The sequence below is a fragment of the Copadichromis virginalis genome, linkage group LG3, assembly GCF_057382275.1.
Source record: "Copadichromis virginalis isolate Kocher_CV1m ecotype Utaka linkage group LG3, C_Virginalis_male_GT1.1, whole genome shotgun sequence".
Classification (NCBI taxonomy): domain Eukaryota; kingdom Metazoa; phylum Chordata; class Actinopteri; order Cichliformes; family Cichlidae; genus Copadichromis; species Copadichromis virginalis.
The window spans coordinates 21340799-21603149 of record NC_140620.1 but is presented as its reverse complement, the minus strand read 5'-3'; the positions used below and the strand labels follow the sequence as shown (position 1 = coordinate 21603149).

At 40.2% G+C, this 262351-nt stretch overlaps 15 protein-coding genes, 2 long non-coding RNA genes, 3 other non-coding genes and 3 pseudogenes across 31 annotated transcripts; 15 read left to right on the top strand and 8 right to left on the bottom strand.

The window, feature by feature from the left end:
* Window positions 1–4323: 4323 nt before the first annotated feature.
* On the top strand, window positions 4324–9533 carry LOC146713412 (zinc finger protein basonuclin-2-like). The gene is made up of 7 exons (XM_085438012.1): window positions 4324–4344; window positions 4448–4550; window positions 5265–5434; window positions 5507–5572; window positions 6374–6766; window positions 6873–7464; window positions 8551–9533. Exons 1-7 carry the CDS (start codon window positions 4324–4326, stop codon window positions 9345–9347), a joined length of 2142 nt encoding a protein of 713 aa, XP_085294138.1. The 3' UTR covers window positions 9348–9533.
* Window positions 9534–9946: 413 nt separating this feature from the next.
* LOC146713411 (Fc receptor-like protein 5) lies at window positions 9947–11166 on the bottom strand (annotated as a pseudogene). The gene is made up of 4 exons (XR_014916263.1): window positions 11160–11166; window positions 10472–10724; window positions 10147–10392; window positions 9947–10071 (listed from the first exon to the last, which is right to left on the bottom strand). The product of XR_014916263.1 is annotated as an Fc receptor-like protein 5 (transcript).
* Window positions 11167–15186: 4020 nt separating this feature from the next.
* On the top strand, window positions 15187–18306 carry LOC146713410 (low affinity immunoglobulin gamma Fc region receptor III-like; annotated as a pseudogene). The gene is made up of 5 exons (XR_014917868.1): window positions 15187–15243; window positions 15328–15363; window positions 16345–16608; window positions 16688–17167; window positions 17279–18306. The product of XR_014917868.1 is annotated as a low affinity immunoglobulin gamma Fc region receptor III-like (transcript).
* Window positions 18307–20420: 2114 nt separating this feature from the next.
* On the top strand, window positions 20421–30570 carry psip1b (PC4 and SFRS1 interacting protein 1b). 2 transcript variants are annotated; one of them, XM_085447605.1, is made up of 12 exons: window positions 20421–20566; window positions 22738–22862; window positions 22944–23008; window positions 23089–23224; window positions 23944–24420; window positions 25588–25764; window positions 25960–27402; window positions 27478–27584; window positions 27658–28591; window positions 28830–28931; window positions 29257–29536; window positions 29872–30570. In XM_085447605.1, exons 2-12 carry the CDS (start codon window positions 22779–22781, stop codon window positions 29889–29891), a joined length of 3825 nt encoding a protein of 1274 aa, XP_085303731.1. In that variant the 5' UTR covers window positions 20421–20566; window positions 22738–22778; the 3' UTR covers window positions 29892–30570. The 2 variants fall into 2 exon arrangements, with proteins under 2 accessions (XP_085303731.1, XP_085303736.1); XM_085447610.1 differs by having other exon boundaries at window positions 20422–20566; window positions 25999–27402; window positions 29872–30569.
* A 601-nt stretch (window positions 30571–31171) lies between these two features.
* Window positions 31172–55717, top strand: ttc39b (tetratricopeptide repeat domain 39B). Its single transcript, XM_085447732.1, has 19 exons — window positions 31172–31535; window positions 42880–42914; window positions 43035–43139; window positions 43247–43378; window positions 44862–44932; window positions 45034–45101; window positions 45671–45735; window positions 45826–45931; window positions 46626–46691; window positions 46781–46889; window positions 47083–47150; window positions 47227–47286; window positions 47528–47689; window positions 47788–47879; window positions 48006–48126; window positions 48245–48356; window positions 50048–50165; window positions 50281–50397; window positions 51416–55717. Exons 1-19 carry the CDS (start codon window positions 31497–31499, stop codon window positions 51510–51512), a joined length of 1743 nt encoding a protein of 580 aa, XP_085303858.1. The 5' UTR covers window positions 31172–31496; the 3' UTR covers window positions 51513–55717.
* Window positions 55718–65460: 9743 nt separating this feature from the next.
* Window positions 65461–82288, top strand: cfi (complement factor I). The gene is made up of 17 exons (XM_085447700.1): window positions 65461–65727; window positions 70016–70212; window positions 71177–71330; window positions 73745–73808; window positions 73902–74058; window positions 74204–74400; window positions 75241–75342; window positions 75428–75550; window positions 76228–76263; window positions 76354–76374; window positions 76953–77101; window positions 77786–77889; window positions 78152–78256; window positions 78721–78896; window positions 79707–79808; window positions 79880–80028; window positions 82027–82288. Exons 1-17 carry the CDS (start codon window positions 65668–65670, stop codon window positions 82093–82095), a joined length of 1965 nt encoding a protein of 654 aa, XP_085303826.1. The 5' UTR covers window positions 65461–65667; the 3' UTR covers window positions 82096–82288.
* On the bottom strand, window positions 78194–104891 carry LOC146713405 (uncharacterized). The gene is made up of 2 exons (XR_014917881.1): window positions 104777–104891; window positions 78194–79214 (listed from the first exon to the last, which is right to left on the bottom strand). It is a non-coding gene; the product is annotated as an uncharacterized LOC146713405 (long non-coding RNA).
* LOC146713406 (uncharacterized) lies at window positions 101777–102899 on the bottom strand. The gene is made up of 2 exons (XR_014917878.1): window positions 102622–102899; window positions 101777–102025 (listed from the first exon to the last, which is right to left on the bottom strand). It is a non-coding gene; the product is annotated as an uncharacterized LOC146713406 (long non-coding RNA).
* Window positions 104892–112047: 7156 nt separating the features above from the next.
* On the top strand, window positions 112048–116367 carry LOC146713404 (dickkopf-related protein 2-like). The gene is made up of 4 exons (XM_085447840.1): window positions 112048–112209; window positions 112379–112548; window positions 114116–114272; window positions 114380–116367. Exons 2-4 carry the CDS (start codon window positions 112381–112383, stop codon window positions 114916–114918), a joined length of 864 nt encoding a protein of 287 aa, XP_085303966.1. The 5' UTR covers window positions 112048–112209; window positions 112379–112380; the 3' UTR covers window positions 114919–116367.
* A 4778-nt stretch (window positions 116368–121145) lies between these two features.
* Window positions 121146–122779, top strand: LOC146713403 (GTPase IMAP family member GIMD1-like). The gene is made up of 3 exons (XM_085447877.1): window positions 121146–121311; window positions 122018–122274; window positions 122398–122779. The coding sequence occupies exons 1-3, from the start codon at window positions 121146–121148 to the stop codon at window positions 122668–122670; spliced, it is 696 nt and encodes a 231-aa protein (XP_085304003.1). The 3' UTR covers window positions 122671–122779.
* Window positions 122780–122853: 74 nt separating this feature from the next.
* On the bottom strand, window positions 122854–134880 carry aimp1b (aminoacyl tRNA synthetase complex interacting multifunctional protein 1b). Its single transcript, XM_085447805.1, has 7 exons — window positions 134760–134880; window positions 128646–128740; window positions 128345–128458; window positions 125755–125934; window positions 125470–125669; window positions 124952–125123; window positions 122854–123127 (listed from the first exon to the last, which is right to left on the bottom strand). Exons 1-7 carry the CDS (start codon window positions 134789–134791, stop codon window positions 122961–122963), a joined length of 960 nt encoding a protein of 319 aa, XP_085303931.1. The 5' UTR covers window positions 134792–134880; the 3' UTR covers window positions 122854–122960.
* On the top strand, window positions 126623–126694 carry trnat-agu (transfer RNA threonine (anticodon AGU)). The gene has a single exon. It is a non-coding gene; the product is annotated as a tRNA-Thr (tRNA).
* On the top strand, window positions 127662–127733 carry trnat-cgu (transfer RNA threonine (anticodon CGU)). The gene has a single exon. It is a non-coding gene; the product is annotated as a tRNA-Thr (tRNA).
* On the top strand, window positions 129960–130031 carry trnat-cgu (transfer RNA threonine (anticodon CGU)). Its single transcript has one exon. It is a non-coding gene; the product is annotated as a tRNA-Thr (tRNA).
* Window positions 134881–139585: 4705 nt separating the features above from the next.
* On the top strand, window positions 139586–148473 carry sgms2b (sphingomyelin synthase 2b). 3 transcript variants are annotated; one of them, XM_085447771.1, is made up of 7 exons: window positions 139586–139684; window positions 143703–144437; window positions 145053–145170; window positions 145254–145311; window positions 146117–146212; window positions 146377–146543; window positions 147087–148473. In XM_085447771.1, exons 2-7 carry the CDS (start codon window positions 143920–143922, stop codon window positions 147258–147260), a joined length of 1131 nt encoding a protein of 376 aa, XP_085303897.1. In that variant the 5' UTR covers window positions 139586–139684; window positions 143703–143919; the 3' UTR covers window positions 147261–148473. The 3 variants fall into 3 exon arrangements, with proteins under 3 accessions (XP_085303897.1, XP_085303890.1, XP_085303904.1); XM_085447764.1 differs by having other exon boundaries at window positions 139586–139694; XM_085447778.1 differs by lacking the exon at window positions 139586–139684 and adding an exon at window positions 139848–143456.
* A 757-nt stretch (window positions 148474–149230) lies between these two features.
* LOC146713397 (lymphoid enhancer-binding factor 1-like) lies at window positions 149231–151918 on the bottom strand. 2 transcript variants are annotated; one of them, XM_085447888.1, is made up of 7 exons: window positions 151599–151918; window positions 151395–151504; window positions 150690–150841; window positions 150469–150592; window positions 150187–150294; window positions 150057–150106; window positions 149231–149321 (listed from the first exon to the last, which is right to left on the bottom strand). In XM_085447888.1, the coding sequence occupies exons 1-7, from the start codon at window positions 151636–151638 to the stop codon at window positions 149300–149302; spliced, it is 606 nt and encodes a 201-aa protein (XP_085304014.1). In that variant the 5' UTR covers window positions 151639–151918; the 3' UTR covers window positions 149231–149299. The 2 variants fall into 2 exon arrangements, with proteins under 2 accessions (XP_085304014.1, XP_085304024.1); XM_085447898.1 differs by having other exon boundaries at window positions 150469–150589; window positions 151599–151761.
* A 1855-nt stretch (window positions 151919–153773) lies between these two features.
* On the bottom strand, window positions 153774–176165 carry LOC146713396 (uncharacterized). 3 transcript variants are annotated; one of them, XM_085447640.1, is made up of 12 exons: window positions 175856–176165; window positions 175437–175505; window positions 174718–174857; window positions 173290–173458; window positions 172775–172956; window positions 166046–166154; window positions 165588–165823; window positions 162622–162689; window positions 159688–159773; window positions 158078–158313; window positions 157635–157741; window positions 153774–155825 (listed from the first exon to the last, which is right to left on the bottom strand). In XM_085447640.1, exons 1-12 carry the CDS (start codon window positions 176100–176102, stop codon window positions 154535–154537), a joined length of 2940 nt encoding a protein of 979 aa, XP_085303766.1. In that variant the 5' UTR covers window positions 176103–176165; the 3' UTR covers window positions 153774–154534. The 3 variants fall into 3 exon arrangements, with proteins under 3 accessions (XP_085303766.1, XP_085303756.1, XP_085303747.1); XM_085447621.1 differs by lacking the exons at window positions 172775–172956; window positions 173290–173458 and having other exon boundaries at window positions 153778–155825; XM_085447630.1 differs by lacking the exons at window positions 172775–172956; window positions 173290–173458; window positions 175437–175505 and having other exon boundaries at window positions 153776–155825.
* Window positions 176166–177524: 1359 nt separating this feature from the next.
* On the bottom strand, window positions 177525–182932 carry LOC146713395 (uncharacterized). 2 transcript variants are annotated; one of them, XM_085447683.1, is made up of 7 exons: window positions 182630–182932; window positions 181654–181722; window positions 181360–181492; window positions 181068–181150; window positions 180624–180865; window positions 179993–180099; window positions 177525–178831 (listed from the first exon to the last, which is right to left on the bottom strand). In XM_085447683.1, the coding sequence occupies exons 1-7, from the start codon at window positions 182871–182873 to the stop codon at window positions 177706–177708; spliced, it is 2004 nt and encodes a 667-aa protein (XP_085303809.1). In that variant the 5' UTR covers window positions 182874–182932; the 3' UTR covers window positions 177525–177705. The 2 variants fall into 2 exon arrangements, with proteins under 2 accessions (XP_085303809.1, XP_085303815.1); XM_085447689.1 differs by lacking the exon at window positions 177525–178831 and having other exon boundaries at window positions 179996–180099; window positions 180554–180865.
* A 3302-nt stretch (window positions 182933–186234) lies between these two features.
* LOC146713392 (uncharacterized) lies at window positions 186235–222925 on the bottom strand. The gene is made up of 25 exons (XM_085447551.1): window positions 222535–222925; window positions 220403–220483; window positions 220032–220146; window positions 219806–219939; window positions 219447–219673; window positions 219229–219343; window positions 217194–217493; window positions 216347–216573; window positions 216143–216231; window positions 215956–216056; window positions 202727–202841; window positions 202501–202634; window positions 202142–202368; window positions 201924–202038; window positions 199887–200186; window positions 199040–199266; window positions 198834–198922; window positions 198647–198747; window positions 197806–198041; window positions 197587–197675; window positions 193376–193587; window positions 189700–190691; window positions 189498–189567; window positions 187073–187247; window positions 186235–186955 (listed from the first exon to the last, which is right to left on the bottom strand). Exons 1-25 carry the CDS (start codon window positions 222782–222784, stop codon window positions 186751–186753), a joined length of 4926 nt encoding a protein of 1641 aa, XP_085303677.1. The 5' UTR covers window positions 222785–222925; the 3' UTR covers window positions 186235–186750.
* LOC146713394 (E3 SUMO-protein ligase ZBED1-like) lies at window positions 203514–206044 on the top strand. The gene is made up of 2 exons (XM_085447925.1): window positions 203514–204797; window positions 204962–206044. The coding sequence occupies exons 1-2, from the start codon at window positions 203731–203733 to the stop codon at window positions 205635–205637; spliced, it is 1743 nt and encodes a 580-aa protein (XP_085304051.1). The 5' UTR covers window positions 203514–203730; the 3' UTR covers window positions 205638–206044.
* LOC146713393 (18S ribosomal RNA) lies at window positions 207799–208488 on the top strand (annotated as a pseudogene; the record flags this gene model as incomplete).
* A 399-nt stretch (window positions 222926–223324) lies between the features above and the next one.
* LOC146713391 (uncharacterized) lies at window positions 223325–239495 on the top strand. 2 transcript variants are annotated; one of them, XM_085447523.1, is made up of 20 exons: window positions 223325–223633; window positions 225310–225390; window positions 226184–226334; window positions 226433–226560; window positions 226863–227098; window positions 227627–227700; window positions 227830–227930; window positions 228041–228267; window positions 229002–229105; window positions 229197–229298; window positions 230091–230206; window positions 230924–231159; window positions 231284–231327; window positions 231422–231537; window positions 232193–232428; window positions 232659–232768; window positions 234037–234152; window positions 234516–234751; window positions 236696–236802; window positions 237027–239495. In XM_085447523.1, exons 1-20 carry the CDS (start codon window positions 223417–223419, stop codon window positions 238120–238122), a joined length of 3834 nt encoding a protein of 1277 aa, XP_085303649.1. In that variant the 5' UTR covers window positions 223325–223416; the 3' UTR covers window positions 238123–239495. The 2 variants fall into 2 exon arrangements, with proteins under 2 accessions (XP_085303649.1, XP_085303642.1); XM_085447516.1 differs by lacking the exon at window positions 229197–229298.
* Window positions 239496–246212: 6717 nt separating this feature from the next.
* Window positions 246213–251755, top strand: LOC146713390 (uncharacterized). Of its 2 annotated transcripts, none has more exons than XM_085447540.1 (7): window positions 246213–246547; window positions 247367–247447; window positions 248200–248335; window positions 248477–248592; window positions 248854–249080; window positions 249299–249405; window positions 250098–251755. In XM_085447540.1, exons 1-7 carry the CDS (start codon window positions 246295–246297, stop codon window positions 251362–251364), a joined length of 2187 nt encoding a protein of 728 aa, XP_085303666.1. In that variant the 5' UTR covers window positions 246213–246294; the 3' UTR covers window positions 251365–251755. The 2 variants fall into 2 exon arrangements, with proteins under 2 accessions (XP_085303666.1, XP_085303661.1); XM_085447535.1 differs by having other exon boundaries at window positions 250095–251755.
* Window positions 251756–262351: the final 10596 nt, after the last annotated feature.

Genomic DNA, 262351 nt, shown 5'->3' with positions numbered 1-262351 from the left:
ACAAAAATATATGCAGATCACTTTAAAAAAAATAAAAATAAAATCTTGAGCAGTAACTATCCAAAACAAGTCTCAGATTATTCAACTTCTGGATGTGACCCAAAGTATTTAGATATGGAAAGTTACAGCGCTCAACAGAGGAAAGTATTTAAAAATTGTAGTTATTTTAAAGATCTATACAGAGATAAGATTATTGAGAAACGCACAGAGAAAGGTAATAACTAAACTTAGTCCTTAACAAGAGAAAATTACATATTTGTGCAGCAGAAACATTTATTATTATCTCCCAATGCCTCAGATTTAGCTGACGATCAGATCAGATTCTTTAAAAAGAAAAACACTTTAACTTCCTTTAGTTGGAACAGTGTGACATTTCTTTCTTTCTTTTTATTCACAAGAGAACTTGACTGCTTCATTAAAGCTCTGAGAGAACAAAACTCTCAGGACGATATAATCAATTTAACCTTGTTGCTGTTTCTAACTGCAGGGCAGAAGTCCCACTGTCACCCTGATTCAATCTGACCCTCGGGTGGGGAACCTTCCTCCCTGGGGGAAGCTGTTTCTCAGGGGACACAGATGCTGATGGACACACCAAGGGCAGCCTTATTTATTTAGTAGTCTTAGAGCGGTGTCTCTCACATTAGATGACCTGTGAAAGAAACAAAGTAATAATCAGTTTTTAAATCTGCAACCAGGACTATGGCTAAAAGAAGGTGGAAACAATTTTTGTTTTAACAGATAAAACATTTTAATTGATTTTTAGATTTCTGGGCAAGCACTACATGGCTTGCTTATCCTTTCTAAATGCACATACTGTTGTGTACTTTATTCTCTTTTTGACTAGCTTCTGAGTTTCTTTGCAATTAATTTTTTTTTGTTTGTTTTGCACATGCAGAAATATACAGGGTGGGCCATTTATATAGATACACCGTAATAACACGGGAATGGTTGGTGATATTAAAGTCCTGTTTGTGGCACATTAGTATATGTGAGGGGGCAAACTCCTCAAGATGGGTGGTGGCCATGGTGGCCATTTAGAAGTCGGCCATCTTGGGTACAACTTTTGTTTTTTCAATAGGAAGAGGGCCATGTGACACATCAAACTTATTGGTAATGTCACAAGAAAAACAATGGTGTGCTTGGTTTCAACGTAACTTTATTCTTTCATGAGTTATTTACAAGTTTCTCTTTGTTCACAGCCATTGACATGTCGAAGAGGTTGACACGTGAGGAGCGGATCAAAATTGTGTCGATATCTGGTGAACGCAGTAACCGGGTCATTGCAGCAGATTTCAATGCAAGACACCCTACGAGACCACCCATCTCCCATGCTACAGTCAGCAAACTGCTTGCTAAGTTTCGTGAAACTGGTTGAGTGTTGGATTTGCCAAAATGTGGACGCAAGAAAACTGTCACTAATGAAGAAATATCAGTGGCTGTCCTAGCTTCATTCAGCAAGAGCCCACAGCGTAGCACTCGCCACATGTCACTGGAGAGTGGCATTAGTCGAACATCCCTTCGGCAGATATTAGCTACTCACAAATGGCAGCCTTACAAACTCCAGCTACTGCAGCATCTCAACGAGATCGGCACAGAATCTGCAGAATGGGCAAAACAAAAATTGGAACAGGACGCTCAGTTCACGCAGAAGATTTTGTTCAGTGATGAGGCAAACTTTTATGTGAATGGTGAAGTTAACAAACAAAACCACCGCTATTGGTCTGACACTAACCCACATGGATGGATCCCTCCAAGACTGTTGGAACAACAAAAGTGATGGTTTGGTGTGGTATATGGGGTACAACGATAGTGGGTCCATTCTTTATCAATGGAAACCTCAAGGCCACTGGATATTTGAAATTGCTACATGATGATGTGTTTCCCTCTTTATGCACTGAAGCTGGCACGTTCCCTGAGTTTTTCCAGCAAGATGGTGCACCACCACATTATGGGTGCCAGGTCCGAGCATTCCTAGATGAAAAGTTTCCTGGAAAGTGGATTGGTCGTCGTGGGCCAGTTGAATGGCCCCCAAGGTCTCCCGATCTGACCCCCTTAGACTTTTATCTTTGGGGTCATCTGAAGGCAATTGTCTATGGTGTGAAGATACGAGATGTGCAGCACCTGAAACTACAGATACTGGATGCCTGTGCTGGCATTTCTCCTGCGGTGTTGCTATCAGTGTGTGAAGAGTGGGAGAAGAGGGTTGCATTGACAATCCAACACAATGGGCAGCACATTGAACACATTTTATAAGTGGTCAGAAACTTGTAAATAACTCATGAAAGAATAAAGTTACGTTGAAACCAAGCACACCATTGTTTTTCTTGTGACATTACCAATAAGTTTGATGTGTCACATGGCCCTCTTCTACGGTGGCCCTGAGAAGCCAAACGGACTGCAACTTCAGAAAACACTTGCAAAAAGAAAAATGCTGCAAAAAGAAAAACACTTGCAAAAATCATTTTCTGATGTGACCGAGGTATTTTAACATGTGCTAGATGATGCTCAGGATGTTTGATGAGGCTGTGGTGGTGCAGCAGATAACAACAGACTAATTAAACTGATCCCCAACGCCAGTAATGCACCAGGTTTCAGAAAGGAGGAAGCTGTCCAAGCGTCAGTCAGTAGATACTGTTTCATATTCTCTTAAAATCATGCTGGACAGCCACAGAAGCGCATTCAGTAAAAGACTCAATCAACATCATGTGATGCATCACAAAATATCACAGGAAATTATTCCCACCTGTGAGTATCAAAGTTTAACTCCTCCTTGTGACATCTGGATTGTTTTCACTTGTAACATTTTGTAAATACTGTTGGGGTTTTTTTTTAACTTTGAAATATTTCATTTCCATTTGGCCCTATTTTTTTTTATATATGACTTACATTATTTTACAAAAATGTCAGATGATTCAATAAACACAATAATTTCAATAAATTTGGCAACTATATCATGATTTGGGCTTTAAAGGGCTGAGTGTCTGTAATAATACAATTTCTCCTTGGATTAATTAATTATTATGATTCTGATTATCCATACCAAATTTGTTTAATTTTTGTATTTGAAACTTCTAACCTCTGTTTTTGTGGTGGGGATGCTGGGTGTGTGGCTTACAGGTTTTCAACAAAAAAACAACAACACATGATTGTTATTATTATTTGCTTATTTCAGATAGTTTTCCAACTTCTGTTTTGAAAAGCATCAGAAACATGAAACTACCATCAGCATCATTGCCATTATTATAATCATGATATTCTGTCAGGGTGGGAGACAAAGAACAAAAGGGCCCAATCACATCCAGTGAGTGTAGCTAGAGGGTGGAGTCAAAGGATGGAGCGCCCTAAAAAGGAAAATAAATACATGAGGGAGAGAGAAAAGTGGAGTTTTGTACTGGAGAGATAGAAAGAAATGAGAAGACAGAGTGAGTAGGAGGAGGAGGGAAAGACGGAAAAAAGAAATGAAGAAATAAAAAGACAAGAAGAACCACAAGGAAAGGAAAATAAAAACCAAGAATCCTAATAAAAAAGGAAAAGGTTCAAAATAGAAAGAAGAGCTTTTTTTGTTCATCAGTGGAGAATTTAACATCGGCAAAAAAGGTCAGTATGTCTTTTTTTTTATATAATATAAACATTCTAATAACTTTAAACCATGAAGAAAGAACATCTAAATATTAATTTCATTACATTTTCAAGAAAATATACAGTGTCTATATCAGGGAAAAAATTATATCTCAAATATATAAAAACGATTTCACTCAACAATAATAAAAAAAAATCTGATTTGTTAAACAAGAAAGTTGGAAACACACTAAATTAAATGAATTTAAATGAGCATAAAATAGAAATATTTTTTAAAACAGATTGTTTAACATCATTTAAAATTATATTAAGTATATAACAAAATAAAATATATAATAAGTCTGACCATTTCTGAGAAAGAAGGAAAAGAAATTGTACATTAATGATTAATAAGAATATAATAATAATAAAGATATTAATATATAATGCTATATAATATTATATATTATGTTAAAACAGTACTTCATATGAATCTTAATAAGTTGTGATCAAAACCCAGTTATCAAAAAGGAATTTCACTAACTGATTATCATTAATCACACTCACAATTACTCCCAATTGCATTGGTACTTAAAACAGTGGTAAATCATGTCGGCAAAAAAGAAGTCATCAGCACATTTATGATAAATATTCATAAAGTTTTAAATAATCACAGTGACCAGTCAGATAGAGGTTACGTTGTATTTGACCAATCAGAGGCCTGAGTTGATGTTTCTGTTCTGACTGCAGGACCGAGACGTGAGGATGACTCCAGACCCAGAGGAGGTACCGACTCTGTTAATGAGGCAAACACGTTTGTGTTTTATTACAAATATGTCAAAGTGGAAAATGCAAATGTTTAAGTCTCAAATGTGTCGTGCTTCGGCAGTCCATCAGGTGCACTTTATCCTGCTGCAGCTGCGTGTGTTTCAGACCAGGAAGTGTACAGCTCAGGTCATGTGATTGCTGTGGACACGGCTGGGTGGCACATGGTAATACCATGGATACACATTTTATATTACACTGTTACATACACTGTTTGTATTTGAGAGGACAGTAACATTAGCCTTAATGATTATTGATAATAAAAAACTGTCTCCATAATATAGGTGACAGGTTAATGTCCCCGTGATGCAGGTATTCGAACAGATGTGTGTATTGCAAAGTCCTGGAGACTGAAAAAAAATGTTTATATAGGTTTAATAAAATTTGAGTCCCCAAATGGCAATATTTAATTAAACTGTGTTAAATAAATTTCAATAAATAAAACTGTGCTTTTTGATATGTAAAACAGAGGTCATGTGTCTGACGAAGCTAAGTATTGAGTCAGAGTCGGCTTCTTTTTGTAACGTGAAGTCGTGGAAAACAAACTTCTTGACAAAATGTCAGTAGTCATGTTAGCTCTCAGAGTGCAGATGTGTGCTGTCACTATGGTGACATGGAGTCAGGTGTCGCTGTCATCACATCAGTGTGAGCATCTGGAGTAAGCATCTGTACACTCGCACACACAAATGTTGCAGTGTGTAGATGGTAAACACACATCTGTTGCTTTGACAAACAGGTGAGTCGTACCTGTGGCTGGCCTTCAGAGGCATCTTATCACTGTTGACCTTTTTGTATATTTTTTAATCACCAGATTATCACGGATGTAACTCATTTTTCATTTGTATAAATACAAAACTTGGAAACTGTATTTGCCCCTTCAGCACTGGAGAAGCTCCAGGCCCAGCCTCCCTCCAGCTGTGGTCCAGTGGAGGTGGCTCTTCCTGGGGTGGTGTTCGACCTGAGCTCCCTGGTCTTGTACGGAGCTCAGGCCATTCCTGTTTGTCTCAAGATATTGCTGGACCGCCTCTACAGCATCCTGACCCCAGAGCAGGTAAACAAGTGCACCTCTGTGATTGGTAGTAATGCAGAGAAGCCGTTTGAATTTGCTTTTTCTCTTTTCCAGGTCGGACACATACTTCACACTTTGGGCTGGAATTTGGGGGATTATGTTAGAGGCTACATGCTGCAGGTAAACTACTCACAGTAGTGACTGAGTGAATATGAACATCTAATGTCTGACATTAAAATAACCTGTACTTTGTGATACCATATGAAGAAGTAACAGCTAAAACGAATATATGATTAACATTAAATAATTACAAATTAATTGTAAACCAGCAAGCATGAGTATATTCTTTACCTTTTGGTTTTTAAGTTAAGGATTCTCAAAATTGAGTTTGTAGTTTGGGGGCATTCAAAAAGCACCAATTAGATGTAAGCATTTACTAAACCCAGGTAAGAAGAAGTACACACCTTTCACCAGATCCCAGAGGAAAAATCAAACAAGAATTGCTTTTATAACTGTGGCTCGGATTAAAAGGTGGATGATATTTAGAAACTAATGAGAAAACTAAAACTTGAATTTCTGTTTTTAAAACTGCTCCTGCTTCTGTTTTAGCAGATTTGGACTAGTTCTTCACTATTCACACGTAATGTACACTCATTCTGCTGAAGTTATAAAACAACTGTTGCATGTCGATTTTAAATTGTCCTCAGATGAAGAAGTGCTGAAATGTGTAAAAAGTATGAATGTCAGTGTAAATATGACTTGAGCCTAAAATACTTTGAGTAGTCAGTAAGACTAGAAAACAACTGTTTAAAAATAAGTCCATCCAGCTAAGCAAGCTTTTTGACTTTTCGTGCCAGTAGGAACCTCTCCTCACGTGCTCTCAAAGCATCACTTTAGATTTACAGTAATTAACTGATTAAAAGCAGTGCATGATGGACGTTTTCCAACAACCAAACTTAAAAGAGCTTTCGTTCTCTGCAGTTTCCCAGTGGAAAAGTTTTGGACCGCTGGTTTATGGTGACTCCAGAAGAAGAAGTGCTCATCTTCAAACAGTTCCTTCGCTTTGGAGAGACGCGACCCATAGTCGAGTTGATGCTTCAGACTGCAGACGGTGCTGAAATCCTCTCTGATCCTGAGCTGAAACCCACACACAGCAGCTGCCAGTCAAGCACGAAAGAAGGAACGATGATGATGTTAAGGAGTTCAAGAGGAGATTCACGACTGGTGACCAGTGTCTGTCATTTAGAAAAAAGCAGTCCTGCTGACCACAACAATAATGTCCGCCATTTTGAAAAGTTTGCTGGTGGACTTTCTTTTCTGCTGCCATTCCATTTTCCAAGCTCGGCCTTCCACTGTTTGGTTTCTCCCACTAAGGTAATCAAATGATATTAAGTTTTTTAAATACTCGAAACCTCTTACATTAAAGTTCCTCCAGATTTAGGCTTCTTACATTTACAATTACCATCTTTTTTTCTATCAGGAGCTTATTCCTCCCAGTAAGCTGACACAGTTTCTACGAAAGTCCCATTGCAGCAAATTGGTTGAGAAGCACAAGCCAGAAGGAGGAAGAACAGACCAAGAGACTGATCCAATCTTACCTCAGTGTATAGGAGAACTGGCCGTAAAAGTCAAAGCAGACCCCGATAAGCCAAGCCCGCCTCGCTCGCTGTGGTATCCCTCCTTCCACAGTGAGCAGGACTATGACCTTCAGAGGGGAACAGCCAAACACGAGAGTGACTTTTCCCTTTCTCCTACCTTAAACCCATCGACAATCATTTCTTCCTCTTCAGTCTTTTCACCCATCTCCCCCTCTCCGTCCTCACCTTTGAAGATTTCCCAAAACGTGCCAGGCTCCCATTCTTCTTCTCTACATCCTCTCCCTTCCTTCTCCTCATCTTTCCTTTGTCCTCTTCCCACTGCCTCACTTTCTTCCTCCCTGCATCCTCCCCCCTCCTCATCTACCACCCTCCATCCACTCCCCTCCACCCTCTGCTCTGTCCCTTCATCTGCTGCAGGAGGTCGGAAAGGGAGGGTCTGCTGTGGCGTTTGCGGGAAAAGCTTCTATGACAAAGGTATGGATCCTCAGGCCTTTGTGAGTGTGTGTGTGCAATAATAGAGTCTGAAAGAAAAAAAAATGTCTTGTGCAAAATGAGAGACCAGAATGTGTAATGTATACCTCAGTATCACTATACTGATAACAAAATTTACTTGGACAAAGTTAAAAACATCAGATGGATATTGTGTAACTAAGTTACAGCTAGCTGGCTAACTGCCTAATCTATGCTGTTACTATAGAAAGTAAATGTTAGTTATGCATCCTTAAATGGTTTACTGACAGCTTAAACAAGACTAACATTAAACATGATAGTATTACGTATAACATCCATCCCACCATTTTCTTCTGCTTATCCAATTCAGAGTCGCGGGTTGGGCTGGAGCCTATCCCAGCTCTCTTAGGGCGAGAGGCAGGGCACACCCTTGGCAGGTCACCAGTCTGTCACAGGACAAACCCAGAGAGACAGGCAACCATTCCCCTAACCCTAACCCTCTTTGGACAATTCAGAATCGCTAATTAACCTAACCCCGCTAACTGCAGCATGGTGGTGTGGTGGTTGGCACTGTTATCTCCAAGCAAGAAGGTCCTTGGTTTGAATCCACCATCTGGTTGGGGCCTCATTTTGTAAAGTTTGCATGTTCTACTCATGTCTGTGAGGGTTATGTACAAGTACTGCTACAGACATGCAGTTAGTTATAAATTTGGATAACAAAGTATTTTTTGGAGTACCACAGGGTTCTGTTTTGGGTCCTATATAGTTTATCTTGTTTTCTTGTGGTTCCCCTTACTCCAATTGAATATTCTCTATTTCCTTACTCTATCTTTAGACTCTATCCCTTACTTCATGGTATACTTAGAGAGTCTTTTTTCTGCCAGTAAAGCAGCCTATAAAAATGACCTGTGTCTGTCCGATGGAGATCCAGAAGATTTAATTCAAGGTCTACTACTCTTGTCTATTAATGATCTCATTTTTGAATCATACACCAGCATTAATGAAAAGAAACTTTGAATTTAATTTAATACCATTTAATTTTCAGCCCTGAAAAGTTTTTATTTGTAGCTCGGTAGCAACCTAATAAAAATCCCATTTTAATTTGTGCAGGAACACTGAAGATCCACTACAACGCTGTCCATCTGAAGATCAAACATCGCTGTACAGTGGCAGGCTGCACCATGGTCTTCAGCTCGCTGCGTAGTCGAAACCGACACAGCGCCAACCCAAACCCAAGACTTCACACGAGCAGCAGCAGAGACACCTACAGCAGCTTACACTCTGACCACACAAGCGTTCACACTGATACACAGATACATGGCTCTAAACAGGCTCGCAAAAGCACACAAGACAGTCACATGTATGTGTATAGGAAAAAGGGAAATGCCAACACATTTTGGAAACATACTAAGGATTCACAGGCACATGTGCACATTGTGGGGAGTGGCTTAAATGGTCACAAAAACCTCCAACATTGCTTTCTCCAGAGCATGCCACATCACTCTGACTCAACTCCTGTTTCTTCCCCTCTTCAGCACCAGAACCAACACACCAATCCCACCTTTGCCCTAAATAACCCCCAGGTCTTGCCTCCGCTTCCACCCCACCTCCATTCAGTTCATACTGCTTCTTCGCTAGGTTCCCCTCCCTCTCTGATCCCTGTAGTCAGTTCTGCAACAGACAAAATCAAACACCCCCTTCTGACTAACCATTCTTCCAGCACCACCCCAATTTCCCAAGAAAGTTGTGACACTCCGAGAGCATCCCATTACTACGAAGGAAATCAGTGGCAGCCGGAGTCAATTGACCCCGTGCCAAAGAAGAAGCCCAGGAAGTCAAGCATGCCAGTGAAAATAGAAAGAGAGATGGTGGAGCGGAGGAGACACGAGAATGAAGAGGAGTACTGAAGAGCCACAGAGTTGCTGTTCAAAGTTTATATTCAGAAGTAAACTTTTTGTGAAAGAACAAATACAGAAAAAACAATTGCAGCGTGATAACAATGGAATTTCTTATCTCTGAGTTATTGTACAGGCCTCAGAGAGACTTACAGAATAGATTCTTCTGCAGAGTTTGAACAAGTATGAAGAAGAATCAGAGAGGCTAATAAAGAATAATTTCTCAGTAACATGACTAAAAATTTTAATAATTTTATAATATGATTAAAAATATTGAAAACAGAATGCTCGTGTTTCACTATAATTTTATGGTATATATCTCAATTTAACCCAATATGTGATTTCAGTATAGTGTAGTACAGAGTAAATACCAATATAGTTCAATTGACCACATAAGTACATTTAGAGTACTTTAGAGTCCATGTATCCGAATTATCTCCAGAATAAAGATGACAGATGAAGGCAAGTGAGAACCACAGAGACACAATAGAATCATTAATAAGAAATATGAAATCTGACAGAACATGAGGTCTGCTTCAGAAGTGATGCTCTGTGGTGAGTGAAACCTGATGAACATGTGGTGCCTGTGGGTCACCTGTGGGTACGTGTCATTATAAAGACACTGTGAGGACAGCGAAAATTAAGTATGGACAGAGCACCACCAGGTAGAAGACCACTCTGAACACAAGGCTGAAGGGAGAAGAAATGAAAGATGAAGCTGTAGTTGTAGGTTTACCTGCAGAGAGAATCCCACCTGTTCAGGTGAATATGTGGATGAAATAAGAGGTGAAATCAGAGTGAAGCTCCTCACCTGTGACAGTGATCCAGCTGGATGGAGACTCTCCATGACCGCTGATGTCACACTTGTAGAGGCCTTCATCAGACCTGGAAACATGCTGGATGGTCATGTGACCTGTAGGCTGCTTCCTGATGAGGGAGCCATCTTTATAGAAAGCAGCTGGGAGGTTGGAGGGAGTGGTCTTTGTTTTACAGAGCAGAGTGACGTCATCTCCCTCCATCACAGGGAGGACAGGACTCTGCAGGATCACTGATCCACCTCAACACAGAGACAAACTACAGCATTTCATCCATTTACACACAGCTTCATCAACACTAACTCCACACACTCAGCTTACCAGTGACTGTCAGGTTAACCATGTTACTGATGGGACCCTCTCTGGACTCACACCAGTAAACTCCACTGTCCAATGGGTCGATGTAGCTAATGTTACAGGACGAACCAGCTGGTTTTCCCCACCCATCTCTCTGTCGTTTGCTTGTGTTTCTCCTCAGAGTCCATCCAGCAGAGCTGTCGTCCTCCTCACAGCTCAGAGACACAAAGTCTCCTTTTAAAGAACTGAGAGCTGCTGGGACTCACAGTCAGACGAGCTGTGAGGGTTAAAATGATACAACAGTGATCTTTTATATTTGTGCCCACATTAAAAGCCACCAGAGTATAACAGGGAGGAGACCTGCAAACACAAAATCAAACCAAGCCTGAGGCTACGTCCAAACATACATGGGTATTTTTGAAAGCGCAGTTTTTCCTACCTTTCATCCACACTTAAACAGCGTTTTTGATCACTAAAAACTGCTTTTTAAAAACTCAGTTTTTGCGTTTACATGTGGACAAGGAAAATGGGGATTTAGTCATGCAACATCAAAGGTGTGCGCCTTTTTTTACTATCCCAGTCTAAGACACGTCATTGTTTACATGAGATGAATTTCTACAAAGGCACTTCAAAAGTAACACAAAATTAGCTGCCTTTCCAGAAAAATACAAAAACTATTCCGGAGTACTTAAGAACCCTGTTTACTCTTTACCTCCCATGCTTCTAGACTTCTAATTGGCCAACATTTCTACACGGCTAAATGACAGCATTTGACTGGGTTTTTAGCGTTTACATGTGGACGGAGACATCTTTGCACATGTGTATGGGATTTTTTTTTTCATAAATACCTCTATACATGTGGATGTAGCCTGAGTTTAGCAGACACAATCAGGGAGTTTCAGACTGAGTAAAGGAGGTTACTGACCTTAGTTTTTGTTGCAGCTCAGCAGTGAGATCAGAATTAAAGAGAAACAAGACTCAGGTTAGTTTAGGGTTTGTGGTGTTTAATGAAGTGATCAGAGAGCAGAGCAGACGCAACATGTCTGTTTGCTGATTATAAGAATCGGAGCAGAAAGGAGGAAGATTGTTCAGCTGAAACATGTACAGAAGATTCATCTTACAGACAAACATCACTAAAAACAAACTACAGACTGTTTTTTTGAGGGTTTTTTGTTAGATTTCCTCAGCTGAATCTTCACACAGACTGAACTTACAGAGCAGCAAAAGCAGAGATGTTTCCTCCATGTGAACGTAAAGTTGATGCTTCATCAGAAAGATGGAGGAGTTTCTTTGAAGGTGTCAAATCTTAAATATAAAGACTGTTACTGTTACTGACAGCAGGTCAGCTGAGAGGAAGAGAGCTGGAGGTGGTGGAGGTGCTGGGGTGTCTGAGCTTCTGTTACATGATGTGGCTAAATGATGTCATTTAGCCACAAAGTTTATTTCTAACATGTTGTTAGAAATAAACTTTGTGGTTAAATGACATCAAACTACACCCACTGAGATGATGTGATGGCTTCACTGTACCTAAATCATTAACAACACAGCTGTGGGTTTGGTTCTTTCTGAGTTTTTTGCAGGTCAGCAAACAACTGGACACAACACCAGACTGAAAGTTTAATGCACCAAGATTAATTTTACCGTAAATGAGCCAATAACTGAAAATGATATGCAATGCACTTCAAACCCTCTGCTGCAACAGGATGGAGAGCTGCAAACAAAAGATAAACTGATATCAGAACAGCCCATGAGCCAGAACGTTCTGTAGCCAATCATCTCATCAAGAAGGCGAGGGAAACAGGAAACTCTAAAATAAAACAGGATGTAACACTCATCGTCATGAAGGTGATGGCACTCATAAATGTCAGACAGAGCATCAACAACAATAGTGCTGTAGTTTCTGTGGGTCTGTGAGAACTTTCTGGAGAAATAACAGGGTGGTCGATACCTGCCGCTACTGGAAGCAACCTCCATCTTGGTGTTACCCATGCCAAAACCATGACAGAGTGTTGATGGGAGCTATCTTCAGCAAAAAAAAGGCATATGTCAGAGGTTTCCTGTGTAACCCTCAAGGAACGCCACCTCTTTCACATGGCAAGCTGAACCTACCCTGCCAGTGAAATCCTTCACAAAAGAAAGAGGAAGGTAATCAGACGTAGTGACTTTTGTCTTTGCTGAATCAAAGTGTTGAGTCAGCTTTTGTTAATTAAATAAAATAAAATAAACTGCTCTGAAGGCGCTGCTGGTGTGGGGCTACTCCCTCTCCGACGCAGAGCGGCCGAGAAACTCGTCTCTCTCTCGGACCTGGGTGATAGTACTGCTCTGTACTAGGAAAGGCTGCTCTTCATAGAGGACTCACGCTCGGGGAGATGTTTTCTGGTTGATTCCGGCTCCCAGAAGAGCCTCGGGAACTCGTCTTTGCATAATTCCACAATAGTATATTGTTTAATCTTAAAGAAATTGGAGATTAACTGCGTACCACCAGAGAGAGCCCAAGTACCACTAGTAGTACGTGTACCACAGTTGGAGAATCACTGATCTAACAGACTCTGATTTGTTCGTGTAAATGGAGAGTCCTCTTCACATACTACAGTTAATTAGTTCCACTCATAGTTCCACAGGGTTCAGTGCCAGGACCAGTTCTGTTTACATTATACATGCTTCCCTATTCACACACCAATTAGTTAAGCTGCAGGAATTTCTTAAAGACACAAAGACCTGGATGGCCGCTAACTTTCTGCTCCTTAATTCAGATAAAACTGAGGTTATTGTACTCGTAGGAGTTCTTTCTTCCATTTGCGCAACATCTCTAAAATTAGAAATATCCCGTCCCAGAGTGATGCAGAAAAACTAGTTCATGCATTTATTATGCTGTCCAAGATAAAGACAATGTTGGATAACACCTCCCACCCACTCCATGACATGCTGGTCAGTCACAGGAGCTCGTTCAGTGAGAGACTGAGATTACCGAAAAGCACCACTGAACGACACAGGAAATCATTCCTGCCTGTGGCCATCTCCCTGTACAACTCCTCCATCTAACACACTGTTTACTGCAACAGCTACACCCTTTTTGCACATGTTCTTCCTCTTTCAGCTATTTATTAATAAGTGACCTTTACGTGTATATATATGCCTGTATATAGTGTGCTATTCTTAGTTTGTGTATTGTCTGTCTTTGTTAATGTTTTTTTATAATGGAGCACTGTAACGAAAAAGAATTTCCCCTACACAGCAAAATCTCCAGTGTTAATTTAACACTGGAGATTTTGCTGTGTAGGGATCAATAAAGTATTCTGATTCTCATTATTACTTCCAGGCTGGACTACTGTAATTCATTATTATCAGGATGTCCTAAAAACTCACTGAAAAGCCTTCAGCTAATCCAAAATGCTGCAACAAGATTACTGCAGGCCTACTTGTTGTTCCTAGAGTATTTAAAAGTAGAATGGGAGGGAGAGCCTTCAGTTTTCAGGCCCCTCTTCTGTGGAACCAGCTTCCAGTTTGGATTCGGGAGACAGACACTATCTCTACTTTCAAGATTAGGCTTAAAACTTTCCTCTTTGCTAAAGCATATAGTTGGGGCTGGACCAGGTGACCCTGAATCCTCCCTTAGTTATGCTGCAATAGACATAGGCTGCCGGGGGATTCCCATGATGCATTGAGTATTTCCTTTCCAGTCACCACTCACTATGTATTAACAGACCTCTCTGCATTGAGTGATGCTTGTTATTAATCTCTTCCACAGCATGTCTTTATCCTGTCTCTCTTCTCTCACCCCAGCCGGTCACAGCAGAGGTCGCCCCTCCCTGAGCCTGGTTCTGCCGGAGGTTTCTTCCTAATGCGTTTTTTCTTCCTACTGTTGCCAAAGTGCTTGTTCATAGGGGATCATATGATTGTTGGGTTTTTCTCTGTATGTGTTATTGTAGGGTCTACCTTACAAAGCGCCTTAAGGCGACTGTCGTTGTGATTTGGCGCTGTATAAATAAAAGTGAATTCAATTCAATTGAATACTAATCAGAATGTCCGTAGTTTGATTCCCGATTACTTGAGTCTGCATGTTGGAGTATCCATGGGGAAGGTGGCTGAACCTTGAGAGTGAGTGTGTGTGAATGCTAGACAAAGCGCTTAGGTAGAGAATAAAGTACAGTATGAACGTGTGTGTGTGTGTGTGATTGGTGAATGTTTGGAGAGCGCAATTTGACATGAAAAGTGTTTGAAAGGTGCCAGTCCAGTGACCAACCCGAAAGATGAGATATACACGTGAATCTCATCGACCCCAGAAACCTGGTGACTAGAGAATATTTACCTGTACAGGTGAACAAAAGCTACCGCTAACATCCTTTACAGAAGGGTCTGTCAGTGAGGTTTATTAGTCTTGATGGAAATTTTAGGATTAGGAATAGGATTTTAATATAGGAGTCTAAGGAAACGAAAGCACGTTCAAAACCACTACCTTAGTGATTGTCAGTGAAAGCATCCCACAGCTACAGATGCTGGGTCAGCTGTAATTTATTATCCATTGTGCCTTATTTTCTGGTTCAGTTTTCTTACCTACGACTTTTTTTTAATACTTTAAAACTCTTTTTCTACAAACAAACAAAGAAACCTTTTCATGATGATCACTACAAAGGAAACCACAATACTGACATCCTATCAAAGAGGAAGAGGAAGAGGAAGAGGAAGAGGAGGAGAGGGAGGCGGGTTTTACTTTATATGACTGTGAGCTGATCTCAGTGTTGGTCTGATGTCATTGAGCAGCAGGATGGAGGAAACGTCTCTGCTGTGTCTGCTCTGTAAGCTCACTCTGTGTTTTTCATGCCTCTGCTGTCTTGTTGAATGTGAAACTCTGAACTAACCTGAGTTTAATTTCTCTTTAGTTCTGATCTCACTGCTGAGCTGCACCACAAACCAAGGTCAGTAACCTTCTTCTGTCACTCTGTAAATCTGGCAGACTTAGCAAAATGTGAAATAGTTTTTAAAAAATAACCTTTTTGTCTGTTTTCATGGATATGAATTCTCCATTTTCTTTTCATTAGCAAGTCTGCATAAACGTTTTGGCTGTTTAAAGATGAAAGTATTTTTTGACTCACTTGAAGAGATTATTAAAGTTGTCACCATACACAGGCAACTACAATGGGATGCAAAAGTTTGGGCAACCTTGCTTATAGTCATTATTTTCCTGTATAAATCATTGGTTGTTAGAATAAAAAATGCAAGAGTGATTTGGCAAGGATGGAAGGGACATGTCCCCACCAATATCCAGCGATTATTGAATTGTCCCCACCAATAATTTGATCTCTTTGAGTAAAGAAAAACAAAATTGATAGAAAGAAAAAAACTATCTGTCAACGCCTCATTCGCCTGAGCTTGAAGGGTAGACCCCCCGCAGGGGCGAGAGGGGAATTTATATGTTTAAAAAAACCTAACCTAAATGACAGCAACATCAAGTTTTCTTTCTTTCTTTCTTTTTAAAGAACGGTTGTACTAGAACATGGGCCGGCCTCTCAGAGCGATTCGATATATGACTACATGCTCATCCAACTGAGCTAAACCTACACCCGTCTTTCTTTCTTTCTTTCTTTCTTTCTTTCTTTAGGAAGAATGTTTCATGTGTAGCACATATGTTGTTTAGATACCCCACCCTTGAATCAAAGAAAACAAAGCTCTGAAAAGTAGAAACATTTAAAACCCAACTATCTTTTCTAAACTGAACAGAGTTTCATCTTTCACTGTTTCAAAATGGGCAAATTTGAAACACTTGGGGAGATTCTTAAAGCTGTGAATACAGACAACCAGTTACTTTCAGGACCATATGTCACAGCAGAGGAGACAACTGGCAACTGTCTCATGATCAAAAAACATAGACAATAAATATCCTGCTCTCTCTATCACAGCTCGTCTGACTGTGAGTCCCAGCAGCTCTCAGTTCTTTAAAGGAGACTTTGTGTCTCTGAGCTGTGAGGAGGACGACAGCTCTGCTGGATGGACTCTGAGGAGAAACACAAGCAAACAACAGAGGACTCAGTGTGGAGATGGGTGGGGAGAAGGTGCTGGTTCTTCATGTAACATCAGATACATCTTCCCATGGGACAATGGGGTTTACTGGTGTGAGTCTAATCAGAGTACCATCGGTAACATGGTTAACCTGACAGTCACTGGTAAGCTGAGTGTGTGGAGTTAGTGTTGATGAAGCTGTGTGTAAATGGATGAAATGCTGTAGTTTGTCTCTGTGTTGAGGTGGATCAGTGATCCTGCAGAGTCCTGTCCTCCCTGTGATGGAGGGAGATGACGTCACTCTGCTCTGTAAAACAAAGACCACTCCCTCCAAGCTCCCAGCTGCTTTCTATAAAGATGGCTCCCTCATCAGGAAGCAGCCTACAGGTCACATGACCATCCAGCATGTTTCCAGGTCTGATGAAGGCCTCTACAAGTGTGACATCAGCGGTCATGGAGAGTCTCCATCCAGCTGGATCACTGTCACAGGTGAGGAGCTTCACTCTGATTTCAGCTCTTATTTCATCCACATATTCACCTGAACAGGTGGGATTCTCTCTGCAGAAAAACCTACTACCACACCTCCACCTACCACCTCAGCACTACCCCCTGACTACAGCTCCCTCCAGCTTGCGTTCAGAGTGCTCCTCCACCTGATGGTGTTCTTTCCATACTTCATGTCCACTCTTCTCATGATATCTTTATATCAACTCAGAGCCAAAGGTAACACTCTGAATCACTCACTGAACAATCAATATGGTGATGATTAACTCATCTCTCTGTCTGAACTCCTCATAAGTTAACAGCAGATACATTTTAAAACTTATCTTTCAGGAAATGAACCTCATGCATCAGTGGAAAAGATGCAACCCAGTCAGGCTGAGCAGGGATTAGATGCCCACTATGATGATGTCACTACAGAGCATCACTTCTGACCTGAAATTAAGCAGAGACCTGCAGTCTCATATTGCATTCAGGTCCTGTTGCTGTTCCTGTAAATTTCCACACTGGAAACAAATTAACCCTTGTAATAATACCTCAAACAAAGCAGCAACATATGTGATGTGCATGACCAGCTATGCACTCTCACTGTGTCATAATATCCTTGAGTATTTGACATCCACAGGAGAAACTCAGACAGAGCCTAGGCTGAGTTACTACACGTTACACCATCAAAGAGACGAGAGTTTCTTTAGATCCAACGATCAAAGATCAACAACTATATTAATTAAAAATGAAATCATGGATGAAAATACATTTAAAACACAAGAAATGAAAAAATAATAATTATTACAATATTACAGTACTCTCTGGTCGTTTGCACTCTCAACACTTTCTCGATCCTTTCACATTAAAGGCCTTTTGTTTAAGAATACAAACAAAAAATCTTTGTTAAATTCTGTCTGTTGTTAAATGTTTCTAACAGTTAGTAGCAGCAGGTTTGCCTGCCTGCACTTTATAGAAAGAACCTGCAGGATGCATAGAAGCTCTTTACTGACATCTGGTGGCTCAAAACAACAACTGTTTGAATTCTAAATTATATTTAATTTATTTTTTTAATATAACTATATTTGTGTACAAAGCTCTGTAGCCAGTTGTGTGATGGAAAGTTTCTGCTCTTCTCTGTGTCAGGCTAACCTGGCTGAATGAAAGGCTCCACAGTGTCACGCTCTGCCTCCATATAATCTTTCAGTACTAAATATTCCCACATGTACAGCTCTGCTTTTCTCACCATGATAAATAACTTGTGTCTATAAATGATTTGGTGCTTGTTGTTCTTGTTGGTCAGATGTGATGCAGACTGCAGTACTCTGTACTGTCGTTTGTCTCTTTGCAAAACAGATTAAACCTCACAAAGACGACCTGTTCTTGTGTGATTCAATTTATTTCATATTTCCATAACAGTTAGTGGTAGTTCAGACACACAATTGTTTATGCTTTTTGTTTCACAGAATGTTTGATGGTAAAGAGGTTCTTATTTTAAAAAAAAATACAATTCTAGATGGTTTCTGTTATATACGAACCATTCTAAAACATGGACATCAAAAGCTGATTAAAGAGGGGTTTTATTGTATTTATTAGATTTGTTATGATTAGTGATTTATAATTTTTTTTTTTATTATTATTGTTATTATTATTTAACACAATTTAAATATAAAATAAATAAAAAAATAACTTTAAAAAAACAGTTAAGCACTGTTGCCTCACAAGAAGAAGCTCCTGGGTTTGACACCACCATCTGTGGATGTGGTGTGCTCCAACTTCGAAAGTCCAAACACATGCACTTAGTGTGTTCAATTAATTAGTGATTCCTAATTGTTCATAGTTGTGAATGGATGTAAAACTTTAGGTAAAACCTAATATTAGAGTGAACACTGTAATTTGACAGTCGTTCTCCAGTATAATGAAAATTATTAAAAAGTTTGCCAGAACTTGAGACGGTCAGAACCTGACTGCAGGTTGGATGTTTTCTGTTATCCTCAACGCTAAGGTGACTGAAGATCAGCAGCAGGGCTTTTAATCTGCTGTTCACTTGCAACTGGTATTAAGATTTTTTTTTTTCTTTTAGAGCTTTTAGATCACAGTGATACCAATGAGGTAACTCTCAGCTGACTGTGACCAGGGACATTCTTGCCCATATCACCTTCACTCGAGTCCCACTGACATATACTTCAGCTCACCCATAAAGTGGTGGGCCACGTAAAATCACAGAGCGGGTCGGCAGATGCTGAAGCACATAGTGTGCAGAGGCCAGCAGCTTTCTGCAGAGTAAGTCACTATGGACCTCCAAACTTCACGTGGCATTCAGATTAGCTTAGAGAGTGTCATGGAATGGATTTCCACAGAAACAGCAGCATCCAAGCATTATATCAGCAAACACAATGCAACATGTCATACGCAGTTGTGTACAGCATGCCACCACTGGACTCTAGAGCACTGACATAAGACATTTTGGATAATTTAATGTTCCTAACTTTGCGGCAACAGTTTGGGGATGGCCCCTTCCTGTTCCGACATGACTGACAGGTCCATAAAGGCCTGCACAGAGTCCTGATCGAAACCTGACAAAACACCTTCAGGATGAATTAGAGCAGAGACTGCTCTAATTATTTTTAGATTTTGTGTTCATTTTTAATCTGTGTAAGCATCGAATAAGTCTGTTAATAAAGCTTGATTGATTTATTAGTTCTAAACCTTGTGGAAAGCCTTCCACAAGGTTTAGAACGATATAGTAGTGCATTTAATTTCTGGCACACTTTGCATTTGCAAAGCAACTGTTGAAACTAGCTCTCTTTTTTTATTATTACTTTAACCATGAAATTTTAATTTATACAAAAAAAACGAGGATCTACATTTTTTTTTTTCATATAGTGTCACTGCTATGAGAAGATGGAGTAGATCACTGCCAATTACAGTGTCTTATTTTGACTTTTAAAAGTTGTTGGAGTTACTGTTACTAACAGTGACCCCAACAAAGATACTAACTATTTACTATGTTACTAACAATGCAAGACGTAACCATATAAAAAAATCATTAGAAAAATTCACCTTGGTGTGGTACCTGTCTGCACTCTAAACATACACCGAGTAGTTCTCATTTATAATTATCAGTGAACTTTACGTTCGTTACATTTATTTTTCCCCAAAAACACATTAGTGCACGCGTGAATATGTGAATGAAGTTATGAACTTATTACGAAGTTCAGTACTTTATATTGAGGGCAGACCAATCCACGCGCTGAGGTATCGTAGCAACGGGCAGACGCTCAATGCCGAAAGTCGGAAATGACGACAGAATTATTGGTTCAAAGTAGTGCTTTATTTCTTAAGGTGTGCATTGATGACATCATTATGGTGATTATAAAGAAAGGAATCTAAATTCAGATTTAAAAAAACAAACAAACAAACAAACAAAACCTTTGTACCCTAAGGTGGTACAGTCCAAAAGCTCCCGTGTGGTTGGAACGGTCCTCTAGCGGCGGGAAAAACCATTGTGGATCACGTGACACGAACACAGAGGTCAATATGGCGACGTGCATTAGAGGATAGCTTAGTAACAAGAAGCCTTGTTGTTTCGTGTTTTTTGTCCGCGGTGCCAGGCGGCAGTCGTTCCGTGTGCAGGTGAGTCCACGTCACATCCACGGTGCATGCCACGAACACGGAGTAAGGGTGCGCGAGTCGGCATGTTAGCGCGAGCTTTCAGTGGTTAGCCTGTATTTGTAAACAAAGCGTAAACACGCAGACGAGAGCGAAACTGATGAGCTAGTGTGAAAGATTATACTTTGCACACGCAAAGGTCAGCTGGTGGGACGATTCAGGTCCAGGAAGTGAAATGTTTTACTTACAGACTTCAAGTCTGGCCCTGCTTATGCATCCTCTCAGGTTTAGCACATGTTGGGTGTATTGATTGAAGTATTGCTGCCACGTTATCGTTAATCTCCAAGTTTACGTTAAATGTATTAATTCTTTGTGTGGTGGTGTGTTTGAGTTTGAAATTGAGTTGAGGAAATATTCAAATCCCCAACTAGTGGAAAAGCCCTCTAACTCAGGCCTGACATTCATATTTAAAAAGAAGAGAAAGGAAACAGTTGGGGTTTCCGCTTTAATTGTTTCCTACAGACGATTTTATGCACTTGGTAAGATCAGGGCTGGACACGCACAGTGAACAAAACACGGAGCAAAGTAATACTTAAAAAAAATGTCACAGTCCATGTATTCTGTGGTCAGAAGTTCACACCCACCCATGAATGTCATGATAATTTTAGGCGTTTGATGATTTCTTTGAACTGTGGAATCTTTGCACAGCTAAAAAACGAGAATTGGGTGCACAATTTGGATTAACAAGCTTCCTCATAATTCAGGATGGATATCTTCTTGGCAGAATTGGTCGTTTCTTTAAACTCGAGAAAGGCTTTAAGAAGACCAGAAGCTCAGTGTTCACCTGCTTTATCTCATAAAAAGCAGCTCTTGTCCTGTTGGAACACCTGACTGTCTATGTTTCAACCACCTAGATGTTTATTTAAGGTGAAGATTTTTGAGGTAGTTCTCTTCTTCTTTATTCCTTAATGTGTAATGTTACTAGTACCACTCACAGCTAAACAGCCCCAGGGTGTGATGCTACCACCGTGCTGTACAGTTGCTCTGTGTTCTTAGGTTTGAGTGGTTTTCTTTTTTGCTGAGAGAAGTTCAGGAGTTCACACTATTTTATTATCAGGCAGTTAAAGGTTTGGGTTGCACAGCTGTGGACTCTCAGTCTGCTTACAGAGAAGAATTTATTAGACACATGCAAACAAACATATTTGTGGTTGGTTATTGATGGGGAGATGCTGTGGTTTAGACTTAGTGCTTGCTGATTTGTTCTCCTCGTCGTCCTTCCACTTGGCCACAGCGGAATTAACCTCAAGTCAGGGATCTTGTCCTGTATAAGAAAACCCATCCCCACCTTATAAATGTTACCAGAGATATTTTATCTTCATGCTGACGTCAGCTGACACAATGAAGTCTTTATTTCTGTTTGACACACAAGGCCAAGCAGCCGTCTCGTCTGAAACTGTGTTCTGCTACAGAGCACAGTTTCAGACGAGACGGCTGCTTGGCTTGAAGGAGTTTGATTTGGAGGCTTATTTGGAGGCTTATTTCTTCTTTCTCACCCTCTCAGTCCATGGTGATATAAAACTGGTTTCACTGGTGTTCTGTTTCCAGCTCTTGGTGGTTCCCAAACATCCTAACTGAGAACATCATCTGAGGGTCACATCATGGGGCTTCTAGACCAAAAGTGGTGACAGATCTGAATAACTTGTACTTGAATACAGTTGTTTGAACTGATGATCTTTGAATCTGCATTTGTTTAGAAATGAGATCTTTCCACCCTTTCCCTCAGGATGAATAAAGTATTATCAATCAATCAATGAATCAATAAAAGATTAAGTGATTGTGTGTATGTTTGACCCTGTGAGGAGAGAGTCCAAAATGAATTCAAACTTGTGCATCCAGTTCTTGTTTTATTTAAGTTATTAAAGATTGATGTACGGTCATTTCACCCTGGAGAAAGAGTGGATTCAATAAGTCATTAAAAACCCCCAAACGACCATCACATTCATGCTAATGAGTGTTTGTAATCCTCTGACTACAACGTATGTCACAGCTGTGTGGGGTTACTACAGGCTGAAGAACAGCTCGAATCAACATCTGTTCATTCACTCGCACTCTTACCCACATTTACCTCCTTAAATGAAACACGGTAAAGTGTGTGAAGCAGCTGCTGTGGTCTAAATGGTCTGCTTGTCTTTCAGTGTTTGATTCCTGCTGTGCGACCGAGCTCTGAAGCAACAGGATGCCGGGAAAAAACGGCGACCAGTTCAAACCCGGAGACCTGGTGTTCGCCAAGATGAAGGGCTTCCCTCACTGGCCGGCGAGGGTGCGCTCACACCTCAGCTGTAAATACCTGCATGCAGCTGTTTGTGTGTACGCGCTTTAACTCTTCTTCTGTGTTTTACAGATCTGTAAGTCGGACGAGGGGTACAAGAAGCGAGTCCCCGTCTTCTTTTTCGGCACCCATCAGATGTACGTACGTGCAGCTGCAGATCGATCGTATCATTTTCTGAGCAGCATTGATCGAACTGTGATTAATCTCCCCTCCCCAGAGGCTTCCTGCCGCCGGAGAACATCGTCCCTTATGTGGGAAACAAGATGAAGTATGGCAGCGGCGTTCGCATCAAAGGCTTCACCGAGGGCATGTGGGAGATCCAGAACACGCCTGGAGTCGGGAGTAAACTCAAAGTCAGTCTCTCTTTAAAGATCACTCATCAGTTGCAATGAAAATGCTACGTAATCGCTTCAGTTCATTTTTATGTAATTGAATGGTTATGAATGAACTGCTAAAAGCATTTTCTAATGATGTGTTTGTAATATTTCTGACGCACTGCTTAAAAAAAGCTTATATAGCTTTAAAATTATATTTGTGATGATGTATCTGGTATATAAAAATACTGAACAGTGTTTTATTGATGCTTTCATTGATGCTGCCGCTTTTATTAATGTCAGTGAATTCAGGGCATTTTCCACCTTCTCCAGTTAGCTGCTGTGATTGATCAGACACTCTTACATCACCTAAACAATTATATTGGGTGATTTGATGTGGCACAGCTCTACTTCAGTAGTATCAGTCTGTCCAGTTGGGTCAGATCATCACCTGAAGTGACAGGTCCAACAGTGAGGGCTGGTTCTCTTCACAGATGTGAGCAGGTTCAGGATGACCTCATGTGACAGACATGAAAGAGTAAATGTTTCACGTGCAGCATCATCTCAACTAGTTACATTTGTTTTGGAAGCTGACCAATCAGAACAGACTAGGGTCAAAGGCATGGATAGGGGGCTGAAAAGGCTATTTCCAACATGTTTCTCACACTGCTGGCACCTCTGCTTCATAAATGTTTATAGCCCATGAGTGAGGCATGTTTCGGTTCTAATAAAGGTTCTTCGTTCTATCTTCTGTTCAGGTACCGGGGAAGACAAACACAGAAAGTACACCAGCAAAACCGGCTTCCGCAACCAAAGCTACTCCAGCTAAACCAACCCCAGCACCTAAAACTACACCTGCCAAATCACCCAAGGCTACACCTGCCAAGTCCGCACCAGCGACCAAATCTACACCCTCTAAACCGACGTCTGCTGCTAAAAGTCCAACTCCAAGCGCTGTCACTAAATCTTCCCCCAGCAGATCCGAGTCGGCCAGTAAAGCTGCCGCCGACAGGCGGCGCACAGGAGGCGAAAAGGAAGCTGCTGTTAAAACTCCCACACGAGTTTCATCAAGATTGGCTGCAGAGCAAAGTGAGGAGTCCAAGCAGGCTTCCACCCCTGCTGCAGACACTGCAGAGACCGTTGCGACTGCTCGAACCAGAAGGTCGGCAAGCGGTGGTCCGTCTGCAGGAGGGAGTGCAGGTGAACGCACCGCCTTGGCCAAGACAGACAAAGAGGTGAGAGGTTAAATGTTTTAAAGCTGTGGGGCTGTTCCATTTGGAGACAGGGCCTCTGGACTGGCAGTGGTTCAGCAGTGGTTCTGGGGTCTCTCAGCCTCCCTGCAACAACTATACCAGGGGGCTGGAGATGGTGCCTGTCAGTCAGACAGTGAGGGTTACCATCCTGGTTGTGGAGCACTGGACCCACTCTGTATGTGCTCTGTGAACTTGGAAAAATCACATCCTCAGAGTGTGCTGCAGGGAGGGATTTAGAAGGATTAAGCTCCTTGTTGGGTGCTGGTGTTTCACTGTCTGTTGTGAGATTGAACTTGAAAGCTGCAAAGTGAGGGGAAAAAAAAAAAAAAAAATATATATATATATATATATATATATATATATATATAAAGAATATAAATATATTCTTTTATATTTTAAAAAAATATATATTTTTTTTCTTTCTTTTTTTTTTGGGTGGGGGGGGGTAATTCAGAAGCACGGAGGAGTTGTCTGCAGAGGAGGGGGATGTGGGAAACTCGAGACATAAACACAAGTAGAATAGTTTCATCTTCTTAATGTTTATCCCATCCATGTGTCCATCAGTGTCTGTCTCAACGGGTGATGCTGTGGAGTAGTTGGATGTCACAGATTAAACATTTTCATGGAGATTTGAGCACATTTCTGCATCTGTAGATCACAGATAATGACGTGGACCTACAGTGGAGAGAGAATAAAGGTTTTGCTTGATATTGTTTTTTTGGCTTTGTACCTGCGGATATTTCTGTGGATATTTTCCTGTTTTCTGGATATATAGATTAGTAAAGCAGGGCGACGGAGATCCGTCTCTGTGTGCTCGAAATTGGAGGATTGAATTGAAGCTTGAAGCTCCCGTGCAGAAGCTTCCAAAGCACCAACAAATCTGTGTGGACGACGGTCTCGGGCTCACGTCACCGCCTTTGAAGGCTTTTTCCAGTTTTTCCTGCAACAGGAAAAAAGTGTCAGGTTCATTCTGCTCTAACACACCTTCATGAGAACACCAGCAATCCATGGCTCGCCTCATCCTCTAGTTTATGGAAGAAACTGGAGCTTCTTCTTTTATTAGAGCTCAGTGGGGAAGAGCATGGTGAACTGTTGACATTAAATGCTTACAAATAAACTTTTGTTTCTTCTTTTTCTTCTTTTTCTCAGACAGGAGCGGTCAAAGCTTCAATGGGTGAAACCACAGCGAGTAAAGAAAAGGCTAAAAGCACAACTGAAGCAGAACCCAGACAGGCTGAAGCCTCCAAAGAAGCTGCAAGTGAAGTGACGACCAGGAGCCGAGCAGAAGAGCCGAAGCTGAACACACATGGAGTGATGCTGCCCATTGTAAGTTTAAATGAGCCATTAATAACTTGTGTTATTCAGCAGCTCAATACTGTTCAAAGAAAAGCCTTCAGTTCTTTCTTTGATTAAAATGTAAGATTTAATCTAAAAGCTCAATTCAGACCCTCTGCTAATCTGATGCGTTGCTAAGCAACAGAGACACATGTTAAACTTCTTTTTCTCATTTTGTCTTTTCAGCTTTTGAATAAAGTTTCATGTTTTCCTCGTCTCCGTCAGATCAATGTGAAGCTGCAGAAGATGGAACCTGCTCTGATGACGACCGGTGGAAGGAGGGAGGAGGAGGAGGAGGAGGAGGAAAAGAAAGAGAGCAGAGACTTCAAGCGCCGAAATGAAGAGAAGGTGGAGAAGAAGGAGGAGGAAAAGGAAGACAGCAGAAGAGTAAGGACAAGGAGAGATGAGAGGGAGGAGCAGAAGAAAGAGGGCCGAGGAGTGAAGAGGAGGAAGGACGAGGAGGACGAGAAGAAGGTGGATGAGGGGAAGGAGAAGGAAGATGACAAAGGAGTCAAGAAGAGAAGAGAGAAGAAAAACGATGAGGATGTGGTCCAGAGGAAAACGAATGAGAAAGAGGAAGGAGAAAAAGAAGAGGCCCGAGGAGTCAAGAGGAAGAGCGAAGGGGAGGTGCAGAAGAAAAGTCAGGACAGCAGTGAGGAAAAGGCAACGATGGAGAGACGATCATCAAAAAGACACAAGGAACAGGAAAAGGGAACAGAGGAGGAAGGAGTAAAGACGAGTCCAGCTGAGAAGGAGGAGGAGGAGGAGAAGCAGAAGAGAGACAGGAGCACAGAGGGCAAAGAAACAAGGAGGATGAAAGAAAAAGAGGCGGAGAAGAAAGCGAGGAAGGATATTTCAGAGGAAAAGAAAGATGTGAAGAGTAAGGAGGTGGAGGAAGAGGGGGAGAAGAGGAGAGACAGGAGGCTGGAGGCCAGAGAAATGAGAAGGACGAAAGAAAAGGAGGAGCAGCAGAAAACGAGAAATGACACATCAGAAGAAAAAAATTTAAGAACAGAGGAGGAGGAGAAGGTGGTTGAAAAGGAGAAAATAAGTAGGGACACCAGTGAGGCCCGAGAAACGAGGAGGACAAGAGAAAAGGAGGCGCTTCGGAAGATGAGGACGGATGCTTCACAGAAAAGGAAAGATTTAGGAAGAGAAAAGGCGGCGAAGAAGTTGGAAGAGGAGAAGACAAGGAGAGAAAGGAGCACAGAGGCCCGAGAAACGAGGAAAACAAGAGAAAAGGAGGTGCAGCAGAAAACGAGAAACGATCATTCAGAAGAAAAAGATTTAGGAAGAGAGAAGGAGGAGCAGAAGGTGGAAGAGGAGACGACAAGGAAAGACACCAGCCCGGAGCCCAAAGAAATGAGGAGGACGAGAGAAAAGGAGGCACTTCAGAAGATGAGGAAGGATGATTCAGATGAAAGGAAACAGTCAAGAAGAGAGAAGGAGGTGAAGAAGGTGCAGCAGAAGGCGAGGAAGGATGTTATAGAAGCAAAGAAAGATTTAAGAAGAGAAGAGGAGCAGAAGAAAAAGGTGGAAGAGGAGAAGAGGGAGAGGAGATCTGAGGGAGAGAAGCAGAAGGAGAAAACTGAGAGGGAGAAAAGAGGAGGTGCTGCTCCAGACGATGAGGTAGAGTCTGTCTTCATTAAGGAAATGTTTTAAATTGAAGAGAAGGATGAAAACGTCTCAACATTTCTCCTGCAGCGACAGCGCCACCTGGCCGCCAAGAGGGAGAGCGTGTTAAAGTCTCTGAGGGGTCTGCTGAAGGCCGGGAGAGGAGGGAGGAGGAGGGAGGCAACGAGGAGCGCTCTGTAAGAGGAAGGGGAAAAAAATGATACGGTAAAATCAGTCAGGAGTTTAAACCTCTGTCTGTTTTCTCATCAGGAGAGGCGGCGACGGAGCGAAGAGGAGGAGGACAGGAAGCCCGACAAGGTCAGAGTGGAGGAGTGCGAAGGAGTCGGCCTCAGCCAAGAAAACATCAGAGAAGAAGAAGGAAGGAGCCAAGAAGGGGAACGGCAGGACATCGCAGAAGATGCAGGTAGAAGAAAAGTTGGAGAAAAGTCGAGATGTGGAGCTGAAGACAAAGGAAAAGGAGGAGGAGAAGAAGACTGATGAAGAAAAGAAGGAGGAGAGAAAAATAATTGGAAAGATCGTCAAGGCAACAGCTGGGCAGGGTCCGAAGGTCCAGGTGAAGACGATGATGGGAGGAATGACCGTGAGGGAAGAGGAGAAGGTGGGAGGAACATCTGCAAAGGAGGGGGAGAAGAAGAAAGAGGAGAAGGTGGAAAAGAAAAGAAGTTTGGAGAAAGAGAAGAAGAAGGGCGCTGAAGAAAAAGAGAAGTCGGATGATGGGAGCTCGAAGAAAAGCATCGAGGTCCAGATGAAATCTGAAAGAACTCAAGCGGAGGAGAAAAAAGCCAAGAGCGTGACGGAGGCTGCGAAGAAAAACGAGGAGCGCAAGGAGGAGGGGGAAGCAGCAGCAGCAAGAAGAAAAGAACAGGAGGGTGAAGAAAAGAAGAAGGACGAGGCGGAGAAACCAAAAAAGGCGGAAAATGCAGAAAAACACGAAACGCAAAAAACAACGGGCGAGAAGAAATGTGAAGGCGCGGAGCCGGGCGGGCAGAGGAAGACCGGCGAGGAGAAGGAAAGTGATGGAGCGAGCCGACCCGAGACGTCAGCAGCAGTGGAGAAGAGCGCTGGAGGAGAAGGTAACCCGGTAAAGGAGCAGCAGAAGAAGCGCTCGACGGTGACGCTGACGGACTCGACGCTACACCGGATCCACGGAGACATCCGGATCTCTCTGAAGAACGACAATCCCGTAAGAGCCGAAACTTAAACTGGCTGCAGATTAACGACGGCACAAAATGTAAAACCGTTCACAGTGATTTTATAAAAAGTGAGCCGACATTAGATCATTTTTATGATTCTCACTGCTTTAGCTATCAGGAGCTACATCGCCCCCTTGTGGCCAGAAAATCTAAATGCAGCTTTAATATTTCAAAAACGCTGCATGTTTACTGAAACTGAACGACGCGACTAATGTGCTTCATCCTCAGGACATCAGCAAGTGTCTGGCGGCGCTGAATCAGCTCAGTATGGTTTATGTGACGTCTCAACACGTCCAGAGGCACAGCGAGCTCGTCGCCACGCTCAGGAAGGTAAACGCACATACTGATATCCTCGTGGTGGTTCTTGGATAAGCAATGCATCTGACCTGTCACACTACTATGATGTCATCGCTTTGTGTCCACTCAGGACAAGAAATCACAAAAATGGGGTGGGGGTTAGGGTGTCACTGTGATTACGTTTGGGATTAGGTGTGATGGTGTTTCCACGTAGCAAAGCTATGACATCACTCCAAGGTGATTGGTCACTTGCAACCTTAAACCTGGACTGAATTCAAAATAAATCAAATGAATAAACAAATAATAACTATACAAATCGTGTCAGTTGTTATTATGTATTTGTTTTCCTCGTGAGCAGATGCGTTACTACCGGGCAAACCAGGACATCATGGACAAGGCGTCGATGCTCTATAACCGCTTCAAGAACGCCTTCCTGGTGGGGGAGGGGGAGGAGGTGGTGAGCGCCGCCTTCCTGCGCTCGCTGCTGGAGGAGAAGGAGGAGGAGGAGGCGCAGAGGGTGGAGCGCTGTATGGAGAAGGTGAGGAAGGAGGGGCTGCTGCACGAGGCGAAGAGAAGTATGGGGCAGGTGAACAAGAAGAGGAATAATGGAGGAGAAGATGGAGAGGAGAAAGCTGAAGGTAAAAATAAATAAAAACTAAATCAACTGATTTGTGACAAGAAATTACACAAACTTACAGGAAGTAAAAATATTAAAGACAAGCGTTTATAGCTTATATTAGAAAATATTTTAAAAGTAAAATTGAGAAAACATAATTTCATAAATAACACTGAAATATTTACACCACATCTTTTTGTTTTTGTATCATTCAATAATTAAAATTATATACAGAAAAAAAAAAAAAATATATATATATATATATATATATATATATATATATATATATCTCTTTTTTTTTTTTTTTTTTTTTTTTGTTTTGGATTTATGTAATAATTTTGCCCCCCTCTCCAAAAGCTCCAGTGGACTCCTCCTGACGGCTCATCATCACTGGAAGCAGCCTGGACCGGACCAACTGCTACTGGGGGGAGCAACACAGACACACAATAGGATTTTCCAAAACCACTTACCTCATTGGGCAGTAGCGTGCTTACCTGTTTAACTTCTCGCAGTGTGGACTGTCACACCTTAGCAGGTGTGCTGTTCTTACCCCACAGCTTGTTGTGCTAAGGCCACCTTATTAAGTTATTAAGCGCTTTGGAGCAGCTGATTTTATTTTAAATGGATGTTTATCTATTTTCCACTTTAATGTAATGAGCGTTAAACTGACGGCGAGAGCATTACACACCTAAGCATTAATGTGTACCTGCTGTTTAAGCTGACGTCCTGTTGCTGTGACATTTAGAGGCGAGATTTTCCTGCACCTGACACAGTTCTGACTCTGTCATCTCTTATGAAGTTTTTTGTCATCGCCGTCACTGGGGCTGATATTTTTTCTTTCTTTTTTTAAACTGAAGCATTAAACCTTGAGATGCACGAGGCCTACAGACGGTTCTGGCCGTTTTAATTTTTTTGGTTTTTTTGTGATTCAATGATGTGTTTTTATTCCTTTTAGCAGTTTTATTCCTGTTATCTTGGTCTTCATGTAAATATGTATTTTTTTTATTTCACAAATAAGAATTTTACAAACTTAACAAAGAGTCTCAAGTCTGATTATTATTATTTTACCCACATACACTCAACGACCACTTTATTAGGTACACCTTGGTAGTTCCATGGTGTGAATCTCCTGTTCCTCCACATCCCTAAGCTGCTCTGCTGCAGTGAGATCTGGTGATTGTGGAGGCCATTTGAGGACAGTGAACTCATCGTCATGTAGGCAGTGTGTCATGTTGCCATCATAAAGGCCTGGACAATAATTGGGCAGGTTGTTTAAACAAGGCTCAGTTGGCACTCTCACACCAGCCACAGCTTGAACCCCAGTCTGAACTCAACCATGTAGAGCATGTCGACGCTACAATACAGTTGGCTGATTATATACTTGCATTAACATGCAGAGGAGCCTGTGCCTAATAAAGTGGCCATTTTAAATTTATAGTTAAAATATAATTTATATATGACACATAGAAGAAAAGGGATTTGCTTTGAATCAAAACAGTAGGTTGAACTTCTGCCTGCTGTCTGGTTTTAGTGTTTTTTTTGTCCCATTAATAAACACGAGCCCCCCCCCCTACACACTTAATGTGCCCCCGCCCCGTGCTCACATGTAATCTGCGCCTCTGCCTGATCAGCTTACACAAACACTGGCCTCCTCCGTTTCCTCCCTCTCTCCTCTCCTCCTTCATTTCCTCCCTCTCCTCTATTTTCTATGGGCGGAGAAACGGAAATGTGGGAGGTGTGTTTTCTCTCCGTGTTTCTTTCACGGAAGAGACCAGAGGCAAAGAAGCGCGCCTGACTCAAGGACGAAGCGGACCTACGGCGATAAGAATCAAAATAAACGGAGCACAGAGGAGCAGAAGGAGATCCGTGCGCAGCCGCAGAGGAGCGGAGGTTCGGCTGCAGCTGTCATGGGACTCTGCCCGTCCTCGTAGCGGAACCAGGCGACCCGCGGACCAGAGGGAGAACAGGCACCGGGAGCGGACATGGCCCACGTAGGCAACGGAGCGGCCGCAGAGGAGGAGGTGGGAGCCGGAGATCGCATTTAACGCACGCATTTCCACTGACATGTCCACAGTGCGTGATGTAACCAGTTATTTGTGATGATGTTCCCACTTTGATCTCATATACCTACATCACGTGGGCTACATCCACCAGGCTGTTGAGGGTGTTTTAGTCTCTCTGTCACATCAGAGTTCTGGAAAGGACAGATTTTACACCTAAACTGTGAATATGATATCAGAAACTGGTTAGGCGTTAAAAACACACACCTTTGTTTGGCTGGAAAGCATAGACTGTATTAAAAGATGGCCACAGCTATGGCTTTGGCTTCAAAATTGGTGTTTTGGCCGCGACCATGCTGGATTTTTGCAGGGACCTAAAAGGGACGTGTTGGTAATAAAATGCTTTGAAAGGCACAAGCAGCACAAGGTTCAGCATCTCCAATTAGCTCGAGTGAAACCTAGCAAGCAGCTGTCATTAAAAACAGTGGCCACGCCCCCTAGCATTAATATAGTTTGAATAGGTGAGTTATATGAACATTTATAACCCTTTACAGTTGTTATGAAGGTCAAATTTAGCTGCACAGCTTTTTCTTTCAATTTCCACTGTATGTTTTAACATTAGAGTCTCACTTTTCTGAGCCAGCCTCTAGCTGACGTTAGAGGAACTGCAGTTTTTAGCACTACCTTTCTTTAGCTCTGAATGTTGATGTGCGTTAAAACACAAAAAAATAACCTACTGCTACTGTGCTGCTAGAGGAGAAAGCCTTATGTGGTATATGTGTTGGTAGCTAGATATGTGTACATATAGTGTGTTTTATCACTGTATAGTGGTACCATTTCTAAATAATGCAACATAAACGCGTAGTCCTTATCGGTTTCTGTCAGGTTTTCTCATCTTTTCACCACGCCTGTCTATATTTCTGTTGAAATCGACCTTACAAAGCCTCCTGTAGTATTTCAGTGAGACTTTCATTTTTTCCTATGTTTGTGCTTCTATAGTCACCACAGACTGTATCCATGGATGCAAAATGAACTCCCAACTGACCGTAAATAGATCCTAATCTATACAATTCTCCAAACATACAGTGCTGCACGCATGTAGGGCAGCTGAGTTACAGCAAAACCCATCATCACACCTATTCCAGATCCGTTTTATTTACAATGATTACTCACAGGGGAAAAAACAGTTTACTTTGAACTGAACTAAATGTGCCGCAGGCTGTGGGGAGTGAATTTGGACTTTGATTAAGTGGTAAAAGTAGAGGACGGGTGTGCACCAAAGGGCAATTCATTAATAAATATACAATGCAGCACAGTAACTTTTCATTTTATCTTGATCGCCATCCTTGAGCAATGTATGGGACCATAGATCTGTCATAATATGGGATTCTCACTGAGCTCTGGATGTATTTCCTCAGTTATGTGTAGAGCTGTGGAGGCAGCCTGCTCATTATTGGATTTATGTCTCAGCGCTAAGTGAGCTGATAGTATTGGTTCACGTGTCTGCATGTGTGCACAGCTTCATGTAAATGACAGCTCTGATTTCAGCCACAGGCTGCCTCCTGCACTGTAAACACAGGAAATATCAGGTTTTTTTCTGCACTTTCACACCACCACATTCATTCAAATTCACATTCACATTCAAACTAGTGACAAGATAACATCAGTGAGCTGAGGAAGTCAAAATGTTCACAGTATGCTAACTTTGTCAGTGGTAACATGATGGGAACCGAGTTCCCAGGTTTAATTTTTAACCTTTGTTTTCACTAAAGCCAGTCCTCCACCCTGACCCTCCCTGGTTCACACTGTTCAAATGGGGAGTGTCGCAGTACAGCTGTAATGTAGAAGAGAGTTCATCAACTGGTTTGTCATGGTGTTAAAGGATATTTTGAGGTTTTCTAGTTTAGATGACAGGGTTCAGCAGGTCTGTATACTGGATATATGGCTGGGCTGTAGAGACCATCAGGTGTTCTTTGGAAGCAGCCATTCAAAATCATCTCCACAAGACACTAGACACAAAACCCAGCAATAGGCACAAAAGACCCCCAAAACAGAAACGGAACCAAAAGAAGTCTCCATAAACTCTTAAAATATCCTGAGAAAGTGGACCACCAAGAGAGCTGTCACTACTCGATCTGTACCGGAAACCCAATCCGTACCATGCATTTTCGACAGGCGTGTACTTCGAAGCATTTTACGATAGTTACAGGTCAGAGTATCTGTTAAGGCAGGGGTAGGGAACTCCAGGCCTCGAGAGCCGATGTCCTGCAGGTTTTAGATGTGTCCTTGATCCAACACAGCTGATTTAAATGGCTAAATTACCTCCTCAACATGTCTTGAAGTTCTCCAGAGGCCTGGTAATGGACTAATCATTTGATTCAGGTGTGGTGACCCAGGGTGAGATCTAAAACCTGCAGGACACCGGCTCTTAAGGACTAACGTCCCCTACCCCTGTATTAAGGTGTTAACAATAATAGGTATCTCTTAAAATGTGTGCGATAATGAAACCTTTCTATATAATGTAGACAAAAACAAAGACAGTTATAAATCGGGTCTACAGGATCCGTACCACGCATGTGCAGATGTTTTCTTATTCTTCTGTTTCATTTAATGGCAGTTTGTACAAGGATACCGCCACTTGCTGACCGAGCGAATGAACCCTATTGTAAACCGGAGTAGCGTCATTATTAGGGATGGGTATTGATAAGATTTTCACGATTCCGATTCCATTTTCGATTCTGTTTAACGATTCGATTCTTTATCGATTCTTTTTTTTTTAAAAAGGAGAACACTAAGGTCGATTAGCTTAGAACTTTGTTTTATATCTTCTCTTTGAACAAGATAGAAATTGAGGAGTAACATGGCCTTACAAACCCAACAGTGAGATCTTAAGAGATCCACAGCCTACGGCTCTTCAATGGGGTGTCACAGGGTCCCCAGGAAAAAAAATGTAAATGTAAAATAATAAAATAAATATTCGTCTGCAGCAATAACAAAGTATAACATAAATTGTTCTGTGACAATTACACAAGAATATCCAGTAATGTCTCTGCCTACAATTAAACACATTCACTTACCTAAAATCGGGAACATCTGCTGTGGCAGCCTTTGACCACAAACTTAGTCACTGCTCGGTGACATTTTTCTATCCTGGCCTGAAAGGAGACGCTACGGGTAGACTGCAGCGAGAGCTGCCAGCATCTGAGCCAGACTCTGTCTCTCTCATCATGGTCACCTAAATGCACGGTAATGGCAGGTTTTGTAATAAGGCAGATCGCGCTAACATAATATGCACTGTTAGTTGATTATTTACCTGCCGCATTAACGGGAGAGGACGTGCAAACGTTACCGCTGCTGCTGGGTTGAGATTCACGAGTCCGGAGCAGAATTAAAAACACGACATTCATTTAAGGTCATCGTGTATTTTGTGAGCAAATGCTTTTGCATATTTGTAGTGTTTCCTCCCTTAAATGAAATATCTACTTTGCAAGTATTGCAAGTTGCCCTGTTGTCATCCGTTCTCGTAAAGTATAACCAAGCTTTTGAGCATTTGAGCCGCTTAGGCGCCGTGTTTCCTGCCAGGTAAATGACGCTCCGCAACGTGGTGACGCCATTCGGGGCGACTGGAATCGATAAGGGAATCGTTTGTTAAAATGGCAAACAATTCCAAGGAATTGAAACAGTGGGAACCGGTTCTCAACAAGAACCGGTTTTCGATACCCATCCCTAGTCATTATAAACGTGTGTTAAACTTGATTTAGTGATAGAGTGTGTTCATGCTTGTCTGTGAGGAGAGGATTGTTGGAATAGTGATGATGATGTTCGCTATCACTGTCAATTGTCAGTAAACACTTAATCTGGCTGATGAATCTTCACGTGACACATTACTAAGTCAGTATTGTTAAGTCTGTAATTAGGCGCCATTCTTCTTATTTTACGGCGCTGTTGTTCAATCGGGGAACGCTCTCTGTTGAGTAGAAAAGCACGACTTTGTTTGTATACGGATTATCCATTGTTTAAATGTCTCGGGCAGTCGAAAAGGAGGCAGAGCTGTTGAGAAATGCTAGGAGCTAACTGGGCGCTAACCGTGCCATTCAAATACATTAACCGTCACAATGTTGGCAAAGAGAGGAAGTGACGTAAGATTCACGCATCATGGTACACATCGGGTTTCCGGTACAGATCGGGTAGTGACAAGCGCTAAAGCATGCCAAGGGGGCTGAAGGGCCATCGGGATATTTTTTGAAACTCTGTACTAACTTCTATTTAGAGATGTTTCAGGGTTTCGTCAAGTTGCTATGTGAAGAGAATTGGAGACGTCTAGGAGTTCAGTTCAGCGCACACACTAAAGAAAGATTTTTATGAGGACTTTCACTTATTTGCAAGTTTGGGTATCTGCAAGGACTTCAGCAAAACTAAAAATCCAGGGGGATTTTAGTAGGATATTTATAGGTCCATGGCTCTTAAGCTCCCTTAAAACTACTTGTTTTACTACCAGATGAACTTAGCAAGCAGGACACCCAATTAGCCTCCATAAAGCCTTTTTACCTGTTTGTCTCTGAAGAGGTGTCAAGGATTCAGATGGAAATGACCATTTTCCCCGATAGACCCGCTGCAGACATTAAGGTTGATGACATGGGTTGGTTTTTTCTGTTAAGGCCCTCTTGCGTCACACCTCAGCCAGTCATTTCCTCATTTCAGCTGACAAATGCTCCTGTGTTCGACTCCTTCAGCCTTGACTCATCCTAATACAGAGGAATTCAGCTGACTTTCGCTCAGCTCTAAATAATGTGAGGCGAGCTGTTTTTATTTAAAAAACACTCAGTGCAAGGGTATTGCCTCTGCTCAGACTGAAACTACTAATCATGTCAGTTTTGGCATGTTTGCTGTGACATTTGACTGTCTGTGAATCCAGGATCTTAAGTTCATCCTACCATGCAGTGCACACACCCAAAGGCGCGACAGGAATGTGAGCAACGCCAAGAAAACACAGATCAGCTCAGTCTTATAGAATATAATGCACACCTTTCTCACAGCCAGTTAGGAAGCCTGACTGCTGAAGCCCTCCTCAGACAACACAGAGGCTTTTTTTTTTTTTACAGATACTCACAAAGTGGATAATTTAATTTATGCTTATTTAATTGAAGCAGTAGGTTGTCCAGAGAGCAGATTTTAGGAATCCCAGAGGTGAGTTTGGCAATAATGCAGGACCAGGAGGAAACACAAATCCCTTTGGAGTTGTGTGTTCCTCTGGTGGTACTATGAGAAAAAGGGAGGGTTCAAACATGGGTAAAAAAAAAATGGGAGTAAAAGTGGGAGAATTCAAAAAGAATAATTACAAAATACCAAAAAATGACGAAATATAATTCAGATTCACTAGTTTATATGAAATGTATTAATTTGTTATTAATGGCATCTGGTAAGCCTAAGTACACCTCAGATCCCGTAGTGGTTTGCAACCAGTTCAGTTTGCAGGATGTGGTTAAGAAAACACACTCTCTGTCTGCTTTCTGTTCCCCATGTGAGGTCAGAGGTCAGGGAAGATCATTGTTAATGCCAGGTGTCACAGATTTGGTTCTGGAGGATGTAAGGGAGGTCCGAGGCTCCGATGGGGCTGTGAGGACGCTCCATAGGCGCTCCTCGAGTGCAGCCAGGTTATTTGTGCGTTGGGTAATCGGACACAAGTTGCAGGCTTTGACTAATTGATGAGGAAGCTGCTGCAGTCACAGGAGACGCGTCTCTGACTTTGACCTCTCCTGCTCTGTAACATCAAACAGAAGTGACGCAGATTTTTCCGAAAAATCTGGTTTTTGTTTGATTGTAAATATCAGAAAATCCCAACATGATTAAAGTCACCATTACATCTTAATAAAGTCAAACAGTGAATAGAAAGATAAAAATATTCAATGACTTTTATATCTCGATTGTTTCAAACGTGTTCAGAAATCCTGCGTCGCCTATCGTTGAAGTTTAGTCTGTTTGTGTCTCTCTGTGTTAGTGTTGTGTTACTTTGTAGTTACGTTTTGGTTGTGTTTTTTGTTCCTGTTTTTTTACCTTTTATAGTCGTTTTCTGCCCATTTCTGTTTTTTTGTGTGTGTTTTTCTCCCCCATATTTGTGTAGTCATTTAGTTTCTAGTTGTGGTTATTTTCAGTGTTTAAGGCTTTCTGTCTTTTTTTTGTCTCTTTGTGTTTGCTTTGTGTGTTTGCAATACGCTGGTATCTGGTCTGCTGGTATTAGTTTGACTTCTTTAACTACCAAAGTATAACAGGAATAAAAAGCTATAAAATAAAATGATGCAACTTCTAAATGAGCTTTTAAACTCAGTTTTTTATGGGTTGTTTAGATGTACTGGATCATATTTCTTCCAAATTGATCCCAGCCTATAACAATAACAATATTTTTTCTCTTTATGGTCGAAAAATTAATATTTAATGGTTAATCTAAATATAGTTGTTAAAAAAGCCACTGCTGCCTGTCTGGATGCCTGGGCGTAGCCACCTTTCTCAGGTATGATATGGTGGGTTAGGTTTAATGACTTTCACGATTATTAGGCTGTAAAACTGGCGATGACTCAAACCTCTTTAATACACTAAATGGTTGTATGTTCCTCATCTGTAGTCTCTGTTTTCTACAAAGCTATCTGGCCCAAGAGAGTTGCAGCTATAACGGCTTCAACTTTTCTAGGAAGTCTTTCCACAAGCCTTTATCAGCTGTAGTTACAACAGTGGTTCCCAAACTTTTTTTGCTAGGCCCCCCTTTGTTTTACAAGAAAAATATTTCAAAAAAGGCCTCTCTGTGCAAAATGGGTTTAAAAACATAAACAGCTGTGGGATACTGTTTGTCCGTGATTTGAACCAAGGGAACAAATCGTGGCAGGATCAGCCTGATGTTATTTGTATCCAGCTGTGACTTTACTGTATAAAGAGCTAACATCTCCAAAATGTCAGGAGTAGTTAATCATTACAACAAGTGTTTGTGAACTAAAAATCAAGAATGTGGGATACTGTTTGTCTGTGATTTGGAGAGCCCAGTCCGTGCTCGTGACGCAGGGGAAACCAATCCTGCAGGGGAGACCTACCTCGGCACTTGTGCAGGTGAAACCAAAGAGAAGATTTGCTTCACCATATTTTCTAGTCTTTGGCTTGGAAGATAGTTTGTTTGGAAACATATTCAGCGATGCTTCACCTCCTGCCTTGCGTTTCTGTGGGCGCCCCGTGCTAGCAGTGTCCAAGCGTTGTTGTTTCTTTTTTTGCTTTTTTTCCCCCCATTTCATCCCCCCCCCCAGCCCCACACTTTGGCAAGGTCTGAGTTACAACATAACCAGGTCTTATTCACTGTGATCGCTAGCTGTTCCTTAGCCATGAATGTCGCAAACAGACCAAAACATTGACAGAGCGAGAGGGGAATGCCACACGGAGCATCTGCTGGAATGAAAAGAGTTAGGAAGCAACGTCTGTTTGGATTCACACATTTTTACTTTTGGACTTTTCCAGTTTTGTGAAAATATTCTGTTGACTGCAGCCGGCCTCCTCCTCCTCCATCATCTGCTACATTTTCTCCACCTCACTTTCAAACAGAGAAAAACTTGCACATAAAATAACACACGGTCCATAATTCAGCCAATAAAAACTTTCTACATACTCTGATCATTTTGTCAGTTTTTTACCTCATTTTGATTTCATCTTTCTACATTATACATACATACTTTTTTACCTTATTTTGATTGGGGTTTTCCTCTTTTTGGGGGTTATTTTACATTGTTTGCTGACATTTTGCTTCTTGCTGCTTTGCTGCTTGCTTACATTTGCTTTAATTCTTTTTGTGGGAATTTTGTTTCTTTTTGATGGCATTTTACGTGTTTCTGTTAGTTTTTTGGATATTTTTCTTTGCATCTATGTTTGTGGGAATTATGCTCTTTCTGATAGCATCGTTTCTGTTTTTTGTGGGCCTTTTATGTCTTTTTGATTGTGTTTGATCTTTTTTTTAATGTACTTTTAATCATTTTTAGTTTCTCCATTATTTCATTTCTTTTTCTGGTTGGTTTTTGGCCTCTGTCATGTTTGTATTTGTTGTGTGTGGTTAGTTTTGTCTCTTGGGCATTGGAGGTAATTGATTCTCTTTGTGGGGTTTTGTTTTTAACTTAAAAAGAAACTTTTTACAAATGTTACTTCTGAAGGGATTATGTCTCGTATTTTAGTAATTTTCTGCCTCCTATTATTCTTCTGTGTTCTGTCCTGTGTCTCGTTTTCCATTGTTTTCATTTAAAGGCCTCTCTCTCAGGGTAAAAGACACACACAGGGCTGTAGTGAGTTATGTAAACATGTCAGAAAAATCAGACTTGAAGCTGTTGCCTGCAGGAAGAGTCACTCCGTAGAGTTTGTAATTCTTGTAAAACCATTTTTAACCTTCAGGGATGCTGACACTCAGCCCTTTATTTGCTCCTGTGCACATGTCTGATTGACACGTCTGATATACTTGCATTACTTTGTTGTTTCATTAAAAATTCTACCGTTAAATTTAAATGAGTCAAAGCGTGAAATGTGGTGGTTCATGGTTATTTTCTTTTTTACTCGTGTATATATTTTAATTTTTTTTCTACTTTTTGTGCTAATCCCGTCTTACTTATTCCAGTCTTTCTTTTTCTTTTATTATCGATGTTTGCTTGTCCATGATTTTGACTTTTTCTCTTTTTTTGATTTTGTTTTTTTCTTTTATTCTATATTTTTAGTTTTTTCTGGTTGTCAGTTCTGATTATGTATTTTTTGAGGCCTTCATTATTTTCAGTAATGTGTTTTTGTGCTGTTTTTTTTTTTTTTTTTTTTTGCGGTTTGCTTGTAATAAGAACTTTTTCTGCCTCTTTGTTGATGTTTTATTTTTTGTTCTTGTGAATTTATTTAAATTTATTTTTCTTTCTTGTCAATTTGTTTCTTTGAAGCCATTTGAACTCTCAGTAAATATGCCCTCAAAACAACATAAAATAACCCCCAAAAAGAGGAAAACCACAATCAAAATGAGGTAAAACACTGGCAAAATGAACAGATCCACTTTTAAAGTCTTTTTGTACTCATTTTTATTTTTTCACCTTTGTAGTAATTTTTGTTTCTGCTGAATGTTTTTGTGATTATTTTGATACTTTGTATTTATATTGCTTTTAAGTCTTTCTAGCTGTTTTGCTTTTTTGTGGTTGTTTCTGTGAGTGTGTCTTTAAACTCATTTGTTGCTTAACTTCTTGTGTCTTTTCTTAGTACTTGCACGTTAGGCAGGCCTCTTCTCTTTCTGAGTTTAAAACGCTTCTTAAAACATATTAAGAGGTTAACTCAATTTGTTTTAACATATTTTATCTTATTTTTTTATTTTACTTTTACTTTGCTTGTGCTATTTGAACAGCACTTTGTGAACCCTGGTTTTATGTGAAAGTGCTTTATAAATAAAGGTGGTATGGTACTTTATTGAAGTTTAGCACTTTTATTTATTTGTTTATTTATAGGTATTTTCTTCATGTCTCTAATTCCTGCTTTTTTCTTTTACATACCTTGTCTGTTTACTAGTCTTGCTTCTTTTTGGGGTGTTTTTGTGTCTCTGTATATTTGTTTTCACTTCTTTATGTTGTCACTTTTTGTTCTTTTCTCTTTCCAAGGCTTTTTTCCACATTTCTATGATATTTTTGTGTTCTTATTAACTCACAATGATTCACTTTTTGGTTCTTTTCTTTTATATCTTTTTGATTTAAATATATGTTTTGTGGTTAGATGGGTCACAGTGCTCCAATGTGGAGCAGTGAGAAGCTGCTGCCAGCAGGCAGAGTTACTTTACAGCGCTGACTGCAGCTGCACCCTATTATGTAAGGAGCCACTGTGTAGCTATTATTAGCCTGCTGCTGACATGCTGTGTAAATGTTACTTATGTAGTGTGGACACAAATCTGTTTACACCATTACGCACATATATGAATCCTTATATTTCATAGTTGAGACCTCTGAAGTGTTGCAGTCGTGCTTACACGTGTAGATGTGTGTAAAAGTGTTTTTGGATTTATGCTAGAAATATTGTCTTTCAAACATCTGGAGTTTCGAACCTAATTCTAGGGTTCAGGTCTTAGCATTAAGCAATGGGCAGCAGTTCCTCTAACAGCAATCTTCCCTGAATCGCTGACTGCATTGAAATGAATGGAAAACCTTGAATTAGCCTAATGAATTAATGCTCTGCAGCATGATTGTTATTACTCATGTTAAGCCATGTATGACCCTTGTGACCCTTATTAGCACTGCAGGTATTTACTAAAATATAAAACACAAATTCCAGACTTCAGAGAAACCATCTTACACTGAAACGCTCTCAACTATTCATATTTTAATTTCTATGGCTGCTTTCTCGGGGCTGTAACACTTTACAGCATAGTAACTGAAAAGTATAGGAATATAGGGCATTCTTGGAACACGCCCCGCAAACGCTGAAAAGTCTCAGTAACACAAACAAACGAAAAACCTGAAATTTAGGAATAATCCAGGCACTCTCGAATAGCCCTGGGAGGTCCATAAAACTGACACACTATTCCCCCAAAACTGGAATAACTCTGAAATTTGTGCAAAATCGTGAAAAGGCAGAAAAATTGCAAAAAGTTTGAAAAGCTCTTACAATTGTCAGAATATTTATCATAAGTCCTGTATTCCCTTGATTACTCAGGAATAAATCTCAAAGGCTTTTTAAGAGGAAGCCCTGAATTGTGACAACTCGAGAAGTCACTGATAACAATTTGGAAAATCCAGACACCTTAAGCTTCGAAAACTCTTGAATAACTCTCAAAAAGTAGTGTCTGAAAGGTTAAAAATAAAAAAAACTGGAATAAATTTACAAGACCCAAAAAATAAATAAATAAAAATTAAATAGAACATTGCCTGGATAGTCGGAAATAACTTCATTCTACACTAAAAATTTAAAGCAGTTCGATTAAACGCAAACTACAATTACTTAACAGTCAAAAGACTCTGGTATTATTTTATAGGATATAATTCAGACTGAAACCTGATGGATTCTTTACATCACTTTGAAGAATGAGATAAAAATGGTTTTCTTTTTGTTCCCAGCGTGTGTGGCGGTGAATGAATAGTTCGTGGTTCAGTTCTGAAATGACCCCGATGGTTTCACAGAGCCCTCGAGTAGGTCAGAGTCATGGCGGTGTGGTTCACGATTCGGGTCATGTAGCCTTCCAGTAATTCCCGAGCAGTGCAAACTTGTTGCTGATTACACACATTGTACAAATGAAATGTGGTGCTTTAGAATCGCGTCCAATCAGACGTCTCACAGGCCTTTCTGTCACCTGGAGGAGGATGCTGAGAACTAAACTCTGTGTTTGTGTGTGTTTCAGGACAGCTTCGAAGATGCCTTTGATCGGATACCTGCGTGAGTACACACACACACACCTGCAGCGCACAGACTGAGTGTGTGTGTGAGCATCGTTTCCTGTGTATCTTTCACTTTTAGTCACGCTCTGTGCTGACTGCTGGTTCTGCCTTTGTGTAGGGCGGGTAGCATGGATCTGCAGACTGCCATCCAGGAGACTCAGTGTGCTCTCAACCTGGTCCTCAACAACAAGTTTTCTCAAGCCCTGGATCTCCTCAAACCATGGTAACCACAGCAGTCGTTACCTCGCGCTGCTTCGTTACACCTCTCTCTTTCTCTAGTGTCTGCTGGAGTCGTAGCTCCCTGTTATTAATGACTGCTGCTGTGCGCAGGTGGAGGGACAGCATGTACCACGCTCTGGGATACAGCAGCATCCTGGTGATGCAGGCGACCATGACCTTTGAGCACAGAGACATCCAGACTGCCATGGCAACCATCAAGGAGGCGTTGCACACCTGTCAGAGGTGAGAGGCAGGAAAACATGGTCTTCTTCCTGTTTATAGCCTTAATGTTTCTGGGCGAGGAAGCTTTTCAGTCCATTCACAACATGTAATAACGTAATGAAACAAACTGCGGTACGACCACTGTGGCTGCAAAAAGATTTCTGAGGCTGAAAAGTCTGGAAAAAGTGACTCATCCTTGAGCCCTGAATTGTCCAGAATAATAAAGAAAATCAGCAGCAGATAATTTCATTTTCTTCTCCAATTCTGGCGCTGAATCAGAGATTGTGTGTGCGCAGTGGCACTGCAGTGAGTAACTGTATGAATGGTGACCGGGCTGTGTGGCTGCATCATAATGGGCACGTTCAAGTCTGAAAAGTGAAGCCAGTGCTGAAGTGCCTTAAATACACATTCCTGTTCGCGGCCTGCAGGAAGCAATAGCTGTGGTTTCAGAATAACATGCAGCTTAAAGAACTCTGACAGAGCAGTACGCTTGCTGTGTGGCTTCTGAAAACACTTTCCCAATGAACTTATGGGCTTCAGTTATTAGTTTCAGGTCATATTAAATAAAAAATGTATCCATTTTGTAATTTTTTGTTCATTCTAAGTTTCATGAAGGAGAATTATCGAAGATCTACTCACTGGCTGTTGATTTGACAAGTTGTTATCTAGATTGTCAGGCAGCCAGTCCCGAACACCAAGAAGTTCAAGGTGAAAACGCTAATCTAATCTCCAGGCTTCACAAACTAATGGGTGACGCCACAGTGGCTATCTCCGTCTTTTAAGCCATTTATGATATTAGACAGCGGTCCCCAACCCCCGGGCCACAGACCGGTACCAGTCCGTGAGTCATCTGGCACTGGGCCGCGAGAGTTGAGGCTCGGGTGTGAAATTTATGGTTTTTATTGGTTTTATTGGTTTTTCTCGTTGTTTTTTTAGCGTTATTATTGTTAACTCTGTTTCCCTGGGTCTTTTCCCATGTGTTATGAATAAATCTTCCTTTTTTGTACCGGTACTGGTTTTATTTTGTTGTATTTATCCGCAACACCTAAAAGGCCGGTCCGTGAAAATATTGTCGGACATAAAAGGGTCCGTGGCGCGAAAAAGGTTGGAGACCGCTGATATTAGATATTCTAGAATATTATATATACTGTAGCTTTGTGTTCCAAAAATGAGGGAGAAAAAATATGATTTCAAAAAGCTATATCACAATCACAATCTATATCAAGCAATCCTGTCTCTTTAGGGGAAAGGGAAAATGATCCTCATAGTGTTACAAGAAAACACTCAACAAAGGTTCAGTAAATGGGAATACCCACAGGAGGTTTTTCTACTAATTGTTTTATTGCAATTTTATACTTTATATACTTTTAGTTCTTCATCTCAAAGTCTCTTTCAAATGAGAACAATTAGGCCCCCATGCACAACAACGTTTAATGTCATCTCAAACTGCAACAGTAGAGACTGGTTAAATATGAGATTTAACGTCTCCTCATTGTTTCTCTAGGTTCAGGAAGAAGAACTCGATGGTCGGATCTCTGTCCGGGCTGATCAGCAAGCAGTCTAACCTGCAGGAAGGTTTGTAAACACATGCCCACACATCACTCCACTGACGTCTACAGAAAGTGAAGAAAATTTAGAGAGCTGGAAGTCAGTGTGCTGCATTGGTGTGTTTGCAGGAGAGATGCACGCAGAGCTTTGCTACGCTGAATGTCTGCTGCAGAAAGCAACGCTGACGTTTGTACAGGTCAGAAATGCTGTCTGCCTTTAACTTCACCTGTGTGCCTGCTCACGTATTTGCTTTCGTTTCATATATATTTCATACGTAACCTTAGTTGAAAGCCCCTTTAAAGCGCAGTTCCCGCAGTGGCTGCTAAATGTTCCTCGTGTGAATGTGTAACAACATTAAAAGGCAGAGAACCTGAAGTACAGACGCTTTGAGTGTTAAATTAAAGATTAAAAATTGCTTCCTCATCAATCATAGCTTGACGCCAGCATTAATGAAGGGTGATTCAGGACACATGATGGGTCGTCCACTGTTTTTCAGGTTGGGTTCAGTTAAACCTTCTGGTTTGAGTTGTTGCCACTGTGATGCCTTTTGTAACCTCGAGCTGAGTGTTTTCACCATCGAAAATGGATGTGATGATGAGTGAGCACTGGCTTCACTTTACACACTCGGAAACTGCATCTTTTATAGTGTGTGTGGTTAGAAGCCATTTAGGATTTGAGCCAGAATCATGACTCATGAGTAGCTTCTGGTAAGACTAATAATAAGGCTGTTTAATTATATATTATATCTATATTTCCTTTTTCTAGGATGAGAACATGATCAGTTTCATCAAAGGAGGGATCAAGATTCGGACCAGCTACCAAATCTACAAGTGAGTGAATGATCTATGGAGGAAATGAAACATTTTAAATGTATTTTAGTAGAAATATCATTGTTAACATGATTGTTATGTATTCAATAGGGACTGTCAGAATGTGCTCAATGCCACTCAAGATGTGGCCGGCCAATCAGATTCATTTAGACAGTTCGAGGGTGGAGTCAAGCTGGGCATTGGCTCTTTCAACCTGGTGAGTTGTTGTTTTTTTAATCCACAGGAGTCAGTTAATGTAGGTAAGTTTAATGCTGGTTTAATCTGCCGTAATTAGGACGATGCCGTCTCGCTCAGAATAAAGCACATCCAGTGTCCATCTTTTTTTCTCCACTGGATCATCAGGCCAGAGGGTCAAACTTTTACGGATCCAAAAAAAAAGGCCAATGTAAATGCTTTCTGTATTGTATATTTATCTATATTATTACTTTAATATAATCTACAAGAAATCTACAAATTTTCTTTATTAGTTGGATGGAAGCAGCTAAAACGTCCACACAGTGCAGCTGATGAAGCACGTTGGTTGGCATTTTAATGTGAAAGTACAGATAAAAGAAAAATATTAGTGAGAGTCCTATAAACCTATGAACGGCTTCATATACTTCATGTGTCCTTACACTAATTTTTTCATTAATCGAGTCAGAATCGTCACTTTTCAGTTAAACACCTCCTTTTAAGCTCTTAAGATTAACGAGAGTCCATTTCAGCCAGTTTGTTTCACAGCTGAACTGGTCGTTGGACGCACCATCACTGGCCCCACATCCTTTCTTTTTTTCTTTTTTTTACATCAATCCACAGGTTATATTGAATCTGGCACATAATGGTTCATTGAAAGCACAATTTTGTTGATTTTATTGAATGATTGATTTTAGGGAAATCTTTTTGTCTTCCAGATGTTGTCTCTCCTCCCTCAGAGAATTTTGAGGTTGTTGGAGTTTATCGGGTTCTCAGGAAACAGGGTGAGTACAAGCTCTGTTTAAAATAACATTTTAAAAACCCACTATAGGCTACACAGACAAAATCATACTGTTTCTCTATCTGTCTGCAGGGCTTTGGTTTGTCCCAGTTGAGAGAGGGAGCTTCCAGCCACAGTTTGCGGTCAATCCTCTGTGTTCTGACTCTGCTCTTCTACCACACATACGTCTCACTCATACTGGGTAGGAAACACTTTAATGTTGTTTTTTTTTTTTGGGGGGGGGGGGGTGGGGTTCAGTCTTGGTAGAGAAAGCTCAGCTTCACCATCTTAATCTGGCTTCAAATGTCCGACCACAAAGGCCTAAATAAAGCCAGAAGCATCTTCTGCTGCTTAGCAGATTAGGCAGTGAATGTTGTTGTGTTCTCTTTGATCAGGAACTGCAGAGGGGAACCTGGTGGAAGCTGAAGCTCTGCTGGAGCCATACCAACAGAAATACCCCAAAGTAAGTAAACCGCAAACAGTCGTCTAAGTAAACTCGGCCGTAACTAAATAAACATCATGTTTGTTTTTTCTTTTAGGGCTCCATAATCCTCTTCTACTCTGCTCGCATTGCCGCGCTGCGAGGAAACTTTGAGAAGGTTTGTCCCTGTGTTTTCAGACCCTCAGTGCCAAAGTCCAAATGAAAACTAGACGTTTCAGCGCAAGGATTTCAGCACATTTATCAGCTAAACAAAGAAGTAAAATTGTTCTCTGTTCTACTTTATGTGGAATTAAAATGAAGTTAATAGAAGTCTTTCCCTTTTCACTGGTTTTTCCCATCCCTCTGCACTTCCTTTACAAACCTGAACAGCAGGTCTAAGTGTTCTGTGTTTCTTTTAGGCTCGGGCCAAGTACGAGGAGTGTGTGAGCAGCCAGCAGGAGTGGAAGCAGATTCACCACTTGTGTTACTGGGAGCTCATGTGGACTCACTCGTACCAGCAGGAGTGGGAACAGGCGTACCAATATGCTGACTTGCTGTGCAAGGAGAGTCGCTGGTCCAAGGTAAGCTCAGAATAAAAACAGATGTGTTTCATATATCAGGCACAGAAATGGAACCATAAAAGTCAGCGATAGTTCAATATAAAACCTGCTCTCTGCAGGCTATCTATGTTTACCAGAAGGCAGCCATTTTAAGCATGATGTCAGAGGAGGAGCTGAAGAAGACGGGGGAGAATGTTGTGGAGCTCTTCAGGTCAGCCGGTTTTTTACATGTATTTTTTAAACACCCTGAGCTGAATCGACCTATGTGAAGTAGGTAGAGCCGAGCTATGTTTAAGGCCAGGATTAGCAGTAAGACAGTGTGTGTGTGTGTGTGTAGGCAGGTGGAGGGGCTGAAACAGCGCCTGGCTGGGAAGTCCATTCCAACGGAGAAATTTGCAGTGAGGAAGTCCAGGCGTTACAAAGCTGCTAACCCCATCCCCCTGGTCATCCCTTTGCTGGTACACAAACATTCACATGCACATAATAAACTCACTACTTTGAGAGTGGTTAGTTGAGTGTGATGAACTCTGAATGAGCTGGTAGTGAAGTATAACGCACAATTGTTGTCTCTTTTAGGAGATGATGTACGTGTGGAATGGTTTCACCATCGTCGGAAAGCGAGCCGACTGTGCCGAGTCCCTGCTGGTAACCATAGAGAAGGCAGAGGAGCAGCTTCACAATGACCCCAGTGAGCTCAACACTGCACCTCTGCTATTAGCACTACTGCTAACACTGTGTGCTGCCAATAGTATCTCATGAGAGTAAAACAGGCGTTCCACAGGGTTCTGTCCTGGGCCTGCTTCTATTTTGCTCATGTTAGTGATTTCAAGTCTGCATGTAAGCAGCTGATATTAGTATTCATGCATCTACACTGATTAAAACTCCTGAGACATCACAAAACTGTGCACATGGAGTCGGCTATAAGATGTTACCACAGCTGTTTTGTTAAGAATCTAATTACATTTAAGTCTTCGATAAAGCTTGGGTATTTTACACTCATTTGACACATTTTGTTGGAGCCTTTTTTGCTTTGAGAACTTCCCTAATTCTTTGTGTTAATGATTGAACAAGGGGTTCGAAAGAGTCTTCAGAAAATTCGGACCATGTTGACATGATAGCTTCACACAGTTTGACAGATTTGTTAGCTTCACATCCATGATTTGAAACTGCTGTTGGACTACATCTCAAAGGTGCTCTATTGAAGAGATCTGTGAGAGAGCTGGTTACTGTGGAGGCCATTTGAATACAGTGAGCTCATTATTACAGTTAGGCCATTTATACTTGGATTTTTTTACCTGTTTACTGAAACATGTTCTAAATACATTTATATACAAACAATGTGTAAACTCTGCTGTCCACATTCAAATTGGATGAAGGGTTTATGAGGTGTGGGCAGTTCCTTCACTATGTCATTATCCATTGAGCAGATAAAAGGCCTGGAGTTGATTTGAGGTGTGGTGCTTGCATTTGGTTAAAGGAGCCCTCCATGTAGGTGAAACAAGCCGCCCTGAATCTGCAAAAACAGAAACAACCCATCTGAGAAATTTTTACAATATTAGGAGTGGCAAAAGTCTGGTACATCCTGAGAAAGAAAGGTGAACTCAGCAATGCAAAAAGACCTGGACATCCACGGAAGACAACAGTGGTGGATGATCACAGAATCGTTTCCTTGCTAAAGAGAAACCCCTTCACAACAGCCAAACACGTCAACATTCTCCAGGAGTTGATATCCAAATCTACCATGAAGAGAAGACTGCGTGAAAGTAAATACAGAGGGTTCACTGCAAGGTGCAAGCCACTTATAAGCCTCAAGAATAGGATGGCTAGATTGAATTTTGCTAAAACATTTCTAAAAAAAACCCAGCACAGTTCTGGAAAAACATTTATTGGACAGATGAAACCAAAACCAACCTCTACCAGAATGATGGTGAGAAAAATACTACGGAGGAGGAGTGGAACAGGTCATGATCCAAAGCACACCACATCATCTGTAGAACACGGCGGACACAGTGTGATGTCTTGGGCGTGCGTGGCTACAGGTGGCACTGGGACACCAGTGTTTAATGATGATGTGACACAGGACAGAAGCAGCTGAAGGAATATGAGATGTTAAGAAACATACTGTCTGCACATATTCAGCGAAATGTAGTCACATTGATTGGGCGGCGTTTCATAATGCAGATGGACAATGACTTAAAACATACAGCCAAAAAACAGCTGGTGTATTCCAGGAGCTAAATATGTTTAAGTCTCCATTCTGAATCCTTTTATCTCAGAAGGCGTTAGGTCATGTAAGGTTATTACTGCTGAATAATTACTGGCTAATGAAAGGTTAGGAGCTTATGTAAATCTATGTCTAACAGTCCATCTCTCATTCAGATCCGTCAGAGTTTCACACAGATGACAGCTGTCTGGTCCAGATGTTGAAGGGACTCTGCCTGAAGCACCTGGGCAGGTTACTGCAGGCTGAGCTGTGCTTCACACAGGTGCTCTCCAGGTAACACAAGCACAGATAAGAACACAAAAGCATGCCGACGACCTTGTTTAGGCAGTTAATGCTGTGGTTTACCTTCTGAAAATAAAGATAATGCTTTAATGGGCTTTACTTTCAGTGAGGGTCGGATCAGATATGATCACTACTTGATTCCTTTCACCCTTTATGAGTTGGGTCTGCTGTATAAACAACAGGGAGACTTCCTCAAGGCCACCACATACATCGAGAACGCCAAGTAAGTTCTGCTTAAACACTCTTTATAAGCCATTCCTAAACAGACTGCTCTAACTCTGTAATGTGAAAATCTGCAGCGCCCCCAAACTTTCAGTCTTATCTGTGCTGATCACACAAACAGAAAATGAAGCATTTCCTGTTTATTTTCATTACTTCTGCCACCTGACAGCCATGCCTCCATTTATATATAATTTATAATTTATTTAATTCATTGGATTAATTGGATTTGTCTAAAATGTACATATTTAATGGAAATTCTACTGTAACCCCAATTAGAGCATGTGTTGGGATGCTGGTAAAAAGTTTCATAAAAACTAAATGTAATCATTGGAAATCTTATAAACACATGTTTTATTCTGTTTTATTCACAATAGAATATAGAAACATATCAAATGTGTAAACTGAGAAAATGACAAAAAAATAAATAAATTTGAAGGCATCAAAATATCTCAAAAAAGTTGGAATAGAAATGGAAATATGAAATAATTATATTGTATTGTCCTTAACATTTTAGATGGCATTACAAATGAATTACAAGAAATAACTATTTCACTTCTTTTATTCTTTTTTTTTTTTATTTTAAATGACTTCCCAAGTCTCACCTAAAGTACCTTAATACCCCACCAGGGAGCTACAGCGTACAGTTTGGGAGTCGCTGCTCTTTAGATACCTTTAAATGAACACACACACACACTTATATTCTATTCATTTTCATTCGGAGAAAACGAAAATGCTACGTCCAGATGAACAGAATCAACTTTTAGAGATTTACTTACCTGGATGATTGAGCATGCATCAAGACACTTCATAGTGTATATAAAGGATGCTACAGTGGAAATTTGCAACCATAACTCGAGCTGCGCAGACAGGAAAAACAGCATTGTTTAGGTGGCACTAAATGCACGAGTGAGGTATTTACAGTGATTTAGAAAAAAATACTAACCAAACAAAACATTCCTGCGCAGGCAGGATTGCGAAACGCGTGTTTATTTGAGATTCTGATTGTGTGTCATCATCAGGACGAACTACAAGGACTACTCCATGGAGTCCAGACTGCACTTCAGGATCCACGCAGCCCTTAACAGCCTCAAAGGATCACCTGCCGGCACCCCATAATACACAAAAACATGAGTCAGACTGCAGCTGTTTGTTTAGCTGGAGTGAAGAAAGAAGTGGAGGTGTGTTTGGGTTTTAAGAGGACACCTCCACCTGGGTTTTTTTTTCCTCTGAATTATGTTTTACATTTTTTATTTATTTTCCTGCAGTTTGGAAAGATTGGATTATAATTACTTGCACATGCACTTCTTCTACCAGTTAAAATAGAGACTTCACTGGTAGAGCAATGGTTCAATCAGTGCAGGTTTATCTGTAACTTAAAAACTGATACAGGCTCTTTTTGAGTCCATACGGCTCTTTCACTCAGAGACACTTTGCATAGGAGAACAACTATGAAGTCTTTCATAGCTAATATCTGATTGGACTGCTGCACTTTTTCATGTAAAAGCACAAGATAAAAAAACTAGCAATTATATGTCAGCCCACAGGAGAGACCCAGTCACTGACAAATCGTCTTGGAAATCCAGTCAACAAGTTCTCTTTTGCAGCTCTGTGTTAGCTTCCTTGCATTTCTCTGTCTGAATGGGCCCAAAATATAAATCTGTTGTTTATGATTTCAGTTATTTATCGTGGAAGACATGATTTTCTTTTTTTTTGTTTATGAATCATAAACAGGAAGTGATGTGCAAACCACTAAAGATGAATACTAGAACACACTGTTCATCTTTAGCAGTTTGCACGTTCTTTGCCTTTTTCTTTTCCTACATGCCACACATGCACGCGACGCACAAGTGTGTCCGTGCATAAGCAATCACAGCCTTCTCACCGACTGTGGCTTAAACAGGAAACACTGATACGGTGTAGTACACTCCTTCCAAGCTCGCACAGACTGGGCAATATGCAGATTTAAAAGAACAACGCAGTAATGGCTGTAAACGCACACATTTAACAGCAATACAAACAAATTTGTGCTGTTAGTAAGTTCTGAGTTATTCTGTCGGTACGTCAGAGTCCACGTTCTATGTCTCAAACGCAGGGCTGCTTTGGTGGCGCTGATCGTCTCTTAGAAGCCTGAAATAAAAAGCTCAAAAACAAAACAAGCTAACAGGTAAAAACATCTACAACATAACAGATGCATTAAGTTTCTTCTTTGTTGTTCCTTGAGTTAAAAAAATCCTTGAATGGTGCTTTTATACAGCCCTTCAGTTCATCCTGTATCTGAAACACGTAATATTAGATTTTTATGTCTTTTCTTCTAGACTTCTCGGATCGGAGTTACCTGTCATAATAGTCGTTTTGGACGTTACAAACAAAAAACTAAATTAACCAGTGTAGGTGTATCAATTCAGAGAAATGAATCACTTCCCACTTAGCTCCATCTTCTGATGCCATGTGGAACTGTTACTTTCTAGTTAAGGCACGCTAGTCTGGTGTTGAAAGATCATCCAAAGACAGTCCCCTGGAAATACCTAAGAATAATTGAATTAAAGAAAACAGCAAGGTATGAACCAAACCATGGACTGATTACTTGCTACACCCCTTTTAAGTGTTTTGGCCTCAAACATTAATCACAGTACCACTAATACATATCCTAAAACCAGATTTCTCTTGAGATCAACATTAAGCAACCTCAGATACAAAACTCCCAATCTTACTAGTATAGCTAATATTTAAATGGACATAGAATATAATGTGGAATTACTGCTTACTTTGAAATCTGCATTTATACTTACCTTTTTTTTTGCCACTAAACTCGAACCTCAGTCTTTCGTAAACACTGGATTGAAAATACATTATTTATGGTAAAGCAGTAAAACGTAACCGGTCAAACAAAGTTAAGCATAAATAGTTTATAAAACAAAAACTAACGACCCTTAACATTTTTTTTTAATTCAAAGTGAGCTAGCTAATAAATTAACTAATATTTTGAATAAATAAGTTAATATATAACTGATTACTTTGAAGTATATATTGTCACTTGTGATTGTTTTACCTTTTGATGATCTTCAAATTGAGTCAGTGCTGGTGGTCAAAGGCTAACTGCAATATTTCAGCATCAATTGCAATATTGTCCAAAATTACTGTGTTTGAAATATGTGCAATACATTTTTAAAGCCATAATTCTCGTTGCCTTAGACTGAGATTAAGTTGCCCTGAAAATCATGCTAGCCCTGGCACAAGCGGCAACCTGATTTGGTATAAAGTGTGAGTTAATGATTACTCGGCTAAAGAAATGTAGTTCTTTACCTGCTCAAAGAGATGATTTCTTCATACTGAAGCAGCTCTGCCTTTGGGAAATATTTGCATAACCAAGCCGTCCCTCACTCCATGATTGCTCAACGGTCTGTTGGGAGAAAACACCAAGACTAAAGGCTTTACGTTAATTCTAGTCGACGTTCTTGATGATTACAGCTTTGGTTATGATCACACATGTTCTGGAAGATGTCTGTTTGTTTCTTTGTTTATGTTGTGTTGCTTTCTGTTAAATAACATAAATTATGTAGATCTACAGTGTACATGAAGAGCAACTTTAGTGTCTAATCATGTACAGATGAATCAGGATAAGCACAATCTATACCTAAACAAGATTTTATTATTATTATTATTATTATTATTATTATTATTATTATGTGCTGTGTGTTAACACATCAGATAATTACTCAGTTCTCAGAGGACAGTAAAGGACAGTTTATCCCTAAAATGTTGTAAGCTTAACTTAAAATGTCTGAAAAACTGTACACTAATGCTCGTCAAAGTAAGCACATCTTTGCTTCCATTTTAAACATAAGTGTGATGGACCCGCTTGAGTTGTACTTGAATAAATGACAATTAGCCTTCTCCATTTCATGAATGTATCAACCTAAAGACCAAATTCTCCACATGTGTCTTGCTGGATGTGTGTTTTGATTTGATTTTATTTGACGTGTTTTCTGTGCCTGTATGTTTTTGGATGTGATTTTTCTTCATGTCTTTGTGTGATCTGAAACTTTGCTTCCAAACTACGTAATTTGCCAACATTCACTGATATTATTATTAATAACAGTCCAGTAAAAGACCACAGTCATCTGTCGAAAAAAGTTGTAGCAATGAAAATGCTTAAGTCCCAGTTTTGTCCTGTGAGTATACTGCAATGTTATTCCTACCTAAAATTTCAGCTAGAAAGACTTAAGACATCTGACTCTGTGAGGATTATTAAAAATGATCAGGTAGTTTTAAAAAGATATTCTGTGTCTCTTTGTGCAATAAAATGTTGCTTTAACAATGCTAGATGCAATTTTAGCATTGCACTCATCAGTAGTTCCTTCTTGCTAGTTTTCCCAAAATTGCAGCTCCATTTCTTGGTTAGCCAAAGCTGCCATGCAGAACTGACTCAGCACAGGAAGTAAGGAAGTAAAATAATGCAACTAATAATAGTGATAAAATAATCCTGGAAGCAGAATTACAAAGTTGTGTTATTCCTTTATTTAAGATTTACTAAAGCAAGGTTTCTCTGTTCTGCATAAAAAAAGGTAAAATGTTATTAAATGTATGCACAATGGCAGGGCCTCGCTTTTATGTGAGATTTAAAACCTGCTAACAAGCAGATGGTTAATTTTAATTAAATGTTGTATCTTTAGGTACTTTGTTATTACCAATCTGTTCCAAAATCAGATCACAGGTTTCTATTTTTTTAATTTGAATCTCAAAACAACAACAAAAAATACCAAAGATGACAGTCTCACCGCCGTTAATTTGTATCAACGAGCTATGAGCCAAAAATGTATCTTACCATGGTGTGCACTGGGTCCTTAAAAAATATGTGGACAAATGAACAACAAAAGAAATGGTAGGCCTAAAAACCAACTACAGCAGTATCTGAAAGTCAACATAAATCAGTGATCAACAAGATAAATAATAATAGAATAATAGGTAGATAACATACGGCAGTGGAGGCATTTTTTAAGCCAGTTAGAAGGTGATTTACATCAATCACCAAAACAAAGTCACTGCTTTGTGTTTATAAAATGTTCACCTTTTATTGCCACAACCTTTCTTCATAGAAGGCTTTGGGCCATATTTTCATTTAGTAGCTTAATTCAGTGCCTCTGTGTTTAATCTGTATATGTTTTTCTGTTCTTTATAAGTTCAAACTGCTTTTGCTTTTTTGTTTTTCCCATATACAACGTGTTGCTGCATGTGTTTTATGGCTGGAGGAGAGATTAGAGGCTTTCTGATTAGATGTGGTGATACACGTGGCACAATAAAATGAAAACAGAAGAATATTACTCCTTTTAAATTATATTGTGTTTTTATTTATTACTAGTATGTATGTTGGTATGTGGATGAGTGTGCCGGTGAGTCACTGTTTTATGTTTGTGTTATGAAGAGAACATGTCCTTTCTAGCAAACAGACACATAAACTAAAGAGGAAAAAAGTAACTGAATATGAATATGAGCTGAATATAGTGTTTTTTGTATCTCTGGCTTCATAATTTGATAGAAAAATTAAACCCTGATTAAAAAACATAGAGACCCACTTTTTTATCTTCATAACTAAGATGTTAATTAAATGGTGTTTGAAATGATTTATTTGGATAATACTAAGGATTTGAAGTCACATGACAATTATTTTGCTATTTTGAACAGGTCATAGGGTTAAGTGAGTAGGACCTTAGTCACACAGGACTGGAGCTCTGGTAACCACCTGTCACCAGGGAAAAATACAACTGGTTGGTTAAAGCCTTACAATTCCTTGGTTAGTTAATGGATTGCTGCAGTCACTCCAATTTGATGGAAAACACCAACTTGTCTGCAAACACCATTTGTTCTCAGCTGCTGCACTGAGGCGTTTCTTTTATTTTGAAGGCTAATATTCTCCGTTTCTGGTTTGCGTTGCACTTTTAAAGTTTTACTACTCCTCAGTGGTCAGCTGGCACGTTCCTGCAGAAGTCAGCTTCTTCCATCCAAACTATGGACAACTGTGGCAATCTGCTAGCAGTCAAAGCAAGGAGAGGTTTTTGGTGTAACGCCCTCTTCATGAATGCAAACTTCAGGTGGTTCTGATCACGTTCAGTATGGTGGATAACTCTGTGCACATGTGACATCACAGCAGAAACCTCATTAAGACAAATATTATTGAGGCTCTTAAAAAAGAATAGAAATACATTTGTATTTAGTGCTTTTTATTGTTCGGTTTAACCCAGCAGCTTTTGAAATGTCTCACTGAAAATGTGCTGATGGTTTGCTAGAAGACAAATGTTTGCTGTTATGTGTACTGTGTAGTAAATGTTTATTGCATGTGTTTATAGTGTAAATATACTGTCGATGTTACTATGTTGGAAATGTGTTCAACACATTTTAAAAGCCATAATTTTTTTGCTAGTTGCCTTAAATTCACAAATAAAAAGCTTCTTCCTTCCTGTCATCGCCAATGATGCAGTAAAGACTGAAAATACACATCAACCAAAACATTTACATCTTTTTTGGGAACAGTAATAAATTTGTATTTTTAGTTGTACATTTTTATTCTACTACCATAATTTGGTAACTATCTTCTGAAAAACTTCTCTGAGTTCTCTCATGAATATGAATGGTTCTGGAGATCCTTACTGTCCTCGGTTTGACTTGATTGCAAAATGTAGAGTCATTGTACATTAAAGTAAAACCAAAGACCAACAGACAGCTGGTGAATGTAACATCCACCTGACAAAAAGGATTCTAAGGTGAACATTAAAGTGAGTGAATATTAAACTCACAGCAGAAGTTACCGTGACACAAAAACAGTTTGAGCCTCTCTCTGTGGTTTTCTCCATAATAATAAACATGATCCTCCATTTGGATCATATCATGGTTTTATATCAGAGACTCCATAATGGTTAATGTGATGCTGACCCATGAACCTTTCACGGAGTCAGAGTTTCTGTTTCACTCATGTTGAACTTGTGTTGGTGTGGACTGTGACTATGGGCCCTTTAAAGAAACAGTTCACATTTCAACAGTAACACAACATTACTAACAGAAGTTGGAGTCACATTACAAATCCTGTTTAGATGACATAAAGACAAAACTTCTCTTCATGGCGACATGTTTCATTATGTAAAGGCACTTCTTCAGTTTGAGGTATGTCACGACAGCAAATTCAAAAGTGTTAAATGTTTTGGTGTTAATAGTCTTCTTGCAAAAGTAGAGTTAATTTTACTCTAAGCACAGTCACATTCTTTTAATGTAACTCTGAGGTGTAAAATGATAGTAGTTAAAATCGAGTGTTAAAAATGAGTGTTTCTCTGTCAAATCTGGAGGTGTTACAATGGAAACATTAACTCTTGACCTCTTAACTCTGAACTCCTAGAGGGGCTATGACACCAATAGAGTAAATTCACAGACTCCGCCCCCAGCACGGCTCCAATCGAAGCTGAAGTGAAGCCGTTTCAGAACATTTTGCTCTACGTATTTGAGTTGTTTGCCATGCTTGGTAAGTCATTTTTTCAAAGATTGTTTCAATTATTATTATGAGCTTTTACTTCTGTGGCTCTTTGGAGTTGAGACAAAGCTGTGTGAAAGGCATTAGCCATGTTGCTCGGTGATAGCATAATATTCTGTTTTAGCTAGCTGAAAGGTATTGTTTGCGGGCAAATACCACAGCCTTGAAAAAAGCTTGCATGTGAATTTTCAGTCAAACTTTTGGTCAAATACACCTAAAACAATGTCTAGAATGTGAAATGTTGGTATAATGGTGCTACTTGAAGCCTGAAAACGATCGCCCATAAAAAAAACAAAACAAACCGAGCAAACAGCAGTAGCAGACATCCTGACTGGGTTCAGCGTTAGCATAGATCCCTCCAGAGTTTTGTGCACATGGTTTAGGTAAAAATTTAAAAGGTTGAGGTTTTACATTTAGTTCAGTATTACCTGTTGCCTGTGTCTTTGTCTTTTGGGAAAATACTTTACACAAAGAGGATTCCTTTTTTTTTACTGTGCTGCAATTGTTTACTGGATTATTTGTGCCATTAATTAGTGTCAACTAATTTTTATTCAATCTCCGCACAGGATATGCTTGTGAAGATGGAATATGGGGGAGAGCAGAAGTGCGTTGAAGTTCCACAAAGGGATGAATGAAGGACATGCATATTGTATTGAAGAAATAAGTGATGAGATGCTGTTATTTGCATTTACCATGTCAGACCTTTTGATAAACAAAATTCTAATGAAAGTGAGAACATGTACACTGTTACATCTTTCAGAATATGTTTTGAAATTGTGGTGCACAGTTCAGAATAAATGTTTTTCAAAAACCATTGCATCTTTTTAGTAAATGTTTATTTCCAAAAGAAATTTCTAGAAGGTCAGAACAGTAAAATTCCCGCTTTTTAGAATGAATTAGAAGATAACTCTTACGTAGTTAAACTAAAATACTCTTTGAGAGTTAATATATAAACTCTTAACACCAAGTGTTAAATTATCAACTCCAGACAGATTTGGTGTTTAACACTAAATCAGAGTTAACGTACCAACTCTCCAAAAAGAGTTAAATTAACACTCTCTGGTGTGGACCCATATAGACACTTTATAGTGTTGAAATCAAATCCGACAGTGTTAATTTGGACATGCTGGATTTGCTGTGTAGTCACGTGTAAGAGCAACAGTTTAAATGTCATTGGAGAAAGATCCAAGAGAAGACAACAACTGAGTGTACTTATGGTCAGGTCCAGTTATCAAAGCTTCTTAAGGTGGACAGTCTTGTTTGGCTGACAGGATTCATTGGTGCATGTGAGTAATGTTAAGACCACTTTCAGGCAGATGAAGCCATCCAATTGCTGGAGTCCATGTGACCATGCCAAGACAGCATCCCAACGCTCTGTGCCACAGTTTAGCTCCCATTGGAGGACTGAACAAATCCCACTGCTCATAAATTTTTAACCAGATCTCTTAGTCCTCTCATGAAATTACTCTCAGAGCTGATAGACAAAATATTTAGTGCAGTTTTGCATTGTCAAAGAAGTAAAGAACATACGTATGTTTCAGCCTTCCTCTCTGAAAACAGGCAATAGTGCAAATAACAGTTTAGCTGTAACTGAAACTTGACGCTCTGATCTGTTTCCTTCATTGTTTTCCTATTTGCTCCAAAAGACTAAAATAAATAAAGAAATAAAGGATGTGGGTTTAAAAAACTAATAAAACAATTGGTCTTTGGCTTTTTTGCTTCATCTCTTCCCCTCATAAACTGTTTGTTCTAAGTTTGTTGCTATCAGCTGTAGGGATGGGTATCGAAAACCGGTTCTTGTTGAGAACCGGTTCCCACTGTTTCAATTCCTTGGAATTGTTTGACATTTTTGCAAACGATTCCCTTATCGATTCCAGTCGCCCCGAATGACGTCACCACGTTGCGGAGCGTCATTTACCTGGCAAGAAACACGGCGCGTAAGCGGCTCAAATGCTCAAAAGTTTACGAGAACGGATGACAACAGGGCAACTTGCAATACTTGCAAAGTAGATACTTCATTTAAGGGAGGAAACACTACAAATATGCAAAAGCATTTGCTCACAAAACACGCGATGACCTTAAATGAATGTCATGTTTTTAATTCCGCTCCGGACTCGTGAATCTCAACCCAGCAGCAGCGGTAACGTTTGCACGTCCTCTCCCGTTAATGCGGCAGGTAAATAATCAACTAACACTGCATATTATGTTAGCGCGATCTGCCTTATTACAAAACCTGCCATTACTGTGCATTTAGGTGATCATGATGAGACAGACAGACAGAGTCTGGCTCAGATGCTGGCAGCTCTCGCTGCAGTCTACCGGTAGCGTCTCCTTTCAGGCCAGGATAGACAAATGTCACCGAGCAGTGACTAAGTTTGTGGTAAAAGGCTTGAACCAGTGTTGCCAACTCCTCAGTAAGGAAAATCGCTATTGGTTGTCCTAGAAGTCGCTAGAAGTCGCTAAATGACGTCATCGCCTAATTTGCATAATTGGTCATGCTAATCTAATTGTAACCTATGTTGTTGGAGAGAGAAATAACATCGTGGAAGAGACAAAGTGAGTAAAAAACGTCCTAAATGCATTTAGAGTTTATTTAGAACTACAAATTAAATTTCTTTTAGCAATTATTGTTTTTTTTAATGTCACAATTCCAACCCTGCTCCTTTACCCGGGCTTGGACCGGCAAAAGTGACCTGAAATAGGCGCTCTGGTGGAGTTACTTTGTGTGTGTGTTTATAAGTAGTTTTAAACCTTGTGATCCACAAAACAGCATAAGAGTAAAAGAGTAAAAGAAGAACTGACTGCGTTACAGCACCCACTGCTTGTTGAGAGTAAAAGCAATACGTGCTTTCACGTCTTTTTTTAGCGACTTTTTTTCTAAAAAAAGTCGCTAAGGGGTCTGAAAACTCGCTAAATATAGCGACAAAGTCGCTAAGTTGGCAACACTGGCTTGAACCCATTTGCCACAGCAGATGCCCCCAATTTTAGGTAAGTGAATGTGTTTAATTGTAGGCAGGGACATTACTGGATATTCTTGTGTAATTGCTACAGAATAATTTATGTTAAACTTTGTTATTGCTACAGAAGAATATTTATTTTATTATTTTACATTTACAATTTTTTTTCCTGGGGACCCTGTGACACCCCATTGAAGAGCCGTAGGCTGGATCTCTTAAGATCTCACTGTTGGGTTTGTAAGGCCATGTTACTCCTCAATTTCTATCTTGTTCAAAGAGAAGATATAAAACAAAGTTCTAAGCTAATCGAACTTAGTGTTCTCCTTTTTTAAAAAGAATCGATAAAGAATCGAATCGTTAAACAGAATTGAAAATGGAATCGGAATCGTGAAAATCTTATCAATACCCATCCCTAATCAGCTGTTTCCAGGTCCAAATTCTCCTTCTTCTCTAAAAGCCTCATTTATAAAAGTAGTGACTGACTCAATTTAGTTTTTAGGCTTTTCCATTAGATCAGATCCTTTTTCAGTACCTACTCTGCTGGGGTTCCAAGAAAGCTGAGGCCATCCTAAAATGTGATGCCAACAGACTGTCATCTATAACTAAACATCTAATGTTACCCAGCTGCAGTTGAGTGGTGGAAATGCTCTGAAATTCATAGTTCAGAGGCAGAATCTTTGATTTTCTCCAGTTAATGGAGTAGTCTGATATGGATGACACATAGCAGAAAACGGCTTCCAGCTCTTGATTGGCCCATTTTGCTAGGCCGTTAGTCTGTGGGTGAAAACCAGAGGAAGTAAGTGACTTGGCAGTCTCTAGTGCAGAAGGAAGCTTAGGTGAAGCCACAAAGTGGAACACCTTAGCAGAGATGGGCAGTAATGCTACTGTAATCTGATTACTTTTTTCAAGTAACTTGACCAACACTGCACCTTAGTGAAACAGTCAATTAAAGTGAGGATGTGGGTGTTACCAGAAGAGGGCGGCAGGCCCGTGACGAAGTCCAACACGATATGTGACCAGGGCTGCTTAGGAGTAGGAAGTGGTCAGAGCATGTCAGTAGGAGGAGTGTTTGACACCTTTTCTATGTCCCAATTCAGGGACAAAATAAACTTACAAAACGGGAATGGAGTTGTATGAACTTCAAATATCTGCTTGATTTATCAAGACATCACATATTTGCAAAAGTGCTCCAAAGTTTTCAGAAACGTCTGTTACCCAGCAGCTCGATAGCTGACCAGGAGATCAAGGCTCAGTAGAGCCGGCGAGAACAGCGAACTCCCGGCACATCGTTTTCAGACCCCGTGCGGTCTTTCACTACTCAGGTTAAACATGATATATAAGTCACTTAGATGACTTAAAATGGTTATTGTTTGGCTTTTTCAGTGTTTTATTTGCTCCTGAGTAAATTGGTTTGGCTGAGATTAAAGTTATAGTTTTCACACAGCTGAAAATATTTCAAACAGAAATCTGATTAAACAGAAGTGTGAGATGACCGAGACTTTACTCCAGTGTCCTGTTATATATTTTAGCGAGCGAGGAGCAGAAGGCTGAGTTTATTATAACTACACCGAGACAGCTGGTGACACAAATCTTTTGGCCCAGTTCACAAGCCTCACACTTCCGACCGTCTCAGTCGTCAGAGGACCCGGCCCACGCAGACCGCGAAGACTGGGTCCTCTGAAAGATGCAGCCTGTGAACTTACAAAGTCTGGACTAGTGAGAACAAGAGTACAGACTCGGGTACTTGAGAATTGAGAAGCATCTTTAATCTCTGGGAATCATACAAAAACATCTAATATTGAAGTTCTTGTACAACTTTTTTTTAGAAAGTTTAAACTATCTGACAATAAGCATCTTTAAACTAAAGAAATTACCATGTCAAGGACTGTATCATGAAATCACTCAGTTTCAACATGCAGTACAGACCACTAAGGACACAGCATTAGTATGTAGTAATAATATTATTGGCTAATTGGACAAGATCTACCTGTGACGACCCACTGCACCCTGCCTTCCTCTTGGCTCATGTGTGTCTTGTTTGCAGGCATTGGAGAGGCGGAGTTCCCGTTTACAATCAGTGACACTGGCAACACCTGGGCCAGTGTGCCAGGACTCTATATAAAAAGCCTTTAGGGCATAGTTTTGGTTGGCTCTGAGACACCAGGTTGGACTTTGGCTGTGTTCGGTTTTGTTTTTGCTTTTGACACTATTACATGCATCATCTTCACTCATCCATTCCTTCACACACCACTGTTTGTTTTTGACAGTAGGTGTTTTTCTGTTTTATTTGTTTAAAAGAATAAAGCAGCTTGGAATACATTCCTAACCATGTCTGTTTTTTTGTTTGTTTGTTTTTGTTTTGTTTTGTTTTTTGTCATGACCGTATGGCCTGGTTCGTGACACTGCCTTTGTCTAATTGATGAGGAATAATAAATATCCATAAGAGAAAAAGCTGGTATTTCAAAATAAACTGCTTATTTCCTTCCATTTTAGAAACTGCAATGTTTAAAGGTTTAACTGCAACATCTCTTGAAAAACAAGGCAACCAAAAAACCCCAAAGCCCTTTGACTGCATTTATGTGTCAAAAATTAAGAAGAAATGTCTGTGTGCTTTAAGGGACACTACCCTTTCAAACAATATATGCCAAGCAAGTAATCTAAATATAGCATAAAGATATATGTGATATGATAACTGGCCAACATGTGATGCCAGTTATGCCTGTAACAGGTTTATACTGGGAAACCTCCAGACGGTGCTGCAGAAAGACTGTATAGACAATATAAATGATTTCAAAACAAATGTTCTTGGTAAATTTGACCCTTTTATTTGATTATTTTTTAGAGTCAAAATAATCCAGAAATGATCTTTTTTAGAGTATTATTAGAGTTATTAATCAGTAATGAGGCATAAAGGTCATAATTAACAAACAGTGGTTTTAAAAACGTGTAATATTCACAAGAACTTAAGTTGATCAAAACTCTGACACAGGAAATTTGTTAGAAAACAACAAAATAGATCTATTATTATACTTTATATAATACGTGTTCATGGGACTGCCGTTTGTGACTGGGAAAACAAAATTGTGTAACATTAAATGAACACACCATTATGGTTTAAGCCACACACTGTAACAGATGTGGAAGAAATTTACATCAGCCTTGGAGACAACTTGAAACAACAGGTCATCAGCGTTTTTATCAAGTGTCAGTGAGGATGTGTGACTTAGATAGATTTTGAACCCCAGTAACATATCCAGAGTTTACCGTTAAGTAGTCAGTGGGAGCCAAGCTGAAGCCTCAGTCGGCCTTTCTGTTAAAGCACGCTGTGTTTCTGAAATGCTCTTTTATTGATTCATCATTGAATATTAACTTGTTTGTACTTTCATCTGTTAGTTTGTCATCCTCTTCTGCAGGATTTCCCGTCAGGTCAAGCCTTTTTCACCTTTTCAACAAATACAGTTTGACTTTGCAAAGCAGAAAAATGACACGTGACACAAAAAGTGTAAAACTGTTGACTTTAAAGAAAAAAATTTCCTACAATGTTAAGGTTAAATGATGACTATAGAATGAAAACTGTGGGCAGATCACCAGCTGTGGAGGAATAGTTGCTCCACAATGTTGTTGTGGATCAACAAGTGAGGCTCTCCACTCTAGATCAAAACGTATATTTATTCATGTATTTATGTATGTATGTAAGTATTTATTTATTTATTGATATCAGTCATTCAATAGTACTAAAATGTATGCAAAGTGTATGGCAGCATGTATCTCACCGCCAAGCCAATCATTTCAAAATTTGAACAGTGTGGGACGAGTGCACTAGTTACATGGCATATTTCATTATATCTAAACTTAGCACAAAAGATAAAAACAATTATTAGCATAGCTTTTAGAATTTAATTTTGCTTCATTTAAATGATCCTAGAACGTCTTGCTGCTTACAGGACTTTATAGGCAATCCTCCTGTGCTTGTTTTTAAAGCTGCCATTCAAATGCATGGACAGAAATGGGCATGAAAAAATTCACATACATATAGAAGCACACTTTTTTCAGATTTTTTAAAAATCTCAAAATTTAAACATTTTGCTTCATTATATTTCTGCTACACATCCTTTAAAAACCAGCTTCATTAACAGCTCCTCTCACAGCAACCCAAATTCAGAGTGTTGTTAATCTATCTTAAACTATGATACAGTAAGCCAAGAAAAACATGCGTTTAATTATACTGTTGTAATAATTTGGCACAGTCATGGTAAACGGTCTGCCAAGCAACACACACCACAAATCTCTGAATAAATCTCTGCTATTATTTCAATTTGTCCTTGTTTAACCTTATTGGCATTACTGCACATCGTTGTTTGGTTCATCACGAGGTTAAGTTACAGCCTAATCTGTCCAGATTAAAAAGCAACATCTTCCTGAAATTCTTACTTCTCATCATGTAAGTTGGTAACTTAGTTATAACACCCTCCAAACACATATTTGTTTTGATTGCTAAAATCTGGGTTCTCTGCAGATGCCCTTCAACAACCCCTCCCCCTTGCTCTTCATCATCAGCTGGATCAATCATTTTGTGTACTTATGTGTCCACACAGACAAGCTGATGATTGATTGGGGACGACATCAGTGGGCAGAAGAGACCCGTTGCTCCCTAACAGAGAGAATAACTCTCTGTAGCTGCAACTTATTTCGAGAGATTTATGCCTTACAAATTGCCCGTTTAAACATTTCTGAGGGACCAAAACTGTAAAGACGAGAGCAATTTTACAGTTTCATTGTTATCGTTACATTTGCCAGGATGAGATCTGCCAGAGTTTCTGTTTCCTTGCTACTTCTTGTCTTCATTAACTTTGAAATGGTGAGTTAGCCTCTCTTTTATCAGTTTTGTTGATCTGTTGATCAGAGTTACACTGCATGGCTAATGAGGCCAGTATTCAGTACTGTGTTGTCTAATAACTGTAACTGAGATTTAGCAAATTTACAGAATTTACAGTTGCTATACTTTTACTTCTGTTTTAAATGGGCTATTATAAAAACTGTTGAACAGTTTTGTAAAATCACTTAGATCTGAATGCAAATTTATAAAAATAACATTTGAGGTTGGGCTTTGGGGGAATTGGAGGCTTCACTGTGGCAAATGTAATCAGTCAGCGTGACTGAGTTTGAAAAACCTGGACTGAATCAAACAGGCACCTCAAGCATCCCGAGTACTATTAATCATATGCCCATATATGATTAATTTACCTTAATCACCAACAGTATCCAGATGTTCTAGACCCAAAAAGTGCTCAAATTTGGTTGAAACCATGGAGTGATCAGGTAGCCTGGTTAGCGAGTTGTTGTTTTGACCTTCTGCCCACCTGAAGCAACATACTTCCACCAATGCAGCTGCGTGTGTTGCTTTAAAAAGCTGCAAAATATGTTTAAGCCTTATAACAGAGGTCACAGGCTAGTATTTCCAATAGATGTAAATAAATAAAGTGATTTAATGTCAAATGTGACAAAAATTACATAACTAAATTGCATATCTTCTGTAATTTAGCAATTATTTTTATTAATGCCAAACAGACAGTTTAATGAACTTTACACCTAACATATGGAGTCTTACGTGGGATTAATGAAATTCCTATTATAAGTAGGCTACTTTAGCTTTAAAAACTGTAAATAACATAAAATAAAATAAAACAAACAAATAAAATAACAAAGAATAAAAAAAATGAATAAACCATTTTTCTATGAATTTGGACTAAAATCCAGTTCCAGACTAAGCATTAAGCAAAAAAATCTGTTTGCATACTGTTAAATTGATCCAGTTTCCATCCTGTTCTTGGTGAAGTCTACACAAAGCTTTCATCAAATTAAAAGGTTAAGTGGTAGATAGGCCATAGGGAGCTACTGGTGATTAACAGGAGAGCGAAACGTTTGCCATCTTTACTGATTTCTACTCTCAGGTCCAGTAAAAGCTGACTGTTATCAGTGAAACGACCTCAGAAATATGGATAAGACTTCAGGTTTGGAAAGGTTGTGTGTGTTTAAGGGGCCAAACCAAATGAACCTTTATTGGCAGTCATCCAGTAGCAGCATAAACAAACAACATAAAGGGGGTTATAGTCCACAAAAGAAGGGCATGGATTAGTTACTGTGGGTTGTAGTGCGGGAGAAAACATTGAGATTAGGATAAAAAGTCTTATCCCCAGAATTATTGTCCAGGACAGACCTGCTGGCCCCACCCCACAGGTCACTCAACCCCAGTGACTATCTTTGCAAGTTGCCAACCCCTCTGGAGATCCATTTTTATTTTTGGGGTTTTGCCCAGTCCTGCCTGAGCCCCAGGGAAGGGTTTCAGTTGCCTGCTTGTGAACAGGGTTATCTAGCTACAAATTTTGTGTCACTGTGGGTTTTTTAAAAAAAACAAAACAAAAAAACAAAACAAAACACTTAAACATGCAGACATGAGGCTGGAGCAGTCAGGGAACCACTAACCTTCCAATTAGTGAATGACCTGCTCTTTCCCTGAGCTACAGCCACCCCAAACAAGGAGAATGAGGAGTACAACCTGCATCTCTACATCATGACGTTGAGGCGGTCAGGCATCTGATCGGGATGCCTCCCTCCCTTGGCAGGTTTTCCAGGCGCACAAAACTGGAGGGAGTCCTCACTGGGTGGCTGTCTCTCTGGAGTTAGAGCAGGTCATCTACTAATCAAGGCTGGTTGTTCGATCCCTGCCTGCTCCAGTCTCCTTTTGCAAGATACTGAACCCCCAAACTGCCTTCCAAAGTGTTCATCAGATTGCAAATCTGTGTGATTATCTTGAACAAGTGCAAGATAATAGATGAATTAATGGATTTGTAGTAGGTTTTCCATACATTCATAACATTTACACTCAAAGTACAACAAATGAAGACCCTCACTGAAATAAGGTTATGACCAAAGAGAAAGTTTAATCCATCTTTGAAAAACTGACTCTTCATTATTTAGTGATGTAGCCAAGAAAACTTTAGGGACAATGTTGATGACTAACCAGTATTAAATACCAATAGAACCATCACAAGTTTAAGACCAGCAAACCAGTTGGGGGGCACCAATCTACACTTTTGAGGGTAGGGTAGTTTGACTGGAATATACTGAGAGGAGACCCAGCTTTTCAGTGATATTTCCAACCTTGGAAAATTTGGAGCATTATAAAGGTCATAAAGGTAAAATACAGGGTCTATAAAAAGAATCACCTGATTCCAAAGAGTTTTAACTTCACAGCCGTTCACCACTCATTGAAAAACGTACTTTTAGAAAAAGAAGTTTTGTGAGTTTCATGTAGTTGTCACAGTCTGGCTGAGGCAGACTGATTCTAAAAAGGGACTGAAATGCAGAACAAAACAGAATGTGAAATGTGACATGGATTAACAAAAAACAAGCTGTTTATTAAGGCTGGCAAAGAAGTACAAAACAAAAGGAAAAGGCGAAACTAAACAATAACCTAAACTGGGTGAACTAAGATTAAAGCATGAAAAAACCTTGAACATGGGACCTGGCATGGAGACATGGAAAAAAAAAACCATGACGTGAACATAGCTGACAACCTGACTATGGCTGTATCCCAATTCAGGGTCTGCAGCCTTAAAGTACGCAGCCTCAACAATCCTCAAGGCCGCGTACTTAAAGACCGCTAAGGCCGCAAGTGCGAGGCTTGTGAAATGGGACGGTCTAGCCTCCGTTGCGCTGCCCAGGTTGCCTAGCAACCATGATACTAACAGCTGGAAACGTGTCATACAGCTTTGTTTGACAGACATGAAGGAGAAAATCTTTTGTTCATTTGTTTGTTTGTTTCTACATGAGCTTTGATCATTCTCTGTAAGATTAAGCTCAGCTATTGAACGGCGTATATTTTAAAGTAAAGGCTTTAAAACCAAGTTAGTACAAACGTCACTAACGTCACTAATGTCACATGACTTTGCCGACATGTTGCCAACAGTAATGTTTAATGTTCTTCGTTATTAAACATTTGCACATAAATAAGTGACATCATATTCAGTACTTACTTAAAGTTTACTCTTCGGGCGACCCTCGTCCACCATTTTTTTCGGCAAAATTATCCACACCCATCGCTGATAGGTTTGTAGCTTGAACCCATCCGCTGGAACGTTGAAGACAATATAATTACACTGCAAAGCAAGACACAAGTAGGCAAACTTCTTCATGTTTCTCGTGCACGGGAGAGAACCGGACAGGCACCATTCCTTCGCTTGACCCCAGTTGCTCTCGTCCGTTCTCCCGTACCACTGCTCTTTTATTGAGGTTACATGAATATGCATAAGTTCATTAACATATGACGTCTACATACACACAAAGAGTACCTTGCCTGTGTGTGTGTGTGTGTGTGTGTGTGTACTGCTGATCAAAGGGTCAAACATCCTTGGTCAGGAAGAGGGTAGCCTCCCCCTCACCCTAGATGGTTCATCCTAGATAACACGGTGAGGAAGTCCTGCAGTTCATCTAAACAAAGAGCACTTAGACTAGAACAGACGCAACTACGTTAATCCTACCATAAAACAATAAGACACGGTATGACCTCTCATGCTCCCAAAGTGCTGTCTAATACACACAAAGTTTGCAGACTATTAAGGATCAAAACCTCTACCAATCTACAACTAATTACAAAACTCTAAGCATATATAAGTAAATATTTCTAAGCATAAATGACAATCAACAATACAAACCTAACAATCGCCGCGCTATGCATTCTGGGATATGTTGGGTCACAAAGTCTACAGGGAAGAAGTAAAACTGAACACACTGACAACAGACTGGGACTATCAAAATAAAACGGGAAACAAATCACAAATACACAGACCTTACACTAAGAGGCAGACCGAAAGAATATAACACATGGAACTCAAACTATACTAAACATGAGACACCACCGAAAAACTAATCCCTCACCAAAAACATGACTTATTTATAATCATGATCAAAGCACCAGAGAATAAGAAAATAATCCATAATGCAAAAATAAACCAAAACATAAGAAATTCAAAAAGCTGGGTCGAAACGACCCAGAACCGTGACAATTGAAGTTTTTTATCACCCAGTGTTGCTTTGGGTAGATACTACCACAGTATAACTATACTATGGGTTTTTTGCTTTACCAGGTAAAACCATCAGACAAAAGTGACCGAGCACACGTAGATGATCAGCCCCATGTGACTGAGCAGATCGAGCAGACTGAGCAGACGGATCAGAAAATCCAGATACCAAACTTACCAACCCCATTTCCCACCCTACTGGCTACTACCAAAGCCCCAGAGACACCTGAGAGCAATGAGTATCTGGAATCATTTCAATGTTGGTATGTGGACTTGTGTGCTTAAGTGATTTAATTTCACCTTGGTTGGAGTTATCTTTTGCGGCTCACCTGCAGTGCTTTCCTCTCTTGATTTTTTAAGGCAAATGTGACCATAAACAAATGAAGACAAAGGAATAATCCAATTTAAACAGCTGTGCTGTAGAAGATTTATTCTGTAGACTGAAAACATATTTATTCCTCCTGTAAAAGTTGAACATTTTAACATGGGCTGACTCCCTTTTGGAGCTTAAAGTGGACTTAAAGTGGAATTAACCTCCTAGGACCTGCGTCCACATATGTGGACATCACATTTTGGGTTATTTAGACTAAAATACTCAATTTTGCTCTACAAGGGCCTGATATCCACTTACGAGGACATTATACTGCTACTGTTCTATCACAATTTTAAACGAATATCCTCATATTTTTCTTAAAAACAAAAGTAAGGTAAAAAAAAAAAATCTGGTAATTCTTTGTTTTTACATTCATCAGGCCCCAATCCGCCCAAATATCAAAGAGGAATTAAAAATGCTGTGGAAGAGTTCAGGTCTTAGGAGGTTAAAGTGGAATTAAATTTTTTCCAGTGATTGCAGATGGGGCACTTGGTTTTACTGTAGCTACTTATTCCTAGGACAAGCCATTTTTATTTTAAATGTTAATGTTAATTTTTCAGCCCTGGAGATTGTGAGATTATTTATTTCTTCCTGATATTCTGTGTGTGTGTGTGTGTGTGTGTGTGTGTGTGTGTGTGTGTGTGTGTGTGTGTGTGTGTGTGTGTGTGACGTTTGAATGCTCTTGATAGAAAGATAAGCAAAATAAAAGTGACATGAAGGAAACACAAAAGGTTATTCTGTTATTCCATTCAAAATGTGATTATTGTGTGACTGCAAATCACACAATAATCACATTTTTGCATGATTATTGTGTGATTTGCAGTCTGCCTGATCTGTTGGTCTACATTTATTAGGAAGACTCGTGCATCATGTGATGTGGCTTTTTGCCTTCCATGGGAGCGTTGCGTTGAAGGAAAGTGCACATGTAAACCTCCTTATCTGTGCCCCGTTGAGAATGTGAACCCAGTTTGTGGCCATGACAACAGGAACTACCGATCCTACTGCCAGGTAACTCATTATAGTCCAAGGTATGACTGCTATATCTTCAGTCAGGAACCAGTCAGGAACTAAACTAGCAGACACTGATATTAGACAAGAAGGCCTGGTTGTTAGTCCCCGCTCTAAATCATCCCTAAGGTCTTCTATCAGGTTGAGGTCAGGAATCTGTGCATACCAGTAAACCATACCGGTAATGGAAACCCATTTGATGAAGCTCTCCATGTTCCTGAGCTGGTCTGAAGGCCAAATGATGGTTGGAGGTCTGTAGCTAATGAATCAGCAGAGAATTTGCACACTATGCATCCACTGACCCAGCTTTGTGATTTTACAGGACCCAGCATTTTGAGTTGCTCTCTTCCACTTTGTTATAATACCACTAACAGGTGACTGTGGATCATCAGGTGACCAATCTTTCACAAATGTTTTGTAGAAGCAGTCTGCATGCCTAGGTGCTTAATTTTATACACTGGTGGCCACCTGAATTCCATGATTTGGATGGGTGAGTGGATACTTGGCAATACAGTGTACATGCAGTGAGACAAAAACTGGTTCATCCCAAAGACAAAACTCCTAAACACAAACTTAACAATGTACTGTATGGCATACAGCGAGGAATGCCCAGACCTCTACATCGGAGAGACCAAACAGCCACTTCTTAAATACATGGCACAACATAGAAGAGCCACCTCCACGGGGCAAGACTCAGCAGTCCATCTGCATATAAAGGACAAAGGACACTCTTTCGGAGATGCTAATGTTCACATTTTGGACAGAGAGGACAGATGGTTTGAAAGAGGAGTGAAAGAAGCCATCTATGTCCACTGTGAGCGACCATCTTTGAACAGAGGCGGGGGGTTTACGACACCAACTGTCTGCCATCTATAATCCAGTTTTGAGATCCTTTCCCAGACGCCTTAACGCCCACTCACATCCTGGGCCATCTGACCTCACGAAATCACATGATAAGGTGGGGCCAGGTTTCACAATGAGCTCACCCAAAACCCTGGCTGATTGTGACCCACACCCATTTTCACACCTTGGCTCATGTGATTAGACAGACGATCAATAGGGATCCATGACCGTCGTGGGGACACACCCATAGGGCTTAAAATCTGTGGCTCTTCACCAGGGCTGGACTGGGACAAAAAATCGGCCCGGGCATTTTGACTGGTGACCGGCCCACCAGGTATTACAGGAAAAACCATAAAGCCTTTGAATGAAAACAAACGCTGTTGTCACAGTGATGTACACTGTCTTGTTGGTGTATATGTATCAGTCTAATAAACTTACACCTACACCATCCTCCCTATTCTGGTATTTTAAACAGTACCTGAAAGTAGACTGCTTGGTTGAGTTTACCTCCTAAACTATCTAGAACACATGGTGAAAACCTGAAATTAAGACAGAGAAGACTAGAGGTGAGACATGATCATTACTGATTACTGATGACAGATTTAGATATATTTTCATAAAGCATTCATTTACCACATCAATAAACAGCATGGCAGGGCAAAATATTTTTTCTAACATGGCAACCTTTAAAAAGTGAAAGGAGAAAGGACAAAATGTTCCTTTTCACCTCAATACGAGACGACTCCGTTTTTTACGGGACAGTTGGAAACTCTAATAACTAACCTTACAAATAAAATAAGATAAAACAAGTTAACATCATAGCACCCGCCCAGCAGTATATAAACTCCGTCATGCTAGCTAGCACGCAGTACGAGTTATTGTAACTGACTGTAAAAAGTCAGCATAACGAAAATAAACTACACTTAAACTTGGTTTATATCTGACCCAGATAGACTGCAGGTCATAACTTCTTACCTGAAGTTCAGTTCACCACCTCGGGTCTCTGCTCCTCCTGCCTTTCCGTCATCCACCTGCCAGCGTGTTGCATCTGCTGGCCTCCACCACTTGCTAATGTTACTGAATCTGTGGAAGATCCGCAATAGCCACCACCAAACAACTGAGTTATTTTACACATCTCCCTTCATCTGGCCAATCCACCACTTTTCAGTGTTTATACCGTTACGGAAAAAAAACGAAAAACCACCATCGGGCATACCGGGCAAATGCCTGGTATGCCCGATGGCCAGTCCAGCTATGCTCTTCACCAATTGCTCTTAGAACTGAAGAAGCTTCTCGTATGAGCAGTGAAACGTCTTCAAGAAACTCTAAGAAGTCCAGACACTTATCCTTCCAAGCTCTTTAGACTACAATGACCTGGATGACTGAGAACCTTCACAGACATGCATTTTGTTTTTAAGATTTCCTAAGATTTCCTAGCTAAAAATCAAAATTAATCCTGACCTAACCAAGACACAGTTGATCTTCTGTATGTTACAAGTTTACAGAACATTAGATTATATTGCACATTTAGGTGCCACTATTTTTAAATTTCTATTTAATCTCTTTTCCAGGTGATGGCGCTCTCATGCCGGACCAGGAAATCCCACATGTCCCACTTTGGGGATGACTGTGATGGTTCGCTCTTTCTGATGCATTCAAAGCTTTGTGATTCTTTCTGAGATTCCTACAAATTGTTTATGTTACTTTAACCTCTTTTTCTCACAACAGTAAATGGTCCAAAGTTCAGAACTTCAATAGATGAGGAAACCGGATTAGTCAAGTTGTTTGTTCCTGACAGCAATGGTGGGGAGGAATTACTGGTGTGTAAGAAGATGTGGAACATGGCTGCTGCTAATGTGGCTTGCAAGGAACAGAAGAAACCACTGTGAGAGAAATTACACAAACTAAGAATATTAAAGCATGAACATATAGGATAAATATACATGTTTATCATCTGCTAGTCAATCAAAATTTAATTCAGCAAATAACCACAGTATTAGAGTCAGACACTTCTAACATTGTGTGTACAGGGGTGCAGCATCCAAAAACACAGTGGATTACAACACCTTGACAGCTTCCACACAGCTTCCACACAGATGTGTTAGTGTCTACTGCCAAGGTTATGAAACGTCCTTAGCTGAGTGTGTTATCTACGACAAAGTGGAGGTTACAAAAGGATCGTTAGTTGCTACTGCAACCTGTTACCAGGAATCAACAGCACCAACAGGTCAGTATGTGGTAATTCTACTGTATTCTTGTCTGTGGTTAGAAAACAATGTACTCCTACAAATTTGTAATTGGTAAATTTAAACTGTAAGAAGGTTTTCAGGGTGCTCTTAAGCTACTTGTACTTATCATAAATGCATTTAGAAATAACTTAAAATTGTTCCGAATCAACACTATTAAGAGAATGTGTATGAATTAATGTCTAAAAGTAAAAGTTTATCAGACCGTTATGCCTTCTGCCTGCCTTCGGTGTTAGGTGCTTCGAACTGGTTCAAATATAAGGAGACCACAGAGCTGACCTAACACATTTTGCAGATATAACACCTCTCTTGGAAACCTTTCAGTGTCCCCCACCAGAATAGCTCAAAAAGGTGCCTGGGAAGAGGGACGTTTGGGTGTCTATGTATAGACTATGCCCTTGCAACCTGGACCTAGACAAGTAGCAGACGATGAATGGATTGTTGGAAAATTCAGTGGAACTTCTAGAATAAACTAATTAACTGAAATAAAAAAAAAAAACTCACCTTAAACGTCGTTAGTCCTCAGCAGGGACTTCTTGTTGGGTATAAATTTGGATCTTAGACATTTATTTGAGCTTTCTCAAAAAAATTAAGTTGCTAAATAAACATTTCTGTATTCACAATCTAAACTGTCAACCCATCTTTCAGCTTCTGAAACCCAACATGAACATTTTTATCATCATCAGGCTTATATGACTCCCTGAATTTGAAAATTTGGAGACAGTGATGCTCAGTCTTCATTAAAAAAAAAAAATTCTTCAACAGAATCTAATATTTTCTCATCTAGTCTAAAAGAAGTTTGTCTCTTCTGTCTGTTTTAGACCATCCCTTCACCTGTGTGAATGGAAAGCGTGTGGCTCAATACCAGACGTGTAACGGAATTGATGATTGTGGTGACCAAAGTGATGAGATGTGCTGCAAAAGTAAAACTACACAAACACAATCAGAAATTATCTTACCTTAGCTTTGTGCCCCAAGTTTTACAATGTGAATCATTGTATTTATCAGAGTGCAGAAAATATGCTTTCCACTGTAAAACGGGAGTGTGTATTCATAAAGAAGCACTCGCTGATGGCAAGATCGACTGCCTGGATGGCGAGGATGAATCAAACAAATTTAAGTCAAAGCAAAGTAAGGCACAACATATCTTTACTTCCACACAGTTTTAGAAAAACAGATGTTTGCTCTTAGAAAGTTGTTTTGTTTTGTTTTGTTGCAATTTAGTTTCTTCCACTTGTAAAACTGGTTTCACTTGGGTTCCTGATCTACCCAAACTTTGGCAATTACATAAAGGCTAGTTACATCTTGGAGCAAAATTGGTCCAAGAACAGTATACCAGCAGAAATTCCTACTATAACTTACTGCTACTTACACAGCCAAGTTTAACATGGACCTTTCTTGAATATGTCAGCAGTATTCATCTGACTTAGGTAACTCAAAAGTTTATGTTGTGACACAGTGTAAGTCTGGAATACAAGTTGCGAAAATGCTCCTGTAATCTGAAAGCTCCTTATGATTACTGTAATATACATTTTTGCTAAATTTATATTACGTTAAACTAAATTTAACTGTGTCATCTAATCTTTTACGTTTAAGTAAAAGATTAGATTAGAAAGATTAGATTTAACACCTGTTCACACTGATAGTGTCATGTGGTTTGCTTCATATAACTACAATACAAATAGTTGTCACAGTTAGAAAAACGCTAACTTCTGGTGAATGACTTTCATAGCTGAAAGTCCACAACCATCAGGTTTTTTTTTCCATGCACCCGAGTCCTTATAGCAATATGTTTCTGTTTTCTGTAGAATCACTTTCACTGAAAGGTCTGCCCAAAAATTCAGGTAAATGAAATCCTCACAGCAGCTGTTTGAATATTTCACTGTTTTAATTAGTGATGATGACAGTAATTATTTTTTCTTCCTGTATTTCAGAGTACATCTCTCCAATGAATGGTATGTAGATTAAAAGTGACTTATCAGAGGTGGTGGCACATCTTATTTTATATACAATGATTAGATAATCTTGATGCTATAGTAGACAATGACATTTTTGACAACAGTTTTCTTCTAGCTACAGTTTAGGAGACCTTTAATCATTGGCATAAGAGAACCTCAGAAGTTTACATGGATTCCAAAGCTTCATCTAATCCAGTTGGGATACACTGGACAGCCAACTGCAATACAGAATTAGTCACTAGTATTAGTGTGTAACCCTCTCACATACTATATGATTAGAACAGTAGGAAGTCTACCTATTGCAGAGGTTCCCAAAATGTGGGCTGAGCCATTGCAGGGGGGCGCAGTATGAAAAAATAGTCACGAAGATTTTTCTTTTAAAACAAACGGGGGCCTAGCAAAAACAGTTTAGGAACCTCTGACCTATAGTAACCCTCATTTCAATTTGCACATGTTCTTTAAATCAGTCCTGAGGGTACAAGATCACCTTATATACAGGGATATCTAGTCCCCAGGGTATGAATTTCAACAAAACTCTGCGTTATATAGCTTTGTGTGTTGTTAACTTTGTCCAGAAACAAAGGCCAACAGAAAAGCCCTGGAGGCCAATCTGGTCTGTGGCATTCCAAATGCTACCACAGTGTATGATGAGGAAGTGGTGCAACGAGGAAAGAGTACCCATGGAAGAGTCAAGAGGGTAGTCGGGGGAGTACCAGCAAAGCCGGTGAGCTGGAATCAACATAACTTTTTGAGTACAGTTACCGTTCCTGCTGCTACTATGTGGTTTTGTTTTGTTTTGTCATTCTTACAATGTAGCATAATGATCTCCCTCTGATGCTAAATACCCAAAGGGATTTTTAAGGTCCTGTAGATCCTCAGATGCTCCACCTGTTTGAAGCCCTAGACCTCTTGCCTAGTGTATGATAGTGTATGATAGCCCTGTTGGTTAAATCCAAAATGCTATGTCATGGCATGCCTACCTTGCTTAGACATACAAATTTAAATCAAAACATGATATACTCCCAAACCTAACCAAATCACTTTGGTGGCTAAAACTAACCAAACAACAAGTCACATAGACTAAAAGAAAAGAAAAGAAACCCCAGTTTCTCTCTTGACAGTTCTGTTACTCTAGCAGACGTCCACAAATTCAAATCCCAGCTGAGTATCATCACACGGAGTAAATTTGAAACCATTGGGAACATAATGAAGAATTCCATTACCGTTCCTCTCAAGAAAGAGGATAATGTCATGTCTGTTTCTGTGATGACATTGTTTTCATAGAAGGTCTTGATTATTTTAGCACGAAAATGCCACACCCCATTTGGCACAACTGAATGATAATTGTCATCATAAGTAACAAGCAACACATGAATAACCTGCCACATATCTTCCTGTTGGTGTGTAGACCCAAATCCAGTGGCAGGTTGCTCTGGAGGAAAACAAGAGGATTGACTGTGGAGGAGCTTATATCGGAGGCTGCTGGGTCATCACTGCAGCTCACTGTGTCAGGTCGGACAAATCTCTCACACCACTCCCCCTTCCTAACATCAACACATTGAAGGTTTTAAAACACTTTTTTAAGACTAGGCATTGCTTTGAAAGTCCTCACACATTAGGTTTTTTCTCTCCTGGTACCTTCACTTTCAAAAGTAGTGTAAATTTGATACAATTTCCGGAAAGATTAAGCCCATGCTCTGGTCAGTGCAGTTAAAAGTCATGCTGTGCCTTGGAAGTCAGCAATAACCATATTTTTCTCCCTTGCTGTTTACAGACCCAACCCCCGTGCCTTCAGAGTGAAGTTTTCCCTCTGGAAAAAATCTCGAGCTCAAGACACAACTGACATTGTTCCTGTTGAGGACATCATTATCCACCCAAAGTATGAACAACACTATCTATACATAAATGTACTCCATTCATTTACAGGTACATCTTTTTCTTTTTTCATTCTATTAAAGCAGTTTTGAATGATCCACAGTTAGAAATACCAATTTTTCTTATACTGGGTCTTAGTTAGGACACTCAATTCATCCTCTATCAGGCAACTTCCCCTTTATTCGGTGGGTAGGTAGGCTTCTGCACCTGAGATGACCGTATTTGGGATTCCCATTGTGGGTAAATGATATCATAAAGATCCAATGACAGAAGAAAGCTGAGTGAAACTGAATGTTGAGAGAAGTCTGAAGTCTGAGCTCATGACTCGCTGAGATTACTTGTATTTACATATGAACATCCATCACTGGAACAGCAGATATATCACAGAAATAAGAAAATGCTAAATATGTTTACTTTATAATCAAATATGTGTAATAAAATAAGAACAATTTTTTTAATGTCTCACAGTTATGTTGCCAACACATATGAAAACGACATCGCTCTGGTAAAACTCCAGAAGCTTCCATTCACAGAGAAATGTTTGGTGGACAATCCAGCAATAAGCGCAGTCTGTGTTCCCTGGTCCACACACCTCTTCCAGCCCAACCACACCTGCAGTATCTCTGGGTGGGGACGAACTGCAGGTATGGATAAAAAATCATATTTTCCTGTTGCAAGAAGAACAGTAATGTTGTTCAATCCAGGTTAAAAATGAAAGGGGATCATCTTCTTGATGCATTCTCAATCATCCAGGTAAGTAAATCTCCGGAAGCTGATTCTGTTCATCTGGACGTAGCGTTTTGTGGGAGAAACGTTTCGTCACTCATCCAAGTGACTTCTTCAGTCTCAGCTGACTGCAGGTTTCCCCAAATCCAACTCCAAGTCCAATCCATTAAAAGCTCACTCGTTCACATCCACTCAGGGTCCACAAAGCAGGATAACAAGCAGGGGTCCGGGGAAGCCTGTAAAAGGAGAGGAGATAGATGTTAGATAGAAGCAGTAGGAAATACAAAGAAATCACTAAGCAAGCCGGAGCTACACTGACACAGGTTAGCCCAACGATCCCTTGAAGAAACAGACACCATTAATGCTGAAAGGTATATCGGCATATATATGCTTTAGAGCAACATGCTCTCTCATTCAGGTTCCATCTTTTTCAGGAAAAATGTACAATTTACCAAAACAGTGCCAAGCAGAACCCTGTAGCTATTACAACAGCTTGGCTTCATTGTAAAACAGTGCAGGTGCTAAATTGGCCTGCTGACAGTCCAGATCTTACACAAGCTGAATATATCTGGAACATCATGAAGTGAAAAACAGGACAAAGAAGACTTTTATCAGACAAGAATGCAACAGTATTGATCTATATCTCCATCTACTTTGTGAAGTTATGTTTTCCCATCAGCTGGTTTGATTAATGAGCAAAGATGAAATATTCCTGTCGTTGTGTCCAGAGGGGAGGTCAGCTTCCGTGTTGCTCTGGGCCAACGTTTCTCTGATCGACAATTGCGGCAGATTCTATGGAAACCGCTTCAAACCAGGCATGATGTGTGCAGGTGAGTGATCTATGCACAGCCGGACTACTGCAACCTGGACATAGTACAGATGGAAATGTGTTTATTTGTAGGTGATGTGGAAGGCAGCGTGGACTCCTGTCAGGGCGACAGTGGAGGTCCTCTGGTTTGTGTGGATGAGTTAGGCGTTTCCTACCTGTGGGGCATCGTCAGCTGGGGTGAGAGGTGTGGACAGCCAGGATTCCCTGGAGTTTATACACAGGTACAGTACACAAAGACAATACTATACTATACAAAGGAGAAATTTATTACAAATACTGTGTACATATGCTGCAAGTGTCAGGGATCAGCTGTGTGACAACCCGGATTTGGACTTGAGTCAGAACACAATAAAGACTGACTCAGTATATAAATTCACGGGATGATGAGGGAACAGGCAACAAGTGGAGACAAGGCTGAAATCAATAACTGACTAATCAGAGGAACACAAGGCACACAGGACTTGAGAAATTTGACAGGAAATGACTAACACTGAGACCTGGACTAAAACATAAGAACGTCACTCAGAGCCAAAACAACAATAACAGAGACAAGACAGGAAGGACAGAATAGAAATACAAAAGTAAACAGGGAACTAACAGCGTAGTAAATACAATGCTCTACCCAGAAGATGAAATAATACAGAATATCGAACCGAAATGGAAGTTCTGGGTCCAAACATTTACCGTATGTGAATTCTTTTATCTGAATTTAGAAGCATAAAATTAGAGGTCTTTCCAAATTTTATGTCTTTAAGACATTTCTGTAGTTTAACTAACTGGTGTGTGTTATCTGGCTTCATGCACAGATAGAGCTGGGTGTCATCTCTATCCGGTTGTTCAGTGATGACGCGACGAATCCTACTTCCGGGTCTAAAGTAGTCTGCGTTTAATATGGCTTTTGTGTTGTTAACATGTTTAATGTCATGTATTTTCTTCTATTTGATCTCAAAAAGCTCCTAAAACAGTCAGTGATCCCTGTTGACCTCCCTCGGCTTTTATTACCGCTAATCATTTATTGAAGCTCAGTTTTTAAAACCTTAGGAAGTAACTACAGCACAGCCCATGCAGCAGTATATGAATGACTAACCTCGTATTGTGGATGGATTATCTCAGTTGTTCTCCTGGCTGAAGTTTGGTCCTTTTACAGCATCCTGCCATGCGATTACATTTGTTCCTGACCACCGAGAACACTCACGATAACTTTTATCAAGTGGAAAAAAAGTTAGCTTGTTTATATTATGCTAACATAGCTGTGTCGCTAGCGGTCACGTAGCACATCATTATATACCAGCTAGCCCAACTTCAGTAACCCTACAAACGTCACTGCTGTTTAGTTTTCTGTCTTCATTTATGCTGGAAGTGATAACAGAGCTGTACGTTTTAATTTGTTTCCAAAACCCCGCAGTCAGGACACGCTATATTGTATTTAGATAGAAGCTAGCGAGCTAACTTCCTGCTAACTTCTAACTCCGTTAAATGTCATAAATTCCGTTTTCATGGATGCCTGGATGTTAAACTCAATTGTTACACCTGGTAGAGCAGAACGCTGATCATTTTATTAAAGATGAAAGACTTTAGACAGTTTTTCAACTCTCAGTAATGCCATAGTGATCGTTTGATATATGGAGCTGCAGCGGAGTTTAGACCCAGACACAGCTAGTGACGTCAGACTGAACAACCGGATAGCAGTGAAAATGAACCCTGTGCAACTCCATAATTAACCTTTGTGTGAAGAGGTCCCTACATTTACATGAACAAATCGGAGTCTATTAGAAACATCAGGGTTTTGTTTTTGTGGTCAAATAAGCCTGAAGTGTAATTTTTGTAATTGGCTGTAAACATGTTTATTTCTGCTGTAAAATTTGACTTTTTAAAACTGGAGTCAATGGGTTTGACTCATTTTTAGATCCTCACTTAGACGCTTGAAGAACTGTAGCTTTTGACTATTTCAATTGTCCATGACCTTTTGTTTTACTATTTTTTAATGGTTTGTTTCTTTAATTAGATACAAATGCTTTGTATAACGCCAAATAGTTTTGACAGTTTGTTTTATTTTTAGAGCATTATAAATAGTTACTTTTCTTTTCTTTTTTCATGTATAGTTATTGTTGATTTAGTGACTGTTATGTATTGTGGTATATTTTGTATGACTTGTATAGTACTTATTTCACATTTTAGGATTATTAGAAACAGTAACATTGTGTGTCTCTGTCTGACAGGTCGCGCATTACTTCGAGTGGATTAGGCTTCACATAGGTTGGTCTGCAGTCACCAAATTCAACTCATAATATGGAAAACCCACAGCATGTGGCCACATTTCAATATAGGTGTGCCATTTTATTTTGGTTAAAACTGCTCAGTGAAAGATGGTAAAAGACGCATTCACTGTTTGATGTTACTGCTTGGACCTACTGTTTGTATTGGTATTAAAATACTACGTTCTATCCAGTAAAACACCAATAAAATCTGCTTGTAAACATACTAATGAGACTTAATCTTTACTTGTAAACATCTCTAAACTAAATTTGAGCCTTAACACACACTTGCTGAGGTTTACTCAAGTTTCTGGAATGTCTGATTGCTCTAATAGCATCTTGTTCTTAAATGGGAAAACAATGTGGAAAGATAAAAAAGAGAATAGAGCAAAAAAAATAAAACACAAGGGGCTGCCAACTGCACAGACAGAGAAGAACTGAACAGACACACAAACAAATATGTGTATGTGCATTTATCATGAAGTAACAGGGACTCCACAGATGGAGCAAGCACAGGGCCCATGGTACCTGAGAATCCCACCTGGCAAAACACCTAGTAGAACACCCCCAGCCTCGACCACAACCCCCAAAGGAGCACGTCAGGAAACATGCCAAAACATCCAGCCGTGTGCCCTTGCACCACCAAGCATCACCAAACCCTGGATAACATGATATAGATTTCCTTTTTATCCCTTTGTAATGCAGTTCAGTTTTTTCTATATCTGATGCATATCTGGATTTTTTCAAATGGGTTTTTACATGTGATAAGTGAAGACTTAAAAGATATTTTTTTAAATTCCCACCAAACTGCCAAAGAGCTGCTTTTGCTAAGGTGTTTAAAGCAGGCGTGATGCTTAATACAGGAGATAATATAAAGCAGATCGCTTTTTCACTGAGTGCTTGCTTTATGTCCAACCATGAGGTGTCTAACAAGCTTACACAACACAGAAACACAGTAATCTGTTTTATAAGAAGAGTGTTAAAACTCGCTCATGATGGGGGGTGGGGGGTGTTTACATAAAATGTTTTTAAATGCTTGAGTTTACTGACTTATATCAAGCCGTAAGGGGTTTATTCGGGATCAGTGAGAACATATAGTTGAATTTCAGCAGAACGCTGCACTGAGGTCTAGCAGGACAAGCACAGAGATGAGTCCATTGTCAGAGGCCATAAGAAGATCATTTGTAACCTTCACTAAAGCTGTTTCTGTGCTGTGATGAGCTCTGAAACCTGACTGAAACTCTTCAAATAAGCCATTCTTCTGCAGATGATCTGTTAGCTGTTTGACAACTACTCTTTCAAGGATTTTTGATATGAAAGGAAGGTTGGAGATTGGCCTATAATTAGCTAAGACTGCTGGGTCTAGAGATGCTTTTTGAGTAAAAGTTTAACTACAGCCAGCTTGAAGGCCTGTGGTACATAGCCGATCATTAGAGATAGGTTGATCATATTTAAGATCGAAGAATTAATTAATGGCAGGACTTCTTTGAGCAGTTTTGTAGGAATAGGGTCTAAAAGACACGTTGATGGTTTGGAGGAAGTAATTATTGAAGTTAACTCAGAAAGATCAATTGGAGAAAAAGAGTCTAACTTAACATCAATGGTACTAAGAGTATCTGTAGATAATATTACATCTGTGGGATGATTATTGGTAATTTTTTCTCTAATGATAAAAATTTTATTTGTGCAGAAGTTCATGAAGTCATTACTAGTTAACGTTAAAGGGATGGTTGGCTCAAAAGAGCTCTGACATTTTGTCAGCCTGGCTACAGTGCTGAAGAGAAACCTGGGGTTGTTCTTATTTTCTTCAATCAGTGATGAATAGTAAGATGTTCTGGCTTTGCGGAGGGCTTTCTTATAAAGCAAAAACTATTTCTCCAGGCTAAATGATGATCCTCTAGATTTGTGACACGCCATTTCCTCTCCAGATTACGAGTCATCTGCTTTAGGGTACGTGTTTGAGAATTATACCACGGAGTCAGGTACTTCTGATTTGAGGCCTTAGTTTTCACAGGAGCTACAGTATCCAGAGTCGTACGTAGTGAGGAGGTGAAATTATTAACAAGATAATCGACCTCTGTTGGAGTTGGATTCAATATTGATTTTAGTGGCTTCCGATTGACGTAACCAGGTGTCATTACTGCCGACGTGAATTATAATTTTACTGAATTTACGTTTACCCTTAACCAGCAGTTTTACGTTTCCCTCAGTGTCGCCTGCTCTGGCCCCTGCTGGTGTCTCTAGCTTCAACATGTCTGAGAACAGAATCGCCAATTACCAGAGTTTGACCCCCAGCGGGTTTGTCGCTGAGTGGGGAAAAATGGTTAGACACATGAACAGGTTGGTGGTGTGCCTGGGGCTTCTGTTTAAGACTATGCTTCCCCCTCACCATTTTTCCGATCATTATAATATAATTCTGGTTACTCCAAGAACCGTTTTTTAACAATGTTATGATGATCAAACTGATGATGGTATCTAATACAACTGCTGATCTACCCCAATTCAGCTGCTATATACGTGGGGAAAAGAAAGTTTTCAGGGTATATACGTGAGTAAAATGTTATTCATACATCACCTATCAAGACAAAGATCACAAAGTGATTCTCAACAACAACAAAACATTAAGAAGAAGAAAAAAAAGAGTTCACTACAACCAAATCTGAAAAGATTAGTTTTTAGTTGCTTCTTAAAAGAGACCACTGAGTCTACAGATCTCAGGCTCAGAAGGGAGAGAGTTCCTGAGTCTGGGGTAACACGATGAGTGAAAAGTTACCCCAGAGTTCGTGACAGCGGATTTAGCAAATGTTGCAAAATGATCTTTAGCTTATAAATCTGCCACTGACACAAGCAAGTACTTCCTTTTTTTTCTTCATTTAATTGGAAAAGTTGTGAGCCATCAAACTTTTAAAGGAGTCTAAGCATCTACTCAGAATCTGCAGCTTTAGGTTTGCAAAATTGTATCTTAACAAACCGCAAGACCTTTGGAACAACCACCAGACAGGCAATACCAAAGTGGAGATATTTGCCTATAATACACAGCACCATGTTTGAAGAAAACCAAACACAGTATATCAGCACAAACACGTCATACTAACTGTCAGGACAATAGTGGAGACATGATGGTTTGAACTTGTTTTGCCCCCACAGGACCCTTGCACATTGCAGGCAACCATCAATTCCTCTGTAGTATTCTTAAGTATTCTAGAATCAAATGCGATGCCCTCTTTCTGACAGCTAAAGCTTAGCTGAAACTGGATGATAGTAATCCCAAGTACAGCAGCAAATCTACAACACAATGGCCACGATGACCTCAACCTAATTACAATGCTACGGTGGGACCTTAATACAATACAAATGTCTGCAAACATAAATTAGCAAAGAAAACTGGGCCAAAATTCAGAGAGACATAGGGAAAGTCATAAAAAAAAGAATTAGTTAAAGCTCTTTCTGTTAAAGGTGGTTCTCCAAACTACTGAATCATGGGCTATACTAAGTTCTTATTAGTTTAGTCCCAACTGATGGCCTTTAAAAAGATGTCTCATTCCCCAGCTGTCACATACAACATATGGATTGCATTGGTTACAGATGAATTTCTAAACTACTGAATGTTCCAGTAGGCACTGCTGGGGCAATCATCTGGAAGTGAATCAGACCTGGAACTAGCAGGTACAACAGTTTCAAATAAAACAGCAATGCAAGTATTGCACTCAATCACAATGGTCTGTATGGACGCTCACTACGCAAGACCCCATTGTTAAAGAAAAAGCATGTTGAAAGTTGGTGCTTATATAATTGAAGGAAGGATGAATGGGCCAAAGACTGTGTCACTCTATGATTAATGTTCACATTCAAAGGGACTCGCCACACATAACATATCCAGGTAAATTCTGATGTGGGAACTGATCTCATGATCTTTAGTTTACAAATTCAAATACAAATTCAAATTTTATCTGTCACACACACACAACCATACACAGTATGACATGGGGGTGAAATGCTTGTAGCTGTACAATGCCCGACCATTAAATGACAGAAGAAAAGTTTTACAATATTTACAATTTACAGTTTACTACAAAAATGACAAATTAACTTGGGAATTTACAGTTAAGAATGTGCAAATAGAAGAAGAGATTATAAAGATTATAAAGATTATAAAGTATAGGAATTATAGGATTATAGGAAATGTGTGGTGGTGCGTGTGGTGACGTGTGTGAGAGTCCAGTCTTATAGTGACGTGTTTGGGAGAGTCCAGTCCTACACCTGGTTCAGGCCCCGAATAGCCTGGGGGAAGAAGCTCCTCCTCATTCTCAGTTTTGGCCTTAAGGGAGCGGAAGCGCTTCCCAGACCTCCATTGTTGGGATGGGAGAGGTCCATCATAATCTTCCTAGCTTTGGACTTGCACCGCTTGGTGTAGATGGACAGCAGGTCAGGGAGCTCTGATTGAATGATGCGTTCGGCTGAGCGCACCACTCTTTGCAGATCTCGTCTGTCCTGCTTGGTGCTGTTCCCAAACCAGGTGCAGATGTTTACAACCCTAACATTGATGCAAGTCTCAGTGAGTGCTTAGACTGGTCAGTCAAATTAATAATAATGGATTGCATTTATATAGCGCTTTTCTAGGCACCCAAAGCACTTTACAATTCCACTATTCATTCACTCTCGCATTCACACACTGGTGGAGGCAAGCTACTGTTGTAGCCACAGCTGCCCTTGGGCAGACTGACCGAAGCGAGGCTATTAAATGCATAGAAAAATGAATGACCACTGCTAGTCATTAAAATTAGGTCAAATTAATTCACAAGTCTATCCAGTTCTTGTGTTTAAAGATATTGTGCATCTCTTCTCTGTTATTAGGTACCTCATTATATGACATCAGTCCACTAGTATAATAGTCCTACTCCAATAGTAGACTAAAATCCTTGTTTGTTTCCATTCTTAGCATGGAGCCCCATTCAAGATTACAGGAAAGGTATGAATGGGGTTTGAACCCATGAGCTGCGATTTACCAAAGACCAATGCCTTATCACTTGGCCACCATGCCTCACTACACATTCTGCTTCACATACACTTGCACCCATATATAGACTCCTTCCCTTGAAATTTTAGCATCTCAGATTAAATCGCAGGCCAGTGACACGTGAACATGACACTGAGTGTGGGGATAAACATGGGGACAAGATAGACTGGGGAGACAAAACGACAAAACACAGAGCATGAACATGGGAACAGGAAGGGAGAAACCATAAGCCCCTTTTCCATTAGAACAGTTGAGGCAAAAATTATTAGCCCCCCAGGACTCCTAAAACTCTTCCCAATGTTTGCAACATTGATGAAACTTGATATAATGCAACATTCACCAGTGCTATTTAATAGCTTTTGGTACATTTTGTAATATAAAATGTATTCTTAGGCTTGCTTGACATCAAATATAGCAAAAGAAATGCAGTGTTCAAAAATATTAGCCCCATGTGAATATTTTCTTTCAAAACACACCTACAGTAACCTACAGAAACCACACCTGTGCAGTCAATTGGCTTCCTTGCAACATTCAGTCAACATAAAAAGGAACGGGACACTTTAACACATGAGAGGGACTACTGTTATTCACCGTGCCAGAAACAAAGGAAATAAGTCTGGAGCTCAGAAAGAAGGGAAGGCTACACTGGCATTTCCAATTGATTCACAGTGTCTAGAACTGCTATACGTTGCATCATTGCCAAGTACAAGGAGAAAAATTCTGTAAGAAACAAACCTGGCTGTGGCTGTAAGTGCAAGATTTCAAGAACTCTGGAGAGGAAAATATTCAGAGATGTCAGCAAGTGTAACAAATGCGTTAAATACTTGTGAATTTGACCCAAAACACCTTTTCTTTAAAATTAAATATTTCATTTTGCATCTCAATCTCCTACCTATGTTATCTGAGTCTGTGTGTGTTCGTGTTTTTGTGTGCTGCGTGGTGACGTAGGCGCGTGCACGTGTGTCCCGGTCACAGCTCCTTTCAGCGTGGCCGGAGGTAAGTCACTTGCCACGTTGCTCTCAGCTAATTAAAGTTTGTTTAGACCCCAAGCTGCAATGTGAATATAGCCGAACTGCTACGTTTTGTTATTAAGAGACTCGTTCGGGGAGAGGTGTCCTGGCAGGCGCGTGACACAAACAGCTCAGACCTTTACTTCTGTGTTGCAGATGTGCAGTAAAAAGCCAAAGGCCCAGTGCTGTCTCCTGCCTCTTACTTTCACGCCAGAACACAACGCATTGACAGGCGTAACACTTGCAGACCGGTTACACAAGGAATCCTGTACATCTGCCAAGACCATTGTTGCTGACCTGGCCGACTCTTGCTGACTCTTCTGGAGTTGTTTCAAGAAACACAGTTGTGAGGGCTCTTCATGGTGGTGGGTTTCAGGACCATCAGTCCAGAAGAAGTCTAGGCTTAGGTTGTCGCTGAGTCTTCTAACAAGACAATAACCCAAAGCATACACCAAAATATTCCAACAGTTCCTCAAGGATACCAAAACTAAGATCCTGGAGTGGCCCACACAGAGCCCAGACCTCAATCCTATTGAGAATCTGTGGCGAGTGCTCAAAGTGAATGACCGTGCTCGGAAACCATGCAATCTGGACCAGCTAGAAGAATGTGCAATGGTGGAATGGGCCAAAATATCTCAGGAGACCTGTGCCAACCAATCTCTAAGATATTGTTGTCAGTTGTAGCTCAGAAAGGGTACAGTATCTTAATAGCCATGTGGCTACTAATTTTGGATGTCTCATTTTTGCCCTTTTTTGTTTCAACTCGGCGTATCAATAAAATATCCTGATTGAATTTAGGGACATTGTTATTTTGGAAACAGATACACTATAAGAACGCTCTCATTGTTAACATTTTCATATTGAAATCAAGAGTGTTGTCCAATGTCATGAGGGGGGATAATAATTTTGGTCTCAACTGTACCTACTCAGATCGACTCGGCATGGTTTGCCACTATTTTCAGGGTTTTCCATTAGGTTATAGTACCTGATATCAAGTACTTTTTAATACTTGCTCACCTCGGGTTCCAACTGATCCGAGCAAGTACTAAAATGTGACGTCATAGACTGAATGCCAGCGATTGGCTTACCAGCAGCATCACTCGATAAGTCATGAGGGCATCTCGTTCATGAAAATTAACACCGTCCTTTTTTAAACCTGGCAACAGGGGAAATGACTATATGGCTATAGGGACAGTACTACAAATTTATTAACTGAACAAGACAGGGAAGGCAGACAGCCAGGAAGACAGAACACAAACACAGGACTCACAGTCCAATCCCAGACTATATGAGTCTTCTAACATTATGTTTCTCAACATAAACTTTTTTCATGTTTGATAAACATCGCAGTCACTCAAAATAAATATTACAACTACATTAATGTTTAAAATTATAACTATACAGTTTGGGGTTTTTTGCAGGCCAATAAAAATGCCATGGGGAAAAAACACTCTGAGGCACAGCATCTTGCACATAAGCAAATTTGTTTGAGTAGACCTTTGCTTTTTCCCTCTTTTGAATATTTACTATTAATCATTAATAAGCATTTCTTATCTGATTACTTGACTGAATAATTGATACTAAATTAGAATAAACTCTTCATAGCACATAGAGTTCATAGCAGGGGCCCACAGAACTTTCAGGATCTGAAGACTGTTTGTGTAAGAATGGGCCAAAATGACACCTGAGCCACACAAGTCGATGCCAGTTCAGTAGACAGCAGTTTCACACTTGACCTCAACACCTTAACAAATTTTGTAATGTGGGATTGTATTTTCTAGCAGCATTACAGGAAACATTACAGATAACATTCAAAACTACAAGTAAAAGACCTGAAGTATTTTCAACTATCAATTATCAAGTTACAGCTGACTCTCAGACTTTCTAGTCTCAAATGTGAATACCATGGTTCAGCATATTGCATCTTCACATCTAATTCTTAAATATGTAATTATGCGACTTATGCCTAACTTAATTTCTCAAACAAAGAACTAGGGGTGGGCGATATATCAAATAAACTCTATGTATTGCAAGTTTTTTCTATGTACGATGGTTTAAATCAGCGGTCCCCAACCCCCGGGCCACGGAACGGTACCGGTCCGTGAGTCATTTGCTACCGGGCCGCGAGAGTGAGACTCGGATGTGAAATGTATGGTTTTCAGGGTTTTTATCGGATTTTAGCGTTATTTTGTTATCGTTTTTTTTTCGTTAACTCTGTTTTCCCGGGTCTTTTCATGTGTGTTATGAATAAATCTTATTTTTTTGGGTACCGGTACTAGTTTTATTTTGTTGTATTTATCCGCGACACCTTAAAGGCCGGTCCGTGAAAATATTGTCGCGCACAAACCGGTCTGTAGCGCAAAAAAGGTTGGGGACCGCTGGTTTAAATGGCTTTATCGCAGCCATTAATTATAAGTCGCCATGGAAATATAAGCCGTCTTGGGTCAACAGACACAACAACACTGGACTCAGTGGTTGCTTTTAAAAAACAGCTAAAAACTCATCTTTCTAAACTTGCTTACTTTTACTTACTTACTTACTTTTGCACAGATATAACCAGAGCCTTGTTGTCTCCTCTCTATATATACTGTACTGTATAGTTTGTATAGTGTGCTTCTTTTTAAGTCAAGCTACTAGAGGTGAAGTGACTGTTCCCTTAAAGTTTGTTTTCCCTTCTATCTTATATCTGTATTTTATCTGTTTTGATTTTATATACTGTTTTGTTTGTTTGTTTGTTTGTTAATTAGTTAGTTAGTTTATTTGCTTGTTTTAATCAATTTTAAATCATGCTTTTTAGTTGTTCTTGTTTCTAATGTCTCTGTAAAGCACTTTGAATCACCTTGTTGTTGAATTGTGCTATACAAATAAACTTGCCTTGCCTTGCCTTGCCTTATACCCAGGGACTGCTCTGATCCTTTCTATTGAAGCTTGATGGATTAAAGCAGGGGTGTCAAACTCAAATACACAGTGGGCCAAAATTCAAAACATGAAACTGATCAATGATCAGCTGATCGGCTTTTCTCTCTTGTTTGTTTATCTCCCACTTTGCGCCAGAAAGAAGAAACCAGCAGATGTCGCGCTAAACAACAGCAGCACGTTTAAGCTTGATCAGCTGTTGTTAGAATTTATTTAATATTAATTTCTAGTATCAGCTGATGTTTGCTGGAGCCACAGCTGTAAAGCTGTTGGTCATGATGTCGGTTTGGTTATCTGGTGAGAGGGAAACATGAAGATGAAACCAGGAGATGTCCTTACTGAATCATCAGAGCTGAACAGGTGATGGAGAAACAGGTTTACCTTTTAGGTGACATGAATGAGTTGAAGGGAAGTTATGAACTGTTTCTGAGAGACAAATAACACCAGGATCCTTTTCTAAGTAGCTGACAGCTGGTAACTGTGCAGGGGCGGGTCTAGCAAAGTGTTGCCAGGGGTCCATGTAGGGAATTAAAAGGGAAAGGTTGGCACAAGGAAATACTTTTCTTTGTTATGTCATTTAAAAACTTTGAATAAATAATTATCTGAAAACAAATGTTTTCATCTGATGTAAAATATAGAAATCCATTATTGTACATAGTAATGTTTTTGAGGGTCCCAACATAATTTCTTCAGAACTAAGTACTGGATATGATGCCAGTATTTTCCCACATTTTCTAGATACTGCACCAGTACTTTGTGTAAAATGCCATCAAAAAGTCAATTAAGTTTTATTCTTTCTCACCTGTCTTTCTGTCTCCTTTCACTTTTTAAAGGTTGCCATGTTAGAAAAAATATTTTGCCCTGCCATGTTTATTGATGTGGTAAATGAATGGTTTATGAAAATATATCTAAATCTGTCATCAGTAATCAGTAATGGTCATGTCTCACCTCTAGTCTTCTTTGTCTTAATTTCAGGTTTTCACCATGTGTTGTAGATAGTTCAGGAGGTTAACTCGACCAAGCAGTCTACTTTCAGGTACTGTTTAGAATACCAGAATAGGGAGGATGGTGTAGGTCTAAGTTTATTAGATTGATACATATATACCAACAAGACAGTGTACATCACTGTGACAACGGCGTTTGTTTTCATTCAAAGGCTTTATGGTTTTTCCTATAATACCTGGTTGGCCGGTCTCTAGTCAAAATGTCTGGGCCGATTTTTTGTCCCAGTTCAGCCCTGGTGTACACGACTACCCAAATGAGTCACCCACTGCTATGTTTAGAAAAAACGTACAAAGGATTGATGTACTGACCTGATTTTCTGGACCCAAAGACTACCTTCAACTACTAGACCATGTACAACAACAGCCACATAGAAAATATCCTTTCACATGTAGCATGTGTAAGTTTGCCCCATGAATACTAAAGGTATGGATCAGTATTGAAGACCTAGACCCACGCCTTTTCACTTGGCTGCCATGCCACATTTGGCTTTACTGCAGTCACATAGTGACAGTCATGGAAGTGCTTCCTGAGGCCTACAGCTATCATTGCTCCTCCTGTTTGGTCATCAGGAAACTAGCCTGTCTACAGACATCAACTGCAGATTGCACAGTCTTTAATTCAGTGTACTGTTAGGCTCACACAGGGATCACATATGCAGTGTAGTATGCTATGATTTCCTTCAATATTTTGACCCAAAACTCGTAATATAAACACGGCAACTCAACTTGTGTAAAGTACTTTCGACTGGGCGTTGTGCACCTGGAGTTGAGTTTTTTGACCAATGCATGAAACCATGTATTAAAAAATGTCAGCTATTATCATCGTAGAACTTTATTATATGGCACCCGTTCTTATGTTCTTATGTTTGAGTCTAAAGGCTAATTTTTAGCACAGGAGACTCCTTTTTCCTTCTGATTTGTAAACTCTCTCCATAATCTTTAAATATTACTTAGTGGCAGAAGACTTTTGCTGCATCGATGTCTGTGTTTAATATCATCATCCAATATAATTTTTTCATATCGCACAGATCACGGTTTCATTTCCTTCCATTTTCCTTGTTTGTCAGTTGAGACCTTTTTCTGGTCATCAGTTCTTCCTGCGACAACTGCAACACATCTGAGGGGTATTTTCACTATCAGCTCTTTTTCTTAGTTATAACAGAAGGAGGACTTTGCCTCAAGTGTCTCTGAAAAATGTTTGCTATCTTATTTGAATTTTCTTCCACAATTTATAAAGTATTTATGAAAACCCTTGAATGAGTCTGTGTCTCACTCACTCGCGAATATATTGTTTTGAAAATAACTGACCAATGGAGCAGCAGAGAGGAACTGCAACATGCAAACAGAAAATAACAATATGTAAAGAACAAACTAACCTCACAACATTTATATGCAGCTGGGGCTTCCTGTTTGAGACACCTGACTAAAACTGAAACCTCTTTTGGTTTTGAGAAACTTCTGCAGCACAGCAGCTTCTCACTGACTCTAAAATATCTGACAATGTGAGGACAGTGAACTTTGTTTCTGAGTCCCAATTGAACCACCCTACCATGTTTTACTAGGGACTCTCCCTCTGACTCACTGTTGTTAACGGTTAACTTAGCAGGTCGTGAGTCACTTCTTCTTCCCTGTTTGACAGCATGGAATTACCTCAGTACCAAAATACTTTTTTCTTTGCAGTAAAATCTAGCATCTCAGTAAGCTGTTATTACAAATGTAAAACATCAAAAGTATCACTGACACACACAATAAATGTTGCCTTAGATTTCTTTTAAAAATGTGACACAAACACTCTCTCTATCAAGTAGATGCCAAAAAAGGCAAATAAATCTACAAGAAACTGGACAAGTGAAGGACAAAATAATTTTGAGGCCTAAAAGATTAACTATATACAGGAAGATTATCTGAAAGTCATGTCATCAAAAAAATGGAAAGAGATCCAACACAGACCTGACACAGGACCTGAGAGATGCACCTGGCTCTTCAGTTGATCCAACTACTGTTCACTCAGAAACAATGTCAGTGAAAGTCCTTCTTAAGGAAGAGGAAACGGGGAGACAAAGCTGAGGTGTGCTAAACCACCCAAGAACTGGACTGAAAGTCAGTGGCAACAGCTCTGATGGAGTAATGAATCCAAACCTTGAACCTTGTGTTCAAGTTTTTCTCAGAAGGTAGGGAGAAGTTCAAGTGAGAGCTACAATAGTGAATGTCTGCAGCCACGTGTACAAAATGTCTGAGGAACTGTCATGGTTTGGGCTGCATTACAACCAGTGGTGTTTAGATCTTATAAAAATAGATGGAATTATGAACACAGAAAAGTAGCATCAGATTTTGATCCATCATGCAATGCCAACTAAAAAAGTTCTATTTTTCAGCATGAAAATGATGCCAAACACACTTCCAGTGCAGTAAACAAAACCCAGGTAGAAAAATACACAGTCACTGTCACGGTATGACAGTCCTCCGCGGCTGACCTCCTCGCTATGCTTGTGTTTGTTGTTTCTGTTAGTGTCTCCCTCTTTTTTTCTGTCTCCCTGTGTTTTTGCTTATCTCTCGCTCCCGGAGAGAGAGTTTAGGTTGCGACCGCTCAATCCATAAGTGTCTAGCGCTGGAGGTAACTGCACCTTGAGGTAGCTGTAGCTCAGGCGGCAGAGCAGGTCATCTACTGATTGGAAAGGTGGTGGTTCGGTTCCTGGCTTCCCCTAGTCTGTATGCCAAATATCCTTGGGCAAGATACTAACCCCAAATTGCTCTCCCTTGTCTTGTTAGATTTGATTTGTCCCAGCTGTGTTCCCCATCCCCATATTATTCTTGTGTGTACTCATGTCCTCTGTCCTCTTTTCTTCAGTGTCAGGTTGTCTGTTGGTCTCGTCATGGTTCCATACTTACACATCTCAAGGGTTTGGTCCATGTTCAAGTTTTTGTTCGTCTTTTGTGTTTAGCATTTAGTTTTTCCCAGTTCAGTTCTACTTAGTTTCTCCCCAGTGTGTTGTGCTTTTTGTTTTTGTACCTTTTTTCAGCCTAATTAAGCAGCTCGCCTTTGGTTATACGTTTTCTTCTTCTTCGCCTTCATTAGCTGTGCGGCTTACCATCAGAAGAGCGACCTATTTAGCAGTGTGGCTAAGCTCCGGTCGACACTGGATCATTGAGTCAATCCTCGTCAGTACGGCCGTGATTAATTGTGTTTGAACCTCGCTTATTGTTTAGAATTGCCTGCCATCATGTGTGTTTTTACATCAGGAATTGGGAACGGAGAGTGTCTTTTTACAAGAGTGGATCCGCGGGAGAAGTACAAGAGAGGAGCCACAGGTCGGAGCACGAGCACAGGATTGTTTGGAACTGTTTTACACTACACAGACACTCGCAACGTCGAGAGAAATTTCCGGGACCTGCCTCAGAGAAGCCACAGAATTAATGAACTGTATATATCCTTCAACTTACTTACTGTAAATAAATTCACTGTTTTTTCCTGTTTTGGTTTTTTTTTTTCGCTTTTCCCCTACCCATCCTTGACAATGAAGCACTACCAATCATAGATTGGCCTCCCCCAGAGACTTCAACATTACTGAAGCAGTGTGGAATCCTCTTGACGGAGAACAGAACAAAAGGGAACTATTCCTAAAGACTACTTAACCCTCTGGAGTCTGGGGTATAATTGGCCATTTTTTAATTGGCTTGCCTTGTGTGGTATCACTTTTTCCAATGCAGTTTTTTGTACAATTATTTAAAACTACTTACAGAAGATTTATGGCATTATTTTAGTGCCTCTATTCTGAGCGCACCTAAAAGAAAGTTTGCAAGCACAAATGTTGCATGTTGAGGAGAAAATTATTTTGAGCGAACAAAATTCATTGCTGCGTGCAAAAATCGGTGTTTGCGATTATCCATATACACACACAATAACAGCTCCTCTCGCTCAGTTGTTGGCATTTGCTCTTCCTCAGATCTGCTTTGTGCGCTCACAGACATCTGCGGACCTGCTCTAAGTGTGTCGTTTGCTCACAACATCTCTGCTTAGTGCGCACTCAACTCTCTGTACACCGTTGTGTGCCACAAAACCAAACAATCACAGACTTGGATGCAAAAAATTCTGATTGACTGCTTTGTTCTCCAATCACCTCGCTAGCTACTGTAGCCAAACCCAGGCAAATATCCCAGAATGCATTTTGTCCAAAACTCAAATGAGGCAGTTGGGGAGGAACGCAGAGTGGCGGAGTTTGAAATATTACTCTTTCTGGATCACAAAATAATCTTTTAAGATATTTTTTAAGGCGAGAATGGTGCTGTGTAAACGGTCCAGTTATGAAGCTGAATTTTAATCTTAGCAAAACCGATTTACTCAGGAACAAATCAAACACTGGAATAAACCAAACATGAACATTTAAAAGGTACCTAATTGATTTATATATCATGTATATATCATATTTTGTTTTGGTTTTTTGTTTGTTTGTTTTTAAATTATTTATTTATGCAAGTTTCATTTTTTTTTACACATTCACAAACAGCGGGACAGAGGAACACAGACAATAAAGACAACAAAAAGAAAGTCAACACCAAAGAGCAGGAAAAAAACAAACAAACAAAAAACAAAACAACAACAAAACAGCAACAAAAAACAAACAAACAGACCCCACAACAGGGTACACGGTAGGGCTGCTCAATTAATCGAATTTTAATCACGATTACGATCTGGGCTTTCAACGATCATTAAAAATGACTGAGCCGATTATTAGCCCCTCCCTCGTTTATCCGCGACACCTTAAAGGCCGGTCCGTGAAAATATTGTCGGGCATAAACCGGTCCGTGGCGCAAAAAAGGTTGGAGACCGCTGATTAAGAGGACCCGGGGGAAGCTCGGAAAGCTAAGCAGAAGTTATTTGGAGAGGAGAGTGACTGCTGTTGGTTGAAAAGAGAGTTTAAAAAAAAAAAACTTCAGTGGTGTTGCACACTATTTTATATTATTTTTTTAAAGTCATTGTTAACCCTTTAAAGCCGGTCAGAGCAGCACGCTCCGTTTTGCGTAACTATTTTTAAATCCCTGTAGAACCTGAACCGTGTAAGCTAGCGCAATAATTTGTTTTGCATATGAAACCGGAGGAGTTGTACTTACATCTGATGCCATCAGCTTGTCCTCGGTCACGGTTTCCTTCCACATATAGCTTTGCAAAAATTGCATAAAAAGCGCTTGCAGGAACAAAAACATAATATTCCAGAAACACGCTTTGCCGTTCCTATTGTTACACCCCGGCCTAGGCAACCGGGGTGCAACGCCGGAAAATAAAAATAAGAAAAATAAAAATAATCCCAAAACGAGATTTAAAGCAAAACACCACATTTATTTACATCACCAAACACCAGACGTCAAACTATTTACAACGGGGGGGGAAGATCGCGACCATGACATACAGAAACACAGGGCTTAAATACATAGAAGGAGCAATTAGGGAATGGACCACAGGAGGGAAACACAGCTGGGGCAAATTAGACCTGACGAGACAAGGAAACGTAAACTGAACACACTAAAATAACACAGACTTTCAAAGTAAAACAGGAAACACATGACAGTCACGCAAAAACAAAACACTGACAACACCGAAACGTAACATTTCCCCCCACCCAAAAATCAAACATGTAACCCCAAGTGAAATGTTTGATCAAAAGCGGATGAAGGCTGGTGGAGGCTGGAGCGGTCCCACTGACCCTCCAGCAGACGACGAAGGCTGGAGCGGTCCCTCGGACCCTCCAGCGAAGGCAGACGAAGGCTGGAGCGGTCCCACGGACCCTCCAGCGAAGACAAACGAAGGCTGAAGCGAAGGCAGACGAAGCTGATGGAGGCTGGAGCGGTCCCACTGACCCTCCAGCAAACGACGAAGGCTGGAGCGGTCCCTCGGACCCTCCAGCGAAGGCGGATGAAGGCTGGAGCGGTCCCACGGACCCTCCAGCGACGACAAAGGCTGGGGCGGTCCCACGGACCCTCCCCCCGGCGAAGGCGGATGAAGGCAGACGAAGCTGATGGAGGCTGGAGCGGTCCCACGGACCCTCCAGCAGACGACGAAGGCTGGTGCGGTCCCTCGGATCCTCCAGCGAAGACAGAAGGCCGAAGCTGTCCCTCCTTCGGACCCTCCAGCGATCCCGGACGAGCCCCCATATGTTACACCCCGGCCTAGGCAACCGGGGTGCAACGCCGGAAAATAAAAATAAGAAAAATAAAAATAATCCCAAAACGAGATTTAAAGCAAAACACCACATTTATTTACATCACCAAACACCAGACGTCAAACTATTTACAACGGGGGGGGAAGATCGCGACCATGACATACAGAAACACAGGGCTTAAATACATAGAAGGAGCAATTAGGGAATGGACCACAGGAGGGAAACACAGCTGGGGCAAATTAGACCTGACGAGACAAGGAAACGTAAACTGAACACACTAAAATAACACAGACTTTCAAAGTAAAACAGGAAACACATGACAGTCACGCAAAAACAAAACACTGACAACACCGAAACGTAACACTATCAGCTGTTCGTAACACTTCCCACAGTGAAATGATGCACATGCTGTTTTCTTTGCAAATTTGCATCATAGGATTGTTTTTTGTTTTTCCTGCAGTATATAAAAATTGCTATATCTCCAAAATAAAACTATGAAGACACTCAAAATAAATTTCCTGTGGTGGGAAACTATTTTTTGCAACTTTATTGTATTTAAAGTTTTGAGGGATAAACCTCTTAAATTTCTCCAAGTAGAAATATATGTAAACAAAACAAAAGCGATTTTCTATTTTTTTTGTAGTTTATTGCACTTTTTTGCAATTTATGTAATTACTATGGACTTAATGCATACATATTATTAAAATATGGGCTATAACAGTTGTATTGATGTATAGCAACTTGAAATGCTCCCACAAATGGCACTACAGCATGTAAAAATATAATATAAGCTCTGGTGGACTTGGTTCTATAGTAGGTCTTAAAGAGTTAAATAAATATCGTCAAATAATCGTGATCTCAATTTCAGTGAAAATAATCGTGATTATCACTTTTGCCATAATCGAGCAGCCCTAGTACACGGCCAGCACTTATTTGTAATTCCTAATTTGTAAGTACCAAAAACAGCAGAGAAGACAAAAGCAAATGGTATACATGTCAAACACCAATCCACATTGAAGATCGAATCCAGAGATTGCCAGGAGGAGCCGATTCACAACAGTTATGGGCAACAGCTCAGAATGATAACAGTTAAGACAATGTGGTCAGGACCCAGGGTGTGGACTGTCCTTGTTAATGTGGTCTATAAAGGGACCCCATATCTTCCTGAACTTCTCCATGGAATCAGACGTAGAGAACCGAATTTCTTCCAGGTATAAACAGGAGACCATCTCCTCGAGCCACCTCTTGAAGCAGGGAGGGGAGGCAGATTTCCACTCCCCCAGAATCAGACGTTTGGCAATAACCATACCAAACATGAGGGCCTGTTGCACAGCAAAGGGAAGTGCCAAGGAGTTGCTGTAGCAGCCCAGGATCACCATAAGACAGTCAGGATACAGTTGCCTGTAGTAAACAATGCTATAGAAACTAAAAATATAAAAAATCCAAAAGGCTGTAAGCGTAGAACAGAACCAAAAAAGATGGCCAAGAGATCCGTCCACAAGTTTACATTTATCATATTTGGGGGAAACGTTAGGAAAAATCTTGTTCAATTTGGTTTTGGAATAGTGCAGTCTATGGACTACCTTAAACTGAATTAACTGAAGCCGGGCGTTAACAGAGCATAGTTTTATCGGGCTTAACACTTCAGCCCATAAATCGTCAGAGATAACCAAACCAGTGTCTCTTGACAAAGCCTCTTTAATATGGCAAGAGGGGGCTGCCAAAGAAAAAAGATTAACAAGCTGAGAGATTAAGTGTTTTGAGTTGGGAGGTTCATTCATTATATTGTAAAAGACATGCTGTACGGGGATAGTATCTAAATTTGAGAATGCTTGCTTGACATAATTCCTAATTTGTAAGTACTGAAAAAAATGACTTGTAGGGAGGTTGTACTTTGTCTGAAGTTGAGCAAAAGAAGCAAAATGATTGTCAATATAAAGATCCTCTATAGCAGTCAACCTTTTAACAGGCCATTGTTTGAAAGCAGCATCCATTGTACTAGGCTTAAAGGTAGGATTGTGGCAGATCGGGGCAAAAGTTGGCATTTCCGGGAGGTTCAAGATTCTCTTGATTTGATTCAATATTTTTATAGAGTTGCAAAGAATAAAGTTATTACATGATGGTGTACTTTTAATAACCAGTTTTGAAAATAAGATCGTTGGCAAGGATGCTCCAGTGCGCTCGATAGCGGTGCTAAGCTCCATTTCGAGCCATTTAGGGCTGGACCCGCATTCCACAGCATCACCAACTATAGGCAGATTCCAGAAGACCCAGGCTCTGGCATTACAGGCCCAGTAATAATGTTTGAAAACTGGAAGGCCCAGACCACCCTCGTCCGTGGGCTTTTGCAAGTGAGACTTCGAGATGCGGGGGGGCTTGTAGGCCCAAACAAAAGGCATGATAATGGCATCCAACGCTTTGAAAAAGGAAGACCTGAGAAAAATAAATTAATAAAATTAATAAAGAACCTTGAACCTTGAAATAGAAACGTTCTGGAATAGGTACGTGAATTTAGGGAGCACAACCATTTTGATTATATTGATACGGCCAATCATTGAAAGTGGGAGATGTTTCCATTTATCTATCATACACTTGAGCTCATCAGTTAGAACCGAATATTAAGCCTGAAGAGGAGTTTTGAGTTCCTAGGGATGTTAATACCCAGGTATGAAAAATAATCCTGGGAGACCTTAAAGGGCAAACTAGACGACTTTAAAGGACTCCCACAAAACAGAGCCTGAAACTGCACCGTTATCATTGAATTGTAAAAATTCTGCAATTTTAGTAGATAGGTAATCCGTAAAACAGTCATTTAGATATAAAGAGGGGTTGAATTTCTCCCCAATGAAGTGTCTTGCCCAAGGACACAATGACCGAGACTGTCCAAGCCAGGGCTTGAATCGGCAACCTTTCGATTACAAGGCGACCTCCCAACTCTTGAGCCACGATCGCCCATAACTAAAAAACTGTGATAAGTGGAACTAATCACTTTCGAAATAAGCCTGGAATCAATAAGAAATAGTTAATTCTACTGAAACTGCCATGGACAGGGGAGAAAAAAGAGTATTGCTTTTGTAACGGATGCTGGTGCCTCCAAATGTCAACCAAGCCCAAAGATTTAGTAAGAGTATTGAGTACAGAAACAGCTCTCAAAGTTGGGGCCAGGGACACAGAGGACCTATCCAACAATGGATCAAACTAACAATTAAAATCACCACCGATAATGATATTATGGTCATTGTATTGTGAGATGAGATTGAATATTTTACTAAAGAAGTCAGGGTACACAGCAAATCCAGCATGTCCAAATTAACACTGTCGGATTTGATTTCAACACTATTAAAGTGTCTATATGGGTCCACACCAGAGAGTGTTAATTTAACTCTTTTTGGAGAGTTGGTACGTTAACTCTGATTTAGTGTTAAACACCAAATCTGTCTGGAGTTGATAATTTAACACTTGGTGTTAAGAGTTTATATATTAACTCTCAAAGAGTATTTTAGTTTAACTACGTAAGAGTTATCTTCTAATTCATTCTAAAAAGCGGGAATTTTACTGTTCTGAACTTCTAGAAATTTCCTTTGGAAATAAACATTTACTAAAAAGATGCAATGGTTTTTGAAAAACATTTATTCTGAACTGTGCACCACAATTTCAAAACATTTTCTGAAAGATGTAACAGTGTACATGTTCTCACTTTCATTAGAATTTTGTTTATCAAAAGGTCTGACATGGTAAATGCAAATAACAGCATTCTCATCACTTATTTCTTCAATACAATATGCATGTCCTTCATTCATCACTTTGTGGAACTTCAACGCACTTCTGCTCTCCCCCATATTCCATCTTCACAAGCATATCCTGTGCAGAGATTGAATAAAAATTAGTTGACACTAATTAACGGCACAAATAATCCAGTAAACAATTGCAGCACAGTAAAAAAAAAAAGGAATCCTCTTTGAGCCATTACTTGTGTAAAGTATTTTCCCAAAAGACAAGGACACAGGCAACAGGTAATACTGAACTAAATGTAAAACCTCAACCTTTTTCATTTTTACCTAAACCGTGTGCACAAAACTCTGGAGGGATCTAAATGCTAACGTGGAATCCAGTCAGGACGTCTGCTACTGCTGTTTGCTCGTTTTTTTTTATTTTTTTTATTTTTTTATGGGCGATCGGTTTCAGGCTTCAAGTAGCACCATTATACCAACATTTCACATTCTAGACATTGTTTTAGGTGTATTTGACCAAACGTTTGACTGAAAATTCACATGCAAGCTTTTTTCAAGGCTGTGGTATTTGCCCGCAAACAATACCTTTCAGCTAGCTAAAACAGAATATTATGCTATCAGCGAGCAACATGGCTAATGCCTTTCACACAGCTTTGTCTCAACTCCAAAGAGCCACAGAAGTAAAAGCTAATAACAATTGAAACAATCTTTGAAAAAATGACTTACCAAGCATGGCAAACAACTCAAATATGTAGAGCAAAATGTTCTGAAACGGCTTCACTTCAGCTTCGATTGGAGCCGTGCTGAGGGCAGAGTCTGTGAATTTACTCTGTTGGTGTCATAGCCCCTCTAGGAGTTCAGAGTTAAGAGGTCAGGAGTTAATGTTTCCATTGTAACACCTCCAGATTTGACAGAGAAACACTCATTTTTAACACTCGATTTTAACTACTATCATTTTACACCTCAGAGTTACATTAAAAGAATGTGACTCTGCTTAGAGTAAAATTAACTCTACTTTTACAAGGAGACTATTAACACCAAAAAATTTAACACTTTTGAATTTGCTGTGTATATATCATGTTTAACGAAAGACCATATATGGATAATCGCAAACACTGAAATACATTTCTTGCACACAGAAATGAATTTTGTTCACTCAAATTAAACTTCTGTTTGCTCAAAATAATTTTCAACATGCAACATTTGTGCTTGCAAATTTTTTTATGTGCGCTCAGAATAGAGGCACTAAAATAATGCCATAAACATTCAGGTGTCACAATAAAATGCCACAAAAATTATTTGTGCAGTTCCTATTTCCCATCCACAACACGACGGAGGAGCAGATCACAGGCATGACACAATTTTTCAATGGGTTGGTGCACTTTCCCACTGGTGAGAAACATGTATGTTTTTTTTTCACTTGTCCTTTAAAATTCAAATTTTTACCAATTATTTCTGCACTACACATGGTGAGATTATTCAGGAAAAAACATGGTGTAAATTATTTATCATAACTCTGTCTTTACTTGGTCTATCAACACAATTAAAAGACTGTTATACAGTTTAAAGTCCACACTTTCAACATAGAGACTAAAGCATGATTCATCTTGCTGATATGTCATCTTAAATTGGTGATGTGATTTTATTGCGCCAGTACCTCAGTCGACACCAGAGGGTTAAAGAAATTATAGGAAAGCTTACCTAAAAGAGTCCAAGCTGTGTTGAGGAATGAAGATGGTCATATCAAACTCTGTATAAACTCTGTATGTAAAATGTTTACGCATCTTTCAAGTGATTACTGCACCTATACCCATTGTCCTCAAGACTTTTGCACAGTATTGCATATATATTTCAAAATAAAACAAATACAACGAAAACCCCCCAAAAGTTGATTCTGTTCATCTGGATGTAGTGTTTTCAGTGAAGAAACGTTTCGTCACGCATCCAAGTGACTTCTTCAGTCTCAGCTGACTGCAGGTTTCTCCAATCTTATAAACAGTACATTTGCACAATGGGTGAAACTAACACTACTGAATGAACAACTGGTTGTGACATCAGTTCATTTATCATTAATATACAAATTGTCATGACCACTGATCAACAACCGCTACGTCCAGATGAACAGAATCAACCTTATTGGATTTACTTATCTGGTTGATTGAGCATGCATCAAGACAGCCCAGTGGAAAACTGAAAGCACTGCCTCCATTCATGTGATTGTTAGAAATCTTAGGTTTTTAGCTAATCCATCTAGCTAAAATTCTGCACAGAAACAAATGAGAAACAGAATAAATATGTTTAGGGAACTAAGTAATAGAAAATATAAAGAGATAATTACCAACTAATAAATGAATAAAAACAAGGTTAATAAAAGATTGACAAGCACATTACACCACAGATGTTACATTATGCAAATTATTAACAGCATACATCCCCTTTCAGTGCATTGAACGGGACATCCCTTTTGGCAGGTTTGGACTTCCATACCTTGCGCCTGTTTTACCGGTCTGTTACGTTTCCAGTTGTATGGCTCGCTGTGATTTGAAAGTCATATAATAAAACGGGTTTTTTACTTGTCCTAGAGATGTGTCAAAGCGACGAGGGTGTCTGGTCTTTAAGAGGTTTTCTGAGACTTTATTCAGAATGTAGTCCCCTTAAAAAGTTGTACGTTTACGAGACAAACAGGGATTAAACATAAAACGACTGTTAAAAAATCCCATACCTGGTCCAGTCGGCGAGTAGAAGTGAATCACTCAGACTCGTGAAAGGTTGTCCGACTGAAAAAGCCCGGAGCCTAAAATGGCTGCTGTGAGCCAACAAATTTACCCAGAAACACCGAAAATAGTCGGCTTGCTACTCCAGAAATATGACTCGTACTTACAAGTCAAGATGCGGCTACGTCTTTCCTGTTCACAACCACAGTGACTCGGTTCTTTATCTTCCTCCTCTTCCTCCTCACTCTGTCTCGCTACATATGGGGCTGCAGACCGCTTTCCGTTTTCTCACCAAGGAGACACACTCAAAGTCACCCCGAGCATCTGTGGAAAGCATTAATGAACCTACAAAAAAAAACCCCAAAACAATTTAATCCATAAACGTTTCAGTTCAACAAGATTTAGGTACATTTAAAGTTATTCCAAGTGTTTTATGATGGAAAAAACCCACCGACTCCTTAATAAACAGCCTGAGGATAAAGTCAGTCTGAGCTCTCCAGATTAACTCAGCAGGCAGCAGCTTTCCACCCTCTAACGTTTCACCTGACCTGTTTACACAGTTCACTACACCTATGGGAGTGTTCACACCCGATCCCCCTAGACCAAGCCTATTCAAATGGCGGCCCGCGGGCCAAATGCGGCCCAGAAGCAACCTGCGAGTGGCCCTGCCTGTGGTCCTGGCAGAAACACAGAGAAAACGCAAAAAATTAATTCATTAATTAATTTTAAAAAAATTAAAAATTCCTACAGCGTAGTGTAGACTGTGAATGCAAGAAAAAGCCTTTCACAGATTCTGAAACAGTGAAATACTGCATGCTGGCCGTGGTGGATGCGGTGAAAAGTGAGTGTGACATCTGCTATTAAAAACGTACCCCTGTAGGACAGTTCAAATATTCGTAGAGTTGAAGTTCTGGCGTCAGACGAGTTTGAAATGCTGTTAGATGACCTGAAGAAAACTGATGTAATGTCTATAGCAGGAGATCACAGACAGAACTGATAATGCACAGTTGTGCGTATATGTCCGTTTTTTGGATGGGAAATTGCTCGGCTTGCTACCGTTAGAGGGACACACAGCTGGCGAAATGATGTTTGAGAAGATTTAAGCTCTTTTTGAGGAAAATGGTCTGGATATGAAGCGTGTCTGTATACTTGTGACGGATGGGGCTCCATCCATGGCAGGAAAAGTGAGTGGTCAGCGAAATATTTATTTTAATTTGAAAGGGAATTATCAAAATGTTTTTTGTTATTATTATTATTATTTCAAATGTGCAAAAAATTGTTTAGTTACAGCTCCCTTTTTTTTAAATGGACCTTTTGGTGTGCATTTGTGAGAGGTCACCAGATTTACAGGGGAAAAGGAATAAAAAAAAAACTTGTTTTTCAGTACAGTTGTGTGGGTTTGAAATTGATCATGATCTGCTGCTTACTGGCTTCAAAAAAAATATCTGGCCCAGATAAATTCCTCGGTTTGAAAGTCTGGCCCAACTAACTTCGTAGTTGAATAGGCATGGTCTAGACCAACAAGCCTTTAAAATGAAGGAACAAAAGGCACAGAACAATAGAAACATTCAAAAACAACTGGGGAGACATAAAAATGACGGAACCAACACAATAACATTATAACAACCAAAAAGTGAAGTAAAGTTTCTACAAAAAACACAAAGGCTGCAGACAGACATAAAGAAGTAAAATAAGTACAAAAAACTGTGAAATAGCCATAGTAATAAACCTGGTAAATTATCATTTTATATCACTGGTTAAACAAGGACAAATAGTGTGCAACTGAACCATCAAATACCTGCAAGAGTTCCGTGGACTTGTAATTGTTGCTCTTGTCAAAGAGCTTAAAATAAAATGTAATGTTTTATGTCTGGGTAGATGTCTGTGCAGAGGAGAATGGTGGCTAAGCTTTCATCTCTGTTGGAAAACATCCCCCACCCCATGCAGGAAACTCTGACTGCACTGAGCAGCTCCTTCAATGGCAGCCTGCAGCACCCACCATGTGGGACGGAGAGATTTCGCACACTCTGCTGTCAGACTCCACAACAAAGACTTCACAGCTGACCAAACACAGACATCCACACATGTGCAATAACACTAAGTGTATTTTTTTCTGACAACATAGTATTTTATTCTATTGTATATATTATGTTATTTTTGTGTTATTCTATTCCATTGTTTTTCTTAGTTTTTGCTGCTGAAACTGCTGAAAAGAGCTAGATACCAGGGCTAGTGTTGGTCTAAATCCACTGTTTATTTATATAAGTGATATATTGACCCAAATCAACTCTATCAGGGCCAGCAAGGCGAGCACTGCTTGCCCATTAAAGGATTTTTTGACTGTTCCCTTATTCACAAGCAGTTTGTACAGTGGGAAGCACCATCCTTGGTTTGGTAGAGGTTTTACGCTTGATGCGCTGTTACAACTCCAAAAGTATTTGTATCTTCTCATCATAGAATTGGACTGTAAATATTTCACTTGTTAGGCAAACATCTAAACAATAGTATGATGTCAATTTTTTAAGATAAAATGCGATAAATTTAAACCAAAGGTAAGGCAAGCTTTTTCCCTGCAACTTAAATAGGGTTCTATCCCAAAAGCTTCTCTCATCAGGTGTTTACACCATATTTTAAATTACTGGCATTGCAGCTGGCCACTTTCTCTGGAAGCAAGCTTAACCCTGCTTGAAATCTGTCCTGCATGTTGATGTAATTGAAGTCTCTGTGTCAAAAGAATGGATTTAGAAAACTTAGAAGCCAGCAGCTCTTTATGGTTAGTTGCAAAATGTGGATAAACCTCTGGTCTTTGACATGAGCCTGATGGGAAACCAGAGTATAGACAAGTTGCTGCTGGCTGTGCAGTTACTCTCCATCGAGCACAGGCACCTGCAAGGTGACTATTGTAGGATATCTTGGACAGATTAGACATGCTGGGCTCAAATTTCTAAGAGTGCTGGTGAAATGGCCAGGGCTGGTACTGGTACTGGTCCTCTGATGGGAGGCTGTTGTTTGTCTTTTGTCCTTCATAATTTTCTGATATTTTCTGTTTATATATCTAACCTACAGTGCATTGTAATGTTGATAGATAAATGGGACTTCAATACAACCCCAGTGCCAAAACAGGTGGAATTTTGTGTACAATTCAAATAAAAACATACAAATTATCAAACCTCTATAGGAGTTTATACGATAGAGTTATAAAATAATATGATTATTAAATCCATATTTCATTTACAAAAGAACATTAAAAACATATTAGAGGTTTAAAAGAAAAATATTAGCTAATTTTGAATTTGATGGCAGCAACACAAAAAAGTCAGGAGAGAGGCAGCAAAATGTTCAAAACTACTAAGGAGAATCGCCTGAAGCAACATTTTGTAAATAACTAGGTTAACTGGGCAAAGGTTAATAACATTTATTGCAGCAGCTGGTCTCCTCAGTTCCCAGATGCTTACAGATTCTTGTTGAAATGTTTGGTTTTTGTTGTTAAGTGTGTGTAAGTGTTAAGTGTAGAAGTCTATGTGAAAGCAAAAGATATAGAGAAAACATCAGGGCTCAACCAGGCAGGATCTCAGATATCACAGACACATGATGATTCACTCACTGTAAATAAAACCAGTACCATGTTTAATCTTGGCCCTCGTGTCTGTTTGTTGCAGTTACAGATGTCATCCTAAGGGTGGAGTCATTGTTCTGTTGCTTTAACTTGCAACGGCAGCAGCAGCAGCGCAGCAATGCAACAGAACATATTACTGGGGATATAATTTTTTTCATACAAATATGTAAAGAGATTTGTCTTTATGACCTACCAAAGGCAACAAATAAAACACAGTTTTCTTGTTGAGAGTCATCTGGTAGAAGTACACAGTACATCACAATTGAGCTGCTGCTTAACCTCCCAGCTCCCTCTTTCATAGTGTCCAGCTCCGTCGCCTCAACCACACAGAATATTTCCTGTAGTAACAACGTGTCTGAAGCTACTACTTCCTGCTGTGTGCTACATCAGAGAGAGAACAAGAGTGGAAAACATTCTGACCTGATTCTCCTTCTACCCACAGCTCATTTGTAAAAGCATGAAATTCATTTCTGAATAAAGCTTTGAATCAAACCGAGGAGTCCTCCTCTCACTGTTCCTGTGTGGTCAGTTTAACTTTTTCAGAGACAAACAGAGAAGTTTGACTCTTTCTTTTCCTCCTCACGCTAAACCTGCCTCCTCTTCTGTGTTTGTGTATATGTTGCATGAATGCTCACTTGATGACTTCAATTCAATTTTATTTATATAGCGCCAAATCACAACAACAGTCGCCTCAAGGCACTTTATATTGTAAGGTAGACCCTACAATAGCTGATGGGGGTCTACCTTACACCTACAACAACTTCACAAGAAAAACTAGTATGTCTTTTGTTTCTCTGAAACTTTTACTTCTTTATAACAATCAACTCCTCTGAGTCGTTTTTCATTCATTTACCTACTTTTGGTTTCTGAGCTGAAGTAGCCTAATAGTGCTTAGTGTATAGTTATTATCTCCAAAGAGTAACTAAACTGTTTTATTAAGAACTCAATTAATTGGACTTTAACCGTTTGTCACTCCAATGCCACTTCCTCATGCTTCTAAATCTGGCTGCTCCTCTGAAGCAGTGGAGTCAAGCATAAGGCCCAGAGACCAGGATCGACCAGCAAGACTCTAAACTGGCCCACTGGAAATGTGTAGGGGGGCACAGATTGTGGATTTTGAACTGTATTTTTAACTATAACTGCATTGGATTTATGATATATGGATTTCCTGTTTAACCTGTTATGTTGGCTCTACTGGGACTGAATGAACATCATGTTTTACTCAGGAAAACTTGTGAGTGATACCATAAACTCACCAGGAAGGTGGTCACTGTTTTACTCCTGCCGGTTATTGCCTGGATCATGAAGACTTTCACTAGAAAGAGGACTGGGATCCAGTGGACACTTTGCTTGTTCTAGAGGTTCACCCTCCAGGTTCTTGGCCTGTTGATGTTAATTCCCTGGAATGTAAGATAATCAGCAAAGTCAAAGTCATCCAGAGTCCTTCACGTACATTGGCAGTGTGATAGATAAGCACATTTAACCAGATACAGATGTGATTATCAGGCCCAGATGAGGAAAACATCTGCCGACACACCAAACTGCATCAACACTTCTGACATGGAGACCTACAAAACCTGCCATGGACAAACTGAACATGGCAGTGCCTGAGCCAAACCCTTCCACCCCAAAACCTCAGCAACACAGCAGGTAGCACAATGGAAGAAAATAGTCTGAGATGAAGGTGGGATGACTTTGGTACTCCCTAACAAAGCCAAAAACACTAGAGACTCCCTCACTGGGAACCCATGAAGAAAGAGAAAGCAGCGACAACCATGAAACACTTTCCATCCAGTCAAGACCTTGTTCCAGACATCAAAGTGACAGAAGTGGGATCAAGACAGGTAGTAAATAAAACACAGACCGAGCTGGTGGGCAGGTGTAGATAGACCTTGTTCCATGAAGGGAAAAGGGGCTAGACTAACCTGAAGTGTTTTCTCATTCCTGACGCATAACATACCGACGATTTGTCATGTCCCGAGGCGGCCCATGGGAACGCGAAAGGTAACCTTCTGCATCCCTATGATATGTTCCAGATTGGGGATGAAATCCAATAGTATGATGCTCCCGACGCTAAGACATGTTCCAGCCATGTATTCCAGCCCCAAACCTAGCCTTAACAATAACCTTATCCCTAACCTTAACCACAACATCGTGTTAGAAAGTGTTTCCAAAGCGATTCATGGTGAGAAAGTAAGATGAATGTACACGTGTAGATTCAGTCTTCTCATGTTTATTCCTGTTTCCGCACGTGTAACATAGGAACGTGTTGGGTGGCCGAAAGCGTAACATACTGACGATTTGTCACATAGTGTAGCATGTTATGCTTTTGGAGTGAGAACGTGTTGAATTTTTCATATACTTCTATACATCTTATCAATATAAGAAATGCAAGACCTGACCCTCCTGCTGTTAGTGAACCTCCAGCTCCCCCGTCCCTTCGTATGTATAATGTGTTTTTTTAATGTTTCCCATGAGGTCTGTTAGACTAGTGATATCTCGCATACAGCTTCACTTTAAGACATAAGTGTGTGTGCTAACAGCATCTTATTAATGTGGTTCGGTTAATTTACTGTAGACTAACTGACATTTCAGTAAGGGGATGTGTGAGTGTAATGCTGATCCTGTAGGTGTGTTAATCTGACGATTACAGCATCCAATCTTATCAACACAATAAAAACGCACGCACTCATGTGTTGTTCCTCTTGTAGGTGTGGAAAGGTTAAATGTGTCTGAGAAAGGTCATGGAGATGGAGAGATAAGTAAAAGGTTTGTGTGTGTAGGAGATAATAATGGATTGCGTTTATATAGTTTACTTACTATATACTTTACAATACCCCTATTCATTCACACACTGGTGGAGGCTACAGTTGTAGCCACAGCTGCCCTGGGGCAGACTGACAGAAGCGAGGCTGCCATATCGCACCATCGGCCCCTCTGGCCAACACCAGTAGGCGGTAGGTGAAGTGTCTTGCCCAAGCTCGAACCGGCAGCCTTTCAATTACAAGATGAACTGCCAACTCTTGAGCCACGATCGCCTCAATGTACAAGCTGTTGTCACAATTCCACTTCAGGCTGAAATATTTTTATTCCTACACACTGTTAATTACTCCTGAAGATAAGCCCTTTGGTCACTTTATCACCAGATTTAGGTTTAATGAGCTTTTTATTAAAAGAACCACTGATGTGGAGACACAAGAGTGCAAGCGGTCGGTCTTTCCTGCCATTTCAGTGATATATCAAAATGAGAGCTCAGATTACTGAGATCCTCACCACTACCACTTCAAGGAATTTCACATACAAGTGAGTCAGAAGGATAACCTAATCCATAGCCCCATCAATCATATTGAATGGATATGTAGTTTGATTAAAACATCTGCTGAAAACACATTTTAGAAGGACAGCATTTTTTTGTATTTATTTTAATTTTTTATTATATTTAAATTTGCATATTGTTTTCAATATGCATTTCATTTCATGTGTGTGTGTGTGTGTGTGTGTGTGTGTGTGTGTGTGTGTGTGTACTTTTCCACTTTTTTATACCCCATGTTTCAGGTTTCCCAGTAAAACTTCTGTTTTTCAATGGGACTTTTGAATGGCAAAAACAGCAAACTCACCATATGGAGCTTTACAGCTAAACAGTGCCTCCGCTGTCACCCTGTCACCTGCAGCCGTGGATGCAGGTGCCAGGGTGGGGGTATCGATGTAAGCGTTGCAGGGGCGGGTTAGGGCTCCGCGTGACCAAGGATGTGGGAGGATCGGATTTGTATAAAGTGGATCAGGGTCCGGGTTCCTCTCACCTGTCCTGCACTGAAGGACAGGACTGAAGCGAAGGCTCGTCTTCTTATTCTTATTTTCGTGCGCTCCTGGGAGTTGGTTTAATTTAAAAAAAAAGGAAGCAACGGGAAATTTAAACCTGCAGCAGCAAACTGCACGGGACTGTGACGATTTTCTTCCATCCATTAGAAAGTCTACAGCTGACAAGTGAGTGATTTTTTTGCTGGTTTAAATGGAAAACATTTAGACCGCTACTGTCTCTTGTTTATTCTTGTGGAGATATTAAAGTCCGTATGTTTAAGAAAGGATGATGATAATGGTATGTCAGTACATGAAGTGATTTTATTCACAGTGTCTAATGAAATCTTGATTGCAGTCATGAGCCGCTGGTTGGTGCTGCTGGTCAGTTTCGGGATCGCGCTTTTGGCGTGTTCTCGCTGCGGGCAGGCGCGCGTCGGACAGAATTCCGTCAGTACGGAGATCCTCGGGGACAGTGACGCGCTGCCGATAAACAGGAGCGCGTGGGAGCCGAGAGTGGACCTGACGGTGAGTCTGTTACCACGATGCGTGTTTCAGTCTGAGGGGGTTCACAGAAGTCTCAACAAGTCTGTGCTTTGAAGTCAATCAAATCAAACATTTGCCTCTCACACAATTTAAAGTCCCACTTCATGCAAATGTAATGGCAAGTAAGAAATGAGTGAAAAATGTATTTTTATAGGAACTTTCTAGTTGGATAAAACAAAGGGCTAATCAATTTAAAAGCCAAAACAGCATTGGTTACAAAAGCACATTTAAACAGATGACTTTTTAGCTGCTTTTTAACCGAGTCCACAGATCTCACTATTTACATATATAAATATGACTTTTAACTAATTTACTACTAATTAAAGTTAATTAACAACTTTAGCTAAACTTTTAGCTACAATGTTTCTAAACTAAATGGACAGGGGATTTTTGTTTGTTACGATGTATTTTAATATGTAAATTTTATTGACCAAACTATTACAATGTTACAAAGCTCATTAAAATTTTATTGGCCTTTAATCTTTAGTTGTATCGAAAACGTTAGTTTAGTTGACTCTTTCCTACTCCCTGTAAAGTTATGTGCTGCTGACAAAGCACTTTTGGACTCGGGTCCTTTTCATTGTTAAATAAAACACACACACACACACACACACACACACACACACACACACATATATATATATATATATACAGAGAGAGAGAGAGAGAGAAATGTTTATTTGCAGTGTTGTTGCAATGTTTCAAAAGCTTTATTGACTGAACATTATTGGTTACATTGCTTCAGTTTGACAGGAGTTTTGGTCTTTTTTTGTTGTTTCAAACGTTTGATTGGTGGGAATATTACAAGTCTGTATTCACTTTCAAATTACAGGTACCATCTGGGTTACCAGTCACTTATAATATTTACATGTTTCTAAACATTATCATCAAGAACATCACATTGTTTCAAAAAGTTCATTGGCCTTTTTTATCAGCAGGATACTGTTTCAGGTGCACTTCTCAGCTGTTATGATGCTGTAAGCTTTCATGATAAAAAAAAAACTATGATGATGTTTTAAAATTTCTTTGGCTTTCAACATCATCGGGAAGGATAATAAAAGGTTTCTTTGGTTTATCAACTGGACTGTTTTGCCCCAATGTACAGTTTTAAGTTGTAATGTTGAGGTGTACTTTAGAAGAGTGCTACAAAATTAAACGCTGATAATTCTGCGTTGAGCCTATGATGTCGCCTATGCAAGCCTATAATGAGTCGATGACATTTATGATCCATTGACAATCAGAGGAAAACTAGCCAGAAATGCATATTCGGATTTCAGGCCAATCACAATATTTGAAGACTGTGTTTATGTTACATGTAGTTACTTTTTCAGAGAGGTCTGCAGTTAAGACTTACCTATGGCGTAGATTTAGTCCAGAAGTATAAATCTCACATAAAGTGGCTCAGGGCACTGCAAGTCAGAGTAGTTTAAGCCCTCCGTTTGTTATTTCATGCTATTTTTTCACCAGTACGAAAAGATCACCTTAAATTACAAAACGAAAACCAGGTTCATTTGTTACTCTGTAATAATGTTTGTGTGTCTGTCTGCAGGTCTACCAGTGCATGAGTGACCTGGAGTGCAGAGAGGGGAACTACTGTCACACCTCCTCAAGACGTCCTGCCCACTCCCACTGCAAGACCTGCCGCAGAAGGAAGAGGCCCTGCCTCAGGGACACAATGTGTTGCCCCACCAACCGCTGCAGCAACAGTTTAGATGCTCCTCTACAGAAAACTTCAGTTTAACATTAATGACAATAAACTATTCATAATTAAAATTTTATCAAGTGTATTATCTCTATGTTCTTCCTGCGGCAGATATTTGTGTTCCTGATGTGGACGGCTTTGTGTCTGAGAGGATTCCAAACACTGATGGAGCGCTAAGCCCGCTCACCAAAAAGAAAGGCGGGAGGCAGGAAGCCAAAGGATCCCCTGGCAGAAGTGAGATTAGTGTTATAAACCCGCAGTATGTTTCCCCCTGCCTCCTTCATGTTTCTCTAAGGGTTTGTGTGTTTGTTTCAGGTCAGGTCGGGAATCCTTGCTTGCGCTCATCCGACTGCTTGGACGGTCTGTGCTGCGCCCGTCACTTTTGGACTCGCATCTGCAAGCCCGTGCTACGTGAAGGACAGGTTTGCACGCGACACCGACGCAAGGGGAACCACGGTCTGGAACTGTTCCAGCGCTGTCCCTGTGGGGACGGACTCATCTGCCGGACACTGCGAGAACCCGGTACCCAACTAGCTGCAGTGTCACGGTTCAACTTCTCGGCAACCTCATCTCGCTACTCCTCAGGACTGTCTTCAGGCTCTGCATCACCAGCCAAGGCAAGGCTTCATGTGTGTCACCGATCTAAATGAAGTGGACAAACCGAAAGAATGACTAAGGACTAGTGAGTTGCTGCTTTTGCCAATGACTTACCTCAGAGACAGAAAATGAAGACCTGTGGAATGAAGGGAGGGGTGAATAACATAACTTGTTAAATGCATGACAACACCCGTGGCCCCTCCCCCACTACATCTTACAGTGTTTCTACATGCTAATGATAATTAGCTTCCTGCCAGGCTGCACTGACAGGCAAACTCAGCAGGAAGTGAAACTCTTTGTGGTGCAGATCTTGTTTCCTCATTTGTGTCTAGACAAGCAGAAACCACTTTGAAATCCAGTTTGACCCCATTTGCACCACCACGAAAAGAACCGGTGTTTGATCCCTAATGCATATCTGCTGCAACTGCCTCCAGCACATGTATTCATGTACTGAGATTTTGAAGAAACCTGAAATGAAAAGGTTTTGTTTTCATATTCCCAAAACAAAGATAACATCATTACTTCGTTACTAAAGAGGAAAAATAGTTATCAAACAAACCTGTATTAGCTAAAACGTTGAATTAAAACTAAGAAGGAATACTGAACTCAATCTTCAAACACTTCTCCACAATTTCAACCTGTAAAGAAAAAAGAAAATAAGCTTTTACAGGTGTTAAACTAGGTGATGATTTTCAACTGAAGCACTCAAGAGGTGCAAATATTACTCTAACCCATTGGACTTCAGAGACCCAAGCGCTAAATTTTCTGAAAAAATACATTTGTAGTTATATAATGTTACAATAAAATAATGTTCCAAAACAGTGCCTCAGATATGTTAACCTTCTCTTCTTTTGTCAAATCAGAGGCATCTAAAAAAAAAAAATAATGTGCTTGATGCTGGAGCACGAAATTATACCAAGAACCTCCAAATTTAATATTTTCTTTAGGAAAATTTATAGTAATGATAAAGTAAGGAACCAAAAATTCCAAAAAAAAAAGACAAAATAATTCAATAAAATAATTCAAACAGTTTTTTACACAAACACATTTAAAAACATCCTCAAGTTTCAGGTCTGAGGCTGTCGAGAGGAATTACTTTCCTGTAAGTGGTGTCTGTATATTTTTGAGTTAATGTTGGTGTAAATATGTATCAGATTTAATTGGTTGTAGCACTCTGCTGATTTTATACCAGCAATTATAAAGGAAATTGTAATGTAACATAAAACTATTTGTCAATCTAAGTTGAACATAGTTGAACTCCTTAAGATTTACCTTTTAAGCTATATGGCTGAAAGTATGCCATGTTTGGAAAGTGTAATGTCTGATAACAACCCACAAGATTTAAGTTGTCATTTCCAATCATAATCAGTTATTTTTTCTGTTTCATTATTGTTGGGATACTTGTAAGATGCCCATTTCTATTGGATTTGTTATTGTTTACTAGCAGTTAGCTTGTAGCAAGTGGTAGCCTAGATCATAATAAATGTAAGTTGTGACTGTGATTGTTGTTCTTATTTGTTTTTTGTGTATCTAAACAACAAAATGGGCTTAAGTATATTTGTTTTGTGTGTTAATCTAAGATGTGTTAAACTGTTGTGGCTTTGTATAGAGCTAATGCTGCAATTTTGGTTAAAAGTAGCGTTTAGCATACTTTAGACAGAAAATCTATCATTAGGAGTTCTGTTCTGAACTGAGAAAAATTAAAGTTTTTAAGTAGAAAGGAGACCAGTAAGAAGGATCCCTAGGCTCTCTGGTCACTTGAACAATACAATGCAGTAAGATTGAACTTGAGTACATAAAACTAGTGGTTAAATCACATCCTTCTCATGCTTTAATATCTGTTACAGAGAGCCCTGCATCTGCTCAGACCACATGCTTATTTAATGTTTTTCCACTTAGCTGATGGGCACTGATAACACAAGCTAAAGTGGGAAAGGAATCATCTCCAAAGGTTTGTAAAGAAAGAGGTTAAGTGAGGTCTGATCTGATAAAAACCGTTTTAAAGGTCTACAAGAATAAAACTACAATCTGATGGCATGTGGGTATGACCATGTAAGGATTTGTTTGTTTGTTTGTTTCCTAAAACCTTCCTTCCAATTGATTGTGATCTTTTGAAGGTCTGGACAGGACAACAGAAAAGAACATGTGTTGGTTTCATTGTGGCTGGTAGCTGCTGGGCATAGCTGTTCTCGCTCTGTGTATGGTTGTCATAAAGATAACAAACACACACAGTGTTTTCCATACCCCTCCAGCTGTGTTTCCCAGCTTCCCTGTTCACATATATTCTGCGTGGGTGATTTATCTGCATGAGCGTCACGTTCCTCGTTTCCTTCCTAAGTTTTCCTTGTTGCTCTCATGATAACCTGATTCTTAGCTCTTAGCTTAGTTCCTCCAATCACCACTTGAGGCTGACTCCAACAGAGAGTCCATCCCAAAGAATCCATGTTAAAATAAACTAAGCATTTATGGTTTTGGCCTAGATCTAATCCTAATCTGCCCCTTCATACTAACATTACCAGCGGGTGATTTCTTTGTTATTATAACTTACTTTTTAAAATTGTATTAAGGTTTAAACTTTGCATTATTATCCGCATGGTCAAAGTGAAATAAAGCAGGATATAAGACAACATCTAGTCTACTATATGTATATGTTTGGACCAAACCGGTAAAAATCCCCTTTCTTCTACTGTATTGAAATGTAACTACACAATTAATCAACGAATTAACTTAATGTAAGAAAAAGAAGCGTAATTGCAACAATATGTCTCGGTTTTTCTACATGACAATGAAATGCAGCTGTAGTAAATGAAAGAAAGTGAAAGTGTTTACAATTACAAAACCATCATTTTGGTGTCATATGAGGCTGCGGCTATGGGGCAGGTCTTTATTGGTAAGAAAAGTTGTAAATCTGTTAAAAGAAAAAAAAATACAATTAAAAGTTAAAAATTTATGTCCTCCTTCACATTTTCCAAAGTCGTCCAACAGGCTAGATTGGAGTGTTTGCCAGGCCACTACTGGCCCCCAAGTCTAATGTTTCACACCGCTGGTGTAAGGGCTCACTGTTAAACATGTCTGCATTTTCTCCAATATGTTTAAATTGACATGGCAGTAACACCATAAATTTAATGTTTTGAGTGAGTTTTTAAAATTAATTTTGTGTTAGTTTTGGTTTTATGGCAACCAGTGTTGGGACTAACGCGTTATTAAGTAACGCGTTACAGTAACTACGTTATTATTGTGGTAAAGAGCACGGTAACTAGTTATGCCAAAACCAGGAACACGTTACTCGTTACTGGGATTTAGATAGGCTCATTATTCGTTACTTTGTGTGGTGGCTATCGCGGAGCTTCCACAGATTCAGTAACATTAGCAAGTGGTGGAGGCCAGCAGGTGGATGAAGGAAAAGGGAGGCAAGAGGAGAGACCCAAAGCGGCCGCCGGTCCGAGTGTCAGGTGAACTGAACTTCAGGTAAGAAGTTATGACCTGCAGTCCATCTGGGTCAGATATAAACCAAGTTTAGGAGGAGTTTATTTTCGTTGTGCTGACTTTTCCGTACTGCGTGCTAGCTAGCATGACGGAGTTTCTATACAGCGGGGTGGGTGCTATGTTACTGATGTTGAACTTTATTTTGTTCATAAGGTTAATTATTAGAGTTGCCAACCGTCCCGTAAAAAACGGAATCGTCTGGTATTCAGAGAAAATATTACGGGTTTCTTATTGAGGTGAAAAGGAACAGTTTGTCCCGGACTTCAGCTACAATGAAAAAGGCACAAAGCTGGAGTTATTCTGTGTCTTTATGCTGCAGCTGCCTCTTCTTCTTTCATCCTCTCACCCTCCCTCTCCCGTTTCTACTTAAATCATGAAACTGATCAATGATCAGCTGATCGGCTTTTCTCTCTTGTTTGTTTATCGCCCACTTTGCGCCAGAAAGAGGAAACCAGCGGATGTCGCGCTAAACAACAGCAGCACGTTTAAGCTTGATCAGCTGTTGTTAGAATTTATTTAATATTAATTTCTACTATCAGCTGATGTTTGCTGGAGCCACAGCTGTAAAGCTGCTGGTCATGATGACGGTTTGGTTATCTGGTGAGAGGGAAACATGAAGATGAAACCAGGAGATGTCCTTACTGAATCATCAGAGCTGTGATGGAGAAACAGGTTTACCTTTTAGGTCACATGAATGAGTTGAAGGGAAGTTATGAACTGTTTCTGAGAGACAAATAACACCAGGATCCTTTTCTAAGTAGCTGACAGCTGGTAATTGTGCAGGGGCGGGTCTAGCAAAGTGTTGCCAGGGGTCCATGTAGGACATTAAAAGGGAAAGGGGGGCAGAAGGAAATACTTTCTTATTCTCATTTCAAATGTCTAGCTTTTAAAAAAATAATTATCTGAGTCTTGCAACAAACAATTGATAGATTGATACATATATACCATCAGAACAGTGTACATCACTGTCACAACAGTGTTTATTTTCATTCAAAGGCTTTATGATTTTTCCTATAATGGTGGGCCGGTCTCTAGTCAAAATGCCCGGGACGATTTTTTTGTCCCAGTCCAGCCCTGTATGCAGCTCATCTGCAGTCTGGTGTTACCTACATCTTCCTATTCAGAAGGCAGAATTTCCGAGTTCTGAGTACAATCGAAAGCACCACGACTGCAGTTTTTGTGTTGGATGTAAAAAGCAGGCTAGGATAGAATCAGGCGTGGGATTTCTCTCGTGGAAATGTGCACATTATCTTTTCCTTTCTATTGGTAGGTGGCACAGTGCACTTGTGGCAAGTAAGCAAGCTAGAAGACTGACAGTCTTGCTGGGTATCCAGTTACGGAAGCAACACATTAACAAGAGAATTCTGAGTAAAACCAAAGTTACTTTCCCTAGTAACTAGTTACTCTGAAAGTAACGAGTAACTTGAAGTAACTGAGTTACTTTTGATAGAAGTAACTAGTAATGTAACTAAGTTACTAATTTAAAGTAACTTACCCAACACTGATGGCAACACACCGTGAGTACTTTTCAGTCTAAAGACATAAAAATAATACATGTAACGAATTGCAGCATTATACTGTAATTTGCAAGTGTTTACAGTGTAAGTACCATTTTACAATGTTATAGTAAGCTAAGTTAAATAGTTAAATACTTTAAATCTACATTACAGTAACTATACGGAGGTTCACTGTAATTCCAATTACCGTGAACAAATTGTAAATCAGTGATGAATGAGCGATGTATTATCAATGAGCTGCAGTCTGTCATAAAATGTCTTTTCATTTGACTTTTTCAGGAAAAACTGAGAGTAGATGATTGCTCTGTCGGACAGTTTTCCCTTAAAACCTGCTTCATTATTTACAAGTCATGAATTCTGTTTGCCTGTTGGTTTTAGTTGATGCAAGCTGACAGAAGATTTAATCACAACAGGTAACACAGGGAACATCAGTGTCAGGAATTGCACGGATGTTTGTTGCTTTTATAACCCAATAAAACTGCAGCGAGGCACAGATAGGACCGGCAAGTTATAGTTTAACCAGTAACCACTCCCGTAAATACACATTCAACCTCCCATATCAAGCATATGCAGTCCTTGAACCTTTTGCCTTTCCTGGTAAAGTAAAGCAGGTAAGACTCACTTTTGTTTAACTACAGTTTCAAAGCCTTTAAGTTAAAGAAAATATTACTGTTCATGACCCTATGAGACCTCTTTCTTAAAGGTTAGTTAGTGTAATGAGTTTTTTTTTTACAATTAGAATAAAATAATGTCTCAATAAAACTTTGACTAATTAATTTTATAGCTCCACTCGTTTGTCCTTCGACTTCTGTTGGATGCAAACTGGATCGGTCTGGGATACTACTCAGTCCTGACCTTAGCTTAGTACTGACAGGTGCAAAGCTCGAAGAAAGCCAGAAATATTTATGTACCTATAAACTTAATGTATGTGTTGTTATTTTTTTTTATCAAGAAACCATCCAGCCTATTATAATAAGATTAAATAGGAATAAAAGTTTTACATAAAATCTCTTTTTGAAATGTATTTTATTTGCTCTCGCCCTGCCTTTAACCTTTGTGTGTTGCATCTAACACTATGAAATTAAACAAAAAAGCTTAAAATCTGTTGATTTAATACCTGATATTTGTATGAGGTTGTAAAGTATTTATATCAAATCTCACAATATGACATTGAATGAGAAAAGGCTTTAGAAATAAAGAATAATCAGTGTTAAACAGTGTGTGACTTTTATATTAAACACTGTGAGACGTGTATTCAGAAGACTTTGTTTTTTCAGATGGCTCTCAAAGCTGAACACGGTCAACCTGGAAACAGCCTCTTTGATTTCCTCAGCAGGTGGGTTAATCATCATGGTGATGGCAAAAGGGACGTGCTGGTCTTGAACGTGGTTTTGCTAGGCGGCCCTCAGAGTGGGAGGAGCTCTGTGGGGAATGCTCTTCTTGGTCAGTCCTTCTACAGAACTTTCTTTTAAATACATTTTGCTTTATGTCTCTTTTGATGGTGTATCCATAGAAACATTTCCCAAATTGCCACTGAGTCTGGACTCCTTATTTTGAAGTTTGGCCACACCCATGCTTGTTTGTTTAGATCCAGTGTCCTGTACAGGTGCAATGCTGGTGCAGACTGGTATACCAGAACTGAAGCACAAACTCCTTGAATGGGCTTTGTCACACAAGAAAGCTACAGTATTTCACAGTTCAGACACTTCAGTTAGCCACCTGTTTCAGAGTCAACCTTGCAGGCAAAGAGGCCATGTCCCTAGCGCCAGTGCCTTTAACTGGAAACATAGTATAAAAAGGAAAAATAGAAACCAAAATTGTTCTTTGTATCAGGCTGTAAACATATTTGTTTCTGCTGTAAAGTTAACATTTTAACATGGGAGCCTTTGGAAACTGACACTCTTTTGAAATATATCAAGTGGACATTAGAGAAACTGCAGGTTTAATTTTTTAAGCCCTGAAAGTTGGTTCTTGTTCATTTAAGAAATATGATGAACATAAGAAATGTAAAATTATGGACAAGCTCTATTTAGAATCACCTTTCTCCTTATAGCACATACACAATGATAAATTAACTTAATCATGTAAAATCACTAAACGTGATTTGCTAAGGATGAAAAAAAATACTACAGATTTTTGCATCTGACAGGTGGAGACGAATTCCAAACAGGAAGAAGCATCTCAGGTGTGACCACTGAGTGTCGCCTCCTCTGGCGCACTTTTCCACGCTTTTTCAGAAGACAGGGGGTGGAGACTGACATGATGCTGAGAATTGTTGACACGCCTCCTGGAGTGCCTGACCCACTGAGCATCCACCAACTCTGCCCTGAAGGCGTGCATGTGCTCGGCATCGTTGTGAGAGCCGACCTGCCGCACGAAGGCAAACACCTGCAGCAGCATGCAGAGGTACTGCGCTCTGTGACTCGGATATCAGGCCCCTGAGCTCATGGTCATCTTGTGTTATTTTTAACAGCATTGTCTGCATCTGCTAATTGTGTTTGTTTTCTGTGTTTGTATTTTGGCCTTCAGAAGCTCCTTGGTCCAGAATGGCATCAGCATTCCATACTTATCCTCACGCATTCTGACCACCTGAGAGAGACGGGGCTTCAGCCTTCAGCCTACCTTGCCCAGCCCTTTACTGGCTGGCTCAGAAATCTGGCTGGGGAAATAAGGGGCGGGGTCTGGTTCCTAGATAACACCAGTGATTGGTCGTCAGTCAGAGGGCGACCACTCAGAGACCAAATTCTTTGCCTCTCAGCCAAGAGCCATCACAGGGCTCTGACCATCAGGACCTCTGTCTGACACCATGTGGGGCCTTTATTTGGTTAATCTTTAAATCTGAAGTCAGCTTCTTATCACATAAAGTTATTTGTGGAAAGAAATTATGTATTTCTTTCTTATGGCTGCTTTATTATTCACTTAAAGTGTTCGGTATTGCTTTAACTGCTTTGTGTTTGAACAGAGACCACTGACACCACACAGTGACAAGTTTGTTAAACTCTTCATTTACAAAACACCTGAAGAAACAGGTGCTTAGTCACAGTAAGCATGTACCGCAGTGCTGCACAGGATTTTCACAGTTACACAAACTTCTATCTGATGATGCAGTTGGTGAGGGAGGGGGCCCTGCACAGCCCCTTGCCTTTCACCTCAAAGCTACATCCTTTGTAATTGGCCACGCCCCTGCCATCGACCTGCAGGTCCGGCTGGAGAAGCTCCCAAACTTTCTCCTTGGACTGCAGCTCCTTGTCCGGCTCACCTGAACATGGGAAGAGAAAGACAGTGAAGGAAAGTGAAAAAAAACCCAAATGTTTTTGTGGTGCAGATACAAAACAAGGACTTTATCTCCTACTTTTTAATTTAACAAATGTATTTTATTCACAGGCACAACAAACTATGGCTTCTTGCAACTAACTATCAAGGTTTTAACTGACAACGACATGATTGGATTTCTTCCCGTCCGGAAAATGATCATTACTTTGTTAATGTTTAGTAGTAAGATGCAAATCTGTGTCGTTGTTACACCAGAGTCCAAAAAATTTAATCTGTGTCTATATTCTTTGGTTTATAACATATTTTAGAAATTTGCATCAAGATGAATTAAAGTACATCTTTTATGTCTTCAGTCATTCACGAAGAGTCAAATGATTTGATTTCTTTTAATTCACATAAGGAATAAAGTGAAAAAAGATCATGTCAATCAATTATTTCTAGCTCTCCAGATACATTACTATAAATCTCTATTATGGTTATGCATCCTCTTTCTGAATGTGTGAATGTGCGAGTGAATGTGAGTGTGAATGGTTGTCTGTCCCTGTGTGTTAACCCTGCGACAGACTGGCGACCTGTCCAGGGTGTACCCCGCCTCTCGCCCTATGATAGCTGGGATAGGCTCCAGTGTTCCCTGTGACCCTGAGAAGGATAAGTGGAAGCGAATGGATGGATGGATCCTCTGTCTGACACAACCTACTTTAACTCCTTTCTCTTTAAGCCCACTTTCGAATGATTGGTTGAATTCTTTGCTGAGTGGCAGCTTCCAGTGATTTTTTCAGTTATACTTGTTATTGCTTTGCTTCTTTGGGTCAGAAAAGTATAGAAAGTTGTGGACATTGATGTTTACTTTATTTTTAACATTTTTAGACAATAACTTTTTAAAATGATATGATGCAAGTCACTTGCTAATCAGAAGGTCGGTGGTTAGATCCCTGGCTCCTGTTCTAGATATCAAAGTATTCTTAGCATTATACTGAACCCTCATATGTCCACCAGCGTTTGAATGTTGGGTTAGGGAGAAAAAAATTATTTACATGAATGTATGTGCAAATGAGGCTTGTTGTAAGAAAGCTAAAAGTACTTTTATTGCACCATGTTTATTCACTCATGAGCTGCTGTAACTAGAATCAAATGGCTGAACTGCCACCTCAGCATGCAAGTGTGTTGCAGCAGGGGCACATGGAAAAGTTGCAGGACAATGGCCCTTGAGGACTGGAGTTTGAGACCCCTGCACTATTTACCGAAAGTACCTGCTGATTTACCTGCAAAAGACATTATGGAAAAAACTAAGTCTAATTTAAAAACAAATTGATCAATTTCAGCAGCATTTTCTTCTTTATACTCATGCTTGAGGAGATGGTATCAGAATCTTTAGTCAGTTTAAGCTTTAAAAACTGTCGGCAGAGAAATAAATAATAATGGATTGCATTTATATAGCGCTTTTCGAGAAGCTCAAAGCACTGTACACTTCCATTATTCATTCACACACTGGTGGAGGCAAGCTATAGTTGTAGCCACAGCTGCCCTGGGGCAGACTGACAGAAGCGAAGCTGCCATATCGCGCCATCGGCCCCTCTGGGCATCACCAGTAGGCAGTGGGTGAAGTGTCTTGCCCAAGGACACAAAGACCGAGACTGTCCAAGCTGGGGCTCGAACCGGCAACCTTCCGATTACAAGACGAAATGCCAACTCTTGAGCCACGATTGCCCTGCGTCTGTTTAATCTGAGTTACAATCGCTTCTATAAACTGCTTTTAAAACTCTGCTTAACTCAGTCACTGTGTTCATATATTTTAATGCTACATTGTTACCAGGGTAGTTGAGAAAAGTGACCCTGTCTCCTGGGGTGGAGCCTGTGGGCGGGACTAACAGTTCAACACAGTCATCCGAGATGCAGCAGCAGAGGAGGCGGGCCTGGGAGACCACGCCCTTCAGCTTACAGGCCTTGACGTTGCATAGCAACACAGCTAAGGAGCCCTGAAGCTACAGAGAGAAAGAAACTATTTTGTTTTGTAAGCATTAAATAGAAGTTATTTAGTAGAAAAGTAAAAAATACTCGAAATGCTAAGCAGTATATGTTAAGGGCAAATTATACATTTATAATAATAAGTAATAATATTTTTTAAAAAAACTATATTAATTTAAAAAATTAAAATGTCATCAATATACTTACTGGAAAAAAATTTCAGTACTCTGACAAAAAATGTAAATGTAAAATAATAACAATAATATTTTTTATTAATATTGTATTTTCATTTAGTATACTGTATATAGCCTATTTAAAGCAATAACAAAGTTGATGATAGTTTTCAGTATAAAGTCACATTACCTCCTCAGGTTTTGCTTCCTGTCCCACCTTACTAACCACCGTCCGGGAGCTGTTTTCTCCCATGTCCACCTCCTGCACAATCATGGCTTCGGCCAGCGGGTGGACGCGGGCGCTGAGGATTCGTCCCACCCTCAGGTCAAGTCGTGACACGTCAACCTGGGACTCCATCCCCAGGGAAAGAAGGTCCGAGGTTGAACGAGCTGAGTAGACAAAGAGAGTCAGTAATTTTATTTATATTTTTTGCTATCTCGTTTTATTTGACTTTGTCTTTCACTCTACTCTCACCTTTCCTCTCTCCTCTTCTCCTCCTGCTGTGTTTGTCTCTCCGCTCATGTGAGGAGGAGGAAGAAGGAAGAGGATTGACCTGAAAAGCACCTGTTGCACCAGCAGGTGAAGACGGTTGATTGGCAGCTGTAGTAGAGGTAAGGTTAGGGGTCTGTGGAGCCGTAGGGAGCAAACTTTTAGCTGAAAGAAAGACATGGCAGTGCCTCATCAGCAAATAAATGCAAAGACAACTTTCTTTGCTAATTTTGGTTCTATATATTACTACATTCAATTTTAAATGAAACCACTCAGATGCAGCTGAAGTGGAGACTTTCACCTTGAATTCAAAGGGTTGAACGAAAGGACTGCATGAAAATATGAGGCAGTAAAGTATTTTCAACACAATCCCGTCATTTCAGGGGCTCAGAAGTAAATGGAGAAATTAAATAAGTGAAAATACAATGTTCATTTCTAATTATTGTTTGAAAACCCTTTGCTGGCAAGTCTTGAAATTATTGACATTGCAAGAAGTTGCTTTTCCAACTTTTTAATGCTCTACCAGACCTTTACTGCAGCAGCTTTCAGTTGCTGTTTGTTTAAGGACCTTTCTGACCTTTCTTTCCAAAGTTTAGTCTTCAACAAGTGAAATGCTCAGTTGGGTAATAATCAGGTACAGATTCTGTACCCTGATATATTGCAGTATTTCTATTTTCTTAATATCTTAGTTGTATTCTTGTATTCTGCATGATGACGTGCTTTATTCTATGTTTTTGGATGTGATCTGTTGTATATGTGGCCACACTAAGACAAATTCCTGTCAACTGTCTACAATAAACATGGACCATGTCTGACAACACCCTTAAGTATGACAAAAGAGTGCAACAACAGTGGCATGGTGGCCAAGTGGTAAGGCGTTGGTCTAGTAAACCAAAAATCATGGGTTCAATCCCCATCCATGCCTTCTTACAAAGGATGTCTTCCATGTTCAGCGTCTTGTAATGTTAATGTCACATGGATGCTGAAGTTTCACTGGTAGTAATGATATATCCTATGATGTCCTCTACAACCTAATGTGACTTTCTAGTCTTCTTGAATGGAGCATTCTGGTATCGGCAAAGTAAACAGTTTTTGTCTTTGACATCAGAATTTCCAAAATCTTTGCAACCAAGGTGAGCAGAAGATTGTCTCTGAATGGAAAACGCAGTAAAGCTACAACCAGATGGAATAAGCAGGAGAAGAACTTGAAGTTCCACCACTCAGGCAAAATAGTAGAATATCCAAAAACATAGAAAAGTGATTTCAAAGGCACGATGTTTGTTTGCTGTTCTAATGTATATTAATTTCTGCTGCAGCAACCAGGTAATGGGGTCAAAGTTGGAGTAAACAACATTGTGCTTCATCCAGGTGTGGTAGCCAAGTAGTAAGGCGTTGGTGTCTTATACCAAGTAGAATGGGTTCAATCCCCATCCATGCCCTTAGTGCTTCCTTGAGGTGTTGCATGCTATATGCCACATCACAAGGCATTACTTAAGTTACCAAAGTTGCTGTCTTGATTGTTTCATAGTTTTTAAGCTTTGCTGCAAATGAAAATCTCTGTTAGGCATCACCAATGTTTAAAGTCACTTGGTGATGTTCAGAGACTACTGTCTCTGTGTTGCAGAAAGTAATCTTATAGTTAGAATTCTTGAGGAAGGAAAGGCACCAATGAATGTGTTATTGACAGTTAATAACAGAAAACATGGCTCAGAAAGTAATCTAACCATACTCGAAGACAAGTATTGGTCCAGGTAGTGATTTAATCCTCTGCATGTGCTCCTAGTGACAGAGTTTAAGCATTAAAATCCAACTGTACTAAACTTAACTGACAAGGCACCCGAGAAGGGGTAGTAGCTGGATAGATGATGCATTTTCTCCTCATTCCCAACGCAGGCATAGTGGCCAAGTAGTAAGGCGTTGGTCTCGTAAACCAAAGATCATGGGTTCAATCCCCATTCATGCCTTTAGTGAGAGTTTATAACAATACTGAATGTTTACTGACCGATGTGTCCGTGATGATACACTACCCCAGTTTCTTACCCAAATATAGTAGTCAATGAAACTTGTAATACAAAAAACATTCGACTAAGTTAGACTTACAAAGAGTGAAATCTGTTTCTTAGCCCTATTTAACCCACACCAAGGATTTAGGATAGCATACACACGCCCGCCCTAAACTGGAAAGTTTAGGTGGGAAGGAAGGTTCCATTTCCAAAGAAAGTGGTGGCCATGAAAATGAAGTAGTGTAAACATAGCATGGCTGCCAAGTAGTAAGACCACAAATCTTTTGTCTTTTAAACCAAAGATTGTGGTTTCAAGCCCCATTGATGCCTTTACTGTATAGTTGAGCTTGCTCTGGATTTGACATTGGCTACAGCTGATGTCAAGTGATATAACATGTCTACTTGAAAACAATAACTCTATTTTACTTTAACTAATTGTAGATTTAATGAGACACTTTCCTTGCTTTTCTGTGAAAGTCACCACATGTCACAGACAAAACTGCAATTTTTGACCTGTCACGATTTCAATGTCAATCTATTATGGTGCACGGCAGTATGAAAAGTGTATGTACCGGCACGTCTCCTCTGTTTATCCTGCAGCTGAGTTTTCAGCTGTTCAATGTCCTTCTTGAGTTTGGCATTTTCCACCAGCAGCTTTTTTTGCTCTCTGACAGATGCCTGCAGGACTGAAACACACGAATAAGAAGGTTTTATCACACCCACAGTGGGTTCATTACCTCTTGATACCTAAGTCTTCAATTGATTATTAGTCCTTCATTTACAAAATTACAATGGCTTCAGAGTTGGTGATTAACTCTATCATTTGGCTGATGGATAACTGAATAATAAACAAACTCTGCTCTTCTGTCTTACGAGCTTTCTCTCTGGTCAGCAGAGCGTGGGTTTTAAAGTAGTCTATGATCTGCTCCCCATCCTCTGGATCCAACTTCATGACAGCAGCCTCCAGACTGACAAACAAAACAGACACACAAAAATAATTACTGATGCTGATCTGGAGGAGTAGTCAGATTTCATTTTCTCAGGTACAATGAAATGTCATGCAGGTTATATAAAAGAGACATGCGCAATTGGGATAGATTCTTTTGCAACCATTAACTAGATAAGTGGTTCAGAACATCAATTGATGGTCCTTGTAAACATTCCAGATGCACCAGTTGTTATTTAGTTACCATTGTTGTTGTTTCCAGTGCCAAAGACGGGGCTCCCAGGGAGGCTAACCACTTCAGGCCTGTGGTTTTAACTCAAAAGCAGTGGAAGGACTGTGAGAGTCATGTTTTTCAATTTCTTGAGTTCCTTCAATACAATTCAACCTGCACCGCTGAGTAAGAAGCTGGAAAGCTGGAGTCCATCGTCATCTGACTACATAGACTATCGATTACCACACCAACAGATTGCAGTGCGTGAGTTATGTGTCTGAGGTGATGCTATGAACCACAGGGCCGCATCAGGGAATGGTCCTCTCTCAGTTCCACTGAACTTGAGACACAAAATACTAACTGTCACCTCCAGAAGTTCTCTAATGAAACAGCCATCATTGGATGTCTGTCTGAGGGAAATGATTTAACGTATATGGGTCATCAGATGTGAACAACCTGCACATCAACACCAGTAAGATGAAAGACATGGTGGTTGACTTCCAGAGAAACCCACCACCCATCACACTGGTGAACATCTATGGCTTGGACATTGAGGTGGTTGACACATACAAATTTCTAGGTTTTCACCTTAATGATAAACAGGACTGGTAACACAACACTCATGCTGAAGGGCCAAAATCAGCTCCATCTGCTGACTTTGGCCCTTCAGCCCTTCAGCGTGTGTTTTCCTGTTAGTATTTTCTTTTAAATATATATATATATTCTAATTTACTTCATCTCCTAATCCTACAATTTTCCGATTGTAGGATTAAATCAAGTCTATATCTACTTAGGACCAGATTAGCAGACAATAATAAACTCATTATAGGCAACATTACAGGGAAGAAAAATCCCGAGCCACACCTCGTAGTGACTTCACTAATGCCATGTTGTTGTGTTTGGGGCATTTACTCCTTTGTTCCAGTAAAGAGAAATCTCAATACGTTAGCTGTCCAAGAGGTTGTGAATATTTTTCATCTTGGAACTGACTGGAATGGAGATGAATGGTAAGAACTGTAAAGAAACACATGGCATGATGGCCAAGTGGTAAGGCGTTGGTCTCGTAAACCAAAGATCATGGGTTCAAATCCCATTCATGCCTTATGCCTCGTATCTAACAAGATTGAATGCTTCAAGGACCTTGTCAATCTGCTGTGTTTGTATGTATATACTGTCTACCTACTGGAATCGATTGGAGTTGGCATTAAACTGATTACCAGTTTCAGATTTGACTGAAATTCTGTTTACTAAATGTCTCTGGAAAGAAAATTCTATAAGAAAGTCAGTGTTGGCAGTACATAAATGTCCCACAGTCTTCAATGGGACATTTAAGTATAGTGCTTCCTGTTGTTTGAAAAAGAAATGAGATGCTAGCATTTTGAAGCAAAACAGATTCCCATTCCTGGGCTCATCGCAGAGGATGGAAACTTCAACGGTGAAATCCACACAGAGGCCAGTACCTGACCACTGATTCTCACAACCAACTGCAACACAAAAGTTGGGTTATCGGGAACTTACACTATCAGACAGAGCACGCTCCCTCTGAAACAGAAGGAGACACACACACATACATATTATACGAGCGTTTAAAAGATGTGGTTTTCTTAAGTGGGCCTTCATTAATGCAACAAAGATGAACAGGAAAGATCCACAGAAGAGTGGATAGCAGCAAAGCTGTTACAGTATATTCATAGATTTAGGGATGTCACAAAAGCTCCTGGAGGGTAGTCCAAAGATTCTGTCCTTGTAGTGTCTATTGTGAGGTGCAGAGAACCCAAAAGGGTCCAAAGTACAGAGTGGTAAACCTCCATGTAGCTTAACTACTTAATGATTGACAAACAGGAGATGATGTCACCAATGTGCTGATGAAATGTTTATATAGATGATATCTTACAGGAGGGGAAGTGAAGGGTTTGTCTTTGCCTAAGGCGAGCACATAAACACACATTGTGAGATGTCAGAGTTAATCAAAGACAGGTTGTTTTTTGTGGGCTTTTTGGATCAAAACTGAAATGAGTCACCACACAACACTTCCTGTTTGATGCCAGACATCAAACTCACTGCCCACCTCTGCATTATGAATAGTTTTATTCAAATATATCCAGAAATCTTGCTCGTTTGTGTAATTTGAGCTCAGGAGAAACTTATTTTTACTGTTCTTTCAAATGTAAATGAATTGTGTTTATATGGGACCTAAACATCCTCTATGAATTTAAAAAGGCTCATATGATTTGAATATTTCACGCTTAATTTGCTTTCTTTGGCAACTCAATGCCATAAAAGTCTAAATGATAAAGATAAAGATATCTTGGTCCTTGCTCTGGGACATTGTGCACTTTAATATTCGGCACATTTGGGCAATTTTGAGAAGCTGCGGGTTGGTTTCTCACACAAGAGGATGCTTAAGTACACCGCTCACTCTAACACTGATTTGTAAAAAATTTTGAATTTGCATGTTTAGTTTTCATTTTATAACTTTGAAGGGTTTGCATATGCAGTGGGCTGAAAATCTGAAACATGTTTTTTGGCTTTTAGAGTTTAAGGCAAAAGAGGTTAAAAGGAATCTGGCAATTGTTAAGTGAAGAGCAAGAGACATTTCAAAATAAGCCTTCCTGCATTTTCTACACATCTGCAAGATCATTTTCATGTTGTTCACGAATCTATATCATTAATGTTATTTATGGGGAACTCATATCAAAAAAAGAGCTTCAGCTGAAGCAAAAGGCCAGAAAGGTGCAAAGAGTCTGAGTGACAGGCGAGAGGTCAGTGTGAGTGTGTCAGCAGCTTAACTAATTAACTAATCTTGGTCCTGACTCCATCATTATGTTGCCTTGATTGTATTTATTCTTTTAAAAAGCAGCCTAAGACTCATTTATTTAGATTGGCTTTTAATTAGATTTGTGCTGTATGTTTGATTATTGATATATTTTATGTATTTCCGTTTTTATATTACTGTGAAGCACTTTGTGGTTTTTATCCTGTGAAAAGTGCTATATAAATAAATTGATTGGATTTTGATTTAAGACATTAAAGCACAGAAAAAGCTGTCAGGTAAGTTTACACAGATATTATCTGTGGAGAAAAAAATAGCTCCCTATTTAAATCCCACAAGACCCTGACGGAGCTCTCCACTGTGGCGCGGTCAGCATTTACATACACAAACACACTCCAATGTCACCGACACATTTATCTCTGTAGTATTAAAGCAAATATCCCCTTTAACAGCTACTGTTATTGTAAGTGATAAAGAAGCAAGTAAAAAGAAACATGCCGGCAGCAAAAGTCTTTGTAAACCAGTGAGGTAATCTGGTTAATTATATGATAACTGATGAAAGAGAGGTGGCATTTGTGCTTGTGACTGCAGGGAAGAAATGAGTGCTGTAACAATGTCTACATTAAAATCAGGGGAAGTTCTGCTCTTGTGCTTATTTGGTCACAGTTATAGCCAAGCTGCAACTTGAAAACGAAGCCAAACCCTACAGTTTTTAAATGTCTCATGGTCCACGTTCAGTGTGTTTCGTTTTGCTTTCCCTTTGGTGTCATGTTTATTTGTATCAGCTGTGTTTGCCCTTCTGTGCATTTAAGTCCTTGGTCTTCCTTTGTTCATTGTCAGGTTGTCTGTTTGTCTACCCCTGTGTCCCCGGTCCCTAGTTTTTTTCCACTGTCCCTTTGCTTTGCTCTTAGTTTAGTTTTTCCTAGTTTAGATTAGCTATTTGTTTTGGTTTCTCTTATTATGTACCTTCGTCTTTTGCCTTAATAAATGGCTTGCCTTTTGTTATTAGGTTCCTGTCTCCACGTGTCGCCTGGTTCCTCTTAAACAAACACAGAGTTTGCTGCCATTTTCTCTCACCATCACAAAGGTTACTAGGTTAATACCTATCTGAATTTAACTTCTTAGTTATATCAAAAATATGGAATTATATTAATGTCATAATAAATACGCAAGCAAAAACATAATCTGAGCAAATCATTTTATTTCACCAATTATATTCAACAACCCACTTTTATTTTCTGTTTGACACATTTTTATATTTATTTACTCACAAATCCAAATAGACTAGGATATCAGATCCATAAAAAGACTAGTTGGTTTATATTTTATATTAATTTAATTCTTTTACATAGGATTTGGTTTCATAATGAATTTTATATAATTGTTTTATTTATGAATAAATAAAAAAAATCAACATGAAAGAGGGAATATGTGCTACACATCAGTTTTGAGGATTTATTGACATTTTGAAAGTGCAGTATGATAGTTTACCCACAGCTGTTTGTATTTCTATTGTGCAGCTGTGGATGTACTGGTTTATCACCAAGCTTCATTTTAACACTGAGAAACATCTTAAAAAGTGCAGAATTCAAGGGCCCATTTTGAACAAGTCCCTTCCAGTCATGTTTGTGCAGTTACATGTTTTTGCTGCAGACAGAGCAACTTTTTGTTGCCAGGTTTAAATATTTGTATTTTGGTCAAACATATGATTGCCAGATTCTGTTGCACACTTCCTTTGCAGGTCCTCGTTATGGGTTTTCTTTTTGTTATGTTTTGTTTTTTCATTTTTTAAATCATATGAGCTATGTAATACTGTAAAACACATTAATGGGACAGCACTGCAGAGGCTTCAGAACTCACCTCAGAATCCTGTGGTTTAAATATTCCTTCAGTGTTAAATAATCCAGTGACAGTTGTCAGTATTTCCACTGCTGCTCAGCAGACCTTTAATGATTAATTCAGCAAACTTTAGTTTTCAAATTCTAAAAAAACTGTTTAAAACAGCGCTGTCATAGTGTAACTCAGTTTAAATCAGTAACCTGAAGTGTCCATCAAAATGAAAAATCACTTTACTTTGGGCTCTGCAGGATTCCTCTCCAAGTGCAGAGATACCTGCAAGAGCGTAAAACTGTAGCAGCATGTGCAAAGCAAACACTTTCACATGTGCGATGGCTTCGGTGTTGACATGGCTGCTGAGTTCTACCTTGTGAGGAATTTAATTGCGCCCGTGAAATGAAATTATTTGCTCGAATTATGTTTTTGCTATGACATAATGTCATATGACATTTTGACATTAATATAATTCCATAAATGGACCAAAGAAAACTTCATTAAGGATCCACCTACACAAAAACACCCACAGACATCCTGTGTCCACACTCTGATGGCTCAGATCTGTTTTGGTGAGAAAAGGGGGGCCTGACCAATATCAGCATAGGCGTAAAAATAACTGACGTGTGAAAGGACCTCTGAAAACAGCACCTTGCACCACGTTGAGTGTCTTTTTGAAACTGGAAAACTACAATTAATGTCCATAAACACAAATAGACTCGACAGATTCAATTTCATGACCACCAAACACATACAGCAGCTACTGAACAGCTGACATGCAGAGAGACACAACAGCTGCAGCGAGGCCTGCTGCTAAAAATATCACCGAATGGCACACCACACACTCACACATGACAACGCTCCTATTTAATCCAACAAAATAATGGAGAAGAAAAGACGTGAAAGGAAAACAAATTTCTGCATCTTTTAAAGGGAAAAGAGCTGAATACCATGGAAGAATTTTAAATATTAAACAGCAAGACAATGATGAGGTTTTAAAAAGACCCTAACAGCCCAAACTTTTTATACTCCCAGTTCAAAGAAAAATGTTAAACATGCCATATACAGAACAGTTTCATGTTTAGTATATGACAGTTCCTCAGCAGCTTTACAAATAGATTATACAGATTCAGCCTTTACATTTCCACTCACAGATCCATGTTTGCAACTGCCTACAGAGCAAAGTGAGGATTTGCGGAGGATTAAAAGTCACTCAGGTGTTCGTACCTGGGGTGAAACAGGTTGTCGGTGTTGTCCATGCTGCAGGATGTTGTTGGTCAGCCAGCCGCTCACAGACAGAAGCTCGCCGAGAGTGTGTGTTCGCCTCTGATATGCTGTGTGTCAGCTGTCAGCTTCCATCTCCAGCTGGAGGTGAAAGGTCAAACACCTCCCTATTTAAATCCCACAAGACCCGAGAGGAAGAAATGACTGGAGGTTACATTTACACTCAAGTACTGTACAGTTTTGAAATACTTCAGGTGTTTTCATGTCTGATGTTGATCTCAGACACACTGACTTTGAAGACTATGAATTGTAAAAATGTGCGTTTTGTCACAATTTCAACTACACATTTAAATATAAAGCATGGCTGTCACAAGGTTGTTGTGGCTCACAATAAAAAAATTCACAATAACAATGTTATTACAATATACATCGACGTATGAATGTGTGAAAAGGGTATGAACCCTTCTGGGTCAATTTGCATCTGTATGTTTAGAAGAACAGTAATGTGTGGCCCCCAAGATTCACCTCATCTATCCATCTGCATTAATCTGAGACATGGACCTTTCTCAAAACCGACATTAGCAAATTGGAGGTGTTCCGAAAGCGTTCCCTTCAAGCAAATTCTTAGGGTGTCCCTTTCTAGATCACCTAAGAAATGAGAAGGTAGCCCCTGATCTAATGACCAGTCGCCAGTTGTAAAACAAACACAGAGACGATGACTTTGATGGTTTGGCAACGTATGACAAATTTATGGAAATTGGATCAAGACTAGCCCAGTGGAAGGTGTAATGCTTTCCGCCAAAGAAAACGTGAAGAGTCCACATGAAGGAAGACTTTTAAAAAAAAGTAATACCTTCCATCGAGGAAGCCCACATCATAGCCCCCAATCACAAGAAGTGAAAGCAAATCATGAATGAGGTCCAAAATCCAGCAGCACCTACAGCAGCGTATTGGTTTCGAGGACATCTTCCTTACCCAACTAATAGCTAAAGGACAAATGCAGGAGGAGCAGAAGAAGAAGAAAAGAAACAGAAAAACAGAAAAAACACCTGTCATTCAGTTCAAGGACTGTAATGTTCAGAGTGGAGGCATAGGCACCCACCCCCCAATTCCTCTTAGTCAGCGGTCCCCAACCCCCGGGCCACAGATCTTCTTTTTTGGTACTGGTACTGGTTTTATTTTGTTGTATTTATCCGCGGCACCTTATAGGCCAGTCTGTGAAAATATTGTCAGACATAAACCAGTCTGTGGCACAAAAAAGGTTGGGGACTACTGCTCTTAGTAACAGATGCATAGCAACAGATACATAGTAACGATAATCTTCTTAGACTTATTAGACTTTAGATTCCTTTAATTGATGACATCTCAGAATCTTGGCAGCCAATGTCCTTTCCTCTGACATTAGCAACAATGCCACTACAATTTCTCCAGAAATAGCAGTGTGGTTAGAAGATACATACTTCTGTAAACTTAAAACACTGAATAATAGCAATAAACCATTCATTACAATAATTTAAAAATACTGATGGTGCTTTTATATTTCGATGACCATCACTTTTATTTACAGCAATGCTGGAGAAAAATATTTCGATATTAGAAGTTGCAGTGTTGTAATTCCACTTTTCTCCACTAGATGGGGTTAAAAACAAAATAACTACTTAAAGGACTTCCAGTCGAAATGCGTGTTTGGATTGCAGACAAAACATCAATATCAGGGTTTATTTCATATTCTTTATTTTATTTTACTTTAAAATAAGCACCAGCCTCAAAATTCATGTCCATAATGTGTATTAATAGGATAATTTTGACTTTTTTTTGCAAATGATCTCACATTTGCTGAAACATAACTGTCATGGTCCTGAGTCTGAGGACTCAGTGTTTTGTGTTTCCTTATGCTTTTGTTCATTCCGAGTGTGTATTCTGTTGTTATTTTGCCATTTGTTAGGTTTCTGTTCCTTGCCTGCCTGCTCCCACTTCTCTGTGTTCCCTCTGTCTGTCCATGGTGTTCTTGTGTCTGCTCATGAGTCTGCCTGTCAAGTTCAGTGTCCTGTCTGGTTCTCTGTGTCTGTTAGTTTCCTGTTTTATTCTGAAAGTTCATGTCTCATGTCAGTGTGTTCAGTTTTACCTCTCCCCTGTCTCGTTAGCCTAATTGCTCCCAGCTGTGTCTCCCTCCTGTGGCCCATTCCCTGATTACTCCCCGTGTATTTAAGCCCTGTGTTTTCCTGTGCTCTCTGTCGTGTTGTACTGTCACGGCTGCGCAGCAGTGAATTGAGAAAAGGATCCAAAATGCAGGCACTGGCTGGGGTGCGAGTGAATGTTTATTTACAGAGGTGATAAGGTGACAAAAACAGGAGGAGCAGAGCGGGGAGAAAACAAACCTAAACTGGGGAAAACTAAAGAACTCAACTTAAACCAAACACGCACGGGAGGAGGAACAAAATGCACAAAGAAAGATGGCGGAGGGATGCAGACTGAACACCGGGTTACACAGAATGATGCAGACGGACATGGAGTTAAACAGACGACGCGACAGAGAGCACAGGAAAACACAGGGCTTAAATACACGGGGAGTAATCAGGGAATGGGCCACAGGAGGGAGACACAGCTGGGAGCAATTAGGCTAACGAGACAGGGGAGAGGTAAAACTGAACACACTGACATGAGACATGAACTTTCAGAATAAAACAGGAAACTAACAGACACAGAGAACCAGACAGGACACTGAACTTGACAGGCAGACTCATGAGCAGACACAATAACACCATGGACAGACAGAGGGAACACAGAGAAGTGGGAGAAGGCAGGCAAAGAACAGAAACCTAACAAATGGCAAAATAACAACAGAATACACACTCGGAATGAACAAAAGCATAAGGAAACACAAAACACTGAGTCCTCAGACTCAGGACCATGACAATAACCTCCAGATACAAACATATTAACTCTAACAGCTGGCCCTGTGGTCACTGTGTATATATACTGAGAGGATCTGATTCAGTTCAGTGTGTTTGGTTTTAGTCAACAGTGAGCTCGCTCTGGTGGAACCATCTGGTATTACAACCCAACGAGAAATGAGACAATTTCAATAATAAATCACTAACAATGATAATTATAATAATAACAAAAACAATAATTTCATTGGCCTGTTTTTATGTTGTTACACTTGCATCCTGTGACGTACGAGATCTATTTTAAAATATGGTTACTCACATGTAAGTGCTTGCTTGGGTATGCTCCAGAATATTTATCAGATCTCTTACAGTACAGTGTCTCACACCCCTCGGTGAGGTTGTTACTAATTGCAGAGTCCCGACTAACACATACAACTGACTCGTACAACTGAGCGAGCATTCTCAGTTTTTAGTGTCTTGCTGTTCAGATATGTCACTTACCTCACTCACTAACAGTATTTAAGAGCAGGTTTAAAACATGGCTCTTTTCAAATGAGTCTTTTTATTGATTTTTTTAGTTTTATTTTTATTTGTCATTAGATAGCACTTAACACTTCATTTGTATCTTTGCATCTTTAATTTGTAGATTATCGTTTTATGAATTGATTTTGATATATTTACATGCTGTACATCACTTTGGTGTTTGCTGTTTAGATGTGCTGAATAAAATGAGTTGACTAAATACTTTAATCAGTTCACAAATTGTTTTTGTGAATTTTACGAAGTTTAGCTTATTGTCCATATCCACATTTTTTTCCTATTATATGTATGTGTTTTTGACGTATTTATCATTTATATGCCTCTAACTTTTAAAATGGTTCATTTTTGAATGCATATTTTAAAACTGATTTACTTAAGGCAGGGTGTCAAACATAAAGCCCAGATGCCAGACTCGACCACACTCCACTCAGGCCCACCGGAAGCTTTTGAAAGTGTAAAGGAAGACACATTTTGGGCTTTTAACTGTGATTTCATATTTTACAGCTTTTCAAAGACCTCCCCGTGGCTATTCGTACACATTCCTAAACAACTGCAAAGCACACTCTGCAACTGTTTCTAACAGTTGACTGGTTTTGCAATGAGTACACATAAAAAGGTTTATTAACAGAAAGTGTCTGTGACCTAGCAGAAATTTTTCTGTAATTTACAAATTCTTACAAACTTAAGCTAAAAAAAAGTCACAGTGAGAGATTTTGTTTCATTATCTAAAGGAGAATTTCTTTAACGTTTTTATATTAAGATATCACAGAGATTTAAATGTGTCTGACCCCCCCTCCCATCTCTGATTTATGGTATAAATTTGGTCCAAATACATGCAGAAAACATATTAGTGTAAAAGATTTATATTAAAATAATAGCAATGTCAATTTATTCATATACGATTAATACTTATAAAAATAAAACCTATAAATAGTCCTTTTTTGCCTACATTGTTTAATCATTGACTTCAAGATTAAAAGTGACTCAGTGAATTAAATGTTTGTTTTTCTGCCATGACCGGCTTTTGTTTCTTTACCTGCATACCTGAGGTGTTAGGAATGCTGACATCACTTAGACAAATATCGCCTTCATTCATTACCTAATTAGGAAATGAAAAATGTTTCATTGGTAGCCTCATTCTTTTTCTCATCATCACAACTTTGATTCTGTCAAGCTGTAAATGTTTATTTTTAGTTTTATTATTTGTAACTTTTCTGGTAAAAACGAGCTTCCGTACATCCGTCTCTCCGTTTGACGGAAGGTCCCGCGAGAGAAGTCGATCTCAGGTGAGTCACGGCCCGTTTCGAGTTGAGTCAGCGGTGCAGGCGCGATGCAGGCGGAAGCAGCATCACCATATTTGGAGTCAAACGAGGGACATGTGGAGGCGGGGCGCAGTTTCTCACCAGCACAGAGAGGCTCGTGCAGATGAACCTTGGTGTCGCTTAACCAGGAGACGGAAGAGGAGGAACAGGAGGAGGTGAAAAAGTGGAAGGAAAGGTGACAAAAAGTTAGTCTTGTTTTTGTCCGTCTTCGCGCGCACAAACTGCAGTTTTGTTTTTCTTTTGTTAAAACTTTTTTAACAATTGTTTTAACCTGTTTTATACCTAAAACGAACGGGAAACGCGCGTGCACCTTCCGACAGGTGTGTTTGAGTTCCTGTTTACGTTGCACCAGTTAAAATGTGAGACGTACACTGGCTTACCGAAGCCGTGGACACGAAATGTAACTTTTAACGTTAAATCGGAGTAGGTTTTCACGGTTTTGACATGTTCACACCATTTTTTTTGTGTGAATTTGTACTTGTTCTATCAGAGAGTGGGGTTCAAACACCTTTTAAATGATAAGCCAGTTAATCGATATCAGACTCGTCAAAGAGTCACGAAACGTTTGTTTTTAGTTGCTGGAAATTATTTAACGTGAACTAATTTTAACTTCTGTTTATCAAAGTAAAGCTTAAAATTACTTCCTTCTTACTTTTGTTAATGTTGTGCTAATGGGATTTTCAGACTAATTAATCGATCAGTTGTTGATTGGCTAATAAGTCATTAATTAGCAGAAAGTTAACTCAAAGTTCGTGGCTGTTTGCTGTTTTGTGGCACATTTTTAAACATGTCATTCCTGCCTTTCTGTTGAGTCTTTGATTCAACGCTTGCATATTAGATGTGTTTTCATTGTGTTTAATTCAGCTGGTATAAAGGATTAATTGGCAGGTATCAGTACAATACTTCCAGCTTGTCTCTCTAGCCACTTTAACAGATACCAGGCTGGACTCCTTTTTGCCATAAGTTCCTTGTGGCACAGATTCAAGGAGGACATTTAGCTTCACACAGTTGGTGCAGATTTATTTGGCTGCACATCCCAAAGGTGCTCTGTTAGATGGAGATCTGGTAATTGTGCAGACCATCTGAGTACAGTAAGTTGGAATGAAAGAAGTTTGAGATGATTTAAGCTTTGTAACACAGTGTGTTTTCCTGCTGGAAGCAGCCATCGTCATAAAAGGATGGACATGGTCAGGTAAGCTGTAGTGTTTACATGATGCTCATTGGATTATAAGGGGCCCAAAGTGTGCCAAGCAAGCTGTGCCCCATACCAAATCACACCATTAGGAGCCTAAACTGTTGATATAAGGCTGGATGGGTCCACGCTTTCCTGTTGTTCACCCCATATTCCGACCGTACCATCGAAAAGTAGCCTCAGATTCCCGTTCTTAGCTGACAGGAGCGGTGCCCTGTGTGGTTTTCTGCTGCTGCAGCCTATCTTCTTCAAGGTTCCACATGTTGCATGCATTCATAAATGCTAAATGTGTGAAAATCCCAGCAGATCAGCCCATCTTGCATAAACAGCAATGTCACATTCAAAGTCATGAGCAATTTATCAGGTGTACCTAAAAAAAAAGTGGCCAGTGACTGTAAACATTATGTTGCTCTAAAAACAAATGAATCATTAATCAGCTGGTCAGACAAATAAGTCTGATAGAAATGTGACTGTATTTATCAGTTCCAGCACATTAATGAGGTTATTTATGTGTTTTCTATAACACTATATTACAATATTACGTATTTGTGTTACTTTTATTTGTTTAAACGATGGTAAGTTTACTCATTTGACATTTCAGTGAGTACATAGGCTGTTATGAAGCCTGCTCTTCTCACAGTGTGACCATTGGTTCTGTTTTAAATCCTTGTGACTGAATTTTGTGCTTTTTTTTGGCTAAACACATTCTCTGGTGAGTGAAAGATGAAAATATTCTTTATCTTACTATCTCAGTGAGGTAAGTTGGGCGCTTTGCAGCAGTGTAAAACTCGTGTGTCCTGGGTTAATGAATCAGCTCTAACTTGGTGAAATTGAATTCTCATGCCTGTAACTCGATTAGACTTCGTTTCTGCTGCTCTGTAAACAGGATGTAGCTTGGTAGCTGAGCAGAGGCCACTTTTCTGCCAGTTCAGGGCAGAAAGTGGAGCTTTTGACACAATGACGCTAAAATGAAACCAAACGGGAGCAGAAAAGCAAATAAAGGTTCATTCAGGGCAGAGCAGCTGATGGTGGGCAGCAGGAGTTGTGTTTGGGACAAAGTATGAAAAGGTAGTTATTTGGATTTTTCTGTATTTGCTGTTCGTAGGGACACAGTTACTCTTTTTTTTTTTTCTTTAGGGTTTTTGTTTTTCGCAACATGATTGGTTCCCTAAAAGTATCAGGGGTGTGGGATGTTCAACTGGATGCTTAAATCTTACTGGTTGGTGACAGAAGTGCTACACAGTTAAATGTATTCTATAAACACAGTTATCATTTCAAATATGTTACAGTGCCACCAGCTGCTAACTGGGGCTGGGGACCTAGAAACTGCAATGACAGCTGTAGTCACTTTATAGAATCACTTTATTGTATTATATTCAACTTTTTCTACTTTACTACTTTTTTTTCTAAAAAAAAGTTCAACTTTTCAAGCTTAAAACTAACTAATTATCATTTAGCATCTTTCATACAGCTGTGAACAGTTTATTTTCATGGAAACGTCTTGCCTGAGTAATTCTGTCGGGTGAGACTGGTTAGAAAACATTCACATGGCGATGCTCACACACAGGTGATGTCAGACATGCACTCCTGTGTGAAGTGTTGGTAGAAAGGCAACACACTCAGGAGGAATTTATCAGCAGTGGGTTTACAAGTGCACATTTTACTTTAGAAGTCGATGAATAAATCCTTATAATTTCAAATAACATGTAAGTCAGTATCAAACTATGAACTTGGATTCATTGAATAGTCATGTTTGTTTCTAATGCTGGCCCAGTTTTTATGTTTTTAAACTGAAGTTTAATGATCATTTTGTTATTTGTCAAACCACGCCTTGCTTCTTGAACGAGGAAGGGCGTGGGAGGTTTATCAGCAGATACTGATCCTGAAGGTGAAGACTTGAAATGGCGGTGTCTGTCCCAGGTGGCATGCTGTCAGAACGTGTCAGCAGCTGTGGGTTCACACACTGTGTTTGTGTGGGCGTGTTGGCTTTGCAGGGAGTGTCATCCTCAGGTTACTAAAGGCCAAATTCTCTGGAGTCATGTGGGCTTCCGGGTGTAGGTGTGTGTATACCAGTATTACTGACATTGTGTAAGTCTGTCTACAGTCACTCTGTGAGGACTTAATGTCCTAAGAGGGACCAGAATGACTTGCTGTGACCCTGAAATGGATAAACAGAAAAAGGTTGGATGAATGGATGGTAAAGGTCTGCTTTTAAGAGAGTTACATGATAGTGTGCGAGCTGGTATTACCAGTATTTTGGGGACTTGAGTTGTAAGGGAGACCAGAATGAGTACCTGTGTTGTACAACAATGCATTTAAAGATTAATCTGTACTTCTGTGTTGAACACATGTAGATCCTCCACACAAGCAGCTGATAGTGTTGCCAGTGTGACTATTTCAATTTCACCACCAAAGCAAGAACTGGCAGCGGAGTTCATCTTTTTAAGTTGATCCGTGCACTTCCAGTCGATTTGAGAAATGGCAGCAGAAAAAGAAGCAGAGAGAAATTTGTAGTGTCAATACAAGACCGGTTTCTGGGCTGAGGTTATGGAGTAGGTCTAATGAAAAAGTACAATTTTCACTTTATGCAGTTTAGTAAAGATCTGGGCTAATGGTGATGCCGCTAATATAAGACAAACCCACACTGCAGGTGTAGCGTGATACTCAGTGAGTGAAAGGAGAGTTCTTGAAAATCATCGTTGTTCTGAAGATTCAGCTGAAAAACTTTATCTGATGGATGAGAAGGGCAGATGCTGTAAGTTCATCTGATTATTGTTATCTAAACTCTAATGTAATCTGATTCTGACACGCTCAACATGCAATGTCTATCTTAGTTTCTGTTTTTGTAACTTACGTTATTTCACTGCAGATGTACGACGTAGTGAAACTGTTTGGGTTATGTAGGTGTACTAATGCGAGTCTATATAAGATCCTTACTGATAACTCATAACAGAGTTGTAGTTGTAGTTATTTTTTTTACTCATGGTCTTCTTTTTTTCAGGTTTATGCCGGTCACCTGCTTTCTCTGTGACGTCACTGCAAATACTGAAGATCGCTGCTCTGTCGTTAATACCAAATGGTTTGCAGACCAAGGAGCTCAATCGCTGCCGACAGTCGGACTTCTTCATTATTGACACAGAAGCTCACTCTTGTGAGTGATCAAAGAACTCATTAAACTTTTTCACATAAATCAGAGAACTTATTTGCCAAAGACTTCAATGGCAGCATCAGAACTGATCCAGGAAGATGATAAAAACTGCATAGAGGTGATTTCGACAGATCCGCCTTCACCTCCTCAGTCTACGAAGGTGCCCAACCATACTCACCACATCTCCCGGACACCTCATTCTGAGGATGTTCTCGATGGTGACGGCAAAGGCAGGCGCAGAAAAATTACTGAAGTGCTGAAAGAGAACCAGCTGATAAACTCGCTGTGCAACAAGATACAGCAACGCTGCAACTACGACAAGATCACCAAGGAGTCCGACGACCCTCTCCCTAAAGAGTGGTGGAAAACGGGCGTGTCCTTTATCTACGCCTTCTTCGCCCTCGTCTTCAACGCTGTCATAATCGTTATTATCCATGAACGGGTGCCTGACAAATCTGTGATTCCGCCGCTTCCTGACAAGTTCTTCGACTACATTGACAGAGTGCCCTGGGCCTTCAAAGCAACAGAGGCCTGTGGCTTGACTCTCTGTGGATTGTGGCTCGTCCAGTGGCTGGCACTTAAACACAGGTAATACTAAGGATTGAAGGTGTACTAACACTCGTACTGCACCCAAGCCCAATTCCCCTCCCTTATGGAGTAAACGTCAGTGTGATCTTTTAAACTCACATTCTTGCAGAGCACGAGTTTCACAGTGTCATGCATTACGTGGTTTAATTGTAGTTGACGGAGCGTTAGTGAGGCATGCTCCAGTGCATTTAACAATCACTACAGGGATTTTCCGACAGAGAAAGTTTTCCCACATCTCCTGATCGCAAAGGTGTTTTGATCTGTGGCAAAGGCACGTCACTAATTCCTAACTTGTTGTTATTGTCAGCATTTCTGGTTATGCTAGTGAATTATGTTTAATTACCTCGTGGTTGTGTTAGAAACACATAAAATGCTGGGAGTTTTCCATCTTGGGTCCCCACTCTCTGTTGTAGTCAATTTTATTTCTCCCTCAGATTTTTGCAGTACTTAATAAATGGACTGGTTCTTATATACAGTGTTCCCCCAGTTGTCCCCGGGGTTACTTAGTGCTTTGTCTCATTCAGCTGTGAACGGGGTTCAGTTTCTTGCCAAACTGTCCTTTGACACACGGATTGGAATCTCACTGAAAAAACACTTTTATGTTATTGTCTGCAGAGCGATCGTGGCTCGGCGGTGTTTCTTCATGATTGCAACGCTCTACCTGTATCGCTGCATCACCATGTACATCACCACCCTGCCGGTACCTGGAAAACACTTAGAGTGCGCTCCAAAGGTATGTAAAGGTGCACCTAAGTACACTCACCTGTTCACTAGTCGCCCTTCTTCAGTTAAAGATCGTTTGTCCTGTCCATGCAGCTCTACGACAATGTGACGGAGAAAATGTGGCGGATTATCCGGATGGTCTCAGGAGGAGGTAAAACTAGATTTATAAAATATGTACAGTAAGTGTTTAGTATTTGGCTTGTAGCTGAACACTGACTCACAGGAAACACTAGTGTATTCAAGCACCGGACACTGCTGCATTGCACTGTGGCATACACAGCGGAGATTAGGGCATCTGAGATTGATCATCAGTGGGTTTTATTCATGCAGAAGGAGTACTGATGTAACATTTATGCTCACTCACACCAGGGAGCCTCGTTCCCACCACCAACAATTATCAACATTAGCTAAGGTTACATTAGAAAACGAGTCCACTCAACATTAATGTGCAGAGTTTCTTTAAAAGTTCTGCATCGTTCTTAATCACATGAAATGAATGAATATAATATAATTATTTAACGGGGCAGCACGGTGGCACGGTGGTTAGCACTGTTGCCGCACAGCAAGAAGGTCCTGAGCTCAATTCCACCATCAGGCCGGGGTCTTTCTGTGTGGAGTTTGCATGTTCTCCCCGTGTCTGCGTGGGTTCTCTCCGGGTACTCCGGCTTCCTCCCACCGTTCAAAGACATGCAGCTTGTGGGGATAGGTTAACTGGATAATCCAAATTGTCACTAGGTGTGAATGTGCGAGTGAATGTGAGCGCGAATGGTTGTCTGTCCCTGTGTGTTAGCCCTGCGACAGACTGGCGACCTGTCCAGGGTGTACCCCGCCTCTCGCCCTATGACAGCTGGGATAGGCTCCAGCGCCCCCCGTGACCCTGAAAAGGATAAGCGGAAGCGAATGGATGGATGTGATAATTATTTAACATAAAACGCTGCATTTCTTTGTGTCTTCAGGTTTGAATGTGACCGGCTCTCACATCTTGTGTGGAGACTATTTGTACAGCGGTCACACCATCATGCTGAGGCTGTCCTACCTCTTCATCAAGGAGTGTGAGTAACCACACACCTATTTATTTTTACATGATCACACACATTGATATGCAACTTATCACGAATAAACTCTTAACTTCACATTACCCTGATTTTACTACTTAGCCGTAGTATTAAACTAATTTGTGCATGTTGCTTTATTAGTATTCCCTGTTTGTGTTCAGACTGCCCGCCCAGGTTCTGGTGGTATCGTTGGTTCTGCTTTTTCCTGAGCATATTTGGACTCATCTGCATCCTCCTCGGCCATGAACACTACAGCATCGATGTGGTGGTTGCATACTTTGTCGTCAACTGGACCTTCCGGTGGTACTACGCCATGCTGGAATCACATGTGAGTAGACACACACTGAGTTATGGCCTCGTAACACCATCTCCTGGCTTTATTCAGTGTTCTGGGGTTTTAGGATTCTTTCAGCTGCTTCAATTAGTCAGACAAGACCAGATGAAAACATACAATCTCATTTTTAAACCAACACACCTCCATAACAAATAGAGAAGCAGCAGCAGCATGATGGGCAGGCAACAAAATGTTAGTCATGAAGCACGAAACACTTGCAGGAATAACGAAAGCATTTGAAATGGAGGAATCAATTTAAATGAGAAGGCCGATAGGACATAGTATATATAATTTGTTATACATTTTTGTATACACTTTTTGTTTGGAATGTGTTTGTGTTGGGCCATCTTGTTTTGGCCTATTGTTATTTCACTGTGTCAGGTATTATTACATTAAGATAAAGATACATAAAGAGTTTTAAACTCATAGCATAGCTGCATCTACTAAAAATCTCGGACAAGTTCAAATCTGAGTGACTTCAAAATTGACTGAAAACAACAACTGTTTCTTCTTTTCTAACTTGTGGTGCTCTGTCAGGTACACAATCAGGAACCCAACAAGTACCTGACTAGAACCTGGTGGAACCGGATCTTCAAATTCCTGGAAGGGAACGTCAAGGCTACTGTTCCCGTTGAGTTTGGGTGGCCAGTGCCCATCCCTACTACCTCATGCAGACGGAGATACAGTATAGTGGACAGGTATGATAATTAAGTGAGGACAAAGAGGAGGGGAGATAAGTCACCTGATGACAGCAGCATCTGTCCTCCCTGACTCCTGAAGAGGACGGATGGACAGAGGTGGACATGAGACTCTACCTTCAGGTTATTTATTGGAATCAGCATTTTTTGTACTGAGGACTCACAGGAGGAAGAGACGGTGCGTTTACATTATTAGCTCTTGCTCTTTATCAGAAACAACATTTTTAATGTCTTCAGCATCCATGACGTAAACCTGCCAACAAGAAAAGACACTATTTTTTTGTAAGCTAGTCTGAGAGTGGTGCCAAAGCTAAACTTCTAAGCTGTGTTGTATTTTTCAGTCTGGATTGTTGCTAACTGTGTTAATTATATCTTTGGGATATACTTAAGGAAAATGAAGCTGCACATACAAATGGTAAAAAAAGACTAAATCTAAACTAGCCGTGTTGTTGTTTCTGGATGTGCAACCTAACACAAAATAAACTAAACCCTTAAGTATTACAGTTCCTTCTGGCTGTGGTGGTTTAAAGTGGTTTGACTTCAAATTCTCAGTGCTAGCTCCAGGTGGGTCCTCATCAGTGTCAATTAATTTGTTTTTGTAGCTTTATGTTCTTGATTGTTGTTGTTGTTGTTGTTTAAGTTATATTTTCAAGTCTTAATGTTAAGTGTTAAGGCACTGAGTTAATAGTGGGTGTTTTTTGTTTTTTAAATGCCATATCAATCAGTGAAAGAAAACCTTACTGCAAACTTTGATTCTACCTAATGTACCTAGCATTAATAATGAAGGTCGTTGTGCCAGAAAGCTCCACAGTTTTATAAACATGTTTCTTCACATTTTTCCAATGTTGACTTGAACACACTGCCACAATCACACGTTTGCTTTGATAATAAAAGACTTATTTTGAGCACAGAACTGTTTACTATGGTTAAATATTTCTGTTTTAAAGATGAACTACTACATACAATTCACATATACATCTTCTCTGGAGGAAAAAAAAGCTCCTGTCTCTTTAAGACCCACATCCTTAAATGTCCACTTTCTTTTGGCCAACTGTTTGTCAGCTGTATTTTTTCTTTTCTTCTGTCACCTTAAATAAACTGTAGGTTACTCGTGAAAATGCTGCAAAACTGAACAAAAGAAGCCTCAGACGTGTCAAAAAGGTGAAAGTAAATTCCATGTGAATGCTTGTCATTTCAATTTTTATCATGTTTTCATCCAGATTTGGCTTAGGACTTGTTCTAAAAAGTTTTGTTATATTTATTTATTCTCTGTAAGTCACAAAACCAGGATTGCAGTATCAGGAAGAACTGAGTTGTTGTGTTGTGATATCAGTGTTAATTGTTCTGACCGTCATGGCTTTTAAGTTAAAATAAAAACTTAATAATATGCGAACTAGGCAGTTATCAGCTGTAAAGTCATAAATCTTTCAGGAAAAGATTGCAGAGGTTGTTTGTTTAGTGACATTATTGTTTAGCGTGTAACGATCATAACTTAAGATAAAGATTTATGATTGGAAAATACGAATGAAAGTGTATTGATGAATGTTCACCATCATCCACGTAAGGAAATCTCAGAAAGTTTATTCCTTCTGACAAAGCGTTTCTCTCACTGAAAACACTACGTCCACTTTTTGGGACAAATTAAACTACTTAACAGTTCAAGCTGAGATAAAAAGTAGGTAAGTTGAGCAGTCATTTCATAAGGATTCAAGTCATTTTCTCAGTGGGTTTCAATTAAAAAAAATCTGAGGATTTATTTTAATTTTGACTATTTTAAAGTTTTGGGTAGCACCAATAAGCCTGCATACACAATAACGATACTGCTACATGCCCATAGTGGTGTTGTTTGGTCTGTTCGTGCTGTTGACATACTGATAAACTACATTTAGTTAGGTGCTATGATGATTAACCTAAGATATACCACCACTCCTCATCGTGTAGGAGGAGTTCACAGCCAAAGAATCAAACACGCAGACAGAAAAGTCACGCATGCTGTTTTATTACATTGTAGTTGTTTGTCATTGTCTGATTATCCCCCCCTCTTCAGAGCTCTCATCCAGCATTCAGAGTCCAGCTGCAGTAAACAAACAGAAAAGATTTGTATGTATTTCACAGAAAATAGTTTTACACACGTGGTTAAAATCTCAGCTTTTATGAGATTATTCACAGTAATTATTTCATACTAAACCCCAGTGTATCACTTTTATAGTTTAAAGAAACTTTAGGTTAATTATTAACACTTCTCTGCAGCGCCCCCTGGTGTGTAAATGCCAGTGTTTATTATTCGTTTCCATGTACAGGCAGGTGCTCACTGACTGAAAGCAAACTCAGTATAACGCAAAACAATTGTAAAATTAAAATAATTTAAAACCAACTGATGTATGTAATTAATAATAGTGTCATAAAAATCTTATTTAAATATTATTTGTTTATTTGGCCATTAAATATATTTATTTAAAAATAACTGCAGCTCACTTCCCAAATGTCTCAAAAACTGTTAAATATATAAAACTGAAAGTTTTAGTGGGAGAATCAGGATCTGTACATTAAAAAAGTCTCAGTGTAGGCAAGTTAAAATATTCCCATAAAACTCCATATCTGAGCACACACTGATAAAATAAATACATTTATTATTTAAAAGGGAAATAAAACACTGTTCTATTTTATTCTTATATTTTTGTGTATTACATTTTTTGAATTTTTGGCATATATTCACTCACATTAATTCCAAAATCCTTCAAATATCATCATGTCCTATATTTATGAATATGACTGGACTGTCAGTGACAGATATTTAAAAAAACCCGACCTGGAAGTGCTTCCTGATATCTGCTGGCTCTGCTTCCTCTTCCTTTTACCCTGAAGATTAAAAAAAGAAGCAGAAGCTTTCAGGCACAGACATGCAAAGGGAGAATTTCTGATAAATAAAATGAACATACGTAATTGTCCCGGGCAGACCATCCAGGGTAGAGCTGCATGTGGAGGAGTCTCTCTTTCTGCGCCAGGTCGTAATATTTGGACTGCTCGGAGTGGGACAGAGCGTGCCACTGAGGAACAGAGACAGGAAGTGCTTATTAAACAAACTCAGAGTTGCATAAATCAAACATCAAACATTAAAAATGGTGAAAAGGGCTACATCAGCCAGCAACCAAAGAAACCCTTTGAAACTGTGTTTGTGTTGCCCTGCTCCTGCGTCACTCTGACATCATCAGGCTTCTCACCCTGCGGCCCAGGATGCGGTTGATGGCGGCGCTCTCTCTCTCCTGGCCTTCCTGCAGCACTTTGTGTCTCATCTCCTTCATGTAGAGCATGAAGGCGTTCAGAGGCTTCTTCACAGGCTGCCTGCTGCCGAGGGCGAGAGGCACGAGCGCACAGAGTTCATTCACACCACTGGTTTCCATCAGAAGCACTGCTCAACTTTAGTAACCCACCACAAACTCACCTGAAGGCACTGTTGCTGTGGTAACAGGTGTGCTGCCCGGACTGGGCGGAGACCTGCTGGGCAGCAGCAGCGCTGATTGGCTGGCTGTACAGAGAGGAAGAGGGGAAGTGTCTGTCGCTGTAGAGGAGGAGAGGAACGAGAGGATGGACGGACTGCAGAGAGACAAGGAGAGAGGCTCAAACATTTAGTTTAAAAAAAGAAATTGAACGATTACAAATCCGAAAAAGTTTATTTTAAATAATTTATTGTACTATTAATTTATTTATAGTTGAGAAAATGGATGGTTTAATTTAAATGGCAGGTAACAGGATGTTCACTAGTATAATGAATACATTTATTTCCTTTTGTGTATTATCGGTGCTTCACTCCCAGCTTCCTCGAGGCTGCTGATCTCTGCCCAGCAATTTCCTGGTGTCTCAGTCTTGATCGTAATAGAAACAGAAAGCAGCAGCTTGTAGCTTTTTCCCATGTGCCTGATGTGTTGAACACACTGTGTTCAACACATCAGGCACATGAAAACAGCCTGGGGACAGTGGACCCCGAGCCTGGACTGCATTTAACACTGATTCTGTTAGAAAGGGAACATACTGGCTTTAAGGGAAGGTTTCAACACACACACACACACACACACACACACCCATCTCATCAGAAGTGAATCGAGGCCTCATCCTGACAGTGTGAACAGATGGGGATAAAAACACTCACAGTATCAGCAGCAGTGCTTTGAGTCTGTGGCGTGTTATTTTGCCCCCTGCTGGTCGTATTGAGATACTGCTGCTGCTCAGCTGGCCACCAGTCGTACGCCTGCAGTTTAACTGAAACAGAAGAAGGAAACAAATCACTTTCGAATGTTGTCAGAAAATGTATTTTTTGATGGTCTTACTTTTATCTATGTTTATTGATTTTTACCGCCACAGCTCAGCCCTGCAGAGTTTGGATTTAGTCCCATCTCCTGAAATAAGATCAATAATCCACAGTTTACAGTGACTCAGGCAGTCAGAATGAATAAATGTACATTTCATTATCATCTTAGCATGCATTACACTATATATTACAAATGATCATTTACTGGTTATTGCTCTATCATTAATATGTAACTGTCAACACAAAAAGGTAATCAAAGATTTATAAGCGCTTACATTTGATTGACACTTTTACTCTGTTTACTTTCATCTGTTAAAACTGTTTTATTGTTATTTTAGTTACATTTATATTTGCTCTAAAAGTCATTGAGTTGCCATGACTATCTTTATTTACCAAACTGTTATCATTTGTAGATGAAAATCTTTCAAAAGACGACTATGATGAAATTTACCATTCAAAACATAAAAAACATATTTTTTTTACTTTACAATAAAATGAAGGTATATTAATAAGTTTTGTAGAAATTACCTTGTACTTATGTGATATCAATATGACTATTTATGACAATGACTTTACCGTACAACAGTTTTGAGTCCCCAAATAAGGACCAAAGAGCCGGTAATACACCCATGATATCCTTTGATATAATTCAATTAAAAATCCAATAATAACAATAATCACTAGAATGAATACTTACCTCTATGCCGGGCATCTGTCTGTCCTTGACTGTAAGGAGGGAATATACGAAAGAAACCTAAAGTAAAAGTAGATTTAGAGATTTGTGGATAATTCAGATGTTAGCACGGAGAAGAGTGGCAGGACAGTCTTTGAGTGTGATTCATCTCTACTGTAGAGATGAACTCGTGTCCATGATGTTTATAAACCCCTCGACCTCCCCACCCCCCAACAAACAGCTATTTTCTTCCCTCAGGTTCTTCCAGTGCTCTCCTCATAGTTTTCTCTTCTACACCCACAAAACCCCCCAAATGTTCAGATTGTAAACCATCTACAACCTCAATCACCTGAGAGTCAGGGCTGGTTGAGCTCTTTATTCCTGTGGCCATAATACTGTCTTTCATCAGTCTACTTCATAAATCGAAACTGCCAAAACAGGACGAAAAGTATTTCCTTAAGATATTAAACTGTTAGTTTTTCACAGGAAAACAGTTTTGTTTTTTCAATTTCACTCTTTTTTTTTAAATTTACATTTGCAGGCCCTAGAAATGCCCACACAATACGTTCCATTAACAATAAAAAACATTTATATTTAGAACATTTTTGTGCACGAACACTCAGATATAATCCTCTTTTGTATTTCACCACGACCCTTGACTCCTCCCTCTCTGGCACCCCCAGGTTCAGTGTTGGTGTCAGGGGTGAGGATCCCTCTGGCTTTGCTGGCACAACTGTCAGAAGTGTTTTGCTGTGATGTGTCCGATTAAATTATCACCAATAGAAACCATCAAAGGAAATAATGAGGCATATTTTTTTTGTTTTAGAAATATATCCAACACATATTGTTTAAAACAGATTTTAGTGAAAGCACAACTCCCCCCAAAGGCCAAGGGCTAGGTTAAAGCTGATGCCAGCATTGGTAATGTGATAGTGATGTGATAGCGTCGCGTAGTGTATTATTCTTTTTGTGTCACTTGAGATTTTAACATATATTCATGCAGTGTATGAATAAATTTTTTTATTTTTCACATGGGTAAAACACATTAGATGTGTGCAGCTCGTCAGGAAAGTGTTCACAGGAAAAAGAGTTGAGGGATGGGGGGAACAATGCAGGGTGGTGGGGAACTCCAGCCCTCAAGGGCCCATCCTGCAAGTTTTAGATATCACTCTAGGTCAACACATCCCAACCAAACGATTAGTTCATTACCTCTGTAGAACTTCAAGACATGTTGATGAGGTAATTTTGAATCATTTGGTTCAAGGAGACATCTAAAACCTGCAGGACACTGAGTTCCCCCATTCTGTTCTAATGAGTGCTTCCAGCAGGGTAACACACACTGCTACAAAGCTCAGATAATCTCAAACTGGTTTCTTGAACATGCTCTAAATCCAAGATTTGCATCATGCTCGTGCAACCAGCAAATCTGTAGGAACTGTGCGATGCTTTAATGTCAATATGGAGAAAAATCTCTGAGCTATGTTTCCAGCACATTGTTGAATTTCTGCCTGGTCGAATTAAGGCAGTTCTAAAGGCTAAAGGAGGTCCAACTCAGTACCAGTAAGCTTTTTGTTTATTTTTTTATTCAAGGAAGCATGTTACTATCTAAATTAAGCACACAGTTCACACAGTAAGATTTGTAACATTTTGCTGTTCCAAACAAGTGAAACCCCAAAGCCTACCTCGGAATCTAACAAGACTCATCTGGAAAAAATCATACTGTAATTGCTAACACTACAGCAATTGAGGCAAGGTGGCACTTTAACAATTATATTTATCCATTCATCCATCCTCTTCCTCTTCTGACAGTTAGGATAGACCCCAGTCAGCACCCACAAGTCTGAACTGGTTTGATGGATGGATAGAATTTTTTATGGATAGAAAGTCTGGAGTTGAGGATTTGCTCAACAGAAGAACATAAACTACTTTTTTGACTCCACCTTAGTCGGCAGTGTCAAGTAACACAAGTTGAAAAAGGAAAATTAAAATGTTCATCTACATATTTGGTAAAAAACCCCCCCAAAAACGAAATAATCTCCAAAAGAAATAATCAATAACTGAATAAGTCACTCGTTTTTTGTTAATACACAGAATTTTTCCTTTTCTATTTCAGGGAAAACTCACCATAGTGAGGCCATCATAATCACATTTACATTTAACTATCCAAAAATAGTCTGAAAAATTTGTTAACACTTCCATACTTTTTTGACTTAAGAAAACAAACAAATATAAAAGGTTGTAGCACATGAACTTGGGAAACTAAAATGTTTAACTGACTGATTTTTAAGACCCTGCGCTAAAATGTCTCTTAGAGCGTGGACTGAGTGGCGGACTTGTGTTCTTCGGGCTGGTGGGTTTTCATGTGCGATTTTAAACAGTGGCTCTGAGTGAAGGCTTTCTCGCATAATGTGCACTGATACGGTCTCTCTCCATTGTGGATCCTCATGTGAATCTTCAGGTGTGCCTTGCGAGAGCACGCCTTCCCACAGATCTCACACACAAACTGTTTGATGCCCGCATGGATCTTGACGTGGGAGTTTAGGGCAGCCCTTTGTTTAAAAAAACGTCCACATATGGTGCAGCCGTATGGAGCCTCACCGCTGTGCACTCGCAAGTGTTTCTTTAGTTCGCTGTTGCTCACAAAACCTTTATTGCATGTGACGCAGACAAAAGGCTTCTCGTTGCTGTGCGTCTTCAGGTGAGCCTTCAGGGTCTGATTTGTCGTGAAGGTTTTGCAGCAGATGTGGCAGAGGTACGGTTGGTCCCTGGCTGTGTGAATCTTCTCATGAGTCTTCAAAGACCATTGAAGTCTGAATTGCTTTCCGCAGATGTGGCAGCAATACTGCCGCTCACCAGTGTGAGTCAGCTTGTGTCGGCTCAAAGCCCTCCGATCAGCGACAGACTTACCACAAATCTTACAGTGGTATCGCTCTTTCCTGGTGTGGGTTTTGGTGTGAGCTGTGAGCTGTCCCTTAAGAACAAATGATTTGGGGCATATATCACATTGGTATAGTTTCTCCTGCACATGAATCGAACGGTGAATCCTCAGGGCAGACATTCGAGGAAAGGTTTTGCTACAAACGTTACATTTGAACAGCTTGTTTGCTGTGTGAAAAGACACATGGCTCCGCAAGCTCTTTCTGGAGTAGAAAGACTTCCCACAAATTGAACACTTGTAAGTTTTTTGGTAATTTTGAAGATGGTCCTTCAACTTTTCCACAGAGTCCAAAGTCTTTCCACAAACTCCACAAACACTCTGCGGCTCATCCACGTGACTCCAGATGTGTCTCATCAAACTGGCCAGGTGAGTGTACCCAACTCCACAAACTTTACAGGAAACTTTACCCTTAAACCTCTTTATCCAACACTTGGCTACTTGCTTCTTTTTTGTTTGTTTTTCTTTTTTTCTTTTTGGCAGTTGCAGCTTGGGATCAGGTTTCCAGTCATCGTCTCCATCCAACATCTCATCTTCATTCATGCCATCACTGGAGTTAACTTCGCTGTCACTAGCATCTTCTTCAGTTCGCAGGTCCTGGTTTTCTGATGTTGAGTTGGTGGCCAGAACATCGACTGTGGTGTCATCGTCATGCTGAGTTGGGCTGCCGAGGAACATAAATTTGTAGTTACTTTGTGCAAATTCGAAATGACTTTAAGACAAAGTCTTAAGTGTTCACTGAATCCCAGTTACAGCGGTCCCTCGTTTATCGCGGGAATTACATTCTAAAAATAACCCACAATAGGTAAAATTCGCAAACTGGTAATCTTTATTTTTTACAAATATTATAGATGTTTTAAGGCTGTAAAACCCCTCACTACACACTCTGTAGACTTTTCTCAGACAGGCATGAACATTTTCACACTTCTTTCACACAAAGTTCAAACCTTTGTAGAAAAATAAGTCCAGTATTATAGAATGAAACCAAAGATCAAAACCTGTTTTCAGGTACAGAACATACGAATAGAGCAGCTGCCAGAGAATTCATCATTAATGAATCAATGGAAGAAGAATGAGTTGAGTAAAGTTTGACTTATCTGACTGTTTGGTTTTTGTTTGTTTTTTTGCTTAATGCACCTTATAATCCGGTGAGCTTTATGGTCCGAAAAATACGGTAACTTCTATCCTCCTTTAGCTTGTCCAGAAGTCCAACTTTTTGTGCATCTTCCTCTGCCTTTTGGTGTGCTACTGCAGGTGCCTTTGACGTCGACACTGTTGTGTTTGCTTTCTTCTGCTAGCGAAGATTTATGTAAATTTGACAAGCTGAACACATCCTGTACTGTACTGGAGACATGGTACGAGAGTGATTGACAATGGTTTACAGTCGATCAGGACATAGGACAAAATGCGCTGTGAAAAAAAAAAGCATGCAAAATTGCACCCAAAAAATCTGTGAAACAGCGAGGCCGCGAAAATGGAACGCATTATAGTGAGGGACCACTGTAATCCAATCTCGAAAAACACTTGATATTTAATGGGCTTTAGGTACATGTTGTTGCAAAACAAAAATTTGCACAAAAAAAGGATAAGAGTTTTCCTCCCAGGAAAGCATATCTTGCTCTACAACCTTTATATACCTTTCAGCTTTCATAGTTCGTTCCAAAACAAGCACACTGCCAATACCGTCTGCACTTATACACCCCGTTACCATCAGACAAGCTGGCTTTTGAACTGAACGCTGATAACACGATGGATGGTCTCCCTGGCGGACGCAACGTTCATGATCACCAACAATAATATTAAATTTGGACTTCTTCGAATGACTCTTGGCCCACATGACATGATGGCACCTCTGGGCCATGTTCAAATATGACTTATTTTTGCATGACAGAGCTTTAGCTAGTATCTGCAGATGGCACGGAGGATTGTGTTAACTGACATTGTCTGAGGGCCCCAGAGATCACTGGGATCCAATAAAGGTCATCTGAATTGTCCCTTACAAACTGAGACATTTAACGTCTAACACTCAAAACGGCTTTATTTGCTGTGAAACACGAACACTAAAAGCAGGAAACAAAACACAAAACTAGGAAACTAGGAGATTAGACTAGATCTCAGATTTATATATCTTAATTAATTAATTAAATGCATTAATTAAATTGCTGAAAATTTTCCACCTGTAAAACTGTAAATTGCGAATTCTAGAGCCATTTTCTTTTCTCAGATTTCGCCATCTTTAATTTTCAGTTGACTCCTGTTAGTAAAATGATGTATGCATTTCTTTATATTAATCTAATTAAGCATAATAATCAAGTAAGTTATGGTGTCATCTGGCTACAATTGATTTTTTTTCATGCTGTTCATTTAATTTTTTATTGTTTCAGAAGATGTTTTTGTAAAAGCCTTTGTAAAAAAAAATATATCAGTAGCAAATCTCTTTAATTTCAGTTGTTTTATCAGTTTTTTAAATTACCTGGAAAGCAGTTTAGCTTTAACACTTCTTAGTGCCTCGGCATCACTGGACGGTGGATCGACATTTGTCTGTAAAGAGTGAAGGGTCTTCTCCTCCTCCTTCCCTGTCTGTAAGGGTTAGTTCCACAAATTATTTTTACAAATTTATTTGCAAAAACAACAAAAGTACAAGTTTAGATTAGATTTTTTAAATTCAACCGTCTTTTCAAAAATTCTCTTCTTCTAGTCAACCCACAACTACAGACATTTACAAGCCAGTAAGAACCATATTTCAAATGTTACTTCCTTGCTAGAAAGTCACCTGACTCAAAAATATCGACAAGCTAGGAGCAAAGCAGATTGTGAAAGCTGCTGCTCTACAGAAAAGCAGAAATCATGTGCTAACAAATGTAAATGTTGTGTCAAAATGTCTCATATGAATTGTCTATAACTGCTTCAACCTACCTTTGGCCTAATGTAGAGGGCCGAGTTTCCAACAGCATTGATGGCGTTGTAGATCGCCTCTGGAGTTCTCGGCTCTATTTGCAACAGCTGGAGCCTTTTGTGTGAGCTTGATATGAGAAAGTCCAAATGTTCTTCAGAGCCCAGCTGAGGGAAGGTGGACCTCAGCAACTCCAGGAAGTCGTCCTCTTGCAGACCACGAGGACACGTCAGATTCTGCACCGGACATTTCTTAAACACTGAAATAAAAAGAGTTCAACCTTTGATGGATCTAAAGCCTGAAAGAAACTAACAGTTATTTAACTAACAGTTATTTAACAGTTATTTGAGTCTATAAAACAAAAGAAAACAAAAAAAAAAAAATTAGCAGAGTGATCAACCACAGTCCAAGAAGACCTCATCAAACGACTACTGGTCACTGAGAGGTTTTGTAAACTTGCATTAACATAAATCAGTGACAGGACTCACACAAACACACTTCTTTGTAACTTATTAAGGCTTCAGCTACACCAGCCTAGAGACTCCCTGGCAGCTTCTGGTTGCTAGGTAAAAATGTGCATTCCCTGACTAGTTGCTAGTTATCCAAAATCAGTTGCTACACCTTCGATTTCCTTGTAATTGCTTTGGAGTTTTGCCTAGCGATTTCTGATAACCTCAGGCAACCACTTAGTAACCAGCTGTGGAATATATACAGTGATGTGGAAAAGTGTTTACCCCCTTCCCGATTTCCAGCTCTGTATTCGTATAGCGCTTTGCTAGTCCCTAAGGACCCCAAAGTGCTTTACACATCCAGTCATCCACCCATTCACACACACATTCACACACTGGTGATGGCAGCTACATTGTAGCCACAGCCACCCTGGGGCGCACTGACAGAGGCGAGGCAGCCGGACACTGGCGCCACCGGGCCCTCTGACCACTATCAGTAGGCAACGGGTGAAGTGTCTTGCCCAAGGACACAACGACCGAGACTGTCCAAGCCAGGGCTCGAACCGGCAACTTTCCGATTACAAGGCGAACTCCCAACTCTTGAGCCACGATCGCCCATCTAAATGACGGTGTTGTTATTAAGGGGGAAAATGGTCTGCAAGTCAGAGTTCCAACACAAAAACCACTGCTGAGCAAAAGGTACATCTCAGTTTTGCCAGAAAACATCTTTATGAGACTGTGGCATGACATCAAAAAGGCTGTTCATGCTCGAAAACCCTCCAATACAACTGAATTACAACAATTCTGCAAAGATGAGTGAGCCAAAATTCAGCGCTGTTAAAGTTATCAAGAACATTTGATTGCAGTTGCTACTAAGTGTGGCCCAACCAGTTACTAGGTTTAGGGGAAATCATTTTTTCACACATTTTGTATTTTTTTCCTCCCTTAATAATAAACACCTTCATTTAGAAACTGCATTTTGTGTTCACTTGTGTTATCTTTGTCTAAAACTATGTTTGATGATCTGAAACATTCAAGTGTGACAAACAAAAAATATATCAAGAAAGGGGCAAACCCCTTTTCACACCACTGTACATATATTTTTATTTAGCAATCATAGTTTGCCAGTCTCTAGGACTAATCGACTAATCATTTTAGCTCCATAATGAAGAACATGACCGTACCAGTGTTCGAGAGCGTGTCAATCTGAGAGTCCTCAAGGATGCGGATCCGGAAATCTATAGGAGTCTTTGCGTCATTGTATTTCACCCTATCAAACGCAAACACGCAGAGAAGAAGGAAAATACATTTTTTAATGGCTTTAATTGGCTGAAAGTGTCACAGCGTTGTGTTTTCAATTTTTACAACAAAACGTGGCCAAAATGTATGACTGGCTCTAGGTTTGGTGCAGCAGTGCTATACGTCTTTAGAGCCAGCAAATACACAAGAGCGCACAAGTGATGCCCTCTTTAGTTTGATTACCTTTTTATTTTTTACACTTTATTTTTATTGACAGTCCTGTATATCTTTTACAAAACATGCAGACCCCCAACAAGCACAGAGCATCTAGCCTAACAAACAAAAAAAAAGACATATCCCTTTATGGTACAATCAGATCAAATAGGTGAATTACAGAAATGACACATGGTACCAGAAATTATAATATTTTTCCATTTAAGTAAAGATCCAATTTTTTCCAGTATTTCTCAAATTTATCGGCAGCAAGTCTTAGTGAGAAAGTCAGTCTCTCCGTTGTGTAAATTTTCTTGATAATGCCTATGCAGTCCAAGAATGACGGTGGATCCACGTTTAGCCATTTGCGAGTTATGGCTTTCTTTGCACCAGCCAAAAGTATCAATAAAAGATATTTGTCTGAATTCCTCAGTCCTTGTGGCAAATCACATAGATAAAACACAGTGAAATCAGGGGCCAAGTTCAAGCCCATCACGGTATTGATTTCTTTGATTACTACTAGCAAATAGGGAACAATCTTAGCACATTCCCAAAAAATATGAAAATGTCCTGCAGATACACATCCACAGTTTCTCCAACACTGAGCCTTGTCGGGGTCTTTACTTTGTTTACTCTTAGTATTATGCGTGACAAAAAAACGCACTGTTTTTCCATGCAAATTCCCTCCATAGATGTGAGCTTGAGGTCATTACCACAGCCTTACATATATTGAACCAGTTGTTGTCATGTTTTATTATTTCAGCCTCTTTTTCCCATCTAGCTTTGATATATGTTGTGTCATTATTCCTACATCTTTGTAAACATTTGTATAATCTGGATATGTGTTTCTTTGGTGCATTCCCCTTACAAGAGTCAATGAAGATTTTAACCAAGCCCGTGTCCTCCTCTTCTAGGAATTTTATGTTTCTGTCGTAATGGTGCCTCAGCTGGAGGTATCTAAACAAATCCTGTCTTTCCAAGTAAAAACTTCTCTGGAGTTGCTGGTAGTCTTTTAGTACATTTTTATCTGTAATCTTCCAGTAGCCTGTTATACCCTTATGTGACCACTCTATAAATCTCTTATCCATGTTTGCAGGTGCAAAATCCGAATCGTAAGCAGACTTTTTTCAGTTTTCTTATATTTGAGTATCCTATAACATGTCTCTATGGGCACTTTCATTAGTGCTGGGAGCAGGTCTGCATATATGTCCTTTAATGAGTGGTTGATCTCCATTTAGCCTCACACATTGGATCACACCACCCAATCATCACTCGTAACTGTGCAGCCCTATAATAGTCCTCAAGACATGGCAGAGTGAATCCACCTTTGTCCTTTTGCAGTTGTAATGTCTAAAATTTTATTCTTGGTTTTTGTTTGGCCCAAATAAAATTACAAAACGCCTTTTTCGTCATCAAGCCTGACAGCTACTGATTCGATATTTTTCATTTTATTTATTAGATGGAGAGCCCGCCTCACGTTATCATGAGTTTGCCTATTTCGAACAAAACCTGTTTCTGTATCAGTTAGTTCGGAAGTTATAAATTCCAACCGTTTAGCTAATATTGTTGCAAATATCCCATAGTCGATATTCAAGACTGATACGGGTCTATAGGAACCACATTCTGCTCTATTTTTACCCAGTTTGGGAATTACTGAAATAACTGCTCGTTTCCAGGATGGTGGTATCCCCCCCCCCCGTAAGCACATGGTTAAAGCAATCCCTCAGCAGAGGGGTTACTACTCTGAAGTGTTTATACCACTCTGCCGGGTAGCCATCCTCATCGGCCATCTTATTACCTTTCAATTTTGAAATAGCCTTGTTAATCTCCTCCGCAGTTATTGTTTGTGTTGTGTTCCTATCGATGGTAAATCAAGTGAGGAAAGAAATACATTAACAGAGGGCACATCTATCATGTGTGGTTCTGCGTACAGTCGGGTATAATAGGTCACAAAAGATTATTTTATGCTTTTCATGTCATGACATATCTTATCATTTGCTGGGTTTTTAATTTTCTGAATAAATCTGTCAGCCTGCTGTTTCCGTATCCTCCAAGTAAGGAGTCTCTTAGATTTGGGACCATTTTCATAATAATTCTGCTTAATGAGTTTAGCCCATCATATAACCTATTAATATCTGTTGTGTTTCTTTAATTTTTCATATGTTCTGATTCTAGGTGTTTCAGTCTCGTAGTAAGGTCTTTTAGATACTTCTCTTTTTCCTTTTTTTAATATGAGGACCACAAAATTAGCTTCCCTCGTAAGAACTGCCTTCGCTGCATCCAATAAAATACTAGGAGAAATATCACCATTGTTATTGTACTCCATGTATTCCTTAAATTCTTCTTTTACAAACTTTTTGAATTCTACATCATTTAGTAGACTAGTATTAAGCCTCCATAAAGTCTCTTTGCGATCTGAATCCAAATGGAGTGTCAGGTACACCCCTGCATGGTGCGAAATATCTCTCACCCCTATATCACAATTTATAATTCTATGCTTATCAAAGTGTCACATAAAAAAATAGTCCAGTCTTGAATACATATGGTGGGAATGTGAAGAAAAGGTATATTTCTTTTCCAGTGAGTGTGCATCCCTCCACACGTCAACCAACCCCAATTCCTTAAGCATTCTTTTAACATATAATGCTTCTGGTTAGTTTGATTACCTTTTGATATATTTTGCTCGATCAGCTGATGGTGTTGCAGGGTTGGATCTGGAGTTGTCATCTTGTTTCTGGAGAAACAGACACAGCAGAAAAATATCTCAAACTTCACCATCCCAGTGTTTAGTTTCCCCAACAGAAAAAAAACATGCCCCAACTGACATAACATTTCATCATTTGAAAGCTTTAGCTTCCAAATGATTCAGTCTCTATGGAAAAACTTACACAATCGCAAAAAATCTCCTGGACTGAACAAACAACCCTAAATGTGTATAAAATTTGTTACCCTGTTGATATAACAATACCAGATGAATATGCACTAATTGGTAAAAATACAACCCAATTGGTATGAAAATAATCAGAACATGTCTGAACAGGCAAAATTATTGAATATTTGTTCTGAAAATGCCATTAAGAGACCCATCAACAAACGGATCAGACTTCCAACCGTCAGAGAGGTGAAAACATGGCAAGAGGGGGTCATATCTGTTCTGCGAGATTGCTTTGAATAAAAACCCCGGTTCTCTGCAAAGCTACGCAACCTGATGAAAATCAGAGACTCTACCTTTAAGTCCAAAAATAGAGAAGTTTACACTACAGCCAGAGCAGACCTATCACAGGCCATCAAAGAGGCAAAGTGGCAGTATGCAGATAAGATCAACACACATTTCACAAGTACAAAGGATACTCTGTGCATGTGGCAGGGCATCCAAACAATCACGGGCTACAAGCCAACACCTCCAGTAGGGGTGGGCGATATAAACGATATACGATAGAAACTATATAAGTTTGGCCAACGATAGAGATTTTGACTATACCGCTCTATTGCAATAGCGCATGTTGATGACATCATCAAGCTGCGCCTGTTTTGGTTGAAAGCATCGCAGCGGCTACAACCATTATCATCTGCAAATTATGCTGGGCGACAGTCATGGCAAAGAGATGAAGCACTTTTGAAATATGGGGAAAGCCAAAAACTGCTCTTCCTCCACTTCCGTAACATTGATTCATTAATGTTGAATTCTCTCGCAGCTGTTCTATTCCCATGTTGTTGCAGTATATTAATAACTAACCTCGTATTGTGGATGAATAATCTCAGTTGTTCTCCTGACTGAAGTTTAGCCCGTGTATAGCATCCTGCTATGCGATTGCATTTGTCCCTGATCACCAGAATCCCTCACGTTAACTTTTATTGCGTGGAAAAAAAGTTGGTGTTCGTCCTCCAGCTTCACTGTGCTAATGTTATGCTAACATAGCTGTGTCGCTAGCAGTCGCATAGCACAACCAATTATATACCAGGTAGTCCAACTTCAGTAACCCTGCAAACGCCACTGCTGTTTAGTTTTCTGTCTTCATTTATGTTGGAAGTGGTAGCAGAGCTGCACGTTTTAATTAGTTTCAAAAATCTCTCAGTCAGAACATGGTATGTCATGTTTGGGTGGAAGCTAGCGAGCTAACTTCCTGTTAACTTGTAACTCCGTCAAATTTAATAAATTCTGTTTTCATTGATGCATGGATGTTAAACTTAATTGTTACACTTGTTAAACAGCAACGCTGATGATTTTATTAAAGACGAAAGAATTTAGTGTTCGTTTGACTTTGGGACCTGAAGCGGACGGAGTTTTGGACCCAGATTACTCCGTGAAGCTCCTCACTATGGCAGCCGTAATGCTCTGACAATCCATCAAGCAGTGCGGCTTACCAAACATGTACTAAAACATTTTTTTAACAGATTTCTGCACGCCAAAATCGGTTCGAGGTCAGTAAGCACAACCAGAATTCATACATAAGGCACACTCTCGATTTTTGAGAAAATTAAAGGATTTTAAGTGTGCCTTATAGTGTGGAAAATACGTTATACAGAAGAAAATCATATATCGCGATATATATCATTACCGCACGTGCTTCAAATTATATCGCAATATGGATTTTAGGTCATATCGCCCAGCCCTAACCTCCGGCATGCAGCAGTGATCCCTCACTGCCAGACCAACTAAATGACCTCTTTGCACGTTTTGAAGCAGAGAACAAAGAGTCAGCAAGGAAGATGCCCCCCTCCCCCAATGACCAAGTACTCTGTTTGTCCACAGCAGATGTCAGGATGACACTTCAACACCTGGTGGACTGGTGTCAGAATAACAACCTGTCTCTAAATGTTCAGAAGACTAAAGAGATGGTTGTTAACTTCAGGAAGAGGTCAACGACCCACACCCCACTGCACATCAACAGATCTGCTGTTGAGATGGTCAACAGTGTGAAGTTCCTGGGTGTGCACATATCAGCTGACCTCTCCTAGAACCTGAACACCACCACCATCATGAAGAAAGCCCAACAATGTCTTCACTTTCTTAGGAAACTGAAGAAGGACAGTCTCCCTCCTCTCATCATTTTACCAGGGAACCATTGAGAGCGTCCTGCTACATCACTATCTGGTACGGGAACTGCACCCTCGCTGAAAAGAGGTCTCTGCAGCGGATAGTGAGGACAGCTCCCAACTATGGCAGACACATCATCCGATGTGAGAACAGCATAGTGAAGGACACCTTCCACCCCTCACATGCACTGTTCTCCCTCCTTCCATCTGGCAGATGGTTTTGCAGCATCAAAACCGTAACGACCAGACACTGCAAGAGCTTCTTCCCCCAAGCAGTCAGAGCCCTCAACTCACTACCACAAAATGACTGATATACACATACACCCTTATGAACACCTTACAATACTCATTAAAAGACTCAAAAAAAAAAAAAAAAAACTTCCACAAATCCACTACAAACTGGACCTGAAAACAACATGCTTATTTGCACTCAGTCACATAATTCTGTATACACTGTATACTTTGTATACTACTGTATTGACAATAAAGCTCTTGGATCTTGAATCTTGAAGAGAATGCAGTCCTTCCCAACAAAACATCACTCCACAAGTGTCAAAATGCCTCTTATGAATTGTTTAGAACTGTATCAACCTACCTTCGGTCTGATGTAGAGGGCCGAGCTTCCTGCAGTCTTGATGGCCTTGTAGATCACCTCTGGGGTCCTTGGCTCTACTTGCAAAGGCTGGAGCCTCCTGTTTGTGCTGGATGTAAAAAAGTCCAAAGGTTCATCAGAGCCTAGCTGAGGGAAGGTGGACCTCAGCAGCTCCAGGAAGTCGTCCTCCTGTAGACCAGGAGGACACCTCAGATCCTGCACCGGACATTTCTTAAACACTGAAATACAAAGAAGTCATTGTGAAATCGTGAAACCAAGAAAAAAAAGGCACTTTCATGATCATTTGTAAAACCTAAGAGTCCACCTTGAGGTCCTGAAATAACGATGAATGTCACTCTGAAACAGTTTGCTGGGCCTCTTTACATTCCAACACATTTAATATTGGTAAGAAAATTAAAAAAAAAAAAACATATCTGAAAAACAAAGAACATGAAGTATACCAAGGTTAGAGAGTATTTCAGTCTGGGAATCCTCCAAGATGCGGATCCGGAAATTTGGAAGGGTCTGCGTGCCTCCAGTCAGAGCTTTGCTGGGCCTCTTCACTTCAAACTGATTGTAGAAACAAGTTTATTTACAGATAATCTCTTGATAAAAGCTCAAAATATACATTAGACAACAAACAAAATAGAACTGAGAGGTCTGAACACTCTGACTTCTGGCCTGGTTAGATACAAACTGAACCACAAAACTTTTCTAAAAAGCATTGATGCATGCTCAATCATCCAGGTAAGGAAATACCAAAAAGTTGACTCTGTTCAGATGATTAGAATCAACATTTCGGGATGAATAAAAAAGGTGAAAGTCTTTGCTGATATTTAACTCGAGTGAAAAAAATGGTTCACCATCCCTTTATCCTAATGGTAAATACAAAAAAAAACCACTTAAAAGTTTAATTCTAGCCCTTCTGAGTGGGATGTAGACTCAGGATTTTAGCTACAAGTGCCTGTGTTTGAAAGTGAGATTTCCTGAAACAGTAGCGGTAACATCTATTCTTGCAAAGAGAACAACAGTCTCACATGTTGTCTATGTCAGAGTTTGGTACATCTCTAAAGCTTGTGATGCAAATGCTGAGTTGGAATTCTGATCCATACAGAAGAACATACTTCTCTTTCCTGTTGTAGCATCTACTAAAGTTCAACCAACGTATTGGTGGGGCTGAGCAATCAACTGATATAAAACATTTCCTGATATATCTGTATTGACATTTAGATCAGCTGATAAATTAAAATTTTAAAAGTGAAGAGAAAACAGTTGTGTTCCAGGTCAATGAGATTTAGTTAGACATTTTCAGCAGCTACACCTCCAGCTGGAGGTGGACAAGGGTCACGGGAGGGCTGGAACTTATCCTAGCTGGGCATAAGGCAGGGTACACACTTGTGTGTCCATGCCACCCACCCAGTGGGGGTGATGACAACACCCCATCGGCCTTTTATGGTTGAGCGTCTGTTTATGTTTCATGTGTCTAAAAATATATATAACAAATTTTCAAAACAACAAATAATGGTGTTGGTATTGGTCAGACTCTATATCTATATTTTTAAATGGACTGAAGGCTGTGTAAGTTCTGAGATTTTGTCTTTGTAATTCTATAAATTCTTTTAACCATTTGAGGTTCACATCAAGACAATTGCAATTAAAAAAATATTTCTTTGCATTTTTATTCCTTTAGAACAACAGTAACAAAGTTTAGATTTTTTTTTTCAAACATAGTTTGAAACGCCATAGTTTTTCTTTTAAACATAGGCCTCTACCAAACGGTTGAGATTTTCATTAATGGTAAAACTCTGAATACAAAAATATTTTTAAAAGCTTAATAAATCAGTTATAAACTTCTGTAACTTAGCAGCAGACTAGACAGAACAGGTACAAGAGAGTTGTTGTGCTACAGAACCAACTGCAATTTAGAGGTGTTAGATGTCCTTTATTTCTGGTGATGCGCAACAAAGCACTGCTGGTGGGCCTTTCAGGCACAGAAACACTTTGCACTTCTGACATTTCCACCTTGACAGTACCTTTGGACAGTGGTTATAACGGCCTTGGTTTTCACAGTGAAGTGTCCCAAGTTGTCATAACTTTTGACAATTCAAATGTCCCTCTTGAGGGACTAATAAAGGTTTATCTTATCATATCTTATCATAAATCGACAAATTAATCATTTGGTAAAGTGTTTTAAAAAAATATTTGAATCTCATAACTAGAGATGGCACGATACCACTTTTTTATGTCCGATAATGATATCATTAATTTGGATATCTGCCGATACCGATATGAATCTGATATAGTGTATTTTTTAAATCAACAAAATAATTTTTTTAATATCTTGCTTTGTATAAGTTCATACTCAAGTTTAAAAAAAAACTAAACGCTAAAGCTATTCTGTTAAACCTGTATGCAAAAACTATTTCATAATTCAGAAATACTGATAAATCTAATAAATTTAAACCTACACCATCCTCACTATTCTGGTATTTTAAAGAGTACTTAGCGGAAATATTAAGCAACCTAACTAATAGGGTTGCCAACTCCTAGCAAAAATAAATAAATAAAAAATAGGGAACCACCTATGCGCCTTATGACGCAATCAACTTTAATTTAATGCACGTGTAAAAAAAAATGCAGAGAAATCAATTATATTTCAACAATAATTAAATTAAAAATTAATTAAAATAAATAGATTCAACATCTTTCTTCAACAGAATTGCAGACTGCACAGATGGTACCTTCCCAAAGGAAAAAGTACTATACCTTACTAGGGTATATTAAACTTAATGTATATACTACATACTATATATATATATATATATATATATATATATATATATATATATATACACACCTATATATATATATATATTAGGGGTGCAACGATATTCGTATCGATATTGAACCGTTCGATACAGTGCTTTCGGTTCGGTACGCATATGTATCGAACAATACAACATTTGTAATTTATTTTATCAATTTTCCTTCTGACAATGCTGTCTGTGTTGAGCGCTCAGTGAATCTGTGTTCGACTACTCCGCCTAGGCTGCACTGTCGAGCGCAGATCCACTGAGCGCTCAACACAGACAGCATAGTCAGAAGGAAGAGCGCAGGGCAAGCTAGCGAGACAGAAGTTAAGCTCTCCTTGCAACAGGCATTGAACCTCATTCAGATCTGGCGTTTGGAATTATTTTGGTTTTCATGTGACGTATGACCCTGAAGGTAAGCGAGTCATGGACTAAAGTAAAACAGTATGTTGGATGTGCCATGCAATGCTCAATTACATTGGTGTGAACTAGTGTGTTAGCGCAGTTAGCTCGTTAACGTGTTGGCCGTCTAGCCCCATGCACGGGGCGATCGGCGGTAGCTCGTTAACGGAGATTTGCCGTGTTGTGGCGTTAAGGTCATTTCAACGAGATTAACCTGAAAGCACTAGTGGGAACACAACGAATATGACTGCACATTTACGCCGACATCATCCTAGTGCAAAGACAAGTGGAAGCAGACAAAAAAAAGCAAGCATGCTACTAACTTTAGCCGAGTCATTTAGACAGCTGTTAGCACATGATTCTCCTTATGCTGCTGAGAATATAGCCCAGAAGAAGCGGATAGTATAGCTTTTATTTTGGAAAGAGCCATTTCTCTGTAATAAACTCTTTTCCAAAGATGAGTGATTCCTCAATCAGATACAGGGCTTGCAATATCGCTAGCCCGACGTCCCGGAGCTAGCGATTTTTCCAGTCGGGCTACCAAAATCTATCTCTTCCCTGCCCATCGGGCTATTGTAGGAAAAATATATGTCAATGCTTTTGCATTCTTTCAGAAATGTAGCTGGGTAATTATGTCATTGGCATCGGTGAGCCACTGTCAATATGTGACATATTGAAGTCGCGTTTGAATTTGCGCTTGTTTTTTTGCTTTCACTTTGCAATCGTGCGAACTGTGTATAGAGAGCGACAGCACTGATCTGTGAGTGATGATAATTTGCGCACCAATTCCTCTGACATCGTCTTATTAATCGTTAGCTTACTATGCAAACATGACAAGTGAAATCTCCCGCAGCAAGCTTAAACACGTGAGAGGTTGATCGCGCAGAGAATCGCTGAGCTTATGTGAGTACGTGTGTAAAAGCATTTCAGTTCTGCTGAGCCAAATAAGACAGGTCAGGGTGAAGAAGTGACAGCCAAAGAAAAGCTTACCACAAAACGGAGAAGTTATGACAAATCAGACTATAAGGCAAAAAGAAAGTGCAGCTTTATGGTTTCATGGACAAAATAATTTCTGTGGCTGCGATATGATGAGCTAAATAACCAAGACTGCACATAAGTGGTCCGCAGGTGCGCATTCGCTGTCAAAATAAAAAACACGCACAGGGGTTAGGGTTAAATTTAAAAACTGTACTTTTGAGTTAAAATATATATTTATAATTTTAATAAATGACAAATTAAAAATGCATGAACATTTTTTGTATCGAAAAAATATCGAACCGTGACACCAAAGTATCGAACCGAACCGAACCGTGAATTTTGTGTATCGTTGCACCCCTAATATATATATATATATATATATATATATATATATATATATATATATATATATATATAATGTTCTTCCTCTACACCCCCCCCCCCCCCCCCAATTTTTTTGCACATGTCGAGGAGCGTGTCAGGCTACATTTCACTGTGTGTTATACTTGTATAACTATGCATGTCACAAATAAAGAACCTTGACTTAATGGTTACTATATACGGTAATGGACTTCTATACATTTTACATCAGATAAGAACTTTGGGTGTAAGATTCAGATAATTATTTATTAAAAGCTAGACATTTTAAATGAGAATAAGAAAGAAAAGTATGTCTTTGTGCCCCCTTTTCCCTGTTCATGCCCTACCTGCCCCCTTGGCTAAACTTTGCTAGATCCGCCCCTGCACAGTTACCAGCCGTCAGCTACGTAGAAAAGGATCCTGGTGTAGAAAGTAATATTAAATAAATTCTAGCTACAGCTTATCGAGCTTAATGTGCTGCTGTTGTTCAGCCGCTGGTTTCCTTTTTCTGGTGTAAAGTGGGTCAAAAACAAACAAGAGAGACGGAGTCACAACAGAAAAGCCGATCAGCTGATCACTGATCAGTTTCATGACTGAAGTAGCAGCAAGAAGAGGCAGTCGCTCCATATATCGGTTGTTAAGCTTAACGCTGGAATGCTTCACAAACATTCAGAGATGAACTTACACACTTGCTTTACTTCTCTCTGGGATCACTTTCTCAGAGATGAAGTGCTAGTTTGGTAGCGAGGCTACAAATGCTCGACCAGACTGCCGAGAGGTCTCACATTTCTCAGCCACTATGAGTTACCCCATGTCGCAAGTTTTGTGAGGTGCTTTCGTTATTTAATGGATCGGATTACATTTTTAATTTCTCTCCGATATCCGATCCAGTAATTTAGATCAGTATCGGACCGATACGATGCATAATATCAGATCGTTCCATCGTTACTCATAACATTAGCTAACTCTAACTATTAGATCATGGGTAGGGAGCGTTAGTCCTCAAGAGCTGGTGTCCTGCAGATTTTAGATCTCACCCTGGGTCACTACACCTGAATCAAATGATTAGTTCATTACCAGGCCTCTGGAGAACTTCAAGACATGTTGAGGAGCTAATCTAGCCATTTGAATCAGCTGTGTTGGATCGAGGACATCTAAAACTGCAGGACACCGGCTCTCGTGGCCTGTAGTTTCCTACCCCTGTATTAGATCCTTAAAATCAAACCTCCGTCAATCTTTTGATCCATTGGGGTGTGGTAAGCCATCAAACGCCCCTATTTGAAAATAAGGATATTACATGGAATTGCTTGTATGGCCAAAATTGGGTAAATGATGTAATTTGTAAAATCAAAACAAAAAAACATTAAAAAGTATAATTTTTAGGTGTTGAGTTTCGAGTGAAAGCAATTTTAGCCATTTTTTGCCATGATAGAGGCAAGAACAATGTTTAGTGAATATATTTTTGATGTATTTAAGAAGCTGAAAGTTATTAAAGCTGAAAAAAATCAAGACCCTTTCATTCCACTTGCATTAACACAGCAAAAATGGTAATAAATAAATAAATAAATAAATAAATAAAAGTGAAGTGGCTACAAATGGCCAGCACAAAGCCCAGAGCTTTAATGCATAAAGTGTATAAAAATCTTATTGATTACAGGGTAACACATTAATGTTAATAGCAACTCTAAGCTTTTAATTTTGAAGTTTCAAGTATAAAACAATGCTGTTACATTTACACTGTAATGTTTTACTGTAAGTATGGAAACAAGTAAACAACATTTTGAAATAACTTTAATTGGAATTCTGTACACTGAAAAAAAACAACAACCCAACAACACATAAAAAAACAAAAAAAACAACAACAAATAGCCAATTCCTTCATCTCTCCATTAAATGTCAAACATCGCATTGACCCGTAATCCCTGCTCGTCAGCACATGCTTTTAAAAAGAGCTCCATGTCCTCTGCAAACTGAAAAACAAACAGGAAGAAGTCCCTCTACACAAAAACACTGCAGATGACAGGCCAGACAAACATCTATTGATCTGTTTGAATGCCTCCTCATTAGGGGTGGGCTATATCATATCGTTCACGGTAATACCGGTGTAATGTTGGGCAACGATAAGAAAATGAAACATCGTGACAGAATATGGGTGAAACGTGCATGCGCGGTGCCTTTGTTTACATACGCACATGGTGGCGACGCAGAATGAGAAGAGTGAAAGTGGATCGTTAAATGAAACAGATGAACCAGAATTGGTTTGTAAATATGCTGCAACTTCAGTGGTGTGGAACTGGTTTAGCTTTCATCCGTCAGATACACAACAAAGCACTATTTTTAGTAGAGCATGCTGCATGTTGATGGTTTTTTTTTTTTGCACTAATAAAGTTGAGGAGTTGTAAAGTATTTTGTCTGGTGTAAATTATATCGTCAGTTATATCGTTATCGCAAATTTTCAAATGTATATCGTGATAAATATTTTTGGCCTTTTTTTTTTTAAGAAGACTAAGACCACAGTGAGGGCATTTCATTTTCATGGACTTCATTTAGCACAGAGGGTAGAGCATATGCATGGTCTACCGAAGATTCAGAAAATGGTTTAGATGTTGGAGAGAAGACATTGAGAGGGATGCGGGGCACCTTGGAGAGTGCAGTGGGGAGCAGTCCTGATAGTGGTGGCTGACTAGCTATTGAAACATTATGTTGACATGACAATAAATGCCTTGCCATATCCCCACGCCGTATGATTGTCATGTTACAGACAGGACAGTGAAAGTGTCCTGTTGTCCTACATGGCAGCCTGCACCGGCATATCATTTTGTCTGTAAGAGAGAAAAAAAACACATGTAATTTAAATGTAGTTATATGGAATGCAATCAATTTATCTAACAATCAGAGTGTACATGTTAAGAAAAATATCCAAGCCATCCTCAATAATGAAAGCAAAATGGTGTGGATCACAAGAGCTGTCAAGAAATGTAGTGAACAGGAACAAAAAATGTATTTAATGAAAACACATTTTTCTCTTGCTGATGAATGCACTGAACTGTACAATGTGAAAAGCAACTTTTAAGTCAACAAAGAGAATGCAGAAGTACTAAAAAGAAGTGCATGTTTATAACTTTAACTATAAGGTATATATAATACTAACATACCTTTAAAAGGCAAAGCATTTTTAATGTGTCCACTTATATGCTCCTCAATCACTGCCCTGACAGTAGGGCTGAAATTGGGGCACAGAGGGCAGTGAAAGAGTCTTCTGCAACATGTTGTGCATTCCTGCAATTCTGGCTTTGAGGCAGAATTCCAAATTGATATGTGCATCTAAAACAGAGAAAAACAGATAAACACCGTATACACATTTAGGTTCAGGTTTTAGCAGAAATAACACGTTACAGTTAGCATGTAAGAGATTTGGGGAGAAAATTCTTTACAAAAAACTAATTTACAAGACACTTTTATTTGTGACATATGTATCTATTGACATATAATAGACAATTTAACCGAGGCTAACTAAAATCTGGGCAACAAAAAAGCAGATGTAATGTAATAACCCTGATTTGAAAATGTAGGGAGTACAAAGTACATGTCATGCTAAAATGTAAGAAGCAGAAGTATAAAGTAGGCACAAGAAAGTGTAGCAGTAAAGTACAGATACCAGAAACTTCTACTAAGTACAGTAATGACGTATTTGTACTTTGTTACTTTCCATCTTTGATGCCAACAAAATAAATCATATTCTAACGCAAAATGTGTATTTTTTGCCATCTCGCCCACAGAAGCCCTTAATCCAGCTCTCTTACTTTAACCAGGGCCCGTAAACAGACATATCTGTGTTTCTCTGCCATGGATAAAAAAACCAAAATTTAAAAATGCCCGTTGCTGTAACGCAAAGTGCCAACATGATCAATGTAAGCAAACTAGATGATTCCTAGAATTATGAAATTGCTAACGGCAAATTTATATATGAAAGACTCTGTCCCAACCTTTACGATCCACTTGCAAGGTTTCCACTGTATCCATGCAGGTCACGTATTTCTGCCTACTGTGGAGGTCACGTGTTTCCGGTTACTGTGGAGGTAATATGGCACTCCACAGCGGCTGCAGCCAGACCCTTCTCGGGCTATCTTTTTAAGTCACGGTGCCATTTGGTGGATTTTTTTGGCAATACAATTGGTAGAAAAGACTCAAAAAGGTAGGTCAATTTACCTCATTGAAATGATATAGGGCCTCAAAATGTACTCTACCAATTGGTTGACCAGAACATTAAACCTTGGAGAATACATTCAGATGACCTTCAGGTGGATCTAGAGAGCTAAGTTATAAGATTTGAACTGAAGGCTGTTTGAGGCAATTACAGCTTATGTAGACACACTTAGTAATATGTCTAAATACTTAATCGGTTTTGGACTGTGTTGCATTTCTGCCAGGTTTTCACTTTATGTCTCAACTCAAACTAATTAACAACCAATTACTGCAAAATTTTTAATTTTCAGTATAAATCACACGAGAGCTGACTTGAATAATTTTAAGTTTTGACATTTTCACATATCTAAGATAGATATGTGAATTTCAAACCTTACAGGTATTTGATGATCTGGTTCCTTAAGTTGTTCTTCATGCTGTGTGGAGCTTGTGTCTGGTTGCACAAATGGCATCTCCACCCCCTCCTCTTCCACATAATCGTACACCGGGAGACCTGAGATCACAGTGTCCTTCACATCTGGACACAGAAAGTCAGTTTTAACACAGTAATGTTTGAGTTTTACATCACAGGACTGTTTGACAACTAAAGTAAATTTTTACAACATCTGCACACACTTCTACAATTTTTATGCATGCACTGAAGCAAAACCCAATTTAACCTAAATTTCACAGCAGGAAATTGCTGAGCTCTAAACAAAAACATACACTTTGCCTTCTTATATGCTGTTTAGTGTTGCACAGCTGTGCTGAGTGCAGCTGTAACTGTTCTGTTAGCATCTTTGTATCACTACACCCTGTAAGAGGTGCAAGCTGATGCATTTTGTTGCATTTTTTAATGTCTTTAACTCACTAAAATAAAGGCTTTTTACTACAAACTCAATTCTAAAAATGTTGGAATTCTACGTCAAATATGAATAAAACAAAATGCAGTTCATTTGCAAATCTCATAACTTCGAACCAGCACTAACACTCAGAGAGCTTCGAACTCCTCTTTTACTTCTACTTCATCTGCTTTTGTCAGTTCAGTTACTTGTACTGCTGGTGTTTTTTGTATTTTACAACACAAAATCTCCAATGCAAAACCTCACAAACACACCTGACTGTTGCATGTGATGCTCATTCTCCTCGAGACTGGCTTCCATCAATACGTCACAGCTGTGCAGCTCTTTAAAAGTAAAACACTTTTTTTTTTAATTATGAGGGCCTAGAACTCAAAAAAAAATATTTATAGTGAAATATTCATGATAAGGTAAATGTAAAACAGATTCCGAGGTGATTAGCTGTTTTGATCTTTTGACCTTCACTAAGTCTGTCCGTTTCTACATTAAGTGCTGTGTAGAGAATGTGAAAGTGACCAAAAGCACCCAATTCACAAAAATCTTTATTTACGTCATAAAAACAATCTGTGTATCATTCGTTTCAGATGTTTTGATCTTTTTCTTTGCCAGTTAGTGAGCATAAATGTGTAATTTGGTAAAGAAAGTTCGGAACACCCATAACCATAACTTTGCTGACCTGTCCTCTCAAGCTTGACCCGAGGCTGCAAGAGCTCCAGCAGTCTCCTCTGCCGGTCGATCTCCTGCCTGAAGCCCGCGACCTCCTCCTCGTAGTCGGCTATCGTCCTCTCCACCACTGCTAAGATCTCCCGGGCGGCTGTGCTCAGTTTCTCAGTGATGATTCCTCTCAGTATGTCGCTCTTGGACATGTTAGCGACGCTGTCGAGTGGCTCCGAGCCTCCGCTGCTGCTTGTCCAGCAAAACATGATTTTCTTTGTTTGTTTTTTCAGTTTTGATGTCGAACGCGTTTGAGACTGTTACGGTGCAGCCACATAATGCGTCCGGGGAGAAACAACAGCTGTATCCTTTTCTGACCACTCTATCCGGACAGCCTTCAGTGACAATTCAACAACTCAACCAGTTTTAGTAATGTAATAATTATTTTACAAAGATTATTCTCCAAATGTTTGCTTTAAAAACTTTTTTTTATTATTAGTTAGTGTCCTTTATATTTCTGTTTCTAATTAACACGGAAAATGCATTAATAACCGTTTCAATTCAATATCAATTAACAAAAAGCGTGTTCATTCAAAAGTTTTCTCTGCTTTTCTTTTAAACAGATATCACTGTAAAGTAAATTTTCTTAAATTTGTCAATTAAAAAAAACGTAACAAAGGTTAAGTCAGAGTAAAAAACTCCCCTTAAAGTTTCTCTTTGGTTCTCCTTTTTGTCTGGCTTTTATCAGTGGATGTTTTTATGTTTTCTGATGTACTGCTCTTCGTTCAACTTTTAATATTTCCTTCTTCAAGAGACTTTTATGGGAGCTAGTTTCCACTAATGAGAAAAACAATCTTTTTTGTTTTACATCCACTTTTGTAATTAGCTCAAAATTTTGACTCAATATCTTTAGAAGAAACAAGTTTCAAGATGACATAACTCTAAATTTCAAACGTTAACATTGACGCACCATCCTGTGGTGCAAATTGGTTTTCCATGAACGTATAACCTGGTATATATATTTCAGCTGATACCTCATCAACACTGTGCCTCTTGATGATGTTTTGAGCATAACAAAATATACAACCCCCCCCCCAAACTTATTTATCTTTTTTGTGTTTTCTTTATTACCGAGGGCACCACTGAAATTTTTGTTATGTTCTAGCAACATAATAGCAAAAAATAAATACATCTTAAAGATGTAAATGTTGCTTCTTCTCTTTTGTTGACAGCTTTTTTAAGTTGTACAACTTTTTAAACTAATTTTAATTAAGTTCCACAAAATCCCCCAGAAATCAAATATTTTTTCATCTTTTAGATATATACAAGTATCTCTCTCTATACATTTCCTGTCTGTCTTTGCATGTGTAATATATATATATGATTTTGAAAACATGAAGTCAGAATCAAGACTGGTTTTTTTGCGTTAATTTTTTTTAAATTAACGCAAATTTGTTTTTTTCTTACTGACTGACTGAAAGTCTACTTTCATGTTTTTCCTTACGCTACAGGGTAAGATAGTGTCAGTTATTTCTGTGAATCTGCTGGTGTGTGTTTTTAATCATTCAAACATGTTCCTTACATTTTGATTTCTTCCCTTTAGATTTGGCTTAATTGTCTTTCAAAAAAGCAGAACTAGTCATCTCTTTAGGCTTTTCAGTACTTATATCCAGAAAAACAACCAATTATGCAGTTCTTTCTTAATAAAAATTATTTATTCATTAAATAATTTTTATTCATGTCCTTCTCTCAAGACCCAAGTATTTATGTCATGAGCTTTGTTACCAAAGGAATACCTCATTTAACACTTTTTCTTTAAAAGAAAAAAAGTCAAGAGTCGTACAAGTTGCATAGGAGGGAATCGAGCCCATGTTAACACACTGTCTGGTTTTCGGGCGGGTCACTGTCTTTTTTTTTGGCCTCGTGGATCTTCACGTGTGACTTGAGAGTACCGCGGTGCGAGAAGCACCTCTTGCAGATGTCGCACTGGTACGGTTTCTCTCCATTATGGGTCCTCATGTGGGTCTTCAGCTGAGTTTGGCGAGAGCACGCTCTCCCACAAATGCTGCACACAAACTGTTTGATGCCTGAATGGCTCCTGACATGGTCGTTCAGGTGACACTTGTGCTTGAAGGAGCGGCCGCACTGGGAACAGCTGTACGGTTTCTCGCCGGTGTGCATTCGCATGTGAGCCTTTAGACTACCTTTATAAATAAAAGCCTTTTTGCACACCAAGCAGATGTGTGGCCTCTCATTGCTGTGAATCTTCATGTGAGTCGACAGAACGCTGTTTGACATGAAGCTTTTGCAGCAGATGTGGCAGAGATACGGCCGCTCCCTGACCGTGTGGATTTTCTTGTGAGAATTTAAAACGTGCGGGCATCTGAAATGCTTCCCGCAAACTTCACAACTGTGGGGTCGCTCCACTGTGTGAGTCAGCTTGTGCCGTCTCATTGATCGAAGATGGGAGAGAGCTTTCCCGCAGATGTTGCAGTGGTATTTCTGTAGGCCAGCGTGCTCCTTGCAATGAATTTCCAGCTGCTCCTTTAGACCAAATGATTTAGCGCAAGTTTCACATTTGTATTGTTTCGCCTCTGTTTGCAGAGACATTTGGTTATTAGAGTTGTGATATTTTGGGTCATTTGTAAGATGTCCCTTTAATGTTTCCACTGATTCAAAACGTTCTCCACAAATTCCACAAACAGCCGGTGACTCATCCACGTGACTCCATGCATGTTGAATCAAGCTGTCCTGGTTTCCCTGGAGTCCACACACTTTACAGGCTATTGTACTTGTCTGAATTGTCTCCGAACTACTTTGGAGCTCTTTTGCCTTCGAACGTTTTGCCACCTGCAGCTCTGGGTTTAATGCCACGACTCCATGTTTGTCATCACTAGACCCATTTACAGCAGCATCTTTTGTTAGCAAGAGCTGTAGTTGTGATGCTGAGCTGTTGGCCATGACATCCACTTTGGTATAGTCTAGTTGTTGAACGGAGCTGGTAAGAAACAAAGATTTTCATAAATTCATTTATGAATATGGACTGAAAAATACGGACAAGCCAAGAATTATAACAAATTGCTTGCAAACCTCACATTAATATAATAATCAAAACTTTATTTGAAATCATGATATTTAAAAGCTGTGAGGAGCTGGCTATTATGTTGGTCGATAATAACGTATTTTTAATATCAAGAATATGGAGCAATTAAATGTTTTAAATGTTGGGTACAAATAATTTTAAGACTATAGAAATAGCTAATGAGTGTTCCTTCAGTAGGTTTCTTTTTACTGATGGTTGCAGTTCTCAATGAGGGTAATGAATACAAATTAAAATTTAGTTCATTTTGTGAATTTATTATAAAATCAAGAATATTTCTTGGTCATGGATCAGTGTTTTAATTCATTCCAGTCGTTTTGCCTTCAAACATAATTTTTTGTGTAGATCATTTTTATTTTCTATGATCTATTGTAACAGTCTATTCGGGCACGGATGGACTGGCCCGTATAATTATATCGACAAAGAATTAAATTACATTCAACTATTAGTCCACAGGCTCGCCAGCCCAATAGGGGAAATGCACAATATGCAAGACTACCAGTCCAGGCCTGTAACCCTTTCACACATAGTGGTCACTACAGTGAACAGCTATTCAAAGGCTGTTTTCTGTATTTGTGTCAGTGTTGATGTTACACTTACACATGAACCACTACATTGGACGCTGATGTGTCACTCTATACCCTGTCACCCACTGGTCGTTTAATGTTACTATAGGTGTATGACGTGATACATTGTAATTATTGTTATTTAACCCTGTCATGCATGAATTATAACAACCTCAATCAGGATCTTTTTTCATCTTTTCATGCCTAAATATGAATAAAAATACTTAAGAAAAAAAAAATCCTGATTGAGGTTTTTATTTGGTTTTATGTAAAGAGTAGAGTGTCATCTGTCAACTGTTTGACATTGTGTTTGTAAATGTTTTGCTTTTACATACAAGCCAGCAATTCAAACGGTTGTGTTTGTTAGGGGATCTTTATCTTTATAGGGTGGTATACTTGCTAATATTTCATTAACAGCCTGTAAAAAGGACACACTGTTTCATTGACCTTTAAACAAAATAACTCAACATTTCTTTTTCAGTTTTTAATTCACCTTGAAATGGCTTCATCGCCTTTCATAAGCACTCTGTCACTGTGTGTTAAAGGTTTATCACTTGTGGGTAACAGGTGAAGTTCTTCCTCCTCGTCTTCCTCTCCTGTCTGTAAGATAAACAAAACAACTTTACAAAAACTCAGAAAGTACTAACGTCATTTAAATCAGTTATTCTTCTTGTTTTAGTTGTTTGCATTTTAGTCAATCAGAACATGGTTTTAACGCAGGTCAAAGCCATTTGTTTTGGCTTATCTGACTGTATCTCAGACAGACACAGTGGGAAAAGCTTATTTTAGGACATATTTCATCACCATTTTTGCCAAATAAACACAAACTTCCATGAAGATATCTCAATACTAACAGAACCAAGTTCAGAGCAGCAATTCAAGTTACAGTTGATCTGTTATTACAGTGGAAATGTTCTGCTCTGTTCAGTGGTGTGTTCGTGCTGTCATTTGTTTTGTTTCCTAAAGAGTCAGCTGGAAGCAGAAGAAATCAAACGCACCATAAGAGGTATTTAGTTTTGAACACTTATTTATCATTTTTCCTTTAATGTTTTACCTGTTAACAGACTTTTCATGACTATAACTATATCTGTGGCAGCGGTGAGGAAAACTACTCTAGTGTCGACCTTAAGTTTGACATAGAGGACAGCCTTTTCAAGCCCGGTGGGCTTCGTGGTCCTGTAGATGTCTTCTGGTGTCAGGGTCTTCAGCATGAGCCTCTGGAGTCTCTTACTGTGGTCAGACTTGAAGATGTTCAGCGGTTTGTCCCCGGCCAGCTGAGGGAACGTGGACTTGATCATGTCCAAGAAGTCACCCTCCTTTAGATCACGGGGACACTTCAGGTCCTCAAACAGAGTTTTTTTAAACCCTGAAAAAGAAGAAACCATCGTGAGATCAAGACTTTGCAAGCAGTGAGGAAACAATGGTTATCCTGGCCGGCAGCATCTCAGAACTCTGCAAGTTCATCTGCAAGTCCTTGAACATTTAAGGTTTTTAGTATCGTTAGGTCTGGCTATTTGGTTCAGGTGCTAAGATAGGAACTTCAAATGTACCCATGTTTGAGAGCATACCGTCTTGAGAGTCCTCCAGGAAACAAATCCTGAAATGTAGATGTCTCTGTGTGTCACTGAGCCAATGTCTGCTGGACTTCTTCCTGTCAGGAGAAATGGTAGTTGTGTTAGAGCACTACATTCAGGCCAGTACTGGCAAAGGTGAAGCCGTGGTGCAAATGCAAAGTTTTTTGTTAAAACACAAAGCGTCACAATGTAAACTAACTGTAACATCCAGACTGTTGACATAAACTGTTGAAATAATTTCCCCCAGGGATCAATAAAGTATTCTGATTCTGATTGCATTTGTAACCTTGGTATTTCATAATCCGGGTGCATCAGATTTTCTCTTTTCTGCCTGGAACTCATCGACATTTGGGCCATCCGCTGCTCATCTTCATCTTCATCACGACGTAGCAGACTTGGACTTCCAGGACCCTCCATACCTGGAAACATTACACACCCTATTTTACTATTTACTACCATATGTAAGTCTGAACATCATCTTTAGTGTTGCAGCAAAAACGTATTGTCCTTAGAGTCGTTCATTCACTCATTCCTCCTTTTTCTCAACATTTAAGAAAACAAGCTTTGACAGAAAACAAACCCGACAGATGTGTGTGCTGCTGATCCTCTTTGTCTCCGGTCATGACCACCACCTCATGGATGTCCAGATCTGTGACAAGAGATTACTTTTGTCAGTCAGATCTGATCAGTTACTTCATGTATGGCCAAACACAATATTGCTATGAACAGCTGAAAGCAACATGTATTTTTAAAGAGCAGCTTTAAAGTTGGGATTTAGTCCTGTTTATCACTCAAATAACTGCAGACTGTGGAAAATCTGACATCCTAAATTCTTAAAACTGATAGAGCAGGCTTCATGTGAACTGTGAAAACTTCACCTTATGTTTTATATGTAAGCTCATTTCCAACATTGAAAAATAAAAATTGCTGATCAGAGCAAAGTCCAAATTTCAAATCAGTATCTCAAAATTGCGACTAACTCCTGAAAAACTGTAAATTATGAGTCATTAAGTCAAAAATGTTTATAATCAACTCAAGTTTTGGGTTAATTAAAAATGTTGACAAGCCGACTTGAAAATGCAACTTACTTCTGAATAACTAGAAATTTCAGTTATATTCAATTCAATTTTATTTATTCAGTGTCAAATTACAACATTTGCCTCAAGGCGCTTTTTAATATATGAAAAAGACCCTACAATAATACATAGAAACCACATCACACGCACTTTGGTGACAGTGGGGAAGGGAAAGCTGCAAGTTATTAAGTCAAAATTTAAGAAACACAAGTGAAAAGTTTGAGTTTTAGTAGAATTAATTTTTCATTAGCTTCAGGGGGTGGGCTGCCCATAAAGTTAAAGGAACCCCAAAAGCGGTGATTGTCTCACATTATCCTGTGAAAGCTGACTAAACGCATGCCGACTTGTTAATCCATTTCTAAACAATTGTGCGGACATTTTCTTCTTGCACTGTGAAGTCACTATATTCACCAGCTAGCGAGGAAATATTAAATGAGTCATTTTTAAATGAAGTTCGGCAAATCCGCCTCTGTCACTGACCTGTCCTCTCAAGCTTGACCCGAGGCTGCAGGAGCTCCAGCAGTCTCCTCTGCCGGTCGATCTCCTGCCTGAAGCCCGCAGCCTCCTCCTCGTAGTCGGCTACAGTCCTCTCCACCACTGCTAAGATCTCCCGGGCGGCTGTGCTCAGTTTCTCAGTGATGATTCCTCTCAGTATGTCGCTCTTGGACATGTTAGCGACGCTGTCGGGGGACTCCGAGTTGCCGCTCTTCTCGAGATAAAACATGTGTGTGTTTTCACGGGTCCGTCTCAGAGGCGAACGACACTGACCGGACGGTGTTCTTATTGTGCTGTCGCAAAATGTGTCCGGGGAGAAACGTTATAAAGAAAGCAGACTGAAATACTGTATACACACATTTACTATAACTAAACAACAAAAACCCGTCTGGAGCATGACATAGATAGATAGATAGATAGATAGATAGATAGATAGATAGATAGATAGATAGATAGATAGATAGATAGATAGATAGATAGATACAGGGAGTGCAGAATTATTAGGCAAGTTGTATTTTTGAGGAATAATTTTATTATTGAACAACAACCATGTTCTCAATGAACCCAAAAAACTCATTAATATCAAAGCTGAATGTTTTTGGAAGTAGTTTTTAGTTTTAGCTATTTTAGGGGGATATCTGTGTGTGCAGGTGACTATTACTGTGCATAATTATTAGGCAACTTAACAAAAAACAAATATATACCCATTTCAATTATTTATTTTTACCAGTGAAACCAATATAACATCTCCACATTCACAAATATACATTTCTGACATTCAAAAACAAAACAAAAACAAATCAGCGACCAATATAGCCACCTTTCTTTGCAAGGACACTCAAAAGCCTGCCATCCATGGATCCTGTCAGTGTTTTGATCTGTTCACCATCAGCATTGCGTGCAGCAGCAACCACAGCCTCCCAGACACTGTTCAGAGAGGTGTACTGTTTTCCCTCCTTGTAAATCTCACATTTGATGATGGACCACAGGTTCTCAATGGGGTTCAGATCAGGTGAACAAGGTGGCCATGTCATTAGTTTTTCTTCTTTTATACCCTTTCTTGCCAGCCACGCTGTGGAGTACTTGGACGCGTGTGATGGAGCATTGTCCTGCATGGAAATCATGTTTTTCTTGAAGGATGCAGACTTCTTCCTGTACCACTGCTTGAAGGTGTCTTCCAGAAACTGGCAGTAGGACTGGGAGTTGAGCTTGACTCCATCCTCAACCCGAAAAGGCCCCACAAGCTCATCTTTGATGATACCAGCCCAAACCAGTACTCCACCTCCACCTTGCTGGCGTCTGAGTCGGACTGGAGCTCTCTGCCCTTTACCAATCCAGCCACGGGCCCATCCATCTGGCCCATCAAGACTCACTCTCATTTCATCAGTCCATAAAACCTTAGAAAAACCAGTCTTGAGATATTTCTTGGCCCAGTCTTGACGTTTCAGCTTGTGTGTCTTGTTCAGTGGTGGTCGTCTTTCAGCCTTTCTTACCTTGGCCATGTCTCTGAGTATTGCACACCTTGTGCTTTTGGGCACTCCAGTGATGTTGCAGCTCTGAAATATGGCCAAACTGGTGGCAAGTGGCATCTTGGCAGCTGCACGCTTGACTTTTCTCAGTTCATGGGCAGTTATTTTGCGCCTTGGTTTTTCCACACGCTTCTTGCGACCCTGTTGACTATTTTGAATGAAACGCTTGATTGTTCGATGATCACGCTGCAGAAGCTTTGCAATTTTGAGTAGTGATGTGACGTTCTGTATCGAGGCTTCGAAGCTTGTGTCGAGTAATTGAGGGGGCGTTTCCGCGATGCGCGTATCCGCGATGCTTCATTTATGGGAGGGGCTGAAAATGATGACGTCCGAAGCCTCGCTGCCCGGCTGTACCACGTGACTGGTTCATGAAGTGGTTCGAACTTTGCCGCGAGCTATGACAGAAATATAAACCCCTCAGACTTCATTCAAAATGTGGGTGTTTGATGGAGAGTTGCGGTTAGTGAGAGTTTGGAGACAGTTTGGAGGTTTATGAGAGTGAGGAGAGAAAGTCAGGAGAGAATGGAGCCAGCTAAGAAGAGGAGGATGTCCTCCCCTGTGTGGGAACATTTTGATTTTATTCCTCCCAACAAGGTATGTAAATTTCTACAGAAGATGTATTTTCATAATACTGATGGTGCAATACAATTTATGTTAAGCTGTCTTTACTTTTGTACAAGGTGAAGTGTTTGCTATGTGCCAGGGAGCTGGGATATAACAACAACACCTCATCCATGCTTAGGCACTACAGAGCTTTGCATGAGAATAAGGGGAACACCGATTGTGGAGCAAGACCAGGTGAGCCATCAAATGTCATGATAATATAGCATGCAGTAATGTTACTAAATGATATAACAATATTATACAACTGTAATAAGTTACGTGTGTGATATTTATATTTGTGCTTTGTCTTTATTGTCTTTCCTCAGGAGAACAATCTCAAATAGATGAAGACCTGGTTAGCATGGTGATTGAGGACTCCCAGCCATTTAGCATTGTGGAGGACAAAGGATTCAAAAGATTTGTTAAATCATTAATCCTAGCTATGTTCTCCCCACTAAAAAGGTCATAAAAGCAGTGAAAATGTAGTTTTTACAGAATAAAATGTGAACAGGCAGGACTGAGGCTCAAAGCCTCAGTGTGTAGCTGTCCATACCTCAACGTTACAAAAGCACAACCACTGTCCACACCCCAACCACACCTCACCTCACAGTAAATGATCATTTCCATTTTAAGCATTTCCAAATGATCATTTTCCATACTGCCAGTATAAATATACACAGTGTACTGCATCACTACAATATAGATGTTTTACACACTCCTTTAGTTGTTGACATTTACAGGCTGTGTGCAAAAGGCCACACTCTTCAAATTCATGCCAACTAATATTTTTACGTCCAGTAGGTGTCCTGCTAGAGCAAATGAAGCTTCATGAAGCTTTGCGCTTGGGTGAACCAATTGATGAAAAGCTTCAGTGCTTCATGAAGCTTCATCTGCCCATCACTAATTTTGAGACTGCTGCATCCCTCTGCAAGATATCTCACTATTTTTGACTTTTCTGAGCCTGTCAAGTCCTTCTTTTGACCCATTTTGCCAAAGGAAAGGAAGTTGCCTAATAATTACGCACACCTGATATAGGGTGTTGATGTCATTAGACCACACCCCTTCTCATTACAGAGATGCACATCACCTAATATGCTTAATTGGTAGTAGGCTTTCGAGCCTATACAGCTTGGAGTAAGACAACATGCATGAAGAGGATGATGTGGACAAAATACTCATTTGCCTAATAATTCTGCACTCCCTGTATATATATACTTTTTTTTTCATTCCACTAAGATCCTCAGTTTGAATCCACTGGCTGACTTGGCATGCTTGCATCACTGTCGTGTTGTACAAACCCCTCTGAGAGGATTTGAACTTTGTGGCATACTGAATAAACATAGTACTAAACATAGTACTGCATAGTAAATAAACATAGTACTGCAGATGGCCCTTTATGCAGTCAGTGTGTAAACAATGAACTAAGATAAACAGGAAATGTAAAACAATGCCCAAATCTTACCCCAGAAATGTAACTTTAATTACAGTAATTTAAAAAAAGGTGTACAGTAAACAAAATATAGTACTTCAGAGTTTCTGCTAGAAAACAGCAGCTTGCATTGGGGAACATAAGTCAACCCGAACAAAGAAAACAGCATAAAGTTGTATTTGTTCCTTGTTTCTTTCACACTTTGAATTTGCACATTTCAAAGTCTTAAGCAAGGCAAAGGGTGATCTGTATAAACAGTCTGCAGAATCTGTGGCACCAGAAACTTTTCTGGTACTTGGTGCATGCAGCAAGTCCGAATGAAGAATGAAAGACAAATGCACTAGTCAAAGTGCACTCTCAAAACAATCTGATGACATCATACCTCTTTAAAACCGACAATGTAGACTATGACCAGTGCATGGGACCCAAAGTTCTGGTCTGGATATCCAGCCACTACACTGCAAGCTCCAAAGTGTCGGCCGTTGCTCCAAGAGGTTCTTCAGACCCCAGAAATTCGGATTTCTCCACGAAAACAAACATGAATGTCAGTTTGATGTCCCCTGAAGTGATGGAAACATGGTTGTGTGGGTGTAAACAGCTGGGTTCACATCCATTAGTTTCTTTAACAGTTTTAAAACTTGGGGGTTGACTGGCGAAGTCTTTTCCTGTGTGAACTTCCCAGTCTCCTTTGACGGGAATTTGCCTTGTGGAACTTTGGTGCCTGTGTCGGGATTTATCCCAATCAATCGCCTGGAAAAAACAAATGTGTGGTCAGATCCAAAGTGACACAGGAACGGGTTCTTGCAAGCCTTTTAGCACAAAGACCTCACATCACAAATTAACAGCTGGAAAATGTACTCATCTAACCTTTGAATGAATTCCAGTGTGCATGCAGCATCGTCTTGATACTGAAGATTGAAGATGTAGTAAGTAGAAAAGACAGCAGCGAGGCCGGACAGAAAAGTCGGCTGGATGCCCTCGCAAATGATGTGCCCCTCAAGACTGATCATCCAGCGGCGAATGGAGCTTTCCGGTGATTCGGCTTAAAATCCAAATAAAATCCCACCATTAGTACTGAAATGGTAATGAGCTTATTTATTCAATATACTTCTTCAGTGCAAATGTGTTAATAAACACACAGAACCATCAAGTACATCACTCATACCCTGTCAAGAACATTTAACATCTGTATCTGACCAGAATTTCGCAGTTAGGCATGAAAATAAAGCTGTAGATTTTCCAGTCACACAGCGTGACTTCAGCTTCCGGAGTCGCGCCCATAAAATACAATTTTAATATGCCGATGATTGTGTAGTGTATATGACTCGGCAATATATAAAACATTGTTCATGTTGACTGAACATATATTTACAGGGAACTTTGGGCATACAACTTGCAAAAGCAAGCTAGATAAGCTTTGTTTTTGTGTTGTGTTTGTTTTCTTTGGGGTGCTGAAGAGTAGCTTGTTGCAGAAGCTGTTTTTTAAGACATGATTTTCTTCTAATTTATTGACTTTGACAATTTTTTGATTTGCAAGTTATACAAAGTCTCCTGTGTTTTTTTCATCATAATAAAATAGAAAATGGAAATGGAGAATCTTCACCACTTGAAGGTGCTAAAACTTCTACTGCCCAGACAGAGTCCTCCAATATCAGAGGAGCTATGGAGAAAATTATGAGCTGGTGTCTTCCAGTGATCATCATATTGAATGTGAGTTGTGCCACATTTATGCTTTACAGCAGACAAACAGGTGAGGGTAACATTTTCTAATTCAAGATCAGGAACAACCTGCAATCTGTGAAGGTGCCAAAAAACGTCAGCATGACTCTGCCTTTTGTTTTAAGCTTCAGTCTCTGGAGACCTGTTGGTGACTTCCTAACTGGATGACGATTACTGCAGTTTGCATGGAAAATGTGCAAAAGAGACAAGGCAAGTGAAAGAAGCCAACAGTGAAACCGGGTGAAAAATATGGGGGGGGGAAAGGCAACCGGTAATTAAAATTTGACCTCCTCTAGGTCGACTGAAGGCTCATTAACTCATCTCGGTTTAAGTTGAACTAAATTTCTTGTGACTTTTAGCATTTGGCAACGGGTGAACGTTCACTGTTGTAACAGGATTCTTGGGTAATAAGATAAATCTTTGTTATGACATTATAAGTCATGAGTTATGAAATTATAGTGAGGCTATTTTTCTTCTCAAGAAGCACTTAATGCTTAACGCTGTTGGCTTTTGCAATCATAACTAGGGATGTGCACCGGTGTCCGGTTCTGACATAAACTGTAGTAACCAGACCGAAAAGCAGCGCACATTTCGGTGCTTTATTTCGGTGCTTTATTTCGGTGCTTTTTTTTTCCTGAGCTGTGATACACTTCTAGCCAATCATTTTACGTTTCCGAGGATAGTAGGCGGGCCCAGGTACGTATGTTCAGTTAGAGCAGAGCTACAGATTAAAAATGTCCAAGGCGAAGCGGTCAAAAGTCTGGCTGTACTTCACAGCAAAATATGCAAACTCAGCAGCCTGCAACAAGTGCTTTAAGCTGATACTGTGATGCTGTCAAAGGAAGTAACACCTCGAATCCGATGAAACACCAGGCGACGCATAGCGGTTTTTTTAAAAGCCGAGAAATGCGCCGTATTTGATAGCTTGCTGCGAGACCTCACACCGAGCGCATCTACTGCGGGTGGGTTGCCTGTTATGCAACATCCCCCAAAAACACGAAGAGGAGAGTCCTGGCCCCTAGCCCTGCCAGTGTAGCAGAAATGATGAGGATGATGATGGCAGCAGCAGCCGTTCTTCTCTGCGTGAGTAGTTTAATGTTGTTCGTGTGTAATTTACGTTGAGTAGGCTAACCACGTTATTACATTAATGCATGTAAGGTGAACTAGCAAACATCATCATAGCTACATGCAGCTGTCCTCTTGTTTGATGGCAGATACTCCCTTCACCCTGGCCAAAAAGGTTAAAATGACCAAAGAAAAAGTGGAAAACAGTTAAACATGAGAGGTTTTTGGACAAAGTTTGTGTTTTTTCCATTGTTTAAGCACTGCTTCCAGCCAAGAGTGATACCATATATGCCCCATAGCTGCAGAAAAGGCTAACATTGTTATCTTTTTACAAAAAACCAGCTGAACATAAGAGGTTTTTGGACCAATTTTGTGTTCTCCATTCTTTAAGCACCGGTTTGAGCACCGGCACTGTTTCAAAAGTACCGATTTGGCACCGGTATCGGATAAAACCTAAACGATACCCATCCCTAATCATAACAACAAAAAATAAATATGTATGTCATACCGAGGAGTATCAGTCGAGGAGTTGCAGGTAGTTGGAGTGTCGTCTGTAATTCAGCTGCTGTGGCATTTGCCTAGGACACAGAGTTATGACTAAATTAATTAACAAAAACATGAAACAAATAAAACTGCTGTCTTCCCCAATAACAGAGACAACATATACAGGTGTCACCTTTGAAGAAATCAAAAATCCTAAAATAACTCACATTTGCAAAAAGAATCAGTCCTCCGAGGGGTTCGGAGAAGTGAGCCATCAGAAGTTGCAGGATGCAGAAGGATAGTTCAAGTTTTGGACCCACTGAGAGGATGGATTGGATATCTGGATTAGTGGACTTGCTGAAGACCTCCAGGATGGTTGGTCCACACTCCTCCATTGCAACCTCAAGAGTGCGAAGCACTTTGATATCAGTGAGCAGCTCGAAATGAGTATAAAGTCCATTGTGTGTGAAAAGATAAGGCCATCGGCCCCTTAAATCTCTAATAGCCGGTACTGGGAGTGCATTTATTTGGCGGCGCTGCAGGTAGAAGGTTACTTTCATGAGTTCTTTTACTTCGTCTTTTTCTACCATGCTTGAGCCATCCTGATGGTAAATTTCTTCCAGTCGCTGGCGTTTTCGCTCCACTGTTTCATTTGTCTCCTCCGGCAGCAGGCCAGGCTCAAATCTGGCGCAGCCATAATTGTTGGTGGATCCTCTTTTCATTCCAGACAAACGGCTGTGGCGAAAGTTGCTGGTCCGTTTCAGGTTATCAATTCGGTTTTTGATTTGAATCACAAGCGAGATGTAATCCTCTTCCAGCAGCTGACCGTTGTCACACAGATCAGCAAAGCTCTGAGGGTACTTACGGACAATGTTTCGGCAGATGGTTACACACTGAGCACGTGTTGGGTTTAGCTCGTGTTTCCTCATCTCATCTGCTAAAATTCTAACCATCTGTCTCCTTGCTGCAGGGGATGGTCTCTTGCCCTCAGCAACCGCTGCTTGAATTTCCATTGGCATGAGGTCCCAGGGCACCTGGAACGTCTCTGCCCAATGTTTTCTGAAAAGGGTGGTTTGCCCGCAGCTTTCTGAGTTGTCATGTTCTTGATTTGAGAGTGGGAGTACACCAGATGAAGTGGAGCAAGGTGACGCTGCAGGACTGCTGAGCAGTGAGCTAGAGGAAGGAATCACTGGCAGGTCCAAAGTAACCAGGTCTGTCTCTGAAAAGGAAAGGGAAAAAAACACACAGTGAGCTCAATTGTCTCTTATACAAGGGTGAGCTTAAAATAAATTAATAATATATATATTTTTTTAAATACTGCCGAACGTCAGTCCGACCCCTGAGCCTCCCAGTATCCTCCTCCTATGGTATAATTTTCTAAACCCTACATCTCCTTGTTCTTGAGTTATGGATTCTTAAGGTTTTCAGAAAACTTGACCTCTAACGGTGAGTTCAATTTAACTGGAAATTGAACTAATCCAGGATTTTTAGTAGATGCGCCTATGTCACCCTGTTTCCAAGTTATCATATTCACAAACTTTGGTGTCCAGAATGAAGACAATACCCCACTAGCCTTTTATCAACAACCAAACCAGGAACATGAGAATACAAAAAGAACCGGCCCAATGAGCTGAATGACTTCCGACCGGTGGCACTGACGTCACATCTTATGAAGACTCTAGAGTGGCTCTTCCTCAACCTCCTCCGACCACAGGTACAACATGCCCAGGACCCACTACAGTTTGCATACAAGGCGGGTGTCGGAGTGGAGGATGCCATCCTGTACCTCCTACACAGAGCCCACTCACACCTGGATGGGGGAAAAGGCACGGTCAGGATCCTGTTTCTTGACTTTTCCAGTGCCTTTAATACCATCCGGCCCTGTATGCTTCAAGAAAAACTGAACAGGATGGAGGTGGACCCCTGCCTGGTGGCTTGGATCTCCGACTACCTCACCGACAGACCACAGTACGTCAGGCTGAAGGACATCACGTCTGACACAGTGGTCAGCAGCACAGGAGCACCACAGGGAACTGTGCTGTCCCCTCTTCTCTTCACCCTGTACACCTCTGACTTCTGCTACAACTCTGAATTATGCCACATTCAGAAGTTTGCAGACGACACAGCCATCATGGGGTGTATCTGGGATGATCAGGAAGAGGAGTACAGAAGTCTGGTGAGGAACTTTGTCGCATGGAGTCACACAAACCACCTGCAACTCAACACCTCAAAGACTAAGGAACTGGTTGTGGACTTCGGGAGGTCTAGAGCAGGTCCACTGCTGGTTCAGATAGAGGGGGAGGAGGTGGAGGTGGTCAACAAGTACAAGTACCTCGGGCTGTGGGTGGACAATAAACTGGACTGGTCATGCAACACAGAGTACCTGTATAAAAAAGCCCAAAGCCGACTGTACTTCCTCAGGAGGCTGAGGTCTTTTAACATCTGCAGGAAGCTCCTGAGGATGTTTTACCAGTCAGTGGTTGCTGGAGTACTTTTCTATGCTGTGGTGTGCTGGGGGAGCAGCACAGCAAAGAAGGACTCATCCAGGCTGGAGAAACTGATCAGGAGGGCTAGCTCTGTGGTCGGCATGAAGCTGGACACTCTGGTGACAGTGGCAGAGAAAAGGACATTAAAGAAACTGATGGACATTATGGACAATGCCAGGCATCCTCTGCACACGGCCATAAACAATCAGAAGAGTCTGTTCAGTGACAGGTTGCTTCTCCCCAAGACAAGAACTAACAGACTTAAAAACTCCTTTGTCCCACACGCCATCAAACTGTTTAACTCCTCTCTGGAGGGGAGAGGGAGGGGAAACAGGAGGACAAAGGAGGGAACAACTAAGCTGTAGTGCCTCTTCACCTCACTGTGCAATACCTTTTGTGCAATACTTTTGTAAATAGTCAACGGTGCAATAGACTCAATACTTGAAATGTGCAATTCACTTGTATTTTTATTTTTATTCCTATTTATTCTATTTATCCCCTTCGTATATTTTATTTATATTGTCTCTGTATTTATATATATGTGTGTGTGTATAACTCTGTAACTTCTGTCGGTGCTGTGCTTTTTTGGAAATCGAATTTCCCAGAGGAACCCACCCGAGGGATTAATAAAGTTCTATCTTATCTCTTATCTTACAAATACTAGCAAAAATCTCACCAGAAGGTTCTGATTTTCCCTAGGATCTGAGGCTCCATAGACATAATGAATCCCCCTTAACTGTTTTTTTTTTTTAACGGAGTAGCGCCTCCATCCAGATAGATACCCCTCTGAATAGCCAAGTTACTCATTATATCTCTAAGGCCTTGGTCAGAAAAACCTAGACATCTATCTAACAGTCAACAGGGTGGTTGCCAGTAGTCTCTGGAAGTCGCTGGCAGTCGCTGTGAAAAGCTCCCTCAGCCACAGAGGGTCACCACACAGGTAGTTGATGTTTTATTTGGCAGATTTTTCATCCTGATTCTATTCCTGGAGCTCCCAAGGGATTTGTGTCTCTTTCTGGGATTGAATCAAGGATCGTTTGCTTGTTAGATAAATGTCTAAGCACTACTAAAGACCCATTCATGCAGGTCCGGTTCAGACTGCTGCCCCTGATGTGAACCCAGATAAACATCACATAATGGATGGATCAAGAGCTGCATCATATTAAAAGGTTTTGGTAAAAAACACAGACACTTGGCTGTAGCACTCAGTGGGGAAACCAGCAGTGTTAGAATGACAAAATAAGTTAACAGAAGTAAAAAACAGTTTTAAAAACTTTCAGTACAATTTTACCATTTCGCTGTACTGACGGATTTAGTGTTCAGGGAATATATATTTTAAGAAAAAGGCTGTTAGAAATGATCAGATATACTACTATAACATTGTATAGAAAAAATAGTGTATTTACGTCAACATTACCATTTTTAAATGCTTCCAGGAGTGTCTGTAATTGAAGGGGAGGCAGCAAGTCAGCAATATCATCTTCAATGACAAATTTTAGGTCCTGGGTAGACTCCACTCCATCACTTAACAGCTTATGAATCAATGACTGTTGAGTGTCTTCAGAAATTAATGGCAAAGCTCTGAGGATGATATCCTTCAGGTCTTCATCCAAGGGTTTCCTTTCATTACTGTGAGAAAAAAGATCCACGACACTCATGAAAATGTTTTCCTCCAAGACAGAATAGACTGAACATTTAAACACACATTTCCATGAAATGATTCTTCAGTAGCTAAATTGGTAGTCAGTGTTGAATAAAAGTCAATGTAATCTGGAACAATCTTGGTTCACATTCAGCATCTCGTTTAGAAACAGGAGTTTTAATAGTGGGTTAGCAATCCAGCATCTCTGTTTCCATTTAAGAATAAATGGAATAACTAATGCTTCCTGCATAAAGGTTATCATTAGCAGCTGTGCAGTTTGGCAAACCTGACTGCCTTTCTCAAATCAGATTCGCAAATTAGCTTGAAAACAATTGACAATTGTCAATACATACTTTAAGATCAAAACACGCAAAAATTAACTTATAATATAATCAATAATATCAACAGAATGTTAAAAATAGAAATATTAAACATGTCTACATTTTACATCCACTGCTGATTAGCATGCCAGCTAGCATGCTAATCAGCAGTGTTCAGACCATCATGTCTTATAATACACCTTTGTATCTTAAACAGCTACCTATCATCCATATACCCATAGTCTAGTATAAGAGGAAAAGAAGTGATGACGCCACATCTTGCCAGTGATGCCATACCTGATAAATGGAGCGGTAATCATAATGTTTCATTACTCTCTGGGCAAAGATCAGGTTGCATTCAATAGCAATGAAAAGAAACAATAGCAGCAAAACTCTGCTAACATAACATCTGCCATCCAGCACTGGAGCTGCTCAAAGTTTTCAATCAATCATTTAATCAATCTTTTTAAGGAAGCCTGTATTTCAAGGTTTGATATGATATGAGTGAACAACAACTTCCAGATAGTTCATTTTTCATTCTGTACATCACTTTAAGTTGCAGATCACCACTGCTGAGGAGTCACGCTTATGTTGACTATAAAAATCATCGACAAGTAATTTAAAAGTCGACACGTCGTTGGAAGTTTTGTAAGATTCTGAAAGACGCAGAAGTAAGTAGTAGGTAAGTCGTTTAACGCGACGAAGGGTGTCCAAATTCGAAGACTCCTCGAAATATGGCCAAAAAAATCCACCCTCTTTTTCCCTAGATTTGATTGATGGGTCGGGTGTATCCTTCGTGGCCCAACCTATCCCAGAATTCATAGCGCGGCCCAGTTTCCAACAACGGCAGCAGCTACTTAGTTTTAATATTACTCTTTCTGGGTCGCAAAACTACATTCTCGCCTAAAAATATCTTAAAGGTTTATTTTGCAACCCTGAAAATCTGGGACTCGCCACCATTTGACCTTAGAACTGAAGAAGCTTCTCGGATGAGAGGTGAAACGTCTTCAAGCAACTTAAAGAAGTCCAGACGCTTTTCTTTACAAGCTCCTTTGACTACGATGACCTGGATGACTGAGAACCTTCACAGACAACCCAGAAAGAGTGTAAGAGTAACAAACTTTTAAGATATTTTCAGGCGAGAATGTAGCTGTGTAAGCTTCAAATATCTGCTCAATTTACCAAGACATCACATATTTGCAAAAGTGCTCCGACGTTTTCGGAGACACCTGTTACGCACCAGCTCGATAGCTGACCAGGAGGTCAAGACTCACTAGAGCCAGCGAGAACAGTCAACCCCCGGCACATCATTTTCGACTCCCCCGCGGTCTTTTGCTACTCAGGTTAAACATATATAAGTCACTTAGATAACTTAAAAATGTCATTGTTTGGATTTTTTCAGTGTTTTTTATTTGTTCCTGAGTAAATCAGTTTGGTTGAGATTAAAGTTATAGTCTTCACACAGCTGAATAAACGTCAAATAGAAAACTGATTAAACAGAAGTGTGAGATGGTCGAGAATTTACTCCAATGTCCTGTTAAATTTTAGGGAGCGAGAAGCAGACGGCTGAGTTTATTAAACTCCACTGAGACAATCTGCAAATTTCATTAAAGGTTTAATAAACTATCATCTTGTCTTTATTTTAAGTTAGCACATACCTTAAACACTTCAAGCTGTAAGCTAGCGCTGGGCGATAGAACGATAACGATATGTATCGCGATATAACTTTTACTCGATAGAGAAATTAAACTATCGCGATAGACCTCGCCACTCTTGTCCTCTTAAAAAAAAAAAAAAAAAGGTCAGCCAATCCAAATTAAGTAGCGCAGAGCCGAACCAATCACAGCCGCAGCGTCATGTTGCGTGACTTGTTACGTACAGCACAAGTGCCAAGCCGCACATGTGTATTTGTTTGGGAAGCAGCCAGCGACCGTACCGCCCGGGTAATGGAGGAAATGAGTGTGCCGACTAGAAAAATCAACCAAGCGTGACCGAAGGTTACCGAAGAGAAAACAGATGATGGTTCCAATGCCGGAGAGATTGTCGAACGGAAGAGCCATAGAAGTTCTGTAGTGTGAAGGTATTTCGGCTATTTCAAGTCTGACAAAAAATAGAGTAGCGTGCACTGTAAGTTGTGCCGAAAGCAAGTCTGGAAATACAATAAACTGGTGCATGCGTCACACTGTGCGCCACGTTATTGTTTCGGTGAAATGAATTTCTACAATACTGTTACTGTTAATTCTACTCTCTGCAGTGTTTAAATGCTTACATACACACACATTTTTCTGTCCGTCCACACATACGACTCGGTTCTGCTTCTATGCCGCAGCTTTGTTTACTTTTCCCACCGAGGCTTCTAGACTTCTGATTGGCCAACATTTCTGCACGGTTAGGAATCTAGCTCCACCTGCTGCTTTGGCATGTTCATAGCAGCGTTTACCTTCATTTCTGCCTTTATGTGTGGACGGGATTATTTTTTAAAACGAAAACGGAAAATCTCCGTTTTCAAAAATACCCGTGTACGTGTGGACGTAGCCTCAGTCTCTGACTGGAAGCGCTAATTCGTCATTCGGCTTTTGTCAGACATCTACCCTGTTGAACTTCATCCATCCATTCGCGTCCGCTTAATGGATGAACTTATTATGGGAAATAAATATTTAAATAAAAACAAGCTGCTGATTATTTCACATTTTACTTGTGAGCAACGGCACATTTAAATCTTACAAATATAGTTATTTGGCTGATATCGTGATAGATATCGTTATCGCCTGAAATGAAAAAAACATATCGTGATATGAATAAATCTTATATCGCCCAGCTCTACTGTAAGCTAATGATAGTTATATAAGAGCAGACACATGCTGATGCAATAAGCTGTACGGTATACATCCAATAGATGCACGATTTGATTAGTCGACTAATTGCAAAAATAATCGGTTGCTAGTCGACTATCAAAATAATAGTTTTGGCAGCCCTAGTCTACCCCTACAACAGGAAATATCAAACAGCTCAAAATATTAAAGCCAGAAGACAGCACACCAGGTAGGAGTGCAACCAGGAGAAAGCTTATTGTGTTTTTTGATCTTTACTGTTTCTGAACACCTTTGAGACCAGAGGTAAGCCGGTTTTCTACAGCAATGTCTCAAGGGAGAACATTGCAGAATATGTTTTTTGGCCACACCAATGCAGCCCTCTTCATTCTTTCTCCAAGATGTAACTTCTTTCATCTTCATCTTCAAAACGGTTTCTAACCCATAAGATTGAAGATGGGTCAAACTACCATCTTCGGGGCAGGGCAGGGTGGGGAAAGGTGGGGCTGTGGTGGTAGAGCAGATCAGCTACTGATTGGAAGGTTGGTGGTTCGAACCTTTGCTTCCCCAGTCTGTATGCCAAATATCCTTGGGAAAGATACTAACCCCAAGTTGCCCTCCGATGCGTCAACTGGAGTGTGAATGTTGGTTAGATTGTACTTGAGGTTAGAAGTCCTTGTGTGAGTGGGTGAATGAGGAATGTTGTAAACAGCGCTTTGAGTACTCCAGGAGAGAAGAAAAGCGCTATATAGGAATCAGTCCATTTGTCACTGTCCATTTCCAAAATGCAACATAATAAATGCTATGAAACTGTGTTTTCATTCTCCAATTTTACCGTTTTTTATTAATCACTTACCTCCTGTGCAGTGTGGTTTGTTCAGAAAAGGATGAAGAGTCTTCAGCACCATCAAGCTTATTCACATCATCCTGAACATCCTCTGAGGCCTGGAAAGTTTTATAGTTTTTATTTAGTATGGGTTTTGTAATTAATGGTTTCTGACAATGCCATGTGGAGGGATTAAGAAGGACAAAAGAAAAATCTACAAAGGCAGAAATGCTGAATCTGACACAGTACCTTCAATCGAACAAAGAGGGTAGCACTCCCAGTTGACTGGACAGCCTCTTTGATCTCCTCAGTTGTCAGTGACTCCATATTTAGAAGCTCTAGTATCTTGTCGTCATTAGATATCAGGAGCTCCAGAGGTTCAGCAGCAGCCAGCTGAGGGAAGGTTGACCTCAGCTGAGCTAGGAAGTCAGCCTCCTGAAGACCTCGAGGAACCTGCAGCTCATGAGGCAGGTAATTCTGAAACACTGGGATAAAACAGGAAAGAGTGCTAAGTTGCCAGCTAACAGGGAGCATCACACCAAAACCTGACAATTTCATTCAAAAAACAAGAGCTCAGACGTCTTAGACAGTCTGTTATCAGCTGCAAAGCAACTACAATATTTATCAGATATTTGCATTAAAATGGTCCAAAAGGCTCCAAGAGCACAAACACAATCCAGAGGTCCAGCTGAGGTTCAGGAAGCAGCTACAGCCACCTGTCAGTCAAACAGACCATGTCCCCAACATTAAGCCTTACCACTGACAGCCTTGCTTGAAATCCTCTATCACGGTACCACTACCAAAAAATGACCACCATCAGCATTCTGAATGACTGCTGTGTAGTGGCTCGTGCTCCAGTAATCATGAAGTGCTTTGACAAACTGGTCCAAACTCAGGTCATCACAAGCTTCCCAAACCATCCAGCAGCATGCCTACAGAGCTCTACAAAGGACCTCATAGTCACAAATGTGTCCTGACCACCCTAGGAGCTATGCTCGGCTACTCTTTATTATTTCAGCTCAGCATGTGATCACAGTGGTGATAACTGAATATTGTACTGGACAGATAAATTAAAAGGCTTTGAACTTACGATTGGGCGAGATGGTATCCATCTGAGGGTCCTCCACAATGTGGACCTTGAGATGCACGTGGGTGTCTGATTGACTGATCTGAGGTTTCTCAGACTCAACTCTGGGGGAAAAGAACAAAATTGGATTGAACTGTTGACATAAATAACAAACTCTAACAGCAGCAGCTTACTCTTTTCTTTGACTCACTCAGTGGTCAGTGTGGTTGGATCCAGGCTGGGTGGAGGAAGTTCAGCAGCGGTAGCATCTTCTCTCTGTAGAGACCTTTTCTCTGGACCCTAAATTTCCACCAAAAAGTAAAAGAATAGTTTTTTTATCTGATTTTTTATTCAGAACAACATGCTCCACATTTAAACAATGTTTTCACCCTGATGTTAAATTGGTTCTTGCAGTACCTTCAGTCGGATGTAAATACCAGGATTCCTAGTCCTGTTCTTGCAGATCTCTTCTGCAGTCATACTCTCCACTCTTGGAGGAATTAGATCGTGGTTGCGACCAATTAAGATGGTAAAAGGTTCACCAGCAGCCAGCTGAGGGAAAGTGGACCTCAGCAGAGCCAGGAAGTCAGCCTCCTGAAGACCACGAGGAACATTCAGCTCATGAGACGGGTGATTCTGACACACTGAGAGAAAACAGAGAAGCTCACAAAGTCAGAATCAGAATGTCTTTTTTGTCATTGTCACAGGTAGAACGAAATTAGAATTGATCTCTGATCAATGCATCATCCATACAAATGTAAACTTTAAATAAAATTTGTAAAATAAAATCAATCCCCACACACATGCCTCAGTCAGTGCATAGATCACTTCAGGAGTAGCGTGATGGACATTTTTTAGTAGCAGCATCAAGACATATTTTTCTGATTTGGTAAAAGCTGTGTTTGAGTCTGTTTGTCCTTACGCTGATTGCTTTGTACCGTCGGCCCGAGGGCAACAGTTCAAACAGGGAGTGGCCAGAGTGTGAGGTATCTTTTATAATGTTACGAGGTTTTTTAAGACAGCGGGTAGTGTGACTACAGTCAGAGCAGTTTCAGTCATCGACAAGTTAGAAGACATGTTTTCCTGAATCAACTAATAAACGGGTAACTCAGCAAACCTGCACAGAGAGCTGGATGACTAGTACGTTGGACTCTTGAGACATGCAAAGCCTCTAAATCAAGTTAAGGAGCTAATAAGAGGTAGAAAACGTTAACGGCATCAAATCCTTCCAAAGATCTTTGAAGGTTAAAAGCTTTAAACTTACTTATATTTGTGATCTTATCAATCTTAGGGTCCTCAAGGATGCGGATCTTAAGTCTTAAATCTTCTGGACACAGTGACTGTTGTATGTAGAGGGTAGATCCCCGAGAAACTCTGATGATTTCCTCTGGTGTCACAGAGTCTCCTTTCAGAGGTTTAAGTTTGTTGTGCTTGGCCCTTAAAAAAAGGTCAAAAGGTTCATCTCCAGCCAGCTGAGGGAAGGTAGACCTGAGTAGTTTCAGGAAGTCAGCTTCCTGCAAACCACGATGAACCTTCAGCTTGTGAAGCGGGCACGTCTGAAACACTAGAACACAGAGGAACGCTGAGAGATCAGTTCAATTTTTCCAGTATTAGGAGAAAGAAATCATCACTTTCCTGTTGTACTTTCACTAAATGTTCGTCTGATACTACTTTCCAATTGAATCTGGAATCTGCTTTCACAGTTTGGAGGTACCAGTGGTGACATGGGCTCCCAATGTTCCAATCATCACAGTGAAATCTTCCACATCTGCTCCAGAGTTTCATGTGTACTGAGGTGTTTTCATTGTGTTTTATAATGAAAATATTCTTGGTATTATAGTACATATTTCTTTATTAATATGTTACAATTCTTAGACCAGGGAGTAGTGCAGAAAGATGAAGATGTCCATGTAGAGTGCAGGGAGGCAGCACAAACGGTATATGTGTCCTGACCAATGTTCCCTCTAATTTTTCATGTGTCTGAGCGAACACACAAACTCCCTGAGCGATCCCTTGGACCATTGTGAGCGACATCAGACGTGTGCACTGTGGTCATGCCAGCATCGAATCCATCCAAGTTACATGGTTTATTAAAATAATCAAATTATAGCATTTACATTTACATACAAGCTCTGACTTGTATTATGGGTATGAGTCTGGTCTGGGAGATAGTCCTGTAACGCTCTGTCTGCAAAATACAGTTGATGTCGGGCAGTTAATTATATAGTTACTTCTTCAAAAAAGTTACTGAGTTTTGCAAACAAAGTTTTTTGCAACTGTTTACCTAAAAATGCAACTAAGGCATTTTTTTAAAAAAACATTTCAAACTATTTACGGAACAGTCAGCTGTTCTGCATCAAATTTGATGCCCCCCCATTCCTAAACCACTAAATGCCATATTGCCATATCATGTTTTGATTGGTCGACATGGTACATTTTTCGACGAATGGGAAAGGGTGGGGGCTTTTTGGTTTTGTCTTTGCTCACAGGTGGAGAGTGCTTTCGAGCGTTTTCCTTATAAAACGCAGTTTTTACCATTTCTTCCCGCAGTAAATATAAACAATGATAATATTCAGGAAGAAAACCAAACATTGCAGATATTTTTGTCATAACTCTGGTTTTACGTGGCCTATCAACACAATTTAAAAACTGGTATAAAGTCCACACTTGTTCCGTCAATTGTTCTGTCTGTCCTGCTCACATCTCCAATGGTTATACACTAACGTGGCTTCACGCCACATCAGTCACGCCACTTTGCTAGCTAAAACACCGGTGTCGACACATAAGGACGCTGTCATAGCCTGTTAGCGATGTTGATTAGCTGCGTATATACGAATGTGAATCGCATTATTGGCTGGACTATGGGATAAGGTGGCATCGGTCTAACCCCATACGGGAGCAGCCAGTCACTTACTAACACTGCAAAAAACAGAATTGTTAAAATATTTACTTTAATTTCAATTCAGGTTAGATTTTTTTTTTTTGCGCGCAACCTAGATTTTCTGTACGCAGTACGCAGCTTAGAGGGAACACTGGTCCTGACCAGGGTTTCAGCTGCTCTCGAGCATTACTGGCATCAACAATTGTGATTTACAAGGTGCAAATGACTGTTTTTGGTATAGAGGTGTGGTGGAGACCATCAGCTTCACCTGTGTTTAATAGACCGATCTCCGAGCAGGTAAAAGGGTGAAAAGCACTTCAGAACTTACCTAGTAGGTAACAAGGCGATATACGGCTTACATGTGCTGCATTTTTATAGCAGAAACATCTAAATTTCACATCATGTTTGCTTTAGACTTACCTTGTTTTGACAAAACATTAATCTTTCGCTTTTCCAGGATGCGGATTCTGAGATTTATATGGGTGTCTGTCTCAGTGGATGGAAGATCTTCATGATCTTCATCAGCATCTTCTTTCTGTTTTACAGAAGGTCGGAATTTTCTTCTCAAATCAAGTTGTCAATGTGTTGTAATCTTTGGTAACGCTGTTGAGATCAGTTAAATCTTCTCAGCACAGTACCTGCAGTCGTATGTAGAGGGTAGATCCCCGAGAAACTCTGATGATTTCCTCTGGTGTCACAGAGTCTACTTGCAGAGGTTTCAGTTTCTTGAGGTTGCAATATAAGAAAAGGTCAAAAGGTTCATCTCCAGCCAGCTGAGGGAAGGTAGACCTGAGTAGTTTCAGGAAGTCAGCTTCCTTCAAACCACGACGAACCTTCAGCTTGTGAAGCCGGTACATCCGAAACACTAGAACACAGAGGAACACTGAATCAATCACAGTGAAATCTTCCACATCTGCTCCAGAGTTTCATGTGTACTGAGGTGTTTTCATTCTGTTTTTAACATTTAAATTTCACATCACGTTTGCTTTAGACTTACCAGTATTTGAAAGCACTTCAATGTTTGGGTTTTCCAATATGCGGATTTTGAGATCTATGCGATTTTGTGATTTGCTGATTCGACGTTTGCCATGTTTTTTTCTCCTCTTAGACGGAACTGTTTGAGTCAAGAACCTAAGGAAAACACGGAAAAACGGGAGCTGGGATACAAAAGATAACACATATACTTTTGTACATAGTAGACATTTATGCACTTGTCTTTTAACCTTGATGTTGTTACATAATCCAGCTCTGTCGTGTATCCTTCCTCCTGCTCTAAATATTCATACTCTTCATCCTCTATCGGTGCCTGAAATCCCAGGCTCCTACTGTCGTCCACCCCTAGGAACAAATAAATTCTTATGTTAGTCACAATTATGTGTTGCCCGGCTCAACAAGAACTTGACTGTTTACATAACCGAAAGGGAGCATGCTGCTACTATCTACTGTTTGTGCTTTAAGAGGACATGAGCTAATGTATCTTTTCCATTACAACCTTCTCGGCTCGACCCAACTCAGTTAAATTGTTTTTCATTACAATCAAGTACTGCCTATGTGTGCAAGGTCATTACAGCAATACTACTAAAAGTCCCATTTTGCATACAACAAAAGCACAACATCACACTGGAGAAACTTGAGGCGATGGTAGACCTGCTGTGTGGTCTATAGCTTTTTGTCAGATTTGGAGACAGGCTTTGAGGATTTGATTTTTGTGAATGACATGCTCTCATGAGTCATCGAGTGACAAAACTGACTAGCCAATCGGTGGAATGCAATCTGTTGACGTTACATTTTCAGATTGACTGAATTGCTGAATTGCTTTGGCTGAGTAGGTACTAAAAAAAGTACCTGGCCCGAGAAAGGACCCAATGGAAAACCATATAAACTTTGTAACACGCATTTGTTACACCATATCTACCTCTCTCTCTCTCTCTCTCTCTCTCTCTCTATATATATATATATATATATATATATATATATATGTATTAGTGCTGTCAAAATTATCGCGTTAATTGTTAAGATCAACGCGAAATGTTTAATGCATTAAAAAAATTTAACGCTGATTTTGTTTTTTTATTAATTTCCTGTAATCTAAGACCTTTAAATTCATGAGCACCTCTGGAGGAGGGGGCAACAGTGTGCTATGCTGGCGTTTGGCCTGACAGAAATGATTAGAAGAAGAAGTGACACCATGCTACTATCTAGCTAACACTAGCTAACACACGCAAGCATGGACGAGGGCGGACTTTTGGGTGGAAAGTTTCTCTTTAAGAAGTTGCCTGATGGCTTGTTGGACAAAACGAGAGTAAGATGCACAATTTGCAAAGCTGAATTCAAGTACCACAGAAGCAGTTCATCACTGGCGTATCACCTGAGAGCAAAACACCCAACTGAATTCACCTCTACGGGACCTCGCCAGTCTACGCTTCAGGAGTATGGTGCTTGTGGACGAATAACAAAAAATGTGAGAGAAAAGGTAACCAATTCCTTGGTTGTTTGGATAGCTAAAAACTGCCGACCAGTTAGCATAGTAGAAGATGATGGACTGAGAGAAGTCATTCGTGCTGCATCAGGAGATGAGTGTTACAATCTGCCCTCGAGAGGAACCATTGTGTCGAGACTGCACACTTTGTATGGGGACCAGAGGGCTCAGCAGTCCAGCAAGCTTGTGCAAGTAAGGAATGTCGCTCTCACCGGAGACCACTGGACTTCGGTGAACAACGATAATTACTTGGGGGTCATGGCGCATTTTATTGATAACGACTGGACTATGCAATCGTTTGCACTAACAGTGAGTAAAACTGAAGAGAGACACTATGCTGAGGCGTGTGCTGACCATTTTCTGAATGTTCCAAACGAATGGAAAATCAAGGACAAGGTAACCACGCTTGGGACCGACAGTGCTCGTAACATGGTTGCAGCCGCCAGACTACTTCCATTTGAACACATGCCCTGCATGGCCCACATTCTGCAAAGAACGGTCACAGTTTCTCTTAATGACAGCGCATTTGAAAGGGCTCTGGCCAAATGTCGCAAGATTGTTGGACATTTTAAGCATAGTCCAGCAAACGCTCAGGAATTAAAGGCACAGCAAGCTGCACGTGGACATCAAACAGAACCGCTTGTTCAGGACGTTCCAACAAGATGGAACTCCACCCTAGAGATGATCAAGCGGATCCAGAGAAACAAATTTGGGCTGACCACCATCCTGACTCAACAAAACAGCAAGGTGACTATGTTGACTGACCAGGAGCTTGACAGACTGCAAAAGCTGGAGGAACTACTGGAACCTTGCAGGTAAATACATTTTGTTTCTCATGATTGTGTGTCTATCTTTGCATTCTAGCTTTGTTTTCAAGTATGTTCTCCACCTCCACCTCTCTGTGTATTTTCATATGTAGTTTTTATGTTTGTCTCTGTGTGATTAATAGAAAAATACAGACTTGATCTTTCTATTGCAGATATGTTACCGAACTGCTGGGAGGAGAGCGGTATGTCTCTTGTTCCATGGTGTTGCCAGCCTTGTGTCATTTGTTCAGGATTATGGAGCCCTCAGATGATGACCCAGTCTACGTTTTGAGGTTTAAGAAGATTTTTACCACAGACCTAGCTCAGCGGAGGGACAGCAGCAATCTCACATGGCTGAAGATCGCTACTGCCCTTGATCCCAGGTTTAAAGATCTTAAATGCCTTTCCAAAGATGAAAGAAGAGAGGTGTGGGCATCAGTACATGACCTTCTGATGTCAGAGACGGATGCACACCAACCATCTGTTCAGACAACAGAGGAACCCTCACCAAAGAAGAGCAAGATGTCCATCTGCTTGCTGGGTTCTCCTGATTCAGATACAGAGGAAGAGGAAGATGCTATAGACTGCTGTCTGAATCTGTACAAAGCAGAGCCCAAAATTGACATAGGAGAGTGTCCACTACAGTGGTGGTTAAAGAGAGAAGGAGCACATGCCAGGCTGGCACCTATTGCACGCAAGTACCTGTCAACCCCTACAACCACAGTGCCTTGTGAGAGATTATTCTCACTCTCAGGTCACATCATTCAAAAGAAGCGTGCTTCTTTGTCATCAGACAATGTAAACAGAATAGTCTGCCTCAGTAACTGGCTGAGTGCAAAGAAGGACTAATCCAGATTGCTCCTTTGAAGTGAAAAATGTTCAACATTCTGGGTTTTCAGCTGTGTCTTTTTGTGTTTTAAATACTGAGTTTTGTGCACCCTTTATTGTTATGATATTCACTTTAACCTGTAGGCCTGGGTTCAGTCACTGTTGATGGCCTTAAAGGTTTTTTGTAAGTTTTCACTGTGTTAAAGATTGATGAAAACTATTAAAATTCTCTTTGAATTTCAGCATACATTCTTTGTGTTTATTCTGCATTTACTTCATTGTGTTGCATAAATGTCTGTTACAATCTTAAAATATAAAGAATAAAAAAAATGTAATTGGAGCCAGGCTATTAATAAAGTAATTGAGATTAATCGCAATTAATAACAGAAAATTGTGAGATTAGTTAGTTAATTTTTTTTAATCTATTGACAGCACTAATATATATATATATATATGTGTGTATGTATATATATATATATATATATATATATATATATATATATATGGCGTACAACATTAGAGGCCAACTCCAAGCCCATAGCACAAGTCACCATCAAGTGCGGGATCTACCAAGGAGATGCTCTGTCCCCACTGCTGTTCTGCTGATCTTGTTCTTACCATTCAGCTGACTCTTCAGGACTTGCCTGACCCTCTGCAGGTACTTGGTGGTTGCAACTTTCCTACTGGCCTCTTCGTGGTACCCATTTGCCTGTGTGTACCCCAGTTAATTGTAGCTGTTCTCTATGTCTGCAATGTTGCCTTCTGGTAGTTTGATCCCCTCAGTTCTGACTACCTTCCCTCTCTTTGTTATCATCAGACTACACTTCTCCAGTCCGAACGACATTGCGATGTCATTGCTGTATATCCTGGTGGTGTGGATCAGTGAATCGATGTCTCGTTCACTATTGGCATACAGCTTGATGTCATCCATCTACAGGAGGTGGCTGACAACTGCTCCGTTCCGTATTCAGTATCTGTAGCCAGTCTTGTCAATGATTTCACTGAGGAGGTTAAGGCCTATGCAGAACAGTAGTGGGGACAGAGCAGCTCCTTGGTAGATGTTCTTGATGGTGACTTGTGTTATGTACTTGAACTAGGCCTCTAGTGTTGCACACCACATCACCATTGAGTTCCTGATGAAGGCTCTTAGGGTCCTGTTGATCCAGGCAGTGCACACGTTATCCAGTCTGGCCTTGCAGTCTCAGCTGATTGTTCGGTCTACCAGTAGCTGGTGTTTTGCCCCTCACGTATTCTTGCCCATCCCTTTCTGTGCCCCACTTATGTATTGACCAATGTGCCTGTTCATCTTAGCCGCTATGATGCCTAACAAGAGCTTCCACATGGTTCTGAAGCAGGTTATTGGCCAGTAGTTAGATGGGACTGGTCCCTTCTGGAGGTTCTTGAGGATCAGGACCGCCCGGCCCTAAGTTAGCCATTCCGGGTGTCTCTCGTCAACTAGCAGTTGGTTAATTTGTATTGCCAGACGCTTTTGGAGTGAAGGTCAGCTTTGTCAGCCAGTAGGCGTGAACCATGTCTGGGCCTGGTGCTATCCAACTCTTCATATTGGAGACTCTTTCTTGGATGTCTGCCACTGTGATGGTTACTGGACCTTGTTCAGAGAGGGTGCTGTGATCTCCTCTCTGACCCACTAGCCGCTGAGCTTTGCTGTTATGGGTTGCATCCTTCTCCCATATGCTCTTCCAGTACAGTGGTCCCTCACTATAACGTGGTTCACCTTTCACAGCTTCACTGTTTCACAGATAATTTTTTTAATCCAATTTTGCATGCTTTTTTTTTTTTTTTTTAATGGACTGGTTCTTATATAGCGCTTTTCTACTCTTCTGAGCACTCAAAGCGCGTTACACAACTTGTGCATTCACCCATTCACACCCATTCGCACAAGCACATTGTTCTAGGTGCTTTCTAAGTAACATTCACACACATTCATACTCCGATGGATGCATCGGAGAGCAATTTGGGGTTAATATCTTGCCCAAGGATATTTGGCATGCAGACTGGGGGAAGCCAGGAATCGAACCACCAACCTTCCGATCAGTAGATGACCTGCTCTACCGCCTGAGCTATCAGATACCGTCGTAGTTCCGACCATAAACGATGCCAACTAGCGATCCGGCGGCATTATTCCCATGACCCGCCGGGAAACCAAAGTCTTTGGGTTCCGGGGGGAGTATGGTTGCAAAGCTGAAACTTAAAGGAATTGACGGAAGGGCACCACCAGGAGTGGAGCCTGCGGCTTAATTTGACTCAACACGGGAAACCTCACCCGGCCCGGACACGGAAAGGATTGACAGATTGATAGCTCTTTCTCGATTCTGTGGGTGGTGGTGCATGGCCGTTCTTAGTTGGTGGAGCGATTTGTCTGGTTAATTCCGATAACGAACGAGACTCCGACATGCTAACTAGTTACTCGACCCCGTGCGGCCCGAGTCCAACTTCTTAGAGGGACAAGTGGCGTTCAGCCACACGAGATTGAGCAATAACAGGTCTGTGATGCCCTTAGATGTCCGGGGCTGCACGCGCCACACTGAGTGGATCAACGTGTGTCTACCCTTCGCCGAGAGGCGTGGGTAACCCGTTGAACCCCACTCGTGATAGGGATTGGGGATTGCAATTATTTCCCATGAGTGAGGAATTCCCAGTAAGCGCGGGTCATAAGCTCGCGTTGATTAAGTCCCTGCCCTTTGTACACACCACCCGTCACTACTACCGATTGGATGGTTTAGTGAGGTCCTCGGATCGGCCCCGCCGGGGTCGGTCACGGCCCTGGCGGAGCGCCGAGAAGACGATCAAACTTGACTATCTAGAGGAAGTAAAAGTCGTAACAAGGTTTCCGTAGGTGAACCTGCGGAAGGATCATTACTGGCTACAGCGAGCGGCCCCGGCTGCTGTCTCCCTTTTGCCGCTGAGGGTCTCCCGCCACCGTCGCCGGTGCGGGTCTCCCGAGGTCTTCGGCTCGCGCATCCCCCACCGGAAGCTCGAGCCTTAGTCTGGGCCTGGTCGCCGGCCGGACGAACCGACGGCCCCTCCCCGCCTCTGCGCCAAAGCGAGCCCGCTGCCCCGACGGCTTCCTCCGAGGGCCGACGGAGGAGAGTCGGGACTGTGGCTCGTTGGAGGCGGGTGCCGGGGTCCCCGTCCGGCAACTACCAGTACCGGCCTGCCACGAGAACCTCGACCGAAAGCGCGGACTGGCGGTCTCGCCCTGGCCGCTGCCCGCGCGCCTCCGGGTACCCAACTCTCCTCCCTCCTGCGGAGGGAGCACGGGGGGTTCAATGTTCAACAGCGCATTGTGTATGTCAACAAAATGTTTTGCACCACCAAAGGCACCTGCAGTAGCACCCAAAAGGCAGAGGAAGATACTAACCATAGTAGGGCTGGGCCATACTATACCGTTCACGGTAATACCGGTATAATGTTAGGAAACGATAGGAAAATGAAATATCGCGATAGGATGGGAGTAAAACGCGCATGCGCAGTGCCTTTGTTTTCATACGCACATGGCCGATTGTTGAGTGAAACAGATGAACCAGAATTGGTTTGTAAAAATGGTGCAACTTCAGTGATGTGGAACTGGTTTGGTGTTTCTCCGTCAAATACATGACAAAGCACATTTTTTTTGCAGAACATGCAAGCGGCCGTCATTATTGTTGTATTTGTCGGACTAAGATGCTCTTAAATCTGGGAGTAATCTGGGTCCGAAACTCCGTATGCTTCAGGTCAAATGAACACTGCAGCATCACTGAGAGTTAAAAACTGTCTAAATTCTTTCATCTTTAATAAAACGATCAGCATTGCTGCTTAACCAGGTGAAACTATGAAGTTTAACTTCCAGGCATCCATGAAAACCAAATTTATTACATTTAACGGAGTTAGAAGTTAGCAGGAAGCTAGCGGGAGTTAGCTCGCTAGTTTCGCTAGTTACCTAAGCATGATATTGCATGTTCTGACTGAGAGATTTCTGAAAGAATTAAAAGGTACAGCTCTGCTATCACTTCCAACATAAATGAAGACAGGAAACTAAACAGCAGTGACGTTTGTAGGTAGAGCTGGGCAATAGAACGATAACGATATGTATCGCGATATAACTTTTACTCGATAGAGAAATTAAGCTATCGCAATAGACTTCGCCGCTCTTGTCCTCTTAAAATAAAAATTTTTTTTAAAAAAAGGTCAGCCAATCCAAACTAAGTAGCGCAGAGCCGAACCAATCACAGCCGCAGCGTCACGTCGCGTGACTTGTTACGTACAGCACAAGTGCCAAGCCGCACGTGTGTTTGTTTGGGAAGCAGGCAGTGGGTAATGGAGCCAGCGCGTAATGGAGGAAATGAGTGTGCCGACTAGAAAAATCAACCGAGCGTGACCGAAGAGAAAACAGATGACGGTTCCAATGCCGGAGAGATTGTCGAACGGAAGAGCCATAGAAGTTCTGTAGTGTGAAGGTATTTCGGCTATTTCAAGTCTGACAAAAAACAGAGTAGCGTGCACTGTAAATTGCACGCTACTCGGCACGAAAGCAAGTCTGGAAATACAATAAACTGGTGCATGCGTCACACTGTGCGCCACGTTATTGTTTCGGTGAAATGAATTTCTACAATACTGTTACTGTTAATTCTACTCTGCAGTGTTTAAATGCTTACATATACACAGTTACTGTCCGTCCACACATACGACTCGGGTCTGCTTCTATGCCCCAGCTTTGTTTACTTTTTCCCACCGAGGCTTCTAGACTTCTGATTGGCCAACATTTCTGCACGGTTAGGAATCTAGCGCCACCTGCTGCTTTGGCATGTTCATAGCAGCGTTTTTCTTCATTTCTGCCTTTATGTGTGGACGGGATTATTTTTTAAAACGAAAACGGAAAATCTCCGTTTTCAAAAACACCCGTGTACGTGTGGACGTAGCCTCAGTCTCTGACTGGAAGCGCTAATTCGTCATTCGGCTTTTGTCAGACTAAAGTAACTGTTAAAACTGTTTGAAAAGCTAAGCTATACAACAAGGAGAGATTGAGAATTTCCTTTTAGTTCTCAGTTTATTTGATACTGACAAAAGTTAGTTTTGTCTGTTCTTCTGTAAAACAAACTAAGATTTATTTTTAGAATTAATATTTTGTTTCTAAGTGGAATTGACAATTTAATAGTCTGTTTCGTTTGTTCTATTTTGAAACTTAAACGCTTTAGCGGCTGCCTTTTGTGTAGTTTGCAATATTTGCCTTTATTTATCTGAAAAAGCCTCATGTTCCTTAAGTACATCTACCCTGTTGAACTTATTATGGGAAATAAATATTTAAATCAAAACAAGCTGCTGATTATTTCACATTTTACTTGTGAGCAACGGCACATTTAAATCTTACAAATATAGTTATTTGGCTTATATCGTGATAGATATCGTTATCGCCTGAAATGAAAAAAACATATCGTGATATGAAAAAATCTCATATCGCCCAGCTCTATTTGTAGGGTTACTGAAGTTGGGCTAGCTGGTATATAATGATGTGCTACCTGATTGCTAGCGACACAGCTATGTTAGCATAACATAAACAGTGAAGCTGGAGGACGAACACTAACACTTTTCCACTTATAAAAGTTAACGTTAAAGTTCCTGATAGTTAGACACAAATGCAATTGCATGGCAGGATGCTGTAAACGGACCAAACTTAAGTCAGGAGAACAACTGAGATAATCCATCCACAATACAAGGTTAGTCATTAATATACTGCAACAACATGGGAATAGAGCAGCTGCAGAGAATTCAACATTAATGAATCAATGGTACAGAAGTGGAGGAAGCAACAAGAATGAGTTTAATAAAGTTTGATTTATCTGACTGCTTTGTTTCGCTTAATGTGCCTTATAATCCCGTGCACCTTATGGTCCGAAAAATACGTACTGTACACTGCAGTTTAATGTTGCAAAGCACCTCGTTTTAACTTCAGTGGATATTATACATGGTTATGCTCAGGATATGTCAGCCCATTTCTACTGGAAATGCCTTTTGGTTAAACTTTCAGCAAGGAATTTGCATTTGCACTGTTACATTTTTATAAAGCTTTACTGTACATAAAAACCAGCTTCTTGTTTAAGAGAAAATAAATGGAAAGTTGTCTTTTTGCGCTAGTAATGTTGTGGAGTTGTATTTTGTCTCGCATCAATTATATCGTCAGTTATATCGTTATCGCAAATTTTCAAATATATATCGTGATAAATATTTTTGGCCATATCGCCCTGCTCTAAACCATAGCACAAAAACTTGGACTTTGAAAGGAAGGTGAAAAGGTAGAAGTTACCGTATTTTTCAGATCATGAGGCACACCGAATTATAAGTCGCATTAAGCGACACAAAACCACAGAAGACCAGAAGTCTTGTTCTTTGTCCAGATGAACAGTTCCCAATTAATCAGGGTATTTAGGATGCTTTAGAACCGCTTGGATTCTTTGGAATGGTATGGAACTTTGGATTTTCCCAGAGACTGACAGTTTGTGAAGAGTATGCATAATTCTGGACATAACACTTTTTGCTCAAATGTAAAAAAAAGCTGAGAATTTTTTTTTCCACAAAAATGCCTCTTGTATATCATCTTATTATCTTTTGGGAAACACCTGTGCCATTTCCCATCAAAAAAAATAACTTGCTAGTTGAATAAAACTCACTTTAAGTCAAAATTTGCCAGGGGTATAAATAATAATGGGCTAGACTGTATGCTTTCTGGCTGATGTTTTGGTCACTTTTCAATCCTGGTAGTGATTTCACTCTAGTGGTAACATGAGACGAAGTCTACAACCCACACAAGACGTTCCAGCCCTGTATTCCAGTCCTAAATCTAACCTTATCCCTAAAGAGGTCATAAGAGAAAACAAGTTACATAAGACAAGAGAAAGTCACGAAAAACAAACAGAGAGAAAAGTAGTAAACAAATAAAGACAAATAGGTCACAAGTAAGGGGAAAACAAGCAAAGTAAGACAAGAAAGTCATGCAAAGAGAAAAACAGAAACAAAAGCAAGAAAGAATTTTTAAGAAACACAAGTTTGAAACCCAAGAGTGGGAGGAGCAAAGAAAGAGTATAAAAGCCAAGAGAGGCACAGAAATAAATAGAAAGAAATGCCGAAACGTCACGAGGGCCCAATGATGTAAAATGCTTATACACCCAAGATGGGTAATTTTTTTGAAACAGGGCAGGGACATCACCACCCGGCCCCAATGATGGCCCGTGCACTTCAGACTATCACGTTAGCCAAAGCCAAATAACTATATTTGTAAGATTTAAATGTGCTGTTGCTCATAAGTAAAATGTGAAATAATCAGCAGCTTGTTTTGATTTAAATATTTATTTCCCATAATAAGTTCAACAGGGCAGATGTACTTAAGTTGGTAACGAGGATCCATTACCTTAATTGGCTGCTTGAATCCTTCATTTTCAACCGTGTTTATTGGTAGCATGTCTTTAGCAAGGCAGTAGGCTATGGCATTCGTTATGTCGCTATGTCTCTCAGCTTTTTTGTCATATGGTAAGACGCTGGAGAATGCCGACTCAATTGACTGTTGCTGCTTCACAGGGATTCCCCTGGTTGTTTTCGATGACGAATTAGCGATTTCAGTCAGAGATTGAGCATGCTCTAGTGGGTGGCACTGCTTCAGGGGACAAAAAAAGGTATGTTGTATAACCAGACTTTGTGGGAACATGCTTTCGGCACAATTTACATTGCGCGCTACTTTTTTGTCACACTTCAAATAACCGAAATACCTCCTCACTACAGAATTTCTCCGGCCCTTCCTTTCGACAATCTCTCCGGCATTGGAACCGTCATCTGTGTTCTCTTCTCTAACCTGGTCACCCAAGCTCTCGGTTGATTTTTCTCTAGTCGGCACACTCATTTTCTCCATTACCCGGCCGGCACGGTGGCTGGCTGCTTCCCAAACAAATACATGTGCAGCTTGGCACTTGTGCTGTACGTAACAAGTCACGTGACTTGACGCTGCGGCTGTGATTGGTTTAGCTCTGCGCTACTTAATTTGGATTGGCTGTTCTTTTTTTCTTTTTTTTAAGAGAGGAAGAGAGAGAGACGAGGACTATCGCAACAGTTTCATTTTTCTAACAAGAAAAAGTTATTTCGCAATACATATCGTTATCGTTCTATCGCCCAGCTCAACTTATTCCCAACCTTAACCAGCACTTTAATGACGTTAAATAGTGTTTTCCCAAGCAATTATAAGAAAAGGAGCAAACGTGTAGATTGAGTCCAAACGGTTTTCATATTTCCTCATTTTTTCCAATGTCATCATTTAGGAACGAGTTGGGTGCCCAAAAACGTAATATGTTGACGATTTGTCACCTAGCGTAAAATGTTACGCTCTGGAAGTGAGAATGTGTTGTCAATACAAGCTGTGGGGATAAGGTTTGCTGTGTCTGTCGGCTTAGTGTCCGGTGTCATGGAGATGCTATCAGGAGACAGTACATCAGGAGCCTCAAGTGCCAGTGTCCTGCAGGTTTTAGATGTGTTCTTGATCCACCACAGCTCATTAAAAAAAAACAATACCTCCTAAATTACTTCCTCAACATGTCTCCAAGTTCTCCAGAGGCCTGGTAATAAACTAATTATCTGATTCGGGTGTGTTGACCCAGGGTAATATCTAAAACCTGCAGGACACCGGAACTTGAGGACTGCAGTTGCCTAATTATCACATAATTATGAATGAAATGTTTTTATTAGACTTGTCTACTGATCATACATCAGACACATGAAACAGCAGCCCTGTCTAGAACTGAACTTTATTCATGTATGTCACGGTTCTGCGTCCGTTGGACCCAGTATTTTGAGTTTATTAGGTTTTGGTTTAATTTTTTATTTTGATAGCTTGCTGCGAGACCTCACACCGAGCACATCTACTGCAGGTGTGGTGTCTGTTATCGGACCCGGATTTAGCAACATCCCCAAAAACCCGAAGAGGAGAGTCCTGGCCCCTAGCCCTGCCAGTGTAGCAGAAATGATGAGGATGATGATGGCAGCAGCAGCCGTTTTTCTCTGCGTGAGTAGTTTAATGTTGTTCGTGTGTAATTTACATTGAGTAGGCTAACCAGGTTATTACATTATTACATTAATGCATGTAAGGTGAACTAGCAAACACCTTCATAGTTACATGCAGCTGTCTTCTTGTTTGATGGCAGATACTCCCTTCACCCTGGCCAAAATGGCTAAAATGACCAAAGAAAAAGAGGGAAACAGCTGAACATGAGAGGTTTTTGGACAAAGTTTGTGTTTTTTCCATTGTTTAAGCACTGCTTCCAGCCAAGAGTGATACCATATATGCCCCATAGCTGTAGAAAAGGCTAACATTGTTATCTTTTTACAAAAAACCAGCTGAACATGAGAGGTTTTTGGACCAATTTTGTGTTCTCCATTCTTTAAGCACCGGTTTGAGCACCGGCACCGTTTCAAAAGTACCGATTTGGCACCGGTATCGTATAAAACCTAAACGATACCCATCCCTACTGACCAGACACTTTATAAATTCTTTGTGGCACATATCCTTTGAGCTTGGGTCCTATACCAGACGCTTTGGAGCATTGAGGGTCCTAAGCAGTATCTTAGCTGTTTCTAGGACTGCAGTCTTCTGGAAAGAGATCTCCAACGTTTTTCCTAGGATCTGCTGGAGCCAGACTACACTAGGTGCAGAGTCACCGATACATGAAGCTATACATTTTTAGACATAAGTTGTTGCATAGGTGGTAAAAGTGGTTTTCCATGTTTGAGTCCATGGTGGGGACCGGTTTGCATTATAATTTGCATAGTACAATTTCCTGGTCCGTGTCAGACTGTTCATAACCAACCATGTTAATGCTACAGATGTAGTCCCTCGTTTAGGAATAAGGTGCTCAATGTGTTTTGACTGCTCCAAGAGCACAAACACAATCCAGAGGTCCAGTTGAGGTTCAGGAAGCAGCTACAGCCACCTGTCAGTCAAAGAGACCATGTCCCCAACATTAAGCCTTACCACTGACAGCCTTGCTTGAAATCCTCTATCACGGTACCACTACCAAAAAATGACCACCATCAGCATTCTGAATGACTGCTGTGTAGTGGCTCGTGCTCCAGTAATCATGAAGTGCTTTGACAAACTGGTCCAAACTCAGGTCATCACAAGCTTCCCAAACCATCCAGCAGCATGCCTACAGAGCTCTACAAAGGACCTCATAGTCACAAATGTGTCCTGACCACCCTAGGAGCTATGCTCGGCTACTCTTTATTATTTCAGCTCAGCATGTGATCACAGTGGTGATAACTGAATATTGTACTGGACAGATAAATTAAAAGGCTTTGAACTTACGATTGGGCGAGATGGTATCCATCTGAGGGTCCTCCACAATGTGGACCTTGAGATGCATGTGGGTGTCTGATTGACTGATCTGAGGTTTCTCAGACTCAACTCTGGGGGAAAAGAACAAAATTGGATTGAACTGTTGACATAAATAACAAACTCTAACAGCAGCAGCTTACTCTTTTCTTTGACTCACTCAGTGGTCAGTGTGGTTGGATCCAGGCTGGGTGGAGGAAGTTCAGCAGCAGTAGCATCTTCTCTCTGTAGAGACCTTTTCTCTGGACCCTAAATTTCCACCAAAAAGTAAAAGAATAGTTTTTTTCTGATTTTTCATTCAGAACAACATGCTCCACATTTAAACAATGTTTTCACCCTGATGTTAAATTGGTTCTTGCAGTACCTTCAGTCGGATGTAAATACCAGGATTCCCAGTCCCATTCTTGCATATCTCTTCTGCAGTCATACTCTCCACTCTTGGAGGAATTAGATTGTGGTTGCGACCAATTAAGATGGTAAAAGGTTCACCAGCAGCCAGCTGAGGGAAAGTGGACCTCAGCAGAGCCAGGAAGTCAGCCTCCTGAAGACCACGAGGAACATTCAGCTCATGAGACGGGTGATTCTGACACACTGAGAGAAAACAGAGAAGCTCACAAAGTCAGAATCAGAATGTCTTTTTTGTCATTGTCACAGGTAGAACGAAATTAGAATTGATCTCTGATCAATGCATCATCCATACAAATGTAAACTTTAAATAAAATTTGTCAAATAAAATCAATCCCCACACACATGCCTCAGTCAGTGCATAGATCACTTCAGGAGTAGCGTGATGGACATTTTTTAGTAGCAGCATCAAGACATATTTTTCTGATTTGGTAAAAGCTGTGTTTGAGTCTGTTTGTCCTTACGCTGATTGCTTTGTACCGTCGGCCCGAGGGCAACAGTTCAAACAGGGAGTGGCCAGAGTGTGAGGTATCTTTTATAATGTTACGAGGTTTTTTAAGACAGCGGGCAGTGTGACTACAGTCAAAGCAGTTTCAGTCATCGACAAGTTAGAAGACATGTTTTCCTGAATCAACTAATAAACGGGTAACTCAGCAAACCTGCACAGAGAGCTGGATGACTAGTACGTTGGACTCTTGAGACATGCAAAGCCTCTAAATCAAGTTAAGGAGCTAATAAGAGGTAGAAAACGTTAACGGCATCAAATCCTTCCAAAGATCTTTGAAGGTTAAAAGCTTTAAACTTACTTATATTTGTGATCTTATCAATCTTAGGGTCCTCAAGGATGCGGATCTTAAGTCTTAAATCTTCTTGACACAGTGACTGTTGTATGTAGAGGGTAGATCCCCGAGAAAGTCTGATGATTTCCTCTGGTGTCACAGAGTCTCCTTTCAGAGGTTTGAGTTTGTTGTGCTTGGCCCTTAAAAAAAGGTCAAAAGGTTCATCTCCAGCCAGCTGAGGGAAGGTAGACCTGAGTAGTTTCAGGAAGTCAGCTTCCTGCAAACCACGATGAACCTTCAGCTTGTGAAGCGGGCACGTCTGAAACACTAGAACACAGAGGAACGCTGAGAGATCAGTTCAATTTTTCCAGTATTAGGAGAAAGAAATCATCACTTTCCTGTTGTACTTTCACTAAATGTTCGTCTGATACTACTTTCCAATTGAATCTGGAATCTGCTTTCACAGTTTGGAGGTACCAGTGGTGACATGGGCTCGTAATGTTCCAATCATCACAGTGAAATCTTCCACATCTGCTCCAGAGTTTCATGTGTACTGAGGTGTTTTCATTGTGTTTTATAATGAAAATATTCTTGGTATTATAGTACATATTTCTTTATTAATATGTTACAATTCTTAGACCAGGGAGTAGTGCAGAAAGATGAAGATGTCCATGTAGAGTGCAGGGAGGCAGCACAAACGGTATATGTGTCCTGACCAATGTTCCCTCTAATTTTTCATGTGTCTGAGCGAACACACAAACTCCCTGAGCGATCCCTTGGACCATTGTGAGCGACATCAGACGTGTGCACTGTGGTCATGCCAGCATCGAATCCATCCAAGTTACATGGTTTATTAAAATAATCAAATTATAGCATTTACATTTACATACAAGCTCTGACTTGTATTATGGGTATGAGTCTGGTCTGGGAGATAGTCCTGTAACGCTCTGTCTGCAAAATACAGTTGATGTCGGGCAGTTAATTATATAGTTACTTCTTCAAAAAAGTTACTGAGTTTTGCAAACAAAGTTTTTTGCAACTGTTTACCTAAAAATGCAACTAAGGCATTTTTTAAAAAAAACATTTCAAACTATTTACGGAACAGTCAGCTGTTCTGCATCAAATTTGATGCCCCCCCATTCCTAAACCACTAAATGCCATATTGCCATATCATGTTTTGATTGGTCGACATGGTACATTTTTCGACGAATGGGAAAGGGTGGGGGCTTTTTGGTTTTGTGTTTGCTCACAGGTGGAGAGTGCTTTCGAGCGTTTTCCTTATAAAACGCAGTTTTTACCATTTCTTCCCGCAGTAAATATAAACAATGATAATATTCAGGAGGAAAACCAAACATTGCAGATATTTTTGTCATAACTCTGGTTTTACGTGGCCTATCAACACAATTTAAAAACTGGTATAAAGTCCACACTTATTCCGTCAATTGTTCTGTCTGTCCTGCTCACATCTCCAATGGTTATACACTAACGTGGCTTCACGCCACATCAGTCACGCCACTTTGCTAGCTAAAACACCGGTGTCGACACATAAGGACGCTGTCATAGCCTGTTAGCGATGTTGATTAGCTGCGTATATACGAATGTGAATCGCATTATTGGCTGGACTATGGGATAAGGTGGCATCGGTCTAACCCCATACGGGAGCAGCCAGTCACTTACTAACACTGCAAAAAACAGAATTGTTAAAATATTTACTTTAATTTCAATTCAGGTTAGATTTTTTTTTTGCGCGCAACCTAGATTTTCTGTACGCAGTATGCAGCTTAGAGGGAACATTGGTCCTGACCAGGGTTTCAGCTGCTCTCGAGCATTACTGGCATCAACAATTGTGATTTACAAGGTGCAAATGACTGTTTTTGGTATAGAGGTGTGGTGGAGACCATCAGCTTCACCTGTGTTTAATAGACCGATCTCCGAGCAGGTAAAAGGGTGAAAAGCACTTCAGAACTTACCTAGTAGGTAACAAGGTGATATACGGCTTACATGTGCTGCATTTTTATAGCAGAAACATCTAAATTTCACATCATGTTTGCTTTAGACTTACCTTGTTTTGACAAAACATTAATCTTTCGCTTTTCCAGGATGCGGATTCTGAGATTTATATGGGTGTCTGTCTCAGTGGATGGAAGATCTTCATGATCTTCATCAGCATCTTCTTTCTGTTTTACAGAAGGTCGGAATTTTCTTCTCAAATCAAGTTGTCAATGTGTTGTAATCTTTGGTAACGCTGTTGAGATCAGTTAAATCTTCTCAGCACAGTACCTGCAGTCGTATGTAGAGGGTAGATCCCCGAGAAACTCTGATGATTTCCTCTGGTGTCACAGAGTCTACTTGCAGAGGTTTCAGTTTCTTGAGGTTGCAATATAAGAAAAGGTCAAAAGGTTCATCTCCAGCCAGCTGAGGGAAGGTAGACCTGAGTAGTTTCAGGAAGTCAGCTTCCTTCAAACCACGACGAACCTTCAGCTTGTGAAGCCGGTACATCCGAAACACTAGAACACAGAGGAACACTGAATCAATCACAGTGAAATCTTCCACATCTGCTCCAGAGTTTCATGTGTACTGAGGTGTTTTCATTCTGTTTTTAACATTTAAATTTCACATCACGTTTGCTTTAGACTTACCAGTATTTGAAAGCACTTCAATGTTTGGGTTTTCCAATATGCGGATTTTGAGATCTATGCAATTTTGTGATTTGCTGATTCGACGTTTGCCATGTTTTTTTCTCCTCTTAGACGGGACTGTTTGAGTCAAGAACCTAAGGAAAACACGGAAAAACGGGAGCTGGGATACAAAAGATAACACATATACTTTTGTACATAGTAGACATTTATGCACTTGTCTTTTAACCTTGATGTTGTTACATAATCCAGCTCTGTCGTGTATCCTTCCTCCTGCTCTAAATATTCATACTCTTCATCCTCTATCGGTGCCTGAAATCCCAGGCTGCTACTGTCGTCCACCCCTAGGAACAAATAAATTCTTATGTTAGTCACAATTATGTGTTGCCCAGCTCAACAAGAACTTGACCATTTATATAACCGAAAGGGAGCATGCTGCTACTATCTACTGTTTGTGCTTTAAGAGGACATGAGCTAATGTATCTTTCTTATATATATATGTATATATAAGAGACATGTTGTTGTTTCATGTAAGAGACATGAAACAGCAGTCCTGTCTAGAACTGAACTTTATTCATCTATGTCAAAGTAGCTTCTTACTCAGCTCATATTTGTCCTGCTTCTGATCATCCAGTAATGGACCACCTCCATCTTCACAGATGGAAAACAGCTGCTGGTCGTCTGCAAAAGTATGTTTAATGTTCAATTTTAGAAAAACCAAATGTGATATGATAGAAGATAAATGGAAAAAAAGTTTCTAGCAATGTTAAGATCCACATCAATGTCAGTTTTGGCCGGCGGTCATAGGTTCTGTCCAATAATATGACACAAGACTGGAGTAAAAGACATCCATGGATTGACACTTTATTAAAGAAGGCGCAAGATAACAGCACAAACACTAACTACAACTAAACAAAATGGCTTCCTTTTATACTCTACCTTTTCAGGTGAGCATCTGGAATAGCCCAAGTATGGGGGTTAACTAATCGAAATGAACACATAACCCTCCACACAAACAAACATACAATAACATTAAAGCACATCACAAACATATACATATTTCCAACACATACTATAAACAAACCAATAACATAAGCTTCACCCATTTCTATCTAAATTAAAACCCTCTTTATCCATACTCCCTAACCTGGCACACTGGTCTGCTCCAAGAGCTCTTAAACAGGTGATTGAGCCGCTTTCACTCTTTTGCTCCACATCCTGCAAGAAGCAACTAGGACAGGTGAGTACCTTTACAAGTTCTCATTTCACATATGTTTAGGTTATTGATAAATGATTAACTGCAAACAGCTCTAACTTTGGCTCTTCTCCGACACAGGTAGGATGGCCAGTCCCACTGTCTCTTTTCTGTTACAAGCTGTCAATTTAATCGTATGTCAAATAACCTAATAAAAGACTCCAAAAGAACTAATGTGTTTTCTTTATTACCCTATTTTAAATTCCCAATCCAACAATTTATTATTAACAATACCAACCAGGTAATGGAACCCCTGGTCTCCATTACAATCAAGTTGATGAGTATCCTGTACGTTTTATACACTGACCAGACACTTTATTAGGTACACCTTGCTAGTACCTAATTGCTTTAATTCTTTGTGGCACATATCCTTTGAGCTTGGGTCTTATACCAGACGCTTTGGAGCATTGAGGGTCCTAAGCAGTATCTTAGCTGTTTCTAGGACTGCAGTCTTCTGGACAGATCTCCAACGTTTTTCCTAGGATCTGCTGGAGCCAGACTACACTAGGTGCAGAGTCACCGATACATGAAGCTATACATTTTTAGACATAAGTTGTTGCATAGGTGGTAAAAGTGGTTTTCCATGTTTGAGTCCATGGTGGGGACCGGTTTGCATTATAATTTGCATAGTACAATTTCCTGGTCCGTGTCAGACTGTTCATAACCAACCATGTTAATGCTACAGATGTAGTCCCTCGTTTAGGAATAAGGTGCTCAATTTGTTTGACTGGTCCTTGTGTTTGGAGCTACCTGGTTTTGGCTCATCTTCACTGGCCATCCTGGCATTCTCTTGTCTGGATCCTCTATTCCTTTGACTGTAAGTGCCATTTATAAGTACATGTTTTTATTTGAGCCAATTTGTTTAATGTATTATCTGAAATTTGATGTTTGACAATAATGTATATCATTTGAGTTTATTTTTGAGTCTCGACAGAATATTGAGCTTTATTGTGAAAGTTTTATGTGGAATATAAACAAGCGGACGGCGGAGCCACACAATGGTTTTAGCGTCGTTGTTGCTAACCAAAGTACTCACAAACAGTCGATCCGGTGTGTGATCATATTAATCATAAGAGAAAGAGAACTCTAAGGAATTAATATAGCCACTACAGTAACCATCAAAACCATGAAAAAATATTGGCGTACAGTTTATTTTGAGACCCTACGAAACAAACGATAGGTACAAAAAAAACGACGTATCGTCAGTTTCAGGCCAATCTCTGTAAACCCTAGATATGGTTGCGTGGGAAAATCCCAGCAGACAGGCCCGTCTGGCACCAAAGACCTTTCTTTCTCACTCGGATTCTCATTTTGAGCTACTGTAGGTTGTCTTGGCCATTTGAAGACATCAAGTTGCTGCTATGTGATTGGCTCATTTGTTGTTTGCATTAACGAGAAGATGAAAGAGTACCTAATATAGTGGCCGCTGAGTGTTTCAAAGCACTTCAATAAATGTTACAGGGGCTAAAACACCGACCTGCCTCCTGCTTTATCTCAGGCTGCAGGAGCTCCAGCAGTCTCCTCTGCCGGTCGAGCTCCTGCCTGAAGCCCGCAGCCTCCTCCTCATAGTCGGCTACAGTCCGCTCCACCACCGATAAGATCTCCCGAGCTGCTGTGCTCAGTTTGTCGGTGATGATTCCTCTCAGTATGTCGCTCTTGGACATATTAGCGATGTCTGGCTCGCTGTCCCAGCTCTGCACCATCGTCATCATCATCGAGTCGCTCATGAAATAATTTCTTTTTTCCCGCGTGGGAAAATGTTTCTGTCGGATGTTTAACCCTAGAAGTTTTTACCGAGCTAGTGAACGCGCAAATGTTGTCCGGCTGGAAACATAAAAGGAAACACCATCCTAGGAGAAAATGACACATAGCACAGACATAGCACAGTAATAGACTATCACACGTATAATTATATCAGTATTTTATTAAAAAAGAACCCCCGCGCCGCCGCCGCCCAAAAAACCCATTTAGGTTTATTTGGCACTAACTGCATTTCCATCACAATAACAGCAGGTTTTAATACATATAATAGGGAGAAATCATGATACATGTAGATTGTGCTCCGAGGGTTACTTAAAAAAGTGTCGCCCCTGTGTTTTCCTGTAGCCTAATTGTAACTTTATTGTAATTATATTGCTCCACTTTCTGTAGAGTATGCAGGAATATTATTTATATAAAAAAAATTTTAATTAAAAAAATTTAGTATGGTCTTTTTCTCGTTTGTGGTTCATGTTTCCAGCCGGGCAGCATTTGCTGTTGTACGTCGCCTGTAGTGTAACATCCGTACCGCACGTTCCCCCACGCGCGTTAATTGTTTCATCTCCGGTAAAGAAGTGAGCGGGACCCACGGAGCCCCACCATGGAGCCGGACTCATCCGACCCCAATACGTCCAAAACCGACATGCTGAGAGGAGTCATCGCCGAGAAGCTCACCTTGGCCGCCCGGGAGATCTTAGCGGTGGTGGAGAAGACTGTAGCCGACTACGAGGAGGAGGCTGTGGGTTTCAGGCAGGAGATTGACCGGCAGAGGAGACTGCTGGAGCTCCTGCAGCCTGAAGTCAAGTTAGAGGCTTTAGGTCTGTGTGTGTGGATAACAGAACAGTGTGTTGTTTCCTGCGGAGAGAGCGAGAGCTCGCGTAATGACGAACCCCGTTTACAAAACACTAATTTAACATTTCTTTGCTTGACGTGAAGCCCATTGACATTCGAGTATTCATCTCAAAACCTGATTATAACACTCCTTAATTTGGTATACATGTAACACCCCTGAGCCATGTCATATTTCAGAATTTTAAGTTTTTATTGGCTCGTGGTAATGTCACAAAGCTAGCCTTTGGTTTCTCTTTAAGTGAAATCCGGTGGGCTTTTAAAGCCTTGAAATGTCGTTTAAAGTCAGCTACAGCTGCTATAAAACCCTCTCTAGAATGATGACAGAGTCATCGGGACTTAAAAAACCCATCCTAGTGACTGATTTAAATAAACATTTTAAATCGTTTCCCAAGTTGCGCCGCTGTTCCCGAATCAAAACAAAGATGGCGGCCTGCCGGCTACATGGACACAACGGTGTTTGTTCAAGCGCTGTGGTGCGATTTTACAGCGCTTGCCATGACTGTTTCTATTGAAATTTATTTAAATCAACTATAAAAAATACTGTGCTATAGTTAACACACAGCTGTGCTGTGAAACCAGCGGTTTTAAGTTCCCAACGTATATAATGTTTAGGTATTACCCGTAACCTTTTTGGGGCGGGTGGGGGTGTTTCTTTTGACTTCGTCGTTCATCTTCACATTAATGTCTTTGCGAACCTTCAAATAAGCATTGACTTCTCTTGCTAATAATCACAGTCCTTTATTTTTTTGTAGACACCCATTTTTTAGAACATATCCCTTATATATTTAATTTTTTTTTTTACAGCTGTCTATGGTTGGATCTGGCCTATGTCATGAAACGGGATATCCTTAAATGTGCTCTCTAGCCTTCAAGTCTCTGCGAGGGGCAGCCAATAAGAAACAACGTGGTTAAAAAGGACTCGTGTCACTCAAGAACCTCTAGCAACTCTAGAATTTCACTCACATGTGATGTGACAATAAAAGTGATTTGATTTGATTTGATTTGATTTGATTTGATTTGACCTGCCGAGGAACAGTCATGTTTCCCTAGGAACCAGTTGTTGCTAAGTGCTTGTCAGCTGGCCTGTGTCCATGGGTTGTTCCGTGTATGTAGTTTGTGTAATAGTGTAATAAGTTTTGTCCACGCATTTGCTAAAAACAGTTCCACTTACCCTCTGACAATAAAATGTATGTAAATTGGACCTGACCATTCTGGGGTTGAAACAACAGGTAGCTCCATGTGCTTTGATTTAGCAGATTTGACACAAATATAAAGAGACTTTTGTCTCCTCCTGGGATCATACTGGGAATCTTTGGCGTATTAGGCCGATGTAGACACCACTACACAAAGGACTTTCCCCTGGAAACACCTGCAGGCACGCAAAAGCCTGTATGGACACCAAATAGCTGCCATATGTGAGAGCTATTTGAATGTGGGAATCCTGGAGTCTGCAGTTTGTTTACATGTAAATCAGGTGAATCTAAAGCTTAACTCATCTACTGCTGTGACTCAAGAGAATGAAACAGGTTGCTCGTTAATCAGCAGTGTCATCTGCGCTCATAAGAATAATTCTGACGTGAAATCTTTTTTTTGATTGTTTTGTTTTATTACTTAATAACACTAAAATGCTTATATGGTGCAGATGACCAGGAGCAGTTTTCCCTTTGTGAGGCTGGAGGAGGTCGACTACCAGAAGATCAGGAGCAGCACAAATATGAGCAGAGTATGACTTTTAACCTACTTTGATATATGTAAACAAAGTCGTCATATTTATATTTGTAATGGATCAAGATGCACAGAAACATAAGAGATCTATCTATCTATCTATCTATCTATCTATCTATCTATCTATCTATCTATCTATCTATCTAAACACTGATGTTCGTTTGTATAAATGCAGTTCAAATTAGATGTGGTGTACTGCAGGGATCCTCTCTGGGCCCACTGTTGTTTCTGTTTATGTCATTTGGTACTTTTTATTTGACTTTGTCAAATGCATTGCTGTAATGAACAGTTTGTTGGGCATTATAACCTCCCAGTATTTTTCTCTTAGTAATAAGTTGAATTAACTAAGCTGAATTTGAAGCTGAATTTCAGAAACAACAAAATTTCCCAAATTTGAGACATAAAAGACTGATAGAGTCAAACATTTGGAGTTTTTTTAGTGTTCAGGTAAAAAAATATTTGACTGCAATTTGACCCCAGTCAACGGACAGTTTCAGTTGTAATCACATGTTCACGCACTGAAGGGGAGAGTGTAATTAACCGTCCTACAGAACTGCTTTAATGTTCAGATAATGGTTGGCAGACTAAGTAGTGATAGAAGTGTTCGTTGGAGCCTCGTATAATTGTTTTTTTAACAGCAAACAAAATTTGAAGACGAGAATTTAAGTAATAGCGTTTCTTCCTCTTCCTGACGCGGCATGTTAACTGTTGTTTATTCATGGTTGCACATTTGTATGATTAATGCTGTCATGTGGGAAAACTAAATAAATAAACTTTGAATTTGTTTCCAGGGGTGGAGGACAGCCAAAGCCTGGGATTCTCAGGCTACAGTGAGGAACAAATAGAGGAAGACGAACATGAAGATGAGGATGAGGAGGAGGAGGAGGAGATGGCACAGCAGTGTTATGAAGCAGCACCACGGTTACAAGATACAGACACACTGTAAGTGTACAGACACCGCTCTGTGTGTGCGTGTGCTGTTGTAACATTTGTGACTCATCTGCTGATCTTGAGGTTATTTTGTTCTTTTCCTTTTTTAGGCTCGTGCCTTCCACGGTTCAGACTGACAGACGGAGAGCAGACAGACCTTGGATCAGTGAAACGCAGAGTTTCGTGGACCTCAGGATCCGCATCCTGGACTCGATGATCGACGTGCTTTCAAAGAGGGGTGAGTGTGAGAAAGATGTAAATAAATAAACCATTACTGTTGCATCTTTAAGGGTTTGGATTTTACTCTGGATGTTTTTCCCCATATGATTTTAAACTGAGGACATGGAGTTTTATGGGCAATGTGACTGCTGCAGATACCTCATAATGTATTTCAGCTTATTTGGAGCATTTGTAAAATACAGCTAAAGCACAGGAATGAATAAAAAGTCACTTTTTGTGTTTTTAATCAAAGCCTGTAGTCTGTGGGTGAAGCTTTTCCTGCAGTCTAGATAAAAACTTGTCTATCCCTCTGCATCGCAGTGTTTCAGAAGTACCCACTTCATGAGCTGCAGTGTCGTCGTGGCCTTCAGGAGGCCGACTTCCTGCATCTGCTTAGGTCAACCTTCCCCCAGCTGGCTGCTGATGAACCTTTTGACGTTTTTATAACTGACAACACCAGAAAGCTGCAGCCTCTGAAAATAGACTTGTGGACTCCGGAGGCGATCGAGAGGACCATCAGGGCAAATGGGAATTCTGCCCTCTACATCCGCCTGAAGGTAAGGTGCCTAATGTGTGACGCCCTCGCTGGAGTTAACTTCCTGTAAACTATGTTCTTGACTTTGCTCGTTGCTCTGATGGTGTCTTTTGGAGAATGAATCATTCAAGCATAAAAAGGCTCAAACTCAAGGGATGAACCAGTGTTGTGTCTACACAGAACAGAGGACTTGGCGTAGAATCAGTTTTAAAATGGATCTGCAGGCAGTTTGTTTTCATTTCTTTAGTTTTATTAAATGAATCTATGAAAAATGCCAAAAGTAAAGCATTTTTGCACCAACAAGGTGATTCCTGAAGAGCTATTATGGTAAAAAAGTGTCATATCTCAGCATGGTGTGCAGTGAGATACAACAGTGAGCATCCACAGCCATCTGTAGAACACAGTGGAGGCTCTGTCATGATGTGGGGCTGCAATCCAGCCAGTCTAGTTGGGATCTTCTCATAAGGAAAGAATCGTGAACAGTCCTGCAGTCTGACTCGTTTTTGTGCCATTTTTCTAAAAAAAAACTGTCAAAACATCTTTATTTCAGAATCAGCAGAGTTTAGAAGCTGAAGAGGAGCTTCAGCCATTGCACGGAAATAAAGCTGCTGCTGAGCACATGAGGTACCTCAAGTATTCAAACGCTGCTGTAAATAACCAGTAAATATAGAGGACAAAAACAAACAGATACATCGTATATAAAAGGCTAAATTATTTGTTATAATGTTGTTTTTGACTTCTTTACTCTTTCAGGAAGAGGGTGGGCAGACCTGGGTTCAGGAAAACACAGACGCATGTAATGATCAGAATCCGCATCCTGGGTAAAATGAAGTCTGACGTGCTCTCAGCCAGAGGTGCGCCCAATAAAACCTCCAGTTTGGTGTCTCTTTGGACAAACTGTGTCTCTTTGTGACTGTGAAGTTAAATAGTAAAAGCCTGTCCATGTGTGTTCATTGTTTTTCAGTGTATCAGATGTGCCCGCTTCATGAGCTAATGTGCCCTCGGGGTCTACAGGAGGATGACTTCGTGGACCTGCTGAGGTCCACCTTCCCTCAGCTGACTGCCGATGAACCTTTTGACCTCTTTGTGAGTGACAAAAGCAGAAAACTGAAGCCTCTGAAAGTACGGTCACTGACGACGGAGGAGGTGGAGAGGGCTACGAGGACTTCTACGCTCTACATCCGACTGAAGGTGCTGATTCACAAAGACCTTTGTCTGCTACTAAAAAAATCTTAGCAGACAAAGAAATAATCTGGTTTATTGTCTGTCTTTGTGTTTTCTGAGAATCTTGAGCATTAAATAGGTTGTAAAACTCCACGTGTGACCAGTCAGGAGTGCCATTTGTACGGTGGCCCTGAGAGGCCAAACGGACTGCAACTTAAGAAAACACCAGCAATAAGAAAAACGCTGCAAAAGCACACAAAACACACAGAAATAGAAAAAACTAAAACAGAAATAGGAAAAATCAAATTTCCAAAAGCACAAGGGAAGTGTTTCTGGGGAGACAATAACCCGACGGACCAGTTGCAGGAACCAAAATATGCTAAGAACTGCACTGAGAGACACTTAAAAGAAGTGGAGGATCTATCGGTTTGTGAGGAAAGAAAAGATCAGAGTTAAGTGTGTTAGCCTAACTATTAGCCTAAAAATCCATCATCAGTATTAAATGAATCATGATAAAACACACCTAGCATGTTTTGGGTTCCTGCAGCTGGTCCGTCGGGTTATTGTCTCCCCAGAAACACTTCCCTTGTGCTTTTGGAAATCTGTTTCTTTCTATTTGTGTTTTGTGTGTTTTGCAACGTTTTTCTTATTGCTGGTGTTTTCTTAACTTGAAGTCCGTTTGTCCTCTCAGGGGCACCGTACATTTGCATTTAACTACACAGACCAACAGTACACCACTAAATCTTTTCTTTCTTCTGTAGCCGTCGGAGGAGCTTCAAGCCTCAGCGAAACAGTTCCTGAGTGTAGGAGATGTTTTAGCTGAAACTCTTCCATTGACCCTAAAACCAACCAGAAAGAAACCCGGGTAAGTCAAAACCTGACTATAATAAATATTGGCTAGTCAGCCATAGCAAACAGATCTGTAAAAGCCTAATTTTAAGGTTTTGCATATCAAGACAGGATGAAAAACAAACTCAGTCAGGCTGTGGTCTGCACTTGACTCTGGTGACTGCAAAGTGGCCAAATCATCACCCCACTGTGCCGACTCTTGGTATGAGGTGTGTGTGAACTTTAACATGCTGACTGAGGCCCTTGGAGTCTGAGATGGAGCTTTTTGGTTTCCTGTAGTTTCTCCGGGCATTGCACAGTCTGACCTTGTGGTGAATGTGCTGGGGCATTTACTCCTGAGAAGATCGGCAGCTGCTTTGAATGTTTCCACTGTAGAAAATGAAGCAGAATGATGGATGTTAGATTCTTTGGTAACTATTTTTTTCTCGCAGATACAGTTTCTTCTTTAAGATCGTTGCTGATGTTTTTCCTCCTCAGCATTCTGTTAACACACACCTGAATGCTGCGAACCATCAAACTGCCAAAACCTCTGCTTTCCTTTAAGTTAAATGCATAACGAGACAGTAGGGCTGTGCGATATGACCAAAATCTCATATAAGACATCTATCGTCCCGATAACGATATAAATCACAAAAATTTTACATTTTCTGTAAATTCTGTGAATCTCGGGCAGCTCGACTTGCGCGAAGTGTTTCCAGCTGGGCGTCGTGTAGCTGGAGTCGAGTGTTTTAACTGATGCATGAAACAATACATTTTTAGTCATAAGTTGTAACGGGCGCCGTTTTTATTACACGGCGTGCTGCAGGGAAAAGCCTGTTCTGACGTTTGAGTCTAAGGTTTATTTTTTAGCACCTGGCGGCTCTTTTTTGCTTCTCATCCGTCAATACTCTGCATCTTTCACGTGATTCAGTTTATTTTGAAAAGTCTCAACAGGATCTTGAGCTTTATTGTGATTCATCTCCTTTCCTTCTCCTTTTTCATCTTTGTGTGTTGTGTCTCAGAGTACAGTCTGCTAGGAGGAAACCTACCAAATCTGAGCTCAGTGACCCATTCACACATGTGGATTTCAGGGTCCGGATCCTGGAGGACCCTCTGATGGAGGTGCTCACACCCCAAGGTAAATTGAAAGCTTTTAGCTCTGAGGTCACATCTCCAGTTCCTGTATGAGGTGATGATAATAATAATAATAATAATAATAATGGATTTATATAGCGCTTTTTTTCAAAGCGATTTACAATACCACTATTCATTCACTCTCACATTCACACACTGGTGGAGGCAGCTACAGTTGTAGCCACAGCTGCCCTGGGGCAGACTGACAGAAGCGAGGCTGCCATATCGCGCCATTGGCCCCTCTGGCCAACACCAGTAGGCGGTAGGGTAAAGTGTCTTGCCCAAGGACACAACGACCAGGACAGAGAGCCCGGGGATCGAACCGGCGGCCTTCCGATTACAGATGTGCTTCCCAACCCCCTGAGCCACGGTCGCCCCAACGACAGCTTGTGTCTCTCTGGAAGCTTTTCTGCTGAGACTCTGAAATGTTAACAGTCTGTCTATAAAGAGGCTCTGTGAGTGCCTGCAGGCTTGTACAAAATCAACACACGGGTCTGAGTCATGTTAACGTATTAATCATATTTAAAGAAATTTCGCCTCAAATAACATTGGGTCGTTTTAAACCAAATGACTGTAACTGATATATAACTGTGAACCTTTTCGATTGTTCTCGGTAAACGCCGGCTGTGACTGTGACCAGCACAAGCTACAGCAGCAGTATATCCTCTGTAACTCGTGTTATTAGTTCAGACTCTTACCTACTTGGCTTTTGTGTTCCCAGTGTTTCTGAAAAGCCGCATTCAGGAGCTGCGGTGTCCTTATGATCTACAGGAGGCTGATTTCCTGGACCAGCTGAGGTCTTCCATCCCTCAGCTGGCTGCAGGTAAACCTTTTGACATCCTCACTGCTGACAAAAGCCGGGTACTGCAGCCGCTGAGTGTGGACACGCTGACACCGGCGGAGATCCACAGAGCCATCACCTTAAGGAGAAACACTACTCTCTTCGTCCGACTGAAGGTACCGTGTAAACTTGAGACCAAGTATCTGATCTGTTGCTCATAAAAATAAGGACAGTGTTGCTGTTTTTGGTGGAAACACTTAAGATACAAACCTTTTTTGTTTTTACCTTCTGGGGGAACAGGGAGCCGGTCCGTCCACCCCAAATCCAACCAGACTGGACACCAGGTGAGTTAATGTTAACAAGCCTCAGCTGCTCATTAATCAATTTAATCTCTCGTTTTATCGCCTGATCTCCATCACTAACGTTATTGTGTCCCAGAGTTCAGTCTGACAAGAAGAGCCTGGGCAAGCCTCAGCTCAGTCGATCAGACTCCCACGTAGATCTGAAGGTCCGCATCCTGGAGGACTCTCAGATGGAGGTGGTCGCACCCCAAGGTAAATGCACAGCTGCTACTTGTGTGTCCAGAAACGGCTTCAGCTGCCATCCATACACAGCAAGCTTGTGGATGCTAGCAGACAGCAGAGCTATTGTCCTCTGCCCGTCCTTAAAAATGTAAATGTAAATAATTAACTTTATTCCTTGTGCTGTGGTGACACAGCATGGTGTGGTCTATGACAAGTACTGCATATTGTATATTATTCGAAATGGTTTTGTGAAATTTTCTTTCAATGTCAACTCTGACTTTGGGCAGTAACCATGAAGGTCTAATGGTTAGCCACCCTAGGTACTCATGGGTCTACTGTGGATGCTAGACTGCTAACAGACAGGCAGACGAACTGAGCCGATTACATACTCCTTCCCTGCGGGGCAAGAATTACCGTGGTCTTGACTTGTCTAGTCTTTGGAAATGAAACAGTCTTTAGAGACCAGCAGAGTGGGTTGAAGCTGTAAAACATGAATGAGAAATAAAAAAGTCTGATTTTACATTTTCATAAGAGCCCTGACTGTGGTTGTTTGCTTCAGTTCAATAACAATAAATCAGCCAAAAAGCTTCCCAGCATCTTTACTGTTTTTAGTTATGTGTTGTACACGTCATGGATAACTGAACAAGCTGTGACTGAGTGGATTCATTTTTCTCTTTCCTCTTAGTATTTCAGAACTACCCACTTCACAAACTGCGGTGTCACCGCAGCCTGCAGGAGGACGACTTTCTGGAACTGCTGAGGTCCACCTTCCCTCAGCTGGCTGCTAACGTACCTTTTGACATCCTCACGGTTGACAAAAACAGGAAACTGCAACCTCTGAATGTGGAGTCACTGACTCCAGAGCAGGTCTACAAGGCCATTGATTCATCAAGGATCAATACCCTCTTCATTCGACTGAAGGTACTGTGACTCACTACATTTTAAAATACTCCTACTCGACATTATCCGGAAACCTTGTACAGCAAGTACAACATTGCTCTCTGGTACAAACGTGAAACTAAATGTGGATGCCCTTATCATGCATCGAAGACTGTTTTCTGCTGAAGCAAAGACATTTTGTGATTTTTTTTTTTTTCTCTTTTTTTTAAAATTTCTTTTCTTTTTATTTTTTTAATACGAAACTCTTTCAGGCACCAGAGAAAGTCCAGGTTGGTGCAAGGAAGCTTGAACACCTGCAGAAAAAAGTGGACACAGCTACAGAGTCGTCATTTTTACCTGAACAAACTGTGATGCATGGGAGGTGAGTCGGTCAAACTATCAGTCTTAGCCGTTCAATAGAAATCTATAAAGAGACAGGAACATACGTGTGATGATGCTTGAACCTTCAAACTCGCATGTGGTCGTGAGTGTTAGGTAGTAACTGAAGAAACAAGACTGTCACTGAAAGCTGCTGCACTTCACGGCACCAGCATACTGCCAGGTTGGTCGCTGCAAGTGCAGCTGCCAGTGATGTCGTCACCCAGCCCAATCCATTTATGCTCACTGTTACGGCACAGGAGGCGGCTGTTTTGTTTTGGTGTCCTCACTCAGATAATGTCAGCACTGTGTTGCAGGATCTCGCTCTGTATAATCTGTGACTTTGAGCTTCACTATTGATTTATCATTAAAACAAAAGTAAAAACCAACATTTCAACCCTGGAGTGGCAGCAGTACAGCTAGACCTAGTGACAGCAGCTGGTATATCAATTTGATGTCAGCTTTGTCATAATTTTACATAAATTCCTTGGGGATTAATAACCACACAGCAGGTATAAAAAGGCTCCTAGATTTCAAAGTTGAGGTGGTGTCTTCACATGGAGGTTCCCTGGACCTTGGTGTTACCCAGTAGGCCATAGAAAACATACCTGTGGAAGGGTGCACTTTATAGTCTCCAGTTCTGTCAAGTTTAGAAAAGTTGTGGTGTTCACTGATGTACAATCACTGACAGTGAGTTGGAAAAATATTGTCAGTATTCCTGTGCATCAACTTTGTTGGGATACTTTAATGCTCCAGTCAACACGACCTTGTTCCTTGGTGTCCTCCACCACACCGGCCAAAATGGACTAAATAATGTGGGGGGTTCATTGAGCCAGTCAGTTGCTGAAGGTGGTGTGGATGAAAATTAAAACGTGCTCTATCCAGCTTTTTTGTGGGTTGTTCTTGGTGTGGAGTGCTTGGTAGATACGAAGACTGTTCCAAGGTGGTTCAACAATGGGCCCAGTTCAGGAGCTCAAGGACCTGCTGCTGAAGTCTTGGGATCGATGACCTGGATGACTGAGAACCTTCAGAGACACTCGCTCTTCCAACTTTTCCGGTCTAAGAAAAAAAGTATTTTTTTGCAGATTAAAAAAACGTACTGAACATTGTCTTACTCTGCTGCAGTGACAGGACTTAAATTTGAAGCTAATCTTTACTGCTTCCGGAAATATTTCTCACATTTGTTCAACTTATTAAAATAGATAAAGGTAATAACTGTAAAGGGGCCAGTGTAACGCTGTGGTGTCTGTCTCTAATGTTATTGTTTCCCAGGGATCAGTCCGACAGGAGGAAGCCTGGTAGGCCTCGGATTAGCCAATCAAGCTCCCATGTAGATCTCAGGATCCGCTTTGTGCAGGACTGGGATGTCAATGTGATTTCACCTAAAGGTAAATTTAAAACTGCTCATTCTGTGTTCAGATTGGTAACAAATGTGCACTGATATGTATTTTTAGGGCCATACCTAAAAATTAGATTATTTAGATATGTGTTTGTTTAGGTTTTCAACTTTCAGTGTCAGGATTTGGAAAATTAGGCAAAGTTGGACAAAGTTGCCTTTAGGATTGCTGTCACTAGGGTTTTATATCAAATTTATTTTAAAAAAAATCTGTAGGCCTAATGCAGCAGTAGCTTGTAAGGTGAGCTGTCTCTTTTTTTCTTGTTAATGTTAGTACAGTCAGCATACTGTTTGTTGTGTTTGTCTCATGGATAACTACCTGCCTGACTATTGGAGCTTCTCTGTTTTTTCTCAGTGTATAATAAGTACCCGCTTCATCACCTGAAGTGTCCTCGAGGCCTGCAGGAGGCCGACTTTGTGGAACTGCTGAAGTCCACTTTCCCTCAGCTGGCTGCTGATAAACCTTTTGACGTCCTCACAGCTGACAGGAACAGAAGACTGCAGCCTCTAAAAGTAGAGCTATTGACTCCAGAGGAGCTGTACAGAGCCATCAAGGCGAGTGGGAGCATTGTCCTCTTCGTTCGACTCAAGGTACTGCATCTGACTGGGTAGATATTTGTGTTGTCCTTCAGAATGTCTGTGAAAGATCTAGATAGATTAATTGACCAAAAGTCTAATAAGTCCAACAAAAACTGAAGTAACACTGCTCTCTGCTTTAAATGTGTGTCCTTCATTCTACAAAGGTAGAGCAAATCAAGATGCAAACTGTAAATTAATAACATTCACCTCCAAAGGAAAGTTTCCATCTTAATGCTGCAGTCGGCAAAAAATTTCATAAGGTGCAACTTTGAAGGCACATGTTCTCCAGTTCTTTGCATCACATCTTTCACAATTTTACTACCACTTAGCAAATATTTGGCAAGTGTTTGCAGACAAGTTGGCTCCTTCTGTGAGGTCTACTGGCAACCAAATCAATCGTAGGACATTTTTGTTCCAGTATTCATTTCGCAAATGTCGCCCGCTCAACAGCAAGTACCCTCTAGCAACCACTAACCAACCAACTGAGGTAAAGTACACTTTTCCCTAGCAACCAGTGATTACTAGTCTCTACGCCTCTGTGACTGATGCGTTTTATATTTGCCTCAGAAGTCGGATGTCTTGGACTGTGAAGTCAGGGCTAGTTCAACTTGAGATGTACATTCCAGTTGAAAATTCCAACTGGGAGCTCTAAAATTCTTACTTCTAGGTTCAAATGGAAATAATCACGGGGCCTTAACCCTCTGGCGTCCAGGGTATAATTGGCCGTTTTTGACTACTTTTGATTTTACCTCTATATTTCACCTTTAAAATATGTTTTTCTTGCCTTGTTTGGTATCATTATTTTCAGCACAACCTCAAATATCTGAAATTTGAGTTATTCTTTCATTTTGGTATACTATATTAGCACAGTTGATCTAAATTCAGACAAAAAATTCTAAATCTGAGTAGAAAAAAGTTATATTTTTTACTGTAAAACCCACAAACATGTTTAACGAATCATTTTCATAACTTGAAATGCAAATAGAAATTGTACATTTCTAAAAATTATGCACAAGTTTTGCAAACAACAAAGTTATCAGGTACTATTTACCAAAAATGCAGCCAACACCTCAGGCGTTTTTTATATGACCATTTAAATCTATTTACAGAACAATCAGGTGTTCTGCACCAAATAAGAAGGCACACAAATGATTTGTGCCAGTCCAAAAAATGTAGTTTGTGCTCAGTATAAGACAGAGGAGAACACCACAGGTCTGACAGCAGGAGGTGCATCCGTCCAGTTTTCCATGTGGGACCAGCATTTACACTGGAATCTGCCTTTGACGGCTTTTTTAGAGCAAATATGAAATTCAGCAGTCTAACTGACACACAATACGAGACAATAACTACACAACACACTAACTACAGCCTCCAAACACGCTAAACGTCACTAATGTCTCACATAGGAAAACTCTCTCACTCTGTCTTTCGCTCGCCCGCTTTCCGTCGCGGGTGTCACTCCTAAAAACTTCCTCTTCTCCCTAAACAACCAAGTGTCACAGGTTGCCTTATCATTTTTTTGATTGGCTGACATGGTAAACTCTAACACCAATAGGGAAGGGGTGTTATTTCTTTTTCTTTTTTCACTCGCAAAGGGAGATATACTAGCGATATCTGTAGAAAACGCAGTTTTTACCGTCCTTCCCGCTGTAAACGCCACTATTTTGTTCAGAAAAAAACATCGCGTGTATTTTTTATCATAACTCTGGTTTTACGTGGCCCATCGACACAATTCAAAAACTGGTATATAGTTTGAAGTCCGCACTTTTGAGCCAAGTTGAAATGGAGACTCCGACGTGCTGCATCTTGTAGCTGTGTCGTCTTAAATTGGTCATGTGATTTTGACGCGCCGGCACGTCCGGCAACCCCAGAGGGTTAAAAGTTATTTTGATGTATGCTCACGTACCAGAGGTTAATGATTTCTAATTCGACTTTATGTTTTGGATATTCACGCAGGCACCTGAGGGAGTCCAGACTAGCGCGAAAAAGCTTGACCTACAGAGAAAAGTTGACGGCACTGAAGAGTCTCCGTCCTTTACCGAGCAAACTGGGCTGCACATGGGGTAAGCACCACCTGTTAGATCCAATTGTTAAAAAGTCTGAGGTTTGCTGAAAGAGTCTAACTGGACAGATTGCTTTTTATGAAACATTCACTCCCAATCAATTCATGCTCTGTGGTGTTAGAAGATGCTACACAGACACCACTTTGAATATCTCAACTCACCAGTAAACTGTTTGTCATTAATAACAACAATAAGCCCTAAACTTTAAATTTCTGTTCCCACAGAAGCCCTCATCAACCGGAAGAAAATCCAGTGAACATTTTCTCAAACAGCTCAACATCACGTCACAAAGATGTGGAGCTGAAGGAATCTGAGGGTGGTTTGGAGTACACTGGTCTCTCGACCTTGCAATCTTTAATACTTTATGAACACAACGAGTTGAGTGATGGGCTTCCCAATGAGAAACCAAACATAACCAATGATCATCTGGTGAACGGTGAACCCGAGAAGACGAAAGGGAATCGACGAGTCAAACATTCAGTCATCCGAATAAAGAAGGCAAAGCAGAAAATGTTGATTCACAACAGCGAGGCTCTGCTGTCCTGTAAAGTCTGCCAGATTTTACGTGGGTCGACAAACATGCTGATCAAACACGCCTGGAGTCATGTGGACGAGCGAGAAAGGCTCTGTGGAGTGTGTGGAGAGCAGTCAGTGTCTGCAGAGCAGCTCAGGAGTCATCTTCAGACTCACCAGAAAACGCACACCTGCAACATCTGCGGGAAGTCCTTCCTCACCGTCGTTGGCTACAGGGGTCACCTCGCTCGACACAAGGGAAACACGCCGTACAAATGTAGAACCTGCCACAAAGCGTTCCCTGAGAAGTGGGTGCTGAAGAACCATGAGTCCCGGGTCCATGCAGTGGATAAGCCACACAGAAAAAACTTTTCCAAGTTGAAGCTCAAACTTCACCGGCCGACCAATCATGCGGGGGGGAAGCCACACAGCTGCAATGTGTGTGGGAAGCGCTTCCGCCACCTGGATACTTTGTCTCAACATGTGGCACTTCACTCGGGTAGCACGGCAGCCACAGACAGACGGATCCATACAAAGAACCACAGCAGGGAGAGGTTGTTCGCTTGCGATAAATGCAACAAGAAGTTCTTTCACAAGTCAAACGTGGTGACTCACATGAGAGTCCATACTGGAGAGAAGCCTTACAAGTGCACACACTGTGGGAAAGGTTTCAGCCAGGGCCACTGTGTGAGAAGACACCTCCTGATCCACCAGAAGAAGTACCACCAACAAACAGAGCAGCTTAGTAGGGTTGAAACTGAAGACAGTTATGCTAAGGTGGACAGCATGCCCTCTCCCCAAAAATGAAACTAAAATGTGGTGGGTGTGTACAGTAGTGACCCAGAGGGGGAAAGATGTGCCTCACCCTCAATACCAACCGATCTCTGGGGAAAGTTAGCTTATAGGTTTCTAGATAGTTAGAAGGTGAGTGTTCAAGACGGCCCAGACGGTAGCGGCTGAAGTTCAAGGGATGACAGTGGTTCCTGATAACATCACCAATGTAAGAGGGTACCATCCAGTTATTTCATGTTTTCTTTCACTTTTTAACAGTGGGCTGCTTTTTTTATTCTTACTTAAACTAATGGTTACGTTCAGTGTTCTTCACAATGTCAGAAAGGCAACTTCTCAGGATCAGCTGAGGCCTTCGAATGCCTTGATTTGTTCAGACCAAAACTCTGAGACCCAAAGGTTATTCAGTTTACAAACAAAGTAAATATTGAGTATTTTTTGTGTTTACCAATAAAACTAGTGCTCTTAAAGCAGGTAGGGCATTATCTTTTTTGGCCAGTATTAGATATTTGCCAGTAAATGAAAATTTAAAATAAAGAAATAAGTACATTAGTAAGTACACATAACAAATGTTATGTTTCGTGTTTCAAGTGGAAAAATAAAAAATATCACCTGAGATATTAGAATATCAGTTACCGGTATCCTTCTTAAAACTCCAGTATTGGTCAGGTTCTAAAAGTAACTTTTTGCATGTAGTGTCCACAAATTTTCCAAGTTCCTTCACTATGGTTTTTTGTTTTCGACAAAGATTCAGCATATTAAGGCGTGTTTATGCTGCTATATGCTAGCAGCAATGTGGCAAAGGAATATCAAAGAAAACAAAATAATGGTTAGCGACTCAAAGGTTAGAAGAACTAAAATGTAAGGTTACTATGGTAAACAAAGCCTAGCTTCCTTTTTTTGGGATATAATTTGAGCTGGAGGAACCTTTAGTCCTTGGAAAGATCCTGGACATTGAAGCTTAATTAGCAGTACTGCGCTGAACCTGCACTGGCGTTTACCTGCACTTGTGAAACTGAGTTGATTGTGATAAACCAGGAGCTGTTAAATCTTGACCAGCAGTTACTTTGAAACTGGGGAAGGACAAAAAGACTTCAAAACTGACTGAGTCTACACATGAACTGCCAGAGCTGTGAAAATGGGAGGAAAAAAAGGTACATTTCCAACTATTGTGTCAGCATAACTAGCGTTTACGGAAGTCATGCTAATCAGTAGTCCACCAAATGTTATTAGTTACATTTCTTGAGAATGAACATGGTGCAGATTTAACTCAGTACTACAAACAAAGCGTAATGGTACAGGGAAATTAGTGTTTCTGTGACTTTTGGACGGAAGTAATGGATTGATGCTAATCTGCAGGAAATGTTAAATATTTTTCATACACATTCAGATGATCTTGTTCTCTGTTTGCACTTTTTTTTAGATTTACATATTCTTTTAAAAAAAGTACCTCTGTGCCCTAAAGATTACATTATCTCATTGTCAACAACCCCCCTGAAAAAAAATCATAGTTGTAACTCTAGCTGTCCTGTTTTTACTACATGTAGACCCCAGGATTAATGATAACTATAGTATCGCAATAGATTACAAGTTTAGGGAATGATACTTTACAAAAAGCACTATCCATATAGTGTTCCTTAGCAGTCTAATTGGTAAATGGACTGGTTCTTATGTAGTGCTTTTCTATTCTGAGCACTCAAAGCGCTTTACACAACTTGTACATTCACCCAAGCACTTTTTTTTTTCTTTCAAACGCTGTATGCGAAGTGCTTTCTATCTAACATTCATACTCTGATGGATGCATCGGAATATGAACGTGGGGTTAGTATATTTCCAAGGATATTTGGCATGCAGATGGGAGAAGACTGGGATCAAACCATTAACCTTCCAGGTAATGGTTTGTGGTCACCTGCACCATTTGAGCTACAGCCATCTCAGCCAGTCTAGTGTCTACAGTTTTCAAATATTGTGATGGTAGATACCAATAACAGCTCAACATCAGATCAAGGTCACACCAAACCTAAAAAAATCAGTTAATAAAAAAAGAAATAAAGCGCTTTGTTACCCACGTTTTTTTTTTTTTGTTTGTTTTTTTAAGATAGTCTTCAAGCCTTGCAACAATATACTAGGTCTTGAAGGTTAGCAAACCCTTTTACCTTGACCTTCATGGTTAGCGCTCAAGGTCAAAGTCTTCTTAAAAAATTTCTTCAAGAAACCATACCAAGTATGATTGTATGATTTGTGTTGTTTTGTTTTTTCCATTATGACGCCATAGCAGACTGACACCAGCGTGTTTTAATAAAAACATCAAACATAAACATTATAGTATATAGTCCTCACTTTTTGGGAGGAGTTGCGCTCTCTGAGTGCTTTGTTAAAAAAAAATTAAAAATTACATTTTTTTTTAAATGTCACATATTGTTGATACCAGTAAAGAAAACATTGCTGCATTGAATACTTTCCAAATCCAAAAGTTTAATTTCCTTATACCATTGCTCATTTTCTATGGGCTCAAGTTGTTTTCAAAAATATTTTGTGCTTGTAAATCAAATGCGTAGTTGTGAACTGAGTTTTGTAACCTTGTAAACCAAAATTTCTGAAAGTGTTATGGTTGTGCGTCTATACAGGGTGGGACATTTATATGGATACACCGTAATAACATGGGAATGGTTGGTGATATTAAAGTCCTGTTTGTGGCACATTAGTATATGTGAGGGGGCAAACTCCTCAAGATGGGTGGTGACCATGGTGGCCATTTAGAAGTCGACCATCTTGGATGCAACTTTTGTTTTTTCAATAGGAAGAGGGTCATGTGACACATCAAACTTATCGGTAATGTCACAAGAAAAACAATGGTGTGCTTGGTTTCAACGTAACTTTATTCTTTCATGAGTTATTTACAAGTTTCTGACCACTTATAAAATGTGTTCAATGTGCTGCCCATTGTGTTGGATTGTCAATGCAACCCTCTTCTCCCACTCTTCACACACTGATAGCAACACAGCAGGAGAAATGCCAGCACAGGCATCCAGTATCTGTAGTTTCAGGTGCTGCACATCTCGTATCTTCACACCATAGACAATTGCCTTCAGATGACCCCAAAGATAAAAGTCTAAGTGGGTCAGATCGGGAGACCTTGGGGGCCATTCAACTGGCCCACGACGACCAATCCACTTTCCAGGAAACTGTCCATCTAGGAATGCTCAGACCTGGCACCCATAATGTGGTGGTGCACCATCTTGCTGGAAAAACTCAGGGAATGTGCCAGCTTCAGTGCATAAAGAGGGAAACACATCATCATGTAGCAATTTCAAATATCCAGTGGCCTTGAGGTTTCCATTGATGAAGAATGGACCCACTATCGTTGTACCCCATATACCACACCAAACCATCACTTTTGTTGTTCCAACAGTCTTGGAGGGATCCATCCAATGTGGGTTAGTGTCAGACCAATAGCGGTGGTTTTGTTTGTTAACTTCACCATTCACATAAAAGTTTGCCTCATCACTGAACAAAATCGTCTGCGTGAACTGAGCGTCCTGTTCCAATTTTTGTTTTGCCCATTCTGCAAATTCTGTGCTGCAGTAGCTGGAGTTTGTAAGGGTGCCATTTGTGAGTAGCTAATATCCGCTGAAGGGATGTTCGACTAATCCCACTCTCCAGTGACATGTGGGCTCTTGCTGAATGAAGCTAGGACAGCCACTGATGTTTCTTTATTAGTGACAGTTTTCTTTCTAAATGGCCACCATGGTCACCACCCATCTTGAGGAGTTTGCCCCCTCACATATACTAATGTGCCACAAACAGGACTTTAATATCACCAACCATTCCCATGTTATTACGGTGTATCCATATAAATGGACCACCCTGTAGATTAGAATGTGTGTTTGTATATAAAAAAAATTACACAAGTTACACTTGTTATTAAGGTCTAGTTACAGATACACAGCAACAAACAAAGTGTAAAACCTTGTGCTCAAGTTGCCTTGCTGTGTGTAAGTTTCAACTTACAAATATGAATTTTCACCCAATTGTTCTTCCTTTCAGCTAATTGGTCAATGTCATGTCAATCACAAATTTAACAATCCAATCAGAGAACAGATGGATGTGGTTGTCGGAGGGGTACCTTACGGAGCCTCAGGTCCTGGAAGGGTGATGGTCCTTTCACGTGCCAGCCCAGCGTTGTCCTTCATCACCACGAAGGAAAACATTCTGTGCGTGTCAGAGTTCGGTGAAATTTTATAGATGTACCAACCTAAAATGTTCAGATATTTTGGTTTACAAGGTTACAAAACTCAGTTCACAACTATGCAAAATATGTATGAGCACAATTTGAGCCCATAGTTTTCATTGAAAATAAACATTTAGTTCATATTTGGGAGAGTTGTTGACAATAAGAGAAATACAGATGATCACCAGATGCCATCAGAAGACTTTTCTATGGGAAGTTTAACAAAGTAAATGTGATTCCGTTCATTAGAGGTCCCTTAAAGTTAAAAGTCCTGTTTATGTTATTTCATCTTATTTTTATAAGAAAATGTGAGTTTGTTGTTACCCGTTTCAGATCTGAACCTTTATTTATCTTTAGTATTTCAGAGTAATTTGTTTATGGGGGCAAAAGTAATTTTGCTGGATGAGTTCTTTGCTGTTTACGTATTAGTCTCAAGAACAAAAACTATTTTTATGTTTACAGGAGATGTTTGATAAGTTTTGACCAGCTCTAATTGACGCCGGTTGTATGAAGGTTAGTTTTATATTTGATCATTTTACAGTAAATGTTGTTTTGGTGGGTTGTTTCCTATGTTGGACCTCGGTAAAGCAGGCCTACAGATCGGCCTGCACCTCTTTGGCAATCAGCGGTAAGTAGTGCAACCCGACTGTTTGCTGGAGGTTTCTGGCTGTTGATGGGTGAAATTGTTTGTAAAGAGAGCGCTGCACCGAAAACCTCCTTGTGAGATTTCTTTTGGTGACACTCAGGTTGCCACAGTCTCAACAATTAATATGGGAGACAACGGTTGTAAACTACTTGCAGAGTTGTTTTAAAACTGAGAAGTTTGCCTCTAAAGAAAAAGCTAACTGCTCTTGTAAGGTGCAACTTTTATTTTGAAGATGAATGGTCTCTGTCTCAGTACAGCTTGGGACTTAGTTAGCAAGTGTTTGCAGACCCGTCTGTATCTTCCATGCAACCTGAGGGAAACAGCAGAAATCTGCTAGTGACCAAAGCAATCACGAGCAGGTTTTTGGTGCATCACTGTGCAGTCTTTCCCATGAGTTTTAGGCAGACAACTCCCAGCGTCCTCCACGAACCACTCAACAATTGACTTGGGATTACATATGTTGGTTGGCAACCAGTCTGTATGCCTGTGTGACTGAGGTCTTAGTTATAGTTGTTCTTAATTAATTCAGAGGCCTGTATCACAAAGTTCGCTGTACTAACAATGAACAAGAACAAAGTGCCCAAATGCAAAGAAAGAAGTGAAAAAAAATTCAATAATGAAAAGACAACATTGTTTCATTTGTGTTATTTAAAGGTTCATCAACTGCAGTTGACCCCCAATAACCACATGTGAATAGTTTAAATCCACAAATACCTGAGATCCCTCTAAAAACACCTATAACTGCCTGTTTTAATAGTTCAAACACCAAATATAACTTAAACTGTCATCCTAATGAAGATAACCTGATAATACTGAACTGTGAATAGGTGGGGGTCGAGAACACTACTTTGTAAGTATGGCAGATTATTTGACAGTAAGGAGGCATATAACTGATGATTCCTCTGACTCCACATTAGATTGACAGTTCAGACTCTCATGGTGTGATTCACACTTAAGAACTCAAAAGCTGCTTGCTGCTGCAACATGCCGTGAAAAGTTGTTTGACATTTTTACTAACTGCAAAGCCATCCGGTGGGCCGGATCGGACACTTCAGAAGGCCGGTTCTGGTCCACAGGCGGTGTGTTTGACATACTCGCTACAGATATTCTACAGGGAACGTCAAATTGTTTCCAGAGTCTGTGAACACCCTTGCACCGCCCCCGCAATCTGTGGGACTTTTATCAGCACACAGTCATTTTAAAACTCTTCGGGGTTAGTCATTGTGAATGTCGTCCTGCTTGGATTGTCTTGACTTTTGTTTAATGTGTAATGTCTTGTTGGTTTGTTGTTGAAATTTGGATTAAAGTTGTTATTTTTCCACTTCATTATTTTACCCTGTGTGCACAATTGTTTTTTCTTCTATTAAACATTTTATTGGAAAATATTCTAGTTGGATCAATATTGTGACAGTGTTTGAGTTTACTGCAGTAATCCCACCTGTGCAGAATCTATCAAAAGATTGTGTTAGGGGGTTAGGGTGAAAAGTAACTTCATAAGAAGCCAAATTTAGATCAGTGCGTTGAGCGGGTGACCACATGCCATACAGCTGAGAGCGGCCCGCCCGGGTTTGAGTCTGACCCGCAGCCCCTTGCCGCATGCTTTCCCCTACTTTACTGTCCTTTCTTCACTGAGTCTATCAATTTTAGCTGAAGAAGTCCAGAAAGAAAAATCTGTTAGACAGTTTTCAGAGATTTCATGTAATAAAATAACCTCCCTGTTTACTCTTAATTCCTCTCTATAATTTCTAATTAAATAGAAGTTTCTTGTATTAAATCCTAGATTTATATGTCAATGTGAATTTAAAAGTACAACTTACACTATACCCATTTCTTAACATTTTGAAAAATCATTTACATTAAACACCTTTTTGTTCAAAAGTATACTTTTAAAATACCTTAAAATGTGAAATTTAGTTTAAATAAAGTTATTAATATTTTAAAATTTAAATATAAAATGCAATTTATAAAATAATAATTAGAAAATACCTATGTTAAGAGTATTTTTGTGTTATATATTAGCTTATGTGATATAGTGTTAACTTTTCATTTTATTGAATTATTGAAATTTTAACTGTTTAATGGAGAACATAAAAATAATGACAAATATGTTAATTTGTTTATTTGTTAGATTACTTTTAATATAGCCAATTTAGTCTAAACCATTGGTTGTTAATAGTACTAAACTGAAATTTTAATGTTTGTTTTAATTATTTTTTATATTTAGTAATGTATATATGTATAACAATATGAATTAATCTAGAGGCTTTAGTGAATTAAAGTCAGAATATTAACAGACAACACTTTATTAGTAGATTTGATTTTTTTTTTCTTTATAGTTTTTTCCTTATGATTTTAAGCTAAATACCTGAATGTAACCATTTTAATAAAAGGGCAATAAGTTAAAGTAACCAAATAACAGAAATGACCATTTTTGTCATACTTGAATGTCACCTGTCATTTTGTTTTCGAGCAGCCAGACTTTCTTGTAATTTTTCTAATGATGTGTAGACAACGTCACAAAGCACCAATTTTAAATTATATCTTTAGTCACTTTGTTACTATCACCCTGTCACAAAAACACATATTTTCTTCAATTTCTATGTAAAATGACAAAAATATAAGTTTAATAGGTATAAAACTGTATTTTCTTATATTCGACTGAGCAATAATCACTGTGTAAAATCACTCAAATGTGCAATCCACTGGTATTCCTATTTATCCATATTATATATTCTGTGTTTATATATGTGTATATGTGGTATATTTATGCCTATATCCTTACTCTCATTCCCCTTTACTGTATCTGTAACATGCTGTGCTTCTGTCGGTGCTGTGCTATTGGACAGAAGCCCCTAATGTAAAGGTCCCCGAGGTCAATGCAGACTGTGCATCATCCAATGCTGAGGGCTAAAAGAGGAGATAGAGCTTTTGAAGCTTGAGATCTATGAATGTGGTGATTTGTTTTAAAAGCAGCTAAAAATATAATCTTTTTAAGCTTGCTTTTGGGTAACTTTTTGTTCTAACATTTAACCATTTTTGTTATGATGTTTATCCTTAAAGGTGCTACATTAAAAATGCTTTTCACTTACTTTACTATAATGCCATGATTTTCACCAGCATCTTAAATGTACAGCAGACATCAGTCTTACTGGGGTTAGCTAGTAAAAGTCACACCAGCAGGGGAACTAAATAACGCCTGATTTTCTTTTCCGGACACAATTTGTAGCTGCACCAGAATCCGCCGGAAACGCATTCTGCGCTGTAGTGTGTGGATGTGTTCTTCGTCAAAACACAGCTGAGAAAACAAACAAACATGTTTTACTGGATGAAGAGCGGCAGCAGCGGCGGCCCCGAGCCGGTCGACAGCGTCGGTAACATGTCTAAGAGCGACATACTGAGAGGAATCGTCACCGAGAAAATGAGCACAGCCGCCCGCGAGATCTTAGCGGTGGTGGAGAGGACTGTAGCCGACTACGAGGAGGAGGCTGCGGGCTTCAGGCGAGAGATCGGCCGTCAGAGGAGACTGCTGGAGCTCCTGCAGCCTAACGTCTCTCTGGAGAGAAGAGGTGAGTGGACAAATAAAGCTGCTCGCAGCCACAAAAAGCTGATTTGTAAATTTAGAATTTGCCGAACTTCGTTTAAAAATCGCTGATTTTACGTTTACAAGCTGTTAAACATACAGATGTGTAATTACAATAAAATGTGAATGCAGGGAAAATAATATTAGCGTTATTTGCAATTCGGCATGAATCTCTCTCAGCTTAAGTGTAGAGAAGAGCAGATGATTCAATTTTTTTTTTTTTTTCCCTGAAGTAGACCTTGAGGTGTATAAAGCCTCTACTTGAGGTAGAACCTTCAGCCTGGAGTGGTTATTCCATACATTTTTTAGTGCCATGACCTCAGACTTTGAGGGACTAATTAGAATTTCTGCTGCTTCAGGCTGTTCCAGTGAGATGGAGGTCGCCAACAGAAAACATCTGAGACCACCCAACTAAACTCTTCTTGAGCGTGCAATCTGACTTACTGCTTTTTATTATCCACGCTCTCATGGCTGTTGTACAGACTCTTAAAAGCATGTAGCAACAGGCCATATAACCCATAATCACGCCCTTCTTCTCACAAGATATGCCATTGGGCGTAATGTAGTTATCCTTGAGAGCATAAGAGTCTGGTCTAATTCTTATCCCAGATTGTCATTCTTTGTTTTGTTTTGGTTTTTTTTTTTTTTTGTCTTTTTGGAATCTAGAGTTAATTTTTTCTTAGTGGTTTACATAATAAAAACAATGATCAACAGGAAGGAGCGTCTTTGGAGCTGCAGTCAAACACCACAGTCACACAAAGCTGATATATTGATCAAATGTTCTTTTTGACCAAAAAACACAAAGTCCTACAGCCTGATGTGGAGAGGCATGAGGTGGAAGTCGTGCCTGAGGACAGAGAGGAGCAACAGCCCAAGCAACAGACAGGTACGTCTGAACAGTCTTACCATTAATTGTTTTTCTTTTTGGGGGGGGGGGGTTCAAGGCTTTTATAAAGAATATTGCAAAATGACACAGGCACCCTATAACATGGGTAACCCCATATATAGGTATATATCCAGAATACAACCAGATGAGTTGCGCTTATTGGCACAGACTGATTAAGATTGATTGCAACATGTTGGCAGTCTGTCCATGTTTGTAAATTGGCCTCCAGTTATTTGCAAACATCACCAATTTGTCACCAGCAGTCAGTCAAAAGTCAGCCTGACTGTTTAGAACCAATTTGCCTCCTACTGTGTGTTAATAAGGAGGTTCAAAGTTTTTATTTTTTATCACCATGGCCTCATCTGGTCAGAATGCAAAGAAAACTGCTATCAATTAGTTGCCGTATATCTTGGTTTACTTCACTGTAATCAGTAGTAACTTAAAGGAAGACACGCATGGACTGCTAAACTCTGAAAGAGAAAACAAGTCATTTAAGTTAATGACTTTAAGTCATTAACTTAAATAAAGATTTAAACTGAGAACTACAAATCAAACTCACCTAAGCTGCCGCCCCATGTGGGAGTGAAAAGAGGGCATGAAAGTGAGTGCAGTGCTTATATAATGTGCGCCAGGCGAGTTCAATTAATCAAATTATTACTAAAGCAAACTGACTAAACCACATGTATCGTGTGTTTATCATCATATGATTCAAATTAAAAACCATAACAAAAAGTGACTTCTGATGTATCCAGGTGTGGAGGACACTGAGAGCCTGGGCCTGCTTTGGTACGACGACATTGATGAAGAGGAGCAGGAGTTGATGCAACCAACAAGTTCCCGACAAAAACGAGAAGATCTAAAGGACCCAGATTATAAAATGCCGTCAAGGTTAGAACAAACACCACTTTAAGGAACAACAAACTGTAGAGGTTTGTGATATGGCCAACAATATGTGGATGGTCCCCAAGTTTATTTGCATTTGCTTTATAGTCTTTTATGGCACTGACTTAGTTCCTGCATTTTCGCCAGAGTTCCGACTATCAGGAAGAAGCCCGGCAGACCTCGCATCAGTGACACAAAGAACCATATAGATCTCAGAGTCCGCATCCTGGAGGACTCTCACACCAATGTGCTCTCTAAGACGAGTATGAAATGTTAATCATTAAGGTTTTGTATTTGCCTGTTATGTGGTACAGTGTTAGCCGTGCTATTAATACCATTTTTTCTTTGTTCCTAATTCAAAGCATTTTCCAATGCTTACAAAAATATTTAATTACATTATTTATCATCAGAAATAGTCAAAGACTGGCCAACTAATCACTTGAACTAATGAATACTAGGGCAAGGTTTGGTTTTACTGACTGCCTAAGGACTATTGATCTTAAGATGAATTTCTTCTGTTCCAGTATTCAAGAAGTTCCCAGCACACGACCTGAAGTGCCCTCTTGGTCTACAGGAAGCTGAATTCCTGGACCTGTTGAAGTCAACCTTTCCTCAGCTGGCAGATGATGAACCTTTTGACTTGTTCACAACTGACAGAAGCCGGAGGCTCCAGCCCCTGAAAGTGAAGACTGTGACTCCAGAGGAGATCCACATGTTCATTGGAAACTCTGCCCTCTACATCCGGCTGAAGGTAGACGCTGTACCTGTTTGTGCTGCTTTTGCCTCTGACTTTGGTAGGATTTTGATAATTTTGCCTCTTTATACCACAATAACAGATTTAAAATGTAACAATCATGATGTGATTTAAATGTACACTTTAAGATTTTACAAAAATGTTAAAGAAATTTTAGCTATTTTACTCTCAGTTAACATAAGTACTGATAATAATTTGGAAATGAACTCTTACAGACTAGTGAGGAGGGAGAGAAAGAGTTTCCCCCTTCACCAACAAACGATGACTGTCCATCCAGCGATGCTGACATAACAAAAGACAATGAAGCTGAACTCCAGTCAAGGTAAAAATAAAAACGGGTATAAGGATTTGTGTGCTCTTGATTGACCGACGATATCAAAAACAAGACTCTAGAATGTTGATGTAAATGGCCTGTATTTATATAGCGCCTTACTATTCCCTAAGGACCCCAAAGCGCTTTACATATCCAGTCATCCACCCATTCACACACACATTCACACACTGGTGATGGCAGCTACATTGTAGCCACAGCCACCCTGGGGCGCACTGACAGAGGCGAGGCTGCCGGACACTGGCGCCACCGGGCCCTCTGACCACCACCAGTAGGCAACAGGTGAAGTGTCTTGCCCAAGGACACAACGACCGAGACTGTCCAAGCCGGGGCTCGAACCGGTAACCTTCCGATTACAAGGCGAACGCCAACTCTTGAGCCACGATCGGTTACTCATTAATCATAACTTAAGAGACCTTTTACTACTACGTGAGATCAGAGATCAGGGTTTCACTCAATCTAGACGCTGGATTGTGATAATTCAATGAAAAACATGAAATTTAAAAAATTATTGAGGGAACAAATTCTGATCTAACGAATACCAAACCCAAAATTCTGTGGTTCAAGTTCTCTAATGGATGAGTTTGTTGTTTTTAGTTATTGCAAGTAGACGAAACCTATGGCTTTTATGTACAGGCGCTCAGTACTTAAAACTTACCTTTAACCGTTTTGTTCCACAGCAGCTCTGATCAGCATACAGACAGTCCCAGTGTGGACATGCTGGCCAGCAGCTCAACATCACAAAAGCAAGACCTGCAAACAGATGAAGAGGCCTGTGAGAGGGAAGTGGACAGCAAAGATGAACACAAAGCCTTGGCTGTAGACAAATGCTTTAAACCTGTTTCTGAGCTCCAGGTGACAAAAAAGATGAAGAAACAAGTGCGCAAAAGTGACATGAAGGAGATAGAGAAGAGTAAAATAGCCTGTAAAGTGTGTGGAGTGTGGTACTTGAACCTGGGCAGCTTGATCAAACACACCTGGAGTCACCTGGAGGAGCCACAGGGTGGTTGTGGAGTTTGCGGAGAGCAGTTTGAATCTGTGGATGAGTTGAAGAGACATATCAGAATTCACCAGAAAACTCACGACTGCTCATATTGTGGGAAATCTTTCTTCACCATCGTCGGTCTTAACAGCCACGTTTCTCTGCACACAGGAGACAGGCCATTCAAATGTAAGATTTGCAGCAAAACCTTTGCTTACATGTCTGGTCTGAATGTTCACCATTGGGTCCATGTGGAAGAGAAACCACACAAATGTGACATTTGCCCAAAATCCTTTGGTTTGAAGGCGCAGCTCCAAGCTCACAGCAAGATACACACCAGCAAAGACAGATACGTCTGCAATATCTGTGGAAAGTCTGTCTGTGACCTTCGATCTTTGACCCGCCACAAGTTCACTCACTCTGGAGAGCGGCCGTATGGCTGCCAAATCTGCGGGAAGCGTTTCAAACTTTCCGGCAACCTGAAGTCCCACGAGAAGATCCACATGGCTAGGGAGCGACCTTTTCTCTGCCACGTCTGCTGCAAATCCTTCCTGTCAAACTGCAGCCTGATGACTCACATGAAGACGCACAGCAGCGAGAGGCCGCATGTCTGCGGCGTGTGTAGCAAAGGCTTCGTGTCCAACGGCGAACTCAAGGTTCACATGCGAGTGCACACTGGTGAGGCGCCGTACGGCTGTTCCGATTGCGGCCGTTTCTTCAAACGCAAGACTCACCTGACCAACCACATCAGGAGCCACTTGGGCATCAAACGGTTTGTGTGCGCGATCTGTGGGAAGGCGTGCTCTCGCCAGGAACACCTGACGGTCCACATGAGGACCCACAACGGAGAGAGACCGTACCAGTGCACCATCTGCGAAAAAGCCTTCACCCAGAGCCACTGTCTGAAAACGCACATGAAGAGCCACCAGGTGGAGGAAACCTCTGTCCCCAGTCCATCCACAACCTAAACGACACTGAAAACAACTTTTTTTTATCATAATATACTTACAGATGCAGTTTGTTTTTGTTTTTTTTTTAATCTGTGAACTTTATATTTCATTTTTTTAAACTGGAAAAAGTGTTGTGGATTTTTTTTTTTCTTCTTTTTATAACTTTTTGTGCTAAAACACGTGGTTCTTAGATCATCATGTCACTTACAGCAAACATGTAGTCTGGTGACCAACAGTTCTACTAAATCGTTATTTTTTTGGGCATAAAGACCTAAGTTACTGAAGGACCTGCTTATAAAATAAAACAAAAAAAATCACAAAGTTCTGTAAAAAATTTGGTGCAGTAAAATGTTAGTCGTGTAAACCACTCTGCTTTAAATAAAAAGGGGAAAAAAGTTAACTATTTGAATTCTTGGTTAGTTTCTTTTCTCTTTTAACACAGTAATACTGATAATCAGAACTCTCAAAATTAGTTTAGTATGATTTTGGCCATCTTAAAAGTCTTTGAGTTTCATCTTGTTTCCTAATTGTTCCCCTTAATTGTGTTTCAGGGGGAACTTTGTATTAATCAAATTGTTTTAGAAGTGAGCTAATATCAAGCCAACAGCCATTGTAAACAGATGTTCCCAGATTTTTTCTTAGAAACCACAGATATCCTCCGCAGTTGTTTCAAAGGAAAACGCACCTTTGAGTGTTGAAATGCCAGTGTACTCAGAGGCGGGGATTTGAAAGTAGCCGATCCGAGAGCGTTGTTCATCTCTCTTAATTGCATCTCCAGCAGATGCAGTCCAGCGTTCCCACATCATACATGTAGCTATCTTGAGTGTTTTTCATTTTGTTCTTAAAGTCATTCATCCCCAGATTTATATATTCAGGGTTTAAACTATAAAATCATTTATAGGCAGTTTTGTTTTACCACATCCAAAATTCAAGGTTTTTCAAAATTCACGGGTGCTCTTGGACCGTAACCCCCCATCAATTTCAGGGCTCAAATGTACATTAACACACACTTTAGATCAGCATATAATTGTAAAAGTGGGCAGTCAGAATAACGAAAACCAGTAAAAAGCTTTAAAAAAAGCCAAACATCTGCTGTCACCCAGAACTCCTCTGTATTCATACAGCGCCTTTCATCACAGGAAAGGAATTAGAGCCTCACCAAAACAAAACAAAAACCAACCTTGAGAAACATCAAATAAAAAATAGAAACACTTGAGTGCGCAATGAAAACATAATTAACTAGAGATAAAGGAGGCGCGGAGAGATCAGCGAAAGAGTTAACTTAAACAAAAAAAAAAAATCTCCACACAGAAACAACCATCCAGGTTTATAAAACTTTGAAATCCAGAAGCTTCTCTAAACTTAGGAGCTGAAAAACAATCTTTTTGGGGGGATTTCTGTCGTATTCTGTGTCATTTTACACTGTTAGTTTGTATAAAAATTGACCAATACTTTACGTTTTGTCTTAAACCTTTAACCCTGCAATTATATATATACAAAACTACCTTGTACTGCTATTGTTTTTAGTACAAATAGCCTAAAATATCACATTAGTTGCAGACATCAGTCATACAAATAAAATAAAGGGGGTTGTGTATGCGAGTGAGGGAGCAGAGCACTGACTCTGTTATGTCTGCAGCAATGTGGAAGACCTGGCAATCTATCCATTCTTACAAGCACAAGCTGAAAGTAGAATAAAATATTGATGTCAAGTAGTGGGAATAAGTAGGACTCTAAACTGTACAACAGTGTTTTGATTCTGCGTTCTGCAGCGTTCTTATATTAAAAAAAACTCCTATAAATCACTTCGAGGGATCAAACCTTGCCTCTGTTCCCTCGCACGATCTGATATCGTCGTGTTCATGTTGTTCCAGATCAACATAGTAAATGTTGTTCCAAGATCAACATTGCAAGTGACCAATCAGAATACTATGTTGATCTGGGAACAACACCAACACAACGATATCAGATCGTGCGTGATCTCGTGGGCTGTGATCCAACATGTGACTGCTTTTAGTGGTAAAGCTACACAACATCAACTGCATGCACTCTGATGGTATGTGACACACACACTCATGAAATGTGCAAGTGTTTTGTTTTTCTTACTGAACTAAATCCAGCAGCACCACCAGTCACACAGAACTGAGAGAAATTTCTGTCAGACATGTCTGGTTCTTTTTTCAAGTCAAGCGGCTTTTATTGTCCTTTCAACCATGTACGGAAATGAGACAACATTCCTCTGAGACCCTGGTGCTACATATGACATATAACAGACAGTCAACACAGGACTACATAAAGTCCAACGTGCAAAAATTGCAAAGAAACAAGACAAGACAGTGCAACACTGGACAGCACAGGACGATACACACACAAAACAGTGTAATGGAAATAGGCAAAATACTGAGTGTTGTGCAAAAAGTAACTTGGTGTCTGATGGTCTGCATGTGTGTGTTAGTGTGTGTGTGTGATACTGCAGATAAGTGTTTGGTAGTGACGTGTATGTAGCTCTGCGTGTGTGTGTGTGTGTGTGTGTGTGTGTGTGTGTGTGTGTGTGTGTGTGTGTGTGCCAGTCCAGTCACTGAGTGTTCAGGAGTCTGATGGCCTGGGGGAAGAAACTGTTTCACAGTCTGGCATTGAGGCCCGAATGCTGCAGTACCTCTTGCCATTGGGCTGCAGGGTGAAGAGTGTGTGTGAGGGTTGTGTGGGGTCCTCCACAATTCTGGTGGCTTGTGGATAGAGCGGGTGATACAAGTGTCTGTGATGGAGGGAAGAGGCATGATCTGATATGGTCGTGTTGGTGTTGTTCCCAGATCATCATAGTAAATGTTGTTCCAGGATCAACATTGCAAGTGACCAATCAGAATGTTGTGACGTCATACTTTTGCGACTTCGGGAAAAACCGCCGTAAAACAAAAAACTGTACTTAAGCTGCGAGAAACCGCCTCTGTCCGCCGATCAACGGACCCTGACCCTAACACCCTAGATGGTTATACCCACATCGGCTGGGGGAGTGTTCGCATCAGCTCTTTCGATGGTGAAGATAGCAAGGGTAATTTGTTTGTCTTGGGTCTTCATTCAGGTAAAGAGGTAGTGCCCTGAGGACACACTCTCTCCCCTTTTCAATAGTTTGCTTCTGTAGAGAGTGGCAGAGATACAGGAAGAGAAAACAGAAATACTTTAGGATGACACAAACTCACATTATACGCAAAATGAATGAATGACAAAAACTGATCTTTAACATACAGGGAGTGCAGAATTATTAGGCAAGTTGTATTTTTGAGGAATCATTTTATTATTGAACAACAACCATGTTCTCAATGAACCCAAAAAACTCATTAATATCAAAGCTGAATGTTTTTGGAAGTAGTTTTTAGTTTGTTTTTAGTTTTAGCTATTTTAGGGGGATATCTGTGTGTGCAGGTGACTATTACTGTGCATAATTATTAGGCAACTTAACAAAAAACAAATATATACCCATTTCAATTGTTTATTTTTACCAGTGAAACCAATATAACATCTCCACATTCACAAATATACATTTCTGACATTCAAAAACGAAACAAAAACAAATCAGCGACCAATATAGCCACCTTTCTTTGCAAGGACACTCAAAAGCCTGCCATCCATGATTCTGTCAGTGTTTTGATCTGTTCACCATCAACATTGCGTGCAGCAGCAACCACAGCCTCCCAGACACTGTTCAGAGAGGTGTACTGTTTTCCCTCCTTTAAATCTCACATTTGATGATGGACCACAGGTTCTCAATGGGGTTCAGATCAGGTGAACAAGGAGGCCATGTCATTAGTTTTTATTCTTTTTATACCCTTTTGATAGGTTTGTAGCATAAACCTATTCGCTGGAACGTTAAGGACAACTTGCTACACAGCAAAAGGCAAGACACAAGGCACCAAAGTTCTTCGTGTTACTCATGCATGAGGGAAACCTGCCTGGAGCCAAGTGTCGTTCCACCACTTGACCTCTGTCAGACTCTCAGCCAGGTTCCCCATAGCACTCCTTTTATTGTGGTTACATGAATATGCATAGGGTCATTAACATATAACATCTTACATAGGTATACATGTGAACAAAGAATACTGTGTGTGTGTGTGTGTGTGTGTGTGGGGTCAGAGTGTGACCCCATAAACAACTTCCCTTAACCTGCTGGTCTGGAAAATCTAACAGTTCATCTAAACAAAAGGCACTTAGACTAGAACAGACGTAGCTACGTTAATGTAATGCTACTGTAAAACAATAAAACAAGGTATGACCTCTCCCATGCTCCCATGCTCCCAGCCTTTGCAGCCTGCTAAAGATCACACATCCTATCACTACACAATGATTATACACCTCTAAGCATATATGGTTAAATATTTCCTAATACAAATGACAATAATAAAATCTAAACCCATCACCTTTCTTGCCAGCCACGCTGAGCATTGTCCTGCATGAAAATCATGTTTTTCTTGAAGGATGCAGACTTCTTCCTGTATCACTGCTTGAAGAAGGTGTCTTCCAGAAACTGGCAGTAGGACTGGGAGTTGAGCTTGACTCCATCCTCAACCCGAAAAGCCCCCACAAGCTCATCTTTGATGATACCAGCCCAAACCAGTACTCCACCTCCACCTTGCTGGCGTCTGAGTCGGACTGGAGCTCTCTGCCCTTTACCAATCCAGCCACGGGCCCATCCATCTGGCCCATCAAGACTCACTCTCATTTCATCAGTCCATAAAACCTTAGAAAAATCAGTCTTGAGATATTTCTTGGCCCAGTCTTGACGTTTCAGCTTGTGTGTCTTGTTCAGTGGTGGTCGTCTTTCAGCCTTTCTTACCTTGGCCATGTCTCTGAGTATTGCACACCTTGTGCTTTTGGGCACTCCAGTGATGTTGCAGCTCTGAAATATGGCCAAACTGGTGGCCAAGTGACGTGCTGATTTTCCTAATAATTCTGCACTCCCTGTATTTAGAAACGGCCAAACAGTCTGCAGTCTATGAACTAACCGTAGCTAACGCCAGCTAACAATGTTAGCTCGGTGGCGAGTAGCCTTCATTAATAGTAATAAAAGTCACACATGAAAAAATGCGGACCTCAGCAAGTCCAGGAACTCAGCTTCCTGTAGACCATGAGGACACTTCAGGTACTGCACTGGATACTTAGTCACTGGAAGGGAAGAGTTCATCATGAGTTCATCATGGTTAGATACCATATTTCTAAGATTTTCAGGGTCGAGTACAATAACCTCAGTTCTATCTGAATTTAAGTTCAGTTAGCAGCCATCCAGGTCTAAATGTCTTTAAGACATTCCTGCAGTTTAACTTACTGGTGTGTATTATCTGGCTTCATAGACAGATAAAGTTGGGTGTAATTTGCATATCAGTGATAATGTATCCTATGCCTTCTTATTTTACAGCAGACACCGTCACTGTAAAATATCAGAATATTCCTGAGGGAGGAATCAGTTGGAGTTCAGATTGGGAGAGTATGAAATCTTCAGACTTTTTAACATAGATTAATTCTTTTAATGTTTCTGTGATTAAATAACAAGCTGTTAACCTTGTCGGAGAGCATATCAATCTGAGAGTCCTCCAGGATGCAGATTCTGAATTCAATATGCTTCTGAGGGGCACTGATCTGAGATTTTCCACAAGGCCGTGGTAGAAGAATGTCAGTCATTTTCATCTCATCTTTTCATTTTTCTGCCCAAACCTCCGTCTCTGATAATGGGCTGCATCAGCACAAACTAGGTTTTGGCATAATAATAACACTCTCTGTATTTACCAAGAGCGCGCAGAGAGAGGACTATGTGTAGAGATTTTTGCGAGTGACCTTCTTGCATATGCATTTCAAGTTCCTTTCTAAAGGTGCAAAATATATGCTGGAGAATATTTATGTTGGGCGGAACTTAAAAATCTGGTGTAACACTTTAAAAGTTACTTTGTGTTGTTGGCATTCACATGTAGACTCAGGGAAAAATATGTGTCCTCATTAGGACAGTGTTCTATGTGGGACTATAGCCTACAGGTTTATATTTTTTAATTATAGAGTAATGAGAATGTAACGTAATGAGTATTGTAACAAATTACACTCTCCAGTGAGTAATTAAATAATAATGTCTTGCATTACTTTTAAGAAAAGTAATGTGTAGAGTGTAATACATTACTTTGAAAAAAATAATGAACCCCAACACTGTTTAAATCAAGGGCGCAAACTGATTTTCTAACATCTGCAACTTGCAGTTCACTGCTAATTACACAGATATTAAACGTCAAAAAAGGGTGCTTGCTATGGTCACAGTTATTGCTGTGTGGAAAAAGCATCATCTACTCAAAGATGAAGAACAAACATGGAGCCAGCATGACAATCACAAAGAGAAATGGCTGCAAAACAGAGAGAGCAGAGCAGAGGGATGACATCACGGACTGTCCTAAAAATAATGAGCCCCTGTATGGACATCAGTCTGATCAATTAATTTATGTTATGTTATGTTAGCTTTAAAAACATGTGAAAAAAGTATTTAGTTCAGTTCTGTTTTATTTATATGGGTCCAAATCAAAGTGCTGTTATTACACTCCTGCGAAACTGTGATCATTTCAGGACCATGGACAGCGCATGAGTGTTTGACTGTGCCTCTTGGGATGATCTGATATTATCGTGTTGGTGTTGTTCCTGGAACAACATAGGCTGTATCCCAATTCAGGGTCTGCAGCCTTAAAGGCCGCATTTTAAGGCCAATTACGTCACAGCGACGCGACGAAGGCTGTCCCAATTCAAGGGCTGCTCGAAATGCGGCTAGCTAATTGTTATTTACTAGCTAATCTTAAATGACTGTTCAGTACAGAAGTGAAGCCCAATAATCATGATTTCACAGTCCTGTGGTCTCAGCCTCAGATACTTATCAAATCAAAGCTATGTAGAAACAAACAAACAAATGAACAAAAGATTTTCTCCTTCATTTCTGTCAAACAAAGCTGTATGAAAGGTTTCCAGCTGTTAGTGTCATGGCTGCTAGGCAACCTGGGCAGCGCGATGGAGGCTAGACCGTCCCATTTCACAAGGCTCTCACTTCCGGCCTTAGCGGTCTTTGAGTACGCGGCCCTTGTGGACCGTTAAGGCTGCGTACTTTAAGGCTGCAGACCCTGAATTGGGACAGCCATAGTAAATGTTGTTCCAGGATCAACATTGCAAGCGACCAATCACATTCTTGTGACGTTATTCTTTGGCACGCCAAGCCATTCGTGCATTTATGAAATTCCAATGTTGCAAGGACAATATCAGTTCTGCTTAAAGGGTTAGGGTTAGGGTCAGGGTCCATTGATCGGCGGACAGAGGCGGTTTCTCGCAGCTTAAGTACAGTTTTTTGTTTTACTGCGTTTTTTTCCAAAGTCGAAAAAGTATGACGTCACAACATTCTGATTGGTCACTTGCAATGTTGATCCTGATCTGGGAACTGGCAGTAAGAGATAATCAAATGTATCGAGATTTAATTGAGGGATGATACTGCACCAGAAATGTTGAAGGGTGGTGTGTATATTAACGTTCAAGGCATATTGTTATGAGGTGGAAGTATGTTCATATTGTGTTTGGGCTACATTGTGTGCATTGTAAAGGTAATTGCAATACATACTAAGAATAAGAGTAATTTAGGAATGCAGGATTAATGTATATTTTGCGGACTTTTAAAAATGAACAGTTGTTTCCATGTCAAAATGTTTGCAACTCAAGTTCTTTGCCGATACACTGGTAAAAGAAATGTTGACAGTGGCAAGTGTTAAATGGTTACTGCTGTGCTGTTGCAAAAAAACTGAAAGCTGTTTTATTGTTAGACCATATGTTGGCATGTTTTATTAAAGTTTTATTTGGGATGTTGATATAATTTTGTTTAATTGCTAATATCAATGGACTATATTTTTATTAAAATTATTACATAAATTTTTTTAATTGTAATTAAAAGTGGGCACTTCCCTTTGCATTGTTAAAGTTGTGTTACTGGACTGACCCTAAGCAATCATTGCAAATAGCAACTTTGCTATTCATTTCAGACACTTTAAAGAAAAAGAACTCCACAGACATCACATGTGCATAACTCAAGTGTCATCTTATCAATGTGTTATGTGGTCTTCAATGTTTTTTCTTCTATTTCTGGCAGATACAGACATTTAATTTAAAGTCTTGATGTTGCTTCTGTCTACATACTGTTAGTTACTAACCCTAATGAGCTGTTGTGTTTTGTTTCGGACTGGATTTACACAAATGCTCACTGAATGTGTTGGCAATAAAGGAATTTAAAAAAGATAAGTTGGATGTACTTAATTCATTTGTGTGGAACCTGTTGACAAAATAGATTTATGTAAAACTAATTAGTAAAGCATAAGGTGGCTGAAAATATAATATTTGAATTAATCTAACTTAAATTTAACATTTTACTGCCACAAATAAGAAATGTGTTGAAGTAACTAATCTAAACTATCTAACCTGTAAATACATAATTTATGTTCATACACCATAACTTGATTTAGTCTTAAATATCTCTTGTTAATCCTAAGTAGTTTTTTAAAATTAGATGACTTAAAGATTTTTGCTTTAAACTAACACAACGCAATTTCGTGGAACCTGTTGACAAAATAATTTTAATTAAAGTCAACGTTTCATTTTTTTGAGTGGGAAAGCTACAATATCAAGGCTTAATGCAGAATTTTCTGTACGTTTTTGTCCTTGACAGGTTAAACCACAATAAATAGCAATAGCATATACGTTGTGTGTGTGTAGTTGTCTGCCTCTTATAACTCTAGTGATTTTCCTGCAGTTTGAAATCTCATGTGATCTTGTTAATTTCATTAGTCCAGCAACTAACCACTCTTACTAGATTGTATCAGGTCATCTCAACAAGAACAAATTAAGTTGTTGAATTTCGTACAGATCCTACATGATTTAATTACGTTCAAGATAGAAACATGAAAATTTTGTGTTCAAATTACAAGGTAGACTTTTTTAATGTAACAACCACCCAATTTACTTTTTTCGGTATACCAAAAAAACGTAGAGGCAGCTGTTCGACTTGACTGAGATGGATGCCTTCCTGAAACCACGATCCAAAGCGTGCAAGACTGAAATCCCGTGCAGTGTCGCGAGAATTAACATTGCTATATCATTGACTTACTTCACTCAAACATGATATGAACAATTCTTATCTATCTGCTCTGCATATTATGTAGTTTTTACACTATATAGTTACACTTAACTTTAAACCATGAGGCAATTGTGTTAAATACACGCAAGGTGCTTACGTAAATCCAAGAGCTGGCCAATCCCTTTTTTTTTAGTGTAGCTACAAATAATCATGTGCAGTTCCACGAGATTATTAAAAGACAAAAGGAAAACATATTACTGATACAGAAATAGTTTCGCTGCAAAAAGTGCAGCCTTAGCTAATGCAGTGGCGGAGCGGGGGGGTGGCTTACTGGGCTTAAGCCCGGGTTGTTTTTTCAGAAGCCTGGCGTCTTTTGGAGTGTAATTTTTTCATAGTTAGATGCCTGGCTGACAACTGTATAAAACAAAAACTACACACAATATTCGAAGCACATAGTGCACACTGTGGGAATTTACGACTGTGCGTAAATCCCCCCTAATATTGGTATGATCCGAGCTCAGGCACTAAGCGACTGAGCGAGGGGGCGGGGCAGCTGCTGCTTGCGAGTGCGCTGTTGGAGAAACGGAGCCAGGCAGACAGAGGAGAATGGAAGTTTGACCAGATACCAAAGCAAATCATTTGTACTGTACAAATAATGTAAATATGACGGTGTATCACGAAAGATTGATATCAAACTGATCGCTTGACCCATATTACGTTACTTGCTCTTCAAGTGAATCAACAAATGGCGAAATGAAAAGCCGAACAACAACAATGCTGTTTCTTTAGAGAGTCTTAGCTTACATGTGTGTTTATTTCATATTTTCAGTTGTTTCCCTCCAGGCTAAATAAATCGGTTTCAGTAATGCACTAATATACAAGAATGGACATAAGATAAGATAAGATAAGATAACCTTTATTAGTCCCACACGTGGGAAATTTGTTTTGTCACAGCAGGAAGTGGACAGTGCAAAAGTTATGAGGCAAAAATTAGAATACAATAAGAATAAATACAGTACACAACTGTACAGAATAGAATAAAATACTATATACAGTAGAATAAAATAAAATAAATATACAATAAGATAAAAATAGAATACAAATACAAATACTATATACAACTGAGTAAAAATACAACGATGACAGAAAGGATTATTGCACTTAGTATTATTGCATATGTATGGATGTGTGTGCTTGATCAGTTAAAGTCTTTATTATGGAGTCTGACAGCAGTGGGGAGGAAAGACCTGCGAAATCTCTCCGTCCCACACCGTGGGTGCCGCAGTCTCCCACTGAAGGAGCTGCTCAGTGCTGTCACAGTCTGCTGCATGGGGTGGGAGATGTTGTCCAACAGGGATGACAGCTTAGCCGCCGTTCTCCTGTCACTCACCACCTCCACTGGGTCCAGAGGGCATCCTAGAACAGAGCTGGCCCTTCGGATCACCCGAAGCTTCTTTCAAAGAAAAAACTCTGGTAGTATTTTATATATTATGGTTTGTATGTTGTTCAGCATATTTCTATGCAAAACAAGAGGAATTTCAATACACAGCAGGATATTCACAGTTTAAACTAGATATTTACATACACTTTAGGGAAAACACAAGAGAATTTTTTTACTGTAGAACATCAATTTAGAGTAAACTTGTTCTGTTTTGGATAAATAAATATTGAAATATCTTTTGAATTAGTTAAAGAGAGAAAGAGCTGTCTATTGTTTTATCATTTTCATCAAATTTAGGAGTACATGTACACTAAGTTTATTGTTAATTAATAAGAAAACTCCAGACGATTCCATTTTGAGCTGAAGAAGCTTCTGATAGGTTAGTAGAGTCCATGTGAGTAAATTGGTGGCACAGCTGTGGATGCATATAAGGCAAAACA

What these genes read in the sequence shown, in the direction of transcription:
- LOC146713412 (XM_085438012.1), top strand. Translation starts at nt 4,324, where the DNA reads ATGACTCCAGACCCAGAGGAG. An exon ending in ACACGGCTGGGTGGCACATG is followed by an intron (nt 4,551 to 5,264) that starts GTAATACCATGG and finishes TTGCCCCTTCAG; the next exon opens with CACTGGAGAAGCTCCAGGCC. An exon ending in GTTTGGTTTCTCCCACTAAG is followed by an intron (nt 6,767 to 6,872) that starts GTAATCAAATGA and finishes TTTTTCTATCAG; the next exon opens with GAGCTTATTCCTCCCAGTAA.
- psip1b (XM_085447605.1), top strand. Translation starts at nt 22,779, where the DNA reads ATGCCGGGAAAAAACGGCGACCAGTTCAAACCCGGAGACCTGGTGTTC. An exon ending in TGGCCAAGACAGACAAAGAG is followed by an intron (nt 24,421 to 25,587) that starts GTGAGAGGTTAA and finishes TCTTTTTCTCAG; the next exon opens with ACAGGAGCGGTCAAAGCTTC. An exon ending in GAGGCAACGAGGAGCGCTCT is followed by an intron (nt 27,585 to 27,657) that starts GTAAGAGGAAGG and finishes TTTTCTCATCAG; the next exon opens with GAGAGGCGGCGACGGAGCGA.
- ttc39b (XM_085447732.1), top strand. Translation starts at nt 31,497, where the DNA reads ATGGCCCACGTAGGCAACGGAGCGGCCGCAGAGGAGGAG. An exon ending in ACCAGCTACCAAATCTACAA is followed by an intron (nt 45,736 to 45,825) that starts GTGAGTGAATGA and finishes TGTATTCAATAG; the next exon opens with GGACTGTCAGAATGTGCTCA. An exon ending in TGCGAGGAAACTTTGAGAAG is followed by an intron (nt 47,287 to 47,527) that starts GTTTGTCCCTGT and finishes TGTTTCTTTTAG; the next exon opens with GCTCGGGCCAAGTACGAGGA.
- cfi (XM_085447700.1), top strand. Translation starts at nt 65,668, where the DNA reads ATGAGATCTGCCAGAGTTTCTGTTTCCTTGCTACTTCTTGTCTTCATT. An exon ending in TGATGAGATGTGCTGCAAAA is followed by an intron (nt 75,343 to 75,427) that starts GTAAAACTACAC and finishes TGTATTTATCAG; the next exon opens with AGTGCAGAAAATATGCTTTC. An exon ending in GTACATCTCTCCAATGAATG is followed by an intron (nt 76,375 to 76,952) that starts GTATGTAGATTA and finishes AACTTTGTCCAG; the next exon opens with AAACAAAGGCCAACAGAAAA.
- LOC146713404 (XM_085447840.1), top strand. Translation starts at nt 112,381, where the DNA reads ATGAGCCGCTGGTTGGTGCTGCTGGTCAGTTTCGGGATCGCGCTTTTG. An exon ending in AGCCGAGAGTGGACCTGACG is followed by an intron (nt 112,549 to 114,115) that starts GTGAGTCTGTTA and finishes GTCTGTCTGCAG; the next exon opens with GTCTACCAGTGCATGAGTGA. An exon ending in CACCAACCGCTGCAGCAACA is followed by an intron (nt 114,273 to 114,379) that starts GTTTAGATGCTC and finishes TTCCTGCGGCAG; the next exon opens with ATATTTGTGTTCCTGATGTG.
- LOC146713403 (XM_085447877.1), top strand. Translation starts at nt 121,146, where the DNA reads ATGGCTCTCAAAGCTGAACACGGTCAACCTGGAAACAGCCTCTTTGAT. An exon ending in TGTGGGGAATGCTCTTCTTG is followed by an intron (nt 121,312 to 122,017) that starts GTCAGTCCTTCT and finishes TGCATCTGACAG; the next exon opens with GTGGAGACGAATTCCAAACA. An exon ending in ACCTGCAGCAGCATGCAGAG is followed by an intron (nt 122,275 to 122,397) that starts GTACTGCGCTCT and finishes TTTGGCCTTCAG; the next exon opens with AAGCTCCTTGGTCCAGAATG.
- aimp1b (XM_085447805.1), bottom strand. Translation starts at nt 134,791, where the DNA reads ATGGACAACACCGACAACCTGTTTCACCCCAG. An exon ending in GAGAAGAGGAGAGAGGAAAG is followed by an intron (nt 125,670 to 125,754) that starts GTGAGAGTAGAG and finishes TTGTCTACTCAG; the next exon opens with CTCGTTCAACCTCGGACCTT. An exon ending in AGGAAGCAAAACCTGAGGAG is followed by an intron (nt 125,124 to 125,469) that starts GTAATGTGACTT and finishes TTCTCTCTGTAG; the next exon opens with CTTCAGGGCTCCTTAGCTGT.
- sgms2b (XM_085447771.1), top strand. Translation starts at nt 143,920, where the DNA reads ATGGCAGCATCAGAACTGATCCAGGAAGATGATAAAAACTGCATAGAG. An exon ending in ACTTAGAGTGCGCTCCAAAG is followed by an intron (nt 145,171 to 145,253) that starts GTATGTAAAGGT and finishes CTGTCCATGCAG; the next exon opens with CTCTACGACAATGTGACGGA. An exon ending in CTACCTCTTCATCAAGGAGT is followed by an intron (nt 146,213 to 146,376) that starts GTGAGTAACCAC and finishes GTTTGTGTTCAG; the next exon opens with ACTGCCCGCCCAGGTTCTGG.
- LOC146713397 (XM_085447888.1), bottom strand. Translation starts at nt 151,638, where the DNA reads ATGGGACTAAATCCAAACTCTGCAGGGCTGAGCTGTGGCG. An exon ending in AAAGCACTGCTGCTGATACT is followed by an intron (nt 150,842 to 151,394) that starts GTGAGTGTTTTT and finishes GTCTCTCTGCAG; the next exon opens with TCCGTCCATCCTCTCGTTCC. An exon ending in ACCGCATCCTGGGCCGCAGG is followed by an intron (nt 150,295 to 150,468) that starts GTGAGAAGCCTG and finishes TCTGTTCCTCAG; the next exon opens with TGGCACGCTCTGTCCCACTC.
- LOC146713396 (XM_085447640.1), bottom strand. Translation starts at nt 176,102, where the DNA reads ATGTTTTGCTGGACAAGCAGCAGCGGAGGCTCGGAGCCACTCGACAGC. An exon ending in TGAAATACTCTCTAACCTTG is followed by an intron (nt 165,824 to 166,045) that starts GTATACTTCATG and finishes TTTGTATTTCAG; the next exon opens with TGTTTAAGAAATGTCCGGTG. An exon ending in CCCTCTACATCAGACCGAAG is followed by an intron (nt 162,690 to 165,587) that starts GTAGGTTGATAC and finishes CTGTTTCTCCAG; the next exon opens with AAACAAGATGACAACTCCAG.
- LOC146713395 (XM_085447683.1), bottom strand. Translation starts at nt 182,873, where the DNA reads ATGTTTTATCTCGAGAAGAGCGGCAACTCGGAGTCCCCCGACAGCGTC. An exon ending in GGTCAAGCTTGAGAGGACAG is followed by an intron (nt 181,723 to 182,629) that starts GTCAGTGACAGA and finishes CTCTTGTCACAG; the next exon opens with ATCTGGACATCCATGAGGTG. An exon ending in TCCTCTATGTCAAACTTAAG is followed by an intron (nt 180,100 to 180,623) that starts GTCGACACTAGA and finishes TTTATCTTACAG; the next exon opens with ACAGGAGAGGAAGACGAGGA.
- LOC146713394 (XM_085447925.1), top strand. Translation starts at nt 203,731, where the DNA reads ATGGACGAGGGCGGACTTTTGGGTGGAAAGTTTCTCTTTAAGAAGTTG. An exon ending in GAACTACTGGAACCTTGCAG is followed by an intron (nt 204,798 to 204,961) that starts GTAAATACATTT and finishes TTTCTATTGCAG; the next exon opens with ATATGTTACCGAACTGCTGG.
- LOC146713392 (XM_085447551.1), bottom strand. Translation starts at nt 222,784, where the DNA reads ATGAGCGACTCGATGATGATGACGATGGTGCAGAGCTGGGACAGCGAG. An exon ending in CCCTCTACATACGACTGCAG is followed by an intron (nt 219,344 to 219,446) that starts GTACTGTGCTGA and finishes TCTGTAAAACAG; the next exon opens with AAAGAAGATGCTGATGAAGA. An exon ending in GACTGATTCTTTTTGCAAAT is followed by an intron (nt 189,568 to 189,699) that starts GTGAGTTATTTT and finishes TCTGTGTCCTAG; the next exon opens with GCAAATGCCACAGCAGCTGA.
- LOC146713391 (XM_085447523.1), top strand. Translation starts at nt 223,417, where the DNA reads ATGGAGCCGGACTCATCCGACCCCAATACGTCCAAAACCGACATGCTG. An exon ending in GCAGCACAAATATGAGCAGA is followed by an intron (nt 225,391 to 226,183) that starts GTATGACTTTTA and finishes ATTTGTTTCCAG; the next exon opens with GGGTGGAGGACAGCCAAAGC. An exon ending in CCAACCAGACTGGACACCAG is followed by an intron (nt 231,328 to 231,421) that starts GTGAGTTAATGT and finishes ATTGTGTCCCAG; the next exon opens with AGTTCAGTCTGACAAGAAGA.
- LOC146713390 (XM_085447535.1), top strand. Translation starts at nt 246,295, where the DNA reads ATGTTTTACTGGATGAAGAGCGGCAGCAGCGGCGGCCCCGAGCCGGTC. An exon ending in GATTATAAAATGCCGTCAAG is followed by an intron (nt 248,336 to 248,476) that starts GTTAGAACAAAC and finishes CATTTTCGCCAG; the next exon opens with AGTTCCGACTATCAGGAAGA. An exon ending in CAATGTGCTCTCTAAGACGA is followed by an intron (nt 248,593 to 248,853) that starts GTATGAAATGTT and finishes CTTCTGTTCCAG; the next exon opens with TATTCAAGAAGTTCCCAGCA.